Below are 219,607 nucleotides of genomic sequence, written 5' to 3' on the forward strand. Positions count from 1 at the left end.
TGTCTTTAATTAAAGGCTGGCACAGACATTTCGTCTTATTCACCTCCTGTCAGCCATCTTGTATTTTAGAGTTAGGACAGGCTGCCTTTTTGTTTGTCGGCCATTTTGTTGTAAACATGTACAGTGCACCCCTACATCGTCCGCATTGGGAAACATTCTCTTAGTAGGTAGGGGCTTTACTCAATGAAATTTAGAAGAATGACAGATGATCTTATTAAAATATAAAAGATTCTGAGTGGAATTCACAGAATATATGCTGAGAGGATGCTTGCTCTTTTGCAGTAATCTAGAAGAATAAGACTTTTTTAAAAAACTGTAGCTGAAGGGCTGTAGTGTAGTGGTAGTGTCTCCACCTCTGAGACAGGTGGGCCAGGTTCAAATCCCACCTACTCCAGAGGTGTATCATAAGGTTTCTCAAGAGGCTGATTAGAAAGTATCTTAAAAATAAGACCTCCCATTTTAGGTGGAGAGGAGGTGGAATTTTTTTTCTCTTAAAGGATTCTGAATCTTTAGAACTCTCTTTCACTGACAGCACTGGAGGCAGACAACTTTTGAAGTGTTTATTTTGGTACTGGTTCATGCAGAACAGAACTGTCTAAAAAAACGTTCCTCGACTATAGGGTGCAGACTCAATGGTGTCAACTCTTATCACATTGCCTGATGAAACTGCTTGTGCAATGATGCAACCAGGAAATGAAAAATTGAACTCTATGTTTAAAAGGTGAACGTGACTTTCATTGAGAAGCCAGGCCATTTAAAAAATGCTTTTATTCTGAATTGTGAAAATTCAAATTCACATTTATTCCAAGCCATTTTATGGCTGTGACAAAGACATGCTGGATCACTGAATATACACAAGACTGATTTACTCAGACTTTTGCTTGATTAAAGGAGTCTTGAGTTATGGGGTTATGATAATAGGCAGAAAAATGAAGTTAAGGCCACAACCAAATCAGCCATGATCGCACTGAATGGTAGAGCATGTTAGAGGACTTGAATGGCCTCGTACTACTTTCATTTCTTTTGATCGTATGACTTAATGACCTTACATTAAATAGAAATGTAGGTAAAATATTTCCTGAAATAAATTGTTGGGAGTTTCTTCTACGATGATAAACATGTACAGTTGCACTCGTTTAACATTTTAAGAGGTTACTAATGAAGTTTGTACTGAAATACAATAGCATCATCTGATGAAAATTTTGACCCGAGAAATCAAAAAGCAGCAAATAAGTAAATGTTGAATTAACAGCCAAGTACCAGTCCCTGGTACTCTGAACCTGCTATTTTTTTAGTGAGATTAATGAAGTTACATATTGAAAATTACTAATAAAAAGTATATCTGGAGTCTAGCATACATCTAACATCAAATCACAGTCTTGTGGCAAATTTACAGACTGCAAATTCAAAGTGAATGTTTCAGTTTGTGATAAATGTAGAATATCTCTCCAGTGTTGCTAATTTTCAGAAATGCAGCTTCACATAATCATTTCTATTGTTTAAGTATATTGTAAACTTCTCTCATTACAAGTAGAACGTGAAGTATAGTAAGTTGTCCACTGAAATCTTCAGATTAAAGGGTGTAATAGTTATGGACAGACATGGAAAATTTAGTGAAATCAAAACCTTACATGTAAATTTTTAGAATGTTTACTGGTGGCTATAGGATCAATGTTGATAACCAACTAATCATGACTGCTAACTAAAGATCATATTCTTCTAGATGAAGATGTTGACACAGGTCTATAATCATTGACAAACTCTGTTATTCAAACACTAATGAAAGTAACCAGCATGTCTTTGTCACAGCCATAAAATGGCTTAGAATAAATGTGAATTTGAATTTTCACAATTCAGAATAAAAGCATTCTTTAAGTGGCCTGGCTTCTCAACGAAAGTCATGTTCACCTTTTTAACATAGAATTCAATTTTTCATTTCCTGGTTGCATCATTGCACAAGCAGTTTCATCAGGCACTGTGATAAGAGTTGACACCATTGAGTCTGCACCCTGTAGTCGAGGAACATTATTTTTTAGTCAGTCCTGTTCTGCGTGAACCAGTATCGAAAAAAACATTTCTAAAGTTGTCTGCCATACAGTCACTTACCTGACACCCTGACGTCCTAACCACATGTATCTTACATATTTACTTTCCACAGGTACTGTCAGTGTGACTGTCATGTTGGACATTTAAATAACAGAACATGGCAGCTACTGGCATGAAATGCGAGCATGGTTGGACATTCCCCCTCCTATTCTGAACTATCAAATTTAAAGTATGCTCCATATTGCTGGAGGAACCCTCATCGGAATCTCCTGTCACAAACAGAGCTCTTTCTCGACATAAAAAAGTGAGCAGTTTGGGAACTGGAGTGTGATTTGCCACCTTGGAATTATTTTCTAAATAGTTCTGTGCTGCATAGACTGGTCCTGAAATAAACTATTTTTCTTTAGGGTTCAATGCTATACAATATCTGTAGTTGAGAAACTTTAATTTTGTTTAAAGATTTGTCTGCTGTACTGTATTTGAGGTACTTGCTCTATAAACTTCATTCTTTAAAATGGTTTTCTTCAAGCAAGAAACCCCCTCCTTGCTTCACTATTCTTCACTTCAGCTAGTTGTGATTCTAGGTTACTTAATTTCCTGGACACAAATAAAGTGAAACTGCTTGTTTGCGTGCAAAATGCTTCACTGCACCTTTCTACAAATAAGGAACAGGAACCATTTTAAAGCCATTGGCAGAGCAGACAGTGTAGCGGAGCAATAAGACCCTTTTACGACATGATTTAGTACTGCAAAGTTCTTTCACACGCGAGTTGGAAACACCCAGCAAGTATCTGCTGTTTGTAGAGATCAAGATTAGGGCGGCACGGTGGCACAGTGGTTAGCACTGCTGCCTCACAGCGCCAGAGATCTGAGTTCAATTCCCGCCTCAGGCGACTGACTGTGTGGAGTTTGCACGTTCTCCCCTTGTCTGCGTGGGTTTCCTCCGGGTGCTCCGGTTTCCTCCCACAGTCCAAAGATGTGCAGGTCAGGTGAATTGGCCATGCTAAATTGCCCGTAGTGTTAGGTAAGGGGCAAATGTAAGGGTATGGGTGGGTTTCACTTCGGCGGGTCGGTGTGGACTTGTTGGGCCGAAGGGCCTGTTTCCACACTGTAAGTAATCTAATCTAAAAAGAAAAGTCATCAACCAAAAATTGAAACTGGCAGAATAAAATTGAGGCCTGCAGCAAAAAAAAATCAAACCCAGGTATCTTGAAGCGCTGGTAAGGTGACATCCTAGACCTAGGATTGTGCCTTATCTGACATTCCACATGTCCACCTTCCAGCAGTTTTCCTGTAAGCCTTGACTCATTTACTGAACTAAAAGTAGCATCATGGAGAACTTGGAAAGACCCTGGGGATTCTCGGTATAAGATAAAATCCACTACCAGGTTCTTCTAGGTGACGGTCACCCAAGAAAAAGCGAAGTTGTACAGAATGAACATGGTAAGAACTCACAGTCAGAACTTAAATGTTGGTCAGGATGGTTTGTTTAAAGATGTGTCAGATGCCTGACTACGTAACAGTAGGATGTCTGTGATGCATCTAGTACTGATACAGGACCCTGTATAAAATCCCTGCCCAGTTAAGAGAGTCACTGAAAAAGATGGGTACTTAGCAGAGCAGGTTTTCCAATGTTGATGAGATGAGGCCTTTTCGGAAATGCATGTCCCAGTGAACATCCATTTCATAGGGAAGATGGCACCATGATTTATAGTTGCCAAAGACAGCCCAACTCTTTTGCTTGGTGAGAATGCTGGGTGTTTTAAGTTTAAGCTCTTGATGGTGTATTAGTCCAAGATGCCTCAAGCATTGACATGTCACTCCAAGGAATGGTCGCTGTATGCCATCCTTGCCTGGGTATCTCAAGCATTTCTGAAGATGATCAACTCTTAAAAGAACTAGTGGGAAAAATGAAAATAGAGCTGACCATATTTTTGGCATCAATTTAAGGCTATGATGATTCCAGCTATTCATCCCATTAATTGCACTAGCAACTTGCTATTGCATGCTGCTTTTAATTCAAAGCCAGCAGGGTCTTCAAAGGATCCTCAATTTCCACAGCAACATCAAGGTCTTCACCTAAATCAAAATGCCCATTACCAAGGCTTGAAAATCACTCAAAGCCACATCCAGGATGTCCTCAAGCACTTACAAAGATATTAAACATCTCCACAATGACTTTCTGAGCAATATCCGGCCTTATCAACCACCTCAGAACCCATCAGCTGGATTGAAAGCAAATTATCTCTGAGCCACTGGGACTACTTAACAGAGACTGGTGCACATTATTTAATTTGAACTCGTACAGTATATTCAGGGACAAATTTATTTTGCAAGATTTTCTCCTAGAAATGCAGAGTGTTGTGCGTGTATAGTTTGGTATTTAACTTATTTAATAGCTTTTGATTGGAGCAACCAGTCTTGCAGGAAATTTGATTCAATAATAAACCAATAAGGAATGATGCTTCACAATGCCAATTCATTTAAAAAATTGCAGTTTCTAGGAATAATACTATAACATTAAGTGAGGACTTCAAGCAAAATATCACTGAACTGGTACTGCAGATACATGAATATTTCTCTGAGAGAGAAAACAAAGAGCCGGGTTCACTATCCTTCCTCAAATTTTCCTGAAATTCCCAAGTCATAAGAAAAATTAACCATGAAAGAAGACAACCTATGTAATTAGCGGCCGCTCAAATTTGATTTGATCAAAAGAAATTGGCAGATTTTTGGGTCCAAAACACAGTATCCTCAGCTATCACAGAGCTGTCAAGAATTGTGTTGCTGTTCACCCCACTGAAGTCCATTTAGATCACGTCTTCTGCTCTGCCCTCATCAATCCTCTTTGTTACTTCTTCATAAAACTCGTGAGACATGATTTTGCATGCACAAAGCAATGTAGACTATCCCTAATCAGTCCTTGCCTATCCAAATAAATGTAAATCCTGTCCCTCAGGATACCCTCCAACAAGACAATCCATTGAACGAATAATACATAAAAATATTCATATAGACAAATGTTTATATGTAATTAAAATATCTATGAAACCCATGGTCGTTAGGATAGTTAAGAAAGAAAATGCAATAATAAATTACTGTTATGCTAAGTGTCAGGTGGATATCTATTACTATTAAGTCTATTTTTTGCCCTGTGATGTGTTTCTGGGTATAACTTAAATACAGCTCATAGCTGCTTCAGTAATTGAAATGGATGATTTTGCCACAGTAGTTTTTTTTTTAAAATGTACCTCCTAATCCATGATTTTGGAAGATCATGTTCATAATTTTTCCTTCCAAAAGAGTGAATCTGTACCACCCAGATTCGCACGGATTGTATAAGTTGAACTTGATACACTTCGGCTAGCAATAGTTTTTATCGTTCTACAAACAAGTAAAAACTTTGTTGGTCGTAAATGGTGCCAGTTGGTGATTTCATTACATGCCTACATTTTCTGATTATTCAGAGGATCTTCATACTTTAAAAAAGGAAGCGAGAATTTTCGAGACAATCACCCCAGGATGGCTGAATACATACCCTCTACATTGTCATCATATCCAATATCACTGAGAATGAAAACATTTACCTTGAAATTTCAACAAACAATCTTTGTATGAAACCTGAAATATAGATTGCTAATAAATAGTCTTTTCATTGTCACCACAAACCGGAACAGTAAAGGAGAAGCCTGGTTTTATCCAAACACACAATTTCTTGTGCTTTGGTTGTGTCAGCATCACAGACTAACATAGATTATTTTTAAAATATTGATGGACTATGTATGTGTTAACAATGCGATAATGACTAGATAACCTGTTTTTTTTTGTGATGCTGACTAGGCCACCAGCGATAAGTCATCTGCTCTTCTTCAAAATAGTGCCATGGGATCTTTCTCATCCACTTTAAGAGGCAAATGAGGCCTTGATTTAACATCTCATCGAAAAGAAAACATATCCAACATTGCAGTATTCCTTCAGAGACGCACTGGACTGTCAACATTGGTTTTTATGCACTCAAGCTTGGAGTAGGACTTGAACCGGGCTATCACAACTATGCCACAGCTCACACTGGCATTATTAAAACCACTGACACTGAATCTACAGTACTGACCTCTGCCACAATTAGGATTAGTTTACATGCTTTATAAAAGAGATACTCTTGGTCTACACTGCATCATGCTGCAGAGTTACCCATTCAGACAAAGTGTGAATTCATTGAAAGCACGAACAGAGATGAGATTAATGGTACAAACAGAACCTGCAGGTTATTAATTCTGACTAATTGTATGAGAACAAAAATAATTTGAGAAACACTACTGTAAAGGATAGAGCAACAGACCAGAATTTAATTCCTGTCATTGATTGCAGCTTTTGAAATGTTGTTTTGAAGGAAAGTATTAACTTTATTAAAAGTAACAGTGCTGAATTGTGTTAAACTGTAGTCCATTTCACTTATGAAACAGGTGCAACAATGGGAGAAGCAATCTTTCATTTACTTCTCTCTCCTACAAAGTCACTAGAAAATCGTCATTCAAACTCATATTCAATCTATTATGCACCAAATAATTTTTAAAATTATTATATTGATTGCCTTTTTCATTTCAGACTCAATGTAAGAAGAAACATCCTAATCTGAATGGGTTACTCGCAATCAGCTGGACACTACTGTGTTTGTGTTTTCCTTCAACAATACTCTTGTAATCAAGCTTTCTGACAAAAACAACTGTAAACCCTCAGTGCAAATTGGCAGGATCTTAGACTAGGGTTTCAGGCTCCTTCCTGGAAAGCTGGGTAACGATTACTCTGCTGGTATTATTCTGCAGAGAAACGAAGGAAGAGGAAAAAGATCAGTTTGGCTGGGGTACTTCATTTTCACCAATTCACTTGCAAGTTGAAGGTGTGATAAGGCATTGTTACCGCTCTGCCTATGTAATCAGTATAGGTTAGATCTGTGGCCATGTCATCGAGATGGTAGCAGCACATGTCTATACTGACTTTCCAAACTCAACTGAGAGAAGGGGCACAAAGAAGTTGCAATGATCCTGAGGTCCACTCTCAGAATGACACTCACTTTTCCTCAGAGGACAGCAGCATTTTCCTCTAAACAATAAACAAAGAAAAGACAAGAGTGGTGCTCACATGTAGGGCTGAATGTGAGACATTCAGAACAATTTTTTTTATCCGTGTTTATATACACAAAGTGTCTGTGCAGAATAGAAAAAATAGCTATGCACACCATCAACAATTATTACGGTCGTTTGCATTCCCCAACCTCCCTTCTTGGAACTGCATCATTGACCCTTCGCCACCTTCAACTCAAAGATGTTGCTGAGGCTCTTATTTCCCCTGAAAGCTACTCAGTTCCATCTCATCTTTCCTCCTCTTCTGTGTAAACAAGGAGCTGAATGGATAAAGTTTGGCCTTTGCCCGGAAGCGCTGTCCAGCAATCTCAATCTCATAATCACCACGATTGACAAAGTCTGGGTTCACCACCAGTTTAGCTCCAGTACCTTCTTCATATTGGTGAACAAAGCCCAGGCATACATGACGAGCCAATGTGTAACTATAAGCGCTACTAGTAGTCATGCCAACATAGTGCCCATTTCTGTATATAGGCTCTCCCCACCAAGGCCAAAGGTCAAGGTCGGGGTCATGATCATCCAGGATAAACATGGTAAACCGACGGCAAACTCCCTCCTGCCTTTGTTGCAACAGAGCATCACGGCCAATAAAATCAGTCCCCTACAATTAAACAAAGAGAAGGTTAACCCATAAAAACAGAAAACCCTCAGACACAATACGAGCAGCATTACTTTCTGCCCAAAGTAGCATATGTGACTTTTTATGTCGATTTCAGAACCATTATCGTCCACTGCTCCATATAAATCAATTTACACAAGTCTCCACAAATAGATTATATTCAAACCCATCCATTAAGACACAGGACTCCTTTTCAATCTCCCAGTCCATCTCACAACCCCATCCACTCAGCCCTTCCACTGCCTTTTCTTTGACAGAGTGCATCAGCAGATAGAAAATGAGCAAGAGCAAAAGGGCCGAGATTGAGGGGGAGCAGAGCAAAAAAGGAAAGTAAATATAGACAAAGTATGCAGGCACACAAACACACACACGTGTACGCACACACATGTAACTCCACTCTTCCAACCATGTCACTTTGCAAAATTGAACATATTGTTTCCTCTTTAATATGAATTCTTCCCAGTTAAACTCCAAACACACAAGTACCTTATCAAACTTTACTCGGAATTCGCGTCCACACTCCAGTGGTGTTGAAAATGTGTCCAGGTCTTGACCCCAAAATGCAAAGAACTTTTCGATACGTAGGCTGCGCAGTGCATAGTACCCAGCATTCCGGATTCCATATTTCTGCCCCACATTCATAATTTCATTGTAGACATGAAGAGCATACTGAAAAAAGAGCAGCAGAGTCAAAGACACGACAGTTTATCCATCAGACTGGTTACTGCAATGTCCTGTATGTGCTCAGGTTTGTTGAAGCTACTTTCCAGTAGTCCACACAAGTGGTTTTCAATCTGTGTGAACCTGGCCAAGTAGAGCTGCCAGCAGCATAAACATTTGGCAGGCAGAACACTACAGTCAAATCCTGAGAGTTCCTAAAGTAAAACATCTAACCACCAGGGGGATTCATTGGCGATCAGTCAGGCACATTCCTGGCTGATTTTAACTCTCTCCAGCTCAAAGCATGGAATCCAAGAACAGCAGTGCTTCTAATGCCAGCTCAGTGGAAATTGACAGCACAGATCTTAGTTGAACTGCTTTGCAATGCTTTGCCCATTATACATTTCATCATCTTATTTGAAATATGCTAGACCTATACAGTATACTTAAGGAAGAACTGTGGCAAATTTCCAAGTCAGGGTGCTAAGTAAATGAAGGAGGGGAATCTCCTGTTCTATTTGCTGGTACACTTTGTCAAAGAAAGCAGGAAAAAGGCAGTGTAGCTATCAATCGGCTGCATTTGACCTTCTCAGGTGTGATTGTGGGTTTGGAAGGTGCTGTCTAAGCTGTCTTGATGAATTTCTGTAATGCATCTTGTAGCTGCTGCTGAATGTCACAGCCGGAGAGAGTGAATGTGAATGTGCTGCGAATTAAGCAGGCTACTTTCTCCTGGGTGGTATCCAGCTTCTTGAATGTTGTTGGGAGTCAATTTCATTCAGGCAAGTGGGAAAAGTTCTTTCACACTCCTTGTGTGTGCCTTGTCAATGGTAGACAGGCTCTGGAGATGAGTCACTCACTGCAGAATTCCGAGCCTCTTGTAGCTGCAGTATTTATTTGGCAAGATTGATTAGGTTTCTGGTCAGTTGTAGTCTTCAGGATGTTAACAATGGAGGGATTCAGTGGTAGCAATGACACCGAATGTCAAAGGGAGTTGGTCATTGCTTGGCACTGTGGGGACCGAATGTCACCTGCCACATGTCAGTCCAAATCTGGATATTGTCCAGGTGTTACTACATTTGGATGTGGACTGCTTAGCTTCTTAGGAACCACAAATGGCGCTAAACATAGTGCAACAATCAGCAAACATCTCCACTTCGCAGCTGGACCTATAACCATCACAACCAGCTTCCTGTGTGCCAGGTATATCTCCAACCAGTGGAGAGATTTCCCTCACCAATTCCCATTAACTCCAGTTTTGCTGGGGGGGGGGGGGGGGGGGGGGGGAGATATTGGTCAAATGGGATTTTGATGTTAAGGGCTATCATTCTCACCAGACCTCTGGAATTCAGCTCTTTTGTCCATATTTGAAGTAAGGCTGTAACCAGGATAGTGCTCCTTGCAGAACCCAAGCTGAGCATCAGTGAGCAGGTTTATTGTTAACCAACTGCTACTTGATAGCACCACTGATAAGGTCTTTGACCACTCTTTACCGTTGATCAAGAATCAACTGATGGGATGGTAAGTGGCTGGGTTGGATTTGCCTTGCTGTATATGTCCAGGACACATCTGGATACTTTACTATATTGCCAGTAGATGCCAGTGTTGTAGCTGTACTGCAACCATTTGGCCACTATCACTTACTTGTAGTTTCCCTGAACGTAACTAATTGAAAAACCTAAATTTAAGCACATGTTACACATCTGTTATAACGGAGAATTTCATACAACTAACACAAAACTCAGGATCAGTTAATGAATTGGGCAATAAACACAATTTCAGTGCAGTACTCACCTCGATGGGAATGTACAGCATGAAGCCAGGCTCTCCTGTATGCGTCATACTCATCACCCGGATGCCATTAGCGTAACCGACACTCATCTCCTGTTAATTGGAGACTCATAGTAAATATCAACTCATCAATCCTCTCAGTATACAGAGTACATTCAACTCCATCCCCCACAAGTATGTGCACTCACGCACGCATACACACATCCTCTCCTCTCCAAAACAAACAAAAACATATATCCTCACCACCTGGGTAAATATCTGCAACCGACCAAACAAAAAATCAGTGATATTGCTCTTCAGTTCAGTATAACAGATTTGAACGAAGCAGGATCTGTGTAGCTATTTGATAAATATGAAATCATCACCCACCACTGTTCTAGGGACTGGGACTAATTGATTACTGGTACCATCACCTCCTTTTTTTCAATATTATTGAATGTTATTCACTGAACAGACAGAGAATAGAGTGTGACAGAAAAATCCGAGTCAGAGGAAATAGTGAAAAAAAAATCTGTCAAACAACTCTTGCCCTCTTTTAGGAGCAATAAATTCTGCCACGATTGAACTGGACATTGCAGGTCTATTCCTGTTGTGAGTGGCTCTCAATCCAGCAGGAATTCTCATGAAATTACTGCTGTCAATTTTCCTAGTTAGTCTTAGTTTCTGATGTCCAGATATGAGAAATCCCAGTATCAATAATCTTACAGGAAGAGGAATCTGCAACAATGCAGACGGGACTTTCCCCAGTCCCCCCTTTCTGCTAGAACTAGACAGAAACAGGACAACTGCTTTGAGAGATCACTGGATGTCAGCAAAACACTTGTAAAAGCACAGAGGTAAACTTAGGAAGATTATTTCCATCAAAATAAGCACACCAAACATTATAGAAATCAAAGGTGAAGCCTCCTGTTTCTTAAATCACTAAGTCAAGGAGAAAGTGGATGGATATTGACATGACCAACTGGAATTTCTTGTTGTTGCTCAATAAGAAGGGTACCATGCAGGTTGTTGTAGAACATAGACCAGTCCGATGAAGTCCCTCTACCACAGATATCCGACAATTACTAGGATGACACATTTGTAATTTCATATGTATAAGGTACACAATGGTTCTGAGCTGACAATACAAAACAATTCTGTAAGAACTGTTGTGAAGAAGAGTCATTGGACTCAAAATGTTAACTATTTATCTCTCCACATGTTACCAGACGAGACCTGCTTACTTTCTCCAGCACTTAATAGCATTATTTCAGATTTCCAGCAGCTGCACTACTTTGTTTTCAAAACAGTTCCATAACCCACCTTACAGAATAACGAGGGAAAGTGATCTGGAGTCATTGGCACATAAGACAATTCGGAAAGGACATCCATTGCACGGGGACCAATCAAATTCAATGCTAATGGAAAAGAAAAACGAAGTTTTTAAAAAAACATTACACTGTTTGATTGAACCACACAGATACCCCAATTCTCTTTCAGATGTATTGCTTTCAATTTGTGCAAGGTTATCAACGTGTAGCATTATGTATGCTTGAGAATATCAAAATAATAGTATGCTTTTACGGATCTTAGCCTTCAGGATTTAATGCAATGTGGAATGGATAAAGAAATACCAACAGTTATGACTGTTGGAGGACCATCACTTCAGTCACAGAAAACCAAATGTTGGAGTTCCACAGTTCTAGGTCCAACTAACTTCAGCTTCTTCTATTATTGACCTTCCCTCCATCAAAAGTCAGAACATGCACAGATGCTTAGTGCTATGCGTAACTCCTCAGCTACTGAAACAGTCCATGCCCATAAACAGAAAGACTTGGTCAAGGTTTAGATTTGGGCTGACAAATGGCAAGTCGCATTCACACCACAAATGCACTAAGTGATGACTACTACCAACAAGCGAGAATCTAATCACCACTCCATGACATTCAAAGGCATCACCATTGTTGAATCCCCAGCTAGCAATGTTTTAGGGATTACCATTGTTCAAAAACTGAACTAGATTGGCCATATAAATACAGTAACTAAAAGAGTTGGGAAGCTGGGAACTCTGCAGCAAGTAGTCCACACAGACTATGTATAGGGAAATGGTTCCCATGAGTGGAAAGGTTGAGAATCAGAGAACACAGATTTAAGGGTGACTGGCAAAAAAAAGCTAAAGAAAAAATGCATGCAGCCACAGGCACTATTCGAAATCATGCGAGATATTGCAAAATGCAGATGGTCTGGGAAAATCAAGTTGGTAGCACATTCCAAGAAAAGGAATTCAAAGAGTGTCTCCGAGATGGTTCTTTGGAGTAGTGTGTGGTAGAGCCCACTACAGAACAGGCAATTCTGAGTTGGTGATGTGAAATGAGGCAGACTTGATTAATAAGCTTAAGGTGAAGGAACCCTGAAGGGACAGTGACCATAACATAATCAAATTCATCCTGCAGTTTGAAACAGAAAAGCTGGAATCAGATGTAATGGTATTACAATTGAGTAAAAATAACTACAAAAACATGATGGAGTAGCTGGCCAAAGTTAATTGGAAGAGGAGCCCAGCAGGGAAGATGGTGCAGCAGCACCAACAGGAGTTTCTGGGAGTAATTCAGGAGGCACAGCAGAAATTCATCCCAAGGAAGAAATGTAAGGAAGGAGAATGAGGCAACCATTGACAAGGCAAGTCAGGGACAGCATAAAGCATACAATATGATGAAGATTGATGGGAAGCTTTTAAAAACCAGCAGTGGACAACTAAACAAAAGGGAGAAGATGAAATATAAGGGCAAGCTAGCCAATATAAAAGGAAATTGCAAGAGTTCTTTTAGATATCTAAAAGGTGAGAGAGAGGTAAAAGTAGTCGTTGGACTGCTGAAGTAGTAGTATGGGAAACAAAACACTGAGGAACACGATTAGTTCTTTGAATCTATCTTCACACTGCAAGATAACCTGTAGTACACCAGAACTTCAAGAGAGTTCGGGTGTAGAGCTGAGAGCAGCAACCATCACTAAAGAGAAGGTGCTGTGCAAGCTGAAAAGGTCTGAAAGTGGATAGGTCACCTCGACACGATAGACTGTACCCCAGGGTTCAGAAGGAAACAGCCGAGGAGATTGTAGAGGCATTAGTGGCCATCTTTCTGGACTCACTGAGTCAGAGAAGGTCCCAGAGGATTGGAAATGGCTAACACCCTTGATTAAGTAGGGAGGGAAGTAGAAGTCAGGAAATTATAGGCTGATTACCTGACCTTGATTGTTGGTAAGACTTTAGAGTGCACTATTAAGGATGTGATTGCAGAGTACTTGGAAAATGCACAACAAAATAGGATAGAGTTAGCACAGCGTCTTCAGTGGGGAAGGTCATGCCTGACAACCATTAGAATTCTTTCAGGAGGTAACGAGCAAGTTAGACAAAGGAGAGTCTGTGGACATAGAGTCATAAAGATGTACCTATTTGGATTTCCAGAAGGCTTTTGACAAGGTGCCACACAGGAGGCTGCTAAATAAGGTAAGAGCTCATGGTGTTCAGGGCAAGGTAATGGCATGGATCGAGGATTGGCTGACTGGCAGAAAGCAGAATAGAGATAAAGGAGTCTTTTTCAGGATGGCAGCTGGTAACTAGTGGAGCTCTGCAGGGGTTAGTGTAAGGACCACAACTATTGACATTATACATTAACAATCTGGACAAAATAACTGAAGGCATTGTTGCTAAGTTTGCCGATGACACTGAGATCAATGGAGGGTCAGGTGGTGTTAAGGAGGCTGAAAGGCTACAGAAGGGCTTGGACAGGCTTGTAGGGTCAGCAAAGACGTAGCACATGAAGTACAGTGTGGGAGTGTGACAGGTTATACACTTAGGAAGGAAGAATAGAGGCGCGGACTATATTCTAATTGGGGACAGACTTTGGACATTTGAAGCATAAAGGTACTTAGGAGCCTTAGTTCAGGATTCTCTTCAGGTTAATATGAAGGTTCAGTTGGCAGTGAGGAAGGCAAATGCAGTGTTAGTAATCATTTTGAGAGGGCTAGAATACAAAAGCAGGGATATTCTACTGAACTGTGTAAGGCTCTGGTGAGAGCACATTTGGAATATTGCAAGCAGTTTTCTGCACCATATTATAGGAAGAATGATCCTGGGAATGAAGGACTTGCTATATGAGAAGCAGTTGAGTTCTGTGGGCTTATACTCAATGGAGTTGAGAAGGTTGAGTCGGGATCTCATTGAAACTTACAGAACTTTAGTTAAAGTTGACATGGAGAAAATGATTCCTTTTGTAGGAAAGACTAGGACCTGAGGGCACAGCCTCAGAGTGAACAGATGACCTTTTAGAATGGAGATAAGGAGGAAATTCTTCAGCCAGAGGGTGGCAGATCTATGGAAGTCATGTTGCAGAAAGCTGCGGAGGCCAAGTCATTGAGTATATTTAAGACAGATAGTTTGATCCCTTGACCAGTCAAGAACCTAAGGTTAGAAGGAGAAGACAGGAAAAAGGGGGTTGAGAAACATTTCTGCCATGAGTAAATGGCAGAGCAGATTCAACTGATGAACGGCCTCATTCTGCTGTAATATCGTACGGTCAAATGACAGCAACTATAACAAGCTTAAAACAGTCAATCACTGGCTATCACAAAACATGTTGTGTAACAGGTCCCAAGATGCTGGGTGGAATCTGGAACTTTGCTGCTTGATTATATTAGTTTGTCAATATGGAGAAGCAGGAACTTTAGATTTTATAACTACAGGATTATAATGGAACAAGAAATAGTCCACAATTTGAAAAATCTGGATTAATCCCTAATGACTGGAGGTGACTATGTAATTGACTTCTAAAGCACTTGGCTATAACAACTGGTTAAATCAACTCTTGGATCAACTGGAGCTTTAATCGCCACAGACTCCTGCGCCTCATTAAAGAAAGAATACTATATCATTCATTCCAGTCTCAAATGCAACTACCAGACTCTCTTCAACTTCAAGAAGCTCCAGGAGGAAAGGTAAGTCACCAACTGAAAAAAAAACGTATTTCAAGTTTGAGGAATTCCTTTCTCCTCAACTGCTCTGTTTATCTCTTCTTCAGTGTCAGGCTCTCCAAAAAAATCAGTACTGTGCTGCAAAGTTACTGAGAACATTTCTTGCACGCCATTTTTAAACCTGGAAGCTGTCCATTCTGAAAACCACATCTATAAATGAGGAGGGAAATATCTGTCCTTAAATTAGTTTGGTGTAATTTATGCCTATAGGAACAGCCATATTAGGTGTAGTATGTGACCCTAAGTGTGCAATACCTGTGTACTTCCAAGTAACATCCTCCAGCTGTAGCTGACTGTCATTAGGCATGTGCTGTTTGAGCCAAGACCAACAATGAACTTGCTGGTCCGTGGGCGAGATGATAAAGAAGCTGAGAAATGAAAAAAGGACATGTTAATCCCATCACCATTTATTTGTGAGACAGCACATAAAAGGTTCGATCTTACTGTGGAGAAGATTGCCAACCGAACAACTCACCTCCCAGTTCACACTACTCGAAATGTGTGGAGAAAAGCTTCCGGACAAAGTTAATTAGATTTTAATTTCCTCAATACTTCCAACTCTAAGGAACCTCTGATTTGGGATTTTTTTCTCTGTTATCATTTAAATGTCAGCCATTATAACTTTTGTTTGAAGCAACCTTCCTTCTGTACATTTCATTCTCCTACTGCTCACCAGTTGTGCAGGTCATTCACAAACCAGAAGATAAAATTGCTTTTATTGCGACACACTACACAGGAATTCTCTGCAAAATCAGAAGACATTTGAACTGGCACACACTAGATGGTAGACTCTGGTACTTTACTGATATCGTACTGCTACAGTACAACTGGTTTTGATCAACAAAACTGGGTAATAAATTAATGAAAATTTAAGTTTATTTGATGTGTGACAACAAAGCCAAACATCATGATGCATTAAAACAATACAATTATACACTTTCATCTTTCTTGATGAGAGAGATCTAAACTCTCTTCACATTAATTCAGCATCCCAATGACATCCGGTCTGGTTCTATAACGTGAAACATCACCACATAATTGACTGGAGTGTGGCCAAGTAGCAAAGTAACTTTGAAAGATCTAGCCTCAGATGCACCCAGCTCAAAATGGAGTCTCCACTGATACCTTCATCTAGCAGGCCATGCCAGCATGGCTAGCAAGTTCTGCTAAAATTGCACAGTGGATCTTGGGGACCAGAGAAAATATCAACAGTCCCTGGGCATGCATTAGTCAAATACACCACTATTCCAACCTGCAGCCAATCTCTGAAAATTGACTGGAACTCATTAAACAAACTAGGATGAATTTCCCATCCACAGAGTTCTGTGTCACATTTTACTTCCAACATGAAGCAAAAGTGTGTACATAAAACATTGCAAAGTGATTTACAAGAGCATTATCAAAGCAATTCACAACCCAAATATAATATATTCAGAAAGATAGTCAAAAAATTGGGTCAAAAGAGGCAAGTTTAAAGAGAGTCTTTTGAGAATAGACAGATTTTGACACCCGTAATACTTCGGGAGTGAATTCCACAGAACAGGTGGCTTCAGCTACTGATGAGCAGCAATTCAAAATAAGGAATTCTAAAGACTATAGAATTGGCACAGTGCAGACATCAAACGATTGTAGCGTTAGAGTAGATGACACAGACAGAGCATTTTGAAACCAATGTATCACTCAAATTGGAGCTAAAAGCTATCAATGAGTTGGTGTAAGGGTGAGTGGCACTTAGTGAGAATAAGGATGGGTCAGGAGAAGTCTGTGTGACTCCGAGTTTATGAAAGACAAAAGAGAAGATAGCAAGAAATGTCTTAAAGTAGTCAAGAAGCACGGATGAGGATTTCAGCAGTTGAGTGAGACTGAAGCAGAGCAGCAAATGTGGAACATGGTCGTTCAGCCTTAGACTGTTGCTAGGAAAAGGGAAGGAATTAATGGTGAGGGACCAGAACCGATGGCAGAAACAAACAAAGGTATCTCCCCAGTATTTAATTGGAAGAAATTTTTGCTCATCAAGTACTAGATGTTAGATTTTTAAAATCTGATCATTTATAATCAGTAAGATCAAGAGAGTTAATGATGGGTTTTGTCAGCATGGCAAATATAGAGCTCAAGCAAGGCAAGAATTGTTTTTTTGAGAGCTTTAACAACAGACGATTTGGAGCAGAAACAGTCTCACTTTCTGCTAAAATTCCTTCAGTAAACATTGTTGCAGCTATTGCATATAAAGGAAGCTGTAATGATATTCTAATGCCAGATTTTATTTTACAATGTATATACTGCCATGTGAGGAGCTTTGCTGCACTCCAGACAAAGAAGTGAATGGTACCTGCGTTTGTTGAGGCGCACAACGCTGCAGTCATTCTGATAGCCACCTCGGTCATTCAGCATTCCTGTGTGTACAATATGTCCCACAGGAACATCCAAGTCATTGGAGCAGAGGTGCTGCAGTATCTCAAGAGCTTGGCCACCTGAGGACTTAAGCAGAAAGTCTGATCAACACACAGGTACACACTGGAGAAAAAGACTCACTTTTAAACAGATGTGCATCTGATAAACTCCCAAGTTTTTCATTTAGCACCGAACTGAAAACTGCCAAACTTGTTAACGGTTACTGATGTTTCAAAATTATCAGACCTGTGCAACCATTCTTTCACATGTATCTTCTAATCATAGAATCCTTAGTGTGGAAGCAGGCCATTTGGTCCATTAAGTCCACACCAACCCTCCGTACAGGACTGCACCCAGACTTACTCCCGACCCTAACCCTGCATTTCCCAAGGCTAATCCACCTAGCCAGCAAAACCTTGGGCACTCAGGGCAACTTGGCATGGCTAATCCACCTAACCTGCACATCATTGAACAATGGAAGAAACTGTACTACCCGGAGGAAATGCTTGCAGACATGGAGAGAATGTGCAAACCCCAACAACAGTTGCCCAAGGCTGGACTCAAACTCTGGTCCTTGGCACAGTGAGCCAGCAGTGCTAACCACAGCCTCCTGAAAGTGCACAGCTTGTTGCACTAATACAAGATCCCTCTCTGATTGCTGCAATTACTTAAAGAATCAGCTTCTTGCGCATGGTTTGTTTGTCCCTGTACAGTTAGGTTCAAGGCCTCTGCACAACTATGACGCCACACAAAGACAACAAAAATTCTGGCCAACATCAATCTCTCAGCACCAGCAATAGAAACAGGTTAACTACAGTCACATCAGCATCACAACAAGGTAAAGAAGTGACCACGAGCATATGCTGTGGCAAGTTCCTATTCATAAAGTGACTACCATCTTTACCCACATCAGTTGCTTCAAAGCAATGCACTGCACATAATGAGCATTCTCACACTCCTGGGATGTAATAAGAATCCACAGAGATAGACCTTCTTAGTCACATAACTTGGATCTACACTTGATCAGTTATACGTCATAGTCTGAAGAGGTTGCTCCAGTCCCAAAAAGAAAAAGGTGCAACACAAAGAAATCTACAAGTGAACAGAATGACATGAAAAGATACTCAAAGACTTCAATTGTTTTTGTTTTGAGTAAGTTTTATCCCTCAAACTTAGTCTGGATTTAATGTTCAAAATTAAGGTTGACAATGAAAAATTTCAATTCCACTCCATGCTCCTCAGGCAAGTACACTTACCGAAATGGACATCAAAGGAGAGGGAAGTGGATGAGTCAGGAAATCAAACGGCAGTTAGATTTCTCTGTCTCAGCAAATGTCTGAAATGAGCAAACACAGAGAAGCTAAGCCGGGGCATCTGACAAGGATTTTTGAAGGATAGCTTATGTTCAAATAAGTTAAATGAACTCTCCAAGAAAAGACCAGAGTGTAGAGATAAAGTGGATATGACAAATGGTGCACTGGTGGATTTTCAGAAGGTATTTGATCTGATTCCTTGTTCAAAGGAATTTAAGCACAAGTATTAAAGGGAATGTAAACTGCATGGATTAACACAGTCTTATCCAAGAAAAAACTGATTGGCCACAGACATGGCTGCAAAAATATTGTTTTCACCATGTATTCTAATATTTGTGAAACATAGTTAAGGACATTCACGCACATAGATTAACATTCATGTTCAATAACTTATTAAACATCAAAAGACCATTCTGTACACCACGAAATAAACACTCATTTTTAAAAGACATACACTTTACTTTTCAACTTACTATTTTTCCATAGACATACAAAAGGCTGATGATAAATATACACTTGCCCTATGATTTATTTATCATAAATGCAATCAATCATATCTGAATTCTCAAATGGCTAACATATTGGACAGGACCGTATTAAGAAATGCATGAAGACAGCCCCAGGCATAAATAGATGTTTTTTAGCCTGGTGGAACAGGGCAGAGATCTGACAGTTTAGTGGAGTGAGCAGAGGGCTTGAAGTGGCAACTCAATTTTACAAAAAGTAAGGTCATGAGTCACACAACACCAGGTTAGAGTATAACAGGTTTATTTAAAATCCACAAGTTTTCAGAGCAGCATTCCGAAAGTTTGTGATTTTAAATAAACCTGTTGGACTATAATCTGGTGTCATTTGACTTCTGACTTTGTCCATCCCAGTCCAACACCAACATCTCCACATCAAGGCAAAAAATAAAAATGGTTACGAGAAAGAAATGAAAACAGAAAGTACTGCAAAAAGACAATATCTGTGGAATAAGAAACAGTGAATGTTTCAAACCCAATGTGACACTTTTTCTGAATACCTAACAAAGACATCATTAACAGTTAAGACCCTCAACAGAGTGAAAGAACAGTGCAAGCCACGAGTGCACAGCTAGTCTTTATTTAAAGTTAACACGTTTTGCTTTAAAGCTGGTTAATTCATGGGGCTTGTCAACTTGTTGAGTGCCATGAGATCAATTTTAATGTGGATTCCTGTATTATCCGATAGGTACTTTCTCCGCTCCCTGACTTGAGAGTTGCAGCTTCTCTCCCTGCCCATGCTCCAAGGTGCAGCAGCACTTCTCCTTTTTGGACTCTCTCTCTCACTCATATCACTTTCCACTCCTGGATTTGATTTCCAGTTAAAATTCCAGATTAAATCTGAAGCTGCAGCTCCAGTGTCTGAGGTCCAAATGGTTTTGAGGTGCTGGGGTATTTACAATCCACAATTCTGTGTATCTTTCAAAGCTACTCCTGCCTCATTACTCTTCTCCCAAGCCCCCTCTTACAGCATGAACTTGGGAGCATTTAAATAAAACACAGACTGCAAAAGCCCTAGCTAGACACTTCTGAACCATGAGGGCTCTCTTCAAAAATAGTGCATATAAACCTAGTTTCAGGTTTAATCTGGTTCTAGAGCAAAAAATGCAAGTGCAAGAGAAGGAAGTGGTGAGAGGTGGGTAAGGGAGGGGGAAGAGGACCAATTTGGAGGTTAGGAAATGGTAAGAAGCCACTACTCAGGAGGTGTGGGCATGGGAAAGATGCTACAATCCAGAACGTCGAGGAGTAGGGTAAAACTACAACTCAGGATTCTGCAGCAACCTTGAGGCTTAGCGAGATGGTGGATGGGCAAGCAGGACTGCCAGCAAATGGGGGTGGCACAGTGGCTCGGTGGTTAGCACTGCTGCCTCACAGCAGCAGAGACCTAGGTTTGATTCCAGCCTCTGGTGATTGTCTTTGTGGAGTTTGCACACTCCCCCAACAATCCAAAAAAGACGTGCAGGGTAGTTGGCCATGCTAAATTACCCATTGTGTTCAGGGATGTGTTGGCCAGGTGCAATAGTCAGGGTTAATTGTAGAGTAATAAGGTTGGGGAATGGGTCTGAGTGGGTTACTCTTTGGAGGGTCGGTGTGGACTTGTTGGCCTGAAGGGCCTGTTTCCACACTGTAAGGATTCTAAGATGCACATGCAGTCTAAACATCAAGTTACTTTCTTACATATTAACTTGCATATTAAAATTATTTCTCTTGATTAAAAGTTTTCACTTTACAAATTATGAAGCCATCATAACAATTTTCGTGCACGTGCAGATACCTGAAATTCATTTTTTTGGAAACGGTCAACAGAAGGACACACTGGACCTTTTTTTTGGACAAGGAGTTTCTTGGAAACCACAAGCTTCCAGGTAATTGCCGATCTTATATGCTTGAGTTCACCTAATGGAAAACACCTGACTGTTTTTATGACTGGGTTTTATAGCTGGTCTGTTTTGTAGACATGTAGGAGATATTTTTACATTTTCAGTTAGGACCAGAAGCTGATGAAGGACAGGGTGCCCAGTCTCTCTGGCTCTTCTATTTTTATAAAATCCAATTTCGTGAAACCAGGAAGGAGCACGACTATTTTCTTGAACAGATTGTGAAAGAATCCTTGACACAGTTTCCTTGGAAGCCGTGTTTGCCAAGATCCCAGAGACATGTGCCAATGTCTGGTGACACGCTACACATGCCAGAACAGCAATAATTTGAACATTTCACACCTTGTCCATTTGGCTTGTCCACACCTTGTCCAGGTGAGCTAGCCACGTTAAACTGCTCATAGTGTTCAGGGACGTGCAGGTTAGGTGCATTAATAAGGGGTTAATATAGATAGGGGACTGGGTCTGGGTGGGCTACTCTTCAGAGGGTCGATGTGGACTTGTTGGGCCGAAGGGCCTGTTTCCACACTGTAGGGATTCTAATACTCATGACATATACAGGCTGGTCCCAACTCAGAACGAACAGTTCAACAGATTCTTCTTGGGTCTACTTTATTTTCTTTTTTTATAAGTATTATTATACACAACTGAACTTTCTTTTCTCCCACTCACTAAATCACTGTGACTGGGTCTGTTTTATTACATTTTTAAAAATACACCAACCCTTTCACAGCTTACACAGCTCTAAAACATTGACTGAATTTCTGGATTAATAGTCCAGCCTCAATGCCACTAGGCCATTGCCTTCCCCACTAGGTCTGCTTTATAGATATTTTCTGATCAAATGCTCAGAGATGTTATTACACACCTCTGCAGCAGGTGGGACGGGAACCTGGGTCTCCTGGCTCAGCGACAGGGACACTACCACTGCACTACAAGAGGCCACCGGTCTGCGTTTTTTGTGGTCACTGGTTCTGCTTTAATTTTTTTTAAATTAATCTGTTCAGATATATTATGACACACCGATGGAGCAGGTGAGGCTTTGAACCCACATCTTCTGATTCAGCGACTGGGACACGATCACTTTACCAAAAGAACCCTCCAGAACTTCAGCCTGAAGTCTAGTTTAGATTACTAGTTTGTTTGGATTACTAGTTCAGTAACATTGCCAATATAATACCACCTTTCCTGTGGGTCTGCTTCACATATATATTTTTAAAATCAACCTCTTCAGAAGTTATTATGCACATCTGGGGTAGGTGGGTCTTGGACCTGGATCTTGTAGCCCAGTGTTAGCGTCTGCCACTGCATCATAAGGGCCTGTTTTTTTATTTTTCCTACTCCACTATACAACTGAGCAGCTTTCCTACTGCCAAAATCACAGTGACATTTTTTTTCATTTTTGTTCCTTTTAACCACCATCAGCAATCGCCCGTTTGGCCAGTCAAGTACTTACAAGCAAAGTCCAGAACGGGCAATGCAAATCATCAGAAGTGAGGGGGTGGGTAGGGAGAGTGGGAAGGGACTCAGTCAAAACAGAGTTGGAGAAGGAAATAAAGCATTGTAAACCCTGTGTTGCCCATCACTTGAAAGGCATTGATAGCACTGATGGACACTGTATGCTCCCTCTCCAAGGTCACCCAGGCACGAACAATAACCATGGGAGAGGGATGGGTCTCCTTTAAGATACTCAGAAGTGTTACCACACAGAATTGAGCAAACTACCCACCACCAAAATCACAATGATTTTTTGTTTTGTAAATTACTAACCACCACCACCACCACCACAGTAATCAGCAATGCAGCCAATTATATATTTACATGGGTAATGCAAACCATCAAAAGTGAGGGTGGGTGAGGGAAAGGGCAAAATCAAAATGGAGTTGCAGGGAGAAATAAAGTACTGAATCCTCCTACAGCGCCCACTCTTTCTAAAGACATCAAGAGCATTGATTGACACGGTGTGCTCCCTCTCTAAGAACACATTGGCATAAACATAACTGCAGAAGACAGGTGGGTCTGTTTTACCCTGTTTTTCTAATCAATATTACTACACACTTTTGGAGCAGGTGGGGCTTGAACCCTGGTCTCTCAGCTACCACCGTACCACAAGAGGGCCATAATGGGGTCAGGGATGAGTTCCAGCTGGGCAAGTCATTGTCTGTAACCAAGGGAACACATACTCCAGAAACTCCATGAGGAGACGAATGAGTGATTCCCCATGGGTCTTGGGCAGTTGTCACAATTTTCTTGTTATAAACTGTGTAATAACAAATTTCACACCTTTGTTGAAACGCCTTTGATTTATCATATATTTTATTTATTTTAAAAATGGATTGATTTTGAAATTAAAATGATAATGACTGGGATCTGAGTGACCCATGGAGTAGTGGATCTGGAGAAAGATAGGACACTCCTCTCATCTCAGTCACTGTTGCAAAATATTTGAACTTAGAAAGGTAACGACTATTTTGTTGTAACGTGGGTTTCTGCAACGTGAATTGGTTTTAATGTGATAGAAGAATCGAGTCCATTACTTATAGAATGTGAACTTTCCTTATTTGTACTGGCAATCGCTTGATTCCGGCCACATTAGTTTAAATGGCGCAGTTATTGCATGATTTTCTTATAATGGGAGATTGCATAAGAACAGAACTATCGCATTATATCAGAACCGACTGTATTATGTTTTGCCATTTGTCTTTTTCTGATAAGAACCTCCAGTTTTAACACTGATTCCTGTAGAAAGCAATGTTTCACTTAATGCTATGGTTGCATTTCTGAAAATCTTGGCTTAATGTGAAACAACCAAGGGCAATAAAACAAAAAACAATTATGTACTTTATATGTTGGAACAGTGAAAGCTTTTGAGGTAATTTGGCAAAACAAGGAATTTGGTAGAATAGGGAGGTGGCAATCAATCCCTCGTTTTCGCTCATCGGTGAGGACTTTGCTCATTATTATCAAACCAAGGTCTTAGAGACACAAGAGGAAAGAGTGTCCTTCACAAATTTTTTATAGTACAGAGCACTGGAGGTCAGAGAGTGAACAAAAAGGTAAGGAGGCCCTGAGCAGAACAGCAGGTAGCAGCTCTACATTACCTCACTTAATCCAGAGGTAGAGCTTCTGAGGGAACATCAAGATTCAAAAGTGACCCGGAATAAATGGAAGCTGCTGATTTGGGGAGTACAGATAGTGAGTATTTGTACAATTACTATTGCTCATAGTTTGTCAAGTCTGCTTTGTGGTTTATAGTTTTTTTTAAGGACTTAAGTGTTTGACAAGTTCAAGGGAAGAAAATAATCAATGTTATTTGATTTTAAGAGCCCTTTTAAAAGTTTAATTCAAAGTGCTAAGCTATGACATCAGAGCTCAAAACTGTTTGTGCCTCCTGCTCTATGTGGGAGACTGGGCACATTATGATGCCCACAGCAACATGTTACCAAGAAACATCTCCAACCCGTGGTTCCAGGAAACCTGGGTATCAGAGCTGGAGCAGTGGCTGGGTCACTGTGGAGCATTTGTGAAAGTGACAGCAGAGATAGCATGGTTAGACAGGTGGTTCACAACAAGCTATGAATCCACAGGGACAAAGGGAGTAACCACCAGGCAGCCTATGAGGACTAGGCTGACAGTGCAGGTCCCAAAAGGCTAAAAGAGAGAATTAGCAAGTAAGTTGAAAAGTAGGGCCTCACAGATAGTGATTTCAGATTACTGTCAATGCTACATGCTAATCAAAGATGAAATTGTAGATTCATCAGTTGAACACACGGCTGGAAATTTGGAACAGGGGAGGGTTTCAGATTCCTGGGACATTACGACCAGTTCGGAGCTGAGACCAGTATAAAATGGACAGGTTATACCTGGGCAGGACCAGGAATGATGGTATTTGCTTTGCTGGTGGGGTTGGGGTGGACTTAAACAGAATGGCAGGGAGGTGGGAACCTTGGCAGAGTGACAAGGAAGAAACAAGAATGGCAATTTAAAAAAAACAGTAAAATGCAACGGTAGATAGAATAGAAAAAGGACAGTGAGTCAGTTCAGGCTCTTTGGGGAAAGAGCAAAGTACAATATTAATTAGTTGCCAGCGCAATATCTCCATTATTATTTCGATTTACATATTTTTGCTATCAACTCAAATGTTGCCATTGACTCAGTGGACACCAGTCCTTCAGGCTGTGCATGCCAGATCATTACAATACCTGGAAAAAAGTTTCTTCCAAGTTACTTTCTGGCTATCGATCCGTTTGCCATTGTAAGCAGTTGCTCTTTATTTAATCCTAAGAAAATCATGAATTTACATTTCTTCTGTGGACCTCTTTCACCTGTCTCTCCAACTTACTGAACACTGACACTATGTAGAGAGGTAGAAGTGGAAACAATGCTTTCAAGAAGACACTGAATAGGCATTTGAAGAACTAAACTATCAGGGCAATGGGAACTGGGGGAAGGTAACTCACTGGATTGATCCTTGGGATCCTGGTAAAGATTTAATGGGCAGAATAGCCTTCTAAGCTCTAAATAATACCCTGATTCTTCTCAATGTTTGCTGTATGAGGTTCATGTGATCTCTGAAGTTTGCTCCATGTGTAAAAAGAGCTATCATCCTAATACCAGGCCCTGGGACTATTACATAAATTCTTACTACCCGCTGATTTCTTTCGCCTTAGTGAACGTTGTATCCACGCTGTCAATATCCCTTTAATCCCATGTATTTTAGTAACAAATCTATCATGTAGTGCTTTATCAATCACATCCTTAGAAAGTCAATATACAAAACATCTACCACATTACATTCATTAATTCTGTTCTTTCAAATAGCTCAAGCAAATTAGTCATATACAAACCCATGCTGACTTTAACTTTTTTAGACAATACTTTTCCAAAGAAGAATTAATTTTGTTCTATATTATTGATTCTAAAGGTTTAGTTGTCACCAATGCAAGAACACTGCATCTGCCTGCACTTTCCAGGTTTATACCCCTCCTATTTTTAAAATAAAACTTTTGCAAGCCTCCAGTCCTCTGGCACAGCCTCCAGATTCAAGTAGAATCAAAACACTTTTCAGAACCTCCATAATTTCCTCACTCACTTCTCTCACTTGCTAATTGTGTGTTTGTTTGCAAAACATATTTCTTCATCTTCAGAAATTTTAAAGATGAGTCCTAAGTCAATGAGGCTATGTGGACTTACCTCACCTCCTAAATCCTTCAATTTATTTAAGTTTCATAACACTTAGTGTCATGCACAGTTGCAGCTGTAGTGCAGCTCACTATAGTGAGTTAATTCATATGGGTGAAACCCTTAGAACTTGCCATTGTCTTAGTAATTGATAACCACCAAGTTTCTAATGTCTCAGAAACTCCCAGACACCCCCTGACAATCATCTTCAACATGCACTGGCAGCAGCTCAGAGAAAATTTGAGAGATTAATTTTTGGGATGAAGAGTGCTGTCTTCCAAGGAAATATTCAGCAGGTTTAAACTGCATTAACTGGCATTCAGAAGCATGAAAGGTGATCTTATTGAGGCACAAGGTTCTGATGGGGCCTGACAGGGTAGCGCTGTGAGAATACTTCTCTTCTTGTGTGGAAGCTAGAACTGGGGCAGAGTTTCAATTCAAAACGTCTTCCATTTGAAATGGAGAAAAACAAAATGTAGTTTCACACATGGCCACTAATCAGAGATCACTGGAGGCTGCTACTGAATATACTTCAGGCTGAGTTAGACAGGTTTTTGATCTGCAACCAGTCAAATGTTGTGGGGAATGCGGAGTAAAATCAAAAGTCACAATCAGATCAACTAAGATCTTCCTGTATGTCCAAATAGGCTCAAGGGGCCAACGAACCTATTCTTGCTAATATTTATGTGCTCTTTTCACCCTACAGTCTCTATAACAGCTCTGGTAATTTAAACCATATGCTGTGAACTCAATGATCTGTGTAGTGCAGATGTGGTAAGAGATCTACAGTTTGAAACTTCTAGCTGTTCACAATGTCATATTTGAATTCCCACTCCCAGAAATTTACCTGTACTTCCACACACGTCATCTACTGTATCCGTTGCAAACGTGTTTTCCTCTACATTAGGGAGGCAGGATGCCAACTTGCGGATCGTTTCAGAGAAGATCTCTGGGATACTCACACCAACCAACCCCACCGCTGAACACTTTAACTCCCTCTCCCACTCCGCCAAGGACATGCAGGTCCTGGGCCTCCTCCATCGCCAAACCCTAACCACCTGACTTCTGGAGGAAGAACGCCTCATCTTCTGCCTTGGTACCCTCCAACCACATGGAATCAACGTGGATTTCACCAGTCTCCCCATTTCCCCTCCCCCCACCTTATTTTTACCTTATCCAGTCTCAACTTTCCAACTTGTCACTGCCCTCTTGAACTGTCCTACCTGTCTATGTTCCTTCCGACCTGTCTGCCCCACCCTCCTCTCCGCCCGATCACTTTCACTCCCACCTTCATCTACCTATCACATTTCCAGCTACCTTGGCCCCAGCCCCAGCCTGACAACCCTCCCATTTATCTCTCAGCCCACTTAGCCCAGAAACCTCATTCCTGATAAAGGCCTTATGCCTGAAATTTCGATTCTCTTGCTCCTTGGATGCCACCTGACCAGCTGTGCTTTTCCAGCACCACACTCTTCAATTCCCATTCCCAGATCTACTGAGAAATATTCCAGTACTTCACGTCGCTGAGATATATAAAATGTTACTGTCACTGATATTCTTTAATTTTTAAAGTGTTTTGAAGAGTTTCTAACAGTGTTGATCCTGCACTTCACATTGTTTAGTTACACACTGTCCTACTGCAGTGTTACCGCCACTGATACTTTTTAACTTTAAAAGGTATTTTTGAAGACTATGAGTACTGATCCAGCCAAACACAGATTTCTGTTTTGACAGAAACTTACACTGAGTTCAAATTTGGTGAAAGATGACATGTCAATGACACAAACAGCCTCTTTGCAGCACGTGACTTCTGCTCCCACAATGTCAAACCAGTCTGGTTTGTAAAAGGTCTTACTCTGGTCCAACTCCAACAAATCTAGGAAGAGAAAAGGTAGAGGTTCAGAGGCTGAAATTTCAGATTAATGTAAATAGATAAGTGGAGAAGGTGCATCAGCCAAAGACCACAGGCCAATGTGGGGCAGACAACAGGAAAGTGGACAAAGACATGGATATCAAAGCCATGTTGGTCAGACTTGTGAAGGGTTGGAAGTGGCGTCCTTTGGGAGTCAATGCTTGTCCCCATTTTTGTTCTCAGTATACATACAGGATTTATATGTGGGTGTAGACAGCATCACTTTGATATTCCCTAACAAGATAGAAGTAATATATTTGACAAGTAGCCAGGATGACAATAAGACTTTGCAAGAGAGGCTGTTTTGCTAATTCGGCAGTAAGAAGACAGGTACAAATTAATATGGATTCATGTGAAGTAATGTAATTTGAGATAAAAACATTAAAATAGAGGAGTATAGATCGAAAGCATCTAGACGATTAAATAAACAAACAATCAGAAATTGAAAGAACAAGTCAAAAAATAGAAGTCATGTAATGGCTTTTATAAATAAGGGAATAGAATGCACAAGTTAGAAAGTAATTAGAAATTTGTACATATCATTGGCTCATGCATACAGTTTTGGGAACTGCTTTGTAGAAAAGGTATTGAACCTACAAAGATTGTGGATTCCACAATATAATGCCAATGATGGGAAACTGCAGTTATGAGGTGAGACCTGAAACCTGGAACAAGAACGGATGTGAAGATTCAACATATGTAGATATCGTCCAACAGAATAGCAAATAGACTTTCAAAATGCTCCATTAGCTATAACATCTTGAGGTCATGAAAGACAAGTTTAACATTATTTTATTCCAGATTCTGGATCAGTGGTGCTGGAAGAGCACAGCAGTTCAGGCAGCATCCAACGTGCAGCAAAATCAATGTTTCGGACAAAAGCCCTTCATCAGGAATAAAGGCAGTGAGCTAGAAGCGTGGAGAGATAAGTAGAGGAGGGTGGGGGTGAGGAGAGAGTAGCATAGAGTACAATGGGTGAGTGGGGGAGGAGATGAAGGTGATAGGTCAGGAAGGAGAGGGTGGAGTGGATAGGTGGAAAAGGGGCTAGGCAGGTCAGACAAGTTCGGACAAGTCATGGGGACAGTGCTGAACTGGAAGTTTGAAACTAGGATGAGGTGGGGGAAGGGGAAATGAGGAAGCTGTTGAAGTCCACATTGATGCCCTGGGGTTGAAGTGTTCCGAGGCGGAAGATGAGGCGTTCTTCCTCCAGGCGTCTGGTGGTGAGGGAGCGGCAGTGAAGAAGGCCCAAGACCTCCATGTCCTCGGCAGAGTGGGAGGGGTATCATTTATTATATCCGTTGCTCCTGATGCGGTCTCCTCTACATTGGGGAGACTGGGTGCCTCCTAGCAGAGCGATTTAGGGAACATCTTCGAGACACCCGCACCAATCAACCACACCGCCCCGTGGCCCAACATTTCAACTCCCCCTCCCACTCTGCCAAGGACATGGAGGTCCTGGGCCTCCTTCACTGCTGCTCCCTCACCACCAGACGCCTGGAGGAAGAACGCCTCATCTTCCGCCTTGGAACACTTCAACCCCAGGGCATCAATGTAGACTTCAACAGCTTCCTCATTTCCCCTTCCCCCACCTCATCCGAGTTTCAAACTTCCAGCTCAGCACTGTTCCCATGACTTGTCCGGACTTGTCCGATCTGCCTGTCTCTTTTTACACCTATCCACTCCACCCTGACCTATCACCTTCATCCCCTCCCCCACTCACTTATTGCACTCTATGCTACTCTCTCCCCACCCCCACCTTCCTCTAGCCTATCTCTCCATGCTTCCAGCTCACTGCCTTTATTCCTGATGAAGGGCTTTTGCCCAAAATGTCGATTTCGCTGCTAGTTGGATGCTGCCTGAACTGCTGTGCTCTTCCAGCACCACTGATCCAGAATCTGGTTTCCATTATTTTTACCCCCTTGATTATTTTATTCCAGTCTATCATCGCATACATCAACATCTGCAACATCATCCTGATCATGCTGTAACCTGTACCATTGATGGTGCAGATTTAGTTCAAGGATTTTGTTTAATCACCCAAAGCCAGGCCTGATAGCCACAATATCAACATTAACAATCTGTGCTGCTTTACACAATGATGATGTTCATAGCTGACCTCTTCCAGGAGGGACAAAGTGCTTGACTCTCTCAAAACCATGCTTCTCCATCCAGCGTGCTCCTTGTGCATCCAAGCGGTCATACAGAGGAGAGGTTCTGAGCTGTCTGCCAGTCTGGAAATCCCAACGAGGAACTTTCAGTTCATAAATTAGAGCTACAGTCAGAAAGAGAAACAAAAATGAGGTGTTTTATCAAAGTGTATCTGACCTACAGCTTCTTTCTGTTACTTAGGCCAGTCACAATGCATTGATCATCAAAGTGGCTGGGAGAAAAGAAAACGACAGATACCAAGATATACAGCTTCTCTCTTAATGTGACTGAAGCAGTGAACAAAGCAACAAGATTACAAATTTTTGGTAATCTTCCAAAGAGGGAAAAAAACGTTAACCTGAGCAACAGTTTAAATAACACACACAATACCTGATAAAGCAATGGCTTTTGAATTTCTTAATAAGTCAAATTATCTGGTGTCAAATCAAACAGCATTGCACCGGATTATTATGGAAGGGAACTAGGCTATTCTTTGTGTTACTTTCTTTCATTTCTTTCTTTCCAATTTCAGTATCAAAACCCATGTACAACACAGGAAGAAAGAGTAGCATTGTTGTCCATGTACACAGCCAAACACTGAGTCCAGAGACACATCTTCACTGCCCTATGGAAAGAGAGTAGATGATGATTGGCCCAATACGCTCCTGGTCTTGCCTCCTTGTGTGCAATGGGACCCTGGTTGAATTGAGAAACAACACACAAGAAAATGCATCCTTGCCATCCAAGTTCTAATTTTTCTGGTCGCTCTATAAAGATACCTGTCCTCCAAATCAACAGGAGCTGCAACAACAATGTCACCAGTCTTAAAGAAATCTCAGTATCAGTTGGCAGTAACCTGTATCTCTTTACTCTGCCAGTACTCGGTTTCCTACATGTGGTATATTCATCATAGATAAAGGTCACTAGCACCATCAGGTCAACAATTTTTGAGAAGGTTTGTAGCTCAGGTTGATGATAAGTATATAAGTTAGCTCACTGAGCTGGAAGCGCTTCGTGGAGACTCTCACTGATGACGTTACCTAGTGTGGTGACAAAACATCTGAAAACAAATCTTGCGGATCAGCGAGCTAACTTACATACTTAACACCATCAGGTCCTGCTCCCAGTCATTGTCTCTTTACATATCAGTTTCCTGGAGACTTACGCATTACTTCCATGACACGATGACGTAAGAATGTGCGGCTACTTTGGAGCGCCCCAAAGCGCTTAATATCCAATGGCCAGACATTATCTGAAGGGTATCCATGAACCATCCATTCAGCCAAGTATCTACAGGAGGAAAGAAGACCAAGTCTGAACAACCAAAAACTTTCAGTTGGTGGTCACAAACACAAACCCATCTATGATATTGCGAAGCTGTTAAATCATAGAGAACAGGATCTAACACAGAGTTATTTGATGAAATTAAGATTTTTAGACTCTAAGGTTAAATGATGCTCCATCTCAGAAGTAGAAGGCAGATTAATCTTTATATGAAGTGAACGTTATGCAGCTTAGAGTCTAATGTCAGTGGGATCCCTGTAAACTGGAGACGGTGTTAATGAAAACATTAAGAGTGGGATGGGAGATAGTTTGACAGACACTGATAATTAAGAGTGTACAATCCAGGGCAAAATTCATTGTTTACATCCTGGCTGGGTGAGAGAGACTTGACACATTAACCTATAACACAAAGGGGCATCTGTTTATTTTTTTGAGTACGAAGAGAGATTGGAATATGGATAAGAGCATGTTAACAGCATAAAATACTCAACTCTCTGTGAGCTTTAGAGTTTTACTCCAGTCTAATAACTTGCCTCGCTCAAATAAAACAAATCACAAAAATCTATATTCAGTCTCCAGCAACTGATTATTTGAAAATCAAAACAATGTAATAACTGAAGTCAAGAAAGAAATTCAACTCTATTCAAATGATCAGCAACGTTACATCCTAATATCTCGTCAGTGAACATCAAGATGAACAAATCAAAAATCTACAGTGGTCTGGGATGCATTACCATTTTCACAATAAACACCCGTAAATAAAACATTCTTGTTGCAACTAAGCAATCTGAACAGAGAGAAAATACCTCTATCAAGCCAAAGCACATGGCACACAAGTAACTGAGAGAGTCTCTAAGCCCAAATGTACATACTCAGGACAGAATACCAATACGGGTGTCAGGAGGAACAGTAGTAGGTGTCAGAACCCAGTAGCCTCTGCAATTCTAATATGTATACTCAGGAAATAAAAATTAAGGTTCCTCAAATAAGTTAGCTTGCTAAACTAATTGGACCTGAACATTTCACCTTTTATCCAAGTGGAGGCATCTCAGGCCTCAAGCTGAATGGTGAACAACAGGTTGGCCTGAGTAAATCTAATACAGTGCGCATCTCAGATCTTTACTATTTGCACTAATTTTGCATTGAATTCAAGACAACTATAAGCCACTATAATTTACACAATTTTACTTTAACAAACTTTGGAATGAATGGTGTGGTGGCACTCTTGGCAAAAGATATCTACTCGATAAGAAAGAAAAGATCTGTGAAACTAGAGACAGACATTGCATTTTCCTCCTCTTCCAGCTTCCTCCTAATTTCTGTCAGAGGTCCAGGCATACTTTAACGAAATATAATGCACAGTTTCTAACAGGGAAAAGAATACAGCTTAGCAAGGACTGAAAATTTGACACTTGTGCATAACATAAAATGTAAACTCTCAGTAGCAATCAGGATATTTTGAATTTAATTGAGTCAAGGGTTTTACTGGAGGGGAAAATGCACAATAAAGTCACTTTTACCAACACCCCCACCATGTACTTCATACAACTCTCTGACACAGACCTAAGGACTAGTTTCTATACTTGCCTGTGAAGCACATGATCAGCTCATCAGAAAGAGCTTGCAGACTAGAGAAGAAATACATTTCTGAATTTTACCCCTCCCAGTAAACACAGTATCCAACCATATCTGGTCACACTTGCTCTGAGATGCTACAACCATTCATCTTCGTACGAAGTAACTGTTGCCCTCCCAGCATCGGAGAGCTACTCACTTGCCAGCTCCACCTGCAAAGGACGTGCCACTGGAGTTCATTCCTGCCAAAACAAAGTAGTTCTGTACAGCTGCTGACTCTCCCATGATGCATCGCATGTCAGCAGTAAAGGATTCTGGGCAGTTCACAAGCTGCAGGATCTCAGTTGACTCCAGGGAAGGCATCCGTCGCAGCAATGCACTCAGGAGTGGCTCTGGCAACACAGGATAATCACAATATTAAATAGGATAATTAATTGCATTCATCCTTCAACATCATATCACTGCAGGTCTGATTGTTAAGCGTTTCACAGTGTTTGTATTCATTTCCAAGCACCCCACCCTCTAAATAGGCTGGGTCTTTGTGATAAAATTCCAACAGTAACTACCCATATCAAGAAGCCATTATCAAGCTATTCACCATGTAGTCATTGGATGGGAATTAGGAGCAGCACCCCCATGGCTGATCTTTCGTCTTCTCTACCAAATGCATAGTCCAAATCAGTCACCTGCACAGTTCAAATCAACTACCTGCAGCATGAATTGGAAATCAAACCTGCAATGATTTCCAGTACCTCTTCAAGTACTGATTTTACCACTGAAGCCTTCCGAGAAGCTAAACCTTTGTTTATGTTGCAGAGGATAGATTCAGTGACTTAACATTGACCTAACTATACGTACAATTTGGGCTAATCCTGATCCAGATCCTAGCAAGCATTAGTGACAGGTGAATCATTGAGGACCGCTAGGATGAAAGGCAGTTTAAATAACTTTAAATGCACAAAACAGCCTACAAGACTGGGTGTTATTATTATGGAGATGTAAAGCTGCAGAGATTTGATAGAATATATAAAAGGACAAGATTATCTTCCCATTAGTGTGAGGCACTGAAGCTGTGCAATATTCAAACTTGGCTTTAATACTTGGTGTTCAGAGGATAGTGGACCCACAAAAAATACTTTCTGGCTCATGTTGTAAACCTCCAAAGAATGCTGGACCAGTTTCTGGCAGAGGCAAAAGTGACATCTTATAAATGGCAGGTGAAATATTACATAATATGTCCTGACAACCACTGAATCCAGACTAGTTTTAGAGTTGCCATTTTAGGGAATTGTCATTGAGCTTGTATTATTGTTTTGCCTTCATGTCTTACATGGCTGCTGGTGGGTAGCAGGAGGGTGACTGACCATAATCCTGGACACTGGGGATATGGGTCAAACAGTCTACTCATGCTTCTCATCCCTTATGTTCACAGCACTCGGAATGATTGTAGGATAACAGTCCCAAACGCAGACACAACATTGCGAAATTAATATCACCAATTCTACAGCAGCATCACTATAACTCCATGGATATCTGAGAGAATGTCAACTCTGCACAGCTAAGAAGAAATTTTGTGGGGGAAGAGGATTTGTTAATGCTTTGTCTATTTATAGAGAATCAAGGCAGTGGATCCACAGCAGTGAATCTAAAGTTAATCCCATCTCAAAAAGATCAAAAATAAAAGATTCTGCTACTTGCTAATGCCTGTCACAATTTCCCACTTTCAACTGATTTAACATTGTGTAGGCTGAGATACAGACACTCTTATATAGAAGCAACAGCTAGCTAAAACATACATACATTGGTGTGACTAGCTCCAGTCTTGAACTAGCCACACCCAAGTTGCATGTTCCAACTTTCAATTGCCTGCATTTGCACAATTGGCAGTCTCCAAACCCTGGGAGACCTCTCCCATCCCATTCCCTGCAATCACATACCATAATGGTCCCAGTCCTCAAGCATACTTTGGAACTCCAGCTGGTTTCTGCCCTCCGTGAAGATAGGTTTTGGGTTCTTTTCAAAGCCCCCAGAGAGCACTCCACCCTGCCAGTTGCGAACGTAGATCCTACCATCCAGATCCATGATTACTGGGAAAGGAAGGAACATAGTTCATCAGAAAGGACACAGCCCTGTGAAAGATGTGGGGAGGAGAACATTAAGAGTTGTGCTCTTGGACCTCAGACAAAAGATATTTCACTATAATTTGCAGCCTGTAGAAAACTATATTTGTTTTCAATTAGGATAAATTCCTACCTTTCAGGTTTGTGAGGCAACCCGTTCACCAACAAGAGGTGAGTCAGTTGCTCCATATATGTAATCAACCCCTTCAAGTGGGGAGTGGCCTCATGCAGGAGGGACTTGGCCGACTCAGTGGACCCACCACTGTGTGAGACTCATCTCTCCCTCTCTCTTGTCCAGCAAATGTCAGAGACTGAATAGACTAGTCACAGCTTACCCCAAAAACAGCTTTAAACCATGTACTTACATCATTACAAAGATTATACATCAGCATCTCCTTAACATTGCCTGACTCCACCCTTATTTCAGCTCATTTGTGATTGAAATTTGTGATGTCTGATTAGCAAATTTGTAGATGACACGGATTGGTGGAGTAGCAGATAGTGAAGGGGACAGTCAGAGAATGCAGAGCTAAAAATGTGTTGCTGGCAAAGCGCAGCAGGTCAGGCAGCATCAAGGAGCAGGAGATTCGACGTTCCGGGCATGAGCCCTTCTTCAGTCCTGTCAGAGAATGCAGCAGAATATAGATAGATTGGAGTTGGGCAGAGAAATGGCAGATGAAGTTCAATCTGGGTGATGCATTTTGGAAAATCCAATTCAAGAGCGAACAATACGGTAAATGGAAAAGCCCTGAGAAAAACTGATGTACAGAGAGATCTAGGTATTCAGGTCTATTGTACCCTGAAGGTGACAATGCAGGTTGATACAGTAGTCAAGAAGTTATACAGCATGCATTCCTTCATCAGATAGGGCAATGAGTACAAGAGTTGGCAGGTCATGTTACAGTTGTATAGGACTTTGGTTCGGCCACATTTGGAATACTGCATACAGTTCTGGTCGCCACATTATTAAAAGAACGTGGATGCTTCGGACAGGGTGCAAAGGAGGTTCACCAGGATGTTGCCTGGTATGGAGGCCGCTAGCTATAAAGAGAGGTTGAGTAGATTAGATTAGTTTCATGAGAAAAATAGGGATTGGGGGGGGGGACTTGATTGAGATTTACAAAATCATAAGAGGTATAGAAAGGGTGGATAGCAAAAGGATTTTTCCTTCGAGTTGGAGACTCAATTACTAGGGTCACGAGTTCAACGTGAGAGAGAAAAAGTTTAAGGGAGACAAGCTCTTTACACAGAGGGTGGTGTTTGCCAATGGAGGTGGTAGAGGTGGCCATGATAGTGTCATTTAAGATAAATTTAGATAGATATGTGAATGGACAGGGAGCAGAGGGATACCGATCCTTTGAAAATAGGCGACAGGTTTAGGTAGAGGATCTGGATCGGCACAGCCTTGCAGGACCAAAGGGCCTGTTCCTGTGATGCAATTTTCTTTGTTCTGAAACCATCATTCCTCCGGTCTTTGCTACTGCTAGATATGAAAATTCACACCAGTCAGCCAATCAAATCCTATCCTCCTTTAACTGGAGGTCAGTCAAACCTCAATGTTAAAATTCTCATTCTCGTTTTGCCTCGAGCTTCTGATATACCTATACACCTCTAACTCTAGCATCTTGAACATCCCCAATTTTAATCACTCCATCATGCTGACTGAGTCTTCAGCTCCTCAGCCCTAACCCCTAGCATACCTACTTGCATCTCTCTATCCTGCTTTCCTCCTGTGGGACGCTACTTTTTGATCTCTTTGATCAAGTTTTAAGTCACCGGACCCAATATCTCCTTTTTTAACTTGGTATCATACTTTGTTTTATAATACCTATGTGTCATGCCTTTGGTTATTTTACTGCACTGAAGGCACATCAGGAATATAAGTGGTTGGCACTGCTGCCTCACAGCGCCTGAGATCCGGGTTCAATTCCTGACTCAGGCGACTGACTGTGTGGAGTTTGCACGTTCTCCCCATGTCTGCGTGGGTTTCCTCCGGGTGCTCCGGTTTCCTCCGGATGTGCGGGTCAGGTGTAGGGGTATGGGTGGGTTGCGCTTCGGCGGGTCGGTGTGGACTTGTTGGGCCGAAGGGCCTATTTCCATACTAAGTAATCTAATAAACTATTGTTCAGGTCAGCATGGGTGAAGTTTCTAGAGTGCATCTTATCAGTGCCTCACAAGCTTAACATTATGATTAATACTTTATGTTCACATGCTTAAAGTTAGCTTCATAAACTTAAGGAGACCGTTTGGGTCCCATCTGTGCCAACCACTCCAGCAATGTGATCATCGATATTGGGAGTGTTTTGGCCTGGATGGCTAGGTAGCAATTCTGAGGTATGAATGGTTACCGTACCCCATAACATATGTATCACTGACAGGTGACCACTGGAAGCACAATTGCAAGTGCCTTATGATCTGGTCGAACAACAGAGTCTATGTGCATACAGGAAATCCCCTGGAGGCTGTAAAGAAGGGTTTGCTGACATAATCACTGAAAAGCAATAAAGGAACCCCTTTGCCTTCAGTCCTGATCTTAATGAGATATTTTATCAAACTGATACTGTGTTCTCCAATCTGAATCTTATTATCTGAGCTAAGGCATCTGCTCCAAAAGACTGAAAGCAACAGACTCATCTTTTCCTAAAAACGTGTTCAACTTACTTCAGGAAGTACACATTGTTTCATTCTGTAAAACTGTAATAGTGTAAACGAACAATTGATTCCAGCCAAATATGCTGCTCCCTCACCTGGCATATCAGGGCGCAATCCCTGCTCCAGTGGTCGGGTCACCAGGTAAAAGTGTTCACATGGATGGAGTGGGACAGATACAGGCTCCTCGCTCATTAAACCAAGCTCATAGGCCCACTGGCCACAGATGAGCAGTTGGTTAATGCATGTAGGCGGAGGGAAAGAGAATGAATGAAAGAATAGTGTTAGCTTCAGATACCAAACTCAGGACCAAAATATGTGTATTAGTACTCCAGTTCTACAGAATTAAAAATAATGGCCAGTTTTGTAGGTGTTAATTCCTTTAGTCCTAAACTGTTGATGCTGAACAGTATGAAGCCAAGGTGCAAGTACAAAGAATAAAACCGCTCTAATATCAAGTGATTTTTATAACAACCACAAATGTTAAATGAAAGCCATCAAATGCAGAATATTTAACACTAGATTGAGAGGTTGAGGCATGGGGCAAAAGAATCTAATCTATATATTAGAAAGAATCACCATGAAGCTGTCAGTCCTGTTCTGCAGTAGGCATCTCTGCAAATAGGAGAATTGAATTAAACAGGACAGCCCTGGTGTACAGTCCACGGTCTTCAGGATCTCCTCAAACACCTGTCCTATACATACAATATTGGGACAGTGGGCACTAGCTCAGGAAAGCATCTCAGAATTGTTAGAGGAATGACCAACTGTACTGACATCACAAATCTTCACATTACAAAGGAACAATATTACTGTCAATTTCAAGATTGAACGTGTAGCCTTGAGGATTGTGGAAACTCAGTCAATGAATATGCTCAAGAGAGAGATCAATAAATTTACAGATACTACTGACATCGAGGAATCTGGGGTTAGTGCAGGAAATGGCATTGAGGCAGATCAGCCATACGTTTAGAATGGAGGAGCAAGCTCAAAAGACAAAATGGACAACTCTTGTTTGTAGGAGTCTGTCAAACAATCATGGACCATCACTTTGCAGGAAAATATTTTGTACTGTAATCCACTGGAAACATTCAGCTAACCTTCACAAAGCAAAAACAATGTAAATATCTCAACAATTTAAGAAAGGCAACTCTAAACATTTTGTCTCAAAACTAGTTGTATTCGGTTTCACACTGCTGCTTTTCTGAATGGCAGGGAGAGAGTAGATATGAAGAACAGTTGGCACAAATGACAGAATGCTGAGGCAGTGTTACAAGGGTTGAGTTGGTTACCTGCCCTGCACAGTTCACAAAGTATTCACAGTCTATATGGCCTCTGTCAGTTTCAATTCCAGTTACGTGGCCTTTCTCGACCATCACATGATTAACACTGGCCCCTTCGTATATCTGGACTCCTGTAGTAAACGACATTTCATAGGGCTCAAAATTTAGCAAGTTACATTCAGATAACAAATCTGCTTCAATAATTTTCATTTCACCTTTAATACAGTAAAACCATTTCAAAATGCTTCACAGGGGTGTTATCAAACAAAATGTGACATTAAGGTACATAAAAGCAGATATTAGAAAGTGACCAAAAGCTTGATTGAAGTGGTAGGTTTGAAGGAATGACTTAAAGATAAGGAGAGATATATATAAGAAACATTAGACAGGAAATGCCAGCATTTCCTCTGGCACAATGCCAGTATATAATTAAAGTGTGTCATTAATAAAGAATATCATTCAAAGAAGGAATATCATTCAAAGAGGAAAACAGACTTCAGTCCAAGATAGAGAGATTCAGAAAGGTGACTAAAACTCTTGGTCAAATAAATTGGTCTTAAGTCATAAAAGAGGGTTTGGGAGGGAAAAATATTGAATAGTTATTTTCTTGAGCTCAAAACAAGATTCTTATACGTAAACAAATTATCTAACTCTTTCATCATACTGAGATAAGTTTGGTTTGGAACATAGACAAAAAAAAATGGTCAGGTCGAAAATAAACATTGTGGCATTTAAAGAATTTAAAAAGCTAACAAAAACGTTTGTTCTTAAAAAAAAAACTCAGCGACAAAGTTCTATCTAAGGTTTACCTGGGAAGGTAAGGACAGCATAGGATTAAAAGAACATGAAGAAGAACAGTAGTAAGTTGAACAAAAAGGCAGCAAAAAAGAAGTCAGGAATATAGAAAAATGGGTCATAAGTAAACAGAAAAGAGAAGCTAAAGTAAACATTGACCTTTTAAAAGGTAAAGGCAGGAAAAATTACCATGGGAAATGGCAAAGGTGTTGAAAATACGTTTTTGAGTCTGCCTTTGCAGTAAAAAATATCTAAATTATCGGATAACTATGGGGATGATAAGAGTGAGAAACTTAAGAGTAATTATTATTAGCAGAGAATAAATTTTTAAAAAACGTTAAGGAACTAAAGCCAACAAATCCCTAAAATATGGTGATTTAGTTCTTGGATTCAAAAACAAGCAGCTGTTGAAATAGACGAAGCATTGCTTATAATTTTATGAAGTTCCCCAGATTCTAGAATGGTCCCAGTGATTTGGAAGCTAGCAAATCTAACAAGGGAACAACAGATCAGTTAGCCTTGACAAAAGTTATTGGGAAAATGATTGAATCTACACAGAAGGAAATTTAACAAGCAATTCCAAAACCACAGTCTATTAAGAACTGAAGAGGTAGCAGCAAGAAAAAGCCATTTGGTCCCTTAAGCCTGCTCTGCCATTTAACAAGATGCTGGTTGATCTGAAAGTGGTCTTAATTTCAGTGTTCTGTTCACCATCACATTTGATATCCTTAGTCGGTGGCACAGTGGCACAGTGGCTAGCACAGCTGCCTCACAGCGCCAGAGGCGGGTTCAATTACCGACTCAGGCGACTGACTGTGTGGAGTTTGCACATTCTCCCTGTGTCTGCGTGGGTTTCCCCCGGGTACTCTGATTTCCTCCCACAGACCAAAGATGTGCAGGTCAGGTGAATTGGCCATGCTAAATTGCCCTAGTGTTAGATAAGGGGTAAATGTAGGGGTATGTCTGGGTTGCGCTTCGGCGGGACGGTATGGACTTGTTGGGCCGAAGGGCCTGTTTCCACACTGTAAGTAATCTAATCTAATCTAAATCAATAATCTGTGCAAATCAATCTTGCATACAAATTACTCAGTTATCACTGCTTCCTGGGATTAAAAAGATTAAAAAGCCTAAGAGAAAGAGTTCCTCCTGATCTCCACATTCAATGAGATCTCTTATTTGGAAACTGTGCCCTCAAGTTCTCGAATCCTGCGTAAGAAGAAACATCCTTTCAGTATCTAGAGTCACAAGATCCCTTAGAATCTTTTTTGTTTCAATAGATCACTTCTATTTTCCTAAACTCCAATGAGCAACTTTCTCAATCCTCCCTCAGAAGACACCCTTTCATCCCAGAAACAACCCAAGTGAATTTTCTCTAAACTGACCACAACTGTACACTGGTGTGATCTCAAAAAAGCTCTGTAGGGTTGGTTAATGCCAAGGAAACAAGGGATAAATAGGTCATTTTTAAAATGGCAAATTTTCAACTTGTGGAGTGTTGCAAGAAACAACAGAGGAACATCTGCTACTTAAAATCAATACTTAGATTAATGAAAACTAGCAACCTATCCAGGTTTGCTGACAATACAAAGCTAGATAACAATGTAAACTGTGAAGAGGACATAAAGAGTCTGCAAAGATAAATAGTCAAGCATGTGGAACAATAGTTGGGCAAGTATGAGATTATTCATGTTGACGGTAATAAAAAGAGAGAGCTAAACTTCTTTTCAAAGGCATGTAACTTCAAAAGGTTGAAGATTAGAGAAACTTGGGCGTAACTTAAAAGGAACACAAATTTAGCATACAGATACAACAACAATTAGGAAGACAAACAGCATGTTGGTGTTTACTGCAAGACAACTGGAGTATAAGAATTAGGAAGTATTCGACAATTTGCTTCACTAAGACCATACCTGGGCAGACTATGTGCCATGTCTAAGAAAATGCTCAATGAAGTTGACCGAGAAAGCTACTAGATTTGTTCATAGAATATGAAAGCTATCCTTTACTGATTGACTCTCGACTTTAGGAGAATGGTGATCTTATTGAAACATGCAAGATTTTTCAGGGGTTGGACAGGGAAAACACAGAGGTTGCTTGCACTAATTTGGGAATCTGCAACATAGCGACATACTTTCAGCATTAAGAATTGATTATTTAGGACTGAAACAAGGAGAAATTCTTTCCTCAATGCTTCAGAAAGTTGTGGATGGTCCAGTGTTGAGCGTATTTAATGCTGGGATGAATGACTTTTGATCTTAGGCAATTGTGGTATTTGGGTGGTCGGTGATAAAACTGAAGCAGAAGATCAGCCAAAATTGCATGAACAGTGGAGTTCACGAAGCTGTACTTTATACTTATTTCCTGTGTAATTCCTCAGCATGGAATCATCAGGATAAGGAGCAGGTCCACCAACACTGTAACAAAGAACTTTGCTCTATCTATGCTGAACAAACCCTTAATAACCATAGCATTACAACACGTGGCCAGTCTGTTGAAAAATAGCAATGTATCCAAGTTTGCAGACAATACAAAGCTAGGTAGCAACGTGAACTGTGAAGAGGACATAGAGTCTGCAAAGGTAAACAGTCAAGCATGTAGAACAATAGTTGGGCAAGTATGAGGTTATTCGTGTTGACGGTAATTTTAAAAAATACTAAACTTCTTTTCAAAGGCATGTAACTTCTAAAGGTTGAAGATTAGAGAAACCATGGCATTACATCATGTGGTAAGTCTGTTACTAAGCTCACTAGCTATATAGATAAAGGTGGATTCAAGTGTTGTAAAAAGCATAGTGAGGGAGCAGCACGTTCAACCCTGCTCAAAGCATCAATCTGTAAGACCTTTCATATTCACACAATGTAAACTGAAGTCAGAAAATTGTAAATACTCAAGGCTTTTGGTAAGGGAAAAGCAAACTGAATATCAGGGAGATGTGTACAATTTTGCTTTACAATTGCTTGCCATTTAAAACTTATCAGATTTAAATGCTATCCAACAGCAGGGAAACTCACCGTTGTGTACAGCAGCTGTCACGAGTGCCTGAACAACATCTGGTGGAGAGATGACTGCATCTCCTGGGACATGCATTGCTCCAACCAGGTCATGGATATTTACCAGAGGGTGCAGCTGGGCTACCTGTTTCGGACTGATGATGTCGCAAGGGATTCCCATTACCCTAATAACACATGGAACAACACACTTATTATTCTGTGCTTTGTAAGACAAAGTGGGTAAGTGAAGTTGGCATTTACTTATGAATGCCATCAATACAACTAAATGACATGACAATTACAGGGGATATCACCACAGACCATTGCACTTCATTGAGAAGGCTTCTGAATGATGTTCAGGGATATACAATTAATTCAAGATGATCACCAACAAAATAGTCCTCCAATATTTAATTATGGACTACAAAGTTCAAGAATCAGCTCATCACTACCATTTCAAAAGGTAATTTGGAATGGCCTACTCTAACTAGCAACACCTACGTCCAATGAATAGATATAGAAAAAATTCACAACAAGGTGCTGACTTGCCACAATCTGCTCAAGTAAGGCCTGTTAGTTCATGCCAGAATGTCATAAACACTGCTATAAAGATTGCATGTTCATAAACCATATATTTTAATGTGATTTCACAGCTGTTGCCTTTACCCACTGCATGCTGTTTGTTTTTGTATATTACTGTCCAGTAGAAGTTAGATATCTCTTTCTGCTCCATTTCAAATTTTACTGGCTTCTCCTGTATTTGAAGCAATTGTCCACGTCCCAGGTTGATTATAAACTGGACTCAGTTTGCCCTATTTTGTAAATCTTGAAATTGTGTACATGCACTATACATACCCATCCAATCCTCTCAGTTGCATCCTCCTAAACTTCAACAATTGCTGACCTAACCTAACATGTTCACTACGCCAGAGTTCTTTGAATTGTTTCCCAACAGTTGGACATCTGCTTTCAGCTCCTCCCATGACCCACAGAGCTCTACAGCTGAGACAGATGTGCTTTGTTTGAACACCATTTAATCCAATTACTTATACAAGTGTGACCGTGGGAAATACAATTGTCCTCTTTCCCTTACCAAAGGGAAATGCACAACTAAATCAAAAGTTTAGCAGAGTGTGTTCGTGAAGTTACCTATTTAGGACTGTGCATTCAAGATTATACTGAAAGAATTGTTGTGCCACAATAAGATTTTTCAAAGATCTGTGCCTATTCTTATCACAGACTGGTGCAAATGTAACACATTCACGATCAATTAGCTATGAATATAGGGGAGCATCTATTGTGATAGTAATATGAGAACTTTAAAACTCACACTCAATACACTATTTTGAAGAACAACAGGAGAGCCACTCCCAATGTCCTGGCCAATATTCATCCTTTAAATCAACATCAATGGGTTTACTAAACGTAAATTGTCTATGCATTTCCCATATTATAATTTCTGTTGTAAAAAAGTACTCTCTTGGCTATAAAACATTTTCAAATGTCCAATGTTTGTAAAAAGAGCTATTAATATGCAAATCTTTCGTTCCTTAACAGCTATGTGGATGTACATTTTCCTATGTTATTCTGACCTGTGCTTTTTGCAATGGCAACTGGTTTGTCAATGATTCAGCTTTGTGCTGCCCTGATCAATCTTTATTTCAATTCTCTAATTGATTAAACAGGGACTTCTAGGATGTGTTTAAAATGGAGCAGATATTTTGAATGAGTGTAATGGCAAATAGTGGGACACCCCAGCCCAATGTTTGGCACAAAAAAACTCCATTACTCGCATGCATGATTCTTGTCGCCAAGGTTTATGGAAGTCTTCAAATCTATTTTATATAAAATCATTTGCCTCTACTCAATGACAACCCAACTACCCATTCAACAACTCTTCCATCCACCCTCCACCCACTCCCACTTTGGGGGGGGTCACACAAATTTATGAATAGTAAGATGATGCCACATCAGGAACAAGTTTGGAAAATATTATCCTAGAAGGGTCAGGCCATTCTCAGTGTAGTAGAGCCAGAGGAGACGCTGATCCAAATGGGGGTCAATGTGTCAGTGGGAGAAATGAGGATCAGGCCACGCCTACAACCAAAAGATCAATGACGGATTTTCATTTCTACTTTGTAAGCTTATGCTTAAATACCAAGGTGCATCAAGTTTCATTTATGCTTGGATAAAACATGAAGTCAGCTATGATCCTGTCCAAAAGACAGAACAAAGGTAGCCCAAACACAGTGACCTACCCAGAGCTGACTAATAGTCCTTGACATATTTCAGTCTAAATAGGATCCTTGTCAGTTAAGGAAAGAAAACTTTCAAGGGGACGTCACGTTGCAGCTGTACAGAACACTGGTGAGGCCACTTTGAGGATAATGCATACAATTCTGGTTGCCCTTCTACAGGAAGGTATTGTTAAAATTGTGAGGGTGCAGAAACGATTTACAAGGATGTTGCCAGGAATGGAGAGTTTGAGTTATAGGGAGAGGCTGAATAGGCTGGGGCTTTTTCACTGGAGTGTAAGATGTTGAGAGGTAACCTTATAGAGGTTTATAAAATCATGAAGGGCATGGATAGGGTGAATAGCCAAAGTCTTTTTCTGAGGATGGGGGAGTCCAAAACTAGAGGTTATCAGTTTAAGGTGCGAGGAGAAAGATTTAAAAAGTGTGAAAATACTATGGCTTGAAGAGGAATATTTTGTCCTTTTCGTCTAATAAAGAGAGGTTGAGACAGAGGTACAGAGCTGTCTGTTCAGAGCCAGTAAACAGTTCGTGAGGCCTTGGAATTTCTTAAAAAAAAAGGTGGAACAATGGAAACAACTTGAATGGCTGGGGTCAGGCTCCCACAGAACCAGGATTTTTAATTTAGCTTTCAGTAGCAGTTGCTGGGTGTAGAAACTGTTTTTCCTCTCTCTCTGTTGCAGTTAAAATCTGGGATTCTATTCCTGCTGTTAGAGTTACATGTGAGACAATCTATTTGACTGACTTTGCCTTTGCCAAAAATGTGTTTATGGGATACTACTATATTGGAACAGTTAATGGGCAGTTTATTATTTTATTAAGTATTTTGATAGACTGACAGTTAAGCCAATTCTTTTATTGTTATTTTGTCTGTATTTTAACTATAGTGTATGAATAAAATGTGTTTTGCTTCAAGCCTGATAGTTTGTCTAATCGAATTGCATCTGGAATGCAACGCCTGGCATTTGCCTTTAAAAATAAGAAAAAAAAATACTGTCCAGACTATCTCCTTGACATGTTTTGAAGGGGATTGGTTTGGTCCATAACAAAAGGACCTGAGTGGTAACTTTTTCTCGTAGGGAGTAGTGCTTGTATGGAATGAGCTGCCAGAGGAAGTGGTGGAGGTGGTTACAATTATAATATTTAAAAGGCATCAGGATGGGTACATGCATAGGAAGGGTTTATAGGTTTTATGAGCCAAATGCTGGCAAACAGAATGAGGTCAGATTGGGAAGTCAGGTCAGCTCAAAGTTGATTTCAAGATTAAACGTGTAGCCTTGAGGATTGTGAAAGCTCAGTCAATGAACATGCCCAAGATAGAGATCATTAATTTTTACAGATACTACTGACATTGAGGAATCTGGGGTTAGTGCAGGAAATGGCATTGAGGCAGATCAGCCATACATTTAGAATGGAGGAGCAGGCTCAAAAGACAAAATGGACAACACTTGTTTGTATGAGACTGCCAAACAATCATGGACCATCACTTTGCAGGAAAATACCTTGCACTGTAATCCTGGTCAGCTCAAAGTTGGATTCAAGGGTCTGTTTCCATGCTGTATGACTCTACGAGCATCAGAACAATTAGGGAAATTCATTCAGGAAGATAGAGTCAAACAAACAACATTTTAAAAATTTGAAAAGTTCATGTGGCAGACTTGGTCATTTCAGAGCAGTTGTGGCCTAGTCTCTTATCAAAAATTGACAGATAGGGATGGCATACACAGTGTTGAAAACTAAGAAATGCAAGATGGTGTGTGTGACAGATAACAATGGCCTCTTTCCAGCAATTCAAAAGGTGACTCAGATCGAAAGGCTGGAACCAGCGCCAAGTAACTCCAGACAAAAGCAAGAAAAGTAACAGCAGGCTGCTGCTATAATATGCAGATCATGTTTGCCTTCAGCAGAATGATAAAAATTCTCAGAGCAATGAGAGAGACCAAGGGGAAAAAGAAGGAGGCCAGCAACCAGAAAGCAGGAATGGTGAATGCTAACCCAATTCCAGTGGCTCTCACATCTCAGCAGATAAAAATAAAGAGCAGAGAATTAGAGAACTAAAGCGAACTGAACAGTTAAAAATGTGAAAAAAATACTTGAGTCGAAACCAGCGCTGAACTACAACCTGCTTTTGTGCCAAGAAAATGAAACACAAAAAATTACTGACTGAAAGGAAATTCCAGGAATTTTAGTTTGTGTAAGTCTCCTCACTTTGAATGTTTATAAAGTTATGGTTTTCTTTTCATCAGAAATACATCCTTTGCCAGCAACACAATTAAATGGATCAATATTTCCAAGGTGCATAGAAGAATGAATATGATTAATTGAGCACATTGTACAATTTTAAATTGAAATGAATTAGAAAATTGTGAATTACATTTAATATTCGAGATGCTATGAGTTTTTGACTGTTGTTTATTCAGTTAACTGTAAAAGGCAAAGAAAACGTTTTAAAAGACTAATTTCAACTGTGAAGTTACAATCACCTTGTAGAAACTGAATTTGAACTCTTCAAAATCTTCATAATTAATTCAGAGTTTTAAAATACAGGTTTATGCAGTTTCAATTGAAGACTTGCAAATATATTTTAAACCAATTTGAATGTTACAAAGTACTATTACTGATGACACAAAGACACAAGGTATTGTAATTAACACAGACTGAAGTAAAAAGCTACAATAAGATATTGATAGATTAAGTGGATATGAACTTTAAATTTAATAACAGAAATAGATCACTCAGCCTCTCATGCCCGATTCCCCCATTCAAAACGATGCTGGCTGATTTGATAATTCCCCACCCATGGAGAAAACAATTTTTTCATTTCTGTCTTAATGGGTGACGAATTACTTTTAAATAGTGACCCCATGTTTTAGAGTTTCCAACAAAAGGAAATATGGTCAATTGGCAAAATTGTTTTAAATCATTTACAGTAAGCTAATCAACAATGAAAAAAATGCCTGAAAGGTATAGGCAACATCAAAATGACCAAATTTCAGTATCACCTTGGTTACTCACTTGGCCAACAGCAACTGATTAGAGTCATAGAGATGTACAGCACAGAAATAGAGCCTTTCGTCCAACTCGTTCATGCCGACCAAATATCCCAACCTAATCTAGTCCCACTTGCCAGTATCTGGCCCATATCCCTGTAAACCCTTCCTATTCATAAATTCATCCAGATGCTGTTTAAGTGTTGCAATTGTACCAATCTCCACCACTTCCTCCGGCAGCTCATTCCATACACACACCACCCTCTGCGCAAAAAAATGTGTCCCTTAGGTCTCTTTTATATCTTTCCCCTCTCACCCTAAACCTATGCCCTCTAGTTCTCGACTCTCCCACCCCAGGGAAAAGACCTTGTCTATTTACCCTATCCATGCCCCTCATGATTTTATAAACCTCTATAAAGTCACTCCTCAGCCTCTGATGCTCCAGGGAAAACAGCCCCATTGTTTCATTTTTTTTGCACTGAATGTTTGAATGGTGCAGGTGACAGGGTATCATCACTTTAACTCTGGAGGGGTTGAAAATACTTGGTACAAAAGAAAATAATTGCAGAGCAGTTAACCTAACATTTCTTGTTTGAAAATTACCATCATCTACAATTAAGGATAGGGTGACTGAATTTCAAGGCAATATTCAGCTGGACAGTGACTGCCAGCATGGATTGGGCCATGCCTGATGAATCTGACTGAAGTTTTTGAAGGGGAATCTAAAATAATGAACAGACATATATCTAAGGATGTGATTTGCACATGAAACTTTGAGCTTTATGGCTCAAGGTTAGAAGTCATTCTTAAGCTGTACAAAGCCATGTTCTAAAGCACACTTTAGAACGTATGTTATGGAGTCAAAGGGAGTGCAGCATGGCTTACTGAATTCAATTATTAAATTGCAAGGACAGAAATTGCACAAATGTTAGCTGTATTCCTTGTCTGGATCTTTTGAATTGAAAAGTTTAAGATATTAGAGAACCTATAGAGTAGATAGAAATTTGTTGACTGATTACATTGCCCTTTACATAGGTCTCAGAAAGGTAACTAATGTGTCACAATTATAAATCGGCTTTTTCCAAATGAGGTTAGGTAGCAAACAGCAGACATTGAAAATCAGATCACAGCGACCGAAATTATTCTGTGTTTAAAGGAGAAGAGGAAGGATCCCATCCGTCCTGCTGACAGCAGCAAGATTTCAGTATACTATCTCTTTAAAATAATTGTATGTCTGCTTTGATCCCCTTGGCTATGGCTGCAGTTTTTTTTAAATCTCTAAAGGTTAGCCATTTCTTCAGCCATATTATAATCATTTGGAAAGACACTTGAAGAATGAGTTCGATTTGTGTTTAATTTTTTTAAAAAATCTGCTAGTAGATATTAAATAACCTAATAAATTGTAAAAACTGCTTACTGAGTTTAGTTTTAAGTTGTTTCAGGATCACTGATTCCAAACATGAGACCATCAAACATACAAATCAAAAATTTAACTTTTTTGATGAATGACAAACACTGAACGGGGTTCAAAGCAATTCTTGAATTATCCTGTTGGCATTGATATGTGTGAATGAAGGAGAATGCAACTGCTATACAATAATTTGGCAATGGTCTGAAAAAGTTCTTAGTAGCGATGGTAATAATTCTGGTAATTTTAAAAACTGATTCTTAATTCATTGGGAGGGATTAAAAAAAGGTAGTATTTTTGTGCCATCATGGTTTGTGTTTCAAAATCTGGACATAAGAGTTTAAATTTATTGTAAAAGCTATTTTAAAAGGTACAAAGGCTAGAGACAAAAAGGTAAATTGGCACTTGGTGCATTTATTGAAAGCTGACATGGCTTAATTTACACTAAACGTCACAAATCTAAAAACCTTTGACAGTTTTTTTAAAAATTAAACAAGCAAAATATTTTGTATCATGTCATTTAAGTTTTTAACTGGATCTTTGCTCACAGTGACATAAGAAAATCACACGCTGAAAACAAACCCCTTGGGCTCTTAAGCAATGTTATAATGGATTCTCTATCCTCCTTGATAAAAACAGGGACCCATGGTTTCCCAGACTGCTTGGTGGTTGACTGTGTCAGCAAGAAACCCTCAGGTTTAAGAATTTACAAACTTAACTGAGGATGTTAGGTGTCAAATGTCACAGTATGGTGAAGATTTAGATTCCAAGATTTACCTGTTGAAAATGTGTTGCTGGTTAAAGCACAGCAGGTTAGGCAGCATCCAAGGAATAGGAAATTCGACGTTTCGGGCATAAGCCCTTCATCAGGAAGGGCTTATGCCCGAAACGTCGAATTTCCTATTCCTTGGATGCTGCCTAACCTGCTGTGCTTTAACCAGCAACACATTTTCAGCTGTGATCTCCGGCATCTGCAGACCTCATTTTTTACTCCAAGATTTACCTGTCAAAGAAGTAACCTTAACCCATTCATGGGAGTCACTACCTTCTCAGACAGAGTGCTTGAGAAGAAGAGATATTGAAACTGCTGGCAAATAAATATTTAATGTGAAACCACCAAGCCTTGTAGGATTTATAGAGTCAATTACTGTACATTAGGAAGCTATTCAGCCCATTAATCCACAGGGAATTGGTATTGATTCAATCGATCATTCCTATCCCCCTACTTGATCAACGGAGGCCTGCAAGTTTATTTCCTTCAAGTATCCAAGCAATTTCCTTTAGAAATCATTGGTTCCACGTAGCCAGAGACAGGGCAGTGGAGAAGGGATAGTGGCGCAGGTATCATTGATGATGAACTGGCTCAGAATTGATGGACTCTCTTTAAGCTATATCTTTCCATTTTCTTCTTATGCTTAAAACTATTCAAAGTTATGCTGGATCATGGCAACAAGAGAAAAGCTTTTCGCTGTATTTTACTGTTTTCTCACTAAAATACACGTGACAATAAAAATCATTCATTCATTCCAAATAAAAAAATCATTGATTGCTATCACTCAAGTGGCTAGAAAGTCATCATCGAAAGGTTTCAGCAAACGTGTGATTATTTGGCGTATCATACCTACATGTATATAAAATATGAGCAGAAAGAGATGACGCATCCCTTTAATCCTGTTCTGCAAATTCAATGGTCCAACTGTTTGAGTTTCAAATTCCAGGATCCCATCTACCTCTCATAATCTTTGACTTCCCTGCCTAACAAGAGCCTATCCACCTGCTTGAAAAATATTCAAGGACCCTGAAGCTCAAATATTTTATGTAACAACTTTCACTTATGCTTAAATAAAGGAATTGTTATAAATATGAAGTCTCCTTCAAATCACTGAACAAACTGTCCAAAGGGACTTCAAATTAATTCTTACAGGTCTGAAATCAATTTTACTTACTGTAATCGTGAGACAAGACGTCGCAGCGATATGAGCCTGTCCTGAGTATGAGCCAGTGAGATTGAACCAGTCTGAATGTAACCTGGTAAATACAAGTGGACCTAGTTTAAGCTACAGTTCTGTCCACATTCACTGTGTGCTTTATTGATGCACAACTTGCAAATGTTATAACCACCCACGTACACATGTAAACAGAAACGAACCGCTCCCCATAGAAAGAAAATTGCATTTATAATGGCACAACTTCAGACATTGTCAAGCACTCTACAGTCAAAAGACATTTTCAAATGCAGTCATCATTACTATATAAGATACTGTGCAGTCAACTCATACATTGTAGACTCCACAGAGAAAAGCAATCGCAATCCGATATTCTCACTGAAGGATACATATTGGCCAGAACAATGGCTCTTCTCAGTTCCAGTGTTCATCTTTTTTTCCTCAGAAAACTGACTGCTTTATCTCATCATCCTGAAGACAGTACCAGCAACAGTGCAGCACAGCCTCAGTATTACACTGGAATTTCAGCATAAATTCTTTGATCAAGTATCTGGAACCTTGAAGTATTAATATTGGTGACTCAAATGAGTGTAAATAATTTTAAGCCCATTTAACTTATTTATCTAATGGCTTGAAATTCACTCATGTCAACAGGCAAGCACCATACTGACCCTTTCCAGGTCAATAGTAACTCTCACTGTTTCCTAAGTAAACATGGCAAAGTAAAGACTGTAACCACTCCTCAGGTAAACACAAATACATTATAACCATTCCCTGTTGCAAATATAGTTGAAGAGCTTTGATAAATGAGCAGTTAATCCAGTTCATCAATTATGATCTATTAAAGCACTCCTGCCCAAGACATCAAAATGTATGGCATTTGTATGGTCCAACCCACAGGAAAAACAAGCAATTGCAAAATTCTTACCTGTCTGGACTCCAGTTTCTTGCTCCAACTGCTGATAAAGTTTGTTTGAATAGTCAGCCATCTTTGTTTCTATGCTGATGTGCTTGACCGTGCTGACAATGCCGCCACAGAGTCGTGTAGTTCCTGCGGCTAACCTATTAACATCAACAAAACCAAGGGAGATGATAGAGGGTATCAATGCTGGAATTATCACATCTGTCACGACCACCTTCCTTCACTCCTATGCCATGGTACATTCAAGAGGCCACTCATATATGATAATATAACAAACTTTTTATGAACCAACACCTATGAGATCATGAGTGTGCCAGATGATCAAAAGGTCTACTTACTGAATGTAAAAACACACACTCAATAATAGAAATGCTATGCAAGGTGGGATACACAATACTGTTTTACTTTATTTACAGCATAAATCACTTCAATATTAATTTTGTCTTCAGTAAACCTTACTAGCAGAGAGATTGTAACACTGAACTTCCTTATTTTTCTACTGTGTATTTAAGATTTTGTACCTAGGTATATGTGTACCTAAGATAGCACTAAGAAAGGCAACATTGCACACTTTTCACTGTACCCCTGTACTTGAGTACAAATGACAATAAAATCTAATCCTATTTCAATTGCACCCTCAACTAACTACTCAAACATCATGGAGATCACGATAATACAGTAAACTTTGTGGTAGTTTAGGTATAAAACTTGCCAGTTTGAGTGCTGCTTCTTAAGGTGCCAGTTCAAACAAAGTTTGTTGCACATAAAATGACTGCATGATATTTTCTTGAATCTACATACTCTCAGTTATGATATTAACAGGTCTAAGTTAATAAGGAAAATGAAAAGAAATTAGGATGTTGGAAAACCAAGGTTGTTAATATTTCACTTCCATGATCTAATTTCATTCTAGAATGAGGGAATTATGACCAGACCATTTAGTGGAGATATGAGGAAGCACTTCTACACAAACGAATGGGAATTGATGAGTTGAATTCTCCACTTTCACAAACAGCAGTGGATGCTTAAATCTGAGATAGATAATTTTTGTTAAGCAAAGTATGAAGGGATATGAGCCAAAGGATGATATATGGAGTTAGGCCACAAACCAGCCATGACCTCATCAAATGCTGGAATAGGCTTGAGGGGCTGAATGGCCCACTCCTGTTCCTATGTCCCTATGATTTGAACATGAGACCTTCATGGAATAAAAATTGGATAACAGAGGATAAATACTGACCCAAAGTAGCTGTTATGATCAGCTGACAAAGTTCGGCCAAGCTTGTCAAACCAAAAGGTAATGAGGAACAATCTGAGAAAAATTAGCAATGTCAAAAAAGGACAGCAAGGACTCTTGTGGTGTACTGGTAGTATCCCTACCTCTGAGCCAGAGACCCAAGTTCAAATCTCACCTGCCCTTGATGTATGACTTAACATCTGTGAACAGGCTGATGAAGTTGACAATATCAGGCAGCATGGTGGATCAGTAGTTAGCACTGCTGCCACACAGTGCAGGGATCCAGGTTCAATTCCTGCCTTGGGTAACCGACTGTGTGGAGCTTACACATTCTCCCCGTGTCTGCATGGGTTTTCTCCGGATGTTCCGGTTTCCTCCCACAATCCAAAGATGTGCAGGTTAGGTGAATTGGTCATGCTAAACTGCCCATAGTCAGGGGTGAACATGGGGAATGGGTCTGGGTGGGTTACTCTTCGGAGGGTCGGTATGGAATTGTTGAGCCGAAGGGCCTGTTTCCATACTGTAGGGAATCTAATCTTAAGGGACACTAAACTCAGATCAGGGTTGATTCATATCTTTTTGGAAGTTATACATTGAGATGGAAGTTTGGCTGCAAATAACACAGTTTTGAAAAACAATAGCAGAGTGGTGATGTACAAACAGACATATCAACAGCTAAGTCTGGGTCGTAGGACAGAGGTAAGGAAAAAACAATGTAAATTCAAGAATTGGGAGACTCTCTCAACTGTAAATGTCAACGCCAAATGAAAATGCAACATTTTGCCAAGAAACCTGCCATCTTCACTGCTCTCAAAGAAAAACTAAACAGTGGACCTCAGGATTCACTCCTGCAACTTAAGAATTCAGAAAAAACTGCAACTGCTCTTTTTAAGCTCATTACTCGGGTGATGTTAATGTTTTATATGTTGCATTTTTCTTCTCTGACGCTGGTTTAATAAAACGTTGCTTTATTTTACTCAGGAAAACCTTGGAATTAGTTTGCCTTCATTTCTGATCTGGTTAACACGTTCAATTGAAGTGGTTCAGCTATGTGCTAAAGAAAATAAAAATGTTTCTTGCCATCATCTGAGAGAAGGTTAAAAGCAAAAAGAGGGAAGCCAATCACAGTGATGACAGCATCAGAAACCATCTCTATCCCACTAAATGAAGGGAGGCCTGGGACAAAACTAGAGTTGGATCAGGGCGAAGGAGGAGTTTGCCAGTTTCCCAATTCCTCATTGTGATACATCACTTGCTGGTGGTGCCCTGGTGTGAATTCCAAAACCATCCACATACAAGATAAATCGGGGAGAGGATTAGAAATCACAACGCACGCAGAATGTCACATTATTAACATCCTCAGACTGTTCTAGACAGAAAGAATGCATTTGCATTTATAATTGCTTCCTCCTCCTTACTTCACCTCCACTGCAGTATCTGAATTGGAATGATAACAAAAAGGATGTAAAACACTGGCATTATTGAGTGTATGATGTACACTTTCCTTTGAATCTCTGATTTTTAAAAAATTTTGTTCCATCCACTCCAAGAAATGCACATTTCCCAAAAGCACTAACACACTTTATAAGTTCATTCAAGTAGTTATTGCTCAAGTGCAAATCTACAGCCCAACAGGACAAAACTGAACCTGTTCTTATATAAACAGCGTTACAATTACATTGAAGTATTGTATGGCAGATTGCATGCCTTGTTGATTTTCTTTCCTCACTTTAAAGGTATCAGAATTATCATAATTCATTTAATTTAAACTACCTTTAGAGAATTAGATAACAAAAATATGTTCACCAAATACTTTGACAGCCTTTGATCAGTGCTTACCGCCCTTGCTCCAGTAATACGACATCCGTCCAGCCCAGTTTGGAGAGGTGATATGCCACTGATGACCCTACAATCCCTCCTCCACAGATCACAACATGAGCCTGAGAAGGTAATGGCCTCACATTCGAAACGGGTGCTGTTGAGCTTCGCCGCCGACAGGTCTTGGGCAAATGGCATTGTGAAGGGCAGATGACATCTGACAGTAGCCGAGGGAACATCTCAGCCAAAAGGCAGCTCCGCTTAGGTACAGAGCAGCTCCTCATGATTCACCAAGAGCGAGCCAACAGGATAAATAGTATCTAAAATAGCAAAATACAAATTCTAGATACATAGACTAAGAACAACTTGCATTTCTACAACTTTAACTGAATACAGCATCCCAAGGCGCATCAACGGACAAATACTGATGCAGATTGAGATGTAATTAATGCTGTGAGCAAAGGGGCAGACAGTGAGTTAGTCTTAAAAGGAAGAGTGAGAAAGCAATTCTTGACTGTAGGCTGATACATGACCAGAATTGGTTGAGCAAAGGAAGTGGACAGTGTTGGAGGAGTGCAATCCCTGTACTTCAGAAAACTGAAAGAGGTTGCAGAGGTAGAGAGAAATGAGGACATTGCGGGTTTGAAACTAAAACAAGTCTATACAGCACTCCAAATGAAGTATTCATCTAAGAAAACATGGTACTTTTCAATGTGATACAAACTCAGCTGTGAGATATTGACCGATTCTATAAAAAACCTAGTAAAGTGAAAAGACACTGTCAACCTCATTTATTTGTTTACCTTACGCAGCATCAGGAATATTAAAAAAATTCAAAACATACAGAAGATACTACGTCTGTATCCATGATGAGGATAATTCAGAAAGTTCATTTTGTAAGAAGAACATAAGTATTATGCAGCAAAGAGCACAAATCCGAAGGGGATGCAGAAGCAGATCAATCTCGATGTATAAGTGCATCAATCTTTGATGAGGGCAGTTCAAGACTGTTGTTAAGAATATGCAACATCCTCATCTTCACTAATAAGAGCACTGAATACAAAAGTGAGAAAGTTACATTATTCAAGCCTCAACCAGAGTATTACACCCAGTTCTGGGGGTATCACTTTAGGGTGCGAAGTTTTGAGAGGCAGTACTGAAATGATTCAGGAGTACAGCCCCACGTATGAGGAACTTTTCTTAGAGAAAGATTGGGGATGTTGGGGCTGCTCTTCCTGGACAAGGTCGAGAGTAGATTTGATAAAGTTCTCAAAACCATCAGCAGTCTGGGTCAGATAGATAGGGAGAAACTATCCCCATTTGTGGAAGGATTGCAAACCTAAGGATACAAATTTCTAGTAAGTGTGAAAAACAGCAAGTGACAAGAAGATAACCTTGCTCACATAGCAAATAGTTAGGAACAGCAAAGCATTGGTTAAGGTTTTCAAAGGGCAATTGGATCATCGCTTGAATAGGAAGAATTAGCAGAATCACAGGGAAAAGTCAGGGGATTGACACTTAGGTGAAGCGAGAGGTCCAGCATTGAGACAAGGGGCCGAACGGCATCCTTTTGACGGAAGGCAGCTCGTCAACCCAACCCCGAATGGAGTTGCTTCGGGCGACAAGGTCCAAACTCGCAGAGGTTCCAGGCCGGCGGTATCCCCGGTCCGTCCTCCCTCCCTCCTCCCAGCCGCTGCCCTTCACACTGACCCCGGCCTCCTCCTCCGCCAGACCGGGCACCCTTCACCTCCTCTGGGCTGGTCTCTCACTCACCAGGGAAACCGGGCCCAAGGGTTCACTAGCCGAGGCCGCGATTGCTGGCGGCGGCGGTGTGTGTGCGTGTTTATGGGGACGTGTACCTGCCGCTCACCGACAGCCTCAGCCCCTGAGCACATCCAAGGGGCTACCAGCGGCCAGGCCGGGCCTAGCCAAGCCTCTACCTACAGGACGTGCTGACGTCATCGCGCATCACCAGCACCGCCGCATCGTCCAATGAGCGCAGAGGTGTGGTCAGAGACCCCGCCCTTCCCTCCGGGCTCGGTGGAGAATGATTGACAGGCGCAGGACAACACTGAGGAGTGGGTGTACAAAGTTAAAAAGTCACACAGCACCAGGTTATAGTCCAGCAGGTTTAATTGGAAGCAGTAGGTTTCGGAGTGCTGCTCCTTCATCAGGTGGTTGTGGAGCCCAAGTCATGAGTGGGGGATTTAACACTAACAGTTACTTCACGTTTGGACAGCAGCTTCAGATTTATGAAACCACCCAAGGCTCACCTGTCCAAATTATTAAACAAAATTTGACATTGAGCCACTTGCAAACAACAAGCGACCAACACAGCCATCTGATTTGGTTTATTGTTGTCACGTAGACGGTGAAAAGTTTGTTTTGGAGTCCAAGAGATGCATAGCACAGAAACAAACCCTTGGGTCCAACTCGTCCATGCCAAAAAGATATCCCAAACTGATCTCGACCCACTTGCCAGCACCCTGCCCATACCCTTCTAAACCCTTCTTATTCATATGCCCAGCCAGATGCCTTCGCCAAAGTGGCCTTTGGAACTATCCTGAAAGATCTGAGTGAATAATAAAGATTAGAGGGAGGAAATACTAGAGCTTCAGCCAGGGGGCAGCTGGAGGCAAAGCTGCTTTTGGTGGAATAATCAAAATCAGGGAAGAACCAACATCAAAGTACAAAGATAGGTAGAGGGGCTTTTGGATTGAAGAACTTCACATAGATCGGAAGGAGCTAATCCACAAATTAATTCCACAACAAGAATTTTAAAATTGAAGTGTTTTCAGATTAGCAGCCATCTTTGGTCAGCAGGTAGATAAACGACAGGTGAAAAGATTTGATTCATGCTTGGGCACTGAATGCAGTTTTAGATGAGCTCCTTTATTATAACCAGACAGGGGACCAGTCCAACAAGGTAATTTTCAGACTTGTTCCCCAGGGATCAGTATTGGTTCTCTGCTCTGATGTATAACAATCTGGACTTTGTTATGCAGAACATTAAAAATTTGCAAATCAATTTTAAAAATTGAAACAAAACAGTCAAGGAGATAGAGGCAGACAACAGGACAAAAAGACTGGTAAAATGGAGAGAGACGAGGCAAATGCAAGTTTGTACGGAAGTATTTAATATTTCATTTTAGTCAGAAGAGATGTTTTTTTTTAAAAAAGCGAGCATATTAAATAAAATGTGAGTCAAAGAAACATGGAAGTTCATATATACAAATCTTGGAAGGTGGCAGAACAATTTGGTGAGGCCTCTTCTGTAGTACTGCATGCAGTTCTGGTCACCCTGTTATAGATATTATTAAACTGGGGAACTCAGAAAATATTTATAGATTAGATTAGATTACTTACAGTGTGGAAACAGGCTCTTCGGTCCAACAAGCCCACACCGATCTGCCGAAGTGCAACACACCCAGACCCATTCCCCTACATTTACCCCTGCCCCTAACACTACGGGCAATTTAGCATGGTCAATTCACCGAACCTGCACATTTTTGGACTGTAGGAGGAAACCGGAGCACCCGGAGGAAACCCACGCAGACACTGGAAGAATGTGCAAACTCGACACAGTCAGTCGCCTGAGACAGGAATGGAACCTGGGTCTCTGGTGCTGTGAGGCAGCAGTGCTAACCACTGTGCCACTCAATTCTAGCAACATTTACTAGAATGTTGCTGGGAATTGAGGGCTTGAATTATAAAAAATAGGCTGGATAGGCTGAAACTTTTTTTCGTGGAACGTAGAAGGTTGAGAGGTGACCGCGTACAGGTTTATAAAATCATGAGGCGCATAGATAAGGTGAATAGCAAAGGTCTATTTCATAAGGTGGCAGAGTTAAAAACTTGGATACATATTTTTAAGGTGAGAGGAGAAAGCTTTCAAAAGGACATAGGGTAATGATTTTTGCACAGATAATGGTTCATGTTTGGAATGAACTGCCAGAGGAAGTTTTGGATGCAAGTACAGTTGCAATGTTTAAAAGACATTTGGATAGGTACATGAAAAGTAAAGGTTTGGAGAATATGGGCAAAACACAGTCAGGTGGGACTAGTTTAGTATGGGAACTAATTAGACTGAAGTGTCTGTTTACATGCTCTGTGACTCTGACTGAAGACACTGTAAAAAGTTGTTTAGGATCCCTAACATTATTAAGAGACAAAAGTAAAAAAGCAAGAAAGTCACATTAAAATTCTATAAATTGCTGGTAAGAGCACTGATAAATTATGGGTATCAGATTTTTTGGAACAACATTAAGGACAGTGCAAAAGAGATTTACTGGAAAGGGTTGTATGCCATTCATAATTAACACATTTTAATTGTGAATCAATTTATTAATAGTTTTCTGAAATAAATTAAATTTTCAAATTGTATAAAATGAGTGCACCAATTGCTGAAATTAATAGCAAGCCTGAAATAAATGCACTCTCAACAAACTTGACATTAATTATAATTTCGAGCTAACCTATGTTAATTATCAATCTGAGAGTTAAAAACATAAGTAATCGGCAACAGATGATCCATTTCTGGATCTCAAAGTTAAGCCAGTGTGTCTATTGTTATTTCTAGAAAGAAGTTAACAGCTAGCTATTCTGTGAGAGAGAAAAAGTTAAAAATTAATTAAGTAGAAATCAATCATCCCAAAGCATGCCAGGTTACCATAGAGATTTCAAGTGGAAACGTTGGTGAGAAAGTTCTTTTATGTTTTCTGACAGAAAGCACGTAGTTTAGCTTTGGGAAAGAAAAGCAGCTGGAACAATTGTTCTAATTTACAGCTAGTGGAAGGAATTTAGTGGTATTCACAGTATTGTAAGGCAGAAAGCAGTCAGCATATATAGTTACAAAAACAGAAATGGCTGGAAAAGCTCAGCAGGTCTGGTAGCATCTGTGAAGAAAAAAATAGAGTTAATGTTTCGGGTCCAGTGACCCTTCCTCAGAACTGATGGTAGCTAGGAAAATGTCGCTTTACATGCAGAAGATTAGGTGGGGTGAGGGGGTAAAGAGTAAACAATAGAGCCCAAAGAGAAATAAGAACTGTTGGACAGAAAAAGGAGTGGATAACAATCGGCTAGAAGGGTGAATACCTGTTAATGGAGACAGTTAGTAGTTGACAATGGGCTGCATGTCATAGCAGAATGAGATAATAAGACCTGATGTGTGGAGGTGGTGGCTAGGATATAGGAGAGTTCGAGCCCTACAGTTATTGAACTCTATATTGAGTCCAGAAGACTGCAGGATCCCCAAGCAGAAAATGAGTATTGTTCTTCCAGCATATGTTGAGCTTCCCTGGAGCACTGCAGCAAGCCTGAGAAAGATGTTGGCCAGGGAACAGGGTGGTATGTTGAAGTGACAGGCAACTGGAAGCTTAGGATAATTTTTGCAGATGAAGAATGCAGCCGTTCTGCAAACTGGTCACCCCGTCTACGCTTGTGAGCAGTTAATGCAGTAGACTAGATTCGGTGCAGGTAAGTGGCCTGGAAGCAGCTTTTAAAAAGCTGTAGAAGCAGTCTGCAGAAAAAAACACATCCAAATCCAAACAATGAGCTGAGCAATTGGTAGCCATGACATCTGCCAAGACAAACTGGAGAATCACTCAGCTAAAAGCTACTGGAAGGATCATGACAATTTTCCCTCAATAACTAGCTGAAAATACTAAAGAGAATTAAAGTGAATTCCGGACGGCTGTGGCATATCTCCTGGGTTGTTCCTAAGAAAAGTGAATGAACCTTTTTTATTGACTGCATGGTGGCTCAGTGGTTAGCACTGCAGCCTCACAGCACCAGGGACCCAGGTTCGATTCCAGCCTCGGGTGACTGTGTGTAGAGTTTGCACATTCTCCCTGTGTCTGCGTGGGTTTTCTCCGGGCGCTCTGGTTTCCTCCCACACTCCAAAGATGTGCAGGTCAGGTGGATTGGTCATGGTAAATTGCCCATAGTGTTAGGTGCATTAGTCATAGGGAAATGGGTCTGGGTGGGTTACTCTTCGGAGGGTCGGTGTGGACATGTTGGGCTGAAGGGCCTGTTTCCACACTATGGGAATCTAATTTAATCATTTACGGAATGAGGGTGTCATGGACCAAGCCGACATTTATTACCTGATCCAATTGACCAGAGCTAAAAATGTGTTGCTGGTTAGGCAGCATCCAAGGAATAGGAAATTCGACGTTTCGGGCATAAGCCCTTCATCAGGCTAACCTGCTGTGCTTTAACCAGCAACACATTTTTAGCTGTGATCTCCAGCATCTGCAGACCTCATTTTTTTTACCCCAATTGCCCAGAGGACAGTTAAAAGTCAACCACATTGCTATGGATCTGGAGTCAGATGTCAACCAAACCAAGGAAGGATAGTTGTTTTAGGGAGGGAAACTCAGTAGTGAACTAGATGGGTTCCCCCCCCCCCCAACAATTGACAACGGAGTCATGGTCATCATTAGACTCTTAATTCCAGACTTTCATTGAATTCAAATTCCATCATGAGCAAGTTGGGAACCAAACCAGGTCCCCAGACATTACCTGTGTCTTTGGATCAACAGTTCAGTGACAATACCACTAGGCCAATACATTGCCTTCCCTCTTCTATAAAATAAAACTTTCCAAACTTCATAAGATCAGGCAACTCTTAGGCAGGGAGGGTAGTTTGCAGGAGAGTAGAAAGTACAACTGAGTTTATGGAGGAAATATGGTTAAGACATGTTGTCATTTATGCAACTTGCTTAGTTTAAATTTATATAAAGTTTGTTTAACAGCATGTTTTTATGGCATGATTCGGTCAATTAGGTGGTCAGATTGCTCCCTTAAACATGAATTGTCCGTTCCAAGATCAAAACAAATTTTACAAGGGATGAAGAACTTAAGTGTAGTGGCTGGATTAGAATTGTTCTGATAGAAATAATGACTGATTTTTCAATTGAGTATTTCTTTTTGATTTTGCTTCCATGTGTCTCCTCTCCAATCAGCATAACTTTATATTTCTTATTTTTTTTGAAAAAAAAGTATAAACTTACAAAGATTTCTGCAGCCTAGAATAGCACCAGCCTTTGCTGAGTTCTCTTCTGGTAGTATCAGTTGACTTTAAAATGTGCACAGCTGGAATTTAAGCAGGATTCTGTTTGGGCTGTCGCAGAATGAGGTGTTACCTCAATGTTTTCAATCTGTCTCAACACAGTCACACTAAAAACAATACAACGCGTTTAGTATCCCAAGATCAATTTATACATAGTTAAAAACTTTGATTTTATTATTAGTTTTGCAGTTTTACAAAGAATTCTAACAAAATGGAATTACTTGAATCGTATGACTTGTTTAGTCTAAGGAAGCAAAAGCATGGCACAAGAGAAACATAGCTCATAATTCCAGAGTAAAAAGCCATTTTATCAATGTGCTGGATGCAGAAGGTGGTACATCTTTGGAATTCTCCATTCCAGATGGCTGTATAAAATCAGTCATTAATTTCAAGACAGAGCTTGACAACCTTCTAGTTACTAATGATGTCAAGTAAATGGAGATCATTTTTACCGAGGGATATGATCAGATCGAAGGGACTGAATGGATTGTACTACTCTTTTCCATACTGTGCCATGGGATCTTTCAAGATTCATTGTGGAGGCAGACAAATATTCAGTCTCCTGTCTCAACCAAAAATGATGGAAAGGAAGAATGAGTGGAGAAGTTGTCAAAAAGTTTAAAAGTGCAAAGTTTATGATATTCTGACATGATAACAAAGTGACAGTCCATCATACTCCTACAAATGCACAAAACACGGCCCCCTTTACATCAGAAGTTCATGTAATGAAAACATTCCTAATATTTACAATAATTTATATACAATAAGTTGGTAAAACATGATCCCAAATATTGTGGTTGATGGGGTTAGTAGGGTAAGTTCCCAGCCATACAGATATTAATGGAATCGTCTAATGCCGAAAATGATTCCAAGAGCCTCTATCTATGCATAGTTCATTTCTGCTTTAACAATCTTAATGCAAAATCTATTGGCTTCTCTTCACCACAAGGTTCTCTGTCAGAAACAACTTCTCCCATTCTATTCAGTAGTGCATCATATGCTAGTTGTAATGTTAACCAGTTAGTATAAATCAGGACTTCAGGCTTTAGTACATTCTCTTTCATTGGTGTAAAGGCTGTTTCACATCGATCATCCCATTTCCAATTTTATTTTGGCATAATAAATTGTGCAATAATTCGAGAATGGTTACAAAGATTTGCTGTAAACCCATTGTTGTAATTTAGCAAATCCAAAAATGATAGTTGATTTAAATGTTTAGGTGTTGGTGCCTCAGTTGTGGCTTTTACTTTTGAAAGTGACTTAGCTTCAAGGACATGGTTTAAACATTCAGTGGAAGATATAAAAAAGAATCACATTTGTCTTTCCTCACTTTTCAGGAGTAGTATCTGAACTGTGTGTTTCTCCCCATGGCTAAAACATAATCTATTGAACTCCTACCGATCCAATTAAGATCCGGTCTATGACACATTGCAATAATGCAAGTGCAGGTATGATTTTAAATGGAAGTTTCTTATGTTGAATATTCCTTTGTGTTGCAATTGTCAAGTATTTCTGTTACTCAGGATCTACATTATCTGGAGATAGACTTAACAAAGGTCAATTTTATTGAAAATCTGACCTCCAGCTAATCCAACAAATAAGTTATTGATGACTGGCTCAGCATACTGTATCAGATTAAGAGTGACCTTAAAGTTACCAGATTGGTACCAAACCATTTTTTTCCATTACTAGTACAATAGTCAGGGCCCCATCACTCACACTTGTATTCCAGTCATGATCAGCCTCTCGAATTCTGCCTCGACCAATGATGATTCCATGAGGCACTCTCACAGCCTTGCAGCGTTTTGCTGGATTCTCATCCTCAATTGTCAATTTGCACGCTTTTCCATGCTTTCCAGATCCACACTGCTAACCAGAAAAGGAGTGACCCAACATGGATTAGTGTCGCTAGCAATGGCCAAATTAATAACTGCAACTTGTTGGATTGGCTCTGGGCTTTTCTCATTTCCTTCTTGATCCATGTATATTTTCATGTTACTCTTTGGTTTTTGTACTCTTGCTGTATGTTGATCATGTTTATTCCTTAACACACCTAATCAACGTGCTCTTTGTTGCCACATTTTCTGCATTTGGCTTCTTTATACCAGCAACGTGCTGCTATGTGACCAGTTTCTTCATACCGATAGCAGTTTTGAGTCTGTGTTGCTCATTTCTCAGCTGTCTATTTGTGAACTCTCACGTTTGAGCTTAGCTATTGAACGTCCTTGGCTGCTAGTTCCATTGAGACTGTTGTTTCCTATGCTTTTTTTTCACATCTAGATCCCTTTCCATTAGTAATCTTTTCTGGGTTGCTTCACATCTTAAACTAGACATCAGTCTGTCTCCAACAGCACCATTTAAGTTGTCACAGAATTCAGCCAACTGCTCTAAAGTTTCGACAAACTGGTAGATCAATGCTCCTTAATGATGGTTGTTTCTGTGCACTTTCAATGACTACCAATAGTTCTGGTGAAAAGTGGTTCGAGAAGATTCCTACGTTTTGGAACTTGGCATCACACTCATCATGTGAAAAATTTTACCCCCTTAACATTCAGGAATGCAGAGGTAACTACATAAACTTTAATTTTGTTTGTTTGAACAAAGTAATCGGATCTCCGGGTGCAGGAATTTCAGCTCTGTATTTTTTTCATTATTCAGTCTTACAGCACCAAAAGTTCCCACCATTTTTTCTTAAACAGGAAGGGCCAATGTAACATGATGTACCACAAAAATGTTAGCACTACTTCACGTCTTCCTGTTTCAAAGAAGCTATACCTGAGGCTACCTGTTTCATTCCAAGTCTACACCCCTCACTGATGACATTTCCCTCGACTTTGGGTACTCGTTGCTCAGTGTTTCTTCAGGATGGAACACATGGTGAGCTTTTTCTGCATTGTTCACCTCTTCCCCAGGATGAATTCATTTTTGGCTGACTTTGGCACAGTGATGACATTTTGTTTTCTTTTTTCATTGAAGTGCCTCCAAGATCCGAAGTGAGGATCGAGTAGATCTTGAAGCAATCTTGATGTTTTCTTCATGTTAGGTTTCAAGGAGGATCAGGAGGCCAAGGCATTAAACAGCAGGAGCTTTTTTTTATGGAGACGTTCACTCTAAAGGCAGCAAGGTTAGAGGGAGCAATGTATCATTACTTCATGATTGGACTCAAAATAACAGTCCACCACACTTGCACAAACACACAACAGTTAGGGATGCCAATCAAATGAGCTGCTTTACGCTGGATGGTATCGAGCTTCACTCAGGCAAGTGTGGATTATTCTATCACACTCCTGACTTGTGCACTGTACATTGTTGACAGGTATTAGGGAGTCAGGTGGCAAGCTCCTCACTGCAAAATTCTGAGCCACTTGTAAAGGGTATTTACTTAATCAGCAACCGAACTAACAATTGGAAATCTCCAGAATGTTAATAGTGAGAGATTCCGTGATAGTAATTCCACAGAATGGTAACGGGTGATAGTTCAAAATTCTCTTGTTGCAGATGGTCACTGCCTGGCACTTATGTGACATGGATGTTAGTTGCCAATTGTCATCCAGGCTTTGCTACATTTAGAAGCTGATGGCTTCACAACCTGAGGAGTGAGGAATGGTGATCATTACTGCACTTCCCAATGTTTTGACCTTAAGAAGAAAGGGTGGCTGAAGATGGCTGGGCCAAGGACATTAGTTTGAAGATCTCAATGAACTGTCCTTGAACTGTGAAGACTGACCACCACCATTAACTACAACCATCATCCTGTATGCCCTGTATAATTCCATAAACTAACATTCCAACGTCCCATCCCAGAACTTACACACAATTATGTGATGATGCTACTCCTTTAATAAGGTTATGGTGTACTCGGGTATTTTTCTCCCCAGACAGGTCATGAAAGAGACAGACTCCGAAAAGTCTAAGTGTGAAGGGTTTTAGGGCCAAATTGATTATAGCAAACAGAAATTGCCTCGGGGAAAAAAGACTTTCAAGTTAAAAAAACCATTTGTACAATGAAAGGGGAGTTGCCAGTTCTCCCAGCTCAGCTTTTCTTTCTTTTGGTTTAGTCTGGCTATTCAATGAAAGCAGTCAGGCATTTGAAAAAGCTGCTGGACCCAAAGAAGCAAGTCTCCCTCCCTCTCTGACACCTCTCCTGTAAGACCCAGTGTTTGATTTTTACCTTTTATGCCAAGGGGTGTTTAATGGGAATCGTTGCAAGTATTTGGAACAGCATCATCAAGTTGGGATGATCTGTTGGGTTTTCAGATAGGTTAAATTATTCAGTATTCTGTTCTCTTTTGTTTGTTTCATTTGGTAATTTTGTAAATTAATTCTGTTTTGTTTAAAGCTAAGTGGTTTGACCAACTTCATCCCTCCTGGAATATCCATGTTACACCTGCTTAAAACTAGAAAAGTTAGGTAAAAACAATGACTGCAGATGCTGGAAACCAGATTCTGGATTAGTAGTGCTGGAAGAGCACAGCAGTTCAGGCAGCATCCAAAGTGCAGCGAAATTGACGTTTCGGGCAAAATCCCTTCATCAGGAATGAGATGGTCTGGGCTACTTTCTTCAAATATTCTGAGGGGATCTGGCCTGGTCCATAACAACTCCCTTGGACTCTAATTCTGCTCGGGCACCATGATCCCCACTCAGTCAAATGTGGCCTTGATGTCAAGGGCATCTCATCTTTGGATTTTGGCTCTCTTGTCCATTTCTTTGACCACAATGAGTTCAGGAACCCAAATCAAGCATCAATGAACAGGTTCTTGTTAAGAAAGTGCTACTTAATAGCGCTGTTGATGACTTTTTCCATCACATTACTGATGATCCAGAGTAGATTGAATTGGGCTGTTTTTGTGTCCAGGATATGCCCAGACTATTTCTCATACTTCCATACTTCCCAGTGGGTGCCACTGTTGTAGCTGTACTGGAATTGTTTGGCTAAGGGTGTGGCAAGTTCTACAGCACAAATCATCAATACTACTACCAGAATATTATCAGGATCCATAGCCTTTTCCAGTATCTAGTGCCTTCAGTTATTTCTTGATATCACATGGAGTAAATTCAATTGGCTGAAGACCAATCCTGATGTCTGGAGGTTTCTGAAGAGGATAGAGATGAATCACATAACTTGGCACTACTGGCTGCAGACTATAAAAAATGCTTCAGCCTTATCTTCTGTACCAATTAGGGCTGGAAGACACTTAGGTCTCGAGAGTTACGTGAAATGTAGCTACCGGGTTTTCGTGTTCTAGCAATGAGGCATACAATATTTTGAGTGATATACTGTTCCAACAAAATTCAGTACATCAATTGACGAACTCCTATCAATTAAGGCCTTGGTGGGGTGATAGTAAACATGAAACACTATGCGGCAGGTAGTGAATACTGTCAAATTGGACATCGTAGCCTCAAGCAATTTAAAAATTACTTTCAAGTGCAAGTTGAAAATATCTTGTAAGGTCATTCTGTTATAATGCGTGTTTCGTCAACGTGAATTCGCTGTAATATGATTGACGAATTAAGGACGTTGTTTCTACGGTGTGGTTTTTCTATTATGTGAGGTTGCAAAAGGACGCAACCATCACGTTATAGAACAACTCACTGTATTCATGCTCTCATCTCTGTCATTTCATTACACAGCAAATCCATGATTAACTATTAAAGTTAAGAATGGTGAGCTTTGGAGGGAACCACCATGGATTGGATGTACATCCATGGTTTTGTATGCTATCAGAGTACCAGACATGCACTGCTGAACCTAATACTTTCCTTGTGATAAAGCACAACTATTGTTCTGATAACTTTATTTTGAGGTATTACATTGCAGTAGCCTGACCACAACACTGGTGTAGCTCAGCCACCGATTTATTTATATGCTAAGCACATCACTGTGGTCCTAAAATTGTCATTTATTCTGCAGTGTAAGATGGGGCAAATGGCCTTCCTCTTCGAATTGTCATTAGTACATACTCATCACTTTAGTAGAGAGAAACTTATTTGGAGGAAACTGCTCAAAATCCACGAGGGTTCCACTTCAAGAAAATGCAGCAATGAACACAACTCAAAATTAGAAAGACAAAGTTTAAAAACCTGCAGACCATTTTATTAATAAATTCTGCCATTTCTTCTGTACAGAATAATGAGCCTGTATGTTAGGATTTCATTAACATTTTGAATTACACAGCATGATCGGGAACAAGTATCTTGTACGTTCATGAAGCGGATTTTATACACAAAAAATTTACAAAACCTGACAGTTTGTAAATTTTACTTCAAAGTGACATCAACACCTATAGCAGTACAACGCACGACTTTTGGCATCTTGTCTGTACAACACTCAGGGCGATGCCAAAGAGTCTCACTGTACACAATTTCACTACAGATATTCTGTATTAAAAAATTTTAAACACCCCTAATACAAAGGAAATTAAAAAAAACAGATCATCTCAAGTCTGCAACATGCAGGCCACCCCCTCACCATGATGGCAGTCACCAAAGTAACCAGGCAAATCCACACGAGAACTTAAAACAGAAGGCAACAGAAAAGAGTCAACAATTACAGGCTGTGACCCTACTAGAATTTATTAGTAAACAATAAATAAGGCTGAAGATTCAAGGAGAAAATAAAATGTGCATGATACTTCTGTTAGCAGTCAAGAGATCAGTATTTAAAATGTACATTTCCTGATTAGATTGTTATTCAGAAGCAATTTGTCAAGAGAACAATGGCCAATGGGATTTACAACACAGTTTAGTGAAATGGTGTTATCACTGGTAGCATCCTAAGCACATCCAACAGAGATCCTGTTGATGACTGAGGCTGATTAAAACAACTTGTGCAAACTAACCTGCATTAATGACATTTGCAGCTTGAAAAAAGATACTTCAAAAGAGTAGATTCTGGCAATTGCTTGAATACACTATTTAAAATGAGCAAACATACTGCCACAGAAGTTTATTCTCTCAAAGTATTTCTAGACCAAATCAGTGTATTTCTTACAATACACCACTGTGCAAATGTTTAATGCTGTACACCCTGTGCCACCTTAGCATGTACCAACGTGACTGCACAATTAAGTTATACAATTATATGAAATTACCTCATTCTCCTAAAATTCAACTCAACAATTTCCAGCTGCCTTATTTCCTACTAATCAAACTTTTCCCAGAGTACCGTAAGCAGAAAGCAGCTGTGAAATAAAAGTGCACAAATGTAGAGAAATACATGTACATCTTCGTGAACCATGGCTTAGTTCAGAAAAAGGTCAGTTCCTAGCCTCACCAAGGACATCAGAAGTGATATATCTTTTATGCATTTGCAGGATAAACTGTCTTAGAGATTCGGTTTCGCATTTTGTGGACAGCCCCCTGACATACTTCAAGTGAGAAACAAAGGGAAAAAAAGACATCAGAGTGAGAGTCATCAACCCATAAAGTGAAGCCATAGGACAGGTAGCCTACCACCCGTCAACCATCAAAACACAGGACATGTGAATGGCTATCACAATTTCACATAATGCCAAATATCTCAAATACACAGCAAATTATGTTCAGTTCAATACCTCTCGGCATCTTAGAGGGTAGCTCAATTCTCTCAAACTGCAGAGATAGGTCCTTTTAAGCCACCAATACTCAGCACTGAATTTCCAAGGTGGACTACAATGGATGGAAAAGGAGCTAGCTTTTCTTCTCCACCTCCTCAGCATCACCAAAAATGTGAAAATACAACTCTTCAAATAAAAAGCAAGACCAATAAGTTTTGTACAAACATCAAAAAGGAATACATCAAGAAGCTAAAGCAGACTGTATCGAAAGTATCCTACAAGCTATATGAACTGATAGTTCTTTGGAATTGTTCCATTTGTGGCAGATACCTTTCCTACAGGTGAGGATCTCTGTTGGATGAGACTGCTACTAGTAAGACTTGTTTGATCTGGGTGAACATGATTCAGATACACAATGGGAACCAAGTCTACAGGAAACTAAAGAGAGGAGTCTGGCTGGAACAAAGGCAGCAGCTGTTGGCTCGCATGTTTGTTTTGCAGGTAAAATCTGTGCAGAACAGAGAGAAAATGTGAAGGATTGGACTGTGTCTGCTGCTCTTATTTGAGGAGACTATACAGAGGCTGTACAAAGGCAGGCTTGGGCCATGCTCTACCTATCCTTCAGTTCCCGTGTCACTCGTTTGGTGATCCTGCCACAGGTCATACCCAGTAGAAATAGGATGCACACTCCCAGTGCCAACAAGCCCATAAGATAATTTTTGGATGGAGAGGCCATAACTTGATAGGCTAAGTCTGCAAATCCCTCAGCCGGAGCAACCTACAAGAAAAATAACAATGCTGTGTTAACAGATGAGCTTCATAAAGCACGATTATACACCATGACAACCAAGCAATAGACGTTTATGAATAACTGATAGTTTTATGAACATGAATTCACTAGAAGATATCTAGACTGGCGATTTCAATCAACCCTTGCAGTGCACTAGCAAAACAAAGAAGCAAACCATGACAGAGACTTGTCACAACTCTGTTACAGTCCTCATGACACTAACTTTGAGGACCTGCCAAAAAATGTATTTACCCTCCAGCAACATCGCTCACATTAGACGATTATTGTAATGAATCAAATTTATGTCCAACATCCCTACCAGATTTCAAATTCAAGATGTACAAGGTGAAACATAGAGCTACACTTTTGCACACACGACACACTTAGAAAAGAATCTAGTGCTGACAACATAGTAGAGAAAAAAGGGGAATTTCAGTTGATAGTTTTCTGGCCTGCTCGTACAGAGAAAAGCAGTGAATCCAAAGTAAAGCAGCAGAAATGAAGAGTCATGAAGCAGAGCAAGAAAAGAGCGGGAAGCCCAGTGTAAAGCAGAGCAAGAAGGAACACAAACCCACTGTAAGGTAACACAAAGTGCGCAGCGAACCCAGTGGAAAGCTGGCTTTGGGAAAGGTAACACAAACCCAGTGCGAAGCTGTAGGAGAGGAACCCAGTATAAATCACTGGACAAGGGAGCATGAATCCCAAGATCTAGCAGAGTGAGAAAATGCAATGAGTCCTATGTAAAGGGGCATGAGAAGAACAGTGAAAGTAGAGAAAACCATTTATAATCATCGAGTAAGCAACAATTTGATTGGAGGTAGTCAAGGTGGTTTCATCAAGGGCAGGTCATGTCTCACAAACCTCACCGAATTTCTTAAAGGTGACCAAACATGTGGATGAGGGTAGGGCAGTTGACGTGGCATACATGGACTTCAGTAAAGCCTCTGATAAGGTTCCACATGGAAGGCTCTTGAAGAAAACGTGGAGGCATGGGATTGAAGGTGATTTAGCAGTTTGGATTAGAAACTGGCTTTCTGTAAGAAATTAGCGAGTGGTGGTTGATGGAAAGTATTCAGCCTGGAGTCCAGTTACTAGTGGTGTGCCAAAAGGATCTGCTTTGGGATCACTGCTGTTTACCATTTTTATAAATGACTTGGACACAGGCATCAGTGGATGGGTGAGTAAGTTTGCAGATGATGCTGAAGTCGGTGGAATGGTGGACAGTGTGGAGGAACATTGTAGGTTGTAGGAAGACTTTGATAAACTGCAGAATTGGGCTGAGAGGTGGCAAATGGAGTTCAATGCAGATAAATGTGAGGTGATTCATTTTGGGAAGAATAAGAGGAAGGCAGAATATTGGGTCAATGGAAAGATTCTTGGTAGTGTGGATGTGCAGAGGGATGTTGGAGTCCACGTACATAGATCCCTGAAAGTTGCCACCCAAGTTGGTAATGCTGCTAAGAAGGCATACAGTGTGTTAGGTTTCATCGGTAGAGGGACTGAGTTCCGGAGCCGTAATGTTATGCTGCAACTACACAAAATGCTACTGCGGCCTCACCTGGAATATTGTGTACAGTTCTGGTCGCCCCATTACAGGAAGGATGTGGAAGCATTGGAAAAGGTGCAGAGGAGATTTACCAGGCTGTTGCTTGGTCTGAAGGAAAGGTCTTAAGGAAAGGGAGAGAGACTTGGGCCTGTTCATAGTTGGAGAGAAGCGGCCAACAGGGGATTTAATAGATACATGCAAGATGATCAGAGGATTAGATAGGGTGAACAGCGAGTGTCTTTTTCCTAGGATGATGATGTTGGCTTGTATGAGGGGTCATAGCTGCAAATTGAGGGGTGATAGATGTGATAGATTTAAGACAGATGTCAGAGGCAAGTTCTTTACTCAGAGTGGTAAGGAGAAAGTGAAGAAGGGCTTATGCCCAAAACGTCGAATTTCCTGTTCCTTGGATGCTGCCTGACCTGCTGCGCTTTTCCAGCAACACATTTTCAGCTCAGAGTGGTAGGCACTTGGAATGCCCTGCCTGTCAATGTAGTTAACTCAACCACATTAGGGGCAATTATACAGTCCTTGAATAAGCATATGGATGATGATGGGTTAGCGTAGGGGGATGGGTTAGATTAGTTCACAGGTCAGTGCAACATTGAGGGCCAAAGGGTCTGTTCTGCGCTGTATTGTTCTGTGTTCTATAAAAGATGTTCAAAAGGACAGACCAGATGTCTGTGGACTGTTCACTTAGGGAGAGTCAAAGATACAAAACTGTAACGTCACAGGTAAACAGCCAAGTACTTGGTTTGTATTATCTTACGAAACTACAATAACATTCTGTAATTCTAAGGCCTTCTTAGTAAAATTTTCTTCCAGTGATAAAGCTTAAATTTGTTAGAATGACCAAAAATTAACCAAAATAAGAAAGGAATGAACACAAAGATGACAGATTATGTGGTGTAGTAACTGTGGGATGTGGGATCTCCAAGGCAAATACAACTGCTGCTTGAAGAGTTCAGTCATTGAGCCGGGGACCAAGCGACAGAACACTGCCAAACACCTGGGAGGGAAAGTTACTTGGACACTTTATTCCAGGAATCAGCCACAATCCTAAAGTTGAGATCTTCTGATTTGGTCAGTGGTTGGGGCACAATGATAATTTCTGCAAGTGAGGTAAAAGAACAACAAAAGGTAAAAGTAGAGGAGCTTCAGACTTTGCAATTGTCAATACAATTTAAGGTTCTCGCTACCTATATGGAGCGAAAGCATAGGCTGCAGGATAGACAGTTCCGCCAAGGGGCCAATTAAACATCAAATTTGCCAAGGTAATTTTCTCTGACTCATGACCTGAGCCATGGCAAACTGGCACAGGACAGTTAAGATTAATTTTAAATGCATGGCTCAAAGATCGCTGTGGAAGAAATAGATCTTGATTCATGAGGAAGTGAAACCAAGTAAAATGGAAGCTGTGCCATTGGGACTGTCTTCACCTAATCCATGCTGTGTTTCCAGTGAGTCGTGTGGCAAGGTTATAGAGAGTTCTTTAAATTAAATCATGGGGACAAGGGATTAAATATGGAAAGAAGTGATAAATAAAGACAAGGCAAGAAAGAGAGATAGACACAAGGAAAATGACAATTCAAGAGTGTGACCGGAAAGGACAGAATGAACCAAAGCTGTTACACCAGCAGTAAGGCTAGATGTTACGCAAGTATAGAAGTGAAGTTTGTTTCTGAATGCACATGACATTAATAACAAACCAGATGCAATTACAACACAATTAACAACAAATTGAAAAACAATTTCTTCCCTGCCATTATCAGGCTTACGATCGGACCTCTCATATTAGAGCTGATCTTTCTCTGCACCTTCACTGCAGCTGTAACACTATATTCTGCATTCTGCTCTATTACCCTGATGTACTCATAGATAGTATGATTTGTCTGACTAGCACACAAAACAATACTTTCACTGTATCTCGGTACATGTAACAATAATAAATGAAATCAATAAAAGTAAACCGTATGGAATCATGGAAATCCAGGTACAGATACAGGCCTTGTGACCCATCGAGTCTACACTGATCTCTGAACAGCATCCCACCCTCAACCCAACCATAAATCCCCTCCCACCCTCAACCTATTCCCATAGCTCCACATCTACCATAGGTAATCCATCTAGCCAGAACGTCCCTGGACGCCAGAGGGTAATTCAGCACGGCCAGTCCACCGAACCTGCACATGTTTGGACTGTGGGAGGAAACCAGAGCACCTGGCTGAACCCATGCAAATACAGAGAGAATGTGCAAATTGTTGCCCAAGGCTGGAATCAAACCCTGCTCCTTGGCATTGTGAGGCAGCAGCTCTAACCACTGTGCTGCCCTATCCTGCCCTAAGTATGTGTGATCACATATCCAGTTCCATATTCTTTAGGATCACCCTTATTGACCACCCTATTAGCCATCCATTCACTGTCAATTTTATCATTAAGGGATATGAGTCTTTGAAACACTTCTCCTCAAAAGGAAGCAATATGTTTAAATTTTTTTAAGGCAGAAGTAGGGAGATATCTGATAAACAGGCATGTGGAAGATTAGGAGGGTGGAAAACAGGGTACATTGTCATACTACTTCTTGGAAGTTTGGATGACTAATGGGGCACAGGTGAAGATCCCATCAAAAATTGCTTAGCATTACCCTGGCTGCATAACTCCACATTTCTAAACGATCTTGTAGTCTCTTCTTACAGTCTGGTTGTAATCTCACAGTTTTATCTTCCAGTGCCTCCAACAAACATGACATTTCTGCAGAAACAAGAAAAATATAGTTCAATAAATAACAACACAACATTGGGAAACTGGTGCCAAGAGGACAAACACTATTTCTGCTAAATTAATAAATTACTGTCAAATATTAAAAACGAGTCACTGAATGAAAGATAAAACCTATATAAAAATTGAATTAGGGTTAAATGATGTTTTGTTAACTAAAATTATTATTTCAGGAACTGAAGTAGTATTCCCTACACCAGCCACAGCAAAGAAAGTCAAAGCCTGTTATATCTTCCCTGCTGCATTGGAGCTACCATGAAAAAGGAATGGAATCCTAGAGTCCCATAAATACTGAAAATACCAGAGCCTACTATAGCCTTTTACACAGACATTTGTGAGCCTACAGATACTAACAGAGGAGGTTACTAACACATGATCATAGTGGGCTTACATTCTTTTTAGAATTTAAAGAAAAGACTGGCATTTATGCAACATCTTTCATTACTTCAGGATGCCCAAAAATGTAAGAGCATAAATACTAAGAGCAGCAGTAGGCAATTCAGCCTCTCAAATCTGCTCCATCATGATCTCATCTCGATCTCAACTCTACTTTCCTGCCCACTCTCTATAATCCTTCAAATTTTTTTTTAAATGCACAAAACAAAAAACAAAACTTCAAATTTCTAGCATTCACAATGTGTTTGAAACAATATCATTAGTCAAACAGCACTAAGAGAGAGAGTGAATGTTTCAAATCTTTGATTTTCAGTAAAAACTGAACAAAGCTGTCACAAGTTTTAAGAAAGGCAGAGGCAGGGAAAGGATTGTGGGGGAGAAAAGTAGAATAAGACAGAAGGCAAGATTAAGTGACAACAGTGATGATGGCCCAAAACAAAAGGGAATGGTAACAAAGCAAAGAAACAAAAAGGGGAGAATCTGTCAATAAGCACAACAAAATCATACCTAAAAATCGGGGGCAGAGATCATGGACTCAAATTGTGAGCTCAACATAGGGTTTAAAAGGATGCACATGCCTAATTCAAACATGAGGTGCTGTTCTTCAAAGTTATGTTGGGCTTCATTGGAGCAATATAGAGGCAGAGAGGCTTTAAAATTAAAATGACAGGTGACCGAAAACGAGGGGTTATGCTTTCAGGTTGTCACAAAGGGGTAACCAAGGCTCCTTTTAGTTTATCCGACACAGAGGACACTATACCCTGACCAGTGAACACAATATACTGAATACAAAAATACAAGCAAATAATTGCTTCAGGACGACTTGTTAGATGAACTTAAAGTTGTATTTGTGCAGTGGAAAGAGAAAGCTAACAGATATGTTGTTTCTCCTGCACTCAAACAGGAAGATGCAGTTTCTGAGGCAGTGGAGTGATTGAAGAGTATACAAGTGTGTCACTGATTTGAAAAGAGTTCCTTCAGAATCCAGAGTAGGGAGGCGGTATGGGAGGAAATATGTTAGGTGGTGATATCATGCCTGAGGCAACAAAAATGTCAGGCCAGGTTTGGATTGAAGATAACTCTCCCTCTACACTTATCCCCAATGATGTATTTCCACAGCAAACATCACCTCATCAACGAGCTTCAATGAGTAACAATTTATATATTTATAACCCTTTCCCTGCCGCATAACAAACACAGATCTTGATAGTTAAGTGGTGGGTTTGTAGCAACCTCACCTTTTACCAAATTATAAGGTTGATTAGAATAATCTACTCATTTAAACACTGCCCCTGCCACCATCATCTAGTTGAATTTGATTCACTTACGGCGTCCTTTGCCAGGTTGAATTGAAGCACACTGGTGTTTGATATCAAGGCCACAGGCTGCATGGAGCACTGGGTCCACAAAGATGTCTGCCTTACTTTCTTGCAGCATATTCAAGACTTCCTACAGAAAAAAAAATCAATTAAACAAAAGCAATCTATGCTCTCCAGTCAAGTCCTGAAACTGATAGAAAGCTTAAACCTCAACTTCAATTGGCTCTGGCGCAGTGCGATGCTAAGCCGTAAACACCAGGAAACAATAAACAACACCGACCACTTTCAAAAGTGGAAAGGACATTGATATCAACCATATGGTGCATGCTGTGCCATATGTGTCAACAACAAGCGAGATCAGCATCACATCCTTTCGCAGTAGTTGCCAACATATAAACTATGACAGTCAGAAAAGATCATCCAGTCTGTCCCACACATACTTGTGCATTATAAGATTAATTCCCAACACCACTCATGATGCATAGCATAGTAGCCTGCTGATTCTTTCAGAAAAAGGCCTAACTTTTCTAAATTTTGTTTGGCATCATTTCCAGAACCACTATAACTTTTAGGTATGTCAAAAAAGCCCTGCACAAAATTCCAGTCTAGTCTAACCAATGTTTAGTAAAAGCTTCACATAACTTCTGAATTCATAACTTTTGAATTGTATGCCTTAGGAACTAAATCGCAATGCACTGTTTGTATTCAAAGTTTGAGAGAAGATTTGTAGCTCGGGTGCTCGTTGTTGTGATTCTGTTCGTCGAGCTGGGAATTTGTGTTGCAAACGTTTCGTCCCCTATCTAGGTGACATCCTCAGTGCTTGGGAGCCTCCTGTGAAGCGCTTCTGTGATGTTTCCTCCGGCATTTGTAGTGGTTTGAATCTGTCGCTTCCGGTTGTCAGTTCCAGCTGTCCGCTGCAGTGGTCAGTATATTGGGTCCAGGTCGATGTGCTTATTGATTGAATCTATGGATGAGTGCCATGCCTCTAGGAATTCCCTGGCTGTTCTCTGTTTGACTTGTCCTATAATAGTAGTGTTGTCCCAGTCGAATTCATGTTGCTTGTCATCTGCATGTGTGGCTACCAAGGATAGCTGGTCATGTTGTTTCGTGGCTAGTTGGTGTTCGTGGATACAGATCGTTAGCTGTCTTCCTGTTTGTCCTGTGTAGTGTTTTGTGCAGTCCTTGCATGGGATTTTGTACACTACATTGGTTTTGCTCATGCTGGGTATTGGGTCCTTCGTCCTGATGAGTTGTTGTCTGAGAGTGGCTGTTGGTTTGTGTGCTGTTATGAGACCTAGTGGTCACAGTAATCTGGATGTCAGTTCGGAAATGCTCTTGATGTATGGTAGTGTGGCTAGTCCTTTGGGTTGTGGCATGTCCTCGTTCCGTTGTCTTTCCCTTAGACATCTGTTGATGAAATTGCACGGGTATCCGTTTTTGGCGAATACATTGTATAGGTGTTCTTCTTCCTCTTTTTTGCAGTTCTGGTGTACTATAGTGTGTTGTGGCCCTTTTGAATAGTGCACAAAACACTACATAGGACAAACAGGAAGCTAACCATCCGCATCCATGAACACCAACTAGCCACGAAACGACACGACCGATTATCCTTAGTAGCCACACATGCAGATGACAAGCAACATGAATTCGACTGGGACAACACTACGATTATAGGGCAAGCCAAATAGAGAACAGCCAGGGAATTCCTAGAGGCATGGCACTCATCCACAGATTCTATCAACAAACACATCGACCTGGACCCAATATACCGGCCACTGCAGCGGACAGCTGGAACTGACAACTGGAAGCAGCAGATTCAAACCACTACAAATGCCGGAGGAAAGATCACAGAAGCGCTTCACAGGAGGCTCCCAAGCACTGAGGATGTCACCTAGACAGGGGATGAAACGTCTGCAACACAAATTCCCAGCTCGACGAACAGAACCACAACAACTGTTTGTATTTTTATGGCTTTATTAACCTGCACTACTACTTTCAATAATTTGTGAATCTGCATTTAGATTAACTTTCTCTTGACTTGAAGTACTTCAACAATTAACCTGCAAAGCAACAATGCATTATCAAACAGCGTTACCTTTTTGCAAGGTTCAGCCGTAATCTTCAGCAGATTGATTTTCAGACATTCCTCGACCTGCCCAGTTTGCTCCTGTGCTGCTGCCTCCTCTGCGCACAAAGTGTTAATCTGAAAAAAGTAGTCAAGCAAACTTTACAGGATGATTCTAGTTATAATCTGCCCTCGACCTCCCCCAACAAATGATGCTTCATTATCTTTGACACTATTACCAGCAATAACTCATATCTCCCCACCTTTCCTATTGTCAGCATAGTCTGACCCACCTCTTTAGTGCAGTGTATCTGCAGCTGAGGATCCAGCCTGTAATCCAGGGCCGACTCCTGAATAATCACACGGATCTGATCTTCGCAGTCAGAAGATAAACGCTACCAAGAAACGAGAAATTTGTCAGATGGACCTCAGCCACTTTAACACAAGCTACAGTAATCCCTGCTCTCATAACATTGTAAAATGAAAAACGTAAATTTGTTGTCAAACCATGTCACTATCAAGGAGAAGAAAGTAAGGACGGCACCTGCTGGAGATCAGAGTCAGAAAGTGTGGTGCTGGAAAAGCACAGCCAGTCAGACAGCAACTGAGGAGCAGGACAGTCGACGTTTTGAGTATAAGCTCTTCATCAGGAATGTGGGGGAGGCCAAGGGGGCTGAGAGATAAATGGGAGGGAGTGGGACTGGAGGGTAAGATAGCTGGGAATGCAAGCGGTAAATAAAGTTGGGGGGTGATGGTGATAGGTCAGAGCGGAAGGTGGGGTGGTGGCTATAGTAGCGAATCGGTTTCAGGACGTGGCTGAAGAATTTCAGGGCAGAAGAGATGACCTGGGAGTTGCAGTGAGAGTGACTCACGAAGATCGTTGCAGGAGGAGGAGAACTTTTTCAAGATGGGCATCCTTGGAAGAAGCTTCGTATTGAGGTTATAATCAACTAGTAGAAAGTGAGGACTGCAGATCAGAGTCAAAAAGTGTGGTACTGGAAAAGCACAGCCGTTCAGGCAGTATCTGAGGAGCAGGAGATGCGACCATCAAGCTGACTCTAAATATAGCTTGCAAGGTTCTCGGTTTAGTTCTATCATTGGAATGAGCTTAATATTTCTGCTTACTGCAGGGTAGATCCATAAAAGGTCATGTTCAAAGAGCACTGTGAAAACAATATCCATCCATTTGGATAACTCTTGCCAGTGCCAAAAGTTTGGAAGAGTCATCACCTTTCTCAGAAAATTCCAGCCTGAAGCAACTTCAGCATAACATACTTGTCCTATTCATTCAATTCAACAGGGTGTCCCATTTACTATGGCAGCCAGTGATTTCTGTTAAGACATTAGCTACCCTCAGCCACTGGATCTTGAATTAATAAAGTAATTATTAGTGAAGTAGTATTTGAAAAAAAAAAATTTTTTTTGCATGTCTTTTGTAAAATGACAAGACCTGGTGGCCATAAATACACAGAAAACTGCTCTGCTGTTCAACTGTTGTTAGGAACGACAGTTCAAACAACACAGTGAGGCTACATACTTGCTCACCAAACTTTGCAACATTTGCAACCTGCATGGAGTATTACGTCGATTGCAAAATAATGCAACTGTTGAGAACCTGAAACAAAAACTAAGTGCTGCAAAACACTCAACTTGAGTAAAATCTGGAGAAAGCGTTAAAAACAAGAGTTTACAGTCCAGATTAGTGATCTATCATTAAAAACAGTGTTTCTTTCCCCATGAGCATTACCAAATGCTTTCCACTAGTTTCGTTTTTTTATTGGATTAAGTTATTTAATGATGCAATTGCATATAAATGTTCATCAGAAATAGCACAGGCAGGCTTGAAAGTACAATAGTTTTGAAAGTTGTGCAATGTCAGATAATGTGAGCAGCATTCCCTCATATTGATTACTCTAAGTATCTGCAATGAAACTCCATGTCCTTGAAGTGGTCTGACAAATTAAGTCTGGATACGGAGGGCAAGACCACACAATATACACAAATATTGCTCTGTAATATTGATCTGATATTGTTCTGTAAATTCACATTAAAATGGATATAAAAGTTCAATGAATTCTATTTTAAAAAAAATATTTCCACCATTTTCTGAAAATGCAAGTGTAAAGATGAAGCTAAAATATGGCAATGGTTTCTGGTATGTCATCTAAGTTGAACACGAAAAGAATAGCATTGGATTTACAGCATGACCCTGCTGATACTCATGGCAAGTAAACGCTGAACTTTACAGAATCATGGAAATGTACAGTCCCTCATCGCGACGAGAATTCTTTCCCAGCTATCCCTGCCCTAATTCCTCCATTTTAATAATCAAAAAGATACATTTTTTGACCAAAGTAGCCTCCACATCTGATTTATCAGAATTTTATTTCTTAGTCATGTAACAAAGGGCAATGGAGAATAGTGAGTAAGCTGAATGACCAATATGTGACTCAACATCATGGTCTCCTTGGTGGCCCACCTGTCCTGTCAGTACCTGGTCAGCATATTTCAGTTTCAGACAGGAGACAACCTGACCCTCCAGCTCTTTGCCATCCTTGACATTATTCAAAACAGACTGGCAGAACTTGGGAATGTCAGCCTTACAGGCTTTCCTCAGAACAGGATTTAAACGGTAATCTGAAACAAGCACAAAACGTTGAAATAAGTAATGCACACTAATACATGGAAGTTGAACTAATCAAGGTGTGAACGTCAGTCATATGGCTATACTTGCAGTAGATTTTAAAGATAAAATCTTTTCAGAAGCAGAGAGAGAGCACAATATTGAGCTGCAGTAAAATAACATGGGTTCACTTGTTAGGTTGCCATTTCAACTATACTGGAATGAGAAACTGTTTGAGATCAGGGGCTTTCCCTAGACAAGACATGAAATCAAGTTTACTCTGGTAATATACAGCTATTTAGTTCATATTCGGCCAGACTAGTATCAACTGGCTGGATGCAGAATGGTTGCACAGAAAACTATAGTATCACTGCAGAAAGAGGCCACTTGGTCCATCGGATTTGCAACTCTCCTAGCCCTCTATCCTATGCCCACAATCCTGCATTTACCATGGTCAATCCATCTAGCCTGCACATTTCTGGACACCCACGGACAATTTAGCATGGCCAATCCACTTAAAGTGAACATCTTTGGACTGTGGGAGAAAACTAGAGCACTCGGTGGAAACTCACAAAGAATGGGGAGAACATGCAAACTCCACACAGTCACCCAAGGCTGGAATTGAACCCAGTCCCTGTGAGGCAGCAGTGTAAACCACGGTGCCACCCAAAAACCCCAAATAGTGTGAAAAAACAACTTAAAAACCCAATAAATAATTTGCCCTTAATGGCTCCCACAGTTGTATTTGTTAATTCCATATCTTCATTATGACAAGCGTGATTTTTAAGGTGCATGGAGTGAAAGCACCAAAGGTTAATGGAATTTTGTCCTGCACAAATTTGTTGAGGCTGGGAATCAACTGAAAATTTCCAAACTGACACTGATTGTTCTAAGTTTATTAATGGATATGGAACTCTTTTCCTTTGACATGCTTTGGGGTGGAAGAGCTGGCATTGGTGAATGGAATTAATGTACAGATAATCCAAGATTTAATTCAATTGGAATTCGGCCACTTCTTTTCTACATTTTGCATAATTAGCTATTTATAAATGCAGTTGCACTATGCCTCTGAATTCGCACAGTGGCTAACTAGAATAACTTTCTTGCAACTTTAATGCACTTCACCAACTCAGCTTTGTCATTCTGTTGGGAGCAATATTGTAAACTGACTGACAAATGAATAATTACTCACTTGAGAAACAAACAGCATTCACAATACCATGAGCTCCAATCTGGAATCAGATCATTTCTAAAGCACTGAGAACATGGCACCCAGACACCCAAGCTAAAGGAGCACTAAATCATCTTGCTATGCGTGGAGAAATAGATGCTAAGAGATTGCATAAAATCAATCTGTCCACGAAACAACTGGTGCAAAGGCCAGACCAGAAGCTGAATAAGGGGAGGGCAGGGCAGGGCTTCTGGAACTAGCGTGTAAAGTGAGAAAATAGATTCCCTTATGCTGACAATAAATACTCTATGTAAATCAACTGATGCTTGATTCTGGCAGGTGGGGCGTCCAGCACAGAGTCTCCCTCAACCTACACAAAGCCTGCAACCAAGTGTCAAATTTTATTCTTTTCCAGTCCCTTGCTCTCAAACAAGACTGCAGGGCCCAACAAAGGAGATTTCTAACCCCATGATTTTTGATAGGATTTCGGAGGTCAACAGCACATACCTGTGTTTTGTGTAATCTGTCGCTTGGTAATCATCTGTTTGCATTTAGGATCCATCAATTCGGCATTCTTATTCTGCTTCAAGCACTGCAACACGTACTTTGAGTCAGCATCAGCACAGTAACGCTGCAATCACAAGAGAATTCACAACTGTTCAATCAACTCGTCTCAGCTTCTTTCCATAATCCAAATCCCATTACACACTATCAAGAAAAGGCTGAAGGCACTGGATACAGCAAAGAACATGGCTCCTGACAACAGCATGTTAGCAAAGTAGAGAAGACCTATGCTCCAGAACTAGCTGTGTCCTTGTGGCTACTCTTGTGATAATGTAAAATTGTCCAGGTATCTCCAGTTCACAAAAAGAGCAGAAAGCTATAACAACCAATTACCCCCACTCCCACTCATCCACTCTAAAAGTGATGAAGCTGTAGTCAAGGTACTATCAAATGGTTGTTTTGTGGTGTGCCTGCATTATTTGGATACCGACCTCATTATAATCTTCGTCCAGACATACAGAAAAGAGCTGAAAGAGGAGGTGAAGTAATTTATTATGTTTTGAATCAAGGTACCATCTGTTCAAGTTTGATGTCAAAGGGAATCATGGGAAATGTCAAATAGTAGGAGTAATAACTGCACAAAGGAAGTTAGTTATAGCTGTTGCAAGCCAATCATTTCAATCCCAGGACAATACAGGATTGATTTATTAGTTGTCATGTGTACCAAACTAGAATGAAAAGCTTTGTTTACGAGCAGTACAGGCAGATCATAGTAAGCAAGGACGTACAGAACAAAAGATTGAGATGGAGGCATACAGGTAACATTGCACTGGGCGTACAAGAGAGATCAACATTAGCAAGATCAGCATTATTTAAGGCTAGAGTCCAATAAATAGGCTAATAACGGCAGGGAAGAAGCTGTCCCTGAACCTCTTGGTGCGTGTTCAGGCTTCTCTATTTCCTGCCTGATGGAAGAGGTTGTAGGAGATCACCACCAGGGTGTGAAGGGTCTTTGATGATGTTAGCAGCCTTTCCACAGCAGTGAGCCACGTAAATGGAGTGCATGGATGGAAAGTTAACTTCCATGACAGCCTGTGCTATGCGCACCACTCTCCATAGCTTCTTATTAGCAATTGCCATACCACTGGACAATATGCTTTCAAATGTGCATCTGTAGAATTTGGTGAGGGTCCCTATGGACGTGCCAAATTTCCTGACCCCCACTAAGGCAGAGGTAGCAGTGTTGTGCCTTCTTGACCATCACAACTACGTGGGAAGGCCAGGACATTTGTTGGTGTCATCACTCTGAAGAACTTGACACTCTCCACCCTTGCAACCTCAATTCTGTCGATGTAGATGGGACGTGTTCTCCTCCTTTCTTTTTCAAATCAATAATCAGTTCTTCAGTTTCGCCAATGCTGACAGAGCGTTTGTACTTATTGCACCGTACCACCTTGATCTCCCTTCTGTATTTTGACTCGTTGTTGTTAGGCATGGTGTCGTCAGCGAATTTATAGACAGCTTTTGCTCGGAATTCAGCAACACAGTCGTGGGTGCCCAGGGAGTACAGTAGGGGGCTGAGAACGCATACTTAGGGTGCTCCAGTGTTGAGTTTTCTTGTGGAGGATGTGCAGTCCTTTCAGTGATTGCGGTCAGTGAGTCAGAAAGCTGAGGATCCCGTTGCAGAGGGCAGAGCAGAGATGAAGGTCACAGAGTTTTAAGATCAGTGTAGAGAGGTTAATGGTATTGAAGGTGGAGCATGAGGCTAGTAGCCTTGGCCCAAATTTCTTCAGTTGGTTCCTCACTTACCTACAATTCAACATTAGGTCAAAGGTGGGGATTTTGACTGACCGTTATATAGCATTCAGACCCATTTGCAATTCTTCAGCGTAGCTAGATAATTCGTTTCTAGGGTCTATTCATTCATGGTTACAAGGATGTTTGAGGAAAAGCCTTGACCATCCAACTTTTTAAGTAGCTCATGGTACCTCACCAGACAGAAAGTCTTGAGCATGCAACCATTTTCCAACCTGAGGATATCTCCAAACCAACAAAGTTGCCTTTGTTTTACAATGTTAATAAACATGTGAGCTCTGCCACATTCATGATTTTGTCCTGCCAGGACAGAAACATAATTCGCAGCAGATATACAATAACAGAATCCCTACAGTGTGGAAGCAGCCTTTCGAGTCCACACAGACTCCTCTGAACAGCAAGCAACTCAAACACATTCCCTTACTCTCCCCTACCTTGTATTTCCCATGGCTAACTCACCTAGCCTACACATCCCTGGACACTATGGGAATTTAACATGGCCAATCCACCTAATTTTCACATCATTGACTGGGTTTCCTCTCTCAGTCCAAAGATGGAAATTGTTGAGCTTATCTCAATAGCATAAAGTTGCATTTATTTCACAGTTTATAGGAAAAAAAACCTGAGAATTATTACCATTAGCGTTGTCCTATCGATCAGCTTGGTGTTTTTTCATGTGCATTTCATGATTTAGCCAAAGGTGGTAGCAATTTTTCACATGCATATATCAAGTTCTGTACCAAGGAACAGATTGTCAGTCATTATGGACCCAAGTTAGCAGATTTTGCTAACTACTTCCAACAAGGTGTTACTTTGAGTCAATGACAAAGATGTAACGTTTGGTCCATGATAAAAAGTTCATGCCACTTCGACAGTAAGAACAAATGCAAGACATGGGAAAAGACTGTTCATGAGTCTTCTAATTAGAATTTCTATATGGACGACAGTGTCACCAATTAAGAGAAGTTCTCTGAGAACATCAAGCATGCAATGCATTTTGTCGTGACAGATTGCAGAACTTGCAATCTGACCTATTAAAAGTAGATAATTCCCTCCAAATCTGCAATGAAAGCAAAGGTCAGGAGCATGGAGAGGAAGAGGTTAATCAGAGACAAAGCACAGAGACCTACTTCATCCCTTTCTTCAATCAAGGTATTCTAGAATTGCAGCGATCATCACATGCTGTTATGAAAATGTGCAAAAGATAGGAGATAACTATGCAAATAAATGCTGAATCATGTTAAGAAAACCAAATTGCCTGTGACAATGGAAATCTGTAAACTATGTATGAAGGGGTCAAGGCATCACTTGATCTCACCATCAAAGCTGCCTTCTGAAGTGAGCAGATGGTGAAGACCAGAAGTAAACAAATGCCCTGTTGGGTTGAATACAGTGTGACAGATGTTCTCCAACAGTTTCCTGTCATGGATGATTTAGATGAAGAACCTGCAACATTTAAATTTGAGAAGCTCTTTGGCTGCCACCCAGCCAAAACCACGTGGGTTGCAAACACCCCTTTATGGACTTGTTTTTAATTATAGCAGACTTGAAGTAGACTTGGTTGCAGAGGAAATACACGATGCAAAAATCAACACATTACAAAAATACAACATCGACAGAAGAGACTCAAACAACAAGAACATTCCCCTTTCCTTGTGTTACAGTTTTTGCTTGGGTATTTTTGAAAGGTGACCTTCAACTTGGAAAAGCACAGCAGGTCAGGCAGTATCCGAGGAGCAGGAAAATCGTTGTTGTGGTTCCGTTTGCCAAGCTAGGAATTTGTGTTGCAAATGTTTCGTCCCCTGTCTAGGTGATATCCTCAGTGCTTGGGAGCCTCCTGTGGAGCGCTTCTGTGATGTTTCCTCCAGCATTTATAGTAGTACTTTTGCAACACAAATTCCCAGCTTGGCGAACAGAACCACAACAACGAGCACCTGAGCTACAAATCTTCTCCCAAACTTTGAAGCAGGAAAATCGATGTTTCGATCAGGATCCCTTCAGGAATTCCAGATGAGGGGCTGATGCCCGAAACATCGATCTTCCTGCTCCTCTGATTCTGCCTGACCTGGTGTGCGTTTCCAGCACCACTAATCTTGTCTATGATCTTCTCCACATTCCAGCCACTAAAGTTTAGGGAATATGGTACATCATTGTACATTTATTTTGTGGATCTTACTAAAGCATCAATATTCAACAGAGTAGGATATTTCAAGATTGAGAAAAATTAGTTGTTCCTCAACCTCATTTGCTTCCATTTCCAGACATGAACTTTGTTTTTCTATTCTAAAAATAAAGTAAAACACCACCTTTAGAAACACAGCAGTTCCGTTCAACATCAAAACATATTGGTTTGTGATAACAAGGTCAGGGCCAGATTCTGTCCAAGTTGGGTCTTGTGAATCATCTTTATTTATAAGAACTGGCAAAGTTTCCAGACTGAAAGTTTCTCTGAACTTCTGTCTTTGTACCTTAATCATCTGCTTGCAGACTCTCATGAGGGTATAGTCCAGTTCAGGATCACTCATTTCTGACTCTTGCAGTTTGAAGATTTTGTCATGACAGCGGGTGGTCAGAACTTTCTTAAGATCTTTGAGACATTCGACAACCTGTTTTGAGTAAGAGCACAAATAGGTTTGCTCAGAGAAGGCCAAGAAAATCTGCACTCTCAGAATTATAGGATTTATAGAGTCATAGAGATGTACAGCATGGAAACAGACCCTTTGGTCTTACCCATCCATGCTGACCAGATATCCCAACCCAATCTAGTTCCACCTGCCAGCACCCGGACCATTTCCTTCCAAACCCTGTTCATATACCCATTTCTGACAAATGAGCACAAATATTGCAGGTTTTCATTAAAAACTAAATGCCAACAGGGTCCAAGACAAAGTCATGCTACTAGGTGGGGGGAGGAGGGAGGAAAAGAGAGAGAAAGAGTCAAATCAAAGTACATAAGGTCCAGGCAGCCAAGAACAGAACTCGCCTTGGAGGAAAATTATGAGAGTAAGATCAACCTTAAACGAAGAATCAAGCGGGCTAAAGGGGGTCATGAAATAACTTTAGTGAGTAGAATTAGAGAGAATCCCAAGGCCTTTTATTCATATATAAGGAGCAAGAGGGTAACTAGAGAAAAGGTTGGTCCACTAAAGGAAAAGGAAGGAAAGTTGCATGTCGAACCTGAGATTCCCGATGATTACCTTGCATCAGTGTTCACTGAGGAGAGGGACATGAAGAATGTTGAGATTCGAGATAGAAGGTAGTTTACTTTGGATCGCCTTGACATAAGGAGGGAAGATGTGTTGGGTAGGCTAAGGATATTAGGGTGGACAAATCCCTAGGACCGGATGGAATCTATCCCAGGTTACCAAGGGAAGCGAGAGAGAAAATAGCTGGGGTCCTGACAGATATCTTTGTAGCATCCTGAAACACAGGTGAAGTGCCGGAGGACTGGAGAGTTACTCATGTTGTCCCTCTGTACAGAAGGGTAGTAGGGATATTCCGGCTAACTACAAACCATGAGCCTGACGTCAGTGATGGGAAGGTTGCTGGAGAAGGTACAGAGAGATAAAATCTATTTATATTTGGAAAAGAATGGGCTGATCAGTGATAACCAACGTGGCTTTGTGCAGGGGAGATCATGCCTTACCAACTTAATAGAGTTCTTTGAGGAAGTGACCAAGTTGATAGATGAAGGAAGGGCTGTAGATGTCATATACATGAAAGCGTTTGATAAGGGTCTCCATAGTAAACTATGGAAGAAAGTGAAGTCACGTGGTGCATAGGTGGATCAAGAACTGGTTGAGCAACAAGAAACAGAGAGCAGCAGTTGAAGGGAGTTTCTCAAAATGGAGAAAGGTGACCAGTGATGTTCCACAGAGATCAGTGCTGGGGCCACTGTTGTTCGTGATATACATCAATGATCGGGAAATGGCACTGTTGGTCTGATCAGTAAGTTTGCAGATGACACAAAGATTGGTGGAGTAGCAGAAAGCATAGGGGTGTGTAAAAGAAAACAGCAGAATATCGATAGACTGGAGAGTTGAGCGGAGAAATGGCAAATGGAGTTCAATCTAGGCAAATGTGAGGTGATGCATTTTGGAAAATCTAATTCTAGAGCAAACTATATTGTAAACAGAAGAGCCTTGGGAAAAGTTGATGAGCAGAGAGATCTCGGAGTTCAGGTCCATTGTACCCTGAAGGTGGCTGCACAGGTGGATAGAGGGGTCAAGAAAGCATATGGTATGCTTGTCTTCATCGGAGGGGTATTGAGTATAAGAGCTGGCAGGTCATGTTAAAATTGTACAAGACTTTGGGTCAGCTGCATTTAGAATACTGTGTACAGTTCTGGTCACCACATTACCAAAAGGAAGTGGACACTTTGGAGAGGGTGTAGAGAAGATTTACAAGGATGCTGCCTGGTATGAAAGGTGCTGGCTACGAAGAGAGGCTGAGTAGGTTAGAATTGTTTTCATTAGGAAAAAGGAGATTATGGGGAGATTTGATTGAGGTCTACAAAATCAGGAAGGGTATAGACAAGGTGGATAGAGATAAGCTTTTTCCCAGGGTAAGAGATTCAATAACGAGAGGTCACGCATTCAAGGTGAGGGGTGAAAAGTTTAAGGGGTATACACACGGAAAGTACTTTACACAGAGGGAGGAAGGTGCCTGGAACGCATTGCCAGCAGAGGTAGTAGAGGCAGGCATGGTATATTAATTTAAGGGACATCTGGACAGATGCATGAGGCGGTGGGGAGCAAAGGAACACAGATGCTTAGGAACTGGGCAATATGTTTAGACAGTGGATTTGGATCGGCTCAGGCTTAAAGGGCCTGTTCCTGGGCTATACATTTCCTTTGTTCTTTATAAATCAAAACTGGACATAAATTACATTTGATGGTTAAGAAATAAAGCAAACTAGATATCCCAGGCCAACCTACAAGTTATCAGATTTTATCTTAAGATAGCCATTGAACAAATTTTTATTCTGATCGAATGAAGCTGGATTGCAATTATCTCCCCTTCACATCCAATGAAGCTTGCATTGAATCTCCCACTACAACTACCTGGGAGCTACCACTGACCAAAAAGTGAACTGGACCAGCCATACAAATATTGCAGTTACAAGAGCTGGTCAGAGATATGGAATTTTGTGGTGATTAGCACGTTTCATCAGTTCCTAATGCCTGTCCACCATATAGAATGCCTAAGTCAAGATTGCAATGGGATACGTTCTACTTGATTGGATACTTCTTCAAAAACACACAAGTTCAAAGCTATTCGGGATGAAGCAACCAGTCTGATCAGCCACCTGTTCATTAGCTTCAACATTCACTCTCTTCACCAATGCATACTGCCAAGAGCTTGTTCAATGCACAAGATGCCACTGCAGCAATTCACCAAGATTTCTTCGACAATGTTGGTCAAACTTGTAACCTTTACCAACTAGAAAGACATGGATAAAAGATAAATGGTAACACCACTACCTGCAAATTTACTTCCAGTCTCATGACATTTCAACTTTAAACTATACTGCCTCCTTCTCATGACTGGGTCAAAAACCTGGAACACGAGTATTAAGACCAACAAAGAAATATAATGAAGCACAAGATGGACCGAGTGCAATGGTTCGGAAGGGAGCTCAGCACCATCTTCTCATGGCCTCGAGTCAGTAATGTAGTCATTGCAAGAAAAAATAAGGAAGATTGGAGAAATTGAGGTTAGTTTTGGGTGAAAGGATGGTTAAGAGAACAGAAAGCAATTATGAGGTGCAATTCAGTGAAGATTGCAAACTCAACAGGAAGTGTGTTTCTTGTATTTATACAAAAATGTGTGAACAAGAGTACGCAGAGTTATAGAGATGGACAGCACGAAAACAGATCCTTCAGTTCAACACATCCATTAACCTAGTTCAATTTGTCAGCATTCAGCTCCACCTTTGCATGAAAAAGCTGCCCCTTGGGTCCTTTTTAAATCTTTCCCCTCTCACTTTAAACATATGCCCGTTAGTTTTGGACTCCCCTACCTTGGGAAAAAGATCTTGATTATACACCCGATCCATGCCCTTCATGATTTTATAAACATCTATACAATTACTCCTCAGCCTCTGACACTTCAGGGAAAATTCACCCCAGCCTATTAAGCCTTCCCCCTTAGCTCAAAACCTCCAACCCAAGCACATCCTTGTCAATCTTTTCTGAACCCTTTCAAGTCTAACAACATCTTTCCTCCAGCATGGAGATCAGAACTGAATGCCATATTCCAAAAGTGGCCTAACCAATCTCCTATACAGATGCAAAATGATCTCACAACTCCTATATTCGATGCACTGATTTTTCCACATGTGGCTAGGCCCTAAACTCTGGAATACCCTCTGTACACTTCACTATTTTAAGAGGCTTTCTGAAATTCAAGACCAATTATTCTGTCATTTCACCTACTACCTTGAGGCTTGGTGTCCTCTTTTGCTTTCTCATGCTTCTGTGAGGTTTTAGCTTGTTAGAGGCTCAAATTATTGTTTTGTATGTACCCCAGGATCTCTTAATCGCTACAGCACATTTAAAACTACCATTTGGATTGCATTGCTCTCCACATGCTTCCAAATAAAATGCATCACTTCACATTTCATTGCATTCAACATTTGCTGTGTGACTACCCATCTTGTTTATGTGCACCAAGCAGAATACCTTGCTTTACACCCTGTTTATTATCAATGCTTTACATGAAGTACTACTTTTAGAACCAATTGGTGCTGAACACGTAGACTATGGCTCAGCAAAACCATTGGTGAAGGTTAAGGGAAGAACTTGTGCCCTTGACCAATGTCCCTTCTAAGCTGTGCAGCAATCCAAATATGCAGGTGATACACACCTCAACTCCATAACAGTACCGTACAAATGCTCTCATGCAAAATAAAGTGGCTTGAATTAGAGGCACATTGTTCCTAATAACTGAAGGTAGTTCCCATTTCTCCCATATTGGTTTTTCAAACTCAAGATTGTTTTCCACTGTTTTCCTGATTCCTCAGTTACTCACCTGCGCATTTCCAAATGGCACATTTTGACAATGTTTTTCAATGTCTGTTCTGCAAGACACATAGAGATCAGGGTCCAAACGGATGTCCTCAGTCTGTGGAGGGATGAGAGAAGCATAAATAAAAAGAAATAATTTGCCTCCATTTAGGAAAATTCATTGTAAATTATCTTGGCAAGAATCCACCGTACTTTTCATTATCCCCCTGCTTCTTCGTGAAATTTCTCAGACCATTGGACAAATAGCAATCTGAGAAACTTTCATGTACTCTCCCAAATATCTCTAAACACACACTTAATAGCCAGGAACATGTTGAAAGCTCTCCATTCTGAGCACAGCCACAGGTAGAAAGACCTCTCACAATGATCTTAATTGAGACTATCAGATTTCATCTCACACAATAAATCCAATACACATCGATTATCAATCAATCCCTTCAGATGCACATCTGGAGCTGCCGAAGACGACTTTGGATTACTCTCCTGGATATTGAACTGACTGGAGAGAGTCAATTTGCTTAAAATCCATTATCTAAGGCAGAATAAATAGGCAGGAACATAATTTATTTGGCCAAATACTATTCTACAGGGATAGGAAGCTAATTCTATTTCTTTTCTTTTGTTATTACCTCATCACATCAACATAGTCCCATTGTCAACTTTGAAAGACTCCACATGAAATTCAAGGATACATCTTCATACAAAGAGCAAATTCACATGAAGGCATTCCAAATACTTCCCTATGAACAGACTATTCATTTGTAATATAAGACAAGAAAGAAGCATGACATTGAATGCATATGTATCAAGCATTACTTACCATTTCCAGTTCCTCTACACGCAGCTGTTTCCGACATTTTATAGAGACACGCTGTTCCTTGTTATCCTGAAGAGTGTCATTCCGAACTGTGGTACTCAGACAGATGACAACATCCACCCTGTACAAAATCATGAGGGAGAAGGCTCAGAATTCTGAGAGAATTTTCCTCTCACCATGCTTGTTTGCCAAATTTCTCAGTCAGACCTTTGCAATGTGGAATCCCAGAAGCAGTGTTTGATTTCAGTCGTTGTTACAACTGTCAAATAGCCTGTGGGCCAATCACAGAGGGATCATATTCTTACCTAATCTATCCACAATTAAGGATGTGGTCATGTTCAACTGGTAATTCAGATCACATTTCCCTGCTAAGATGTACCTACAGGGTAGTGTAACAATTATGTACTGGACTAATAACAAAGGATGAATTAAACCTCCACCATGGTTGTTGGAAATCTAAATGCACATTTAAAAATTCTGCAACAGCTGGCACCAGTAAAAGTCACCATGACATTGTTGGATAGTCATCAAAACTCACTAATATCTTCAACAAAGAATACCTGCTGTCCATTCTTGTCTGGTGTATTTGGAAAACTAGTCCCATATCAACTTGAGTGACATTTAGATATCCTCTAGATGGCTCTCAGTGTCTTCAAGAGCTGCTACAATGGACACAAACACTCTTCCTGAGAGCATCATGAAAGAACCATCATCACAGAAATCGCAGCTTTCAGGGGACCAACTACTACCTTCTCAGGGTACCTGAGGCTGGCTTCACCAGCTGTACTTTAATCCAGAGAATAATTTTTAAAATTGAGGGTCAACTTCAGTATCAATTGGCATTCATTAATCTCAGTACAGACCAAGTACTTGACCCAAAACAGTCCTTAAAATGATAATGTTGAAACTAGAATCAGCGTGCAGCAAACAGTGTTCCATGAACACAAGGGGTGAGCACAGATTGGAGAATATTCTGAAAGGGCATCAACCTACTTCTTCTTGATGTTCGGACACAGTTTCAACACATCTTCTTTACATGCCATTTTAAATTTGTAGGAAAAGCGGAAATCTTTCATCTGGATCTGTAAGAGGAGGTAGAAGTCTAGTTTTACACAAATCAAAAGCAGACAGACTTTCTCAGCTTTTAACATGAATGGTGAAGTTTGGAATAAGTTTTGAACAGTCAGCTCATGAGCAATGCTGCCCTCTCAGAACCCTTTGCTGGGGTACTTTCCTTTCATCTCCTGGAGCACAAGACAAATAAGAATTGCAATACTGTGACAAGTCATAAACCTCATCTTCATTAGCCCAGCAGTTTACTTTTTCGATGAAAACCCCTTTACAGACCTCCTAACTTTGACATTGTGTTAATTAACCCATCCTCATGAGACAGAGTTAAATTTCTTGTCAAATGGTGACTGCTTTGATCGTTGTGCACAACTAATGAAGATACATTATCTGCAAATCCTTACAGAAACGAACAATACAATTGGCCAGACTTAGATAAAGAAAAATCGTAGCAGCATAGAAAATAAAACAGTTCAAAGCTAAAAATGGCTTGTGAAAGCACTAAGAATTTACAACATTGGTCGACAACAAATATATTTAAAGGTACATTAAGACTTGATGCAATGGCAAGCCCTCGACAGGCTGATGTCACAGTGGGAACTGGATTCATATTCTAGAAACATTAAATTTTACACTACTTGATGAATTCATATTCACCAATTGGAAGTAGCACTCATAAGTATTAAGTGCAACTCAGCCACGAAGCAGAAAAGCAACCTGGCGAAGCGACTTAATATAGGTCACAATAGATAATTTGTTGCAAACAAACAAAGGAAAGTTTTTGACATACACATAATCGATAGGAAAAACATCCATAGTTATAGAGCAATGAGCATCATTTAGAAGATAAAAACTTCACTTATCCCATTTATTCTTTTAACAGCCTCATGATAAAGATTTATCTCACCAACTGGAAGTGTGTGACACCAACGACACACTTCTCATTCATCTCTTTCTGATGTTTATTTTGAACCAAGCATTCCATCAGGTCTCCACTATCAATCTGATTGTCTGCTAACTCCTGTAAGAGGAACAGTGAGATCACTGTTTAAAACGAGGCCCAAACACTGTCTCACATCATGTCTCAAGTATATTTTTGAAATTAATTATTTATTAAAGCACACTTGCAACTACATTACTGTTCAAATTTACAAAATGATGCATTAAATGGATGAGGGATATACAGCTATACAGGACACACTTGACCACATTTTAAAAGCATTGCTACTTCCACCGTAATGTGTACAGGGATTAGTTATGACACTTCAAGCATCAGCTGATGACGATTTTCAGACTTTTCGCTTCTAACATCCATCCGGAAACACTTTGCAATTACTCACATGACAGTATGTCTGAATGACAGGATCACAGGCTCTCATGAGTAAGGCTTCAATCTGAATATCCTAGAAGCAAGGTGAGAGAAACAAAATCAGATCATGTCACTTCACCTTTGTATTAATAGCCAAAAGAATGGACTTGAGTGAATGCGAGACAGGTTTTTAATTGATGAAAGACAGACCTGCTGTTTCATAAGTGATGACGAATTCCTCACGTGTAGTAGAAATTACAGAAAGACAAGGGCATTTAAGATTAAAAGGAATGCAGCCTGCCTCTGAGTTATGTGCATCAGACTAGATGATGCAGTCTCTTCTGAACACTTCTGTTTCAGGAGGAGATTGAAGGTGAAGCACAAAGAATATCAGCACTTACATACCTCCCATAGTGCAGGGACCACGGAAACATTATGGAATGTCTCTGGTCTTGGACTAGCATTCAAGTCCTGCTATTCTGCTGGAATCCTGAGACCTTTCTATTCAAGTGCCTTTGGAGGTCAGAGTGCATGTATTCTCCTCTCTTACTACATACAGAACAACCTCAATTATTGGAATTAGATGGGCAGGGTGTATTTTTTTTCGGATAACTGATCTGATCATATACAAAGAAAGCCATACCGAACATAATTATGTAAAAAAAATGTTTACAGAGTTTTTATTTCATTCAATTGATAAAATGCATACATATACTGGATAGTGCTTAAACATTCATGATATTTTACAAATAAAATCACTTTTTCGCTAGAGTTTCACTGAAGCCTGTGAAATTTTTCACTGACAATTTTCTTGGTGTTATCCTGGTCCTCAAGAGCAGCTGGTATCTTTCTGTTCGGTGTCGTCCTGCTGTCCAGATTAACCAAGTGCTGTCCCTCTCTTCTCAGCAACTGCTAAACTCTTAGAAAGAGAGAGAAGTGCAAAATACAGGGGGAACACAAGAGCGGGGTGGGGGGTTTGCTGACCTCAGCTCTCCCTCATGAAAAAAAAGTTCCATTTAATTTTCTTGTCAGCTGCAAGATAATGAACTATTTTTTGTTTGAAAAAGACAAAAGATTAGTCATGGGATATCGAGAGGAAAAAGCAATGGAAGCTAAAGGTTTGAGCACATTTTTTGACTTAACCCTCCGGAGGATGAACTGAGAAAAAAACTTTGTTGGGTTTGCAAAATGGAGCAAGTCAATGTTGAGAGGGAATCTTGCTGCCAGAGAACACAGCTTGGGCTTGCCACATATGTTGTTCTTGCATGTTCCCAGTCACAAACCTTTGTCCTCAGGAAGAATAAGTATCGGACAGCTTTTTTAATAAAATGTCTAAGACTTAACTCTAGCAACATGTCTCAAGTATATATTTGAAGTTAATTATTTATTAAAGCATACTTGCATCTACATTCCTGTTCAAATTTAAAACATGATGCATTAACCGAATGAGGAATACAATTTTCCTACTTCAATTGAAATACATGTACAGCAACCTTGAGATCTAGGTCGGATAATCCGAAATTCAGATAATTGATGTTTGGATGACCGAGGTTGTTCTGTTCTCGTGGCTATTGAGGTTCTTAGCAAAGAAGGAAAGCTTGTTTGGATTCTTTTAATGAAAAATGAAGGTCAGAGAATAGCAGAGCGAGATAGAGAGAATAAGCCTCAGAATACACCACAGTCAAGAGTCAATGTTACAAAAGACAAAACTAAAGGCTACATAAACACGTGGCATTAAACTGATTGATAACAAAGTCCAATACCAGCACCTCCACATAATAATTGATAACACAGAGAAATAAAGAAAGCCATTACAGACATGGGTGCATAATGACAAGGAATTGCGTCTTAACATTCAAGAAGAATAAGAAGCTAGGTAGAAGCAAAGGAGTGGCAGTGTCAATCAAGGATGACATTGGTGTAACAGTTAAGGAGTTAATCTTGGTTCAGGAAATTAAGATGTAGAATTGCGTTGGGGAGAGATAAGGAAAAGTAGGGGTGTTTCAAAAACCCCGACAACAGGAACAACAATGTAGGAGTAAGTATGGGAAAAGAAATATTGGGTGCTTAAGATAAAGGGACAGCAGCAATCATAGGTCACAGGTGATTTTAACTGACATATGAACTGAAAAAATCAGATTAGCAATGGTAGCCTGGATCAGGCATTCACAGAATGCTTTCGATATTTTTTCCAAGGGATATTCTGGAATCAACTATTTGATTTTTCTGTAATGTGACAGGATTAACTAATAAACTCAGAGTTAAGGTACCCCAAGGCAGCAGTGAACTCAACATGATTAAATATCAGAACCACTTTGAAATGAAGAGGAGTGGGTCTAAGATTGATATTTAAAATAAAAAAGCGAACCCATAGATCAACAGCAAAGCAGTGGCAGACATTTAAAGAATATTTCAAAATAGTATATTTCCATTACAAGTAAAACTTAAGAGGAGAAGCCACCATTCATGGTTAACTGTAGTTGTTAGGGGAAGCATCAAACTTAAAGAAACAGTTCATTATTTTGTGAAGATGAGTGATAGATTAGATGCTTGGTCAGAATGTAAGGAATGGCAGAAAATGACCAAAACATTAATCAGAAGGATGAAATCAGAATATGAGAAGAAAGCGAGCTACAAATGCAAAAACGGATAGCAAGGGTTTCAATTAACTGTTTTTTCTTTTTAAATTTCTGTAAAATGAGTGTTAATCATCTGGATTTTGAGAATGGGGAATAAATAATAGTTGAGGAAAGTAAGCAGAATAACAAGCAAGTATCTTGCTTCTATCTTCACTGCAGAGGATACAGAACTATTCCAGTAACAAGTATAAATCAGGAGATGAAAGCAAATAACTTGAAATTTTGACTGCTGTATTAAGCAAACTGCAGGCTGACAAGTCCACATATCGTAATGGACTTTATCCTAGGATTTTACAAAAAGATGGAGGATGTCAATTTTCTGAAATGGTCCAGATTTTAGAAGGGCTGTCTGAGCCTGGAAATTAAGAAATATAACTGATCTATTCAAGAAAAAAGGGAACCAACATACAGGATACTACAGGCCACTCAACGTGATGCCGATCATGCAGAACGTTTTAGAATTAAGTCATAATGGAACTTAAAGCTGGGCACCGAAACAATTCTAGGTAACCCGAAAGAGGCAGCATGGTTGTGAAGGAAAGTAACATTTGACAACTTAGTAGAGATTTTTGAAGTAGGAATATGTGCTACGGAAAAATGAGAGCTCATCCACATATTGTACTTGAATTTACAGAAGGCATTTGATGAGTTGACACATAAAAAATTACTACACAAACTAAGGAACTTATGGTTTAAGGGGTAACATATTAGCACGCAATGTGAGATTGGGGTGATTACAGAAAACAATATGCATAAATGGGACTTTTTCCAATTGGTAGGTTGCAATGAATGGTCTTAAATGAAAGGAGAGAAGATATAATTGCTACATTTGCAGCTAGCATAAAGACAGGACGTACAACTGTGTGGTGAAAAGAACAAAAGAGTTCATACAGATTGATAGGTCCAGTGAATGGACAAATATCTGGCAGATGGAACATAATGTGAGAAAATGTGAAGTTGGACACTTTGGCAGGTAGAATTACAATAGCAGCAAACTACTTAAGTGGAAAACTGAATATTTCTGAAGCGCAGAGGCGTCTAGGTGCTCTGGGACAGAAGCAGAGGTCATCTGTTTAAAAAGAGGGGTCGGCCTACCAGGACAGAAATTAACTAAATTTCTTTTCTTGGATGATTGCGCAAGTTTGGAACTGTTTCCGAAGGTAGTGGAGGTAGGATCAAAGAATATTTTCAAGGAAAAAGTAGATATATTCTTATTGGACAAGGGAATCAAAGGTTGTTGGGATAGATGTGGATCTGGAATTCAAAACAAAGAAAGATCAGCCCTGATCTTATGAAAGGCAGAGTGGTTTAGAGGGGCTGAGTAGCCTACTCAGTTTAAATTCCTAAACTTACATAGCTAGAGGAAAATTAAAATAATCTAATTACCAAGAACAATAGGAAATGGAGAAAAAACTTCTTTACTTCTTTGCCTCATTAGCACTGACACAGTAGACACAAACTTGGAAAGAGAACATCAATTTATATTGCATGAGAAGAGGGTGCTGATTGATTGGACCATGGCTAGCATGGAGATGCAATACAAACATAGTTGTCAACCTGAGTTAGCTGAAGAAATTCAGGCGAGTTAGATAGATTCTGGTCAGGACATAGCCATGGGAAATGCAGCAGAGATCAGCAATTTCCACAGGCTTTCACTCAATGAAAATGTTGTAATATATAGACTATTCCCTTTTGTTTATGTACAACAGAGTCTTGTACATTAATATGAAGATGTGGATATACCTTTAAGAGAGCTAAAAACAGCAGAACTACCAGACACATCACCAACGATTCTCAATAAGACAACAACATAACACTGGATTGAACAACTCTTAGCTTGGTGCCCGGAAACAAAAACAAATTCAAATTCGGCCAATCAGTTTAAATTGTACCCCGAAAAAATACCAATTTCCAATCAAGTTTGAATTGAGTATATTTGACAATCTTAAAAGCCAATGACACAATCCAATGCTCTGGGGTATAAGACCAGGAGAAAATTGAACAGTTAAGAGGAGAATTACCAAGCCCTCACACGTAACAAACTGCTTGAAAAAAACAACTCTCTTGAAAATACCTTTTCGGTCAGTAACCTGTGACGCAGAAATTCCTAACAAGGAGAAAAGACGACACAGGATGATTCAAAGACAAGAACCTACAGTTGGCCAGTTTTGAGATAAGAAGTGTTGTTTTTGTGAATCTTAATTGGGAGTTTTATCAGACTAGTATTATAGAAGGGAAGGTAAAAGATAGGTTAGAGAAAGAAGTTGTAAATAGTGGTGAGTTAATTATTCTCTGTTGTACTTTAAGAAATAAAGTTGTTAATTTTTACTTCACAAAGCTCTTGGTCACACGAATGTTTACAGATTACACATGGAATCTTTTCTGTGTGCTGCTTTTAAATTAAGCAGGAGAGTTTACCCCATATCGTCACAATATGTAGTCCCTACCTCATGCCAATATATCACATTGCAAACCCAACTGAATCTTAGATTGATTTTCGATGTAATTCTTAGTTGTCAGGTTCATTTAGTAAATGCTGCCCAAGAGCCAGAGAGAAACAGTGCAAGAGACAGTTTGTGATACAGCCGACATGAGCTGAGGGAGGGAGGGAGGGAGGGAGTGAGTGGGTGGAGCACCTATCCGGAGAGAACCTAGAAATGTTTAACCACTTACTCCAAAATGGAGAGTGGATATCGAATACACAGAAGAAAGTTTCAAGTTAATACTAATCATACCAATATGTTTGGCAATAGCTATAGAAAATTACTTGTAAAAGTCTCAGAATATAGTGTTTCCATTACAATGAGATCAATCTGGTCTTGACAAGGACAGCATGGAAAGGATATTTCTCTTGTGGCTGAGTCTGGAATTATATGCTCACTTTCCAAGTTACTTGCAGCTGGTCTCACTCACCTCTGACTCCAGCTCTGTCAGATTACCCACAATATCCCGACAATCCACTGCTAAATCATCAAGATGATCTTGGAGACACTCCAGTTCCTAAAAACAAAGCAATGCAAAGCAGGAATGACCATCATTTAATGATCAAATTAAGATAAATACTGGCCTAGTGCCCATTCCAGATGCAACAGTAACACTGGGAAACAGGCAGCAAAAGTTCCACAGACAGCCTGCATGTGGATCCCTTTCTAACTGAGTCACATACATTGGCTTAGCAAGCCTGTCTTATAAACTGTATGAATGCACATTTCCCCAAGCATTCCATTCAAAATGTGTTTGTCATTTATCAGCTCCAAACAAACCCAAGTCAAAATGCATCAGTAAGATGCTGGTTGCACTACCATCACGACCCAGAGATGTCTCAGGCATACTGCCTTCACAACTACAAGCATAATGCAATGCGAAATGACCTTCCTTCCATTATTAGGTCAGAAGTGGGGATGTTCACCAATTACTGTACAATGTTTCCTCAAATATAAAGCAAGTTCATGTCCAAATGCAGCAATACCTCAAGGAAATCCAGGCTTGGGTTGACAAGTGGCAAGTAACATTCATGCCACACAAATGTCAGGCAATGACCATCTCCAATAAGAAACAATTTAACAATCACCTCCTCACAATCCATGGCGTTACCTTCACGGGATCCCCCACTATCAAATCCTTGGGAATACCATTGACCAGAGGCTCAACTGTCCTTGCCATATAAATACAGTGGTTATAAGAGCAAGTGAAAGGCTGGGAATAATGCAACAAGTAACTCACCTCCTGACATTCCGAAGTCTATCAGCTATCTACAAGGCACAAGTCAGGAGTATGATGGAACACTGCCCACTTGCTGGATGGATGCAGTTCCAACAACACTCAAAGTTTGACATCATCACAGACAAAATAGCCCATGTGATTGGCACCACATTCACCCTGATGCACAGTAGCAGTAGTGCGTACTACCTACAAGATGAACTGCAGAAACTTGCCAAAAATCCTTAGACAACACCTTCCAAACCCCAACCACCTCCAACTAGGAGAAGGGGGGCAGTGGATACATGGGAACAACATCACCTGCAAGCTGCTCTCCATCCTGACTTGGAAATATATCATGGTTCCTTCATTGCTGCAGTCAAAATCCTGGAATTTTCTAACGGCATTATGGGTCTGCTGAGGTTCAAGAAGGTAGCTCATCACCACATTCTTAAGGGCAATCTCAAGAGTCCTAATGAAAGGTTCCAACCTGAAACATCAACTCCCTTTCTTCTCTGATGCTGCTTGACCTGCTGTGCTTGTCCCTGATCCACTCTGACTCTACAGCATCTGCAGTTCTCACCATCTCTCAGGGCAACCAGGGACAGACAATAAATGCAGGCTGTGACAGTGATGCCCATGACCCATGAGTGAATTAAAACAAAACATAAATGCAACCAAGTATGGGGAATACTAAGTTTGCTATACTTGCAGTTACTTTTGCCAAATGAACATAGCTCTTCCTCTGAACAATGAGACTGAAGCCAGTTCAATACCTAGTTAGTATTACAACTGCAACTCCCCCCAGCAGACTTAACCCTCTGGCGCACATCGTGGTAATGCAGCAGATGAGTACTATTCAGGCTGCTGTTACCTGCCCAGGATCAGTCTTTTCACTGCACCATTTCCCGAGATCTATGATGCAACGTTCTTGCAATGCAGGCTCCAATTTCACGTCCAAGGCTCGTTGATGAAGAATCCGCTGAATCTCGGCTCGACAGTCTCGGGATAACTGGTTGAATATAAAATAGAGTCAATTTGTCTTCCCTTATTTTCAAGCAATATTTTGCACAACTGCGTAGAGTTGTGTTGCAGGTAAACATGTCATTTAGACCAATAAGTCTATTCCAGTATTAGAATTAGAATCCCTACAGTATGGAAACAGGCCTTTCGGCCCAACAAGTCCACACCAACACTCCAAAGAGTAACCAACCCAGATCCATCCCTTGCATTTACCCCTGACTAATAACCTACACTATGGGCAATTTAGCATGGCCAATTCACCTAAACTGCACAACTTTGGATTGCGGGAAAACAGAGCACCCAGAGGAAACCCACACAGACACGGGGAAAATGTGCAAGTTCCACACAGACAGTTGCCCGATGTTGGAAGCGAACCCAGTTCCCTGGCATTGTGAGATAGCAGTGCTAATCAGTGAGCCACCGTGCTGCCCATGCAACACAGAAGCCTTCACTCACCTTACTTCAATTCACAAGATATTCTTCTTTTCCATGCTGCCTCATGCATTTATTTAATTACATGCAACACTGTTTACCTCAACCACTCAAATTATTCCTACATTACTAATCTTTTCCTCCAAGACTGTTGACTTCAAGAACACAATACATTATTAATCTCTTAAGAATTAGTTTGTTAATGTGGCACATTGAGGCAGCCAAACAACCAAATTAACATGCAGTGATAATAATCTTTATCTTAAATGTTCATAAAGTCCATAATACTCAACAGAGGTTATAATACTTCAAGTGTAGTATCAAGACACAAGGTTCACCCTTCATAAGTACACCCTTACCAATCTCAATCAGGAGTCCAGGAATTGTATCATTAAACACAACAGGTTTTTGCATAAAAAATGAAAATGATTGTATTTAACTGTGATAACCATGAAGCACATTTACCCCAGAATAACAGCCAGATTTTAACTTTAATGAGCAGAAGTACTGGACCATACACAGACGATTTTGACAAAAGTGTGTTTGATCATGTGTCACAACAAAGGTCATCATGGGACAAAGTATCATGGTCAAGTGGTAGCATATTAGCATGGACAGAAGATTGGCTGGTTGGCAGAAAACAAGTATGCATAAATGAATCTTTGTCTAATTGACAAGATGTGATAAGTGAAGGCCCATAATGATCTGTGCTAAGACTCAATTGCTCACAGTTATGTCGATGACTTAGATGAAGGAAACAAAGGCACAACAACTAAATTCACAAGTAGAAAAGTGTTATGAAAATGACAGAAGGAGATTGCAATTGGATAGAGATAGATTCATTGAATGGGCAGATATTTGGCAGTACCTGGAGTATATATAAAATATGAAGTCATTCATTTTGGCAGGAGAACAAAAAACAATGTTGATTAAATGGAGAACAAGTGTGGAATTCAAAGGTGCAGAAGGAACTAGGTATATTAGTGCATGAAACTATATGCAGTTACAGAAAGTTATCGAGGCTAATAGGATGTCATCTTTTATTTTGAGAGCAACTGAACATAAAATTAAGGAGGTCATACTTCAACTTTCCAGGACATTTGTGAGACAACATTTTGAATATTGTGTACAGTTTTAGCCTTCTTATAGAGTCATAGGGTTATACAGCATGAAAAGAAACCCTTTGGTCCAACCAGTCTATGCCAAACATAATCCCAAAATAAACTAGTCCCATCTGTCTGCACCTAGCCCATATCACTCCAAACCTTTCCTATTTATGTACTTATCCAAAATGTCTTAAATGTTCTATCTGTGCCCACATCCACCACTTCCTCATGAAGTTCATTTCACACAAACCCTTGTGTGTAAAAATGATGCCCCTCATGTCCTTTTTAAACTTTTCGCCCTCTCACTTTAAGAGTATGCCCACTAGTTTTGAACTCTGCCATCTGAGGGAAAAGACTTTTGCTACTCACCTCACCTATGCCACTTATGATTTTACAAACTTCTATACAGTCACCCGCAAATCCTCCTTAACCTCAGGTGAAACATTTCAGTGTATCATGCCAAGTTAGCTAATTCAAACTCTCCATTCCTGGCAACATCTTGGTAAATTTCTTCTGAACCTTTTCCAAGTTAATAATTTCCTTCCAAAACTGGGTGACCAAAACTGCAGACAGTATTCCAGACTGGTCATTACTGATGAAGGGCTTATGCCTGAAACGTGGATTCTCCTGTTCCTTGGAAGCTGCCTGACCTGCTGTGTTTTTCCAGCAACACACCCTCGACCCCATACCAATCCCTGTGGAATATCGTTGGCCAAAAGCCTCCAGTCTGAAAAACTACCCTCCACCACTACCCTCTGTCTCCTACCACCAAGTCAATCACACCTACCGCTCTGCCCTCAATCAAGTTCGACAGAGACAATTACCCTCAAATAAAACCATACTGATTACCCCTAATCATTCCTTACTTCTACAAATGCATGTAAATTATAGCTTTCAGAATCACCTCCAACAACTTATTCACCACCCATATCAGACTCATAGGTCCACAGTTCCCTAGCTTCTCTTTATAACCTTTCTTAAATAAAGACACAATATTAGCCAGCCACCAGTTGTCCAGCCCTCATTCATATTGTAGATAATATAAATATTTTTGCAAGGGGTCCCACAATGTGCTCCCTAGGGATACACTCGATCAGGTCCGAGAGATTTATCCACCTTTATGTTTTCTGATACATCCAGCACTTCCTCTTCTTGAATGTGAACTGCTTTCAAAGCATCAATATTTTCTTTCATGAGTTTTCAAGCTTTGATTTCTTTCTCCATAAAAATTAATGCAAAAAATTCATTTATTATCTCTCCCATCTCCTGGGGTTCAAAACAAAGACAACCTTGTTGATTTTTAAAGGGGTCCTTCTCTCGCGAGTCATTCTGTTGCTCTTGATATAGTCATTCCTATAATGCAATAGTTCAGTTCTTGTGCGACCCCACACTGTACAAAAATTGTGCAGTACAAATAACACAAAGTGCTGGTGATCTAACTTGGTTATCGCCAACACATGATTTACAAGTTCACCTTTTAAAAACAGAGCTCCCAATTCACCAAACACGATACAGCCAATTTGCATTAATGAAAGACACGCTCCAGCAGAACTAACTGTATTTGTAGAATTTCTTTGGAAAATCCTTAACCTTTTCTGCTAAGGATTTCTCATATTCCATTTGCCTTCCTGATCTCTCCCTTAAGAATGTCCTTGCAATCTTCATAATCGAGAGATTCATTTCATCCCAGTTGTTTTTTTTTAATTCTTGACTAGAACCTCAATATCTTTATCGTGCATTGCTCCCTAATCTTACCAGATTTACATTTGACTCTAGCAGGAAGATAATCCCTCTGAACTCTCATTGTCACACTTTTGAAAGCCTCCCAGATGTCAAGTCATGCCTTCACTTGCATAGACAGGCTGAAGGCTTGAAGAACACAGCAGGCCAGACAATATTAGGAGGTGGAGAGGTCAACATTTTGGGTGTAACCCTTCGTCAGGACTGGGGATGGGTGTGGGGGGAGCTGCAGATAAAGGGGATGACGGGGGCAGGGTAGTCCCCCTCAACACCCACTCCCAATCCTGAAGAAGGGTTACATCCAAAATGTCAACTTCTCCACCTCCTGATGCTACCTGGCCTGCTATGTTCTTCCAGTCTTCTGCCTATTTCGGATTCCATCATCTACTTTTTTTTTGTCGCATCCCTTCACCTCCAAACAGTCTACTCCTCCAATCAACTTTTCAAAGTTTTTTTTGTCTCATACTACTAAAATTTGCCTTATTCCAATTAAGAATTTTAATGTTCATGAAGGCCTACCCTTTTCTGTAATTATTTTGAAACTTAGGATTGCTAGTCCCTAAGTATTCTCCGACTAACACTTCAGTCACTTGTCCTGCCTTATTTCCCAACAGAAGGTCAAGTTTTGCTCCTTCTCTGGCAAGAATATTTACACATTGATAATGAAAATTTTCTTGAACACATTTAACAAATTCTTCACCATCCAAATCTTTAACACTATGGCAATCTCAGGCAACATTTGAAAAATTAAAATTCCCTACTGCTACTTATTATAACTACTTATATTATTCTTACACATGAGATTTTTCTACATGTCTGCTCCTCAATTTCACTCTGACTATTGGGGGCCCTAATGCACAATCCCAGCAGGGTGATCATCCCTTTCTTACTTCTAACTTTGTGGGTGGCACGGTGGCACAGTGGTTAGCACTGCTGCCTCACAGCGCCAGAGACCCGGGTTCAATTCCCGACTCAGGCGACTGACTGTGTGGAGTTTGCACATTCTCCCCGTGCCTGCATGGGTTTCCTCCGGGTGCTCCGGTTTCCTCCCACAGTAGTGTTAGCAAAGGGGTAAATGTAGGGGTATGGGTGGGTTGCGCTTTAGCGGGTCGGTGGGGACTTGTTGGGCCGAAGGGCCTGTTTCCACACTGTAAGTAATCTAATCTATTTTCACTGGACGATCCCTCAGAAATATCCCCTCTCATTACAGTGACAATGTTTTTCTCAATCAAAAATGCTAGTCTCCCTCCACTCTTGCCTCAATCCTTCCTGTCACATCTAAAATCCAGAACATTGAATTGCCAGTCCTGTCCTTCCCTCAGCCAAGTTTGCCAAAGTTCTGACGTCCAGTTCCATGTTTCGAAACATGCCGAGTTCAAACAGTCTTTCTTGTAAGATCCCTTGCATTAAAATGAATGCAATTTAATTCTTCAGAGTTACTCATACTCGGATTTGCTCTTGTCAGTCTTTTCAAATTAATTTGCTCTTTTTGCGTTCAGAACCATCCTCATCTGCCTTTCTATTTTCACCGTTACATAGGACCCCCATCACAGGCTCCCGAAAAAGAATTAGAAAACCTCCCCACCCAGATACTGATCCCCTTCCAGTTCAGCTGAAACCCATCCTTTCGTACAGATCTTTTCTACCCTAGAAGAGATCCCAATGATTAAGGAATCTGAACCCATGCACCGTCTCTTCAGTCATTGAGTTACTTGTCTATCCATTTAGTCCTTCCCTCATTAGAGCTTGGCACTGGGAGCAAACCAGAGATTACTGCTTGAGGTTCTGTGTTTTAACCTTTTCCCGAACCTCTTACATTCACTGTGCAAAGCCTTAACCCTTTCCCTAACTATGTAATTCCCAACAATGTGTACAAGGTCTGACTTCTCTCACTCCCCTTTGACATTATGCTTCAAACATTTTTGAGATGTCCTCAACTGGGGCACTACGAAAGCAACAAACTATCAAAGATTCATGCGCACTGCTGTGGACTCTCTTGTGTACCCCTGACAAGTGAGTCCTCCAATTCAAACTCCACCTAACATAAGTGTTGAAGATTTGACTGCCACTTCCATTTTCCTCTGAGAGATCATCCCCTTCAACACTATCCAAAATGGAATATTTGTTTGAGAAAGAAATATCTTTCCTGTCAGTCAATCATCTACCTGACTGAACTTGCTGCATAATCACTTCTCTACATCTACTAGTCATCACATTCAGTGTCGCTTGAATGCCCTCCGTGACATTAAACCTTATAAAGCTTTCAATAGCACCTATATATAAAAAGAAATGACCCTTTCCTTACCCACAGATTTTAATCTGAATCGTGCAAAAGATAAATAAAAAACTTAAAACAAAAATTAAACACTTATACGAAACTATCAAAAAACTGTCTCAAGTCTTCCAACTGTCAGCTTTCAATCTCTGGATTAAAAAACCCTCTGCCTTCAGCCATCCAGATGTAGGCCTCTCCACAAGCTCCATATGTGAAAGCGATCTCTCCTTCGCATGTCTTTCTGCTCATTTTTTTAAAGTAAAAAAGATCCTTCTCCAGATTGAAGCTCAACACTTGGAAGACTCTCCCACACAAACTCCGTTTGAAAGAAAACTCTCCTTCGTGATGCAAAAGATCAAATAATTTTAAAGCAGAGGTAGATAAATTCTAATTGTGAAAGGGAATTTAAATTACTGGTGGCAGATGAGAATATATATTCATTTTAGTTTATATATTATACTGCACGACATAAATACTGAAAGAACACACAAGAGGGCAGTACAGTTTACAACACTATAGCACATCAGTGAACTTCCTTTACGACCACATGGAGAACTGTACTGTGCTGTCCACAGGGAGGCTTTTTTTGAAGTTTCTAGCAGCCATGAGTAATAGGAAAAACACTGATTGCCAGGTGCTGCTGAACTCCCACAAGCTTTAAGGTGCGATCACAGGCAATGCACACATTAGCTTCTGAAAAACAAAATCATCTTGTGAAGGCTACACTAAAAAGTATCAGAACATTATAGGGGTGCTTTAACATGCTGAAAGGTTTAAACCCCAATGTCGTACCGTTGAGCATTTTACTGATGATTGTTTTAACCAATCCAACTCTGAAAGAGTCATGATACAGTGGAATGCATCGCATTCCACCACCAACAACCTCTCCAAGTTATAGGCACTAACTATGCTAAGCCATATATGGAGTAATTAGAAACAAAGCTCCCAGAAAAAGGGAGTTTGGTGTTCTTCTTTCAATATCATGTACTTTCTTTGAAACAGTGGGAACCAGCACTGTGCTTCATGTTGCAATCGCATTTCATGTCAGCCTCACTTAAGGCAATGTTCCAGAAAAGTCAGCACCTACCCAAAAGAAGTTTCATTCTCAGCAGTGCAGTGGTAAACAGTTCAATTTAATTGACTTTTAAGATTAAATGTTATATCATGTGAGTGATCATGTAATAAAAACTAATCAGATGTAGAATTAATTCTTTCATGAAAGTGTTTTAAGCACTATTTACACATGGACATTTCAGGTCAATTAACCCAAGATGAACAAAATTATCAGTTTCTTAGGGCATCACCCTCCATATATAGTGCATTGAAACAAAAGTCAGAGTTTGCAGAAAATTACATTTAACAGCCCTTGGAGAAACTCAGATGTGATCTCTTCAACAGCCAAGTAAGCTACCAAAGTTCCACGCCCAGATTCCTTTCAAAGACATGTGCAGCATAAGACCAAACATAAAAGCAAAATTAGGCCATTGGGCCCATCGAGTCATCCCCTCATTCTCATGCTGTGACCTCTGGTCCTAGTCTCTCCTACCAAGGAAGCATGATCTCTACATCCATTCTATCTCGGCCACTCAGTATTCTGTAAGTTTCAGTGAGATCCCCCTTCATTCTTCTCAACTCCATCAAATCCTCAAGACCAGTGTCCCTAACCACTCCTCAAATGACAAGCCCTTCATCCCCGGGATCATTTTTGGATTCCAAGTGCATTGTATTCTAAGTGGGATTCTGCCTTCTTACCCTTCGTCCTTGTTCTTCTGTGCGATACGCATGACGATATAGGCAAGAAAACACTGCTCCAGGTGGCAGCATCTCACTAGTTTGATTCCAGCCTTGGGTGTGGCAAAGTCTGGAAGCATCACCTTGGCACTTGCGATAAAGAACAGGATCAAGTCTAAAGAAAGAAACCATGAGATATTGTTAGAAACATAGAAAATAGGAGGAGAGGGCATTGAGCCCATCCATCTGGTTCTGCCAATTCAACATGATCCTGGCTGACTCTCTATTTCATCCCTAAACATATTCAGTGATCTGATCTCCACAGCCTTCTGTAACAGAGATTTGCACAGGTTCACACCCGACAAGTGAAGTAATTTCTCCACAGTCCAAAACAGCGGTCCCCATACCCCCAGACTGTGACCTGTTGACCTGGAATGTTCTCTCCAGGACAGGAGAAACACCACTCCTGCATCGTGCCCATCCAACCCTGTAAGAATTCTTAATGTTTCAATGAGATCCCTTCTCATCCTTTTAAACTCCAACAAACAGGTCCAGTTGATTCATTATCTGCTCTTATAACAAACCTGCCATTCCAGCAATTGGCCTGGCGAACCTTCGCTGAACTCCCTCTCTGGCGAGTCTATCTTTTCTTCAGCAATCAAACTAAAACCACATATAATACTCCAGGTGTGGTCTCACCAAGGTCCTGTACAGCTGCAGTAAAATTACCTTGATCCGATACTCAAACCCTCCAGCAGTGAAGGCCAACATAGCTACATTGTCTTTCTCACTGCTTGCTGCACCTGGATGCTCGCTAATAATACACTGCCATTCTGGTTTTTCCTGCTGAATTGGATAACTCCATACTTAGTTATTTTACACTGCAGCTGTCATGCATTTGGCCGCTGACTCAAATTGTCTAAATCACCTTGCAGGCTGTTTATATTTTTCTCACGATGCTCAATTCCACCTAACGTTGGGACATCATCAAAATATTAACTTGTTTTCTTCATCCAAATCACTAATACATATATTATGCTAAATACTGGTCCCTGCGTTACTCCATAAGTTATTATCTGAAAATGGCCTACCCTTGGTTTCCTGTGTGACAGCCAATTCTCAATCCCTGCTTTGAAGCTTCATTCAGACTGTTTATACATGTGGATATACTGCACCAATATCATTTCTCACCACTGCATTGATTTTGAAGTCAGAAGGCAGAGCAGAGTTGGAAGCATATAACTAACTGACCGTGGGATTCACGGCCTTGTTTTCCAAGTTGGAGGGAGGAGCAGAACTTTAAGTAAATAACTGACTGACCACGCGGAGCAACTGAAACCAAAGTGAAAAAGTGGCACCACAGGAGAGCGGTTACCTGATTGGCTGACTGAAAATCTAGCCAAGATTTGAAAAAAGACACCCAAAATGAACTAGATTAATCAGGGATTAACTAACAAATAAATTAATTAAGTAGAGATGGCTGGGCAGGTGATACGCTGTAGATATATGATGTGGGAGCAGGCTGATCCCATTGCAAACTGCAGTGACCACATCTGCAACAAGGGTAAGTTGCTCGAGGAACTCCAGCTCAGTCTTGATGAGCTAGGATCTGAGCTTCAAACTGTACGGCACATCTGTGATGGGGAGAAGTACCTGGATGCTCTGTTTCAGGAGGCAGTCACACCTGGTAGATTAAGTACCACAAATTCAGTGGCACTGTAAGTGAGGCAGCTGAGGGATCCAGGTAGAGGAGCCTCAGCTCTTGACCTTGCCCAACAGGTACAAGGAATTTGGTCCCTGCATGGATTAGCGACAGAGCTGCAGGGAGGATGAGCCAGTTGACCATGGCACTGTGATACAGGAGGCCATTCAAGCAGGAGGAACTCAAAAGGTCAAGTGGTAGTTGTAGGGGATTCTATAATTAGGGGGATAGATAGTATCCTTTTTAAACAGGATCGAGAGTCCTGTGTGGTATGTTGCTTGCCCAGTGCCAGGGTGTGGGACATCTCTGACTGGCTTGAAAGGATAGTGGAGAGGGATGGGGAGAATCCAGTTGGCCCACAATGGAACAAACAACATAGGCAAGGGTGAAAGGAGGACCTGTTAGGGGATTATCAAGCACTAGGAACGAAATTAAGGAACAGGTCCTCAAGGATAATAATCTTTGGATTACTACCTGCGCCACATGGAAATTGGATTAGGGATAAGAAAATAAGGGAAGTAAACATGTGGCTAAAGGAGTGGTGTGGGAAGGAGTCGTCCCATTTCATGGGGCATTGGCATCAGTTCTGGGACAGGAGGGATCTACACCAATGGGACGGTCTCGACCTGAGCCCATATGGAACCAGTCTTCTAGTGAAAAGGATAAACAGGGTGGTCGCTAGGACTTTAAACTAGTGAATCGGAGGGAAGAGAAAGGGAAAATGACAGGAAGTATGTTGGTAAATAGAAAGAAATACAACAGGCTACATGGCAGACTATGAAAAGTTAAAATAAAGGGTAACTCAGTAGATCCAATGAATGGAGATGTTAGAATTCATAAAGTGGGTATATAAACTAACATAAAGGCACCTTATCTGAATTCTTGTAGCATTTGAGACAAGATAGATGAGTTAGTGGCACAAATCATTGCAAATGAGTATGATTTATGATGTGGAGGTGCTGGTGTTGGACTGGGGTGAGCAAAGTTAGAAATCACATAACACTAAGTTATAGTTCAACAGATTTATTTGGGAGTACAAGCTTTTGGAGCGCTGCTCCTTTATCAGGTAGCTAGTGATTTAGTAGCCATTACGGAGACGTGGCTGTTGAATGGTTAAGACTGGGAGTTAAATATCCAGGGATATATTCAGAAGGACAGATAGGAAGGTAAGGGAGGTAGTGTAACTCTTATACTTACCGATGACATCAGGGCGGTAGTGAGAGATGATATACGTTCTGTGGAGAATAAGTTTGAACCCGTTTGGGTGGAAATTAGCAATTCTAAGAAGCAAAAGTCATTGACAGGCATAGTCTTTAGGCCACCAAATAACAATATCACATTGGGGTGGGCAAGAAACAAGGAAATAATTAACACCTGTAAAATGGTATGAAAATTTTCATGGGGTATCTTAAGCGACATGTCGAATGGTCGAACCAGGTTAGTGAGGGTAGCCTTGAGGAGAAGTTCATTGAGTGTATCCAGGATAGTTTTTTTGAACAATATGTAATTGAACCAAAAGGGGAGAAGCTATCCAAGATCTGGTCCTGTGTCATCAGACAGGAGTAATTAATTATATCATAGTTAGGGATTCTCTTGGAAGGGGCGATCAATGTATGGTTGAATTTAAAACACAGATGTAAAGTGTGGTGAAGATAAACTCCAATATCAGGGTCCTGTGCTTAAACAAGCGAGACTACAATAGGAAGAGAGAGAAGTTGGCTAATGTAGACTGATAGCAAAGACTTCATGGTGGGACAGTGAAACATTGCTTTGAAAGTCCTCCACTGTTTGTCAAAGGTGCTCAACAAAGTATATACCAATGGAAAGGAAGGGCAGTACGAAAAGAGATAATCTGCCATGGGTGTCTAAGGATAAAAGAGAAGGCATATGAAGTGGCAAAAATCAGCAAGAAACTAGAAGATTGGGAAAACTTTAAGGTCAACAGAAAGCCACAAAAATGCTACAAAGAAGAATAAGATAGATTATGAGTGCAAACTAGTTCAGAACTCAAAAGACAGACAGAAGTTTCTATAATTATATAAAATGAAAAAGTGTGGCTACGGTAAACGTGCATCATTCACAGGATGAGAAAGGGGATTTAGTAATGGGAAATGGCCATGGCATTCGAACAGGTATTTGTGTTGGTCTTCATAGTGGAAGACACGAGTAACGTGCCAGTAATTCAAAAGAAGGCAAAGGTAGGTGAGGACTTGGAAACAATCATTATCACGAAATAGGTAGTGCTCAGCAAGCTAATAGAGCTAAAGGTAGACAAGTATCCTGGCCCTGATGGAATACATCCCAAGGTACTAAAAGAGATGGCAAGAGAAACAGCAAATGCACTTTCCAAAATTCACTGGACTCAAGGGCAGTTCCAGCAGATTGGAAAACAGAAAAGGTGGCACCACTGTTTAAAAAACAAAGGAGGTAGGCAAAAGATGGGGAATTATAGACTGGTGAGCTTAACTTCTATAGTGGGGGAAAATGCTTGAATCTATTATCAAGGAAGAAATAGCAAGACATCGAGATAGAAATTGTCCCGTTGGGCAGACCCAGCACAGGTTCACGAAAGACAGGTCATGATTATCTAATCTACTGGAATTCTATGAAGACATTACGAACATGGTGGACAACAGGGACCCAGTAGATGTGTTGTATCTCTATTTTCAAAAGGCAGTCGACAAGGATGCACTAAAGACTGCTGCATTAGATAAAGATGCATGGTGTTACAGCTTATGTATTAGCATGCATAGAGGATTAGTTAACTAACAGGAAGCAAAGACTGAGGATAAATGAGTGTTTTTCTGGTTAGCCATCAGTGACAAGTGGGGAGGCTCAGGGATCAGTATTGGGAATGCAATTATTCTGTAGTGGGGAAACGCTTGAATGTATTATCAAGGAAGAAATAGCAAGACATCTAGACAGAAATTGTCCCATTGGGCAGACGGAGCATGGGTTCATGAAAGAATATTAATGAAGGGTTTATGCCTGAAACATGGATTCTCCTGCCCCTCGGATGCTGCCTGATCTGCTGTGGTTTTCCAGTGCAACATTTTTCAGATCTGATCTCCAACATCCACAGTCCTGACTTTCTCCCCAACCACAATTATTCACAACTTACATAGATGATTTGGAATTGGGGACCATGTGCAATTTACGGATGACATTAAGACAAGTGGTAGAGCAAAGTGTGCAGAGGACCGTGAAATTTTACAGAGCGACATAGATAGTTTGTGAGTGGACAAAGGTCTGGCAGATGGAGTACCAAGTTAATAAACGTTTTGGTAGGAATAATAGTAAAAAGGACTATTATTTGAATGGTAAAAAAAATTGCAGCATGCTACTATGCAGAGGGACCTGCGTGTCCTTGTGCATGAATCACAGAAGGTTGGTCTGCAGGTGCAACAGGTAATTAAGAAGGAAAATAGAATTTTGTCCTTCACTGCTGAAGGGATTCAATTTAAAAGCCGAGAGGTTGTGTTACAGCTGTATAGGGTGGTGGTGAGGCCACATCTGGAGTACTATATGTCGTTTGTTCTCCTTACTTAAGAAAGCATGTACTGCCATGACAAGGGGTACAGAAGAGGTTCACTAAGTTGATTCTGGAGTTGAAGGGGTTGGCTGATGAGGAAAGACTGAGAAGACTTGGAATTATATTCATTGGAATTTAGAAGAATGAGGAGGGATCTTATAGAAACAAATAAAATTATGAAGGGAATAAGTAAGATAGAAGGAGAGAGAATGTTTCCAATGGAGGGTGAAACTCAGACAAGAGGGCATAGCCTCAAAATTAGGGGCAGCAGATTTAGGACTGAATTGAGAAGGAACTTCTTCACCCACAGGGTTGTAAATGTGTGGAATTCCATAAACAATGAAGTAGGTGAGGCTTCCTCAGTGGATACTTTTAATGCTAAGTTAGATGACTTTTTGAACCGTAAAGGAATTAAGCGCTATGGTGAGAGGGTGGATAAGTGGAGCTGAGGCCACGAGAAGATCAGCATCATCTTATTGAATGGCGGAGTAGGTGCGAAGGGCCAGATGGCCAACTTCTGCTCCTGTTTCTTATGTTCATCTTTCACTAACAATGCCACCCTAACTCCATTTCGTTTGTTCTTACAAAAGACTGGAAGTCCTTACATGTTCAGTACCCATACTATAGTCACACCTCTGTAACCATAATCATATTGTACCCAAATTGCATAATTGCACTGTGAATAATTTACCTTATTGCAAATGCCCCATGCATTTAGAGTAAGTTAGAAAGATTACCAAATCTATTTTATTGTCGAGTGTGTTGCGCTGGAAAAGCACAACAGGTCAGGCAGCATCTGCGCAGGAGAATCAACATTTCGAGCAGAAGCTCTTCATCATCTGACCTGCTGTGCTTTTCCAGCACCACACTCTCAACTCTGATGTCCAGCATCTGCAGTCCTCACTCTCTTCTAATTCTATTTTATAACCAAGAGCGTTTCTATCCATTCGATTTGTAAAAGGACCAATTTACAATCAGAACACTTTCTACTGTATAGCACTTTAGACACAAATTCTGATGCTACTTGCAAGGAGAGGGCTCAGCATCTTGATAAAGCAACAGAACTTGAATTAATCAAAAAAGTTAGAACCAAAAACTGAAAAATACAGCATTAGCTGTTCAGTTTGTATTCTGAAGTTCCCTTGAGTTTCTTCCATGACAACAGATGAGATGTGCACCCACGAGTTACTGCAGTTCATAGGTCACCTCCTCAGTCAAAAGGTCATAGGTTCAATTTAAAGTGATATTGCAGGGAAAAAAAAATCTCCAGTTAATTTGTTACACTCAATAAATATCAGGTACTTCAATTGCAACCATTAGTTGAAGATTTACTGCCTACTTAAGTGATCCGCCATTTGGACAGAAGCACAGAGAGATTCTTCATGTTTTGGTCACTATTTCCCCTAACCTCAAAACCACAAAAACCGCAAAAAGGATTTCCTCCTTTTGGGGCTGCCAAGTCTGACCATACAAGAAAAACCACAATAATGAAAAACTTTGAGACATGTAAACCAGACCGAATACCATCCAAGCTCAAAATGTCATAATAAGCCAAACTACATCGACAAGCTCTAACTCGAATGAAGACCCCTGTATATGCATTTCAAACATCTGCCATTATATTTCATTGAAGTTTTAATAGCAACTTCATTATCCTGAAGAGTGACCAATACATAACACATTTTATACGGGTCAACTTAAAATGGGAGACTGGGTGGAAGCCTTCTCATAATATCTTCTCAATCATTCCATCTCCACTAGCTCTTGGTATTTTCAACGCAAGTTAGCATCTTCAGAGAAGCACAGACAATTGGTATAAAATTCGTCTCCTCTCAAAACGATAAGATTATGTTCCTGCATAGATGTGATGGTGACAACATTTTGCCAATTAGTGACAGACTCTAAACAACTCGTTGTTTTGAATGCCAATAAATAGCAACAGTTACAGTAAATTCCTTGTTTTGACCTCATTTTGCACAATTAACATGGCTGAGTTCTAATGGCTCATGATCCTGCTTAGTGTCACATTAAAATGGACATGATGCAGCTGTGAGTATCATTCTGCCTCCATGTTCCTCAATACGGCAGGCATGCCCACCTTAACAGAAGAATACACACAACAAACTTGGGACTTCAGCAAAAGTTCAATCTCATTCTCAACTGGAGGAGATATTCAAAATATCTTAAGACATGGCATTTCATTTTCAAACACGGAAAAACAGCGAGTCAATACAAAATTGGCTAGCAGCAAATCTGGAACACCAACTGCATAGCACTATTCTCTTCACCAGGGCATTGATTTCGCAGTTATACTCAGTATTTGCTTGTTCATCAGAAAAATAATTAATGACTATGAATTTGCTCCTAGTTCAAAATTAACAAACCATTTTCAACCTATCCACATGACTTTATGCAGAATGTATTTAATCCCACTGTACAGAAAAAAAGCTATTTACAAGTTCTTTGTGAAAATGGTCAACTTCATCTACACCAATATCTTGGACCTTGTTTAAAGTAATCAGTCTTTCCTTCCATAAATACAATTTTTTCCAGTTACATTTGTCTCCTGGAGTTGTCACACTACTTTCAGAGGTCAAAGCGTTATTGCCCCAAACTTCCTGACAAGCTTGAAAATTTCCTCCCTCAAGGAGACGACGCAGCTGATGGAGTACAGAGGTCAGACCATGCCAAAAAGGGAGAGGCTTGATTCATCTCATTTTGGATACCAACAGACAGCCATGATATTTCTAGCATTTTTTTTTCTTTTTTACTCCATTCACAAATACTTTTCTGTTTTAATCGTTTGTGGTTGGGTAACAATGTACTTCCTTAATTGGTGGGACAAACTTCAATGCTTACTTCCAATCGCGGGAGATGAAGTACTGCAGCTCAAGCAGGCGATGTTCACACTCCTCCACCATCTTTTCTGTGTATAGGTGTTCCATCAGACACGACAGGATCCTGCCAGTAGAAAATATAGCAGACATTGGCAAACCAGCTCAGCTTGATCAGTTCACTAAATGCATAACTACCACTGATATGTACTGCGACAGCAAATGAACAATTTTTCAGAAGGTTGATGCACAATCACAATGCTTTTGGTGTTAATCTGTACATATATCTGGTAAGCTCCAGTTTAATAAAATGCACTTCCCTTCGGCCAATGAGTTTGAAAACATTGACGCTTCCTGGGATCCAGTTCTAAAGGGAACGGCAGGTCTTCCATATACAACTCGGGTTAGAAACAGAATACTTAACAGTTGAAGCTAATACAACCTTCTGTCAATAAATTGTGTTAGGGGATTCTCTAGTCCTACGTTTCTGCGGCCAGCAGCGAAAAAGCAGAATTGTGCGTTGCTCCCCTGGTGCCAGAATCAAGGATGTCTCAGAGGGTGCAGAATGCTCTCACGGGGGAGAGGGGCCAGCAACAAGTCATTGTCCACATTGGAACCAACGACATAGGAAGCGAAAAGGTTGAGATTCTGAAGGGAGATTACAGGGAGTTAGGCAGAAATTTACAAAGGAGGTCCTCGAGAGTAATAATATCAGGATTACTCCCAGTGTTACAAGCTAGTAAGGGCATTTTTGATCAGGAATAGCACTACAGCTGTGCTGAGGGAAGATATTCCTGGAAATACATCCAGGCAAGTTATTTGGGTGGAAATGAGAAAGAACAAAGTCATAATCATCTAATTGGGATTATATTATAGACCGCCTAATAGTCGGAGGGAAATTGAGAAACAAACTTATAAGGAGCTCTCAGTTAACTGTAAGAAGAATAGGGTGGTTATGGTAGAAGATTTTAACATTCCAAACATAGACTGACACTGCCATAGTGTTATGGGTTTAGATGGAGAAGAATTTGTTAAGTGAAGATTTTGAGAATTAATTTGAGAAGATTTTGTGTACAAGACAACTTTCTGATTTAGTACGTGGATACACCTACTTGAGATGGTGTAAAACTTGACCTACTCTTGGGAAATAAGGCAGGGCAGGTGACAGAGGTGTCAATGGGCGATCACTTTGGGGCCAGCAACCATAATTCTATTAGTTTTAAAATAATGATGGAAAAGGATAGACCAGATCTAAAAGTTGAAGTTGGAAATTGGAAAAAGGTCAATTTTGACGGTATTAGGCAAGAACTTTCAAAAGCTGATTGGGGGAAGATGTTCGCAGGTAAAGGGATGGCTGGAAAATGGGAAGCCTTCAGAAATGAGATAACAAGAATCCAGGGAAAGTATATTCCTGTCAGGGTAAAAAGCTGGTAGGTATAGGGAGTGCTGGATGAGGGATTGGTTAAGAAAAAGAAGGAAGCATATGTCAGGTATAGACAGGATAGGTCGAGTGAATCCTTAGAAGAGCATAAAGGCAGTAGGAGTATAGTTAAGAGGGAAATCAGGAGGGCATAAAGTGGACATGAGATGGCAAATAGAATTAAGGAGAATCCAAAGAGTTTTTACAAATACATTAAGGACAAAAGGGTAAATAGGGAGAGAATAAAGCTCCTCAAAGATGAAGCCACAGAAAATGGGGGAGATACTAATTGAGTATTTTGCATCAGTATTTACTGTGGAAAAGGATATGAAAGATATAGACTGTAGGGAAATAGATGGTGACATCTTGAAAAATGTCCACATTACAGAGGAGGAAGTGGTGGATGTCTTGAAACGGGTAAAGGTGGATAAATCCCCAGGACATGATCAGATGGGAAGTTAGAGAAGTGATTGCTGAGCCTCTTGCTGAGATATTTGCATCATCGATAGTCACAGGTGAGGTGCCACTGTTTAACAAGGGTGGTAAGGACAAACCAGAGAACTATAGATCAGTGAGCCTGATGTTGGTGGTGGGCAAGTTGTTGGAGGGAATCCTGAGAGACAGGATGTACATGTATTTGGAAAGGCAAGGGATAGTTAGGGATAGTAAACATGGCTTTGTGCGTGGGAAATCATGTCTCACAAACTTGATTGAGTTTTTTGGGGAAGTAACAAAGAGGACTGAGGAGGGCAGAGCAGTAGATGTGACCTACATGGACTTCAGTAAGGCGTTCAACAAGGTTCGGCAGCATCCAAGGAGCAGGAGAATCGACATTTCGGGCATGAGCCCTTCTTCAGGAATGAGGAAAGTGTGTCCAGCAGGCTGAGATAAAAGGTAGGGAGGAGGCACTTGGGGAGGGGTGCTGGAAATGCGATAGGTGGAAGGAGGTCAAGGTGAGGGTGATAGGCCAGAGTGGGGGTGGGGGCGGAGAGGTCAGGAAGAAGATTGCAGGTTAGGAAGGCGGTGCTGAGTTCGAGGGATTTGACTGGAACAAGGTGGGGGGAGGGGAAATGAGGAAACTAGACAAATCTGAACTCATCCCTTGTGATTGGAGGGTTCCTAGGCTGAAGATGAGGCGCTCTTCCTCCAGCCGCCGTTTTGCTATGGTCTGGCGATGACTACGGCTGGTGGAAGAGCGCCTCATCTTCCGCCTAGGAACCCTCCAACCACAAGGGATGAACTTAGATTTCTCCAGTTTCCTCATTTCCCCTCCCCCCACCTTGTCTCAGTCGAATCCCTCGAACTCAGCACAACCTTCCTAACCTGCAATCTTCTTCCTGACCTCTCCGCCTCCGCCCCCACCCCCACCCCCTCTCCGGCCTATCACCCTCACCTTGACCTCTTTCCACCTATCGCATTTCCAACACCCCTCCCCCAAGTCCCTCCTCCCTACCTTTTATCTTAGCCTGCTGGACACACTTCCCTCATTCCCGAAGGGCTCATGCCCAAAACGTCGATTCTCCTGCGCCTTGGATGTTGCCTGACCTGTTGCGCTTTTCCAGCAACACATTTTCAGCTCTGATCTTCAGCATCTGCAGTCCTCACTTTCCCCTAAACGAGTTCAACAAGGCTCCCCATGGGAGACTGATTAGCAAGGTTAGATCTCACAGAATACAGGGAGAACTAGCCATTTGGATACAGAACTGGCTCAAAGGTAAAAGACAGAGGGTGGTGGTGGAGGGTTTTTTTCAGACTGGAGGTCTGTGACCAGTGGAGTACCAGAAGGAACAGTGCTAGGTCCTCTATTTTTTGTCATTTACATAAATGATTTGGATGCAAGCATAAGAAGTACAGTTAGTAAATTTGCAGATGATACCAACATTGGAGGTGTAGTGGACAGCAAAGAGGGTTACCTCAGATTACAACAGGATCTGGACCAGATGGGCTAATGGGCTGACAGGTGGCAGATGGAGTTTAATTCAGATAAATGCGAGATGCGGCATTTTGGGAAAGCAAATCTTAGCAGGACTTTTACACTTAATGGTAAGGTCCTAGGGAGTGTTACTGAACAAACACTTGGAGTGCAGGTTCATAGCTCCTTGAAAATGGAGTTGCAGGTAGATAAAATAGTGAAAAAGGTGTTTGATATGCTTTCTTTTATTGGTCAGAGTATTGAGTACAGGAGTTGGGAAGCTGTACAGGATACTGGTTAAGCCACTGTTGGAATATTGCGTGCAATTCTGATCTCCTTCCTATCAGAAAGATGTTGCGAAACTTGAAAGGGTTCAGAAAAGATTTACAAGGATGTTGCCAGGGTTGGAGGATTTGAACTATAGAGAGAGGCTGAACAGGATGGGGCTGTTTTTCCTGGAGCGTCAGAGGCTGAGGGGGGACCTTATAGAGGTTTACAAAATTATGAGGGGCATGGATAGGGTAAATAGGCAAAGTCTTTTCCCTGGGGTGGGAGTGTCCAGAACTAGAGGGCATAGGTTTAGGAAGGGAAAGATATAAAAGAGACCTACGAGGCAACTTTTTCCACACAGAGGGTGGTACATGTATGGAATGAGCTGCCAGAGGAAGTGGTGGAGACTGGTACAATTGCAACATTTAAGAGGCATTTGGATGGGTATATGAATAGGAAGGGTTTGGAGGGATATGGGCCAAGTGCTGGCAACTAGGACTAGATTGGGTTGGGATATCTGGTTGGCATGGACAGGTTGGACAGAAGGGTCTGTTTCCATGCTGTACATCTCTATGACTGTAAGTATGCTTTGCAGTCGAAGCCATCAAACAGTGAACAGAATCAGTAATATGGCCTAGCCATTAGTACTAAGCACTCCAATCAGTTCCATGGTCGATAACAGCTGGCTCCATCAAAAAGTAAACTAAGAACCTTGGTCTGTGGTTTATTGCTACTCTGGATGAGGCATTTGTCAAATGGCCATGAGCCACAAAACAAGGCCATTCAGCTACTGAGCCCTGTTCGATAATTCAACCACGTCAGGACTCATACCATTTATCTGACTTTGTTCAATATCTCTTGGCACTTTTGTCTTACTGGATCTATAGTCTTATTGTCTCCGTATCTACAATCCTTTGGAAAAAGTTGAATATTGCCATTCAAAATTCATTCCTGGATGGTTCAGGTGATATTTTAACCTTTTTATCTTGAGTCCAAATAAAATCACACAAGAAGCATAAAGTTTTGTTGCAACTGAAGGCAGACACACAAGAGAAGTAGTGTCTTACAAGTCTAGTATCTTACACAGAGATTCTACACACATGACTTTGAGCAGAAAGCACCATGGTTTCTCGACTTACATTGGATCTCCATTGCGGATGTGTTTACAGGCTGTTTGGATGACAGATTCACAGGCTTCATTCAGTGCTCGATCGATACGATAGTCTGCACCAGGGTCTGTTTCTTGAATTAGGGATTGAAGCTGAATTAAGAGCAGAAAGAGATTTAGGGATCACAAACTAGCTGGAAATCTGATCCACAAAATTTATTTTCAGAAGCAGGGGGTCAGGTATAGACAGACCGATATTTTAAATGAGTAATCAATGAGTATTAAGAAGGGCCAAGAAGCAAAGTCAACTAATGAAAACCTTTTTTGAGCCTTTTCAGCTAAACAGAAGAAAGGGACAATAAAAAGTGAGGCTCAAAGTCGTTTTTAACAGAATGCAAACAAAAACAAGAACAGAGTGAAGGAGTTTAGATTAACTAAGACAGACATTGGTTCGGCTCTGGTGGGGCATACTCTGAGCAGGTCTCAACAAATTCATTTAAAATGTAGGATGTGCGAATTGGGTTGCTTTTAATCTGGGTTTGTCAACTTTCCTGCTTACTTTGTGGAGCCTGGGGGGGGTAAAGGGAGTAACAGGAGGAATACTAGATGGAAGGTATGTGTTTACCTCAGTTCCACTCTCAGCAATCAACCCAGTTCCCATAGGTCACTTATTCATGAAGTGATTTATAACCCAACTCTTATTTAGATTTAGTTTAGAGCTGTATTTCACTCATTTCCATCTGCTGAGCTCAAGCTAATTAACCCCACCAACACTAGTCTAGGGTCTATAGGACTGACATTAAACATGCCACAGGGCAGAAGCTGCCCAAGAATGTCACCTTCTTCAAAACAGCCAGCTTAACTGGAATAAGTTTTAGCTATGCAAGAAATATTTCAGATATTTTAAGAGTTATCAGAGAAATACAGATCTAAACTAAGTCTAATTAAAAGTTATGCTATAAATCACTTCATGAGTAAGTAACCTGGGGGACTGGGTTGATTGCTGAGAATAAAACGGAGGCAAATACATCGCCATCATTTCCTTCTCCTCTGACTTCCCCTTTGCCTCCCCAGGTCCCATAAAGTGGGCAGGAAAGTATACAAACACAGATTAAAAGCAATCCTATTCGAACACCTACATTTTACATGAATTCGTTGAGACCTGCTCAGAGTGTCCCCCACCAGAAACAAGCCAAGATTTGTGTTAGTTAAGCCAAATTCCTTCACTCAGTCCTTGTTCCGGTTTCCTTCTTGGTAACCATGCCCTTGAGGCTCGATTTTTCTCTCCCTCTCTCTTCCGTTTAACTGGAATGATTAAAAAAAAGTTTTCATTCATTGATACTGCTTCTTATTAATAATAATTGTTAAACTCATTTAAAGTATCAATGGACTCCCTTCACTCCATACCTAAACCCTGGCTCAGTAACATATAATTCCCTATTTCGGTATATACAAAGTAGCTTTGTTTCAGTCGTAACAGAAAAACTTAAGTGAAATGATTCTAGTATTTATACAATCTTATCAACAGAAATTACAAGCAGCATACTTGAAATGAATAAGAATACCACAAGTCTTCAAAGGTTATTAAAAAGGCAGCACCACATCTGATAGGCCTGATTTATAACCATTTATAATTATTATAATTACTTTGTTCTGATTTAAAATTATTTCAAATACCCAAGGACATGCAAAAATATCTAAGAATAACTATGGATAGAATATCAGATAATAGCTAAGAACAGAATATTCACGAAAATTTAAAGAAAAGCTTTACCATACAATCCAAGTGAGAAAGATATTTTCTGCTGGGAAAAAAATACTTTACACAAGTATTATCAGAGGGTTACAATTAGTTCTGAAATTTCAGTTGAGTCTTTTTTTATTATTCAGATTTCCTTGCAAATATGGATGTTAACTTAACCCTCTGTAGAACTTCCTATTTTCCTACGCTGCTATACCATTGAACATCCCGCCTTAATTATTCAGAGAAGATTCCTTTATGAAATTGAGATTTTATTCACTTAACTTGTGATGTTTTATAGTCTCATATCAATGCTTTCACCCCTCACTTATTACTTCAATCTTAAAAGAGTTCTTTATTGAAGATTAATCTTTACTAAGTTGTTTCATTCTCTGTCATTATGAATACTGTCTTATCCTAGTTTCTCATAGTAGGCACATAAGAAGCTTTGCCATCTCAGTGTTGCTTCTGTTAATTAAAACCTAATTTTCACAACTAAGTGTGATATTGCTATGGCTCTTCCCAGTCCTCCTTTTCAGTCGTTATTATTTGTATGTTTTTGTTTCCATGTTGAGCAAATATCTATTAACTTAATTAACAGCATATCCTTGCCAGCTCCACCTCCTTTTCAAGACCAAGATAATTTCAAAGAGGACTGATTTTTGTCTGTTAGCTGCATTGGTGCTTTTAATGATTAACTTTAAATTTTTACCTTTAACTAACAAGTTTATGCGACTTAATTAATTTTCCTTATTGTTCAAACAAAAATACATTTCTAACCAGATATCATACGTTGTAAATCCACCCTGTCAGTGTGACACTGTAACTTGCTCAGTCAAAATTGAGAGGAGGAGACCTAATAGAAACCTACAAAATTCTATCAGAACTAGATAGGGTCAACACAAGAAGGATGTGCCTGATGACTGGATCCTGAAAGATCCAGGATAGGCCATTTAGGAGTGAACTGAGGTGAAATTCCTTCATCCAGAGGTGAGGTTGTGCAATTCCCCAGTCCAGGACACAGTTGACACCAAAACCTTGCATGTTTTGAAGGTGAAATTCAACATTGTTCTTAGGGCTGAAGGGATCAAAAGGTGTGGGAAGAAAGCAGGAACAAGGTACTGAGTTGAATGATCAGCCATGATCATACTGAATGGCTGGCTCAAAAACCGACATAGAAAAGAGCAGCAAAAGTAAGCTGCGTTCCTAACATCTGCTCTTGAAGTCAGATTTCCTGTATTGTGCAGTCATTGCTTTCACCCAAAAGTGACCCAAAATCCCTTGCATCACTAATGGCAAATGATGCACTGTGACTTGAACCCATTCCTTAGGTTAAAAGGTAAATTTTTTTTGAGAGGTAGAAAAATTCTTACTGACTGCTGGCAGTTCTGCCCCAGGTTGCCCTTATCACCGCGACCCATTCTCATCAAGCAATGTAGCGTTCGGCCCTTCCGATGCAGGCCTGAACAATGGAGTTCGATCTCACTTCGACAATTGAGGACAATTTCAGGGCTTAGTGAGAAATCTTCCATTAGCATTCTACGATAATCCAACATCTCTCCTTGGCACTCGCCACTCACTTGTCGACCTATCCAGTTCGGGAGATAACCAGTGACACATTAGAATTTTGCACATAACAATTCCATAACTCTTCAGCAGGAATTATCAATGGCAACCTCCATTTGCTAGTACCCCATATCTTGCAAGGCTGTCCATTCCTTCCTTCTCCTCTGTGCCACATACATGAAAAAAAATAGCATCTCGATATTTTTCTAAGCTTTCATTCCAATGACAAACAGCATGTACCAAGACCCCATGTTTTTCAACAATACTGAATGTATAAGTCAATGAGTACAGAATTATTATTGAGTGACACACATATTACTCTCAACATGCTAACAACTCAATCAGAATTAACAATTGGGCAAATCATCCAGAGTACGATGCAAATGCTTTGCGACAATATTATACCAAAAGCTCAGGATTGGCCACCAATCTGCTTATGAACTTATCGATCTCGTTTTTCACTATGTTGCCTATTTATTTCCAAATCCCAACTTGGATTTTCTACCAGTTTCTCTTTTGGTTTGATGAACAGACAAAATGAACATCATAACTTAAGCTGTGAATCCATCCTAGCTCCACTGATACACTGTTCAATTTTAACCTTTAAAAATTGCAAGACCCTCCCTTTAGCTTATGATATCCAAACTGAGTTTGTTGAACTTTGAACCACAAAATTACATGAAGCGAGTGTGAGTCCACATGAACTCCTTGATCGAGGGCTATGTCTGGTTGGCCGTCCCCTTCAGATAGCTGCAACCTAATGGATCAGCAAACTAAGATTCCCACTCTCAAAAAATCATGGCAAAATAACAGCTTTCTGGTGCACCGACAGTCCAGGAAAAAGTATAGACTCACGCTAAATTAATTGGAAAATGGTTTTAAAACTCCAATGCCACCTATAAATAAAGTCAATATTTAATATTCTCGACTCAGAGCACATGCCGGGCTGAAGACCAGTGCCAGCAACAGTTAGTACTTGCCTCGATGCACTGAAGATTCCAAACAGAGCAACAAGTAGGAAAGTCGAGCCTCACGAGCACGAGGCAAGTTCTCTGCATTGCATCGATACTTCCGGAGATCATTTTTACATGCCTTGGCCAGTGAGTAACTCACTTTGTAATCCTGTACAATCAGTTTCTGTCGAGTTGTGAGAGCCTCGCGACACTGGAAAAGAGTATAGAGATCACTATACTGTAGAAGCCCCCAAAACGAAAATAACTTTTCCACAATAAAATGACAATAACAAGCAGGTTGAGCAGAAGAATGGCATTGACCCCAGGTTAATGCAGCTCAAGACAAATTCCAGAATCCAAACTTCAATTTAATACACAATACTTCTTGAGCTCCTAGATGCCCATTTAGCTGTCTATGTAACATTTATTTTGGCTCCAGCATTGCACAAAGCTGATGAAAGCAGAAATAGCAAACTTGTTTCAGAAAGTGCATTCAAAATCCTTGGTCTCAATGTCATTTTTTTTCACTGAACAAGAATCTTTGGATTCAAAACAAGAACTGTTTTGTCTTTCCACAAGTGCTGACAGACCTCTCAAGATTTTCCAGCATTTTATTTCAGATTTTAAACAGCATCAGCAGCATTTTGCTTTTGTGTCAGAATTTTCTCTCTCATTTACAAAATTCCTCAAACAGCCTATGTCCCAGTATGGCTCTCATGCCAACTTTCACACTGCTCTTTCAATGGGTCTGTATGCCCCTGTTCCACTGTCAGAAACACAACTTTGCACACAATAACTATCTTTTGAAGTCACCCCACTGAGATACATCTCTCATCATACCTCCCATAAAACCCTTTTCCTGTTCAGCATCTTTTACCTTCTGTTTCTTATGAAACTTTTTGGGATATTTTGTTGAAGGTGACACACAAGTTCAAGCTGTTAAGGCTAGAATTAGATTTGTGACCAAGTAGTGCAGTAAATTTCAGATATGAGCATGCTGTCTAAATAACATCCAGGATTTCATGGGCAAACTGGTTTTCCTAGTTAACAAACAAAATAAGGAACCTTCAGCAGCCATAGCATTGAAAAGCTTACTGGAATAATTGCATCTTTCTAACTTCATGGTATGTGCTCCAAACAGTGAAAAAGTAACAACTGTTAAATTTCAAGCAGCTATTTGGTGAACAGACCAGAAATCACTCTTTGTTCATTTTTATTCACAGTGAAACATTACAAATGTGTAATTCCTCACTTTTTCAATGTTAAAAGCAAATTGTTGCAGGTGCTTAACTAATGAATGCCTCTGTTTACATTCATCCTTAAATTTTTAGAATTAAGGATTCCTGTTGCTAAAAATAATTCCACAAATATCTATGACTTAATGCATTATATGTGCATCTCCAAATGGTAAATTTCCCTTAACTTAGCAACAATGTAATCACCAATCTTCAATGCCTCAAAATGGTTTTGCAATAATGACTGTTACCAATGTGCATATAAAACTAAATGTTGTAATGTGTGGAACCATGTACACCAGCAGCGAATAGGGGGTAAAAGCTGCTGGAAATGCCAGTTTGTATCCAGTCCCATTGGACAGGCACATGAACAGCAAAGATTTAGAAGGATATGGGGCAAATACTAGCAAATGGGACTAGTTCTTTTTGGGAAACTTGGTTGGCATGGACAGACTGGACTGAAGGGTCTGTTTCTGTGTTATATGACTCAATGTCTAATGTTTTCATAGAAATTTAACACAACTGAATGGCTTACTGAACAATATCAGAAGCAAATTAGGCAGTCTTCTAAAGGCCAGCATGGGCAAGAATGGCAAATAGTCTTCCCCAACAGACCAGCAAATTTTTACAACAATTTCATGCTCACAATTATAGACACTAGGTTTTTATTCCAGAGTTTATTATAATTCACGAAGGTTAAATTTGCTGTTCTCATAAAAAGTGATTCATCTCTGGATCACTGCCCTGGTGTCTCGATAATGATTATGTAAGTGGGTAAGTTAAGTATATTTACTTACATAATGCATTAAAATCTGTTAAACATTGAATAGCCTCACAAACACAAAGTTTGTTACCTGATTAAATTAATATAGTTTTAGATTGCAGTTAATTAGAAAATGACATTTCTAATAGTATTGACTCTCTTTAAATTTTACTTCACAGGTGGCGATCATAAGGCATACTTCTGCATTGTTATGGTTCTTGCAATACATTATGGCAAAATTGAAGCATTTCTTTTCTGTGCTTCAAGGTAGCTTCAGATTATTGTTTGGTACTTGTTTTTTGTTATGATGTTGGAAGCAGTCTGGCTCATTTTAAAATTGCTCTCTGCATTAGAAAATTTTCGATGATTTGTTGCTCTCTGCTTTAACTTTGGACAAGTCACATTATGGATTAGCCATTTAGATAAGGCGGTTGTAAGAGGAGGTCAGAGGTCAACCTACTTTGTAGTAAATGACTCACTTCTGAACTTTCAAAATCATTCCACCATCTAAGCTACAAAGTATGATGGAAGACCCCCGACCTGCTGAGATAAACATGACTCCCATAATATTCAAGCAGCTCAACAACATGTAGAATAAAGCAGCCCTTTCGATTAGTACCCCATCCACCACCGTAAACATTTACTTATCTACCAAAGCAGCAACCTGCCAAGACTCCTTTGACAGCACCTTCTAAACCTGTGACATCTACCACTTAGAAGACAAAAAGAAAGAACACTGCTTGCAAGTCTTAATGTAAAAGCTCTGTCATTTATATTCTAACTGTTAAGGTTGAACAGATGGAGGGCATTGATTGATTATGTGACCACACAAAAAGGGCCCATGTTAGTGTCAGTACATCAAACCAAAGGTCTCAGTTGGAGTCCCACCTACCTCAGATGTGTCATGACACGTCCAGCACATTGATAATAAAGATATACAATTCTTATTTTGAAATAAGCAATACTTGAAAGGTCCTCGGTTCAAATCCCTGATGATCCTCATCTTGCATCTTGGGGTTTTGTGGCACACTGGCAGTGCTCCACCTGGGATTTGATTACCACAGAGAGCAGTCACAACACATCTGAACAGGTCAAACAAGTGCAGAATCTGTGGTGCAAAGGGACTTAGGTGCTCCAGTGCATGGAAAGAAGCATAAAATATTTGCATGCAGCCTAGTGAGTGATTAAGGCAGCTCACAGAATGCTTTATTACATGAGGAATTGAACACAGGAGTGAGGATGGCATGTTAGAGTTATATAAGGCATTGCTCAAACCAAATCTCCAATATTAGGGGCAGTTTGGTCTCCTTAGAAACAGACTGAGGTAAATGTTCTGGAGACCATTCTGAAGAGTTTTACAAGATTAACACCTGGAGTGAGTCAATTATCATACAACAAATCAGTTTGGCCTGTTTTGATTGTTTAGAAGAGTAAGGGGTGATCCGATTGAAATTTGTAAGAATTTGATTCATCCTGACAAGGTGACCATGGAAAGGATATTCAAAAGTAGGGGACACTTTTAAAATTAGTGGTTGCCTTTCAGGACAACTATGACGGGACTTATATTTTTCCTGAGAGGATTGAGAGACTTTCAAACATCCTACCTCACATGACAATGGAGGTAGCGGCATTGAATTTTTTTTAAGGTGAAAGATACTTGGTAAACAAATCAATTAGGAATAGTTGTGTGTAGAAGTTGGAACACATTCAAATCAGTCAGGATTTTATTGAATAATCTTAAAGGGCTGAGTGACCTCGTATTGCTCAAAACTCATGTGAATGAATGTATGTTCATAATTATACCTGATCTACATGCAAAAGGTCGCTACTTCAGAACCATAACGAACAATTTTTAGTCGACTAAGCAGTATCAGCTTTTGGATTCAGGTTCAGCCTCAGCAAAGCTGTGTATTCAAAGCTCAGTACCGCACAAGTTTCAGCCAGTTCATCTTTCAGTTACTCATGCAGCTTCCTTTAGTCAAGCATAAGCTCAAGCTGTGGTGCTTTAACTTGAGCCTCAATTAGTTAGACGGTGAGTGTGTGGATAAAACCAAAAGCACAGATTCAACGTCCACTAGGCTGTCATAGTTCATCGAGGCCTCACACTGCCTCCTTGCCTAACCCTAGACTTGGTGCAGAGTGGTGCTCCTCAGGTTATAACGCTATTTCTCACTAATAGCAAGAGCTGTCCATGAAACCTAATTATGGCTCAAATTACTTTAAGTTTGTTAATAGAGCTAAATACCAAGTATTAGCAGTGACAAGAAGCAAACTGGATTAGAAAAGGATCAAAAAGGACTGCTGAGATACTTGGTTTGTTGGTAGGGAGCTTTTAGTTTAAATCAGGAAGACAGAAGGGATTACCAAGCTTTAAATTAAGTTTAATCATGCACGCTTGCTTTAACACAAGTTCAAATTCTACGGCTGAAAATTTTCAGGATGTATTTGCCTGCTGTTTGTAGATGAATCTTTGATGCTGTCCCTAAATCAAACATTCAACTAAATTCAACAATCTGGGGAGTTTGAACTTCAACAATGGTCACTGTGGGGGAACATTGTCTAGAATCTAAAAAAACGGTCTAAAACGTGGCACATATAAATGTGGTAAGCAGCAGCTATTCGGACATGTTATTAAAAAAACACATATGCTTTCCATTTCCTTGGCAACTTGACCACATTTCGAATTTAATCTTTCTGTAACAACCATAATATTAACAACCACTAATCTCCAGTTTTTGGGTCTGCAGTGTAGCAGTTTCAGGGCAATCCCCAGTTTTAAAAGAAAAGACTGAAAGAAAATGGCCTTTTGTGAAAAACTGGTTAACCTGTCATCATTCAGGAAGGATTCCCCATCTATGCCTGCCAGAATAAGGAACATCATCTTCTGGGGACAGAGATCCTCAGAGATATGAGGCAACTCGACCAACAAAATGGCACCCACCAGACATCATGTCAAGGGAGAGGCACAGAAATGGTACTGAACCCTGAAACTGTGAAAAATGAAGCTGATCTAGTTAATGGGATAACTATTAACTCTAATCTGAAAACAGTTTAGGAAGCTCCGTGAAGTCATCAAAAGTAAATTTGCGATGGTATCAACCCTTCTGTTTACACGAATGATGAGATTAAACCAGCCCGAGCAGTCACTGGAGACATTTGGTGAACTGAAATGACCTGAGGGGTGGAGCTGGCCGGCCCTTTGGAATCGCAAGGGTGAAAGGGGAGCAGGGCCAGCTGTCAGTGCTCTTTACCTTTTCACTCTTCTCATTCTAAACTCACTGCGTCTCTGGACACCAACCCTTTGGGGCTGAAGACATCGACCTCAGACCTCAGAAGTCCACAACAATACCCGAGCATGAGAGGGAGCCCCACCAGACAAGGAACAAGTCCCTCTGAGACGGTAAGAACCCTTTTCAGGCCTGGGACACTCATACTCTGGAGTAGTTGGTTAGGCATAGAGGAGAGGGTGGTAGTATAATTCTTAAAGTATAAGAACCCTGCAAATTGTGTAAGACTAAAGATTTACATTGTGTCCAATACAGTTTTCTTATATTTTATATCACAGTATAGAGTATAAGTTTCATCTAAGTATTGCACGGATTGGGCAAGTTAAAAAATTTTTCTGTTATAGAGTTCACTGGTAATTCTGAACTCATATTTGAGTGCATCTTGCTCCTTCTGGGTACACCAATTCTGGCTGAGTTGACAGCAGATTTCAGACTACAATTCCAGTGTCGAGGACTGAAGGGTGATCGGGTGATTTGAACCACCCACTCAAGGGAAAATTGCTGGCCAGAATAAGAGTTTGATCTCTCTTTCTCTCTCTTGGGAGTACTGCCCAAGTGGATAGGTACCGAGTGGCCACTGTCCCACCAACAAGAGAGGGAATCGACCAGGCATTGATGACGGTCGCAATTACTGTGTGGAAATAAACAATGAGTTTGATTCAGCATTCTCTCTCCAGCGGAGTTGCCCTCGTGCAGCAGTTCAGGTCTTTGAAGTTGCAGAGCCTGCTGAAGAGAGACCACTACAGTAATCAGCAAACTCCAAACACCAGCCTGAATGTGGAGTAAAGGAAAGAGGCCCCCTCCAGCAGTCAGCTAGCTTCGCTGGCTGGACAGGTAGTTTGTGACACAGACAGAGTGACACCAACGGTGCAGATTTAATTCCCATTTTAGCTGAGGTCACCATGAATGTTCTGCATTCTCAAGTTCACATTTTGCCTGAGGAGTGGTGACTCTCAGGTTAAATCACCCATAGTAATCACTCTCTAATGAGAGAGCATTCCTATGGTCTTCTGGTACTATAATGATTATCTATATTTCCAGAAAGAAATCTAAGTTGGAAATATCCTCTTCATCTTTAAATACACAGAATTTTATATAGATGTATGTGGCAAGTATAAATCCAAATCACTTATGAAATATGCAGACAAGTAGCAAAAAATATTAATTCAGTTATCTAGAGCAGCTAACTTACAAAGAAATTTGACATATTTATAGCCAGCCTGGAATCGAAGGTGAATGCCAGTACTTGAGACGGAAAACTTACGTAATGCATTCCCACAAATAACACTATGAATTTGCTGAGTTTCATACAGGACACCTTCCCTGCTCAACCATCTCCAAGGAACATGGAATAGTATTTGAAAATAGAAAACAAACCTCTGAGTTAGAATATTCTAAGTACACCAAAGTGCACAATACAAAATAATTTTGTTGCCAGTTATGACTCAGTCAATAGCACAGATGGCGAATACTGAAGGGTCAAGTATTTCATTCCAATTACACATTCAAGGAAAACATCAAAGAAACAACAACCTTCAAAGTGCAACAAGGAAACAGCAAAGGATTTCACTGTGGTAGGATTGAAAAGATTGTTGAGACACACAGACAGTCATTGAATGTTATAATTCAAACACAAATGTTAGATGCACAGCAAATCCAAATAAACAGAAATGTCCAGTTTGGGCTCAGAATAGAAAAGAGCAGTTGCAATTCACACACAACATGTTAGCCAGAACTAGCTATTGAAACACATTGAACCAGCAATGATAAACTTGCTCAGTAGAAAGAAAAAATAATTGGCAAAATTATTATTCCACACAAAATCAGGATATCAGTAAATCAGTGATAGGAACCTTTGAACTGTCTGCTTACCTTATCACTCATGGCTTCTTCGAACTTGTGATTGAAAAGGCATTTGTACACACGGCCCTCTCCACCCTGAATCTATGGAGTCAACAAAATAGAAGGTTAGTGATTGATAGTGAGTGCACTAAAAAACCCAAAGATGCAAATTAACACTAAACAATTTTTACAAATAGAACATAGAACATTACAGTACAAACCCTTCAGCCCTCAATGTTGCGGTGACGTGGAACTAATTGGAAGCCTACCTTACACTATTCCGTATTCACCCATATGTTTATCCAATGACCATTTAAATGCTCTTAAACTTGGCAAGTCTACTACTGTTGCAGTTAGGGCATTCCATGCCCCTACTACTCTCTCTGAGTAAAGAAACTATGCCTGACATCTGTCTTATATCTATCACCCCTCAATTTAAAGCTATGCTACCTTGTGCTCATCATCACCATCCAAAGAAAAAGGCTCTCACTATCCACCTGATCTAACCCTCTGAGTATCTTACATGTCTCAATTAAGTCACCTCTGAACCTTCTTCTCTCCAATGAAAACAGCCTCAACTCATAAGACCATCCATCCATACCAAGCAACATCCTAATAACTTTCCTCTGAATGCTTTCCAAAGCTTCCACATCCTTCCTATAATGTGACCAGAATTGTATGCAATACTCCAAGTACAGCCCAAACAGAGCTTTGTATAGCTGCAACATAAACCTGTGGCTTTGAACACCAGGTTATAGTCCAACAGGTTTAATTGGAAGCACACTAGCTTTCGGAATGTCGCTCTGACATAACCTAGTGTTGTGTCATTTTTAACTTTGTACACCCCAGTCCAACACCGGCATCTCCAAATCATGTCTGCTAATAAAAGCTGACACACTATATGTCTTCTTAATAACCCTATCAATCTGGGTGCCAACTTTCAGGGATCTAGGTACATGAACATCGATGAAACCAAGAAGAAACCGTACTTGATAAATAAGCAGGACTCCTTAAACTATATAAATTCAAGTTGCTGTTGCATGATCCAGGATGTTCAAGAATTATACTTTTGGTTTCAATGGTTTCAGCTCTTGTTTCACCATATAATTCAAGGTATTACCATGTTACCGGAGATGTTATAGAACTCCTATTCTCCCAAGGATGATATTTCTAACTTCACGCTAGAAAGGACTACAATATAGATGCCAGCCACTCAGATTGAACAATCAGTACAACATTGCAAAATATTAAACATAACATATTATTCCTAACTCCTGTTGCCGCAGGTCGCCAAGACAGACAGAATGGAAATTCATCCACACTACAAATGAAAATCTACGTCACTGCTCTTCCCCTTCCCACCCAAGATCTAACCATCACAAAACATATCACCATGTCCACTTCTCCTCAAGGTAAATAATCTGAGGCATAGCATGAACGATACAATAACTAATACAATGCTTTGGAAATTTGTTGAGCAAGAAAGGCTGAACTGATTCATGTACAATGTGAGTATGCCTCCACAATCATGAATACATGAATAAAGTAACCCAATATTAGATTGAAGGATTGTTAGCAGAGAGCTATCAGTTAGCTATAAAACATCTCCAAATTGGTGGAAATACAATGCATTCTGTGTTATAAACAGTGATTGCATTCTTTCAATGAGCTTGATATTTTCCTCTTCTGTCCCCCATCCCTCCCAATGGAGACTTGCTTCAAAGATCTTTGATGTTCTAAGGGATACTTATTTAAAATCCATTTCAGCCACATCACCCCCCAAGTAAAATTAATTTATTGACCACTGAGCATTAAGTTAAACATATGAATCCTTTCATAAAGAAGCTGGAGTGTGCAAGAGAGTACAATTATGCAGAGTATGAAGAGCTCGACATTTTGACAATAATTAATTGAAATAAATCAATTAAATTGGAAAATCTGAAAAGGAATTAAGTATGTGGGAACAAAATTAGTTTAAGAAGGGCATGCAAGATATCCAGTTATCCCCCAGATTTAATATTGATGAGAACATATTTAATACATAGAGGTTTAAACAACACACATATGGATGCCACATTCATTTGCTTGGGCTTTAATACCTTACACTATCTATCTGTCTTTGGATACTCTGATCATTGCTTTTTAAAATTTATTCATTCGTGAGACATAGGTATCACTGCTTGTTATTGTCTGTCCCTAGTTGCCCTTGAGAATGTGGCAGTGAGCTGCCTTCTTGAACTGCAGCAGTCCATTTGCTTTAGGTAGACCCACAATGCTGATCAAGAGGGAATTCCAGGATTTTGACCCAGTGACAGTGAACGAACATCAATATATTTCCAAATCAGGATGGTGAGTGGCTTGGACGGAAAAATGCAGGGTGATCTTCCCATGCATCAGCTGCCCTTGTCCTTCTAGATGGTTGTAGGTTTGGTCAGTGTTATCAAAGGATCTTGGGACTTGTAGACATTCACACTGCTACAACTGAGCGTCAGTAGAGGAGGGGGCAAATGCTTGTAGATTTCGTGCCAATCAAGTATGTTGCTGTGTCCTGGATGGTGCCAAGCTTTTTGACTGTGACTGGGGATGCACTCAGCCAGGGAAGTGGGGAGTATTTCATCAGACTGCTAACTCGTACTTTGTAGATGGACAAGCTTTGAAGAGTCAGGTGGAAAGTTAGTCATACAGTACTTATAGCTTTTGACCAGATCTTGTAGCCACTGTATCTATTTGGCTAGTCCAGTTGAGTTTCTGATCAGTGGTAACCTTAGGGATGATGATAGTGGGAGATTCAGTGATGCTAACACCAGTTAATGTCAAGGTGCAGTGGTTAGATCACCTCTTATTGGAAATGATCATTGCCTGGCATTTGGATGGTGTGAATGTTACTTGGCATAGAGGTGCCTCTGATTAAAGAGAGATTTCAGCATTAACTTTTGGTTCTTAAGGGAAATCAAGACACAAATTAAATGTGTCAGAATTATTTTTAACACAGCAGTTATAAGATGGCACTAAAGAATCTTTTATTTTGAGATCTCAGTATCATGAGAATTATATGCAGGAGAAAGTGAGAACTGCAGATGCCAAAGGTCAGGGTTAAAAAACGTGGCGCAGGGATATCACCGCAGGTCAGGCAGCATTCAATTAGCAGGAATCAAGTGTTCTATGACTCCCTCGTTAATTCCACACACCTCACCAAACCAACCCCCATTCCCAACACCTTCCCTTGCCCACCAGATGATGTGTAAAATCTGTGCCCATACCTTCCGTCCCCCCTCTGATCTTTGCCCAAGGCCCCAAAAGATCCTTCCACATCTGGCAGAGATGTGCATGGGGGAGACAGGGCGCCAACTCTCAGAACATCTCTGGGACACATGCACTAAACAACCGCACCACCCAATGGCTGGCCACTTCAACACCTGCTCCCATTCTGCCAAGGACATGCAAGTTCTGGGCCTCCTCCATCACCAAATTCAAGCTACCGATGCCTGGATGAAGAATGCCTTATACTTCACCTTGGGACCCTCCAACCACATGGTATCAACATCAACTGCACCAGTTTACTCATCTCCCCTCCCCCCAATCTCTTCCAGATCCAACCTTCCAACTCGGCACCATCCTCTTGAACTGTCCGAACTATCCATCTTCCTTGCCACCTAATTGCTCCCCTCCCCTCTGACCTATCACAATCATCCCCTATTTGCATCTACCCATCGCCTTCTCAGGAACCTCACTAAAACCTCCTATTTATTGTTCAGGCCCCTTCCCCGACTCCACATTCCTGATGATGGGTTTAGCGATTCTCCTCCACCTCATGATGCTGTCTAACCATCTGGGCGCTCTCAACGCCACACTTTTTGACTGAGAATGGTATTTATCCAAACCTTTTATTTCCCAGCTGTGACTCTTACATACAAAATACGTCCACATCCTTCAGTATTCCCAATTATACCAGATTCCAAAAACATTGCCAATGCTCAATTTTAATTGATTATAATGTACCACTGAATCAAGCATCCTATCAGATTATTTTTTTTCTCCTTCCATGGCCTTGTCAGCAAAAGGGCAAAATGAGAAGCTACAGAGCAGGATTTAATCCTGACTTCTTAACCTCTCAAAATCAGCAATTATCATCTCTCAACTCCATACATTTTAGCACTGCTGTCCCTGTTAGGTAAGGTGGTGACGGCATTGTCACAAGAATAGTAATCCAGAAGCCAGGCTGATACTCTGTTGACATTTGTTCACATCCTACCATGGCAGGTGATGGAACTTGAATTCCATGAATAAATCTGGAATTAAAAGCTTGTGTCAGTAATATTGCCATTTCTATCATGAAGTGTCCTGAAAACTTACCTTGCCCAGAAATCAACTTAAGCAGAAAATCTTCCATTTGATATATTTTAGCCTACATCTGACTCTGGATCCACAGTGAATGTGGATGAGCAAGTCACCTAATTCAACACACAGTAGTCTCGCCAGCAATGCCCGTATCCCATGAAAGAAAGAAAAAAATTCCAAAACATTTACATTTAAGGTCCTTCTTAAAATAAGCTAAAATTTGCCTTTATCCTGATATCTATTTTGCTTGATTACTCCTGAGAGGTTGTTGGCTTACTTATACACTAAAGGAACCTAATTAATTCAGACTTTTAGCAACACTTGGTCATACATTAATGAAAGCAATAATGCTTTGCAGAATATGGCTCCCACTATGAACCATTAACCTAAACAATTTACATAAAAGTTGTAGACTCAGGAATCTGAAAGGTAATTGCAAAATTTGTGGATGGCACCAAATTTGGGAGCTACAGGCTGCAACAAAATACACTAACAATGCCAGTAATTTCGCAGAATGGCTGTGAAATTGACAAATCCATTTTAACATACACATGGTGTTATTTTGGTTGGAAAAATAAGGAAGGAATACAATATTGAGAAAATAAGAATCTAAGTGAGATGGAGGAGTGAAGAGATCAAACAATAAAGGCAGACAAAGACCAAAAAAAAGCAAGACAGGTTAATAAAGCTTTCAAAATGCAATCACGGCACTGGATTACAATTGTCAAGGGACACAATTAAAAGGCAATGACATTACATTAAATTGTGCAGAACCTTGGTTAAATCATAGTGCTGTACTATGATCAATTCTGGTCTCCGTATTATGGAAAGAATATAAAGACACTAGAGAATATGCAAATAAATTTATTCAAACATCAGAACTGAAAGGTTCTACACCTATCAACAATGATAAGCTTCTTGATTTAGAAAAGGCAAGGCCTAGGAGTGGTCTGAAGAAGTTGGAAGTTATCAATAGGTTTGATGGTGTCAATGTAGCGAGGATGTTTCAATTTGTGAGAAAACACTAAAACTAGTAGCCATAAATCATCATTAATGAATCAAATAGGAAATTCAGAAGTACTTTCAGAAGATGGGAAAGAAGGTGGAATATGTCACCAAAGAGCTAAGTGAGGTGAAAAGCATAAATGCATTACAAAGGGAAGGCCAATAAATACAGAAGAGATAAAGGAATAGAAAACTGCGCCAATATAATTTGAAGATAATAAGTGAATGGAGTTTTGTGTGCAGCATAACCATAAACATGGACACCAACACAGATTAAATGGTCTGAAAGGCAGCTTGTGTGCTTCATATTCGAAGTGTTTCTAACATAGGGCTTTCCAGTTTTGAAGACAGTCACAATTCCGACATACTCTCAACAATTTTTCATCCCCCTGGAAATGAAGAATCCACCTACTTCTGTCTTAAAAAGATTCTGCATCTAAGACCTTTTCAAGAAGAGAATTCCAAAGACTCTCAACCCTCTGTGGGGAAAAAATATTTCCTCATCTGTGTTTTTAATAAATTCATCACCGTCCCCCTTTTCTTAAACAAGTTGAGATTTGAGATTCTATAAGAAGAAATATTGTTCCACATCCATTTGGTTGTTCACTCAGTATCTTGAAAGTTTCAATTAAGTTGTCTCTGACATTTTTAAACACTTTAGGGTACTGACTTGACCTGTCCAGCCTTTCGTCATAAGGTATTCCATTGATTCCAGACATCAAGCTAGCAAAATGAACTACTTCCAATAGATTAACATCCTTCTGCAAGTACAGTGGTTAATACAATACACTTTACTTCTGATACAGTTTTACCAATACCCTATCTGAAATATAACCTCTCCACTTTTGCATTCAGCTCATATTGCAATAAACCATAATATTCTATTAGCTTTCCTGATTGTATGCTGCACCTGTGTACTAACTTACCACAAACCATGCACGAAGACACCCCAATCTCTCTGCACCTCAGGTCCGCAACCTCTCAGCATTTTGATAACATGCTTCTTTTATTCTTTGCATCAAAATGGACAACTTCACACTTTCTGACATCTTTGCTTACTCACTTAACCTATGTAGATCATTGGATGATTAGTTGGATAACAACAGTGTGTCAGGGCATGGGGAAAAATCTTGAGATTGGTAATAGGCAATAATGTTTATTGGAAGAGCCAGTGGAGAGACAATGTGTCAAATGGCCTTCCTGTGCACTGTAACAATTCCCTGATTCTGTGACATCCCTCTCCAAGCTGGCTGTCTCCTTGTCACAACTCACTTTACTACCTTTGTCTAATCAAATTTATCTACAATATCTTCAGTCCTTTCATCCAAATCATTTATATTAACTGTGAAGAGTTGAGGCCCCAGCACCAATCCCCTGTGAACACCACTCATTACCTCCCACCTGCTTGAAAATGACCCAATTACTTCTAGTGTTTCCTGTAAGCCAATCAACCTATTATTCTTGCCAAGAAGCTATTAGATTATATTTTCCACAATGAGCTTTGATATGGTGCCTTGTGAAGTGCCTTCTGTAAACCTAAACGCAATACACCCACTGGGCCTTGTTACAACATTAGTTAAATTGGAGCACAAACACTGAATGAGTGAAAATCTACAAACTCCAGACGTCATCATATGCCATGTTGGGAGGCACCAGGGACCTGGGTTCGATTACAGCCTCAGGCAACTGTCTACATAGAGTCTACATGCACTCCCTGTGTCATTATGGGTTTCTTCTGGGTGCTGCGGATTCCTCCCACAGTCCAAAGATGTGCAGGTTGGGTGGACTGACCATGCTAAATTGCCTCAGTGTTCAGGATTGTGCAGGTGAGGTGAATTTTGTCAGGGGAAATTCAGGGTTCCAAGGATAAGCGAAGAGGTATTCTCAGTGGAATGCTCTTCAGAGGGTTGGTGTGGATGGACCAAATGGCCTGTTTCCACAGTGTAGGGATTCTATGATCCATGTCCATTTGCAACCTTCCAAAGTGTTAATTATTACAGGTTCTTGCTCCCAAAGCAAGTCTCCAGGAAGTTAATTGTTCACTGGTAATGGCCATCTTTATTCAACAACAAAGTTATTTAAAACTCAGCCATGTGACCTTAGCTATACCTAACTATCCAGATCTGCTGCTTTTGCACACAAAGACCCAACAATGGTACCATTGTCTCAAATTAATGACACTTGCAAACCTGTTAAATAATGAGTTTTAACAGGTGGGGGGGGGGGGGGGGGGAGAGAGACAAGAAAATTGGAAGGTGAATAGCTTGTCAGGTCCACAAGAGAAATCATAAATTGTGCTAAAAGTTATAACACATTAAATTATAAAATGGACTTTACTGGAATAAAATGACTGCTACAGATCATATTATTTGCCAGTTGACTACAGCTCTAGATACCTCCAACAGTAATTACAAGCACAGCAGGATATTTTGTCCAAATGACAAAATTCCTATATAAATGATCACCAACTCCTGCACATGCACAGATGGATCCATGAGGTTAGCTGGCCTCAAGAGGCTTCAGGATACATTTGCCCATGCGCTGATGCCATGATAACGGGATTCATTTATCTGCATATACATTGCTGACATCCCTACTATCTGCACCATGCAAGGACAAATTGCCCTTGATTGGATTTGCTTTTAAAGACAACTAATCCCCTTGCTGCATCAGTTGTTTCCTCATACCAAATCATTCTAAGGCAAGGTGTGACACCATTTGACCGGTTTTGCCACCGATTCTCTCTCTTTTGGCTGATTTTCCTCCTTGATATAGATTTAGGTTAGCTACATAATTCACAGCAGGACCTCAGTAAATACCCTTTCTTCTTTTGCTATTACATTTTGAGAATTCATCTTCAGGATGCTACCCAAAAAGCAGCAAAGAAAATACAAGGAACAATAAAAGTTGTTAGCTTAAGATGAACAGATTAACTTCAGTGGAATTCCTTGGTGGTGCAATTACAGAGACATTATAAAACTAATCAAGATAAACCTAACCTGCACATCTTTGAACTGAGGAAGGAAAATGGAACACTGGGCGGAAACCCATGCAGACTATGGGAAAACATGTCAACTCACCTCAGGCTCGAATTAAACCTGGTTGTGAGGCAGCAGTCGTAACCACTGAACCATTGTACCATCCAGTTATGTGAAGAGAAAAAGATTAATAAAGACAACTCTGAAAATCATTTTAGTTCAGGTTTTGCGTGTGTTGCATCTGCTTGTTGTATGACAAATCAGTCACTCTCCCTGGAACTGGGGAGCTGGGAGCTAAAGGTAGAGACAAGAAGCATGAAGCATATTATATATGGGGATGCAGGAGCCATCCTCAGTCAAGTCAAGAAGAGCCTTTTTGCTGGATCCAGGTTTTCTGGCTGCCAGTCTATGGTGGGAGAATCTACCATTGTGCCAGCCTTCAGACCTACATAATCAGCATCACACTGCCACTGAAGTTCAACTCAACAAACAGGTGACAGCTATTCTCTGGTCTGTCTGACCACTTAGTCAACCTGCCTGGTTTAGTGATCAAGCTGTGTCTAAAATTAACTACCAGGCATTATCTAACTGGTGCATTTCCATGGCAACACCATCACCAGAGTCCACTGGCCAGCTAACCAGCACTCTCTCCTCGTAATGCATTATTGTACTTTATTATGATCATGACTGCATCACCTAATAGAAGGATTGAAGAGTATGAAAAGGTAGCCCCTGAAAACAAACCAAAGAACACCTGAAAACAGAACATTTTTATTTTGACTTCTGGTGTGGATGATGTAAAATTAATCATTATTTTTACATACTCATTTTCATGTTCCTGATCTGTTCTATTCACCCTTGAATACAAAATGCCAAAATATTTCTCAAGATGGGCTTTCAACAAGATGCCAAGTTTCACATTTCATTTGGACAATAAAAATAAAAGCAGACTGAAAGCAAACAGTGATATGTACAGGCACTTCCTGTTCTTGATCTCCTTCACTGCTTTGGTCCCCCCTCGGTGTCATCAGAACTCATTTCGAAACGCTTAATTATTTTTCGAGCAAAGTAATCTTGGTTTAATTGGACCAAGTAAATTATTCAACGTGACACACAGGTTATAGCATAAAATGTTACAAGAATATATGTCAGGCTTTAGATTGACTGGAAAAACTACAAATCCAGACAGTAAAAGTCAATTATCAAAAGAAAGTAAACTAAGTCATACAGCACATAAACAAACCCTTCGATTCCACTCATTTGCACTGACCAGATATCCCAATCTGACCTAGTCCCAATGTAGTACCTTCCTCTAACGCTTTAATTTCAGTGAGAGGGCCATATTATCAACATGTAAAAATCAAGCAACAGAAACATCAACTTACATCTTCACAGAAGCGTTCTCGGTCATCTCTGCAGGAAAAGTACAGGTGTCTGTCGAGGTGGAAATCATCTGAAGAGAGTTCTGCTACACGCAGGATGGCCTTCTTACAATTGTCAGAAATCGTCTTGTCTTCACTCACCAAAGCCTTTTCCAAACAGGAGACCACTTCCCCCTGTGAATGCACATCCTGTTTTGAGAGAATAAATAGATTAGAAGTGTCCCACATCTCTCCAGGACAGCCATCGTGTACTAGCTAATTGAATGCCATTGTTTACTGGGTAGTTGAAAGAAGCACCACCATGCTGCTCCCAACTAAGCACATATCTCTTCTACACTATCAAACAGCATTGAAAATAGGCATAAAATGTGACACTAGTAGACATAGGGCTTTAGATTAGCTGGATAAACTAGAAATTTAGACAGTAAAAGTCAACTATTAAACAACAGTAAACTAAGTCATACAGCAGCGCAGAAACAAACCTTTCAGTCCAACTCATTTGCACTGACCAGATATCCCAACCTGACCCAGCCCCATTTGCCAGCATTTGGCCTATACAGAGAAACCTCGATTATCTGAATTTCAGATTATCCGAAGATGATTTCAAGGTCCTGCAAAAACATTACAAAGAAGTAAATGTATTCAATTTACCTGTACTGAAGAACATCTGAAAACACTGGCAAAAACAAAGAAACACAAGCAGCTCAAGCATCAGTGACCAGATATCTTTTAGGTAAGGGTTAGTCACACAGCCCTTCTGCATAAGTGTTTCACAGTACAGGGTATTCCCATCACTAGGTCATTCATGAAAAGATTGGCCAAGAATGTAAAAGCATGCATGAGGCGGTGTTTCTGTCTTTGTATTGCAACACTGAGCTCCCGGAAACTGACAAGTGCTCAAGACCATAGGAGCTGTTCAGGACTTTATTTAATGCTGGGATTTCATTTACAGTATTTATGTGATGGTAAGTCTTTCTCAGTTTAACTTGTATTTTGTAGAATGCAAAGATTAGTTTGTTTAAATAAGAGACTCATTAAAATTATAGATTTTAAACAAATTCTCCAGTAGAGCACAGCGTTAGATCAGTATGGCTTCCCTTGTTTAAGGTAAAATCGATTATCCAAATAATTAATTATCTGAACGAAATAATGCCCGCCCACCAAGGATAATCGAGGCTGCTCTGTATTTCACCAAGCCCCTTCATTCATGGACCCATCCAAATGCCTTTTAAATGTTGTAATTGTACCAGTCTCGCCACTTCCTGGGGCAGCTCGTTCCATATATGCATCACCTTCTACATGAAAAAGTTACCTCTCAGATACTTAAATATTTCTCCTTTCACCTTAAATGTAAATACCTCTAGTCTTGGACTTCACTACCCGAGAGAAAAGATCTTGCCTCTTCAACCTATCTATTCCCTCATTATGTTATCAACCTCTATAAAGTCACCCCTCAGTACCCAATGCTCCAGGGGAAAAAAAAGCCTCAGCCTATTCAGCCTCTCCCTCTAACTCAGACCCTCTAGTCCTGGCAACATTCTGGTTAACCTTCCCCATACCCTCTCAAATTTAACAATATCTTTTCTGCATAAATGGTTTGAAACTCTAAAAGTTGGGAGTTTGGGAAATAGTATTTTTAGATACACATTCATCCCTCAACTTAAAAATAGGTAGAAGGGGGAATGGGTGACAACTAGGCAGTGAAGCAACAAACACAGGAAATGCTGGAGAAATTCAGCAAACCTCGCAATCCAGCAGCATTTGTCGAGGGAAACAGAATTAATGTTTCAAGTCCGGTATGACACTTGTTCAGAACTGTTCTGGAGTGCTGAGGGGCAGAGGGAGACAAAGGGGAGGAAGAAAGCTTGAAGGCAGAGCAAGTAATTAACGTTTATTACAAAGGAAGTAAGCATAAAACAAAAGTTATAACACTGCTGAACTGGCACCAGATAACTGTGCTTAAGGAGGGATATATTTGCACTGGAAGGAGTCCAGAGAAGATTCATCCCAGGAATCTAGCCATGTCTTACAACAAAGGAGGAGAAAGTGAGGACTGCAGATGCTGGAGATCAGAGCTGAAAAATGTGTTGCTGGAAAAGCGCAGCAGGTCAGGCAGCATCCAAGGAGCAAGAGAATCAACATTTCGGGCATTTCCTGAAGAAGGGCTTACGCCCAAAACGTTGATTGTCCTGTTCCTTGGATACTGCCTTACAAGCCAGGACAAATGATTTAGAATGAGGGGGGATCTTGTATGAACTGATAAAAGATTCTAAGAGGTCTTGACAGATAGATGCCAAGAGACTGTTTCCTTTCTTGGGTGTCCAGAACTAAGGACACCATCTGAAAAGAATATTTTTCATTTGAACAGACAGGAGGAGGAATTTCTGCTCTGAGGGTCATTTTTCTTTTGGACTTCCTTCCCTTAGAGCAGAGAAACCTGGGCCATGACAGTAGTGAAGGTCAAGTTGAACAGATTTTGGTCTACAAGACAGTCAATATTTATCGGTGGTAGTAATGGTGGCTATGGTTGGGGGCTGAAATTAACAGGAAACTAGAGAGAAGACCATAAGCAGATGAGCCATAATTGTACACAACAGTGGAGCAGCCAAGTGATGTACTACTTCTATTTTTTCCTCTTCGAAGGTTTACATTCACTATGGAAAAGGGCAAGAAGAAATTTAGAATAAATCAATAATCGTGAGAAGATTACCATCAATAGGGTGAGAATAGTTTGATTCCCTTTTACCTGGGTGAAAAGAGTGGCAGGGAAACTGCAACTGATCAAGGATTGCCATTAAAGAAGGCATATTCCCACAATGCAAGAAACATAAGCAAGATTGAAATGAAGCAAAAAAAGTGCATTTGACATGCATTAAATTGACAGTACAGTTGAGAAGGAAGCCAAATGTACCAAGATCAAGAGAAGATAAATGAAGAAAGAGAAACAAACAATGAATAAGAGGAGACTTTTAGTTAACCTAAAAGGGAACCCCAAAACCTTCTCAAGACATACAAATTGCAAATGATAATTAAAAATAAAAAAATCAGGCTAATTATTGTTATGAAATGGAGGTAAACCTTTGCTGTTCCAATAAGACACTTTTTAAAATTACATCAACTTAATTTCAAAATCTCTCAGCCTGTCTTCTTCTGTGTCTTCACCCTTCCGGCTGAAGATCTCCCCCCCGGTTGTCTTATTTCTTTTTACTGAGAGTACATTGCACATTTAAAGGCACTATTGATAGATTAATTTCTTGAGAGAAAGAGCCAGATGGGCAATAGGCTCTCCAGGAGTTTCTCTCTCTACAGCTGCTGCTCTCTGACCAATTTTCAAAATGTCTGCATTCTTATACCCCCAAACATCAGATTTCCTCACTGAATTTATTGTTTTGCCAACATCAAACCAAACTCGATCAGGTTTTAGTATCCTGAGGCATAATTTAAATTAATTTATTAAATTCAAATTGTTGTCAAAACAGCAACCAAAACTCAGGTATCTTTTCACAGCCAAATATTACATATTTTCAATTTTACACTACACTCTGGGACTGCCATCTAATCATATGCACAGGTACTTGTAATCCTTCAGTTCAGAACATTGTCGTCTCAAAGGTATAGTACATACTTTCAACTTCATAACATTGGTGTCCAAAAAAGGATGCCTGCATGAAGTTAAGAGGATTTGTTGAGGTACAAAGGAAATATTGTGCATTGGTATTTTCCAAGGAATTATTTTTCTTGAAAACCATTGGGGCAACACTGCTGCATCACAGCACCAGGGGCCTAGGTTCAGTTCCAGCCTCAGGCAACTTTCAGTGTGGAATTTGCACATTCTTCCCATATCTGTATGGGTTTCCACCAGGTGCTTCAGTTCCTGCCTTTGTCCAAAGACTGCAGATTAGATGGACTGGCGATGCTAAATTGCCCATAGTGTCCAGAAAAGTGCATGCCAGGTGAATTAGCAATAGGAAATACAGGGTTACAGGGAATAGGTTGGGTCGGATGCTATTTGGAGAGACAGTGTGAACTCTATGGGCCAAATGGTCTGCTTCCACACTGTTGGGATTTTATGATTCTAAGAAAGAAGATGCCCCCAATTATTAGAGGAGGAGAAGGTAAATTAGATGCTGGATGGTCTAACACATGACAATGAGAAAGAATTAAATGAGCAAATAAGTCTTCACAATCAGAAAAGACCCATCCAAGATACAGAGGGAAGTAATGATGAAAATTGCTCAGACATTGTTCATAATCTTCCAAACATCTTTAGAAACAAAGACGGTGCTGCAAGACTGTAGAACTCAAATGTTACACCCTTGATAAAGATTGCAAGGATAAGCCCAGAAACTCAGTCCAGTTGTTTAACTTCGATAGGGGGAACATTTCAGAGAGAGTGATCATTGAATCATATACTTCAGGTCAATGGTGGTGCGTGACATGCAACAATCCAGAGCAAGAAGAATCAACTGGCAGGGAACAATGGAGCTTGAACAGACTAAGACATTAGCAGGAAGATTAGTAACTGGTATGGGTACAGTCGAGGTACATTCCCTCTAATATAAAATGACAGACAAAAGAAATCCAGAGTTTCCTGAGTGACCAAGGAGGTAGAAATTAACATTCAAAAATGGTGTGCTTAGCATGTGGTGTAAGGAGGAAAATACATTTGAGAATCACTGGAATACTCAAGGTTTGGTTGGTTGGGTAGGTGGCGAAACAGCAAACAAATGAAATAAAAAGGAATGGTAAAAGAAGGCTACATGTAACAAAGGAGAAAGTGAGGACTGCAGATGCTGGAGATCAGAGCTGAAAATGTGTTGCTGGAAAAGCGCAGCAGGTCAGGCAGCATCCAAGGAGCAGGAGAATCGACGTTTCGGGCATGAGCCCTTCTTCAGGAAGTAACAAAGGGAAATCCTAAAGCCTTCAAAAGGCATGTAAACAACTAGTAAGTGGTTAAAGGAGGCAGGGGGCTGATTAAAAAGGGGATTCAAAGATGGAGATGGGGGCATAGCTGTGTTATCATAAGAATAGGTTTCATCTGTCTGCAGAAGAGGACATTATCCAGGCTATGGTGTCAGAGGAAGAAACCCTCACACCAGAAAGGGTCAAAACTAATAAGGAAAAAGTCCTGGATAGATTGTTGGCACTTAAAGTTAACAAGGAACCAGAGGTGGGCAAGATGCATCCAATGATATAAATAAGTGAGAGTAGACATCTGAGGGGCATGGCCACAATATATCAGTCTTCCCTAGAACCTAGCGCGGTGCCAGAAAGACCAGAGAAATATCAACGCTACAGCCTTGTTCAAAGAAAGGTTGAATAACCAATCCTGGAAACTACAGATCAGTCAGTTGAACTTCAGTAGCAGGGAAACTTTCGGAAACAATTATTTGGCAGAGAATCAGAAGTTTTGTGGGAAAATATGGGTTTGAGGAAGAGATAGCATAGATTTCTCAAGGGGATATAATGTTTAACCAATCTGTAAGAAGTAAACAGCTATTCCTCCATACCAGCAAGGGTTCCGTTCCTGAAAACTCCAGTGAATGATGAAGTCACAAGCGCAGAGCTTAATAACTTATGGTAAAAATAGAATAGGTCCCCAGACTCCAAGATTACGACTACTTTTGATTTTGTTGGGTTAAAACAATTGATATTACTGAAATTATGTTAATATTTAAATAGAATATTTATAAATCACAGTAGTCCCATTAAGACTAAACTCATGGCCCATAATATCAGTCAACATACCATTTTGCAATGCTTTTTACTTGTCACTAAGCTCCATCACCACCTTCTTGAACTAGCACGATCACTCACTTGGGAGCCTTTATAATAACACAAAGGGCACCATGGTGCGAGCATGATGCACATAACCAACTTCACAAGACGTAGAAAGAGGAGGGGGATGCTGAGAGCATCCAAGCATGGGTTAGGGAGAGGGGATATTGGAGTGGGCACTCAAATTTATGTTCATTGCTGCTCATTTCCCACAAGACTGTATGGCCACCCACAACACACTACATATAATTATTCTTGGGTTGCCATGCAAGTGTTTGCAGATACATGATTTTTGCCTGCAAATATTGATTAATTGGTAATTTTTGGTGCAAAACTGGCTTTGGGGATACAGAAGAATGACTTTCCAAGAGTTTACAGAAGGCATTTGATGTTGTGCGTCACAAAAGTCTTCAGCAAAGTTCGAAGTCAGAGTATAAAAGGGACAAAGACAACACGGATACAAAATTGACTGAGTGACAGAAAACAATCATGGCCAATGGTTATTTTTCAGGCTGGAGGAAAATTTTTTTTTCATTATTAGATTACTTACAGTGTGGAAACAGGCCCTTCAGCCCAGCAAGTCCACACCGACCCACAACCCACCCATACCCCTACATTTACCCCTTACAGGCAATTTAGCATGGCCAATTCACCTGACCCGCACATCTTTGGACTGTGGGAGGAAACCGGAGCACCCGGAGGAAACCCACGCAGACACGGGGAGAACGTGCAAACTCCACACAGTCAGTCGCCTGAGTCGGGAATTGAACCCGGGTCTCAGGCGCTGTGAGGCAGCAGTGCTAACCACTGTGCCACCGTGCCGCCCACATTTCTAGTGGAGACCCCAGCGGTTGGTATTGGGATCCCTGTTTTTCCTGATACATATTAATGATTTGGATCTTGATGTTTAAGGAACAATTTCCAAGTTTGCAGGTTACACAAGGACACTAAAGGATATTCACAGAACACAGAATCCCTACACTGCAGCAGGAGACCATTTTGCCCATTAAATCTGCACTGACCCTCCAAAACAGCATCCCACCCACACTATCGTCCATAACCCCACATTTACCATAGCTAATACTGTACACCTAGCCTGCATGTCCCTGGACACCACAGGGTAATTTAGCATGGCCAACCCACCCAACTTGCACAACTTTGGACTGGGGGAAGAAACCGGACTACCCAGAGGATACCACACAGACAGTCACGCAGATCCCTGGCACTGTGAGGCAGCAGTACTAACCACTGTTCCACCATGACAAGCTAAATTTTTTGAGGCACTGACAAAGTGTTTAGATGAGGTTAATGCTATTGATGCGATCTACAAAGACCACCTATCCACTTTTACAAGATTTTGTGTGACAGACTGGTTAAAGAAGTTAAGAGCCCATGGAATGCAAGGTAATTTGGTAAATTGCTTTAGTAATAAGGAAGCAGAGGGAGATAGTTTAAGGGTGCTTTCGTGACTGGAAGTCTATATCCAGTGGTGTACCTGCTTTTGTGCTGGGTCCCTTGCTGTTTGTTGTGTAGATTATCAATGTAGAAATAAATGTCTGAGTACTGACAATACGTTCACAGATGGCACAAAAATGGATGGTGTCATAAATAACAGGCAGGAAAGCCTGAGCCGATAGGACGATAGAGAGGGGCTGGTCAGTTGGGCTCAGCAATGGCAAATGGAATTTAATCCTGAATAGTGAAGGTGATGCAATAAGGAAGATGAACAATATAGGGAACATTAAGTGAATGGCAGGACCCTAGGAGATTCAGTGGGACATGCATGTCCATAGATCCTCAGAGGCAACAAGTCACGTGGATAAAGAAATAACAAGGTACATGGGATGCTTACATTAACTGCCTTGATGAATAAAGACAAGAGCAAGGATATTATGATGGAGCTGCATAAAACATTAGGCCTAGCTGGAGTACTATGTTCAGTTCTGATTAAGGATATGATTGCTGTGGACAGGGTGCAGAACAGATTCGCCAGGATGATGCCTGGACTGGAGCAATTCTGCTATAATGATAGACCAGATGGGCCATCTGCCTGACAGCAGAGAAGGTTGAGGAAAGTGATCCGATTTGAGGTGTACGAAGTTCTCGAGGGGCCTAGATAGAGAAGATAGTGGGAGATTGTTTCCTTTAGGAGAGGAGTCAATAACCAGGGAGCACAATTTTAATGTAAAAAGCAGGAGCAGAGGTAATTTGAGGGAAAAAAAATTGCTCAGGGGATTGTGGATATCTGGAATTCATTACCTTAAAAAGGTGGTAGGGGCAGGAAACCGGAGGACATTTCAAAATATATATATAGACATTTGAGATGCAATAGTATACAAGACTACAGGTCAAGTCCTCGAAAAGGGATTAGATTGGATGGAGACTCAATGACCAGTGCAGACACGATGGGCTGAGATGCCTCTTTCCATACCGTAAAACCTCTATGATCCTTTGTTCTAGACAGGCTAACAAAAAGCAGGCATTAAAAGGCGGAAAGATCTCTAATTTATCTACTTTCAAATAAACTGGTGCCAGTGTTTCATGTTTAGCATGCTACAAAGAGATGTTTGCTCAGTACCAAACTATAATTTACAAGTTCATGTGTTAATGGCACAGCCTTGTCCACAGCATTGATGTTGCACACTTGAAATTAGATTAGACATTAGAGCAAGGAATTAAAACTATTTGCAGTTCATCAGGGACTCAAAACGGGATATACCTATTGCTGAGCAATTGTCGTTCCAAAAGGCATCTCATCAATTAATACATCAAGTTTCAAGATGCAACTGGTTTTCCCAATGGGAAATCTTAACTGCTCTTTTAAATGGGCATAATCAGGACACAGAGACAAAAACTTTCTGAAAAGTAGATTAAAAATAAGTGATAAAAACACAATCCAAAGTAAGAAATTGGTCCCAAACTACTCTAAGCAATATGGCCACTGTTGGAAATAATAAGCTTTCAGAGTGTTGCCCCATCTGACGATTTCAAATAAGCCTGTCGGACTATGACATGGTGTCATCTGACTTCTGACCCTGTACACCCCAGTCCAACATCAGCACCTCCACATCATGATTACTAAATATGACGTTTTATCATGGCATCAGCTGGCAATGAGTTGTGCATTTGCCACATGACTTCATTCTTAGTTAAAGTGAACAACCCCTCCTATCATGTCTTCAGACAATTGGCAACAATTGCTTATACCTTTAAAAAAAATTGGGAATCTGTAACTGACCATCAGGTTCACAGAATACTAAATAAGTCTTCCATGAAAGAGATCCATTTTATGAAACTTTGTTACTTGTGTCCTCGAACAACTTCTAATGACAAAATACAATAAAGGAAGAACTCTTGTGAAGCAGTGCTACTGTCCCCTCCTTTGACCAAGAAAGCAGAGGTTCAAGTCTCACCTGGGTAAAAACAATGACTGCAGATGCTGGAAATCAAATTCTGGATTAGAGTGGTGCTGGAAAAGCACAGTAGTTCAAACAGCATCCGACAAGCAGGAACATGGACCTACTTCTGACTTATAAATGCAAACTACTTAGAACACCAAAATAGAAAGCACACAGTATTCCCCACAGAGCATATGCAATCACATATGCATCCCCGAGTTAAAGTCAATTCACTGTGAGTGGAACCGTGATCAGATTTTTAATGCAAGAGCTACACCTCTTGGTCGTTCTTGCAGGCCTCCTATCTACTCATCTACAGAGCTCAGGCACCCATGATTAGGATATGAAACAAGAAAAGGATGCTAACTTTCAAAAGCAAAGTGAAGAACAAACTCGATCAGCATTTCACTACAATTACTTTTCCAGAACAAGTGTTTGGAAATAAAGTGAAAAATGATGTCAAAGGCACTCCAATTTATTGCAGAGAAACTGGTAATTTAGTTGAACAGGTCTGTGCTTGTGTGCCTCATGGGACTCCTCCCAACTCAGTTCATTTGACTTCTCAGCATATCCTTGGAATTCTCCTGCATTTAGCCAGGTTTTCCATAAATATATCCATGCATTTCTTGAACTCAACCTGAATGATAATGGTTAACATTTGGATCAAACATTACCAAGGCCAACTAACATTTCTCCACATTTCACCAGCGTGACTGACTAGTTTGTCTAAGACAGAGGCATAGGCTGTGTAATTACTGGTCTAAGGTAAATGTCTTTTTTTGCTCTCATTAACTCACACTAGAGATAAAAAAAAGAAAACTGCTTGGTTTCACCTGAGCTCATGATACATCTCAATAAACCAATGCATGCTCCCAACCACCAACTTTCTTGATTTTACTTTCTGCACAGCCAACCCACATTCTGCCATGAAGACCTCCCACGACCACTTCCTCTCGACCAACCTTGCCCCTCCACAACCATTACCTTGCCCATTGCATTTTGTGACACCTGAACTTTTGAATCTTTCACCCATGAGCCTTCTACTTGACATCCCCTTCCCTTCACTTTCTCTTCCTCATCCTTTCCAACATTCTAAAACAGTTAACTTTTCTACCTCCCTCTTCAGTTCTGAAGAGGAGTCATATTGAGACTGCGAAACTAATATGTTCCTGTAAAAGTGGTGGAAGAGTTATCTGTATTCACTACCAAGAACAACGTAGGTATAGAATGACATCAACCCAAGTAAACCGAAACACAAACATTAACAACCAGTGCTTCACTGGAGGCTCACTGATGATGTTACCAGTATGGTGACGAAATATCTGAAATGAACCTTCCAGCTCAGCGAGTAAACCTACATCCAGAACCTCAACCAGAGCTACAAATCTTCTCAAAACTCAGTAGATATATAAGTCAGAGGGGATACTGTGATAAATGCGAACAAATTATAATTAAGAGAGAAGAGGTACAAGTGATTTTACCAGGTTTGGAAAGTCAGATAACTCTCTTGGCCTAGATGAGATGGCTCAAGGGCTGCTCAGGAGGCAAGCAAGGAGATCACAAGGACTTTGACATTCATTTTCAAAATTCATATGGAAAGATGGGGAAGATTGGAAGACCACTAATATGGTATCATTCTTCAAGGAGGGCAAGAAGGAGGGAACAGGGAACTAAAGAAGGGTGGAGAAACTTCTGGAAAAGATCCTGAGAGACAGCATTAATCATCACTGAAGAGATGAGAATTAATCAAGCAAAGTAAGCATGTGTTTGGGGGGGGGGGGGGGGGGGGGGTCATGCCCAGCAAATTTGACTGGATGTTTTCAGCATGTCACCAGTTACGTGGATGTGGAAGTGCAGTTGATGTAAGCCACATTATTTAAACATGAATATAGGAGATTTTATCAGTAAGTACATAAATATTGAACATACTCGAGTAATAGAATTTTTTTGGACTACTTTTGAATGTTAAATTTACATAGACTATTACAAAGATACTACTTTTGACAGGCTGAAATTCATACCATATCATTAGCAGAAGCCCAATTGATCTCTAAATGAATAAAGAGAAATAAACAACAAATTATGATAATTCTGAGAGCCCGGAGTGAAACAAAACAACCAACGGACTGGAAAACTGGGAGCGGAGCAACTAGTAGACTGGAAAGCTGGAGCAGGACGTGACAGCCAGCACACTGACTCAAACGTTGAACTGTTATCTGCGAAGAACTAGGGTCGACTTTTACACTAGATATGTGCAAAATTCTAGATTATATGGCCATAAATAAGGGGTTGACTTTTACATGGGATCTGTGGGATCATGATTTACATGATCTTTGTAGGAAACAGGACGGAATGGATAGGATGGTTAAGGCAGTGTATAGGATACTCGCCTTTATTAGTTGAGCTATTGAATGCTATAGCACAAAAGGTTATGATGGGCGCTGAGTTAGACCATAGCTGGAGCACTGTATGCCACTCTGGTTACCACACTCTTGGTTTTCCCAATTTCCACTTTAATTTTCCTTCAGCATTTTTATACTCCTCTAGGGGATCTGCCCAATTCAGCCCTTGGCAGTCTGCCATAGGCTTCTGTATTTCTTTATCTTAACTTTTATGCCACTTGACATCTAGGGTTCTCCAAACTTGGTCGCACCCTTTATTTTTCCAATAACTTATTTGCTCCATATTCTTATTATGTCTTCCTTTAATGCTTCCTGTTGCTCTGACAGTTTATCTGCAAATAATTACTCCCAGTACACTTGGACCAAATCATATATTATCATGAAGTTATTCTTCTTCCAGTTGAGAGCTTTCATTACCACCCCATCCTTATTCTCTAAACACTGACCTACAAAAATGCCTTCCCCATGTCGGGTCTTATTTTCAAGTATCTGGCCCAAAACTGTCCCATTCATTGTTGGGCTTTCTGTGTACTGGCTAGAACATTCTGCTGGATCCAAGTGAAGAATGCATCTCCCTCGAATTTACCCATTAAAGGGCAAGTTAAGATTTAGACAGTTAAAATTCCATATTCTGTCCTTATTATTTTTACACATCACTGAAATTTGATTACACAATTGATCCTCTATCGCTCCATGTCTGTTTGGGGCCTGTTACACACCCCCAACATGGTGGTTACTCCATTCGTCTTTCTTCTACCAAGATGGCCTCACTTGACAACCCTTCCAAGGCATCCTCCCTCCTTGCTGCTATAATTGATTCCTTGATCAACATTGCGATGCTGCCCCTCTCTCAGCTGAATACCCTATAACCTGGAATACTGAGCTGCCAAACCCGCCCATCTTTCAGCCAAGTTTCAATCATAGCTATGATATCATACTCCCCACATGCTGCGTCCCCAGATCATCTGTCTTATTCCTCAGGGTCCTTGCATTCAAATATATTCCATTTAGCCCTGCTGAACACACAGTTGCATTGTATAGCCTGTTTTACTTCTGACTTCCAGAGTCACTGACTGGTATTTTCATTTCTAATTCCATCTCAGCATCTTATCCCTGAAGAACCTGTCAGGATCCCACCCCCCTGCTAATCAAGCTCAACTGTTCAGGTGAAAATGGTCGAACTGCTAATTCGTTAACTCAAGTATATTCTCACTGTAACTTCTTGGAATCAATAGCATCATGAAATCAACACAAACCAAATATACAAGCAAATTAACATCACAATTCTAATTTAGATTTTGACTTGCAGTCCTAGCAACGAAGCCAGGGCAGTACCTTCTCGCCAGGCCGAATGCTGCCACACTTGAGCTGGTTGATATCATTCTTGCAGCTGTCCATGAAACCACAGATGAGCTGGTAGTCACTGAAAATTATGGCTGTCATTTTGGTTATGAACTGGCGGCACTGGTATTCAGTAATGTTTGCACGATGCTCAATCAAACAGGAGATGACGTAGCCTTTCCCCGGTTCCTGATCAGCACACTCCTTCACCTAGATAGACGAACAGGGATCGTAAGAAAACACAGCTAAATGTATCATTGCAATGTCTCGAAATCTCTTGCGTTCAACTTTATTGATATCACACAGTCAAGGGTCAAGATTCTTAACTGCTCAACAAAGCTGGAACAAGTAATTATAAAAGCACCAAAAACAACCTATTGAGGAACCTTCAATTTGAAGCTAACACATTCTTAAGTAGTAATCATATGGACATTCTGTAAAATAAGACAGCAGGACAGTAAGACTTTCTTCTAAAGTCAATTTACTATGCCAGACTTTAAAGGTGCTTGGCAGCAGTCTCAAGATGGTGCCACAGGATGAATTGGAAAGCCCCAATTGATGCTGTTGGTACTTCACCCTATTTGCTTATAAAAGACTGCGTAATTTCAAAGAATCTTAGATTAAGTTAAATTCAGTTCAAAAGGAACTATCTCCACAAACGACTGGCTGCTGTTAGCTTCAGAGACTAGATTTAGATAAAGCATCTGCCAGTCTGCCACTTCATATGTAACATACTGGTTCAACAATGAGCTTTGTAGTGATTGGAATGAGACCAGCCAGCTGGACTGCATAGAATATGAGCCTTTAATCTGGCTGAATCAGGGAGCCCCAAATGACATATAAAAAAGAGAATGTCAGAGGACACTTTGGTAGCTGACACTGAATGAGGCAGTACTAAGGTCAAGGAGAAAGTGAGGACTGCAGATGGTGGAGATCAGAGTCAAAAAAGTGTGACACTGGAAAAACACAGGAGGTCAGGCAGCACCTGAGGCGCAGGAGAATTGACATTTCGGGCATAAGCTCTTCGTCAGGAATCCTAAAGTCAAGGGCTATTCATAAATAAAGGTGACTTGCTGAGGATACCAGCCTCTAGAATAATTTCAAGCTTCCATTTGACATTCCAATAAGTTCATTTGTAACAAACCAAAGTTTGGGTGGTCATTTATTATCACATTTAATTGGCAGCTCAACTGACTAATATTAGATTCAATTGAGGTTAGAGATCAGCTCAAGTCTTTGGCTTCCTGTTGAGCTGGAAGGAAAAAAGCTTTTCGACAGAAGAGTAGATAGTAGAGCTCACTGAGATCATGCTTCCTTAGATTAGGACTGATTTGTTTATGGGTTTTCACTGATCTATAAAATTAAAATTAGCCAATATTCAGTAATATTGCAAACCCAATTTTAATAGAGCTACTCTAAACTAGCAAAATTCTGAAAATTCATTTGAACCCAAAGAAAATACTCAAGGATACCAGGCAAAGGATAAGTCCTACAAGTTAGGTTCAAAACGTTCCTTATGGACACAATGGTAAATTGAGCATGGTAATATTTCAATACTTTTCTTTCCAATCAATCACGTTTTGTGCTTCAAAGATCAGCTACTCCACATTCATTCCATTTACTTACTTCACTCAGAGTGATTCTGCAAACTTCCCCTGCTGCAGCCTCAAATTTAGGGTCTGTAGTTAGATTAAATTTGTAATTCCACAATAGCTGTAAGAGAAATCAAACTGAATTAAGACCTATACTATATATACATTACACTAAAGGTAGGGGTACTTGTAGCCAAACACCTGTCTTGTGTTAACTTGGAGCACCTGCATATCAATTAAAACAAATCATGTACGATAGCAAATACCTATTATGAACTGAAAACCTTAACAGTAACATCAGTATCCCAACATGGAAACAAATCTTATACTCAAAGACACATCAATTCTTACAGCTGATCACAAACAAACAGGTACACATCACACATTCACCCCATTTTAGACGTGTCAGGCAACTCAGTTACTCCAGTATAACTAAATTTAATTTCTCAATTTCTTCCTGCTGCCCCCAAAAAAATTCTCAAACTGTGTTAATATTGCTCATAAACTCAAAGAATACTTAATCAAAACCCAAAATTGTTATAAGGTACTTTCCAATTAAAAACTACACAACCAAGAACTCAAATAGGTAATTTTCTCTCTCTCTGATCCAGGTATAAAGTCTACTTGAACCGTCCCACAGGCTGAGATCATCTTATATGGCAGGGTAAAATGAACACAAGATCCTTCAGCCTGAATGACTCCGCTGTACGCTGTTTTTACTAACTAGCTCCTGCATGGACATAAACAAAAATGTAAGACAGAATTCCATCATCCTACAACAGAACAGGAAGGATTAAACAATTGAATGGAAAAGTCAAAAATACTGAAATTTTAAATCAACAAAATCTGATTTAAGTTTAGACACATATGTAAGAAGTTCTTGAAGAAATAGTTTACTCACATGGTTACAGTCAGAAGAAATTTCATCATCTACCTGTAAGAGAAGATAAAAATAATTAGCTTTAGCTAAATATACCAGTTAATTAGATGTTTTTAAACGTATGGACTTTACATTAATAATTGCAAATTGTGTCCTTGGGTTTTGGGAGAAATAGTTTAGGCAGAAATTAGATTTTTCAAGTTGTACTAACTTTGCTGCATAAATTAACAAACTAGAGTCGTTCTCATAAATTGTTCTGCAGTTATCTAAAGAGTTATGCAAAGTATAAAATCCAAACTTCACAAAATTAGAAAGTGTACTACAAAGAACAATGCTGAAAAGAGAGACATGTTGCCAAGCTTTTCTCATCTAATCAAACACAGAAATACCAATGTTCAGCATCATAATTTATGAATCAGCAGAAAAGATGTTGATTGCATGACCAAGGTATTGCTACAGAAAAAAGCAAGGGGCATCTGCAGGCTCTCCAAATTCCCAGGTGATTCAAGAAATGTACAATACTTCAACATATTTATTTTGGTTGCAGAGAATAGGCACTTGCTCATGAAAGTATGTAACTTCTCATAAGTGTAAATGAGCAATGTTATGAACTTAACTGATTATCTTAAATTGATTGTGTAGCTGTTAGTGTACTCAGGATTGTCATTGTGATGAGAGTTTAAGGCATCTCAAACAGATTTTGTTTGCAAATATTAACAATTTACAGTTTGCCTATTAACAATTGAAGGAATATGTCACTCAATTCAAATCCAACAACTGCCGGGAGATACGTATCACACTGGCAATGAAATTCATATATGGCGAAGCTACCAGAATGGCACTTTCCACCAACAGAAAGTGCCGGCAAACCAGGAAACTATTCTATCTGCATGCAATTGTTGTATTCCTGTCTTCTAATTTGGCTAGTGACTAATTGCTGATTGAGCGCTAAACTGAAAGAAAATGCTTTTTTTGAGATAATCTTATTTTAGACTATCATAAAAATTGCATTAAAAACATACAACGCTAAGTGCTTTGCATGCATTTCGAACAAAAATTTGATTTTAAAAAGTCAAAACTCACACTTCTGAACACAAGTTGCATCTAATGCAGAACATTAAACTATATAGGATGGGTATTCTGAAAACCTACCCCTCGCAACAAGAATGAGCTTGCAACAGAAACACATCTGGTCTCCAGCTGCTGCAATCTCAGTTTGCATGAAAGCAGGATTTTTCTTTTGGTTACAGACTTTTATAGAATCAACACTGATTAATAGGCTACTACTATGCGAAATACATAACACAAAAATGGACCATGAAATTATTTAGTTCGAGTGGGTGTCTTTGAGCTTTTAAAGAGATTGTTAAATGTCAACTGTAAGCTGGAGGTGTTGGCCTGCTGTTTTAATGAAAGGAAAGATTAGCATTCAGTGCCCAGTTTGAAGGAATTTCATCCCATCTCTAGTCACAATTTGGCAATCCAACAGTTGAACAGGGAAAAAAAACGTAATTAAATTCCTTCTGTTATAGTTCCAATCATGCATCTCTGCAGATGCAAACTCCCAAGTACCCTTTCTACTCTTCGAATAGAAATCAAGCAAAAAGCAACACCAACCCTTCAGCTGGCTTTAGTGACCAGGTATTATTCCAGTCATTCTCAACATGACTGAATCTCTACTTTATCCAATACACAGTCTCTGAATCACATTTGGGATATTGAGTGCTAGTTGAATCCATAATCCTGAATTTCAATGCTTGTGCTCCAGAACTTGCCACTGCCGGAGCCAAGCCGTTCCAGTATAGTTACAACACTGGCATCTACCTGACAAAGTGGAAAATTGCCCAGGTATGTCCTGTACGTAAAAATCAAGATAAATTCTACTTGACCAATTACTGTCCCATAAGTCTACTACCAATCACCATCAAGGTGCCATCAACAGTGTTATCAAGTAGCACATGCTTAGCAATAACCTGCTCAGTGGCACCTAGCTTGGATTCCACCAGGGCCACTCAGCTCTTGACCTCATTGCAGCCTTGGCTCAAACATGGACGAATGAGCTGAATTACAGGCATGAGGTGAGTGTGGCAGCCCTTGACATCAAGGCTGTACTCAAACGAATGTGGCATCAAGGAACCCTAGCTAAACTGGAATCAGTGGGTATTGGGGGCAGATTCTCTACTGATTGGAGTCATATCTGACTCACAGGAAGATAGTCGTGGTTGCTGGAGGTCAGTAGTCTCGGTTCCAGTACATCTCTGCAGGAGTTCCTCACGGAACTGGGCTCCACCATCTTCAGCTGCTTCATTAATGCCTTACCTACATCACGGTGGCACGGTGACTCAGTCGTTAGCACTGCTGCCTCACAGCACCAGGTTCCCAGGCTCGATTCCAACCTTGGACGACTGTCTGCATGGAGTTTGCACATTCTCTGAATGTCTGCGTGGGTTTCATCAGGGTGCTCCGGTTTCCTCCACAATCCAAAGACGTGGCCAGGTAAATTGACCATGCTAAATTGCCCATAGTGTTAGATGCATTAATCAGGGGGAAGCGGGTCTGGGTGGGTTACTCTTTGGAGGGTTGGTGTGGACTTATTGGGCCAAAGGGCCTGTTTCCATGCTGTAAGGAATCTAATCTACTAAGGTCAAAGGTGGGGATGTTCGCCAACGATTGCACAATGTTCAGCACCATTCAGGACTTCCCAGCTATTGAAGGTGCACATGCTCAAATACAAGGAGATCTGGACAATATCCAAGCTGGGCTTACAAGTGACAATTAACATTCATACCACACAAATGACAAGTTATGATCACCACCAATAAGAAACAATCTAACCACCACTCCTTAACATTCAATGGCGTTACCATCACTGAATTCCCCCCACTGTCAATATCTTGGGGGTTATCATGAACTAGAAACTCAGCTGGACTCAGCAGATAAACTCAGTGGCTACAACACCAAGTCAGAGGCGAGGAATACTGATGGGAGTAACTCACCTCCTAACTCCCCAAAGTTTGTCCACCATCTACAAGGCACAGGTCAGGCGTGTGATGAACACACCTCACTTGCCTGGATGTGTGCAGCCCCAACAACACTCAAGTAGCTTGCGATCATCCAGGAAAAAGCAGCCCACTTGACTGGCACTACGCCAACAAGCATCCACTCACTTCAACATGACAATGACACTCAGTAGCAGTCGTGTTATGAACTTAACTGATTATCTTAAATTGGTTGTGCAGCTGTTAGTGTACTTAGGTTTGTTACTGTGATGGGAGATTAAGGAATCGCATCAAACAGCAGATCTTGTTTACAAATATGGCGATTTCCATATAGTCCACAGTTTGCCTATTAACAATAGAAGGAATATGTCACTCAATTCAAATCGAACTGCAGGAAGATACATATCCAGTAAAACACTGGCAATGAAATTCATATATGATGATGCTACCAGGATGGCAGTTTCCACCAACAGAAAGAAGCACTGCAGAAATTCACCAAAGGTTCTGAGACAGCACTTTCCTAATCCATGACCACTTCCATCTTGAAGGACAGGGGCAACAAATGCATAGGAACACCATCACCTGCAAGTTCCACTCCAAGCCACTCATCATTCTGACCTGGAAGTATACCTCTATTCCTTCACTGATGCTGGGACAAAATCTTGGAATTCCCTCCCTAATGGCATTGTGGGTCAACCCACAGCAGGTAGACTTCAGCAGTTCAAGAACGCAGCTCACCACCACCTCCTCAAGGGCAACTAGGGACGGGCAATAAATACTGGCCAACTAGCAATGCCCACATCCCAAAATGAAGAATAATAAGTATTAAAACTATGATCAGTAGCTGTCTAGACAGATGTCAGATGAACTGGAATCTCTTGCTAAGTGAAATATACTAAGAACATGCAGTGAAGTCAATAGCATAACCTCAACTGTACATCTGCTTTTACTGATGAAACAAGTCAAACTGTTTGAAGTGAAGAACATTAGGAGCAGGATAAGGCAATTCAGCCCCTTGAGCTTGCTCCTTCACTTGATATGACGATGATTGATCTCATCTCAGCATCAAACCGACTTTGCCTCCAACTCTTCATGACCATTCAACACCACTAATTTAAAATTCAATCTTCTCCTTAGACTTACTCAAAGATAGAACTGGATGGTGGAGGGGGGAATAGAAGCTCAATGAAACTGGAGGTTTCTGATTGACTTTGTTTATTGTTGTCAGATGCACCCATGTATCCTGTACAATAAAAAGTTTTGTTTTGCAAGCAGTACATGCAGATCATAACAAATAAAGACAGACAGATCATAGGATGCTTAGACAGAATGAGGCATATAAGGTTATGGTTGCACAAAGCAAGATCAACATTATTTGAAGTTACAGTTCCATTCAGCATTATAATAACAGCAGAAGAAAAACTGCTCTTGAACCTGTTGGTGTTGTGGGCAAGCTTCTGTATTTTCTACCTGACGGGAAGAGGGCGGAAGACAGCATTATCAGGGTGGGAAGGATCATTGGTGCCAGCAGCCTTTTCCAACAGCAGGAAGTGTAAATGAAGTCCATGGATGAAAGGTTGGCTTCTGTGATGGCCTGGGCTGTGCACAGAACTTTATGTGGTCCCTTACAGTCCTGGACAGAGCAGTTGACATACCAGGCTGTTATGCATCCATATAGAACGCTTTCTATAGTGCATCTGTAAAAGTTAGTGAGGGGCCTTCTGGACATGCTGAATTTCCTAAGCCTCCAGAGGAAGAAGAGTTATTGTGCCTCCTTGACAGTTGCATCTATGTGGGAGATCCAGAACAGATTGTTGGTTATTGTCACTCCTAGGAACTCAATATTCTGGATCCTCTCCACCTCAGTTCTGCTGGTGTAGACAGGAGTATGTCCTCCTCCATTCTTCCTGAAGTTAATGACCAATTCTTTTATTTTGCAGATATTAAGAGAGCGATTGTTATCAGTGCACCATTACACTAAGCACTCTACTGCCTTCCTGCATTCTGACTCAACATTGCTTGCTATCTGGCCTACCACAGTAGCGACGTCAGCAAACTGCAGTCCAATCATTCCCAATATTATTGAAGGTAAGAGTATATGGTGACCTGAAGTTTTCCACAGACATAGTAGGGAAAGGGAGAGGATACAGAAGAAATGGGTTCTGCTCCTCCCATAGCTGCTCTGCTGTTGAAGAAATTTCCCAGTTTTGCACATCTCGTTATCACCTTGCAGTTCATTAGTCCAAGAATTAGTGCATTGCCAGATTATTCTGTGATCAGACAGAAGTTAGAGTTTTCTACAATTCCACTAAAAATTGGATTAGATTAGATTCCCTACAGTTTGGAAACAGGCCCTTCGGCCCAACAGATACACACCGACCCTCCGAAGAGCAACCCACCCAGAACCATTCCCCTACACCTAAGACTATGGGCAATTTAGCATGGCCAATGCACCTAACCTGCACATCTTTGGATTGTGGGAGGAAACCGGAGCATCCGGAGGAAACCCACGCAGGTGTTTATCATTCCTAGAAGCTGTCAGGTTGAACTGTTGCTTCAGCAGCAGAAACGAGCAGGATGAATCGTCAATTAGCAAAGGGCAGAACTGCAGCAATACTAATGCTATTTTGCTGTTGGTAATACAGCTTTTAATATTTTCCCTGTTCAAAATGGATAGCTGGACAAGGAGAGTTCAAATTAGGTATTTTTTATTTAATTTTACAAAGCTATTCACCACATTCCAGTAACTGCATTAGAACATAGAACAATACAGGCCCTTCAGCCCTCAATGTTGCGCCAACCTGTGAACTATCATCAGCTCGTCCCCCTACACGTTCCCAAACTCATCCATGTGCTTATCTAAGGATTGTTTAAATCTCTCTAATGTGGTTGAGTTAACTACATTAGCATGTAGGGCATCACACGCCCTTACCACTCTCTGCATAAAAAACTTGCCTCTGACATCTGCCTTAAATCTATCACCCCTCTCGTACAAGCTGAAAGCATTAGTACAGCCTTGTGCGGCAATAAATGCATTGCATAATGGAATACAGAAAAACTGTTTATTAACTGATTCACTGTTGCATAGTGTTTGTTGCAAACTATTATATACACCATCACAATGTTATATTTGCAGTGATACGCAAGGCAGAATGTTTTTGGAATGCTGTGGCCACTGCATTTTTAACAGGAAATGACAATTGTATCATTCACTGTGATAAGCATTTTAAACCCAATACAAAGAGGTTGATGATTCATCCAGATTAATATTACACACTCAATATAATCAGAAGCCTAAATTCATTTTGAAGCACTGAAGTAAATATGCAAAGAACAGGCCATCCTTTTATATGAAGTAGTGAAAATGCAGCCAACAGGAAATTCTGATAAGACAGACTCTAATTTTAAGAATGCGTCCTTGAGCTGTATCAGTGACACAGTTAATCGAAATAATGGAATCACATTGAAGGTTACATGAAGTATTCACATATTAAAGGAAGAGGTTACAGAGATAATGAATGCACTGGTAACAATCTTCTAAGAATCCCAAGATTCTGTTTGCATTGGACTGGAAAACTGCCCTTAAAATATCTTTATTTGGGTAACTACATGCCAATTAGTGTAACGCCTGTTATTGGAAAAAATTTTAGAGTCCATTATAAAAAAAATTACAGAACATTTAGAAATACATTACATAATCTGGCAGAATCAGCATGGTTGTGAAGAGGAAACAATGCTTGACAAATTTGAGAGAATTCTTTGAGGTAATAACAAACAGGTTAGATAAATGGAAAGCAATGGATCTAATATATTTGGATTTTCAGAAGACGTCTGAAAAGATACCACAAATTGGGCTACTTAATATTGTGAAATCAACTAGGAGAAAGTGAAGACTGCAGATGCTAGAGATCAGAGCTGAAAAATGTGTTGCTGGAAAAGCGGAGCAGGACAGGCAGCATCAAAGGAGCAGGAGAATCGACATAAGGGCTTATGCCCGAAACGTCGATTCTCCTGCTCCTTTGATGCTGCCTGACCTGCTGCATTTTTCCAGCAACACATTTTTCAGCTACTTAATAAGTGCTTATGGTGTGGAGATAATATATTAACACGGTTTTGTGGATAAAAGTATTGGCCATATAAAAGAAGACAGAATTGGGATAAGGGGCATTTTCAGTAATGGAAACCTCCATTCAGTGGAGTGCCACAATGATCAGTTTTGGGACCACAGTTATTTACAAAATGTATTAATGACTTGAGTAAGAAAATTGAATGCACAATAGCCAAGTTTAGGGGCGACACTAAAGCAAGCTGGAAGGCAAATGGTGAGGACGCACAGGGTCTGCAGAAGGATACAGACAGATGAAGCAAATGGGCAAAAAGTTTGAGACAAGATTTGCAGCTCGGGTGCTCGTTGTTGTGGTTCTGTTCGCCGAACTGAGAATTTGTGTTGCAGATGTTTGGTCCCCTGACTAGTTGACATCCTCAGTGCTTGGGAGCCTCCTGTGAAGCGCTTCTGTGATCTTTCCTCTGGCATCTGTAGTGGTTTGAATCTGCCGCTTCCGGTTGTCAGTTCCAGCTGTCCACTGCAATGGCCGGTATATTGGGTCCAGGTCGATGTGCTTATTGATTGAATCTGTGGATGAGTGCCATGCCTCTAGGAATTCCCTGGCTGTTCTCTGTTTAAACTCAATGCATAGAGGTTGATGATTCATCCAGATTAATACTACACACTCAATATAGTCAAAAGCCTAAGTTCATTTTGAAGGTATAAAGAACCTGGAGACGCTCATTAGGTCCAAATTCACAAAGAGAAACTGCTGATACTTCATGTCTATGAACACTTCTCACTGTGACTATTCATTCCAATCAAAGGTCAGTGACCTGAAACAACATCCTTCACATTTGTAGTCTGATCTAAATGTTTTGCAGCTGTATGTATCATTTCAGATTTTCAACACACATATTTTTGTGCTGTGTTCAACTATTAAGTTGATTCTCTTGAGAAAGCATAGAAGGAAAGCAGGTAGGAAAAGAGTTAAGTTTAGGGTTGCTTGACAAAGGCACAGCTCGCCATGACTTTGACCAGATAAGAACTTGCAGTAAACAATGAGGTGCTGGAGGCAAGGGTAGTGGTTTAATGAGATAAAGAACATCTACTGTATCATGCCAGTTAACAAGGTGGGGAACATCCATCATGTAATCCCAGATAATGAGGTGAGGAACATTCATTGTGAAATGCCAGATGACTTTATCTTTACTGTTGATGCTCACTGATTCCATCAGTCACCCAATCAATATAGATGCTGCTCCCTGTAAGTGATGATATAATTCCTTAAGAATCTGCCATTCAAGAGAAGACCAAAAACTCATGTCTCTGTGCACATGGGCAATCGTTCTCTCTCTCCAGGGCCCAGAATAAAGATGGAGAAGGTAGAGCCCATACTGTGTCTGAGAGTTTGCTTCAATTGATACAAGGATAGAGTAACGGAATGACATTGATCCATAAATAACCTCACTAAATAATTTGCTCTACTAATCCAAGCCTTTGCATCAGCCACAAAGCAACAATAACAGCTTTTCTAAACAACAAAAAAATTGCAAGTTTTTTAAAAAGAGGGTATTTTGAAGCAGAAGTGAACTTTTGCATAACACACTAGTTATTAATCAAAACAGATAGGCTCAAATTTAAAGACATAGATTTTTTTTGACTGATTAAGTTCATTTTTAAAGCTTAAAGATTGTTTCAAAAGCTTCATATAGGCCACTGTGGTTTTAGCAGTGACTGCAAAGGAAAGGAAGCAAACTGATAAGATGGCTGAATGAAATGAATGGCACCAAACAATTCTCAAAAAAAATACAATCTTCATGATTAACATGACTTAAAATGACATCAGACCTTCTTGAAGGAAACCAATATAAAATTCAAACTCACAAATGACAACTGCACAACTTAATTTATGAATATTAAGCAACTGTTGTGTTTGGTTTTTCTACTGTTTGCCAGAAATCTTTAACTTTTTGCAGGGAGATGGCAGAATTCAGTAGTCAATTATAAATTTATAACATAAAGCAATAAGATAAAATATTATAAATGCACTTTTACATCTTCTGATTTGAAGCAGAGCACTTCAATATTCCAAAAAATCCAAAGCTTGAGCATAAAACAATATATTACAGCATAACAGATGAAGGAGGCATTTGTTCAATTTGCTCAAATTAACTCTAAACCTATTGTCAGAAACAGTAACGGAATCAGTGTTGCAGGTTCGGTCTTGCAAAATCCTGAGATATGAAATTACACACCATATTGCAGACAAGCTTCAGGATTTTTAATTTCGATGTTATGACATCTTATTCACCTTAGAAGATGATATAAGGTGTTTCCCATAAATTCAAAGACATCATCCCCTCCAAGAATAATAGCAAGTTATGCGCGATAACTTGAATTAATAGCAAAAGAATAGTTTTAGAAATGCTCAGACGAGGAAACATCTGAAAACAAGTACAACTAACATTTCAAGGTCACAATTCCCTGTCAAAACCAAGTGTGACCCACAACAATAAATTCAGTCTCAAAACCTGTCAGTTAAATTTACAATTTGCTGATCACAACGACAGGTGTGCAAGTTTTGTTCAAATCTTTATGAAGTACATCTCTATGACTCTAAGTATATGTAAATACGACCTAAATGATGTATAGACCAGAAAAAAAAATCTCTTCCTGCTATGCAGATATACTTGTGATACCGTAACCAGCTGCATGGAACAAGTCAATGGACTGGCTATGTGAATATTTATGGCAGTTTCAATACAAGAATGAATACAGTACTTCTCTGTAGGAAAGTCAAACCTCTCTGGGAAGATAGGAAGATAGTTAAAACCACCACAGTTAGATTGGCACTACATGACTTGATATTTGAGGTTGGCATTACATGAAAACTATCATATTAATCAGCAGCAAAGTAGGGGGAGAAGGGAAAGTGCATTTCATAAAACAAAATAAATGGTTTCTCTGAGAAACACTCCAATTGGGTCTCAGTTAGTTAAGGCATGTACATAGTCACGTGACATGATGTCAACTCAGTCATGGGACTGAAAGCTATCCATCAAGCCTCATTTCAATGATAAATCTATATGTGCCACAAAAGTTGAGCAAAACAGACAAGTCAAAGTAAAAAATGAACTTAAAAAATATAGGATATATGGTCCCATAGGTGTTGCCAATAATAAATTTAGTCATTAACATGCTTTCCATCGTAAATTGGGTTGAAAAAAATCTAGAAATATATACTGTGCTTTGCAATGATTTGTTTAAGGATTTTAAAATCTGAATTCAGCTAAGAAAAGATTAATGCGAAGAGGTAAAGGGTAAGATTGCAACAGTCCCAAAGGACTGCTCTCTCATTTCAGAGTTTAACCAGAACATCATAACGCCTCAGGTGAGAGATGAGGTGAATTTTCATGGTAATCTCAATCAGCATGGAAATTGAACCCATACTATTGGTGTCACTCTGCATCACTAAACAGTCACAGTCCAGCCAACTGAGCTAACTGAAATACAAAGAACAGTTTTAGTATTTTCCTCACCTTTCTTCTAACAGCATTATTCAGGTTGACTTTCAGGTAACCTGATGACAATTAGAAATCAAGCTTATTGTTGCTTTTCCAAATAAACCAGATTGAACAACATTCATACATCTTCACAAACTGAAGAGGAAATTTTAAGAATAACAAACTAGCAATATTGCCACAATTTTCTGCTTTGTGAGAGAAAGTACGGGTTGTCATTTTAGGTGGCAAGTTCAGGATTAAAACCTGAATCATTTCTCATACTTTTCCTACACTGATTTCAGGTTAACAGGTTAAATTGGTGAATTTCTGTCGTGCATCTTGTAGCCAATCCACACTGATGCTACCGAGTGTCTGTGTTAGAGGAAGGAGCTTTTTGTGGATGTGTGCCAGTCAAGTGGGCTGTTTTATACTGGATGTTGTCAAGCTTCTTGAGTGTTATTGGACCTGCACACATTCAGGCAAGTAGGGAGTTACACTCTTGACTTGTACCTTGTGTAGAGAATTGACAGGTTTTGGGGAGTCAGGAGTTAAGTTGCTCACTGAACATTCCTAGCCTCTAATCTGTTCTTGTAGCCACAATATATACATGGCAGGTCTTATTTCTGATCAATGTCAGGATGCTGGGAGTGTAGAATTCAGTTATGGTAATGCAAGGGGTAATTGTTATATTTTCTATTATTGGAGATGGCCATTGCCTGGCTTTATGTGTCATATTACTTGCCACTTTACAACTCCAGCCTGGATATTGTCCAGGTCTTGCCGTTTTGTCAACATCTCAGGTGAGAGATGAGATTAAGAAGGTGGAACCATCATGGCAATCTCAATCAGTATGGGAATTGAACCCATACTATTGGCGTCAGTCCGGTGTCATCACAAACAGTAACAGCCCAGCCAAATGAGTTAACTGAAATACAAAGATTGTTTTAATAGGGCTTTCCTCACCCTCCTTGTATCAGCATTACTTATCGCAAATGGTATTGAACATTGTGCAATCAGCAGCGAACATTTCCACTTCCAACCTTATGGTTGGAAAATCCGAGGGAACGTCATTGATAAAGCAACTGAAGATAAGAGCTCAGGGAAAAGGCCAAGCAAAGTCTGAGCTTGGTAAAGCAAGCCTCACTGAAAAGCTGGATGTGTGCCTGCGGAAAAGTACTGGAGTGCAGTTTTCAGATTGCATGATAGTATTTACCAAGGTTAGGGAATGATCTACCACAACAGGGGCAATTATAAGGAGTGAAGAAAGTGCAAAGTGAAGAATTGTAATTCGAAGTATAGACATTTGATAATCCACTAACATCTGGGGAGAATTGCTGAGTAATCGGTGCGACCAGTCGTGATCACATTTGACATTTAATGTGCACTGTGGGGTGTTCACAGTACATTACTCACATTTACCATATGTTAATTTGGTAGTAAAAGCAAGCATTGCATGTATTATAGGCTGTGTTACACTTCTGATTTGAACAGCAAAGCATTGTTATTTGTTCAAAACTGTTGAGTGGCATGGTGCTTTTCTCTTACTAAGTTTCTAGATCTCATCTTTTGTCAATTATCATTTGCAAAATGATTTTAACTTGGCCCTGCAAAGTTGGCGATCAAGTCAAGGAATATAATTAGGAAAAATTAAAAGTTTTCATATCCGAGGAAGTGTTAAAAGATAAACTGGAACACATTAGTATTTAGAGGGGCATGGTAAATCATACATCAATCACAAGCATTTATTACAAAGGGATTGAAATATAAACATAAAGAAAGGGGAGGTGATGGTGTAGTGGTAATGTTCAGAAATCCAGACCATGTGCTGGGGGCATAGGTTCAAATCACATCACAACAGCTGATATTAAAGCCTGGAATTAAAAAGCTAGCTTCAGTATGAGTGACCGTGAAACCAGCAACAATTATTGCAAAAACCCATCTTATCCCTTTTGGGGAATTAACTGTGCCAAGTTTACCTGGTCTGGCATACATATGACGGCAGATTCTCAGTAATGTGGCTGGACGGACTCTGAACTGCTCTTTGAATGGTCCAGCAATTATTCATTTCGGTGATTAGGGATGGGCAACAAATGCTGACTTGTCAATAATGCCACAGCCCATGAAAGAACAAAAATTCTTCATGGTGCAAGTACACAAACCAAATTACCTTCCTACATTCAATATTCTGCTTCGTAGAAAATTCATTTTGTTAACATCCTTTAACTCGCAAAAGTTGTCCAAGACATTTCACCAATTGAGTTACATCCTCCAAATCTGCTGTCTTTCTAATTTTGTAAAACCTGTTTTAAAAAATGGTGAATTTGTGTTGAATTTTGAAATCTAAGTCCCTTGGACCATATAGAAACAATCACTGCCTCAACTAATCCCGCTGACAGCCAATAGAATAATTCCCTCCAATTTGGTAAATGCTTATCTTCACATTGCTATTGACCTACCCACTATTTTAAACATGACAAAAGATTTGGCCCATGAAGTCAATGCTGGCTTTCTGCTGAGAAATCCAAGCAGTCTAATTATCCTTTGCTATGATATTGCCCTGCAATTTTATTTCCCTCGTGTCTACTCAAAATTCTTTTGAAATCATTTATCATCTCTGATTCTACCACATTAACAGGCAGCAAGCTCCAGGTCATAACCAAATTTCACAAAGGTTTTCCAACAGTGTTTCGCATACAACACTGCTTTTTGAAAGTCTTGGTGAAATATATTACCACTCAAGCAATTTAAACTGATCACATGAGCAACTAAGTTATATCTGGCATCTCCTCAGCAAAATATGCCAAATCAACAATTCACAAGGAAGACATTATACAACAAGTCTTCAGATCAATCTGAATTACGTTCAGTGAAAGAGTCTCCAGGGAACACAATCTTGTACCAAAACTATTTGTATTTTTTGCCAATATTTCATGCAGTCATTATTGGCATCAACTTTGAAATATGCACCTTTAGTGGATAAAACATGTGTTAAATCTCAATTTCAGAGTTCAGCAACAAAAAACAGCCTCAATGACACCCAGTACCAGTGAATCAAATGGTGAACAATGCTGCAACAATGATCAACAAATAGAAAACTAAACCTCTCACAGTCAGAAGTAAATGACTCCTTACCATAAAAAAAATCACTTGCCAGCATGATACCTGAGTAACTCTTGTTAACATTAAAGAGCCCCTGATGGGACATTATATAAAAAAAACAAATTATTGACAAATGGAAATTTACATAAAGAGAATGGAATCAAAATAACATTGTCCAGTTGGGTTTCTGGTCAATAGTAATTCCCAGGATGCTGATAGTAGGGGATTCAGTGATAGCAATGTCACTGAATGGAAGGGGCAGTGGTTATATTCCTCTTTTTGGAGATTATCATTTCAATAGGCACTTGTGGCACACAATTATTACTTAGAGATATCATTTTTACAAGCTGCTATATTAATTGCCCAGTCATTGCTTTTCTCTCCTCTCTCAGTATCGCGATTTATTAATATTGATATCAGAACATGAGTAAAATAGTAAATTGAGTAGTTCCCTCCAATTCAATTAATACTTATCTTTACATTGCTATTCTCCCACCCACGATTTAACGTGACAGTAGATCTGCCATGTTTCTGGCGTTGGGAATCAAATGAAAACTAGTAGAATTCTAACAACTTAAATAAAAACTCATTTTCATTTGAAAGAGAGACTAAATGTACCCATCCATGCTTATTCACTATGCCACACGGGGAACCTCAATTGAGTTTCTTCTCACTTTTCCTCCAAATAATAAAAAGGAAATAAATTAAATACACCAGTGCCAACTGCCTAAGTTCAGCTGAACCACGAGGTGTTGGCCATGGTCTAATGACAAGACTCTTGCCTTTAGCTTCAAATACCACCCTAGTGACTTCGGGACACAATCCAGGATGGTACCTCTATGCACTACAGCAAACTGTACCTGCCCTTTTGATGCTCTGAGGTGGGATAGATTATCTTCGCACACACTAGACATTTATATTGTCAGGCCCAAGTCACACGCACTTAACTCTTATGATACTACACCCCAGCAAGATTTTGTATTAATTGAATTAATATCCCAAGATATGAAAAATATTTCGTCAACTGAATAGATTTCTCATAAAGCTTCTACCAGCAGGGTTAATCTTGGAGCTGTTACATTCATTCAGGCTGCATGCTGAATTAGCAATGCCAAATTCCAGCAGCCATTTTATTCTCCACGACCAATAACAGTACACTCACAAAATGGTCATTTGGATGGCTATGGATAATCATCAGGGTAATTTATAGCAATCAGCGACTTGAATGAGAGGGGGAAAACAGTCACTTCCAAACTAAACTTTCAAAGTGCTCTAAAAGTTTACATTCCATGAATAATCACAGCAAATTTCCAAAACCAGGATTAACGGCATTATTTTCTCAATCAGTTCCTGTTTAGTATTCCTGATGGCAAGAGGATCCCAGGTTTGATCATTGATCTGTGCATTAGCTGGGGTCTTCCTTGAAAGCAGGCAGGTTGACATGGCTTTATGCTTTCTTTACTGAGTCAGGTAGACTGTTCCCTACTCTGCTTGAGTCATCTGTTTCAAAAGTGAGAAAAGTACAAACATTCAACCGAAATAGATTTTCAGTTTTTAGAAGAGAAACAAATAATGGCTGAAGCCGACATTAAACTTCCTAGGCTCTGATTGCACAAGTCAACCTGTTTTAAAAAAAGCAGAAAACAGATTCAACTTTAAGGTGTGTATGTATTATTCTTGGGTTTTATCCTACATATTATTTCCAATTAAGATTAGTTTACCCTTAATTCATTTTATCCTTTCAGAATTCTTAGTCCACCATCTCCCAAAGAAAAATACTGCCAATGTTGGAATATAAATATCATACTTGGAGCTGTCTGAAATATAAACAAGGTGCTGGGAATATTCAGCTGGTCATGCAGCTTTTGTGCAGAGAGAAAAAGTGTTTTAACATTTCAGCTTCTTGACGACTATAAGAATGTGTAGAGTATAAGCAGGTAGGGAAAGTGTTAAGTTTTGAGTTTTGTGAAACAAAAGTTTCAGTTAAGCATGACTCAGATCAGATAACTTGCAGTAAACAATGAGATACTGCAGGCAAAGGTAGCGTGTTAACAAGTTGAAAAAACATTCATTATGTAAAGCCATCTAACAAGATGAAGAAGCATTCAATATGTAAAGTCAGTTAAAAAGGTGAAAAGCATTCATTACGTGAAGCCAGTTACTCATTGTGTAATAGCAGATGGCTTAATCTTTACTATTGACACTCGCTGATTGTAACAGTGACCCAATTAATAAGAATGTTGCCTTATCTGGATGCGCCTCCTTGTAAAATGACAATGTAATTCATTAAGAAACTGCTGTTCGAGAGAAGACCAAGAATCCATGTCTCTGTGCACATGGGTGATTGCGCTCTCTCTCTCTCTCTCTCTAGGGCCCAGAATAAAGATGAAAGAGGCAAAACTATACTGTCTCTCTGAGCGTTTTGCTTCGACTGATATGGGGATAGGGAAACGGGGCGATAATAACTGCTTAGACTTAGCAAGTGCTGCAAATGATGCAAATTTTAAACAAGCATAGCAGCAGAAGTTGCTGAGGAATGAAAAAAAGCTAAGCCTGTATGTGAACAACAGGCAGAAGAAATTCACTGACATGTTCAAGTTTAATGCAAGTGGCAATGGGGATATAAAATTAAGCAAGTTGAGTCGAGAGGAGGTGTATATGACAGAAGAATCATTCACAGCATTCAGTGCCCATAACAATGAGGGTAGAGGCTATAATTTGCATTTGTTTATCTCAAATGTTAAATCTGGGAAACTGTAAATTGCCTGTTCGACAGATTAGTACTGTTTCCCGAATTTCTGCTCAGTTTCATTTAAATAGTAATCTGAGGACGGAATCTGAGAATGGAATCTCATGTTAAAATGATTAGCAATTAGGAGCAAGGAGTAATGCTTCTGGATTGAAAAGAAATGTTCAGCAAAACAATCATCCAATCTGCATTTACTTTCCTCAATACAGATGCAGAGCAGTGTACATCGTGAGCAGCAAATATGGCAGACTAAATTTAAAACACTGCAAGGAAATTGCAACTGGAACTGCAAGACTTGTTTTTGGGACTCAAGATGATGGGAAGTGGACAGGTGAAAGAGTGGGTGCTACATCACCTGTGCTTTCTTAGGAAGGGAGTGTTGTTGACAGTGGAACTGATGGAATCATGGAGCAGAGTGTTTTGAAGGGAGTGTTTTCCAGATATGAGGAAAGGTCATTATCTGAAAGATTTAATTTATTTCCTGATCTGAGCAGTTCCAGAATAATCTGTTTATACATAATAATTTAATGAATCAGCCAAACTGTGCTCTAATTTTAAGGTTGATCTGAAGAATGGACTTATCGGATGCATGAAGTGTGATTTTTTAAATGATCACATCATATGTATTTTTAACAACAAAAATTCAGATAAACACTAATTGTGGACTCCTATAAGCTTGTGTATGGATAGTCAAGTGGCTAACTTGTGATACTATTGTACCATGTTTTGGTTGGTTGAGAATACAACACAATTTTGCATATATTTTGTTTGGATTCTATTAAATAGTTCCGTTCACGATTTACTGGTGGCACATAGTTAAAGTCTGTTTCATGTCTAAATAGATATCACTGTACTGAAGCATGATCAGCATTTCTATGAAGGTATTCCACTGGCAGCTGAAATACAACTGTCACTTACCTGTGCAGAAGACACCCCTTGCAAGCAAATGAAATGTCTGCTATCTATTCAAGTTACACGTTAGGGGCAATGGGTCAGACTAACAGGAAATTAGTAATTATTTTTCTTTGACAAAGGGTCAGTTGGACTCGAAACGTCAGCTCTTTTTTCTCCTTACAGATGCTGCTGGACCTGCTGAGATTTTCCAGAATTTTCTCTTTTGGTTTCAGATTCCAGCATCTGCTTTTATTAATTATTTTTCTCATTCTGAGCAACTGTTACATGAGATGTTAGTTTATTTTGGAGCAGCGAAAGGCTGCATTGTAGCATTCATGTACTATCTTGAGTGCATTGATGATATGTTCAGGCCTGGGTGTGAATACTTTCCTTATCATCCCATGGCAAAGTGGAATATGTTGATACTGGAATAACATCAGTATATTTGAGGTGTATGCAGCTCCATATTTAAAAAGAATATACTGGTATTGGAGACTATTCAAATGACATTCACTATGCTGATTCCTGGGGTAAAGGGTTTGATTTATTAAGAAGAATTAAACAGATTAGGCCATTATTCATTAAAATTTTGAAAGATGATCTTATTTAAATATTAAAGATTTGAGAAGTGCTTCCAGTCATGAGGGAATCTCTAACAAGGGTATATAGTAACAGAATAACGGGAGATTTGTTCAAAATTGAGATGCAAAGGAAGTCCTTCTCACAGAGGGTAGTGAATTTCTTGAATTCTCTCCCCCAGAGAGTTGGGGAGACTAGATCAGTGATATTATTGGAAGAATAGTGGACAGATTTTTGAAATATCAGGGAATTCACAAGGTGGCCTGTGTTAGCCTTAAAGCAAAGTTAGAGCCGAGGGATGATCAGCCATGATCTTGCTGAATGTCAGGGCAGGCCTGAAGGGCCAAAAGGTCTACTGCTGGTCCAACATGTTATGTTCCGGCAGTTTTGTTTAAGTTTTAACAATGCAAATTAGTTTGTATGAGAATTGTAATACATGTAATTCCAAAACTGTTGGTTATACGACTTCTGAGAGTTACTCCTGAGATAGAGCTTGGAATGACTTCCTTGCAAAACTTCCCTGCATATGATTTGAGCGTAAGATCAACCTAAACAATTGATTAAAGTTTTCAGGTGGATAATTCGGAAGTGTAGGTGCTAATTATTCTGCTTGGGTGTTTTGAAATTAATACACAACATTGACTATAATATTGTACAACTTACCTATTGATTTGGCGGCACGGATTTGGTGGGCGGCACTGTGGCACAGTGGTTAGCACTGCTGCCTCACAGCGCCTGAGAGGTTCAATTCCCGACTCAGGCGACTGACTGTGTGGAGTTTGCACGTTCTCCCCGTGTCTGCGTGGGTTTCCTCCGGGTGCTCCGGTTTCCTCCCACAGTCCAAAGATGTGCAGGTTAGGTGAATTGGCCATGCTAAATTGCCCGTAGTGTTAGGTAAGGGGTAAATGTAGGGGTATGGGTGGGTTGCGCTTCGGCGGGTCGGTGTGGACTTGTTGGGCCGAAGGGCCTGTTTCCACACTGTAAGTAATCTAATCTAATTAATTTCTTTTTAGAATAAAAACAGGTTGAGATGTGTTACTGTCGTCAATAGACCAGCAAGACGTAGAGTGTAAATCCTGACCTCACATGTGGCACAGTTTGTCACTAAATGTTTGGGAATGGCTTAAGAAACCCAACCCGAGAACAGGAACTAATTTCGATGAGCCATGTTAAGAACCTTGTTCATTGATTCGATTAACAATGCTGGCAAGCATTGGTGTGGAATTCAGCCACACAGGAGTAGATAGTCAGTCTCAGTTCAGTCTGGTTCTGTCCTGAATTTACATTTGCAGAACTAATCTGAAAGTGATCCTGGGGGAGACTACCAAAAGACACATCACATGTGCACGTTGAGCCCCTATTGGGGGACAGCAGTGTCGTGGCAATATCACTGGTCTAGTAAACCAGAGTTCAAGGCTAATGCTCTACTGTATGGGCTCAAATCCCACCACAGCAGCAGGCAGAAATAAAATTCAAGTCATAAAAATGGAAAATAAAACTAGTCCTGTGTCAATGGACAGAGATTGTCATTAAAAGCCCACCCAGTTTACTGGGGTTCTTTAAGGGAACTACATCTGTTGTTCTACATTTAGATCTGGATCCACATATGACTCTAAATTGCCTTGAAATGGCCTGGTGAGCCACTTAATTCCAAAGGAAAATAGGGATTGACAACAACCCCCAAATCCCATGAAAAAATAACCAACTTTCAGGCTACAATTAGATAGATCTGAATGGAATCTCATGAAAGTAGGGGCCAGGTCTCAGTGAACAGGAACTGGAGGTGGTGGTTGTGGTTAGGTGTATCAAAGACAGGAACTGGAGGTGGTGGTTGTGGTTAGGTGTATCAAAGACTGAAAACAGGAGTGATAAAAAGATAAGATATCTTTGTCACAGTCAAACTTCACCTGAAAATGCACAGGATTGGATACTCAACCATGGTGATTACACTTGAGTACATTGATTCATTGTTGTGGTTCTGTTCGCTGAGCTGGGAATTTGTGTTGCAAATGCTTCGTCCCCTGTCTAGGTGCCATCCTCGGTGCTTGGGAGCCTCCTGTGAAGCGCTTCTGTGACATTTCCTCCGGCATTTATAGTGATTTGTATCTGCCGCTTCCAGTTGTCAGTTCCAGCTGTCCGCTGCAGTGGCTGATATATTTGGGTCCAGGTCGACGTGCTTATTGATTAAATCTGTGGATAAATGCCATGCCCCTCGGAATTCCCTGGCTGTTCTCGATTTGGCTTGTCCTATAATAGTAGTGTTGTCCCAGTCGAACCCATGTTGCATGTCATCGGAGTGTGTGGCTACTAAGGATAGCTGGTTGCGTCATTTCATGGCTAGTTGGTGTTCGTGGATGCGGATCGTTAGCTGTTTTCCTGTTTGTCCTATGTAGTGTTTTGTGCAGTCCTTGCATGGGATTTTGAACACTACATTGGTTTTGCTCATGCTGGGTATTGGGTCCTTCGTCCTGGTGAGTTGTTGTCTGAGAGTGGCTGTTGGTTTGTGTGCTGTTATGAGACCTAGTGGTCACAGTAATCTGGCTGTCAGTTCGGAAATGCTCTTGATGATGGTACCGTGGCTAGTCCTTTGGGTTGCGGCATGTCCTCATTCACCACAAAGGTATACAGGAAAGCCACTCACACAGACCAAGTCCTGAACTACGAAAGCAACCACCCCAACACACACAAAAGAAGTTGCATCAAGACACTGTTCAAAAGGGCCACAACACACTGCAGTACACCAGAACTGCAAAAAGAGGAAGAAGAACACCTACACAATGTATTCGCAAAAACGGATACCTGCGCAATTTCATCAACAGATGCCTAAGGGAAAGACAACGGAACGAGGACATGCCGCAACCCAAAGGATTAGCCACGTTACCATACATCAGGAGCATTTCCGAACTGACAGCCAGACTACTGCGACCACTAGGACTCATAACAGCACACAAACCAACAGCCATTCTCAGACAACAACTCACCAGGACGAAGGACCCAATACCCAGCATGAGCAAAACCAATGTAGTTTACAAAGTCCCATGCAAGGACTGCACAAAACACTACATAGGACAAACAGGAAGACAGCTAACGATCCGCATCCACGAACACCAACTAGCCACGAAACGACACAACCAGCTATCCTTAGTAGCCACACACGCAGATGACAAGCAATATGAGTTCGACTGGGGCAACACTACTATTATAGGACAAGCCAAACCGAGAACAGGCAGGGAATTCTAAGAGGCATGGCATTCATCCACAGATTCAATCAATAAGCACATCGACCTGAACCCAATATACCGGCCACTGCAGCGGACAGCTAGAACTGACAGCCGGAAATGGCAGATACAAAACACTATAAATGCCGGAGGAAACATCACAGAAGCACTTCACAGGAGGCTCCCAAGCACTGAGGATGTCACCGAGACAGGGGACGAAACGTTTGTAACACAAATTCCCAGCTCGGCGAACAAAACCACAACACCGAGCACCCGAGCTACAAATCTTCTCACAAACTTTGATTCATTTGGCATTAACCAATTCCAGGAGTGTCAGTGGTTTTGAAAAATTTGCATTCTGTAGCTCTGCTTGGGTGGTTAGATTTTACTTGTTATTTTGCACCATATTCACTGTACAGGCAGTCCCAGAATGCAAATGAGTTCAGCTCTGGCATCTGTTCGCAAGTCGATTTGTATACAAGTCGGAACACAATGCAGGACATTATAAAGAAGCAGTTTGTAAGTACAGGAAATGTTCGTACAGTCAGTCTTTATAATTATATCCCTGTATAAGATCATGTTCTTAAGTCAGATGCTCTCAAATCGAGGACCTTGTAATAACTAACAAGTCATGACTCATTTTAATATAAACACATAGTAATGAACCTTGATTGAGAAACAATGTAATTGACGAGATTAGAAAGACTGGATTTTCAGTTAGATATTAATATAGAACACTGCGTGCATTTTAAGACCATAAAACAGAGGAGCGTAAGTATTTTATTCATCCTATTCAAACTACACCGTCATTCTAGGAGATTATGGTTGGTCTGATAACTCCACAATTCTGCATTTTCCCCATAACCTATGATTGCCACTGCTGTCTGTCTCAGCCTTGAATATACTTAATGAACATCTGCAGTGCATAATTGAACAGGGCTCACTTGTGACAGTGGAAGTCTCTATCCCGGCCTCAGAGGACTGAGCTAAAGTCCCACTTGCTCCAGAGCTCTGTACTAACATCTCTTCAGAGGTTGATTAGAAAAGTAGGTTAAATAATTTTTTTCAGCACACTCAGAGAAATTGCTCAACTTCATCTTACATAGGTGATTCCTTACTCTGAGATTATGCACACTGGTCCTGTACTCAGCCTCACGGTGAAAACAATCTTCCTGCAACTAAACTGTGAAGCACACAAAGTCTTGTCAGCTTTAATAAGATAGCCCCTCATTTTTCTAAATTCCAAGGAATACAGGCTCAACAACTCCCCAGACAAGACTCTGCATGCCCAGAAACAACATACTGAACCAGCACTGGACTGGCTCTAATAAGATATATCCTGGTGTGGTCCAACTAATGCCTTATATAGTTTAGCAAGACTTCTCTAATTTTATACTCCATTTTCTTTGAAATAAAGGCCAACATTCCAACTGCCTCTACTCTTCTCCACATTTTCATGCCAAGATTTTTGAGATTTAATCAAAATTCTGAAATCCCTGTGTTCTAACTTTCTGCTGTCTTTCTCCATTTAAGTAATATTCATCGCTTCTATTCTTACTGCAAAAGTGCACAACCTCACTTTGTTCCCATAATATATTCCACCTGCCATCGCTTAACCTGTCTAGGTTCTTGAGATTGTGTGCCATCTTCACCAATTGCCAACACACCTATTTTTGTCAGTTACAAACTTGACTATAGCGTATTGACTTCCCTTATCCACATCATTACTATATATAGAATCATAGTCATAGAGTCATACAGCACAGAACACACCCTTCCATCCAACTCGTCCATGCCAAGTAAGTTTCCCAAACTAATCTAATTGACCACCACATTGATCCCTGTGGCACTCCACTAATTACAGTTTGCCAGTCTTTATCCAAGTTAATATTCTATCTCCATAGGTTCTTACTAAGTAAGCATGTGGTCACAGAAGGCTGCTTTTGTGACTGAAAACCAGTTCTGGTGGCATACCACAGATTTGTGTTGGGTCCCCAATTACTCATTTATGTAAATAACATAGATGACTCCATATATGTGTGCGTGTCTGTGTGGAGGGTGGGGACAGGGGTTGGATTAATAAGTTTACCGGTGTTACAAAGATTGGTCAGATGGCTGAGCACCCTGGTTACAAGCCAATGTAAATCTGATGGTTAAATTGGCAGATAAAAGACAAATGAAACTTAACCCTAAAAAGTATGAGGTAACACACTCTGGAAGGAGTAATCTGACAAGGAAGTTCTGAATGAACAGCTTGACACTCAAGCTGTTTGAAACAAAGGGACCTTAGAGTGTTTGTCCATAGATTTCTGAAAGCAGAAGGGTATGTTGGGAGGGTGGTAAAAAAGGCCTATGGTTCACTTGGCTTCATTAATCAAGGCATAAATGACAAAAGCAAGGTCATGTCTGAATTATAGAGAAGAGAACTTTGGTGGGACCACAGCTAGCATACTATGTGCAGTTCTGGTCACCACATGACAGGAAGGATGTAATTGCACTGGAGGTGTTGCAGAGGAGATTCACCAGGATATTGGCTGGGATGGAAAACTTAAGTTATAAAGATACATTGGATATGCTTGGGTTGTTTTCATTGGAGCAGAGAAGACTGAGGGGCAATCAGATCAAGGTACACAAGATTGAGGGACATGGACAGTGGATAAGGAGCAGACGCGCCCCTTAGTTGAAGGGTCAGTCATGAGGGACACTGATTTGGACAGGAGGTTTGAGAAGGGATCATATCCCTTATAAAGTAGTTCGATGAGCACTGACACACCATAATATTCAAGGTTACGGTCCACTTGCTGCAAAATGAGATTAGGTTGAAGGTCAGGTGCCTCTTGTGTCGGTATCAATTCAATCGGTCAAAGGGCCACTATATGAATCTATAGCACCTTATCAAATGCCTTATGGAAATCCAAATATATTATATCCACTGCTTCCCTTTAATATATCCGGCTTGTTACCTCTTCAAGAATTTAATTAGATTTTTGAGGCATATTTTCCATTTGTGAATCGTGCTGACTCTGTCCCATCATGTTATGTGTTTCTAAATGCTCTATCATTACATCCTTTATTATAGGCTCTAACATTTTCCTAATAACAGACATTAAGCTTAACTGGCCTATAGTTACCTGATTTTTGTCTCCTTTGCTCTTCAAATAAAATGCCTTACACTGGCAGTTTTCCAATCCTCTGGCACTTTTATTTAGAAAATAAGCATTCCTGGAAGATTACTTGCCAATGATTCACTATCTCAGTAGCTTCTTTTAATATCTTGGGATGTGTCTTATCAGGTTCAGAGGACATATTAATCTTGAACCTCATGTGTTTTCCTAGTGCTTTTTCTCTACTGAGAGAGAGATTGCATTCATTTCCTCTACTCCTTGATTATTTCGTATTTTTTCAATGCTGTGGTCTCTTCTACTGTGAAGACTACTGTTAGCTTGTGTCACTTATTTCCTCAGCCTTTTTCTCTAAGAATTGACATTCATTCTGGACATCTCTTTCCTGTTATCTGTTTAAAGATACAAGGCTGTCTGCCTTGGTACTACTTACAGGTTTATCTTCAAAGGGGATTGTTTTCCTTGAAGCAGAGGAGACTGAGGGGCTATGTGATGTGTAAAATTATGAGAGGTATAGATCGTGTCAAGTAGGAGGAACTTTTCCACCTGATGAAGAGCATAAACTTAGGTAAGGCTGTGAGGACTTTTTTGTTCACCCAAAAAGTGAAGAGAATCTCGAACTCACTGCCTGTAAGGTTGGTAGAGGCAGAAACCCTCATAACATCGAAGTAGCATTTAGATGTGCAAGGCAAAGCTTACAGGACTATGGCCCAAGTACTGGGAAATGGGATTAGAATATTTAGGAAAGTCAGCTTCAGATTTCCAGTTGTTTTTTTTTAAATAATTAGATGTTTGTTTCGGTTCATCAAAGGGCCTTTTCCTGGATTATAGACATCTTTTGTTGGTTTTTAAGTTTTCAATCCTCTGGTTCACCATTAGTCTTTCTCATGTTGTATTGTGTTTGTTTCGGTTTGATGCTATCCTTAACTTTTCATGATTGACTTACCGCTTTTCCAGAATCCTTGATCTCACCACGATGTGTCATTATCACGAACTATGCACTGTTTTCATAAATGTCTCCTGTCGTTCCTCAATTTCTTTTGCTACTGAACTGCTTTGCCAGTCTATTCCAGCCACCCCGTCATCATTCCTTTCTAACTACACTAATTAAAGTTTAGCACAGTTGTTTCCAAACCAATTTTCTCCCTCTCAACCTGCATATTAGATTCTACCACATTTGGTAACTGTTTTCTAGTTGATCTTTTACTCCAAAATAATTTACTTAAACCTGCCTCATTACACTACACCAGACATAAAATAGCCAGATGCCTGGCTGAATCAACAACATATCATGCTAGGAAACTGCCCCGAATATTGGCCACAAATTCTTGCTCATGGCAACTTCTGCCAATTTGACTTTCCGAGGAGTCAAAGAGGCGCCAAGAAGAAACTGAAATGCCACAGTCATCTACAGCAGAGACAGGAAGGAATTATCGTGAGGTTAATGATACCAGGAAGATGAAAAAAAAGGGTGCACGGCTCGAGGTTTAAAAGCAGTTTTTTTTTAATGGATATCTTCTAATCAACCTGTTCAGTAATGTCATTACACACCTCTGGTGCAGGTGGGATTTGAACCAGGTCTCCTCATCAAGGGGTAGGGACACTACTACTGCACCACAAGAACCAGAGGACTGGGTGAATGCAATCAACCAGCATTGCCATGACCCCAATTAAAATGGCAGAAACCAAAAGACTACCAACGTGACCTCAACAGAAACATAACCCAGGGGAAGTTTTAAAAGGAAACATCAATGACGATTCCAATTGACTATTTTGAGAGTCACTAACCTCACTAAGATTTTAGCGCATCTGATCTGCAGGAAATAATGAGAGGAAAGGAATTAAACAAAAAACAAAGAACCCACAACCTATCATCTCTGATCCCTCTTAGAATCTAGACTGAAAAGCAAGTAATTAAATCACTGCAGAGAACGTGCAACTTTAGCTGGTCTCTTCAGGAGGGAAAACATAATATATGTGCAATACTCATTTACAAAACTGTACTGTGAGGTAGATAGGTCAGGAAAAAGAATGGAAGATTGTTTATAGTGTGCTTGACTTAAAGTTGAGAGCTGAAACATTTTCCACACAGGATATTAGTGGTGCAATCATTTGCATCATGCTTTTATCTTAATTCGTGTCTAGTATTTTCAACCCATTTCCCATTGACAGGTCAAACTTGGTCCAACAATATTCTGAAGCTACAGCTGTCAAGATGCCATCAAATAAACAAAATAGAGCAATGCATAAGGCAGGACCTTTAAGTTCATCTGTCATCCCGTTCCTACCTCAGTCAAGCAAAATGCTCAGAGACACAGTATAGTTTTACCTCCTTTATCTGTATTCAGGGCCCTGGAGGGAGAGAGAACATGTGCCCATGCGCACAGAGGCAGGAATTCTGTCTACCATTGAAATATATAGTCATTTATAGAGAGGAACATCCAGATTAGGTTACATTCATAATAATTGGGTGACCGTTACAATCAGAGTCAATAGTAAAGATTATGTCATCTGCTGTAACAAAAGCCTTGTTAAATGGCTTCACATAATGAATGCTTTTCACCTTGTTAACTGACTTTAAGTACTGAATGCTTCTTCATCTGTTAAATTGCTTTACATAATGAATGCTTTTCCACCTTGTTTGACCGCTACCCTTGCCTCCAGCACCTGTTTACTGTAAGTTCTTATCTGATCTGAGTTATACTTAGCTGAACCTTTGTTTCACAAAACTCAAAGTTTAACTCTTTCCTTACCTTATACACTTTCTCACATCATTCCATAAACAACAGTAATAAAATTGAAAGCCATTAATAAATTTAGCTAACTAAAAAACAGTTAAGTACGACACTAATATCTATTTCTCTTCAGCAAAAGCTACTTAATTAAATTCTGTTGAACTGAATGCAAATAACAAATAAACATGATGCTCTGGGTCACTTTAAAATTGCTCAGGTAGTTCAATGAAAATATTTATCCTTCTCATGCCAAGCAAATTTTCACTTTGAACTAACAGTGACAGACTGGAAAGCTTGAATGTTTACTGTCCACACAGTCAAGTGATTAGTAAAGAGGCACGATATGCAGTGGAGGTATTAATTTCCTCTTGGCCTATAGAGGAGCAGGATTTAGCCTGACATCCAAAGCCTCTCATCACTGTACTTTTAATAACTACAGTAATTACTCAGAGAGAAGCAAAAGCACCCACTTTCACAATTCCGATCAGGGCCAGGGAATAAGCGGTTTTCCGGTGAATCGATGTTTATAACACTGGTAGTGCATCTTCTTTGTCAAGATCATGCATTAATATTTCATATTTGCAAAGTGCCTAACAGCTACTGGAGAACTGCAGAAATGTTTTGAGCTTTTATAATGTGACAACACTATGGTTTTAAGAGGTGTATTTGTCCTGGGTTTTATTTATATGAAGAAAGATTGAGACAGAGGTGACGATCCATCTACTCAGAGTCAATAAAGTAAACAATCTATGAGGCTATGGAAGCAGCCTGATGGGTTGGGTCAAGCTCCAACAGAACCAGGATTTTTTTGTTTTTCAGCAGCAGTTGCTGGGATGTTGAAGCTAGGTTTAGAAGCTGTAGTGCATCCCTACCCGCCCTCCCCCCCCCCCCCCCCCCCCCCCCCCCCACCTTCTCTTATTGAGTTTTCTCTTCATGTTTTTCCTCCTAGACTGGTGAATTCCATGGGAGAAAAGTGAGAACTGCAGAAGCTGTCGATCAAAGTCAAGAGTGTGGTGCTGGAAAAGCACAGCCGGTCAGGCAGCATCTGAGGAGCAGGAGAATCGGCGTTTCGGGCATTAGCCCTTCAGCAGAAATGAGGCTTGTGGGTCTGAGCTGATGCCCGAAACATTGATTCTCCTGCTCCTCGGATGCCGTCTGACAGGCTGTGCTTTTCCAGCACCACACTCTCGACTCTGAATTCCATGGGAGACAATTTATTTTACTCAACTGGCATTTACCAAAGGTGCGTTTATGGGAAGCTACTATATTGGAACAGTTAATGGTTAGTAGTTAAATAACTTATTATTATTCTGCTTTCCAATACAGTTGTAATTATAATTCCTTTCTTTGGTTGGATTTTAACTATAGTCTACGAATAAACTGTGTTTTGCTACAACACTGATAGTTTGACCAAATAGATTATTTCCTCGACATGTTTTGAGGGAGTCTGATCTGGTCCATAATAATAATAGTCTAAAATTACAAATACCCTTACTGTATTTAAAGGGAGGATGGTTCCCTTGTTGACAGAGCCTCTCTTTACACTATCCACAAGCATCAAAAAGAGTATGAAGTCATCCTCCAAAATCTTGTACTTGCTGAAGTAAATTGTGACTGTTCACAGAAGCTGGCGTACTGCAATAGCATCAAGCGTGTAAGAAGGTCAAGAAAGGAACCTGACATTCCTCCCACCCACCCCAAATTATGCCAGTATTCAGATCAATACCTTTTAAAAGAATGACCAGGTGCTAGATATACAGGGCACAATTTAACAATCTGCAGATGATCCCAAACACAAATTTCATAAACAGTGATGAGGTTTTTTATGTTCTATATGGACTGGTAAAATGGCAGTTAAAATTTAACTGAGAAATATGAAGTGATTTGTCTTACTCAGATGAGTGTAGGAGTGTCTGTGTCTATGTATCTGTCTGACTCACACGCACCCTCTCAGAGACTTATACCCCTTTACATTCACATGCACCCTCTCAGACACTCATAACCCCCACCACACACACACATATATAAAGTTTCTGGAGTGAATTTGTACTTGCAGAATTACATTTTACTTTGCTCAAAAACTGCACGAACCCATGTAAGATTCTGTATATGTTTTTAGGTAGAATTAGTCTGACCATCGTGGTACAGACAGTCTGACACAGGACAGCTCACACCTTAAATGCATTGTCTGGGCCGACATGACACCAGTTATTAAAGTAACAATGGAGAATGTAACTTTTAAAAAAGTTTTGCACTTTACATATGAAAGAATTGAAACCAATATGGTCATTCTCTAAGATGTGAGACTTAACAAACAATCCAGGTCTTTTTCAATATATAATTTCAGTTACATCACACTGTAAACTTTTGCTATAAATTCTGTGCCTTACAACCTTATACAACACTACACCTGATGAAGGAGCAGCACTCCGAAAGCAAATGCTTCAAAATAAATCTGTTGGACTATAATCTGGTGTTGAGTGGTTTATAATATTTTTCTGATAGATATTTTCATCCTGTGTTTTTCTTTGCACTTAATTATATCAAAGATTAAACTGACTATATAAATCAAAGGGCGATCTACAAAATCTACAAATTTTGAGTCTAACTTTGACGCTTCTAACCCAAGTACTTTCATAGAAATAGATCAACACAATATGGTAAAAAAAACTTCAAAAAATCATGTCATGCTCACATATTCATTTCTTCATTTACTGGACTAGTATAAGTTGCTACGCACCTATTCTCAGCACAGGCCAGCAATAATAATCAGTATTAAACAATTCTACCTTTGCAAATTACCTGGTATGATAGGTCTATTTAACAATCTGGCAGAAAAGCAGTATTCATGGTGTATTAAATCAAAGCTGTATTGTCTGAGGTACCAAAATAGCAGGGGAATTAACAATGTAATTAACAAAACAATCATAGCACAATATAATAAAATCTCTGTGCGACACAGTATCCATAGAAACTAAACATCAACTCCCGATACATTCCATACTTCAATCTCAGTCATTAACAACAGTTGATAAAATGAATGAAAAAGCAAAGTAGGAGGTACAGTCAGTACCTCCTACCAACTGCAACGAGTCTCCTATTCTTCAGCACACGAGTTCTGCATAGCCTAGATCTAACAACTGGTTTGCCAACATAGATTACCCAAAAAATGTCACCTCAGAATATGGTATTCACCATACCATTAGACCAGTTTGCACAGGCTAAAGCCCAAGCAGGCTTTAAAAATAAACAATTCTCAAATGAAGACAAGCAAGGACAATTCAGTGCATTTTCCACACAACAGCAATTATGCAAAATGCCCATTACTTGCAGAAATCTTTTGACAAATTACTTCATGTGCAGTATGCACACTATTGCGTCTCCACAAATCTAACAGCCATGATAAATAGAACCTAAACAGTATAACATTGTGTTAAAATGCTTAAGCAAATTTCTTGAAAATTCCAGCCAGCCTCTCTATTTTCCGAAATATTAAGAATCCATTTTAGAATAGAATTATCACCACTTCAAAAGGTGGATACATGCAAACATGGAAAATCAGGATAGGAATAGGCCCTTCAACATCACCATTCAATATGATCATGGCTGATTAAATATCCTGAGCTCACCTTCCCCATTAAGACCTTTGATCCCTTTAGCCCTAAGAATCATATTTAATACCATCTTGAAAATGTTTAATATTTGAAACTCAACTAGTCACTGTGGCAGAGAATTCCACAGGCTTCCCAAAATGAATAAATCTAATCTCAATCTTCAATGACCTATCCTGTATCCTTACCCTATGACATCTGGCTCCGATTCCCTCAGTCATCAGAAACATCCTGGGTTTATCTTGTCTCATCCTTGTAGAATTTGAGGGTTCTATAAGATTATCCCCTCATTCCTCTCAACTCCAATTAATATAATCCCAACTGAGAGTCTCTGTTCATGCATCTGTCCTGCAATTCCAAGAATAAGTCTTGTAAACCTTTGTTGAACCCCCCCCTCACCTCCCAATAGAGAGAACATCCTTTCTCATGTACAGAGATTGCATAGAGTACCCCAGTTGCAATCTCAAAAGGCCATGCACAATTACACCAAGACATTCCTGCTCCTGTACTCAAATGCTCTCCTCCTGAAGACCAACATACTAGTTTCCTTCGTCACTGCCCACTGCAACTACATGCTAACTTTCAGCAAATGGTGTACAAGTACTTTCATGGCACTTTCCTGATCCCAATCTATTTGCCTCTGTTTTTGCTGCCAATGTAGATTACCTCACATTTGCACATACTATAGTTCATCGGCCAGGCATTTGTCCACCCACTCACCTTGTCCAAATCACAATGAAGCATCTCTGCACCCTCCTCACATTCTACCGTCCTCACCAGCTTTGTGTTGTCTGCAAATTTCGAAATATATCAGTTCCCTCATCTAAGTCAGCAATATATAATCTGAACAGCTTGGATACAAGCACAGAGCCTTGTGGTACCCTGCTTTTTCCTGCCACTCAAAAACATTGGTTCATTCTTACTGTTTCCTGTCTGTCAATTAGTTCTCTATTGTAATAAGACTAAGGTCTCTGTTCCCATAGCTCTCTGTGGCAAGGAGTTTGAAAGACTAGCAACAATCTGCCTAACATTTTTATGCTGAAAATGTGTTGCTGATTAAAGCACAGCAGGTCAGGCAGCATCCAAGGAACAGGAAATTCAACGTTTCGGGCACAAGCCCTTCTTCCTGTTCCTTGGATGCTGCCTGACCTGCTGTGCTTTAGCCAGCAACACATTTTCAGCTCTGATCGCCAGCATCTGCAGACCTCACTTTTTACTCTAGTATTTTTATGGTCAAATTGATGCTTCCTCCTTCAACTATTTGAAAATGAATTAGCAGATCACTGCAATAAAATTAAAATAAATATTAAAATGAAAAACTTAGGAAGGCAGGAAATTCAAACTACATCAAAAGTAAAAGGGATTCTGGGTAATCCAAGAGGGAGGACAGGAAAAATTGTGGCGATAAGAGCTGCTCCTATGAGGTATTTTAAGAGTTGGAGGTGATTTCCTCAAATTCCAGGAGCAGCAATTACTGTTTTATATGCTGTTGCATTGTTTTGGAACTCTGGGGGGAAAAAAATCAAAACAATGGCACTTTTAAAAGGATGAAGACGGACAAATGACAGCAACCAAATGGTCAGTGAGAGAGGGAGAGAAAGAAACCTACACTGCTAACTGAAACAGCAATGAAACTGCACAGTTACTGCCTTTCCTATTTGAGTTCGTGTATCTCTGGACATCGGAGTGTGTGTCTTGGAAACATTAACGAACAGTGAAATTCACAGTTGGCTTTGGAGGAACCAATGTGGGAGAACTCTCAGCACAGGACCAGGTAAGTGTACAGGTTTTACATGTAACCCTTCTCTAAGTCGACAGTAGTGAGTAAAGTGGGTTCTTTCTTATGTTTTATTGAGATCTATCTCGATTAAATTTTAAAAATATAAACCATAACTACTAAGTTAGCCTGGAGCACTTCTGTTTTTACAGCAATAAGACTGTGCTATTTTCTGGATCTGTAGATTGTGAAGAAGCAAACATGGCCTTTAATACAGTGATGTGCTTGTCCTACCATATGTGGGAGTTCAGAAAGAGTTTCTATCTTACTGATGATTATGTCTGCAGGAAGTGTCCTTTCGTTGCAATCCTATCAGATCGCATGGATCGGTCGAAGCAGCAGTTCGAGGCATTGAGGGATTGACAAGGGCGTGACGGATGGCAGTTATAGAAAGGGAGAAAAGCCACAGACATAGTCAGGTAGATGGGTGAATCCAGGAAAAGTAGGAGGGATAGGTAGGTAGTGCAGTAATCTCCTATGGCTATTCCTACCTCAAACAAGTATGCTGTCTTGGAAAATGTTAGGGACGAACAGCAAAATTTCTGATATTGAGACTGGCTCTGATGTAATGAGGGGTACGCCAGGTTCCAAGCGATCGATTGTGTTATGGAACTCTAGTCAGAGACACAGCCAGGCGTTTCTGTGGCCAGCAAAAAATAAATCAGAATGGTGTGTGGCACCCCTGATGCCAGGATCAAGGATGTCTCAGAGAGGGTGCAGAATGTTCTCAAGGGGTAGAGGGACCAGCAGGTCACTGTACACATTGGAACCAATGACATGGAAAGGAAAAAGAATGAGATTCAGAGGGGAGAATATAGAAAGTCAGACAGGAATTTAAAAAGGAGGTCCTCAAGGGTAGCAATATCTGGATTACTTCTGGTGTGACAAACTAGTGAGGGTAGGAATAGGAGGAATGAGCAGATTAATGCTTGGCTGAGGAGCTGGTGCATGCAAGAAGGGTCATTTGAATATCTTCTGAGCAGAAATGACCTGTACAAGGACGGATTGCACCTGAATTGGAAGGGGACTAATATACTGGCAGGAAGATTTGCTACAGCTGCTTGGGAGGATTTAAATTAGGAAGGCTTGGACAGGGGACCCAGGGAGATAGTGAGGAAAGCGATCAATCTGACACTGGTACAGTTGGGAAAAGGAGCGAGGCAGAAACAAAGCAGAGAACAAGGTAGGACTGATAAACCAAACTGCATTTATTTCAATGCAAGAGGCCTTACAGGAAAGGCAGATGAACTCAGAGCATGGTTAGGGCTCGGGGATAGACAGGACTGGCAGCTTAATGTTCCAGGTTCCAAGTGCAATTGAAAAGACAGAAATGGGGTGGGGGGGGGTGGCGAGAGAGGAGACGGAGTGGTATTTTTGATAAGGATTAGCGTCACTGCTACACTTAGGGAGGATCTTTCTGGGAATATATCCACCTTATTGGGGTTGTATTATAGACCCTCTCATAGTCAGAGGGAAATTGAGAAACAAATTTGCAAGGAGATTTTGGTTATCTGTATGAATAATAGGTAGGGGATTTTAACTTTCCAAACATAGACTGGAGCTGCCATAGTGTTAAAGGTTTAGATGACGAAGAATTTGTTAAGTCTATACGAGAAAATTTTCTGATTCAATATGTGGATGTACTAATAGAGAAGGTGCAAAGCTGGACCTACTCTTGGGAAGTAAGGCAGGGCAGGTGACGGAGGTGTCAGTGAGGGTGCACTTTGGGACCAGTGACCATAATTCTATTAGATTTACAATTGGAAAAGGAGAGAACGGATCTAAAAGTTGAAGTTCTAAATTGGAGGAAGGCCAATTTTGATGGTATTAGCCAAGAACTTTCAAAAGCTGATTGCAGTTTTTGCAGGGATGCTTGCAGGAAAAGGGATGGCTAGAAAATGGGAAGTCTCCAGAAATGAGATAATGAGAGTTCAGAGACCGTATATTCCTGTTAAAGTGAAAGGAAAGGCTGGTAGATAAAGGGAATGCTGGATGACTGAGAAATTGAGATTTTGGTTAGAAAAAGAAGAAAGCATATGTTAGTTAGAGACAGAAGAAATTGAGTGAATCCTTAGAAGAGTATAAAGGCAGTAGGAGTATACTTAAGAGGAAAATCAGGAGGGCAAAAAGGGGACACGAGTTAGCTTTGGCAAATAGGTTAAGGAGAATCCAAAGGGATTTTTTCCAACATATTAAGGACAACAAGGTAACTAGGGAGAAAATAGTTCCCTTCAAAGGTCAGCAAGGTAGCTTGTTTGTGGAGCCACAGGAGATGGGGGAGACAATAAACAAATACTTTGCATCAGTGTTTACTGTGGAGAAAGACATGGAAGATATAGAATGTAGGGAAATAGACAGTGACATCTTGAAAAATGTCCATAATACAGAAGTGTTGGTGCTGGATGTCTTGAAATGGATAAATCCCCAGGATCTGATCAGATTGTACCCGAGAACTCTGTGGGAAGCTAGTGGAGTGATTGCTGCACCCCTTGCTGAGGTATTTGTATTACCAACAGACACAGGTGAGGTGCCAGAAGACGGGAGTTGGCTAACATGGGTTTTCTTGTCAGCTTGAACGGGTTGAACCGAAAGGTCTGTTTCCATGCTGTACATCTCAAAGGCTCTGAGAGCTCAACATATTGCCCATTTCCCATGCCAGACATCAGAGGGTTGAAATCCAATTAGTTTCTACACAGCCAAGCAAACAGCAACACAGCAAAGAACACAAATGAGTTGTCTGAGCACTTTCATCTCAAACAGGTTCTGTGAATATACCATAAAGCCTTACATCAGCTGCCGCAGCAGCCTGCAGAAGCAATTAAAGTCTAAGAATGAGCTGAAAATTTCATAACCATGCTATGACATTTTGCTTCAGGAATAGCTACAGCCATTACCGTTTGAGCTGCTTTTTTAAACGTTACATTTGAAAGGATGGACTTGTTGTACACAAGCATGGCTATCCCGCTCGACAGCAGCAAACAAAACTCTTAACTTTCACAATGATTTTTTACTACTACTTAAGGCATTTTTCAGAGAACTTGGATTGGAGTGAAACCTGTGGGACATTTGGGCTCATCCCACTTCAAACCAAGAGGAATTGAATACTGCTGCAAAAAATTTCCAAGCTCAATTACAAAAAGAGAAAAATTACTTAAAAATTGAGGGACATCTGCACTTCCAGAAGCATCATTAATAGAATATGCTAGAAATACTCAGATCTGGCAGCACCTATCAAGAGACAGTGAATGTTTCAGTTTAATGGTATGTTATGATCATCTACGTGCACAGTTAATGTCTTTTTTCTCCAGACATGTTTGCTTCCATCCCAGCTGCATATTTCCAAAATTTTCTGTTTTTACTTCAGATTTCCGGCATCTACAATAATTTGCTCCCGAGTTTTTTGTTGATCTTTCTTTACACAATGACATGTACAAGGTGCAACAGACACAGTGCACAGTTAACATGAGTATACCACAAATCTGTACACCTCCATCCCCCATCACAAAGGACTCAAAGCCCTCCGCTTCGTCCATGCAGGTCCTTGGACTCCTCCATCGCCAGACCATGGTAGCACGACGGCTGGAGGAAGAGTGCTTCGTCTTCCACCTAGGAATCCTCCAACCACAAGGGATGAACTCAGATTTCTCCAGGTTCCTCATTTCCCCTCCTCCCACCCTGTCTCAGTCCCAACCCTCGAACTCAGCACCACCTTCCTAACCTGCAATCTTCTTCCTGACCTCTCCGCCCCCACCCCCACTCCAGCCTATCACCCTCACCTTAACCTCCTTCCACCTATCGCATTTCCAACGCCCCTCCCCCAAGTCCCTCCTCCCTACCTTTTAAATTAGCCTGCTTGGCACACTTTCCTCATTCCTGAAGAAGGGCTTATGCCCGAAACGTCGATTCTGCTGCTCCTTGGATGCTGCCTGACCTGCTGTGCTTTTCCAGCAACACATTTTCAGCTTTGATCTCCAGCATCTGCAGTCTTCACTTTCTCCTATACCACAAATTTAGCAGCCTTTAAACCAGTTGCCAATTAGTTTCAACAGAGAAATGCGATAACTCGCACAATGAGGTAAACACACCAATAGGTTTTTGTCAAATTATTTTTGCAGCTCCTTTACCCAATGACAACAGTTTCTGCTTCACTACAATTCAATAGACACCATAGATGTGGATAAGGTAGTTAAACTGCCATTCAGAGGGTATAACATGACCATTGCCAAACATATACACTTTTAAAAAGATCTTTTAATAATCAATACTGAGACATTACTAAGGCTTTATCCACCTACACGCAGACAGACAGACTTATGAAATCTCCAGTGTAATGGCCCAGTTCAGATTAGACAACACCCAACAAGCAACTTACTCACTAACTTCCCTGGCCTAGATGACTTAATATAACACAGAAATAGGCAATTTGGTCAAAGCCATAAAAAATGAAATCGACTGTTACCTCACCCTCAGACTGAATAATAAAAGGGATTGAAGCAAGTGCATGCATATACCACAAGTCAGCTTATCTTAAACTCAAACATACAAAACTCAAGGTCAGCAAATGTTACAAAATACAAACAGAATTACCAAAGAGCTGATATGCTGAAGCGTATACAACACTACAGTGACAGAGCAAAGGTAAGCAAAATAAATTAAGAGCTAACGACATTCTCCCAATCTTCACCCAGGATTGATTTGGGGAGGAGAGGAATGGGTTGAGAGACTGAATTCTTTGGGGTGGAGTGGCCGGAGTCGGTTTGGATTGTTCTTGGAGAAGTGGATCGAATTGGATGGGGCTAGCTGTATCGGAAATGAGTAGGTTGGATGTGGAATGGGTTTTGGTTCTAGAGTGGGGTGCAGTTTGCTGGTCTGGAGTGGAGTGGGCGAGGGGTTAAATAATTTGTAGTCATTCAAGCTCAACCTTATCAAGAACTGAATTCTTGGCGGGGTGGAGAGAGAGACTTGACAAGAGGAGAGTGTTTCCCATTGTGTGGGAGAGTCTGAGACCAGAAAGGACGCCATCGCAGAGTAAGGGGGTCACTCATTGAAGACAGACGGGGAGGAATTTCATCAGTCTCGGAAGGGGTGAGTGAATCAGCGGAATTCTTTACCGCAGGGGGCTGTCGGGGCTAAGGCACTGAATATATTCAGGGCTGAGGCAACGAGTGAGAGGGAATTAGGTTTAGAATTAGGAACAAGAGGCAATCTTATTGGGGCGGCACGGTGGCTCAGTGGTTCGCACTGCCGCCTCACAGCACCAGGAACCTAGTTCAATTCCAGCCTCGGACAACTGTGCAGGGTCTGCACATTCTCCCCTCTGTATCTGTGGATTTCCTCCACAATCCAAAGGTGTGCAGGCTAGGGAGAATTGGCCATGCTTAACTGTCCATAGTGCTCTGGGATGTGTAGGTGAAGTGCATTAGTCAGGGGTAAATTTAGGATAAGGATAATAGCGTAGGGGAATGGGTCTGGGTGGGATACTCTTTGGAGGGTCAGTGTGGACTTGTTCAGCCAAATGACCTGTTTTCACACTGTAAGGATTCTAAGAGGATAGAGGAATAAACAGAAAGTCATGCCAGTAAAGTCTCAGAATAATATATTGACAGAAAAGAGCCAAAATACCAAATGGATGCTCAACAAGAATAATCAGGGTATATTCCAGGCAGAGCAGGATGTGTTTGAGAAATACATTTTAAATTGCTGGACATTTCAGATAAAGAGTAAATGTGTGCATCTAAGTAAATGAAACAACTCAGGAGGATTGCACAAGTGAGCTCCAACTTTCCATGTAACTTGCCAGACAAGTTCAAAAACATCAGCAAAATACTTATGAAAGAAAAACTGTGGTTCAGTTTCCATCTCTTCAAAGGTACCACTCATCTTGTCCACATTCATTGCCATATGTCATTAACGGCTCTTAAATGATATAATTAAATGTCACATCAGTCTACAAAATAGAATCGGGCATTAGCACTCTTATGTTTTAATATCAACTAGCTGATCAGGTCTTTCACATGGTGCAAAATTGATCAAGATGGCATACAATAATAGAGTCAAGTGGAAGGAAATGTGAGTGTTAGCACAATTGGTATGAAACCAATAAATGTACTCTGACATTTCCCTTGATGAGGCAACCTAATAATATTACTTATATACAGCTCTGTATTTGGTTTGCTTACTGAGCTGGAAGGTTCATTTTCAGATGTTTCGTTACCATACTCGGTAACATCTTCAGTGAGCCTCCGAATGAAGCACCGGAAGTGTAGCTCGCTTTCTATTGAAATGTTTGAGTATTCTTGGGTTGTTGATGTCATTTCCTCTGGTGACATCATTTACTAGTGAGAGTGGGTCATGTCGTTTTGTGAACTAGTTGATGTTCATGTATTCTGGTGGCTAGTTTTTTGCCTGTTTATCCAATGTAGTGTTTGTTACAGTTCTTGCAAGGTATTTTGTAAATGACAAAAAAAAATCTCATTTACCACCCCCTGAAAAAAAGAACAGGAAATGATATCACCATCCCAAGAATACTCAAACACAAATAGAAAGCGGGCCATGCCACCAGTGCTTCATCCAGAGGCTCACTAAAGATGTTACCATAAAGGTGACAAAACATCTGCAAACAAACCTTCCAGCTCAGTGAGCAAACCTACATCCAGAACCTCAACCTGAGCTATAAATCTTCTCAAAATTCACTAACTTATATATTGTAACCTGCAGCAGGGAACACCTCAGGGTATAATTGTTATCAGTGAATTTTCAAAAATAGTAGAATATTTCAGATAAAGATGTGCAAGGTCAACTTGCAACTTAAGAAATGCAAGAATCTCATCAACTGTATGGCTATCGCTTTCTAAAGTCAGATCCAAGACTCAACGCCTTCACTTGTTTAGGACACCTGTAATAAATCCAAAAATATCAAACTACTCAAAGTGTTTTTTAGGACAAATCCCTCAATAGCTCTCTTGAATAGCTGCATAACTTGTCATGGCACTGATTTGTTAATCCAAAATGAATCAGCCTCTTTTAAATTAAATAAGCAAAACAGGCTCAAAATGAAAACCTGAGGTCTGATGGAAATAAATGATATTCCAAAAGGGAAAAGATGTCAAGAATCTAGATTTTGGTGTGGGCCAAAATAATTACTATGCATTAGCAGTTATTGGATTCTTAAAGAAAATGGAACAGACGTGTGCATGCGGGCATGAGAGGGGAGAAAGGAATAGATGGATGGATGAAAGGAAGGATAAAAGGAAAAATATTTAATATTGAAAAAAATCTAATCATAGTGAATTGTCATACCTTACAAAGCCACAGGGATTCTCTCTCATTAGAGAGAGAGAGAGAAAACAGGTGATAGTTTAAACTGAGTGTCATCACATCTCGGCCAAGGGGAGAGGTTAAGGAGAGTCCTCCATGACAAGCTCAGGAATATCATCCTAACATGAAGTGCAACTTTGTAACCATGATAACTATACAGAGAAACCACCTGCACAGCAACATTCCAGTCAAAACCAACTAGATTTTAAACTTGAAAGAAGGATCTCGATGAATTCATCACTCTTCCAATTATGCTGCCTGAGCAGATCTTCAGTATTTACCCCAAAGAGTTAAGAGTCTCAACTCGGCAAGAGCATTTCATAGTTGCCCAAACACTCGGGCAAAAATATCATTTTAAAATTGATCCCTCAGATGTTAGGCAGGTGGAATTTCAAATCAGACCCACTGCTCAAACATTTTCTGCCGCACAACACAGTTGACCTTAAAAAGTAAGGCCAAGACATTTTCTCCTGTGCTGGAGTAAAAGTTACATTATGGGTCAAAATGTTCAAGCATCCTCATACACAACTGATCTGTTTAAGGACTCAGTGCTCCAGAATCACAACTGTCATACTGTACGATTTGTGCAGGAAACCTCCACCACCCCCAACCACTTTAGAATTGTTAATCTGTCTCTACCTATTCAACTTTTTGCTCCTCCTTGCCATCATCCAGAGTTTTTTTGTTTTAGTTTAGATTTATGCTTCTTCCTTTCTGCCATCTTTCAGCCAACCACAAACAAATAACAATGCAATGCTTATCAACACGGAAGCAGCAACCAGACATTCAAATTGTGTCAATCATCCAGCTAGAATCAAGCACTTCCAAAATAAATGTTACACATCTTCCACCAGAAGGAAAAACAACAAAAACAAAAAAAGACTTTATTGCTGGAGACAAATTAAACTATCAATTACATTTAACGACCCTTCACCCCATTCGCCAGAATAGTGAAAAATATACTTTAATCTAAGTACCGATCAAGATACAATAATTACTTAAACGAAGAAATATTATATTGACCAGTGTTCCTTAAAATCAGATTGAATGGTGAAGTAGGAACATGCACCAACATCTATCTGGTTCAGCTAAGTACTCAACCACAAAGGTATTGCTCAGGCATTCAGCACAGCACTATTATAATTTCCATCAATCTCAGTGGTTGTCAGTCGTATAAATTTTAAAAGCACACATTATGCCAGATTAATCATGCAGTGGTATTTCTTTCATGAAATGCCCCAATTAGTGCCAGTGTAAATGATCTACATATTGTTTACAAACACTGGTGGTAGAGTTGGTGGGCCACACAGTGGGTGGGCAGAACGATGGCACAGTGGGTGGGCGGCACAGTGGTTAGCACTGCTGCCTCACAGCTCCGGAGACCTGGGTTCAATTCCCGCCTCAGGCGACTGACTGCGTGGAGTTTGCACATTCTCCCCGTGTCTGCGTGGGTTTCCTCCAGGTGCTCCAGTTTCCTCCCACAGTCCAAAAATGTGCAGGTTAGGTGAATTGGCCATGCTAAATTGCCCATAGTGTTAGGTGCAAGGGTAAATGTAGGGGAATGGGTCTGGGTGGGTCCGCTTCGGCGGGTCAGTGTGGACCTGTTGGGCTGAAGGGTCTGTTTCCACACTCTAAGCAACGTAATCTAATCTACACTTAGCACTGTATGACCACACAGTTTGCTGGAGTCAAAGTTTCTAGGATCATAACTAGCAGGGGAAGAAAAAAAGGCAAATATTGGCAATCATACATTTAGCACATCAGAAAGCAGCTGTGGAAAGACATTTCATAAAACTGCCTTCAAAAAACATGCTCAAAGTTTTGATTGTTACTTCTATAGCTGCTACCTGCAAATCAGGAAAAAAGCTCTGAAGAAATATGAATTGCGATCATTTTTGCTGTTATGCAGAAGAAATACCCATAAATTGCATTTCATGTATAAATAGTTAATATGCACGTCAATGTAGCTGGCGTAATAGAAGTGTTGTTAGAATCCCCAAAAGATAGCACATAATAGAAGGTGAGAGAGTCATCCCAGAGCTCCAATCTGGAAAAACCAGCATCCACTAAAACAAAAACTCAGAAAATACCAGCTCCGAAGAAAACAAATTTAGGAATATTTCAGGAAAAAGGTGTGATGAATTCAGCCAACTAAAGAATTAAGCAGGGTATCTTTAACATCTTGCAACAATCCGACCAAATACTTTTGCAAGTTATGCACTAGCAAAAGCCATTAATGGACTTTATATGATCAATGAAAGCCTGTACCTTGTTCTCCTGGTCTCTACCAAAAGAAAAGAAATTCTGGGTTTCCTGAAGAATGCATCCATCTATGAATTGGAAGGAAGGAAATCTCAGTCCTGCTCATTGCACTCCTGGGCATCTTGCCTGCATGTACACAGTGTCAATGTAGAGCTCAGTTAAGGTGCTTGCTGTCCCTTACTCAATTGAGTAATCTACCACTGTTCATGTAATCACTCACACAAAAAATAACCACTTTATTAAGATAATAACAAGCAACAGTGAAAGCAGGCAGGAAATAGCAAAAGGCCAAAATCTACAAAAAGGGAAGAATTCTCAAAAGTGAGAAAGTATCAAAAAAAGGCTAGCTGATCATGACTGAACATTTAGTTTATTAAACAAGAAAATGAAACAGCAAAAAAAGTATGAAGATAGCAAATAGGTCTAAAGAATAGTTGCATTTAAGAGGTCAAAACAACAAAGCACAACAATACAGAAAACTAGAAATAGACAGCTGAAGTTGGATTGTATTCCTAATGTTACAACCATGAGGAGAATAGCAATGTGTTGCCATGTCCTCTGAAGAAATTATGACCTCAAACTGATATCCTCATGACATCACCCCACATTCCATAGTATCAATATTAACTCGTTTGTGTCTGATTTATTTTTGGATTGTCTCCGTGACTTTTCTATAATGGTTTGTCACTCATGCCTTCTCAATTTGAAACTGAAACCTTCCACTTCAATACAAAATAAAAACAGTACAGAGTGCAAGTTTGTGCTTATACAAAGACTTGAAGTTGTAATTATATCAGTAAATTGGATTCAAAGTTAATTGCAAATCCACATTCCATCTCTGGGTGAGAGGTCACAATCACAGGCCCTGAATTCCTGTGATTGCTATCACTAAACCACCTAAAGTGGTGTAATGACTATTTGAGACATTTGGGCCAATGCCACAACGCCAACAAGAAAATTAAAAACATTTCAATGCAGTTGCAAGCAATTTTTGCACTGCAACATCAAAATTCCTTTTTCTTGCACATTGTCTTTGCAGAATTCAACTGGTGAAGTGCAGATCCAATTATTCAAGATCAATTGAATCGAATGCACATGCTGGTCTTCATTTATGGTGCAAAACTACTGTAAAAATAAAGGATAATCTGGACTAACTGTTTAATCCATTTAACAGAAATAAGTAGGCAACACTCCATCCAAAAGCCAAATGCATCTAATGCCCAAATCAACAACACTATCTGTAAAGGTCTAGAATTAGTACTGAGGAAAAGAATGACGACTGACAGCTGCACTGTATAAACTTCATTTTAAAAACAGAAAAATCAAAAGTTATCAATGTATTGAGAAATGTATCCATTTCAAAGACCACATTTCTCAAGTGATTCTAACTAGACTCAGATGACAAATTACAGTTCTGATAACATGAGGAACCATCTTTTAGCAGGGCTGATTTAGGAGGTACAGACAGACTTGAGCTCAACATGTAGGGGAGTGCAAACTCTGGATTCCACTTTGTCCAACCTACTCTTGCTGATCAGTTTTCCATCCATCTAACCTAGGAATATTCAAAGCTCAACAATTGAGTAAATAACCTACAACACAGTCTAATAGTTGCACATTCAGTATCAAAACCCAGAATGGTGGTGCCAGAACCAGCAACTAGAGATTACATGTGGGATACAGAAGAAAAGGAATTCCACACAATACACTTGACAACTATACATAAAATAGTACAATGTAAAGTTGGATTCCAGAGTGCAGTTGTGTCAAGAATAAGAAACTTTTTCTTTTTAGTAGAATTGGGTGTTCCTGGATAGCTAGCATTTACTGTCCATCCCTAATAGCCCTTGTGAAGGTGATGATAAGCTGCTTTCTTGAACCACTGCAATCCACATGCTATAGGTTGACCCACAATACCCTAAGAGAATTCCATGATTTTGAACCAGCGACAGTGGAGGAACAGCCATATAGTTCCAAGTCAGGTTGGTTAGTGGTTTGGAGTGGTACTTACAGCTGGTGTTCCCACATATCTGCTGCACTTGTCCTTCTGGATGGAAGTGGTCATGGATTTAGAAGGTGCTGTCAAAGGATCTTTTGTTAATTTCTGCACTACATATTGCGAATGACACAACACTACATTTTCCAAGCACTTGACTCTCTATTAATGCTTGTGATGTGAATCACAAAGATCAATAAAAAGACTAAAACAAAATATTACAGATGCTGGAAATCTGAATATAAAACAAAACAAGTTCAGGTGAGGGGGCATCAATGCGAAATATTGATGCTGTCTCTCTCTAAAGATACTATCTGACCTCATCAAAAAGACTCTTGCTGTTGTGGTTCCAGCTTTCGTACCAAGGCTATAAACAACGTGGTTGGTGCCTGAGGAAGGAACAGGGGCTCAAAGCTTGTGGTTTCAAATATACCTGTTGAACAATAGCCTGGTGTTGTTTGATTTTTGACTAAGCAATGTAGAGTGAGAAAAAATAAATATAGGTGCATTGTCAGGATCAGGAGCATTATACTTGCCCCAATATAGCTATGCATAAGCATACACTAATTATGACTTTCTGACTGATTCATTGTTATTAGCACTTCAGCAGAACAGTGAAGCCCTGAAGTGACAAGATCAATTTTAAAATGTACACAATATTCAGCACTGGGCAAGCAGGTCACTGATTTCCAACGTGTGTAAAATTTACAAGAATGCTACAAGATATACAGCAAATATTGGAGCTACCACCAAGTACAGCTCATTAGAAGAGACTAGCTAATGGCAGCTTATAACCAATGCAGGTTTTGCTAAACACAGCTCACTATATGGACATGTTACCCATAAACAGATCAGAATAAGAAGCTCTGCACAGATTTGCCTGTGGTTCAGAATATTGCAAAATCGATCACTCAGAAATTCCATCGAAAACCTTCCTTTTTGCCTCAGTGAAACGAGACTTATCCAACCTGGTTTAACCTTTTCTTTCCTGACAGACCTTTCATCACAATATATCATGATGTTAGATTTCAATGCCTGGAGACAACAAATTATTGACAAAGCCTTTGAGATAGATTAATTTGGATTAGTCCAAAACGACTTCTCCAGCTCGTCAACTGTAACAGCAAATATCACCTACATGGCACTGGCATTATTCTTATTGTCTTAATAATGGTTCTGCTCAGCTGCTGTTTAACATTCCATGAAACAAGGTATAATAACCCATTAGACTATGTTTTAACAAATACTGCACAAGGATTTGAAGTCTCAATACTGTGAGAAGTACTTGAATCTCCATTTTAATACCATTACAGGTAGATCATATTGAAAAATTAGGAGTTGCAACATCAAGAGGAATTCTGAGAGATCAGAATTAAATCAACAGTACTAACACCAACTGTGCCCACATGCAACAGTCAAAGAACAAACATGTGTAGACTGATGGTCTCTATCAATCCCTCTGAATGTGTCACTGGTACTCAGTGGCATAGAGTGTCATCCTGGAAATTTATCTCAATTAACTGGAGGAGTGTCAAACTTTAGATGCTTGTGTGTAAAATTACTTTTGAAATAATTTATCTCAAAAAACTCTAACCTCAACATAGATCCAGGTGCCACATTATACTGGTAAGATATTTCCAACAGAGAGACATGAACTGTAGATGAATTCAATTTGGCTGGTAACTCCTGCAAGGAGTCCAAATTTAGTCTATAAAAATAAAGCCATCCAAAAACTTTCACCTGATCATTTGACTGGCAAGAGTGGTCTGAAACTAGAACTCTCCACATAATGCTTCACCATACAGACAAAACAACTTGTCCAATAAAAAATGCTGGCTTGGAAATCAGAATTCCTTTGTCGGGCACCTGCCCACTTTGGAGCTAATCAGCAAATAAAAACTATTCCCTGGGCTTTCTCAGAGCAACCTGCCAGCCATCAAAACCCACTGTGGTTTTCAGTGCCCAGTCAGGAACAGTCCCTGACAACTGGGCCGTTTCCTGTCTGGAAACTCAGGGACGAAGATTAACGCCTCCTGCCTGCCATCCCCAAACCCAGGTGCGATACTCGGGGAAAAGCCCCGTGACCAGCCCCCGGAGCTGCACGACACCGCCACTCACCTCCCGCACGTCCTGCAGACACTCCAGCACCGCGAAGTTGTTCTGCCAGGTGTGTTTGGGGCACAGGCGGACCACGTCTTCGTGACATACCGGCTCCTCCGAAAGCCGCCAGACGTTCTTCCGCGGGGCCTGGAATTGGGCCTGGGCCTGGGCCTGGCCCTGCGGACGGGCCTGGAACTGAGCTTGGGGCAGACCCTGGACGTCGACCTGGCCCGCGGGGACGCCATCCTGCGGCTGGTTGTGCATAGCCAACGCGTCCCGACTGCGGCCGCGATCCGGTCCTCCCTGCGCCCCACAGTGACACGGGAGCAGGAGAGTGAGGGCCGCTGCCGCCGCCAGCAGACAATACGAGGCCCGCATCCATCTCCAGTCCCAAGCTGCCCCTGCCAACACCAGACTCCCACGTCCACACGCCGCCATCTTGTAGCGGCAGCCGCAGCCACTCTGCCTTTTTATAACCTGCGGCGCGGTGACGTAGTGACGCCGGACGTCACTCACGCCAAACACGTACGTCATACGTTGCAGGTCTTTCCCCGCCCCCTTTGCTTTTGATACAGCCAACAGCAACATTGTTGTAGCCGTGGCAGTAAGTGACACACTGTCTTCCTGCTGGAACTGTCACATCGATCTTTACAGGACAGAAGGAGGTCATCCTAGTTCTCAACTCTCCCACCCAGGTTAAACCTCCACAGAAAATGTTGGAAAAACTCAGCAGATCGGTGGACTTCCAGTTGCAAGTGCAGCATGAGTCACCTACAGGGAACAACCCACTCTCTGCATCTCATTTATCCAGCCCCTGTTCAAATTGTATGAATCTCAAACATATCCCATCTTGCCCTTCTATACGCCAGTGAATACAGGCCCAGTCAAACTAATTTCTCCTCATAGAAGAGACCTACTGTGCTCAATGTCAGTCAAGTGAATCTCTGTTGTGTCCCCTCTATGGCACACATATCCTTTCTTAGGTAGGGAGAACAAAACCAATACAGAGTATTCTTGGTGTGGAGTCACTAACCTCTGATTAGTGATAGTCAATGTGGTTTTGTGCATGGGAAATCATATCTAGCTAAGTGATTGAAGTGACAAAGAAGCTTGATGAAGGCAGAGCAGTAAATGTTAGATTAGATTAGATTACTTACAGTGTGGAAACAGGCCCTTCGGCCCAACAAGTCCACACCGACCCGCCGAAGCGACAACCCACCCATACCCCTACATATACCCCTTACCTAACACTACGGGCAATTTAGCATGGCCAATTCACCTGACCCGCACATCTTTGGACTGTGGGAGGAAACCGGAGCACCCGGAGGAAACCCATGCAGACACGGGAAGAACGTGCAAACTCCACACAGTCAGTCACCTGAGGCGGGAATTGAACCCAGGTCCCTGGCGCTGTGATGTTGTCTATATAGACTTCAGAAAGGCATTTGACAAGGTTTTGCATGTTATAGTGAAGTTAGATCATATAGGATCTAGGAAGAGCTAGCTATTTTGGATTCAAAATTGGTTTGAAGGTCAGAGACAGAGAGTTGTTTTTCAGACTGGAGGCCTGTAACTGGTGGTATGCCACAAGGATTGGTGCTGGGTCCACTTTTTTAATGATTTATATAAATTATTTGGATGTGAATGTAAAGGAATGGTCAGAAGGTTGGCAAATAACACCAAAATTGGTGGTGTAGTGGACATTGAAAAATCTCAGAGTACAATGGGACCTTGATCAGATGGGCCGATGAGTGGCAGATGGAGTTTAGTTTAGATAAATGTGAGGTGTTGCATTTTGGTCAGGCAAATTAGAACCAGACTTATACACTTAATGGTGAGATCTTGGAATGCAGGTTCATTGTTCCTTGAGTCACAGGTAGACAGAGAAGTGAAGGAGGCATTTGGTACATTTGCCTTTATTGGTCAGTGCATTGAGTAAATGTTGTGGCTATACAGGACATTGGTTAGGCCACTTTTGGAATACTGTGTTCAATTCTGGTCTCTCAGCTAGAGGAAAGATGTTGTTAGACTTGAGAGGATGCAGAAAAGATTTACAAGGATGTTGCCAGTGTTGGAAGGTTTGAGCTATAGGGAGAGGCTGGGTCTGTTTTCCCTGGAGCATCAGAGGCTGAGGGGTGACCTTATAGAGATTTATAAAATCATGTGGGGCATGGATAGGGTGAACAATCAAAGTCTTTTTCCCAGAATAGCTGAGTCCAAAACAAGAGGCCATAGGTTTAAGATGAGAGGAGAAAGATATAAAACCTAAGAGGCAATATTTTCATGCAGAGAGTAGTGCATTTATGGAACAAGCTGCCAGAGGAAGTGGTGGAGGCTGGTACAATTACAGCATTTAAAAGGCATTTGGATGGGTCCATAAATAGGAAGGTTCAGGCAGATATGGGCCAAATACTGGCAAATGGGTCTAGATTAATTTCAGATATCTGGTCAGTATGGATGATTGTACAACTCTCATGATTCTACTGAATCCAAATCCTATTGCAATGAAGGCCAAAATATAACATTTATCTTCCTAATTGTTTGCTGCACCTCCCTGTCTAAATTCATTTTGATTATTATTCAGACACACAGAATCTGTTGTAATGTAAACTTCCCAATGTTGAAATAATACTCTTCGTCCCTTGTTTTTCACACGTTGTCATGTTGTATGCATCTGCCAGGTGTTTTGGCCACTCAACCTGTCTAAGTTGCCTTGAATCCTTCTTGCATCTTCCTCACAAATTACAATCCTGCCTAGATTTGTGTCATCAACCAAGTTGGAAATGTTGCATGCGAGAGTCTAGCACTAGAAGACATAGTCTCAGATTAATGAGGTGCCAATTTAAGGCTGAGATGAAGAGAATTTCTTTGCTCAGAAAGTTGACAGTCTTTGGAACTTTTTGCCACTGAGAGTTGTGGGGCAGAGCCCTTGAGTATATTGAAGGCTGAGCTAGGTAGATGCTTGATCAGCAGTGGAATCAGGTTTTATAGAGAAAGGACAGACCAGTGGAGATGAAAAATGTTGGAATGGACATGATCTGATTGAATGATAGAGGAAACTAAAGGGGCCAAATGGCCCACATCTGTACCTAATACTTATAATTTAATCATTCACTTACCCAGACTACTTTTATACATCATGAACAGCTGGGGCCACAGCACCAAACCTTGCAGTACTCACTTTGTTTTCTGTCTTGCCCATCAATTCTTGATCCACGTCAATATTTTAACCCCTATTCTTTGTGTTTTAACTTGACCTGCTCACCTCTTTGGAGGGAACTTATCAAAAACTTGCTGAAAATTCAAAAAGACTACATTCATTGATCAAGATACGTCCTCAAAAAACTCAAGTAGATTTATTCAGCATGATTTGCCTTTCATAAACATAGGGGCTCAGCGGTTAGCACTGCTGCCTCAAAGTACCAGGGACCTAGGTTCAATTTCATCCTTGGATAACTGTCTATGTAGAGTTTGTATATTCTTCCCATATCTGCATGGGTTTCTACTTGGGTGCTCTATTTCCTCCTACAGTCCAAAGATGTGCAGGCTAGGTGGATTGGGTAAACTAAATTGCTCTATTGTGTCCATGGACGTGCAGATTAGGTGGATTAATCATGGTTCACGTGGGTTTACAGGAATAGGTGGAGGGCAAGGGCTCAGTGAGATGCTCTTCAGAGGACTGATACAGACTTGATGGGCTGAATGGCCGATTTTGGCACTATGAATTCTATGAATGCATGGTAGCTATTTCCAATTCAGTAACTACTTTCCAAGTGTTCTGTAATCATGTCTTATTATGACTCTAGCATTTCCCCATGACAGATAATAGGCTAACTGGTCTGTAAGTCTGTTTTATTTCTCTCCCTCCCTTTCCAAATAGTGAGGTTACCTTTGCCAATGCATATTTGCCACCTCCAATTCTGTATGACCTACTCCAGAGTCTATAGAATTTTGGAAGCTGTCCACCAATGCATCAGATATTTCTAGGGCCACTTCCTGTAGTACTCTGGAACGTAGGTTTTCAAGCCCTTGTGAGTTGTCAGCTTTTAAACTCATGAATTTCCCCAGCACCGTTTTCTTATTAATACTGAGTAATTTCTCCCTCTCACTAGATAGATGCTTAGTTCCATAACATTTCTGGGAGGTTATTTGTGCCTTCGTTTCTGAAGACAGCATGTGTTCAGTTCTTTTGGCCGTTCTTCGTTAGCCATTATAATTTCCACAATCTCTGACTTTGACTTTGCTAATCTTTTTCTCTTCACATATTTATAGAAGTTTATGTTCCTTGCTCTCGCACTCTAATGATCCCCTCTTGATCAAACTTCTTGTCCTCTTTTTCTGAATGTTAACATGTTTCCAATCCTCAGGCTTGCTGCTTGTTTTTGACAAATTTATATATCTCTCTGGATCTAAGATCATATCTTTTCTTATCATTTTACATTTAATGCCTGCCAGTTTAATTGTGAGAAAACTTGGCAAGTGTTTTACAACCTGAGCAGTACAGGGCTGTTTATTTCAGATAACTTCATGCATCATATCACAATTACATTTGTAGCAAACATGGACTCTGTAAGCTGACCTTTACAATGCACACAAGCAAACTATTTAAAGTTTGCCCAAATTAGAATGTTGACTGGAAAGGAATATTTCTATTGCAAAAGTGAATCCATCACAGGCTGCTTTGCTTTCACTAATTTTGGAACCAAGGAATTTTCTTTGCAAACTTCATCCTTACCCTCCTTTCAGACATCCATTAAAGCGAAGCTTTTTCTGCCCTGTTTTCTTTTTACTTTTACTTGCTGGAAACTATTGCCAGATAACACTTCACTGAAACATTTAATGACTTTTTCTGTATGTTGTATAAATGGAAGTTGTTGGGATTGTTATTTATATATCACCGCCTTAGTTCACTTTATTAAATTGCTTCAGCAATTGCCCAGGCATTGAAATTTTGTAACACATCTCATTCCTAAGTCTATTTTAAGTCTCTCAAGTCAATTCATTGTTGCTCAATATTTTTCAACTGATGCCTACCAATTAGATTGATCAGTACCTAATTGCATTTTGGTGTTGGTTTGCCAAATTAAATAGTCTATTTAAATTTTCCCTGAAGTCTTTAAATCATAAAATCTTTAACTGCATTTGGATTCTGCTGCTTCTCCTGTTTTTGTGTCATCAATAAATTGATATTTGGTTTCTATATCAAGGTCATTAAATGCTGCTCAGAAACAACAGGATTCCAAGTGTTACTCCAATAAGACAATACTGCATATATTTTACAAATACTCGTTGTTCCCTAGGTTAAATTCAAAATCCCTCATTCATTCAGACAGAAGCAGAAACAAATATGTCATATTATCAAGGGAAATCAAGTAAAAAATTTTGTTCTTGACTGGCATTGCACACACAAGCAATGAAATAAAAGTTACAAATTCTCAAAAAAACTGAACATTGACAACTGAATTTTTAACCCAAAATGCAACAGTTGCACTCTGCAGGCTTTACTGTGCCACTGTGTAAATTAGTGTGTCGCTCATTCAGTATGATCAACATGTTATGAAAGAATCTGAGCCCTGGGATGCGCCGACAAATAACTCTGAGATATAGTAGAGAAAGTCTTATGTTCTGATGTTTGAAAATTGTGTCAACATGTTTCTTTGGGGGACCCATTACACTTCAACAGTTTTTGCGGGACAGAGGAAGCAGCTATGTGCTCACCATCATGGTCAAGGCTCCACTAGAGAGGCAGGAGGAAAAAGTGTAGACTGGTCTGGCTATTTTAGCAAATGACACAATGGCAGAGCACTCGGGTTGTAATAGCAATCTCTCTTCAGCTGGTTTCATTTGAGCATCAGTGCGCAGGAGATAAGACATTTGGCCTCAGCACCCCCAGGACAACAAAAGGGGAAAGCCGTCCAGCACTGCCTCACCATACTCTGCTGGGAAAGACTTGAGTAAATGTCAGGTGAGAGTAGAATCGGACATAGACATGATGCCCCAATAGAGAATGATCTGCACCTATGTCTCACTCACACTAGGGCAAAATTGAATCGCATCAAGCAAGGATCAACACTTTGAAGGGAGACAAGGTACAAAGTATTGAGGCACACTTGATTCAATATGCTCAAAACCTAATGTGATGACAGATATATAGAAACTCTAATGTGAGTACTGGGGTGTGAAACGTAGGAATGCATTTGCAATCTTTCAAAACCAGTAATTAGGCACAATGTCTGGTATTTGGGTGGAAGAATGAGAAGCAATACAAACTTAATTACCAAGTTTTTAAGGATGATCAGCAGTAGAGATACCTGGAAGTTAGCATACACAAATCTTTTACTGAGTATGGTCAAAGATACTCTCTCTCAAATTAAACATTAAACTGAGACTCTTAAAACATGAAAAAAACGCAAAGCAACATTCTAAAGATAGCAGGGAATGTCTTCTTCATGATTTGTCTGATATTTAGCACTTACTCAACATCACAAAAACATTATTTGTCTTTTATATCATTGATGTTTATGGAACCTCGCTGCAGATATATTGTCTGCCTTATTTCCTGCACTATAACAATGAATATTTGTCAAAAGCATTTCACTTGGGCCATACTGAGGTAATGAAATGTATAATGTAAATGTACATTTTACTATTCTTTATTCGTAGGTAGCAGGATAAGTTGATAGCAAAAACCTGCATTATCTAACACCTTGAACAGAGCAAAACTGGTTAGGCCTCACTTGTCGCATTGTAGGTAATTAAACAAGGCCACAATTAAAGAAAGATGTGAAGGCCTAGTGCAAGTGCTGAAGAATTCTCGAGCATGGTATTAGGGTGGAACAAATACAGTAATGTGGAGAGACAGGTGTACAGGGTTGTTCTTAAAGGTTAAGGGAAGATTTGATAAAAGTGCTTAAAATCATGAATGGACAGTGTAAAGGAGGAGAAACTTTGCCGTGGCAGAAGGACTTGTAACTAGAAGGCACTGATGTAAAGTATTTGGAAAAGGAAATGGGGAGGTGGTGGGTATATCAACATATTTTTTACACAGTTATGATTTGGAATACATTGCTTTGAAACATAGGGGGAATCTATTTCAATATTTATTTTTCAACTCAAATTGGATATCTACTTGAAAAGGCATATTGCAGGGCTAATTTCTAAGTGCCAATGGCATTTGTGCTGAATGGCTTCAATCTGTATTAATCATTGTCTGGCACAACATCTTGAAGCATCTCCTTTGATGTGAGTATTGGTTGACGTGTCAGCCCAGAATTCATTTGTTATTTTTAAAAATTAATAATCAGACACTGGACCTGAGACCAAATCATTTCCAGGCAGTTTTTTTTTTTACAGACTGGGTATGAGCACAGGGTGTAAAGGAGAAAGATATTGTTCATTTTTTAAGAACCTCGTGCAGGAAAAACCATATATTTCAAATTCCAATCGTAATTTAACAGTGTTAAACAATAGGAATTAAGCCAGATTTCTAGGTTAATGACGAAACACGAGATTCACTCAGTGAAGCTTTCACCCACATAATGTTGTGACTTTCCCTTCATCTGGCACCTGATGCTGTAAAGTAGTGTCTGTATTCACAATGACCTGCCATGAAATTGGTAGCAAGGGGCAGTCCAAAAGCAAGGTAGCATCCATAAAGGCAAAGAGAAATAACAAGAGTTGTCAACTGTGGAATGAGATTGCTTACTTCTAAATGGGCGTGTATTCAGTTAGTAAAAATTATAGAAGTGGTGAGATGTGTCACACAGTTTGAAAGCAAAATTAAATTCAAGCATTGAAAACAATCCTAATGTTATTTGCCACACTTTCTTATGTCATGTTCTCTTTGCTGTAATCTTTTCTGCAGTCACTTTATGTATATTTAGCTGCTTGGTGTGTTTTGTTTGAGTCAACATTCTACATGAGTTAATAGTACAAAGAGTTATGTATAAAACAAAACCATCTCCTTTGCCATGACTCTCACTTGAGAGGTAAAAGGATCATGGGTGTTCTGCAAGATGACAGCAGTGGCATAAATATATCACCCTGGTAAAGATTGTGCATTCTTTAATTTTATCAAAATGTCTGACTGAATAAGCTCTCCTGTCTTGAAACCTTCTTTTGTGCCATTACTCTCCATCAACTTGTTTGCATCATCCTTGCTTAGCTGTAAGTCCCATTCTAGGCCTTGAATTCATATGATAGGCTTTAACGTCAGATGAAAAGTTCCTTCTGTCCAGTGGATGCTCAGGATCACGCAGTGCTATTCAGAGAGTTTTGACACCAACATCCCTTAATGCTCATCACCAAAAAGATTAATCATTTTACACAGAGGGTGGTTTGCATGAACTTTCTGAGGAGGTGGTGGATGCAGGCACAATTACAACATTTAAAAGACACTTAGGTAAGTACATGAATCGGAAAGGTTAGGAGCGATATTGGCCAAGAGCAGGCAGGTAGGACTAGTTTAGTTTGGGATTATATTCAGCATGGAATGGTTGGACTAAAGGGTCTATTTCCATGCTGTGTGATCATGACTAAGACTTTTTGTGAGACCTTGCAATGCTCAAATGCTGTGATCACAACAACTATATCTCAAAATTATTCATTTTATATATACTACTTGAGTTATTTCAGAGTGAAGACCATAAACCAGTAGGAGCAGAGGTAGGCTATTCAGCCCATCGAGTTTGTTCCATTATTCAATCGCAGTATAAAGTTAAAGGATAAAACATAGGAGGCAAAAGTCAGGGATAGTCCCAAAGAATGGGATAAATTCAGAATCCAAAGGAATTCTATTAAAATAATGAGGGAGAAAATAAATTACGAGGGCAAACTAGCAAGGAATATAAAACTGACAATAAGATCTTCTTAAATATATAAAAAAGAAGAGAGAGGGATAAGTGAACATAGGCCTCTTAGACAATGAATCTGAAGAGATAATTATGGAGTAGAAGGAAATAGCAGAGGAGTTAACCAAATATTTTGCATCAGTCTTTATGGTGGAATATGTATTAAACATCCCATGAATACTACAGAATACAGGGAAGGAATTAAGTACCATCACTATCATTGGAGAAGTAGTCTTAAATAAACTAATGGTACTGAAGGCAGATAAATCCCCAGCCCGAATGGCTTGCATCCTAGGATGCTGAAAGAAGGAGTTACAGAGATAGTGAAAACATTGGTTGCAATTTTCCAAAAATCCATGGGTTCTGGAGAAGTATCAGAGGTTTGGAAAACTTCCAATGTGTCTCCCCTTTTCAAAAAGGGAGGGTGGCAAACCACGAGTATCTACAGTATGGGCTGATTAGGCTAACATCTATTGTTGGAAAAATACTGGAATCAATTATCAAGGAAGATGTTTGAAAGGGAAAGCATGTCTGACTAATTACGGCTTTTGAAGGAACTCCCAATCTGAGTGGATAGGGAACCAATGGATGTGTCCTATTTGGACTTCAAAAAGGTATTTGAAAAGGTACTTCACCGAAGTTTAAGTACTGTGCTGTATATATAGAAAATTGGCTAATGGGCAGAAAACAGCAATTGGGCATAAGGGGTTCTTTCTCAGGTTGGCAACCCATGACTGATGGGGTTCCACAGGGATTAGTGCAAGGACCACAACTGTTAACAATAAATATTAATGACTTGGGGGAAGAAAGTGAATGTAATGTAATCAAATTTGCAGTGTACACAAAAATAGGTGAAAAGGCAAGTTGCGAGAGGGATAGAAACAGTTTACAGAGCGATATCAATAGTTTAAGTAAGTGGGTAAAAGCTTGGCAAATGGCATATAATGTGGGAAAATATACAGTTGTTCATTTTGGAAGGGAGAACAAAACAATAGAACATTATTTAAATGGAAAGAAACTGCAGAAAGCTGCAACACTAAGGAATTTGGGAGGACTTGTGCACAAACACAGAAAGCTAGCACCTACTGGTGCTGCAGATTTTTAGGAAAGCTAATGGAATATTGGCCCTTATTTCACAGGGGTTGGAGCATAAGAATTTTACTGCCATGGTGCAATGTGATGGTGAGACCACTCCAGGAATACTGTGAGCAGTTGTGGTCTTTTTATTGAAGTAAATATATAATTTCATCAGAGACTGTTCAGAAAAAGCTCACTTGGAGGATACCTGGTCTGGAGGGATTATCTTATGAGCTAAGACTAAACATGTTGGGACTATACTCACTGGAGCTTAGAAGAATGAGAGGTGATCTTATTGAAATATATAGAATTCTTAAGGGCCTTGACAGGGTAAGTGATGAGAGGAGTTTACCCTCATGGAAGAGTCTGGGACCAGAGCCTCCAAATAATGCAGGGCCAATTTAAGACTGAGATGAAGAGGAATTTCTTCTCTCAGAGGAATGATGTCTTTGAAACTCATTGTCACAGTAATTTGTGCAGCAGAATCCTGTGTATATTTAAGACTGAGATTGATAGATTCTTGAAATCAATGGGAATCCGTGGTTACAGGGAAAACACAGGAAAATGGACATGAGGAATGTCAGATCCTATTGCATGGTGAAGCAGGCTTGAGGGGTTGAATAGCCTACCTTCTGTTCTTTTGTTCTCATGCTGAATGAAATCACCATGGCTGATCTGATCATCCTCAAATCCACTTTTCCTACTTATCCTCATAACCCCTGATTCCCTTAATGGATGGATTCACAGGTTCATAACCCTATGACAAAAGAAATTCTCTGGATTAAATATATGACCCCTTATTCTGAGATTATGCCCTCTGCTCCTAGATTGTCCCACAAGGAGGAACAACCTCTCCATATCTACCCTCAAGTCCCCTAAGAATCTTGTATACTGTAATAAGATGTCTCTCATTCTCTTAAAGTCCAACGTGTAAAGGTCCAACCTACTCAACCGTTCCTCATAAGGAAATCCCTTCATTCCCAAGATCAACCAAGTGAATCTTCGCTGGACTGTCTCCAATTCCATCATACATTTCCTTAGCTGAGGGGACTAAAACTGTTCACAGTATCACAGCTTTGCTCTGTCCCTTGTCTTACATGGTTTTAAGTGAAATAATAAGACTTTACCTAAATGTAAGTTGTCTCCTGGCCTACACTCATTACCTCTTGTAATGCTTTATAATTGCTCTTCTATTACAGGGTTTTTTCCCAATCCATTATAGTTTGCTATAATGTTTGGCTCTGATTTTTCCTGTTTCTTGTTTTCTATTCCCAATTTCTAAACTTGGCATATTCCTTGACATGGTGCTATGTCATAATACCAGTATCTGGATTTCCTTCTGATTTTTCTTGGATTTTCATTGCTAATCCCTCAAACAATAACTTATTCGGCTTTCCAGCCTTTTTTCAGCCAGTGCATGACCTGACCTGCTAACAGTCTATCCCATTACCATTCTCCCCACAAAGCTATCAGGCTGAAGATTGATTGAGGAGTGGTAAAAGGTAGTCTGGATTCTGGTCGGGAAACCCAAAAGAATGCATTTCTCCTGGACCTTCCTGAATTTAACAACAGGATCTGATGACTATTTTTGCCCATCTTTCTGGGCTGTAGCCAGCAAGGTTGAGGGGCTGTCTGGCAATATACCAATTGGCATTTGGTACCTGAGAACAGCCAGGAGTTCAGAAATGTTGGAGAAGATTGAGGATGCTGGGAATATTGGTGGTGGGAAGCAAGACTAAAGTTTTGAACTGGGTAAGATCAAGGAGGCAGGAGCAGGGATTGCATAGGGTAAAACATCAGGTAACATTGTGTTGTCGAGAGTCAAAGTAGATTGGAAGCTTCAGGGATGCTCAGAGGCCAGAACTGGTTTGCAACACTGACGGGCTTTGGGAAAGTTTGCATAGGGAGTTCAGGAGCCTTGTGGATATCTGAAGAGTCAAGTTCTGTGTCATATTGTGGGATTGTGGAGAAGCTGGTACACTGACCCTAGCAGCTAAATGGAAAGCTCTTACCACCTGAAATGTAGAAGTCTTTACCTTCCTTCAGCCACCTAGGCTCAAGGAAAACTCAGCCAACCAAAGCTGTGAATTTAAAATGGTGAATGAATACAAGTCATTACACCCCATTACAACTTTTACATTCTGATCCTGCTCTAGAAAATGTATTGGTTGGCTGTCCATTGTCCAATCTTCATTAAACTAGAGTAGGTGCACTGGATATGGATTGAGATCATGAAACACATATTTAACATTCTAACATAACACATGTCCTCTTATTGTGTAATCTCACTTTTGGATTTGCATTACTATTTACCTTCCTCTTTCCTTGCTTCATGCAAAGTTTTATTTCTTTTTAATTATCAACAACAGATTTTCACTTATTCAATCTCTTTCATGACCACAGGATGTCCAATACATTTTGAGTATAATCCTCAGTGTGATGTCGGAAACAGAACAACCAACTGTGCTCAATCTGATAATGACAATACAATCTGTTCTCCTGGTCTTGATTTGGGGTTAAATATTGGATGGGTCACAGGGAGAAGTTCCCTACCTGTCTTCAAAATAGTGCCAGAGGATCTTTTCCATTCATTCACAGAGACCGATGAGATCTTAGTTCATTTGAAAGATGGCACATCTGACAGTGCAGCACTTCCTCATTAGAGTATCACCTTACGGTAAATGCTCTGATGTCTGCAGTGAAATTTAAACCCACAAACATTAGGTCTGAGTGTTACCAATGAGCTAATTCTAACTTTTTTTTATCATTGGCATGGAATTCAAATCAGATTGTCATCTTTTTCAGAGACGAGCTGACCTGCTGTGCAAACACTGTATTTTCTGCTTTTATTTCAGATTCTCAGCATTTGTAATTTTTCACACTAATAAATGCTGTCATAGCACGCTGATGTACTGGCACACTAAGAGGTACTCAGAGTTCTCACAAATGCTCTCATCTGGAACACTGACCCTTCTTTCTTACAGGTCCTGAGTGACCTGCTGTTCGTTTCCAGTTTCATTTCATTAAAACATCATTCATTTGACATTATATCAAAGAAAACTCAGAAGCAATCTCCAGGCCTGAGTTAAAATTTAATTAGCTCACAGTTGGCATTATCTTTTAAGTACAGCGCAGTTTTTTTTAAGGATACATGCTTTTCATGGTCAATTTTGGGCCCTCTCTGCACAAATTAACAATGCACCATTTGGAAACATACATCATCCTTTAATACCTCACACAAGTGAAATCTGACAATGGGACTAATTAGCTGGGGCAGGTGGAAGAAGTATCGCAGCTGAGCTTCATCTTCACTTGGCTTTCACACATAATTTCAGTCAAGGTCACTGACTAGCAATCAAGGCCAATTTACAGACCACCAATAATCTGCAGATACAGGGGCCACTGGGCACTTGTACCACCATCTCCATTAAGATAAGTGAACCCTGCCTGGAGCCGACTGATCATTAAGGTTTAAAGAACTTCTAGTTCAGAACAGAAAACTCAATCAACACAGTCAGCACCCATAGAGACAAAGATAAATTAGATATTTGGAGTCATTTGACATAACCTTTGTTCTTTATAGATGGTCACTACATTAATACACATGCAATGGAACTTCCTATTTTCATTTGCAACTCTGAACATCTTTTGCTTATCTTTTCAAAAATTCCCAAGGTATACTGGCTGTAATTCTACAAAACAGATTTTAGGAAGTCAGGTAATGTGAACAGGAGTTTGTTCAGCTATTTTAATTTGACCGGCATTAATAATATTGCAACTAATCTGTACTTCAACTCCATTTAGTCTCTTAACTTGCTAACCCACCCAACAAACATCCCGATTCTCCCCGCATTCAGAAACTTTGATGGGGAGTGTTCCAAATTCTATTTTCACTTACAGCAAGGCCAGGAAAATTTTCTCCGCATATTTTTAAGATTTTCTTCTACTTATTCTTGGTTCCCCAGTGATATCTATTCCTATCCTATCAAATTCTGTTGACATTTTCAACACTTAATCAGATCCCCCTTAAATCTTGGATACTCAAGGAAATA

At 40.3% G+C, this 219,607-nt stretch overlaps 2 protein-coding genes across 4 annotated transcripts; both read right to left on the minus strand.

Annotated features, from left to right (window-relative positions):
• Positions 1-7,186: 7,186 nt before the first annotated feature.
• pdpr (pyruvate dehydrogenase phosphatase regulatory subunit) lies at positions 7,187-57,828 on the minus strand. Of its 2 annotated transcripts, none has more exons than XM_060837812.1 (18): positions 57,736-57,828; positions 55,898-56,196; positions 52,828-52,961; positions 51,900-51,981; positions 43,325-43,488; positions 39,528-39,649; positions 38,334-38,451; positions 35,404-35,553; positions 33,666-33,858; positions 31,773-31,897; positions 30,576-30,731; positions 28,290-28,423; positions 17,591-17,739; positions 15,517-15,629; positions 11,557-11,651; positions 10,258-10,347; positions 8,293-8,475; positions 7,187-7,788 (listed from the first exon to the last, which is right to left on the minus strand). In XM_060837812.1, the coding sequence occupies exons 2-18, from the start codon at positions 56,158-56,160 to the stop codon at positions 7,384-7,386; spliced, it is 2,676 nt and encodes an 891-aa protein (XP_060693795.1). In that variant the 5' UTR covers positions 56,161-56,196; positions 57,736-57,828; the 3' UTR covers positions 7,187-7,383. The 2 variants fall into 2 exon arrangements, with proteins under 2 accessions (XP_060693795.1, XP_060693794.1); XM_060837811.1 differs by having other exon boundaries at positions 57,650-57,828.
• An 11,196-nt stretch (positions 57,829-69,024) lies between these two features.
• LOC132824006 (Golgi apparatus protein 1-like) lies at positions 69,025-206,090 on the minus strand. Of its 2 annotated transcripts, none has more exons than XM_060838221.1 (26): positions 205,648-206,090; positions 159,642-159,674; positions 158,775-158,861; positions 157,143-157,358; positions 144,233-144,418; positions 134,557-134,628; positions 127,427-127,610; positions 126,254-126,468; positions 123,171-123,292; positions 118,455-118,556; positions 110,383-110,536; positions 102,929-103,066; positions 101,269-101,355; positions 95,748-95,810; positions 95,315-95,428; positions 94,333-94,421; positions 93,343-93,460; positions 92,527-92,619; positions 87,963-88,100; positions 83,683-83,806; positions 81,876-82,018; positions 79,675-79,776; positions 79,412-79,519; positions 77,326-77,446; positions 75,468-75,574; positions 69,025-71,265 (listed from the first exon to the last, which is right to left on the minus strand). In XM_060838221.1, exons 1-26 carry the CDS (start codon positions 206,065-206,067, stop codon positions 71,098-71,100), a joined length of 3,504 nt encoding a protein of 1,167 aa, XP_060694204.1. In that variant the 5' UTR covers positions 206,068-206,090; the 3' UTR covers positions 69,025-71,097. The 2 variants fall into 2 exon arrangements, with proteins under 2 accessions (XP_060694204.1, XP_060694202.1); XM_060838219.1 differs by having other exon boundaries at positions 81,861-82,018.
• Positions 206,091-219,607: the final 13,517 nt, after the last annotated feature.

The sequence above is a fragment of the Hemiscyllium ocellatum genome, chromosome 17, assembly GCF_020745735.1.
Source record: "Hemiscyllium ocellatum isolate sHemOce1 chromosome 17, sHemOce1.pat.X.cur, whole genome shotgun sequence".
NCBI lineage: Eukaryota > Metazoa > Chordata > Chondrichthyes > Orectolobiformes > Hemiscylliidae > Hemiscyllium > Hemiscyllium ocellatum.

What these genes read in the sequence shown, in the direction of transcription:
- pdpr (XM_060837812.1), bottom strand. Translation starts at nt 56,160, where the DNA reads ATGAGGAGCTGCTCTGTACCTAAGCGGAGCTGCCTTTTGGCTGAGATG. An exon ending in AGAAACTGGAGTCCAGACAG is followed by an intron (nt 51,982 to 52,827) that starts GTAAGAATTTTG and finishes TGTATTTACCAG; the next exon opens with GTTACATTCAGACTGGTTCA. An exon ending in TGCTGTACATTCCCATCGAG is followed by an intron (nt 8,476 to 10,257) that starts GTGAGTACTGCA and finishes CTCTTTTTTCAG; the next exon opens with TATGCTCTTCATGTCTACAA.
- LOC132824006 (XM_060838219.1), bottom strand. Translation starts at nt 206,067, where the DNA reads ATGGCGGCGTGTGGACGTGGGAGTCTGGTGTTGGCAGGGGCAGCTTGG. An exon ending in GGAATCTTCAGTGCATCGAG is followed by an intron (nt 126,469 to 127,426) that starts GCAAGTACTAAC and finishes CGAACTGGATAG; the next exon opens with GTCGACAAGTGAGTGGCGAG. An exon ending in CGGCTGAACCTTGCAAAAAG is followed by an intron (nt 77,447 to 79,411) that starts GTAACGCTGTTT and finishes TTTTTTCTGTAG; the next exon opens with GAAGTCTTGAATATGCTGCA.